The 288,358-nt window shown below is 43.3% G+C and overlaps 1 protein-coding gene across 1 annotated transcript; it reads left to right on the top strand.

Annotated features, from left to right (window-relative positions):
• Positions 1-9,614: 9,614 nt before the first annotated feature.
• On the top strand, positions 9,615-221,934 carry GBE1 (1,4-alpha-glucan branching enzyme 1). The gene is made up of 17 exons (XM_073668212.1): positions 9,615-9,767; positions 13,591-13,713; positions 64,803-64,972; positions 80,004-80,119; positions 98,497-98,622; positions 101,593-101,728; positions 110,671-110,761; positions 111,789-111,998; positions 144,784-144,899; positions 147,761-147,888; positions 151,959-152,057; positions 152,194-152,304; positions 166,221-166,392; positions 183,851-184,035; positions 195,587-195,715; positions 217,431-217,550; positions 218,697-221,934. Exons 1-17 carry the CDS (start codon positions 9,757-9,759, stop codon positions 218,748-218,750), a joined length of 2,097 nt encoding a protein of 698 aa, XP_073524313.1. The 5' UTR covers positions 9,615-9,756; the 3' UTR covers positions 218,751-221,934.
• Positions 221,935-288,358: the final 66,424 nt, after the last annotated feature.

Consider the following 288,358-nt stretch of genomic DNA (forward strand, 5'->3'; position numbering starts at 1 on the left):
GCAACATGGCGTCCGCTCTCGATTCCAGCCAATTTTGCGCTCAAAAAGTCACACAGTGCTCCTTCCCTTCTGAACTCTGCCGTGCCCAAACACTGTATTTTCCCCACATATGGGGTATTGGCATACTCAGGAGAAATTGCACAAAAGTTTTTGGGGTCCATTTTCTCCTCTTACCCTTGTAAAAATAAAAAAAATTGGGGCTTAAACATAATTTTTGTGGAAAAAGTTAGATTTTTTTATTTTCACGGCTCCATGTTATAAACTTCTGTAAAGGACTTGGGGGTTCAGGGTGCTCACCACACATCTAGATAAGTTTCCTGAGGGGTCTAGTTTCCAAAATGGGGTCACTTGTGGGGGGTTTCCACTGTTTAGGCATATCATGGGCTCTCCAAATGCAACATGGCGTCCGCTCATTATTCAAGCAAATTTTACAATCAAAAAGTCAAATGGTGCTCCTTCCCTTCCGAACCCTGCCGTGCGCCCAAGCAGTGTTTTTTCCCCACATATGGGGTATCTGCTTACTCCGGAGAAATTGGACAACAAACGGCATGGTGCAATTTCTCCTATTACCCTTATGAAAATGCAAAAGTGGGGGCTGAAAAACATTTTTGTGGGAAAAATGTGAAAATTTTATTCTTACGGCTCAATGTTATAAACTTCTGTGAAGCACCTGGGGGTCAAGGTGCTCACCACACATCTAAATAAGTTCCCTGAGGGGTCTAGTTTTCAGAATGGTGTCACTTGTGGGGGGTTTCCACAGTTTAGGCACATCAGGGGCTCTCCAAACGCAACATGGCGTCTGCTCATTATTCAAGCAAATTTTACATTCAAAAAGTCAAATGGCGCTCCTTCCCTTCCGAACCCTGCCGTGCACCCAAACAGTGGTTTTCCCCCACATATGGGGTATCTGCTTACTCAGGAGAAATTGCACAACAAATTGCATGGTGCAATTTCTCCTGTTACCTTTATGAAAAAGGAGATCACACGTTCTTGATTCAAAGTATAAAGGGAAATATTCTAGCATCTAACACAAAAACCCTTTTCCATAAAATATAATCTTTATTAGTCACAGTATGACACATACAACCTAAATAAAGTGCCCATAAAAAAGTGACTTAGTGCAGGTAGATATATAAATATTTATCTATTACGGTTATTAGTTCCACACCTCCCCCCACCAGAAGCGATGGACATATCTTTTTTGCCACTGAGTGTATGGTATACAGGTGTGGATCTAGTCAATAAACCTATATTGCAGCAAATCACTTATCTTAAAAACAGCAGGAAAAAAATGTAGGTGGGGCCTACATATTCGTGTCTAGTACTCCCCAAACTACATCAATACAGTACATATATATCACGGGTAAAACCTGCAAGAGAAGCCCTAATCTTCCTTATAACTACATATTCAATATAGTGTTCCTGTGATTCACTATATTATTTAACTCACAGTTCCTACTTTACCCAGCTGGCTGATATTCTACCACATCCGCTGTTTCATAATAATAGCATGATACGTTCCCTGAGGGGTCTAGTTTCCAGAATGGTGTCACTTGTGGGGGGTTTCCACTGTTTAGGCACATCAGGGGCTCCCCAAATGCAACATGGCGTCCGCTAATTATTCAAGCAAATTTTACATTCAAAAAGTCAAATGGCGCTTCTTCCCTTCCGAACCCTGCCGTGCACCCAAACAGTGTTTTTTCCCCACATATGGGGTATCTGCGGGCCCAGGGGAAATTTCACAACAAATTTTGGGGTCCATTTTTTCCTGTTACCCCTGCAAAAATAAAAAAATTCAGTTTAAAGTGTAGCGTCGGCGTCCCTGCCTCCTGCTAGGCAGGGACGCCGTTCCCCTCACCTCTCCGCTCCGTGCCTGGCGGCTTCCTCCCGCTCTGCTGGCAGCACGCGCTGCTTCCCGGCCTCTGTGCTTAGGGCGCGCGCTCCCCCTCTCTTAAAGGGGCCGCGCGCGCCGTCCTAAGGAGTCCCCGGCCAATGGCCGGAGGACCTCACCATATATAAGGCACCTCCTCCAAAATGGAGGTGCCCGAGCAATGTTGTTGCAAAGCCTTTCAACTCTGCTTCAGCCCTCAGGTCCCGTTACCAGATACCTGCCAGTTACCTGCCAGATCTCTGCTTGATACCTACCTGATTCCTGTCTATCTGCTTGCATTCCTGCGGTCCGACAGTCTGCCTTCCAACACCTGTCAGTCTGTCTATGGATCTGCCCGCCCGCTCACCTGGAAGCGCTCACCTGCTACCTGCCTGCTAGCCTACCTGGAGGCTCTGCCGTCACTTGCTGTGACCACCTGCCTGTCCAGAGACTCTTGCCCGCTCACCTGGGGGCGCTCACCTGCTACCTGCCTGCTAGCCTACCTGGAGGCTCTGCCGTCACTTGCCGTGACCACCTGCCTGTCCAGAGTCTCTGGCCCGCTCACCTGGGAGCGCTCACCTGCTACCTGCCTGCTAGCCTATCTGGAGGCTCTGCCGTCACTTGCCGTGACCACCTGCCTGTCCAGAGACTCTTGCCTGCTCACCTGGGAGCGCTCACCTGCTACCTGCCTGCTAGCCTACCTGGAGGCTCTGCCGTCACTTGCCGTGACCACCTGCCTGTCCAGAGTCTCTTGCCCGCTCACCTGGGAGCGCTCACCTGCTACCTGCCTGCTAGCCTATCTGGAGGCTCTGCCGTCACTTGCCGTGACCACCTGACTGTCCAGAGACTCTTGCCTGCTCACCTGGGAGCGCTCACCTGCTACCTGCCTGCTAGCCTATCTAGAGACTCTTTCCCTGCTGTCACTTGCCGTGACCACCTGCCTGTCTAGAGATTCTTATCCTGCTGTCACTTGCCGTGACCACCTGCCTGTCTAGAGACTCTTACCCTGCTGTCACTTGCCGTGACCACCCGCCTGTCAAGAGACCGTCCCCGTCACTTGCTGTGACCTCCTGCCCTTCTGCACAGAGACTGTCCCTGTCACTTGCCGTGACTACCTGCCTGCCTTCCCTGGGAGCCACCCGCTTCCTTACAAGGAATGCACCTTTGTATAGTTGCTCAGAGGTCCCACCTCCCAGACCCGTTACATAAAGTAACATTTTTGTGAAAAAAGTTAAATGTTAATTTTTTTCTTCCACATTCCAAAAATTCATGTGAAGCACCTGAAGGGTTAATAAACTTCTTGAATGTGGTTTTGAGCACCTTGAGGGGTGCAGTTTTTAGAATGGTGTCACTTTTGGGTATTTTCTGTCATAAAGACCTCTCAAAGTGACTTCCAATGTGATGTGGTCCCTAAAAAAATGGTTTTGTAAATTTTGTTGGAAAAATGAGAAATCGCTGGTCTACTTTTAACCCTTATAGCTCCCTAATAAAAAAAAAAAATTTGGTTCCAAAATTGTGCTGATGTAAAGTAGACATGTGGTAAATGTTATTTGTTAACTATTTTGTGTAACATATCTCTCTGAGTTAAGGGCATAAAAATTCAAATCTTGAAAATTGCAAAATTTTTGCCAAATTTCCGTTTTTTTCACAAATAAACGCAAGTGATATCGAATAAATTTTACCACAATCATGAAGTACAATATGTCACGAAAAAACAGTCTCAGAATCAGGGGGATCCATTGAAGCGTTCCAGAATAATTAAAAAGAAATAATAATAAAGTAAAAGTGACAGTGGTCAGAATTGTAAAAATTGGCCTGGTCATTAACGTGCAAACCACTTTGGGTTGTAAAGGCGTTAAACACTTCTAGACTGCCCATATGATGATGTCATGTGTTTGGAAGCTTCTAATAAGTTTTTTGGCAACATCTCAGTTAATTAGAGACACACCTGTGGATGTATTTTAATGCACTCCTGAAACATACTGCTTCTTTGTGTAGCATCATGGGGAAGTCTAAAGAAATCAGCCAAGATATCAGGAAGAGAATTGTGGACTTGCACAAGTCTGGCTCATCCTTGGGTACAATTTCAAGATGCCTGAAGGTGCCTCGTTCATCTTTACAAACAATTATACCCAAGTACAAACAAAATGAGAATGTCCAGCCATCATACCGCTCAGGAAGGAGACAGGTTCTGTGTCCCAGAGATGAACGTTCTTTGATCCGAAATGTGCATATCAACCCAAGGACAAAAGCAAAAGACCTTGTGAAGATGATGGAGGAAGCTAGTAAGATTGTGTCAATATCCATAGTGAAACGAGTACTGTATCAATATGGGCTGAAAGGCCACTCTGCCAGGAAGAAGCCATTACTCCAAAAGAAACATAAAAAGCCAGATTAATGTTTGCAAATGCACACAGAAACAAAGACCTTCATTTTTGGAGACATGTCCTGTAGTCTGATGACACTAAAATTGAACTTTTTGGGCATAATGACCATCTTTACGTTTGGAGGAAAAAGGGAGAAGCTTGGAAACCTAAAAACACCATCCCAACTGTGAAACATGGGGGTGGCAGCATCATGTTGTGGGGTTGTTTTGCTGCAGGAGGGACTGGTGCACTTCACAAAATAGATGGCATAATGAGAAAAGAAGATTATGTGGCAATACTGAAGCAACATCTCAAGACATCAGCCAGGAAGTTAAAGCTTGGGCGGAAATGGGTCTTCCAAATGGACAATGACCTGAAGCATACTGCCAAAATGGTAACAAATTGCCTTAAGGATAACAAAGTCAATGTTTTGGTGTGGCCATCACAAAGCCCTGATCTCAATCCTATTGAAAATGTATGGGCAAAGCTGAAAAGGCAGCAGCGAGGAAGGCGACCTACAAACCTGGATCAGTTACACCAGTTTTGTCAGGAGGAAAGGGTCCAAATTCTGACCTTTGTGAGAAGCTTGTGGAAGGATATCTCAAACGTTTGACCCAAGTCATTCAGTTTAAGGGCAATGGTACAAAATACTCATGAAATGTATGTAAACTTTTGACTTTGCAGTAAGTAATAAAAATGCCTTAAAACATTCTCTCTCTCATTATTCTGGCTTTTGGCAAATATTATAAATTATGGCAATCCTAATTGACCTAAAACGGGAAAGGTTTATTCTGATTTCATGTCAGATATTGAGAAAAACATGCATATGTGTCTTTTTATATAGTGTATGGAAACTTCTGGTTTCAACTGTATATTCTGAGAGCTATAACTATTTTATTTCTCCACTGATTGAGCTGTATGGTGTCTTGTTTTTTAGCAGGACAAGATGGCATTTTCAGCTATACCATTTTTATTTCCATTTGAATTTTTATTTGCATTTTATTCCACTATTTGTTCGGCGGTATGATGAAAAAGCATAGTTTTTTGCCAAGTTTTTTATTTAATTTATTTTATTTACGGTGGTCACTGAAGGGGTTAACTAGCGTGATAGTTTTATGGTTCGGGTTATTCCGGACGCGGCTATTCCAAATTTGTGTTGTTTTTTTGTTTATTTTCTTACATAAATATGTTTACTTATTGGTATAATATTTTTTGCATTTTTTTTGTTCTTTATTTTGTGCTTTTTTTTAAATATATATTTTTTCAATTTTTCTTAAATTTTTGTTTTTTACTTTGACCCTCTATGGGACTTTTACTCTGATCGCTGGCATAATGCATTGTAATGCACCAGCACTGCAATAATAATAATAATCATTTTTTATTTATATAGCGCCAACAAATTCCACAGCACTTTACAATTAAGCGGGGACATGTACAGACAATAAAGTCAATACAATTTAAGACAGATTAAACAATTAAATTAGGAGTGAGGTCCCTGCTCGCAAGCTTAAAATCTACAAGGAAATGGGGGGACATAATAGGTGAAAAGTGCTTGTAATTTCAGGTCTGGCAATTATAATAAATAGGGATTATCATATAAAGCTGCATTATCCAGTCATCAGCCTGTATGTTTAAGTGCAATACTCAAGTACCGAGTGCAGTTATCGTGGGCATGGAAGGTGTGGACACAGATGAATAGTAGGGTGCAGATTCTGAATAATATTTAGAAGGAAGGAACAGGGGAAAGTTAGTTTGCTGAGTAGTTAAGGTGGTAGGCTTGTTTAAAGAGATGGGTTTTTAAAGCGCGCTTGAAGACATGGGGGCTAGGCAGCAGTTGATTCGTCTGGGGTAATGCATTCCAAAGAACTGGCGAGAGAAGTCTTGGAGACGGAGGTGCGAGGTTCGGATTATGGGGGATGTTAGTCTTAGGTCATTTATAGAATGGAGGGCACGTGTAGGGTGATAGACAGAGATGAGAGTCTCTAATGCAGAGAGTCTATAATGCAAAGCATTATACCTGTCAGTGCTGCACTGACAGAAGCCTTTTAGACCATGATCTCAACATAGTCTCACAGGCTTGCCATAGCTGACTGACCGGGAGGTCGCATGACGATATCGGGTTGCCATGGCAATGATAGGGCCCTCGTGATGAAGTCTCGGGGGCACCGATAAGAAGGGAGAGGGAGCCCCCTCCCTCTATCAGCCTTCTAAATACTGTGATCGATACCAATCGCAACATTAGGGGGTTATAATGCCCGGGGCGTTGCAGGCACCGCTCCTGGCAGTGATAGCAGGGTACCGACTTTAACTTAAGCCGAGCTCCCGGCAGCAATCGCACGGGCACAGCTCCTGTGCCCAGCACAATCTCCATGATGTACCCATATGTCAAAGGTTGAGAACCTCTATCCAACCATAATATATGGGTACGTCAAAGGTTTCACAACACCACTGCTGCCTCTCCTTTTTCCTCTCTACATTACTATCATGAGGTGCGCTTCTGACCATCCAGTCATGAGGGAACAGTAATGCCGGCGTCACCTCCGCACACTCATCATGGCGGAATGTGCTCTTTTGAAGGTAGAGAATAAAGGAGCCGCCGCCATACAAGAGAGAGGGAGGTTGCGGGATCGCGGTTATCCTGTGCTGAAGAACCTTACCACTATCTTCTCGGTCACGAGAGAAGAACAGACTGCACAGCTTTTCTGCAGATTCACAGCAGCTGCCATAATGCAGGACAGTCCGAGAGGGATGCCAGAATCCCTGGCACCAATCCGGCACCCATTACCCCAGGGCCATCGCCCAGAAATTCAAAGGCGCGTACCAGGGACGCCCAACTGAAAGTTAAACATGGAGGATCCATGAGTTATGGGATATGTGGTACCATGTGATCGCAACCCCTGCACATATTGTAGTTACGCCCCTGTATCAATCCATCGGGTTGCTGGTCTTCTTCTTCGCCTTGTTCTTTCTATTCTTCCGACCATGATGTCCCAGTACACACCATGTAATGTATCACTTCTCCTCTGGCGGAGCTGCAGGGGGATTGAACACTTGCTGAATGTTTTCTCTCTGGATTACAGCGGACTTACACCCGCACTGCTCCATCATCACCGGCACTTACACCCGCACTGCTCCATCACCACCGACACTTACACCCGCACTGCTCTATCATCACCACCGGCAATTACACCCGCACTGCTCTATCATCACCACCGGCACTTACACCCGCGCTGCTCTATCACCACCGGCACTTACACCCGCGCTGCTCCATCACCACCGGCACTTACACCCGCGCTGCTCCATCACCACCGGCACTTACACCCGCGCTGCTCCATCACCACCGGCACTTACACCCGCGCTGCTCCATCACCACCGGCACTTACACCCGCGCTGCTCCATCACCAGCACATACACCCGCGCTGCTCCATCACCACCGGCACTTACACCCGCGCTGCTCCATCACCACCGGCACTTACACCCGCGCTGCTCCATCACCACCGGCACTTACACCCGCGCTGCTCCATCACCACCGGCATTTACACCCGCGCTGCTCCATCACCACCGGCACTTACACCCGCGCTGCTCCATCACCACCGGCATTTACACCCGCGCTGCTCCATCACCACCGGCACGTACACCCGCGCTGCTCCATCACCACCGGCACATACACCCGCGCTGCTCCATCACCACCGGCACTTACACCCGCGCTGCTCCATCACCACCGGCACTTACACCCGCGCTGCTCCATCATCACCGGCACTTACACCCGCGCTGCTCCATCACCACCGGCACTTACACCCGCGCTGCTCCATCACCACCGGCACTTACACCCGCGCTGCTCCATCACCACCGGCACTTACACCCGCGCTGCTCCATCACCACCGGCACTTACACCCGCGCTGCTCCATCACCACCGGCACTTACACCCCCGCTGCTCCATCACCACAGGCACTTACACCCCCGCTGCTCCATCATCACCGGCACTTACACCCGCGCTGCTCCATCACCACCGGCACTTACACCCGCGCTGCTCCATCACCACCGGCACTTACACCCGCGCTGCTCCATCACCACCGGCACTTACACCCCCGCTGCTCCATCATCACCGGCACTTACACCCGCGCTGCTCCATCACCACCGGCACTTACACCCGCGCTGCTCCATCATCACCGGCACTTACACCCGCGCTGCTCCATCACCACAGGCACTTACATCCGCGCTGCTTCATCACCACCGGCACTTACACCCGCGCTGCTCCATCATCACCGGCACTTACACCCGCGCTGCTCCATCATCACCGGCACTTACACCCGCGCTGCTCCATCATCACCGGCACTTACACCCGCGCTGCTCCATCATCACCGGCACTTACACCCGCGCTGCTCCATCACCACCGGCACTTACACCCGCGCTGCTCCATCACCACCGGCACTTACACCCGCGCTGCTCCATCACCACCGGCACTTACACCCGCGCTGCTCCATCACCACCGGCACTTACACCCGCGCTGCTCCATCACCACCGGCACTTACACCCGCGCTGCTCCATCACCACCGGCACTTACACCCGCGCTGCTCCATCACCACCGGCACTTACACCCGCGCTGCTCCATCACCACCGGCACTTACACCCGCGCTGCTCCATCACCACCGGCACTTACACCCGCGCTGCTCCATCACCACCGGCACTTACAGCCGCGCTGCTCCATCATCACCGGCACTTACACCCCCGCTGCTCCATCACCACCGGCACTTACACCCCCGCTGCTCCATCACCACAGGCACTTACACCCGCGCTGCTCCATCACCACCGGCACTTACACCCGCGCTGCTCCATCACCACCGGCACTTACACCCGCGCTGCTCCATCACCACCGGCACTTACACCCGCGCTGCTCCATCACCACCGGCACTTACACCCCCGCTGCTCCATCACCACCGGCACTTACACCCGCGCTGCTCCATCACCACCGGCACTTACACCCGCGCTGCTCCATCACCACCGGCACTTACACCCGCGCTGCTCCATCACCACCGGCACTTACACCCGCACTGCTCCTGACGCATTAACCCCTTCCTTAGCGCTACAGGTTCTCAACTAGGGGCGGGTGCGACCGTGTTAAGTGCTGTAATAAATTGTCGCAGACTTTCCATTTGTTGTAACTTTTCGCTGCAGTGCGCATTGCGCCTTATAACCAGACATTATCAGCCCTCGTCACCGCTTATTTGCAAAGTCCTAATAGCAGCTGAGACTGTGGCCGGGAATCAGTGGCGTCTGTCATCTGTGACTGGACTAGCAGCAGCCGCCGGTCGCAGGAGGGGGAGCTCTGCTCTGTGCGGCCACTCGGGCATCAGCCGGGCTCGTCTGCAATGCTGGACGCGGATTGGATGAAAACTCGTCACGTGGTCCCAGAACCAGGAAGTGAATGGGGCAGATAGAGGGAAGCAGGTGGGAGGGAAGGAGCAGCGCGTGTGACAGCAGTCTGGAAGCGAGTGACAGCAGCCGGCAGAGGAGGACAAGATGGACCCCGGGTGAGGAGGGCGCAGCTCGTAACCTCTGTGCAGCCACTATACATATAGTATATATACATACATTCACATGCACATATAAATAACGCATTAGTCACCCTTCATTCTGTGGCTTCATGTTTCCATTTGATATCTTCTTTCTGTGATTGGGATGGCACATTATCAGTATTAAACCACCAGCACAGCCTCCCCTCCAGCCCGTCAGATGGGAATTTGCCCCCCTGAGGTTTTGCAGGAGCTTTTTTTTTTTCTATGCAGAAAATCTCTAAAAACCAGGGCCCCCTGTTGTTGACCCCTCTGTTGGTAAATGGCGACCTCTGGAGACCCTCTGCTAATGAAGACAGCCTGTTCTCAAAACAAAAACTAAATAAAGTTATGATCAGATATTTGCTGCTGGCGTAGTCCCTGGTAGAGTGCTACATGATGCCCATTCGGAGAAATGGACGGTCAGGTTATACCCACCGATAGGTTTACAGTGTCGTCCCCCTCCCACTGGGCACTGAGGTCAGTAGGCTTAAACCATCTGACGCGCCCTTTGTAGTTACATTCATGTGTTTTCGGTCCAAGTGATTTCCTCCATTGAAAAAAAAAAACTGACCTCACACAGAGAAATGTTATATGATAGGGCTGATCAGATCACCCTGTTTTTTTTTTTTTTTTTTTCCACAAAACGAATGTTCGGGTGAAAGAATTGAAATCCAGAGCTAGTCTCCTGTCTTAAGAAGGAGAGGGTCAAACGTATGGCATCAGGTTTTTACAGATGCATTGCAATTCTTATCATACGCAACTTTTTTGGTCTTATAAGTTTTATTCACTACTAATATATAAACACGAATGCCATGTAAATGACTTTACAGAGGAAAAAACGTGTGTGTGTGTGTGTGTATATATATATATATATATATATATATTACACCCACTCCTATGAACTTTGTCTCAGCTGCTTATCATATTCGTCATACAGGATCCTGCACAAATTTCTATAATTTTTAATTTATTGTTAGTACAAATTCATTATTCACAGAATATGTATGACCAACAATCAGGGATGAGCGAACCCAAACTTAAAAGTTCGTACAGTTAGTGTCTGACACTAAATGGCAAATACACGGACGTCTCCCGGAGGTCCGCTGAAATGTTTGGAGTTCCAAAGTCAGAGAGAGAAAATTTTGAAGTTAAGTTCTCATTGTTTTCAATGGGGTTCGGGTAGAATTCTGGTACCCGAATTGAACTTTGGATTAAAGATCAGGTCGGGTACCAGAACCCAAACTTCCACAGGTCCGCTCATGCCTACCTATACATTAAAAGGCCAGTTTCTTTCTAGCGTTGGCAATTACACTTTTCTGTTGTAAGATACAGCTCGGTCATACAATGCACTTATTTGTCCCCAAATGGACCCCCTTGGTATGAACCTATCAGATTCTAAAAGTCTCATAATCTGCCCCCAGTACAATTTTAGATGGTAAATCCAGCTTCCCAAATAATTTCTGTGATGCCGGAGACCATTGATGTTATTACCAAAAAACGTAACTTTTGATGGTGTCCTTGGCATATACAAATGACCCTGACAAGTCCGGAGGGTGGGATTCTTCACCAGAAGCCGTCTGTCTTTACATGGTGAGATCGCGACCCCCGGCTTCCTTTGCTTTAGATCTTGTGCGTGTGGCCATCATTGTTCCTTCCTAGGCACAGAGTAGAAGACATAGCCGGTCAGGAGGAGGTCATTTACGCTCTGGGGGTTGTGATCACACCATGTAAAGCCGGACTGCCCTCAGTGAAGATCCTTGTCACCTCCGGACTAGTCCAGGTCATTTGCATATGCCGAAGACAGCATTTAAACATTTTTTTTTTCAGTAATAACATCTATTATTTCAAGTATCACATTATTTTGATGCTGAATTCATCTTCTACATTTTCTGAGGCTTCAGGGACCTGACGTGTTCCCTTTAACTCTAATTCGGTTTTTCTTTCGTGGGGCCGTCATTTTGCTTTATAACTTCTCAAGCTGCACTTTTTTTTTCTGATGAAACTGACAGAGTAAGTTTCCTCTGGACTTGTACACCATGTACATAGACGAAACCCAAGGCAGAAACAAAATGAACCTATACCCTGCTGTAAGTAACAGCAATAGTGCCTGTAAATAAGATAGGGCACTTGGTTTTTGGTAAAACCAATCCCACCAGCGTCACGGTGAACCCAAATCGGGATGGTCTAGCATTAAAACCTTATGTGTCAAAGTGGCGTCAATGTGAATAAAGGCCGAGCAGAACCGTAGTGCAAATAGACACCCAGCAAATGAGAAGCTATGTAAATGTAATGCCATCTCCAAGGAAGGGAGGACACATCATTACCTGCACTGAATGCAGAAACCTGAAACTAAACCGAAAAAAAAATGAACTGGAGTATAGGTTGGTATGCATGCAAAATAGGAGCATGTTCACACTGGCCATTAAGCAGACAAAACCCAAGACAGAAAATGTTTACTATTGCTTTTACTTATTTACTTACAGCAGGTTCATTTTGTTTCTGTCTTGGGTTTTGTCTGTTTAATGGCCAGTGTGAACATGCTCCTATTTTGCATGCATACCAACTTATACTCCAGTTCAATATTTTTTATTTATTTATTTTTATTTTTTTTACCATGTCCGTAGGGTATAACTAAACATTTGCCCTCCAAAATTCCATGTGAGCATACGAATATTCTGGATCACTGATCCTTTTTAAATGAGGACCTGTCATCTGATTCATGCTGCTCAGACTGTGGGCAGCACAAGTCGAATCCTGGATGCCTGATTGCATCAACATGTATTATTCTCTGAAACGCCAAAGCATTTCAGAGAATGTATGCATTACAAGTCCAGCCAGAGACTAGTCTGGCTCTCTTCTTGGCCGGCTCTTTCCAGCGCTGCTATAGGAGCCAGCTGGGTGTGGAGCTGGACTAGTCTGGTCTCTGGCTATGGTCACAGCCGGATCTCTAAAGTATGTTTTCACTGAAATGCCGTAGCGTTTCAGAGAATAATATACCTGTCTGCAGTTTTGCAACCAGACAAAAATTCCTACTAAGATAAAGTCCTACAGCCGTATTCCAGGTAAAAAGGTAACTCTTATTCCAGCAAGTTTAAAAAGTCGATACCCTCAAGTATGTCCAAAGTTGCAGATTCTTTTCCTGCGCGTTTCAGACTGTAGCTCTGTCCTTATTCATGGATAAATGTTTTCATGGATTGAGGACAGAGCTACAGTCTGAAACGTGTAGGAAAAGAATCTGCAACTTTGGACATACTTGAGGGTATCGACTTTTTAAACTTGTTGGAATCTTGTTAAATTATCTTTCTTCGTAAATCAGACAAGTTTAGAAATGTTAGATTTTACGTTCGATTTATCTAGAAACAGCGTTCCAGCGATGTTACCATTTTACTATTGTATATTTTTTTTATTTCAAATTATTAGTCATTTATGAAGAAGTCGGGACTGTGGGGAAAAATAAATGAGTCTGAACATTAGACTAGACTCCACAGCTGTGATGCTGAATGAAAAGTCTCTAAGAAAATAGTTAGCCTTGCGTTAATGACTGAGCTTTGTATATAGATGTGGAGGAAGAGCTTGGAAATGAATTACTGGTGTAAACTTATTGTTCCACCGTCTTGTCTGGGACGTTTGTGACGGGCTGTCCCGGCAGGGGACATGTAGGTCATGGGCTGAACCTAGTAACCGGCTGTGACTGGAGGGTGAGGGATCATTGACATCACGGGGTGTTGTGTGTCTGCTCTGTTCAGTAATTCCCATTTAAGTCTCCTAAAATAGTCTTCCTTGTCTCTGACTGTTCTAGCATTAATAGCGTGGACATGGAGGACAATGTGGATGATGCTGAAGTTGTGATGGTTCCAGAGCTGCACAAGCTGCTAGATCAGGATCATTATCTCAGGCCCTACAAGAAGGACTTCCAGAGGAGGTAAGATAAGCACCGTCCCTGTCCGTCTGTTCTCTGACACCAGCCGATGTATATAAATAATATGGGTTCCACCTTCTGGCCCCAGCACAGATCTCCAGAATGTGATCTCTGGACAACAATCCTGCCCAGTGACACTGTTGCTATGAATGGTGACGTTGACCATTTTCCTAAATCCCTTAGAAGTAAATGGAGAGATGTCCACATACATGACCACCTGTCCATTCACAATGGCTGTGAAATCTCAAGAATATTCAGAAATTGCAGCCAGGAATGGTTATTGTCAGACACCACCCCTCTCTTTGCATGGGAAGGGAATCCTTTATTAATGACCAGGGCTGTGGAGTCTGAGTCGGAGTCCATTTTGGTGGCGTCGGTATAAAATGTTCCGACTCTTAAAATATATAATAAATTGGGTTTAGTAGTTCAATGCAAGATGTGCTGTAAATGTTTTCATAAGAATTTGGGAAAGTTATGAAATGTCCTATAAATGTCTGTTCTGTTCCTGATCTAAGGATCAAGGCTTTTAGTTGAGATGAATCTGTGCTGCACTTTATGTACACGCTCGGTAGTGACCAGGGCTGTGGAGTTGGAGTTGGACTGTGTTGTTTTTTTTTTTTTTTTTTTCCCCCGGTAAAAAAAAAAGTGGGAACATTTTAAAAAAGCCTACAACCATTCTGGTACTGAGGTTTCATAGTAAGTATTCTAGACTCATTAGGTGTTTGAGAGTGATTTAACAATGTGTTCAGCTTGTGTTATGATATCTGGGAAAAGGGTTTTCTCATCTACTTAAATGGGTAAAGTTGCAAAGCTCTTCCAAAAAGAAGCCACTTTGCAATTTACCTCTTATTAAAAATCTTTTCTGTTTCCGAGATAAGATAGCCTTTTAATTCTGTTGTGCACTACTAGTTTCCTAAGTTGCTGGTCACCGCTGCAGTCTAAGGCAAGAAGTGCAGCTCTTTATAAGATACTAGCTGTACTACCTGGCTTCGCCCGGGTTAATAACTGCTGTTGGCAAAATAGAATGTGTTAACAAAAACTTATTCTCCACACAATAGTGACAATATCAAGGCGAGTGTTAAGAATTAAAGAGCATCTCCGCCGAGCCTCTGCTTCTGCATTCCCCATAAAGAAGAGTTGAGGAAATTGAGGTTCTTCTCCTTGTAATGGAAGCAGTGAGCCAATTGAGTAGAAAACCTGTCCTTTAAATGTCGGCATAAATCCTGTTGTAAACATTTATTTGTTGTACCAAATGATGTCATTTGGAAGCAGGAGTTGTACTTCCTAATGTTGTCCAAGAAATGCTTTTGATATTGTACTGGTACCTGTCATCAGAGACTTTAGGGGTTCTAGCGGTGACAGGAGAGGTGGAAGTTTTATCTTGCCATTTGCACAGCATAAACCTGGCGGTTCATCTTTCCATTTCAGGGCACTGCAGTACATGCAGACCACATCCATTTTTCCTATCTGAACTTTAGGATTATCCTGATAGTTTATGTCTGACTGGTAACAAAAGGCAGCATGTTTCAAATCTCCAACCATTTCCTGAGCCCTGGTGGTAGAAATAGCAATTCTCTTAGTGGCAAGTCGGCCTTCTCTCTGCTGAGATGACTCATTGGCCCTTGAGGAAGCAGCTCTTCTTCTCTTATCTGCAAGCCTCGCTTCCCTCTGCTCAGAAAGTTCATTGGCTCTTGAGGAAGCAGCTGCTGTTCTCACGTGTGTCAGCCTTGTTTCTTGGTCTTCACATTTTTCATTGGCCCGTAATGCAGCTTTTCTTTTCGCATCAGCTGACATTCGTGCCATGAAATTCCTTTTCTTATGATGCATTATTGTGGTAAAAATAGTCTGTAACTGGCAGTTTCTATATCCTCTCACATAGAAGTAATGTGACTGCCATCAGCCTTTCCACCAACACACCCTAACTGACATCTTATTACCTTACACAAGCTCTGTTATACTGAGAATGTCCTTTGTTGCCTATATTAACCAATCACAGCTCAGATTAATTAACTGTAGCAAAATAGAAGCTGAGCTGTGATTGGTTGCTATTGGCAGCCTGATAAATCTTTGTGAGATGAGTTTTGTGTGTGCTGAGGGTGGTATGTGTTCAAGCACGTGGTAGTGTGTGGCACACTTTGTGTGTGTGTCGATACCCCTGTGCCCTTCTGATGTTGCAGAGGCAAACCACCCTCTGCTTACAAAATAGGAGAGCACATAGTTTGAGCCAATGGCACAGCCATGACACTGGTTCAAAGCAATCATTTATCAGGAGCACGCTGCCCCCCAGCATGCAGTGAGTTAGGAGGCTGGGGATCAGTGTGCTCCTGAATGTATGAAGTAGTTAGTTCAGGTCGGGAGGCCCCGTAGCCAGGCCAGGTCTTCTGATCCGAGCACAGTTCGTGTTTAATGGGCATGTGAAACCGGCCTTGGCCTCACTGTGCACTTAGCCTAGTCTATACCGCCGGTAAAGCTCCCGGAACAAGCTCTAACGATGCCATAGACCCCAATTCACTAGGTTGTTGACCTCCATGCAACCTGTATACTCCTTCATACTGTTTTTGGGAAGCGTAGCACACTATACTTTTCTATACAGAGGGCCACTGCAAAAAAAAACTATTAGGTAGTATATTTTTATTTTATTAATGGGTCTCTTTGGTGAACAGATGCCACAGCCACTGTGTGGTGTATGCGCATTATTATAGAACATCAATGATATACCTGCAAACTTGTGTAAGAGAAGTTGTCATCCTGGATATTGAAACTACACATATGAATTCTTAGTTACTCTTCGTAGCCGTGATGCTCAACTGGCAGACCGGAGACCATAGGTGCCCATCATGATCCAGGGGAAGGCAAGTTAGCATGGTGCAGCTCTCATCCCAGGATTGTGATCAGATAGAAGTGCTTTTGTATGCATAGTGCTCCTCTTAACCAATAGGCCGAGTTCAGACGTGTAGACCACATTGGGTTTGAATACCTGTGGTCAGTCCAAGCAATCTTACAGTTTCCGAGACTCATATGAGGCTGCAAGTTTGGGTCGGGAAACCCACGGTCAGTTCAGGCATTGCAGTCCATTTACAGAATGTGAAACTATTATTTCCTGGGGTGGGATAGCCCACCTTTTAAAAGTCTTGTGTGTGTGTGTGTGTGTGTGTGTGTGTGATATATATGTGTGGGATAGCCCACCTTTTAAAAGTCTTGTGTGTGTGGCATTTGGGCATTTTGGCAAAATACAAGTAAACACAACATACCATAGACCACAGTTATTTATATATATATATATATATATATATCTGTGGTCTATGGTATGTTGTGTTTACTTGTATTTTGCCAAAATGCCCAAATGCCACTATCTATCAAACACATTTTTACTTGTGTGTATGGTTGCCCGTGGACTCGGTTGGATGTGATGTGTAGCCCTTTGATGGGGACAGGGCCGCTTTGGAGGAACCCACAATATGTCAGGATGACCAGCAATGCTTGGAATGTATCGCTTCATTGTGTAGGTTTTGGAGACCACCGACAAGCACCACATTACTTTTCTGAGCCAGTTTTCTTTCTAGGTACCGAATCTGTGTCTGTTTTCACAGTGGGGTTTTCCTAAAAGCTGATGCTGTAAATCTATTCTCATTTTCCATCTTTTTGTTTTTGTTGCTTTATATGCAAAGAACTTGCTGTTCTGTCCTAGTGTTATCAGGCAATATATACTTAGTGGCACGTCTACTTCACCTGAAGCAATGTCAAGCTTTACCATTTATAAGGAATCGCATGTGAAGATGCTCAGTGGAAAGTGTCCTAGGCTGGAAAGCTAACAATATTTCATGATTGACTCTGTTAGTGCTGTTGTTCAGGAATGATAACCTGAAGTGACATAAAGCAATAGCGTTCTCTTAATAGCTGATTTGTGTAGCTAGAAGAGTGTTGCTCCGAGAGCCAATGCTTCAAGCTTTTGGGACTCCACCAGAACGTTATGTTTAATGTTGAACTGGAAACACAAATTTAGTGACTGCAGATTAATTAATTTTTTTTTTTTTTTAATTTTCTGTGTTGTAGAGAGATAATTAGCAATCAAAGTATTGGCACCTATTAAATTAACTTTTAAGTCCAAGTGGGTGTTATAATTTGGCCGTTCCTCCCGGTAAGAAGTACACGCCCCCAGTGATGGCAGTTCTTACCGGGAGGAAAAGTACACGCCCCCAGTGATGGCAGTTCTTACCGGGAGGAAAAGCACACGCCCCCAGTGATAAGTACTTGATGACACCCACTTTGACTTAACTAAAAGTAACTCATTAAGTGCCACATACTTTGATTGTTAATATCTCTGCAATAGAAAGGCAAAATAAAAAAACAAACAAAAAAAAAACAACTTTAATTCCACTCTGCAGCCACTATTACATCGTGTGTCCAGCTCAAGATGAACAATTTGGTCCTGTTTAAAAGAAAACCGAACAAGATATAGAATGCTCCCCCACCAAATCCCCACCACTTTTCTCATGGTGCTGTTTCGGCAAGTGATGACTTCAGCCTTTCGCTGGTGGTAAATATCCATATATTCATTAGGTACATTGTAACGAAACCACACTAACCAAAGTAAGGTCCCAAAAGTAGGGAAGGTGGTATTTTATGCCACTCCATAAAGCAGATATGTATACAAAAACGAAAGGACAGGAGTTTTTAGCAAAAAATAACAAAACACTTTATTAAACATTTAATTATATAGCTAGAGAAATCCCCAACGTGCGTTTCGCGTGGTGTATTAACAGCTCCCCCCCCCGAGGAAGCTGTTAATACACCACGCAAAACGCGTGTTGGGGATTTCTCTTGCTGGGCTGCTATATTTCTAACAATGGGTAGGAGTGAGTCATAATATTGCAATGTACTGTTTTTATAGTTTGATGTGTTGACACAATATATATACCATTTTGCATAGACCATAAATTATTTACTGGGTTAGACTGTTGTGTGCAGCACTTAAAAACTATCCCATTTGGGAACAAGCACCTTTGCACTTTTTCCATTGTGGCATCTACTTTTCAATAATAATATTAATATATAATTACATGCTGCGTCGCTTTGGTGCCAGGTTGTCCTTTTTTATGTAATTTGCCCTTTAAATGTTTAATAAAGTGCCTTATTATTTTTTGCTAAAAACTCCTGTCCTTTCGTTTTTTGTATACATTTCGCTGGTGGTAGTGGACAGCACCTTCATTCATTGTTATACAGTGGGGAAAAAGGTATTTAGTCAGCCACCAATTGTGCAAGTTCTCCCACTTAAAAAGATGAGAGAGGCCTGGAATTGACATCATAGGTCGATCTCAACTATGAGAGACAGAATGAGAAAACAAATCCTGAAAATCACATTGTCTGATTTGGAAAGAAATTATTTTCAAATTTTGGTGGAAAATGAGTATTTGGTCAATTACAAAAGCTCAGCTCAATACTTTATGTATCCTTTGTTGGCAATGACAGAGGCCAAACGTTTTCTGTAAGTCTTCACAAGGTTGGTACACACTGTTGCTGGTATGTTGGCCCATTCCTCCAACACGGACTTTCAACTCCCTCCAAAGGTTTTCTATAGGGTTTAGATCTGGAGACTGGCTAGGCCACTCCAGGACCTTGAAATGCTTCTTACGAAGCCATTCCTTCGTTGCCCTGGCGGTGTGCTTGGGATCATTGTCATGCTGGAAGACCCAGCCACATTTCATCTTCAATGCCCTTGCTTATGGAAGGAGGTTTGCACTCAAAATCTCACAATACATGGCCCCATTCATTCTTTCATGTACACGGATCAGTCGTCCTGGTCCCTTGGCAGAGAAACATCCCCAAAGCATGATGCTGCCACCCCCATGCTTCACAGTAGGTATGGTGTTCTTTGGATGCAACTCAGCATTATTTCTCCTCCAAACACGCCGAGTTGTGTTTCTACCAAACAGTTGTACTTGGTTTCATCTGACCAAATGAAATTCTCCCAATACTCTTCTGGATCATACAAATTCTCTCTAGCAAACTTCAGATGGGCCCAGACATGTAATAGTTTAAGCAGGGGGACACGTCTGGCACTGCAGGATCTGAGTCCCTGGCGGCATAATGTGTTACTGATGGTAGCCTGTGTAACGTTGGTCCCAGCTCTCTGCAGGTCATTCACTAGGTACCCCTGTGAGGTTCTGGGATTTTTGCTTACCGTTCTTGAGATCATTTTGACTCCACGGGGTGAGATCTTGTGTGAATCTCCCTCGATCTGGGGCTCATCAGTGTTCTTGTATGTCTTCCATTTTCTAATTATTGCTCCCACAGTTGATTTCTTCACACCAAGCTGCTTGCCTATTGCAGATTCAGTCTTCCCAGTGTGACTGTTTGAGGTTGCAGACAGGTGTCTTTTATACTGATAACAATTTCAAACAGGTGCCAGTACTACAGGTAATGAGTGGAGGACAGAGGAGCCTCTTAAAGAAGTTGTTACAGGTCTGAGAGAGCCAGAAATCTTGCTTGTTTGTAATTGACCAAATATTTATTTTCCATCAAAATTTGAAAAGAATTTCTTTCCAAATCAGACAATGTGATATTCAGGATTTCTTTTCTCATTTTGTTTCTCATAGTTGAGGTCAACCTATGATGTCAATTACAGGCCTCTCTCATCTTTTTAAGTGGGAGAACTTGCACAATTGGTGGCTGACTAAATACTTTTTTTCCCCACTGTATGTACTCTCAAATGGTGGAATTGCCCATTACAACTCATCCTGCTAAAAAAAAAAAAAAAAAAAAACAAGACCTCGTATGACTGTAGCAATTGAAGGTTAAAGGGCTGGTCCGAAACGCAAAACACCTGACGTCACTTTTTGGGGCGGTGCTGGTCTCTGCACGCCAGGTATTTTTACAGTGCGCTTTCCTGCCAGCTCTTTACTTATGATCAGAGCCAGTGAGCGTGCGCGCACTGCCACTGTGCACATCACATAGTGACAAGAATCTACTTAGCATACTTTTCAGTTGACAACTGACACACGCTTAGTAGAGCAGAGACTTGCCCAGCCTCTGAAACAGGCGTAACTAATGGCTCTTCGTTTCTGGGAAGGAGCAGAGGCTGCAATAATGACCGCAGCCTCTGCCTCTCTGATGGCGAGTCGATAGTCGAATAGATAGAGTATTGAGGGAACGGTAGGGATTTTGAAAGTGTTAGCAAAAAAGATTAGATTTTGACATTTAGTATTAAAATGAATGTGTTTTGGATCACCCCTTTAATACCTGATATAGCTAATTATCACTTTATGTAAAATATCCACAAAACGGGAAGGATTGTTGTCCTGAAAGTTATTTTCTCTCTCCTAATTGTAAACGGCCGAATCCTGAGATGAGTGATAGATTATTAGACAATACAATATTAAGTGTAGAAAGCAGTTTTTAGTTCTTCACTTTTTGAGTAAACCTGATATAGTTTTGTAGAATTTTGCAATAGTGAGGAATGACTTTACAGGACAAGAAAAAGTGTTGTAATATTTTGTCTGTTTATAGAGGTTGCTTCATTCCCTTTTCAACATCTGATTACAAAAGCAAGTCACCGACCTCAGTATATCTGGCAATAATGTTTAATGTGTGTGTTTGTTCAGAAAACGTTTAACGCATCAGAAGTTTTTATTAATGGAGAATTTTGGTGCTGAAATAAAGCAGAAGCACTCGGCCAAAGCTCTCCTTTAACATTGAAGACTGGTTTATAGGTTTTCCACGGAACTCCTTTTTTAGCTACAGTGGAAAGTTGTACTTAGCTGAGCAATTTTATCCTGATTGTTTTTTTTATGGTAGCAGATTTTTTATTTTCATGATATTGAAACATCTGGTGGAAGCTAAACAATGCGATGTGGTCTAAGTGAGCTTTAGTCTTCCCTATTAGTGATGAGCGAGTATGTTTTCTTAACCCTTTCGCCGAGTATGCTCAGGAGAGCACCGAGTAGTTACAGCTGCTCGGTCTTATGTTTAAATCACTCCCTTGTGCATGATTTGCGACTGTTTGACAGCTTTATTACATGCGAGGAATGTGTAAGAAATACATTCCTCACATGTATTAAAGCAGTCAATTTCTTACACATTCCTCACATGTATTAAAGCAGTCAATTTCTTACACATTCCTCACATGTATTAAAGCTGTCAAACAGTCGCAAATCATGCACACGGGAGTGATTTAAACATAACACCGAGAAGCTGTAAATACTCGGCGCTCGCCCGAGCATACTCTGCGAAAGGGTTAAGAAAACATACTCGCTCATCACTATTCCCTATGAATGTGATTGCCTTTAATTTGCAACAATCTGTCAGGAGGTTTTTGTTATGTAAGCTGAAGTCAGCATGCTGTAGGGATTAAACACAGATTTCAGTGATGCCTCTCTTATTGAGCTCCATGGTTTTGTTTGCGTGGCATGATTGTTTTAGCACCAGTAGCTTATCATTGCTGGGACACAGCAGCACCTGCCTGATAGTCTGACACGTCCCCTACTGTGATAGGCATCTTACTGTCTATAGACATTGTATATACAGATAATGGATAGGAGAGCAATGGAGTACACAAGTTGAAATAGTTTGCTAAAGATTTTATTTAAAGAAGTTCAAAAATATTAAATAGGGTAAAAAAGACAGGTAGCAAAGCACCACAGAGAACAAGATTAGCAGGCAGTGTAACATGGGTAATAGGAATAAGAAACCATCTAGGCTGGCCAATAATGCCACTGTGGAGCAGTGGAGGAGGAAGGGAGGGGTTGGGAACCAGGGCCGACGCGCGTTTCGTGTTATAGAGTTATGCTTTGTCAAGGGCCCTTGACATCCACTGCTCCACAGCACCATTATTGGCTGGCCTAGGGGGTTTTATTCGGGTAAGCATCTTCCCTTGTTTTAGCCTCTTTGCCCTAGGGACTTCTGTCACTTGCCATTATTTAATACATTTACTATGGGTCTGGCTATGTTCCAATAATTTTTGTGCTACCCCTCTTTTGATATTTACCTATTACCCATGTTCCACTGCCTGCTAATCTTGCTCTCTGTGGTGCTTTGTTGCCTGTGTTTTTTTTTTTTGATTGTTTTTTTTACCCTATTTAATATTTTTGAACTTATTTAAATAAAATCATTTGCATACTATTTCAACTTGTGTACTCTATTGTTCTCCGTTATATTTATTTTGGAGTTGGTTTCTTAGTGATTCATGCCCCCTTGCGGGGCAACCGACTCGCTATACTTTTCCCTGCTGTTATGCAGTTGGCGCTATCTGTATTGATCAATTGTATATACAGAGCCTGGTGTGGGCGGGGTTAACTTCCTCAGCTCTGCTGCATGCTACATCTAAAAACACTGATTGTGTCAGAACGGCTGCACCCAGTAATCTAACTGATACATCATTGGATTCAGCTTCTTCTCTTTGCCTAAATCAGGCTGTTCTCAGATGAGGTAGCAAAAACCTGGTGATGGATTCCCTTTAAGGTTGAAGACTAGATTGAAACCATAAGTGGAAAGCAGTGAATGGTATGCAAACAGTGTGTACATACACTATATGGACAAAAGCATCTACAGGAGCTTTCCTGACCTCCCATTCTATATCCATAGATGTTAATATGGAGTTGTTCCCACCTTTTGCAATTAAAACAGCTTCAACTCTTAAGACAAAATGTTAGTTTGTCTGGGAATTTATTCCCATTCATCAAGAAGCGAATTTGTGAGGTCAGACATTGATGGAGGAGAGGCCGAGCTTACAATTTCCATCCAAAGGTGATGAATGAGGCTGAGGTGAAGACTGTGTTCTTCCACACCAATCTTCCCCAACCATGGCTTTTTGCATCTAGTTTTGGGACACAGTCATGCTGGAACAGAAAAGGGCCATTCCCAAACTGTTCCCACAAAATTATATGCTATAATTGTCCAGAAAAGGCAGCGGAAGGATTAAGATATCCCTTAAATGGTACATTAGGGCCTAGGCTGACCCATGAAACAGTCCCGCAGAATTACCCCAAACTTTACACCTGGCACAATGTAGTCAGGCAGTTAATGTTCTCCTGACAGTTGCTCCACTGCTCCAGAGTCCAGGGATGGTGGCTTTACCCCAATCCATCTGACGCTTGACATAGTGCTTAGTGATGTAAGGCTTCGATGCTGCTGCTCGACCATGGAAACCCATACCATGGCTGACTCAGCAGAGCGATGGTGACATTTATGCCCTGTGATCCTCACCACTTGGTGACCCCGCTCTGTAGCTTTTTGTGATCTCAACATGGTGGCTGAGTTGCTGCTGTTCCTTCCACTTTTCAATTCCACATACAGGAGTGAAGAAAAGTCAGGAACGGACTTATTACATCGGTGGTTCCTCTTACAGGACTGCGCTGGAATCGGTGAGCTCTGCACCACCAGCCATTTTGGTGGCTGTTATTATATATGTTATTAAAAACAGACAATATGGCATGAGGCCGGATTTTAGAAACCTGTGGTTGTATAAAAAAACAAAAACTGCACTCACTGATCAAGTGGTGTCCCACCACTCCTGTCCAAATAATGTAGGTAGACTTTACATGCCCCCTGCTGACCTTGATCATTACTGAGCACACAACGCTAAGCCCAGTAATGATTTTTTTATTTTTTTTTCACATGTATTGTTTCTGTGCAATCAACTTTTATAAATATTAGCAATTTACTGTTGTTTTTTTTTACTGTGTGCTTGAAGACTTTAGGAGTTTCCCTGCTAAAATTCTTAATTGGAATCTGTCACCAGGTTTTTTGCTACCCTATCAGAGAGCCACTGAAAGATATAGGAGCAGAGACCCTGATTCCAGCGATGTCACTTGCTGAACTATTGGCTGCCGTTTTGATAAAATCTGTTTCCTCTGCTGCAGATCCAGCAGTTCTCTGAATGCTGAGCTCTGTATTACCCCGCCCACATACATCACTGATTGTGTGCACTGTGCATAGGCAGAAAGCTGCCAGACAGCTACCACAGCTCATAAGAAGTAAGGACTATCTGGCAGCAAGTTGACTGGTAATCTCCTGCTGATTAAAACAGTGATGTTATCAACACCACAGCAAGCACCTCACTAAGTGACCCATCATTGGTATCAGGCTCTCTGGCCCTACATTATGCTGCTCTCATATTTAGATGGCAAAATCCTGCTGACAGATTCCCTTTAACATGTCAGTGACAAGTGTTCGAAAGTAAATGTTAAGAATTTTTTTTCGATGCCTTGCGGTAGAGAAGTGAAGGTCATTAGTTGTGTGACTGGTTCATAGTCCATGCCTGTCTGTGTCCTACATTGCATTAACTCTTAAATATCATTGCATGGCAATATATTATCATTAGCACACTCACGCTGGTATTACATTGTTCCATTAGGGATTTGTAAAGGCTTGTTAATTTTAAAGGTTGCAGTTCGTACATTTCCAAGTCCATCACATAGCCTTAAGTCTCAGACAAAGGTCAGGATCCTGGCTACTACATGGCATTCTCCTTGTAAGACTTTTAGATGACAAAGCAGGTCTGCAAGTGGTCTAAAAATATTGTCTTGCTTCTCCACCCCTCGTAATTGCTGCTGTCCCTCGTCAGAACAAATGACCAGACAAATTCCATTTATAAGTGACCTTGCTGTCTGCTTTGGTAAATAGATTGATGCTGCTAGCTTTTAAAATTGGATTAGAAACAAAATTTAAAAAAAAGAAAAACATTTGACTCTTAAAATTAAGCTAATTGCTACAGTCCATAACGGGACCTGACACAAGGAGGTCACCGAGGCCTGATCTATGCTCAGCACATTACTACTGTAGTCAAAGCCTATTTTCAGTATGTGGCTCTTACAGCTTTGGACCTGTGGATTTGTTGTGATCCTATAACCAAAATCATTGTTAGTGCTTCAAATAAATATCCTGCTGTCTACTGTGTTCTGAGGAAAGGTTATAATATTCATTGTTAATCAAGTGCCCATATGTTAAGACAGAGCAGAAGTGTAGTAGTAATAATAAAATCCTGAACTTGCCTGTTACTAAGGGTAGGGGGTGCTATTGCTTTTTGGAGGCACAAATGGGAGGGCGCGCTGTGGCTGTGGGGAGGGCGCGCTGTGGCTGTGGGGAGGGCGCGCTGTGGCTGTGGGGAGGGCGCGCTGTGGCTGTGGGGAGGGCGCGCTGTGGCTGTGGGGAGGGCGCGCTGTGGCTGTGGGGAGGGCGCGCTGTGGCTGTGGGGAGGGCGCGCTGTGGCTGTGGGGAGGGACGCGCTGTGGCTGCGGGGAGGGCGCGCTGTGGCTGCGGGGAGGGACGCTCTGTGGCTGCGGGGAGGGACGCTCTGTGGCTGCGGGGAGGCACAATAATATAGAGTAAGGTCTCGCCTCATGAATAGTGAACTCCTAACATTACGTATACCTGTGTATTACAAATCTGAGGTATTGATGATTTACGTCCTCCAAAAATTGTTAAGGAAGTAATTTTAAAGTGTTACATGATCGCGCTCTGCCCTTTCCCACTGTGTAGAAAGAGCCCTGTACAGCGTCACCGTCCTCCCACGTATAAGTGCACAGGTGGCTTGTCCATGTAGACGAAGCTGTCCAAATGTATTCATACGCCTCAAATGCTTTTCTAGCCTGATCGTCATAGGACTACAATGCCAGATTTCTCATGATTGGATCTATACAAAAAAATATAATTTTTAGTGAGGGTCAAACATCTATTCTGTCCCAGCCATACCACTACTTCCACATGTAAAAAAAATGTGCTGGCAGGTTCCCTTAAACTTTTTTTTAACGTGTGATGTAATAGTAATCCATGCCTCGTGTGCTGGTGTGTGTGGAGCGGGCTCATGAGTTGAGCCTTCACCATACCCAGCAGAGCCTGGCAGTGTTACACAATCAGCATCTTCTTGTAATGGCAGCAACCAGAGCTCGCTCCGATCGCTGTTGTTGAACCATTTAAACAGCGATCACAATGTACTTATGAGTTTTCATGTCAGCCGGGGATCCTGCATAAGGCCTCCATGGTTGCCATATTAGTCTTCCTATGTCCAAGCACATCAGTATTAGATTATATAGGGCAAACACTCAGATGGAGATTCAAGTCCCCTTGAGGAACTACAAATTTAAGTTAAAAACAGATACCAATGTAATGGTTTTATCGGAGCTGGGCGAAAATTGACGTGAGAATGCCAAAAGTGGCAACTTTTCAAAGCTTTTTATACCAAAATTCTAGTAAAAAAGCTTTGAATCAGACCCAGTGTATTCAGCATAGTAGAACTTGTACACAAACCAATAGGTTGGAATGGAATATAGAAATGGTCTCCAATTGCCTAATTTATATATTTAATTTTAAGGAGCATGACCAGTCCATGAGCCTCCTCCAATAGAAAAGAAAAGAAAGGGCGCATGTGTAGACTCACAGGGCTATTTGCTTAATTTAAAAAGTGCCAGTACACTCACCTGTGATGGTTGTGTACGTCTACACAACCAAAATTAAGCGTGTAATTAATGAGGCTCCGGGTCACCTCTATTTGTAGTACCGTCCTGTCGGTGTTTGCCTCGCAACTCCGTGCTCCTCAAGTGGTCACACGATCCTGCTGGACCAGATACCACGTCACCGCAGGTCCTCAGTAGTTTAACCCGGTGGTTGGATACCGCAGGTCCTCAAACATCCAAATAGACCAGGCCGCTCCTGCCGCTTTAGCTCCGTATGGAGATATCTCACAAGTAAACAATGGTGCAGCGGTCTCAGGGAGCGCCAAAGGAATACTGGACAATTTAGTAGATGTCAACCGACTTTTATTCTTCCTCCAATACCACTGCCACAACGCGTTTCAACGGTCTAAGCCGTCTTCATCAGGTGGGGTAACGGGGAATGTTACAATGACAGCTTTATAAAGGGGTGGTATTTTACATAATTTAGACCACGTGTTGTAATCAATTAACCCTTTCATTGAAAAACTCCATATAATACATTCTTAACCAATTAACCTCTTATTTCCCCTGGAAACAGCATTGTGCACTAAAAAATCCCTACATGGATTCTTAAAATCACAATTCTTAGTAAAAACTTCCTATTTGTAAAAAAATAAATACGTTTTTTTTTTTTTTTTTTTAAATATATTTATTACCAACTATTAAAAATTATTAAAATCATCCTGGGGACCTTCTTGGGGTGTCTTGACAGTGCTATACTGCAGTTTCCAGCCCCCAATTCAAAAGTTGAATTTCTTAAAGAGACAGTACACTTTCATATAAAATGGCCGAGAATAACCCTGTACCATTACCCACTACGATTATAAACCCCATAAATGTTTAAAAACACCCTGGGAACCTTACCAGAGTGTCCTGACAATGCTATACTACAGTTTCCAGCCCCCAATTCAAAAGTTGGATTTCTTAAAGAGACAGTACACTTTCATATAAAATAGCCGAAAATAACCTTGTACAATTGCCCACTGCTATAATAAAACTCATAAAACCCAATGCTATCCATTATCATGATCGGAACCTATGCTTCCAGTAAACTAAGTAACTGACGACAACATGAAAAAAGAACTAAATACCAGCCCGAAAGGGCAAGCAAATCTCCTACTATGCTACGTCATAGTAGGAGATTTGCTTGCCCTTTCGGGCTGGTAAGGTTCCCAGGGTGTTTTTAAACATTCATGGGGTTTATAATCGCAGTGGGCAAGGGTACAAGGTTATTTTCGGCCATTTTATATGAAAGTGTACTGTCTCTTTAAGAAATCCAACTTTTGAATTGGGGGCTGGAAACTGTAGTATAGCATTGTCAGGACACTCTGGTAAGGTTCCCAGGGTGTTTTTAAACATTTATGGGGTTTATAATCGTAGTGGGTAATGGTACAGGGTTATTCTCGGCCATTTTATATGAAAGTGTACTGTCTCTTTAAGAAATTCAACTTTTGAATTGGGGGCTGGAAACTGCAGTATAGCACTGTCAAGACACCCCAAGAAGGTCCCCAGGATGATTTTAATAATTTTTAATAGTTGGTAATAAATATATTTAAAAAAAAAAAAAAAAAAAAACGTATTTATTTTTTTACAAATAGGAAGTTTTTACTAAGAATTGTGATTTTAAGAATCCATGTAGGGATTTTTTAGTGCACAATGCTGTTTCCAGGGGAAATAAGAGGTTAATTGGTTAAGAATGTATTATATGGAGTTTTTCAATGAAAGGGTTAATTGATTACAACACGTGGTCTAAATTATGTAAAATACCACCCCTTTATAAAGCTGTCATTGTAACATTCCCCGTTACCCCACCTGATGAAGACGGCTTAGACCGTTGAAACGCGTTGTGGCAGTGGTATTGGAGGAAGAATAAAAGTCGGTTGACATCTACTAAATTGTCCAGTATTCCTTTGGCGCTCCCTGAGACCGCTGCACCATTGTTTACTCCTCCAATAGAAAGGCAGTGTTCTCATATAGTGTTTTCTATCGGACACTGATGGACCGGTCTGGTCACGTGCTCCTTCACCAGTATCTGTTGTATGGAACGAAGTGCTGGTTAATTTATGTGGAAAACTGCACTAACCAAAGAAAATGGCCAACCTCTTTTAAATAAACGCAGGGATTGCCATAAAGAGAAAAAACCCCCACAAACGCCCAATTCCATCGATGTAAAAATAAAAAAAGATGCGAGTCTTTGAAAATGTCGATGAGAACCCCAATTTTTTTTTTTATTTTAAATGAAAAAAAATTAAAATGCTTTCGGTTAATTGTACTGACATAATTATTTTTTTTTTTTTTATCCAGGCACTACACAATAAACCGCAAAAAAAAAAATAGCGAATTGTTTTATTTTTTTTTTATTTTTTTGTTTTTTAAATCATTTTGCAGTGCTTAGAAATTTCTTCCCTTCCATCCATTTTTTTTTCCATAAAATACAGTGTCATTCAAAAGTACAACTTTGTCCTCCAAAACAACAAGAAAAGCAACAATACTTCTGACGGAAAAGTGTAAAATAATAAGTTTTGAGAGAAGGGTAGGAAAAAAGAACGTGAGCACAGAAAAAAAAGAAACTGCCTGATCAGTAATGGGTTCAAGGAGAACAGTTCTGCACTTTTTGCTTCTTGACATTCTCAGATTCAGCCTCCTCTGTGATGACTAGTGTTGAGCGATACCTTCCGATATCAGGAAATATCGTATCGGATTGGATCGGGCCGATACCCAAAAAGTATCGGATATCGCCGATTCCGATACCGGAAACCAATGCAAGTCAATGGGACACAAATATCGGAATGAAAATAAACCCTTTCTTTCCTTGTAGGTTAATTCTACATGAAGTAAAACAACTAAGAATAATGTAGAATGACATGAAAAGCCGGCAATTCAGCAGCGGCATTCACCGGTACCCGACAATTTACAACAGAAAGAATAGAGCATCACACATAGATTAGATAGAAACATGTCAGTCACATATATAATAAGTACAGTGATAGTGTTGCTTACTGTACTTGTCATTTAGTGTAAAGGATTTATTAAAACAAATATTAGTGTTTTCGTGCACCGTCTCTTTAAAAAAGCCGGCCGGCAATTCAGCAGCGGTACCCGACAATTTAGAATAGAAAGAATAGAGAATCACACATAGATTAGATAGATAGAAACATGTCAGTCACATATATATGAAGTACAGTGATAGTGTTGATTACTGTACTTGTCATTTAGTGTTAAAATAAAGGATTTATTTAAAAAAAAATTGGCGTGGGGTTCCCCTTAATTTTAGGCTCTAGCGGAGGTTAAGCAGACGGCTGGGGCAGATGTTTGAAGCCTGGGAAGGGGGTAATACCCACGGAGCTTCCCAGGCTACTAATATCAGCCCCCAGCTGAATACCTAGCCTTTACTAGCTATTAAAATGGGGGAACCCCCCAAAAAAAATAACGTGGGGTCCCCCCTAATTTAATAGCTAGCACAGGCTAGGCAGACAGCTGGGGGCTGATATTAATAGCCCAGGAAGGGAGCCATGAATATTGGCCCCCTCCCAGGCTAGAAACACCAGCCGTCAGCCGCCCCAGAAATGGCGCATTCATAGGATGCGCCAATTCTGGCACTTAGCCTCGCTCTTCCACGCTGCCCTGGTGCGGTGGCAGGGGGTAATAGGGTTGGGGTTGATGTCAGCTTATAATGCCAGCTGACATCAAGCCCAGGTTAGTAATGGAGAGGCGTCTATAAGACACCCCCATTACTAACCCCATAGTCAAAGTTAAAAGAAAACACAAACACCCAGAATAAAGTCCTTTAATTGAAATAAAGACACAATCCTTTATTGTTCTAAATTAAACCATACTTACCATCACGCCCATTCCAGCTGAAGCCAACGATCTCCTGCAATAAAAGTAAAATAATAAAGCAACCTCATCCTTACCTTTCCATGGTTCCCACGACAGCTTCAGCTCTGCTACATCGAGATGACAGGCTGGACTGCAGCAGAACGCTGCCATCCAGCCTGTCATCCCGCAGACACTGAGAAGCGCAGGCATGCTTGCGCTCCTCAGTGTCTCTCTGTGACATCATCCAGATGAGCCGAGGTCATGTCCAATGAACTCAGCTCACCTCATGCACGTCACTGACAGCGTGGGAAAATTCTCACGCTGAAGTGCTGAGTGCAGGAGAATTTTCCCACGCTGTCAGTGACGTACATGAGGTGAGCTGAGTTCATTGGACATGACCTCGGCTCATCTGGATGCCGTCACAGCCAGACACTGAGGAGTGGAAGTATGCCTGCGCTTCTCAGTGTCTGCGGGATGACAGGATGGATGGCAGCGTTCTGCTGCGGTCCAGCCTGTCATCTCGATGTAGCAGAGCTGAAGCTGTCGTGGGAGCCATGGAAAGGTAAGGATGATGTTGCTTTATTATTTTACTTTTATTGCAGGAGATCGTTGGCTTCAGCTGGAATGGGCGTGATGGTAAGTATGGTTTAATTTAGAACAATAAAGAATTGTGTCTTTATTTCAATTAAAGGACTTTTTTCTGGGTGTTTGTGTTTTTTTTAAATACTTTACTAGAAATTCATGGTGGTCATGTCTAATATTGGCGTGACCCCATGAATTTCGGGCTTAGGGCCAGCTGATAATGCCAAGCTGGCCTTAACCCCTTTATTACCCAGTGAGCCACCGCACCAGGGCCCTGGATGAGTTGGGTACAGCGCCAGAAGATGGCGCTTCTATGAACGCGCCATTTTCCGGGGCGGCTGCGGACTGCAATTTGCAGCGGGTGGGGCCCAGAAAGCTTGGGCCTCCCTGCGCTGCGGATTCCAGCCCCCAGCTGCCTTGTTGTACCTGGCTGGACACAAAATTAGGGCGAAGCCCCACATAATTTTTTTTTAATTATTTCAGGAAATTCATGAAATAATTTTTTTTTAATTATTTCATGAATTTCCTGAAATAATTAAAAAAAAATTGACGTGGGGCTTTGCACTATATTTGGGTCCAGCCAGGTACAGCAGGCAGGAACGGGCTGCCCCCAACCACCAGCTGCCTATTTGTACCTGGTTGGACACAACAATATAGGGAAGCCCTTTTTTTCTTAATTATTCCATGAATTTCATGAAATAATTTAAAAAAAAAAAAGCGTGGAGCTTCTCCCTATTTTTGTGTCCAGCCAGGTACAACTAGGCAGCTGGGGGATGGAATCTGCAGCGCAGGGAGGCCCAAGCTTTCTGCCCCCCCCGCTGAAAATTGCAGTCCGCAGCCGCCCCGGAAAATGGCGCGTTCATAGAAGCTGGATGCTGTACCTGGCAGGCATACAAAAATATGGCGAAGCCCACGTCAAAAGTTTTGGGAAAAATTAATTAAAAAATAAATAATAATTTAGGGACTGCATCTTTATTAACTCCTCAAATGTCATTTAGTGTTAAAATAATGGATTTATTTAAAAAAAAAATGGCGTGGGATCCCCCATAATTTTAGTCTCTAGCGGAGGTTAAGCAGACGGCTGGGGCAGATGTTTGAAGCCTGGGAAGGGGGTAAAACCCACGGAGCTTCCCAGGCTACTAATATCAGCCCCCAGCTGAATACCTAGCCTTTACTAGCTATTAAAATGGGGGACCCCCCCCAAAAAAATGACGTGGGGTCCCCCCTATTTTAATAGCTAGCAAAGGCTAGGCAGACAGCTGGGGGCTGATATTAATAGCCCAGGAAGGGTGCCATGAATATTGGCCCCCTCCCAGGCTAGAAACACCAGTTGTCAGCCGCCCCAGAAATGGCGCATCCATAGAATGCGCCAACTCTGGCACTTAGCCTCGCTCTTCCACGCTGCCCTGGTGCGGTGGCAGGGGGTAATAGTGGTGGGGTTCATGTCAGCGCCAGCTGCCATGAAGCCCAGGTTAGTAATGATGGGCGTCTATAAGACACCCCCATTACTAACCTACAAAGTGTTAAAAAGAAAAAACACACACTACACCCAGAAAAAAATAATTTATTTGAAATAAAACACACAATTTTATTTAATTCTTAGTTTACCAAAAATAATAGTTACCTGTCCACGTTCCTGCGCTGATCTCCCATGCACAGCTGTCACATCTGGAGATGGTGACAGCTGTGCATGGCTGCTGTAAGCTCACGCTGCCGGGAACACGTCCGCTCCCGGCAGCGGGAGCCACTGACTGAGGTCACCGGAGTGCATTCAGGCAGCGCAGCTCCGGAGACCTCCTTTACGGCACTGCTGTACCGTGGGAATTTCTCACTATACAGCAGGTAACCGGAGCAGCGCTGCCTGAACTCCGGTGAACCCGCTTATGCTGTCATTCTAGCGGCGGCAGCGGTTCAGAGCGGTCACATTCTATGTGGCTGCTCTGAACTGGAGATCTTCGTGGGACACTCGTGGACTACTACGGAGGGGTAAGGATAAGGTTGTGGTTTATTATTTTATATTTTATTACAGGAGATCGATGGCTTCGGGGAATTAGGTGTCTAGGTGAGTATAGGTGTAGTTTTTTATTTTTTACTTTATTTTAGGTGGCGATCGGCGGGGACAGGTAATGTATGAACTAATTTCTTTTAGGTAACCACTGGCCACCAATGACATGTATTTAACATTTATTGGGGACACAGTAGGGCAATTTAAATAGCAGGATCAGTCTGATGGGAACTACTGCTCCCATCGAGCTGATCCTGCTGGCAGGAGTGGACGGGGGACAGACATAGGCCGATGGGAGTAGTAGTGTCACATCGGCCTATGTCTGCCTGCACGCACACACACCCCGCACACACACCCCGCACACACACCCCGCACACACACTAATCATGACGGGTCTGGGAGGTGAGGCTGACCTGTGCGGCCGTGGGAAAGTTCATGTGAGTTCATGCAATGCAGTCAAGCATGAACTCACATGAACCCTCTGAGGGCAACGCGGCGACTTCAAATGAACAGCTGATCAGCATCACCTGATACCTCAGCTGTTCATTTGAAATAACCGGCGGGAAAGCGCAGCACAGAACGGGAAAGCCGGCGGTGAAGTCTTTTCACTGCCGGCTTCCCCGCCCGGGTCCTTCACTCCCCGCTCCTTGGAGCTGCGCTCCCCGCCCGGTCCTAACTTACGATCGGGATGGGAGGTGGCGAGGGGAGCGTAGGATCGGGGTGGGAGGCTGCGGGGAAGCAGTATGGGGCTGTGTGATTGTTTAAAAGCCGGCGGCTTTATACCACCCGCCGGCTTTTAAACAATCAGGAGAATTCTCCCCCGCTGGGATGGCATTCTGATGACAGGCTGGATCGCGCTGCCATCCAACTTGTCATCCTTCACAGACACTACAGAGCGCAGGCATTATGGGAACTTCCGATTCCGGTATCCGATATTGTAAAAGTATCGGAATTAAGTATCGGAATTCCGATACCGCGAATATCGGCCGATACCCGATATTACAGTATCGGAATGCTCAACACTAGTGATGACACTTAATGGTGATGTGGAAGTTTGCAGTCAGTTGCAAAAAATTTGTGGGTTTTTTTTTTTTTTTTGATGATACAGTAATTTCTTTCAAAGTTTGCATAGATGGTAAATCGGTGTCTTCTGGCCGCGGCCCCTGAGCTGCTGTTTCGCCCTTCCCGGTAGTGCGGCGCTTTAATAACTTTCTTTCCAGGCACGTTCCCATTCACGTCTGTGCTACATGCTCTGCTGATTATCTTGGAAAAGGGCATCGCTGTAACTGTTCCACTGACCTTTCAGTTTATTTTCTCTTGTGTAATATGAGGCGCGGGCTAACAGCCCTCCTCGTCTGATTTTCTCACTTAATATTCTTCTTTTTCCCCACTCAAATTAAGATCTGTTTTACAGTATATGTGATAGAAACTGTAACTCCTCGGTGTCGGACACACAATTCAATAACTATTATTCCAGACAAGAATACATTGCCCGATTTTTTTTTATTCCCTGTTCATCCTAAACCCTTTTTTAAAATTTTTTTTTACTATTGTAGGTTACTTTTCATTTTCTGTTTTGACCCACATTAGTATTTTTTTTTTTTTGTATCTTTAATGCATTTGTTGGGAAAAAAAATACTTGTAGACTAAATCAGGGGTCATGAGAAAATAGTGCCGAAATGTAAAATAGGCTTAGACTGAATACGTACATAGTCACTCTCTATTATAGAAAAATATCCCTTTATTATGCTAAGGCTTTCTCTAGCGCTGACAGTGAATTTGTCAGCCTTTTCAGGGAGGTATGTAAATGCAACGTTTCTCTTTTTTTCTGCTTAACAGGTTGTCTATGATTTAGAAAAATAGTATTGCTTGGGAAATAAAAAATTAAAAAAAACAGCCCTACTTTTCTCCATGAATTGTCTGGTAGTGCAAATTGGCCTAATTTAAGTAAATCAAACTCCGCTGCAAAACCACACAGCGCCTGTAGTCAGATGTGGCGCTGTAACTGGAAGTAGCCATGTTTTATATAAATCCCTTTAATTAAATTTATACTTTCTTCATTATTCAGAAAGATATTTCTTGTCTATAGTATGCCAGGCCTCGTGTACCATGAAGCTGCCTAGAGATAATTAAGATTTACAGGATGGACCAGGGGCCATATTGGTAGGCCCGACCTTTTAAGATCAGGTCCCTAGGAGCTGCCTTATACCGGTCTGCGAATCAGAAGAGTCCATAAAGAATCCGGCAGGTAGGAGGCAGCTCGCAGGGCTCTGGCCTGGAAGCCACGGACTACCGACATGGCTACTGTATTCCTTTGTAACCCAATGCCTGATGAAACTGGCCCATATTTATTTTTTTAATATATTTTATATAGAATTTATTAGAAAAAAATCTGCTACAAGTGTGACGCATAGGGAGGGCTTTACTAAGACTGGCATTTCATACATAATTCTTGAGCAGAAGCTCGCTGCATTCCCGCCTTGTAGAAAATTTTGACACTGCAGATTAAAACCTGTGTCTTCTATGCACGATCATAAATATTCACTATAGCTACAACCCCTGGCAAAAATCATGGAATCACCGGGCTCGGAGGATGTTCATTCAGTTGTTTAATGTTTTTGAAAAAAAAGCAGATCACAGACATGGCACAAAACTAAAGCATTTCAAATGCCAACATTAAACAACTGAATGAACATCCTCCGAGCCCGGTGATTCCATAATTTATATATATATATAATATGCCTTTCCCACTTTTCTATATGTGGCTGTAAGACAATTGGCCGCAGCAGAAAGTTTGCTGCTTAAAAATGTTTAGAATTGTAAGCCGGGAAAGGGGTTGTCCACTACTAGGACGACTCCTTCTCATACTCTCGCTTGGCCCTGATGAAATAAAAAAAAAGCTTATACTCCCCTTCCATGCAAGCGCTGTTACCACGGTGTCGGCAGTCTCTCTTCCCGTGGCTCCCGTGTGGTTGTTGTGACTTGTGACCCCCTTCACCCAATCAGCGCTGGCGTCACTGTCTCCGCCTTCGTACGAATTGAACATGAAGAGGAAGTCGGAGATCAGCTGCAGCCCGGACTTCCTCTTCATTTTCGATTTGACAGGAGGTGGAGACAGACGCCAGCACTGATTGGGCACCGGGGTCACGTGTCACAACACCGCACAAGAGCGTCGGCGAGAGCGAGTGCTGACACCGTGGGAACGGTGCCGACATGGGAGGGGAGTATAAGCTATTTTTATTTTATCGGGGCCAAACATTTAGATCAAGGAGTTGTCCTAGTAGTGGACAACCCCTTTAAGTCAACTATATTTCTTGTTTAAATGTAATATTTTGTTTCTGTTTTAGTGGTCCAATAAATTAGTGGCTAGTTTCAGTAAAATTGTCTGACTTGGGCCTGTACACAACATACATCCAATGTGTATTGTGACTAGTCCATCATAAGCTCAGAGATGCTCTTTTTTTTTTTTGCAAGCGGAGTTCGTACTCCCTCTTGGCATCCGACCTAGCACTGTATCTTGACACTGGTCCGTTCTATATTGATCTGTGCTCAGTGTCTTGGCTGCAGCACTGTCAAGGTGGCATCCTAGCTGCATCTGATCAGTCAGGCACACTGCCAGGTAAAGCTACGTTCCACTATGAGTTTTTGATGTAGATTTTGCATTTCTGCACTTATTATTATGTTACTGTTTTTCTTCATTTTATTTGAGTGTTTGTTTTAACATTTTTTTTTTTTCGTGTTTTTTTTTTTTTTTTTTTTTGGGTGTTATGTTTTAAATAAAGCTGCTTTGTATTTGATACTTCCTGGTAATTGGATTTGACAAAACTTTTTTTTTTTATTGATAGTCATGTGCGGATTACATGCGTTTTGATGCATCTTTCCACCACAGTAACGCAAAAAAAACTGCTTGTGTGTTTTCTACTGGTGTTTTTTCCTATCTAATGCAAGCTGGGCTGCCGCTATGATTTTCTGGGCCCCATACTGGCAAAATTTTTGGGCCCCCTTGAGACTCCGCCCAGGCTCCACCTACATCCCTCAAACCTTCCACAGTCCCGCTGCCAACTCTTGGAAAAACTCCACTTCTGCACCACGTCCTCTCCAATCACACATTAACAGTTCCCAATGAACACCAGATCACACACACAGCCAGCAGCTTTTGTTTTGGCCAAAAGATTTCTTAAGCCGCTACCAGAATAAGGAGACTCTTCTGGCCAGGCCCTACTCTGCACTAACCTATTAAACATTTCTTATATTACCCAATACTCTTAAGTATATTTTTCTTTAAGGGAATGTGTCACATACATTTTTTAAAAATGACCAATAATACCACATACAAAGGATTAAATACAACCACACTATGACCATATCACATATTACCACCACATAGTGACCGAATAATACCACATGCAAGGAATACCACCATACAATGACCAGATAACATATTACCACCACATAGTGACTGACTACTACAATACTGATCATTAATAAAAAAAAACAAAAAAAACACAATACTAATTTTACCATAAGTGCCATTATAAACAGGAGCTCTGCATATAATATACAGTGTATAGTGTCAGTGTACATGTAATACAATGATCACCAGTGACATTATACACAGGGGCTCTGTATATAGTGTCAGTTTACAAGTAATACAGGGATCACCAGTGACATTATACACAGGAGCCCTGTGTATAGTATATAGTGTATCGTGTCAGTGTACAGGTAACACTGACTCACCGGTGACGTCTGTAGTTGAAGTTCTTCATCTTTGCTTTTCTTGTGCATCCAACACAGACCGCCATCACTTCTTCTAACCAGGACTCGTCTCTGCAGAAAATAACACACCGTTATCTGCAGCAGTCTCCAGAGCACATTCCCCACTTTTTCCCTAACTTTTACACTACACCAGATGAAGAAAAAAAAAGTGACAGTGTCGCCCTGCACAGTAACAGGACCCCTCTCCCCACTGAAAACAGTATTCTCAAAAATAAAATACATCACAGCAGTAATAATATCCCTTAAATAGCCCTACAGTAATGATGTCCCACATTGTGCCCCCATTTGACTTTATCCTGCCCTCATGTCATGTCTCCGCTCAAAAAAAACCAAACAAACAAAAAAAAACCATTCCTCCGTACCTTGCTGCTGCTCCAGCGACGACGCTCCTGCCTCCTGATGTGAAGAGCGGATGTCAGCCAGTCACAGGCCGGAACTGACGTCATACGCCAGCAACGTGCGCGTGACGTCAGCTGCCGGCCTGTGATTGGCTGGCGTCCGTTAGCGAAGACTCCCGCATGGCAATAGCTTTGAAGTGAACCTGCGTCCGAGCGAGGACGGAAGTTCAGTTCCCTGGGGCCGGTGAGCAGAGGGGGGGGGGGCCTGCAGCGCCGGAGGCCACATTCGGGCTCCTTTGCTCACCGGGCCCCATATACCAGTAAGGGCAGTAATGCCCTGATGGCGGCCCTGAATACAAGTGAATGGGGAAAATTCAAACAGAAAACTTACGATCTATATTCAGTTTGTATATATTGTAATTTATGTGCTAATAATACACACATACATCACATTGAGGTATGACATTCGTAAGGTTATTGCCATAGTATAAATCCAAGTCACCCGGACGTGCTATCGTCCTTCATATCGTGATGGGACCAAAGAGGGAAGAATTTTGAAGCGGGGCCAATACCTTTTCTGATTGTGTAGGTTTCTGTTATTAACCAAAAAAAAAACTTAAGCCGTTAATAGTCCATTATAATTGTGAGAGCCTCTTCCTTAAATCAGACTCTATCGAGATTAAAGAGAAAGCGGAGACTTCACCAGACAGAAGGACGCCATGTATTCCATGAGTTTAGAAACCAAGGCCGTGTTCAGATTGGGCTGTAATTACCAACGAAAAGAAGATCCACAATAGGCTTGGACTGAAGTAATCCGTTTATTCTTAAGGAGGCCATATTCATTGGAAGGAAGTTGACACCTTAGAGCAGTGGTGGCGAAGTTATGGCACGCGTGCCAGAGGAGGGCACGCAAAGCCCTCCCGGTGGACACTCGTGAAAGGAGAAGATGGCGGCAGTAGTGCTGAGGAGATGGTGCATGGCCCACAGGTAGGCCCGCGATGTATCAAGAGACCAGATCATCGTTGGAACGGGCAGAGGTGAGTATTTTTGTTATTATACAGTCATTTATTATATATATGTTATATAATATTGCGCTAATCATATTTGCAGCCACAAGAAACATTTGGTGGATGTGATCACTGGTAAAGGGGGATCTTCAGTATATTACATTTAAAGCGTAGTCAGATGACCATATAACACGGACTACTATCACCTCGCAGTGCTCGGACTGGCCGGCGGCTCTCCTGACCTGAGCGTGATAGCGTGTATTTCCATGCAGCTGTCATTCTCTTGTTAGAGCCGCCGGCCAGTCCATGCGCTGTGACGCGATTTGTAGTCAGCAGTCTTCTCCATGATTGTGGAGCCTACTGAAACAGACTAAGGGACCATTTTAAACCCTTAGGAAGCCTTTGCTGTTTTTTTTTTTGTTAATTCTAATTTACGGAGATGACTGTTTTCTCCAATCCCCTCCATGACAGCACACCTTTTGGTAGCCTCCCCATCCTAATTAGGGGACAGGAAAACATGAGGTTAAATAGCCCCTCCCCACTACAATCCCCAGTGTTTTCCTGTCCCTATGGGATGAAGAGGTTACCTGGGGTGCCTGCGGCCGGCAAGCAGGGCCCTATTAAGTTTACCTGCCGGGCTGCAGGGAGTGATCGCCTCCGGCCTTCCTTCCTTGGCAGCTCCCGTGTCTCCTTGAGAGCGGGACCCCCTCACTCGCCTGCGCCTGCGAGTAAAGCAGGGTAGGGTCTTGGGGTCTGGGGGCCTCCTGTAGCTCCACGGCCGGAGTCTCCTCTGTCCTCCATGGCGGTGATACGGCACGCATGCAGGATGTGCCGGAAGTCAGGCTTTCAGCCTGCGGGACTTCACTTCCGGTGCTTTCCACAGTGGAACGCATGGGGGCCGCGGCGGGAAATTCAAATGGAGAAGCCGCGGTTTGCCCCGAAAATGAGGATCCTTCACTGGATAGGTGAAAATTTGGCACTGGATCTCGGTCTCCCCTACAAAAGACCCAGATGAGAAGACTCCATTAAGGTGGGACAGAATATTCTGCTACTATGGAGGGTGCTGTTCCAAAGCCTGCGTCTGCAGAGCCCAGCGCTAGCCCGGCTCCAGTAAGTACTAGGTCCTAGGTTATTCCCCACTCTCTTTTGAGCAGGATCCTAAATATATTTTAAATCTCCCTCTTTTTATTTTTAATTTAGGGAGACCAGGATCCTGCACCGAGAGTTGGAGAAAGCACTACAGTTCGCAAATGTGCCCCCTGTAGAAAAAAGCTTGCTTTAGGGCATAAGAAACCCCTATGCCGGAAATGCACTGACAACATTGTGAAGGAAGAACAGCCTTCCCTTATGGAAGAAGTCAGGGAAATGGTTCGGCAGGAAATGCAATCTTTCCTAGCCTCCTTCTCACAGACCTTTTTCACAAGCCAGAGCTGAAGGTCCATCTCCCCCCAAAAGGAGAAAATATACGGTTAGGGAGACCTCTGATTCAGAATTAGGGTCTATGGAGGAACCGGAAGAAGGAGTCCTAAGTGAAGATCAGTAGGAAGATAGGAAATATTACTTTTTGTGCGAGAATATGGAGAAATTGTTGTCGCATGTGAGAGACACGATGCAGGTGGAAGAGGAGAAGGAAACCCGTACAGTTCAGGATGAAATGTTTGGGGGTTTGAAATCCAAAAAGAAGTTAGTGTTCCCTGTGCATGACAACATCCGGAGTCTTATTTTGGATGAATGGGAGTCACCTGAGAAAAGGCTTAGTATGGCAGGAGAAATGAAAGATAGATTCCCTCTAGATGAAAAGGCGGCTAAGCTTTGGATGGAATTCCAAGGTTGATGTACAGGTGGCAAGGGTTGCGAAGAAAACAACCCTTCCCTTTGAAGACTCGTCACAGCTCAAAGATCCTATGGATAGGAAGATGGAAAGTCTGCTAAGGAAGGCATGGGAAACATCGGCAGCTTCACTGAAGACTAATGTTGCTTCAACTTGTCTAGCTCGTTCCATGTTCCTCTGGCTCCAACAACTAGAGGAACATCTCTGGAAAGGTATTCCTAGAGAAGACCTCCTAGCATCTCTTCCTTTGCTGCAGAAGGCCACTGGATTCCTAGCTGATGCATCAGCGGAGTCTGTCAAGATTGAGGCAAGATCGGCAGCATTATCGAATTCTACGAGAAGAGCCCTGTGGTTGAATATGTGGAGTGGGGACAACGCATCAAAATCTAAGCTTTGTTCCATTCCATTTAAAGGAGAGTATATGTTTGGGGCGGTCCTAGACGAGTTGTTGGAGAAAGCATCCGACAAGAAGAAGTCTCTGCCAGAGCCAAAGAACCCAAGAAGTTTCAGAAAGCGACCATTTCTCCCCCCACAACAGCAACAGCAGCAAACATTTCAGTACAGAGGAAAGGGTAAAACTGGTCGCTGGAGTTACCCAAAAGGGGGAAGAGGAAGGAATATCTTTCAAGGTTCTAGGCAGGACAGACAATGACGCCAAGAAGGTAGGAGGCAGAATTACAAGCTTCCTTCCTCAATGGCAGCTGATATCTTCAGACAGGAAGATACTGGACATGGTGACGGTAGGAGCAGAAATAGACTTTACAATCTACCTTCCAAGAGTGATAGAGGTAACATCTTTACCATCAACAAGATTACACAGTCTCCTAATGTTAGGTCTTCAGAAGCTTCAAAACTCTGGAGTCATTTCACCAGTGCCTCGCATGGAACAAGGAGAGGGACACTATTCTCGGGTGCTCCTGCTAAGGAAGGTCTTAGGTTCTTACAGGATAATCCTAAATCTGAAACATCTCAACCAATATGTGAAATACAGAAGGTTCAAGATGGAGTCGATAAAGTCCATGATTCTGTTTAATTGGGAAAGGATTTGTCATGGCAACAATAGACCTGCAAGAGGCTTACTTCCACGTGCGAATCCATCCGGATTACAGAAAATTTCTCAAATTTGCTGTAACTCAGAACCGAGAAGTACTTCACTTTCAATTCAATGTACTCCCCTTCGGCATTTCGTCAGCACCCCGCCTATTTACAAAGATCATGGCAGAGGTAGTAGCTTATCTAAGGAAACGGAATATTTGCATCGTCCCATATTTAGACTATTTTTTTTGGTGATGGCTTCCTCGGTTTCAAGTTTGGAAAGAGACCTTCAGATGACCCTCCAGATCCTGGAATCTTTGGGATGGTTGATAAACTACAAAAAGTCAGATCTGATTCCCTCCACCAGGAAGACCTTCTTGGGAATTCTCCTGGATTCTCACCAACAAGCCTCTTTTTTGCCAAAAGAGAAGCAGATTCAGTTGAGGTCGAAAGTCTATGCACTAAAGAACCGCAGCGGAGTGTCATTAAGATTCGCCATGTCTGTCCTCGGGTCCATGACCTCATCTATTCCGGCGGAACCTTGGGCTCAGGCACATTCAAGGGTCCTTCAAAACTACATCCTTTCCTGTTGGGACAGATCTCCAAGTTCCCTCTCCAACAGAACTCATCTGCCCAGAGAAGGTGAAAGCATCTTTAAATTGGTGGCTCTATCCAGGAAATCTGGAGCAAGGTTCAGCTTGGATTCAACTTCCCATGTTATCCGTCAAAACAGACGCAAGCAAAAGGGGATGGGGAGCAGTAGTCTTCCACGTGGCCTTCCAAGGAGTCTGGTCGCAAGAAATAGCAGAGCAGTCCTCGAACTTAAGAGAAGTGAAAGCGGTGGAAGAAACCATATGGGCAGCCAATTCTCTGCTTCAGGGGTCACGTGTCAGAGTCTACTCGGACAATATGACAACTGTAGCCCACTTGAAACATCAGGGAAGTACAAGAAACAGGTGGTTACAGATGATCTCAGAAAGAATCTTCCACTGGGCGGAGCAGCATCTACTGTCCTTATCGGCTCTGCACCTGAGGGGCTCCGACAACTATCATGCAGATCTTCTGAGCAGAAAAGACATTCATCCAGGGGAGTGGAGTCTGAACTCGAAGATATTTCAAATGATTGTGGGGATACCCAGATGTGGACCTGTTTGCGAACCAGAAGAACGCAAAAGTAAGAGCGCTTTTCTCTTTGGACCCCGAGGATCCAGCAACAGGGATAGATGCATTCGCTCACCCTTGGAAAGTTGGGATCGCTTATGCTTTTCCCCCGATTCCGTTAATACCAAGGACTTTACAAAAAATCAGGTCGGATGGGGTCAAGACTATCCTAATGGCTCCAATGTGGCCAAAAAGAGCATGGTTCGGAACATTAAGCAGTCTAATAATGGAGGATCCATTGATGCTTCCTCGAATCCATGGTCTACTGCATCAGGGCCCGATTTTCCATCCGGCCCCCACAGAATTTGTCTCTAGCAGCTTGGCTTCTGAGACCGCCCTCTTAAAAGCCAGAGGCTTCTCAGTACAGGTGATCCATACACTGCAGAAAAGCAGGAAACCGGTCACGAATTCCATCTATGGAAAAATCTGGAAAGCTTTCAAGCTGTGGTATGAGTCTCGTCCATTAGATCCTTTTCGACCTGATGTGGCCAGAATATTGGATTTCTTACAGGACGGTTTGTCAAAAGGATTAAGACCAAACACACTGAAGGTCCAAGTCTCGGCTTTAAGTTCCTATTTTGATGCTGATTTGGCCCAAAACAGATGGATTAAGAGGTTCATGATAGCTGCTTCTCGGATTAATCCAACAAGAGCTAAAATAGTTCCACCTTGGGATCGCAACGTAGTTCTTAGAGGCCTAACTATGCATCCTTTCGAGCCAATAGTGGAGGCACACATAGACAAATTGTCTTTGAAGAGTGAGTGAAATCCAAGCCCTGTCTATCAGAGAGCCTGATTGTCGTATTTTGGAGGACAGGATCATCCTCCAGTTGGATCCTTCTTTTCTGCCCAAAGTGTCGTCTAATTTTCATATGTCTCAGCCTATAATTCTTCCGTCATTCTGTTAAGATCCATCAAATAGCAAGGAAGAAGTATTCCACACGTTGGATGTAAGAAGGACTATAATCTGCTATTTGAGGGAGACTGAAACCTGGAGGAAGGATCAGAACCTATTTGTCCAATATGGAGGCCCAAATAAAGGAAAGAAAATTGCCAAAAATACGCTAGTAAATTGAATTAAGAAAGCAATTTGTGAAGCATACATAGTTCAAGATTTGCCTCCTCCGGAACGCTTGAAAGCTCATTCTAGTAGAGCTATGTCTTTCTCCTGGGCGGAAAAAGCTAGTGCATCCATCGAGCAGATTTGCAGGGCAGCTACATGGTCGTCTGTCCATACCTTTGCTAAACATTATAGACTAGATGTAATATCTAATAGAGACTTAGCATTTGGAAGGAAAGTCCGAATTACCGGTAAGTCTAATTCTATTTTCATTGGCTGTAAGCCATAATCATCAACATTAACAGAAATAAACACTTGAAATAGATCAGTGTTTGTAATGACTCTATATGAGTTTTACTTTTTGTATTGAAATAAATTTAACTCTTTGATATTCGAATTTTGTGAGATGCACCTGTACTTACACACTTCAATTTAACAACAATAAGGAAGCATCTAACACATAAGTGGCATCGGTAAAAAAAGAAAAAACATTATTAGATAAATGGCAGAAGAATATATTCAAGGTTCATCCCATTCGGAGTTAATGTACCCAATTTTTTAATCCAGAACATTTCTTTCTTTTTAAGAAGTAGGAGTCTATCACCCCACCCCCGTCAAAATGGTTGCACTCCATCAATAACTTGATAGCCCAATTGTGAAGTCCTGTGGCCTGCTTCCACAAAATGTTTAGGAACCGGGAGATTTTTATTTTATTTTTTTATTTTTTTTTTAGACCTATAGTAGATTTGTGTTGTCCTATATGAGCCTTTACCTCCTGGGTTGTCTGTCCCATAATGTAGCCCACATGGACATGTCAGAAGCTGTGGCCGGTTTACTTACAGTGAAGGTTTTATCACTAGGACATTATTATTGCTGTGACTAGCTGGTGAGCACTTCCTTGCAAAGAGATTTTCTTACTTTTTATTGCAAATACATCTCAGTACTGCTTACAACGATAAAATATGGCCAAAGTACTGTAATTACCAAGATTTCTTTTTCAACGTGAATCACAAGCACCCTGGCATGTGAACGTCTAAAGTGTGCAGGACCATGACTGGTCAGAAGAACTTACTGAATTCAGAAACATTTTATAGATACATAAATGTCGACTTTTAAGTAGGGCTTGGACTATCTTTGTAATCCTGGAAAGCACTTTATTATTTTTATCAATGGTTTTTCTTAAATTGTTATGTGAATAGGTCTTTTATTAAACTCAAGAATATACTAGAAAGACGAGGTGACATGTCGGCTTGCGAAGGAGATGAAGGAGGCAAGTTTCAAAGTAATCATTGTGATCGGAGATAATAAGTAAAAGCATTGTGGGAAGCAGGTGCTTTTAGGAAAAAAAAAGTAATCTTTAGGACATTTTATGAAATGTTAGAGAAGAATATTAATAGAATAATACAGTAAGTAGAATGGATTAATAACTGAAGGCCGTCTGGAATTCAGTTTGAGATTGTATGCAAGTAGATATATCTATACACACACGTGTACGTGTACTTAGATGCACGTGTGTGTAATATGAATATATCTCTATCATTGGATGATATCCCTGACAGGTGAAGTGAATAGCATTGAATTTAGCATCACAGTTGCACATGTTGATGAGCGAAATATATTTGGCAGCAATGAACAGTCAGTTCTTGAAGTTCATGTGTTGGGTGCAGGAAGAATGGACAAGTTTAATCTTCAAAACTTTATCTTTGGTGCTATAAAGACTCTTAGGCTGTGTGTCCACGATTTTTTTTTTTTTAAGCGTTTCCGCAGCAGCAAAAATGCTACGGAAACTCCTAAACGCTTGGTAGAAGGTCTGCCATGTTCCTCAATGATAATCCGCATGTGCTGTGCACATGCTGCGGAAATTTCCGCTGCAAATTATCATTGTGGAAAAAAACGCAGCACTATCAATTATTTTGCGTAAGTGTTGCGTTTTCGCCGTCATTGACTTTCATTGGAACGAATGGAATCCGCATCACTGGATCTGTACATGCGGAATCCAAGCGTTTCAATGTGCGCATGGTACCTGGGTCTGGAGAAGAGGAGACTCTCCTCCGGACCCGGGTACCTTAGAACCTGTAAAAAAAAGAATAAAATATTATATTTACCTTCTGATGGCCCCCGGTCTCCTTGTCTTCGCTTGCCGGCGGATCACTGTGGACTGAAGGACCTGCGCTGACGTCATAGTCATGTGACGGCAGGTCCTTCAGTGTATCGTGAGCTGACGACAAGCCAGTACGAAGCGAATAAAGACTCCGGGTGCCATCAGAAGGTAAGTATAGATTTATTTTTTACCATACTTTAAGGTCACACTATATAAATCCATGCCGTTTGCATGGATTTATATAGTGTGACCAAGTTGACAAGCACTTTCCAAGTGATGCTAAAATCGCTTGGAAAGCGCTTGTCAACCTGCATACGGAAATGCATGTGAACATTTCACGTCCGCATGTCCCAGGCAGGAAAAACGCATGTACAATCCGCATGTGTTTTTTCGGCCAGGGAGATGCAGAAATGCGCAAAAAAAATCCAGAGCATTTCTGCATCGTGGGCACATAGCCTTAATGTCACTATGATTCATTCTCTTCTTGATTATTGCAGCTCTATACTGCTTGGTCTTCCTCTCACTAAACTCTCCCCTCTCCAGTCTATCCTGAACACAGCTTACGGGCTCCCATTTCTGGCCAGCCGCTACACTAGTGACTCCACCCTGTGCCAGTCATTGCATTGGTTATCCATTTGCTACAGAATACAATATAAACTTATTGCAGTCTGCCTGCCGCCTTTCCCGTGCTCTTTATTCTACATAATCTGAACTTCCAACTCCCGTCTCAAACTTTTTCTCGTGCTGCATCAGTTCTATGGAATTTTCTGCCAAAGACAATCTGGTTCATTCCACTGAGCATGAATCAGACACTGGCTGCGCAATTCTAACCAGGTATGTTATACCTTCCAGATCTTATGTACGTAGGGAGAGACCTTTTAGTCAACTGGAAGGAGTTGGAGACAAGCCATCAGGGGACCTGCCTCAAACTAATCAGCCAAGACACATAGTCCCTGGCCGGCCTGTAAAGTGTGTTCTGGTATACCACAGAGTTTCATAGTAAAATATACCTGGCTGCAATTGGACAGTCAGTGTCTATTTTATACTGCCCATGGTTTGGGCAGCTTGATTCTGATGATGGTTTCTCTTTAAGACCCTTTCAAGACTACTGTTTTTCATGTTGAACTGGACACATTTAAGTGTCCAGTATTTGCCACTTATTAATCATTTAATAAATAATATCGCTACCCATGACGAAGCTTCGATGCGGTAGCGATACATGTGGGACTCGCATCACTAGGTGTTCTCTTCTATCTCCCTGACTTTATTGGACATATTTTGGACTTTATATGGAGGTTACCTTGCGCTTTATTTACAGTTTGCTGCTCTTAGGCTTTCTGCCATTTTGCCATCGGTATATTTGATTTATATAATTGCATTTGATTATTTTATTATTCTCCATTCAGGGGGACGTTAATGCCCTAATTTATGTTGCTTATTGTTGGGGCAATTTTGTATGATTATAATCTACCCCCTTGTTTTTATACATTTTTAATTGTCAGTGTTGATTTTGCCTTTTAATAATTATTGATAATATTACATGATTGCACAAATTTTTTATTTTTTGGGCTGCTGGTCTCTTCCTTGGTCCACATTCAGACGTCTGAATTTTGGGTTCAAGTGCTGTCCCTGATTTTCATGGATAATACTGTCACCTGTGATAGTCTACGGGGTCATTCACATGTCCATGATTTTCAGCAGTTCTGTCCGTGGGAAATTGCTTAGACATGTCAGATTTCCATGGCTTGAATCAAAATTGCCAGTAAGTCTAAGGGTCCACGGAAAGAGTTGGACCACAATCGGGTGACATCCAAGTACGGTCTGATTTTCACAGACATCCACATACGAGAAGGTGGAGAGACCATTTTTGTTTTCCTCTCCATGTATGAGAAAAACATTTCCCCTTGCGGAGAGCGACATTTTAAACATACAGTGAGGAGACTTTTAAAGCCGCAATGCTCCTCTGGGAAATATGCAAATTGTATCTTCAGAGAGGAAGAGAACTAGAACTCTAGTGCCGCCTACAGGAAGTGACAGTCCTAAAAGTCAACAGTAACCCTTTAACCAGCCTTATCCCGTGACTTAGGATCTAACCCAGAAACAGAAACTCAATTTCCAGACACTGTTTCGGGGTACTGCCCCTCGTCAGTTCGAAATGTGAGTTCTGGTCTCAACCAGCCAAACCAGAACTCACACTTTGCACTGATGAGGGGCGGTACCCCGAAACAGTATCTGCAAATTGAGTTTCTGGTTCTGGGTTAGATCCTAAGTCACGGGATAAGGCTGGTTAAAGGGTTACTGTTGAGTTTTAGGATTGCTATTTCCTGTAGGTGGCACTAGAGTTCTGGTCCTCTTTCTCTCTGAAGAGACCATTTGAGAAAAACAAGTGACACTCAGACCACACTCCGCACTTTTTCACCACCCACCCCAACTATTTCTATTATGTTTTACTTGCGTTAATGGGGGTGGCGTTGTTACGGTACTTAATGTTCACTATGAATGATTTGTGTATTCTTGTCTGATTATCTCATTTCCTTGTATGATCACTATTTCTCAATTTTATTCTATGTAATGGTTGTTTAGTAAAGTTTTTCTACTTTTATTATATACGCTGTTTAAGGAACCTTTCTTTCTACACTGCTCAAAAAAATAAAGGGAACACTTGAACAACCCAATGTAACTCCAAGTCAATAAAACTTCTGTGAAATCTACCTGTCCAGTTATGAAGCAACACTGATTGTGAATCCATTTCTCCTGCTTTTGTGCAAATTGAACAGACGACTGGTAGAAATGATAGGCAATTAGCAAGATACCCCCTATAAAGGAGTGGTTCTGCAGGTGGTGACCATTTCTCTGTTCTCATCCTTTTTGGCTGTTGTTTTGGTCACTTTCTCATTTTGCCATTGCTCTCACCCCTAGAGGTACAGTAGCATGAGGCGGTGTCTACAGTACAGCCCACAGAAGTTGCTCAGGTAGTGCAGTTCATCCAGGATGGCACATCAGTGCGAACTGTGGCAAGAAGGGTAGCTGTGTCTGTCAGCACAGTGTCCAGAGCATCGAGCAGATACTAGGAGATGTGGAGGGAGCCATAGGAGGGCAACAACCCAGCAGCCGGACCGCTGCCTCCGCCTTTGTGCAAGGAGGAACAGGAGGAGCACTGCCAGAGCCCTGCAAAATGACCTCCAGCAGGCCACAAATGTGCATGTCTGCACAAACTGTTAGAAACCAACTCCATGATGGTGGTATGAGGGCCCGACGTCCACAGATGGGGGTTGTGCTCACAGCCCAACACCGTGCAGGACGCTTGGCATTTGTCACAGAACACCAGGATTGGCAAAGTCTCCACTTGCGCCCTGTGCTCTTCACAGATGAAAGCTGGTTCACACTGAGCACGTGACAGAGTCTGGAGACGCCGTGGAGAGCGATCTGCTGCCTGCAACATCCTTCAGCATGACCGATTTGGCGTGGGTCTGTAATGGTGTGGGGTGGCATTTCTTTGGAGGGCTGCATAGCCCTCCATGTTCTCGCCAGAGGCAGCCTGACTGCCATTAGGTACCGAGATGAGATCCTCAGACCCCTTGTGAGACCATATGCTGGTGCGGTTGGCCCTGGGTTCCTCCTAATGCAGGACAATGGCAGACCTCATGTGGCTGAAGTGTGTCAGCAGTTCCTGCAAGATGAAGGCATTGAAGCTATGGACTGGCCCGCCCGTTCCCCAGACCTGAATCCGATTGAGCACATCAGGGACATCATGTCTCGCTCCATCCACCAACGTCACGTTGCACCACAGACTGTCCAGGAGTTGGCGGATGCTTTAGTCCAGGTCTGGGAGGAGATCCCACAGGAGACCATCCACAACCTCATCAGGAGCATGCCCAGGCATTGTAGGGAGGTCATACAGGCACGTGGAGGCCACACACAACATACTGAGCCTAATTTTGACTTGTTTTAAGGACATTACATCAAAGTTGGATTAGCCTGTAGTGTGTTTTTCCACTTTAATTTTAGGGGTGACTCCAAATCCAGGCCTCCATTGGTTAATAAATTTGATTTCCATTGATGATTTTTGTGTGATTTTGTTGTCAGCACATTCAACTTTGTACAGAACAAAGTATTCAATGAGAATATTTCATTCATTCAGATCTAGGATGTGTTATGTGTTCCTGTTATCTTTTTGATCAGTGTATTTGTTGGTTCCTTTGGACCTTTTCATCACATGAGGGTGTTCTTTTGGATTTCACACTGAACAAAGTCTAATCAAAGTAATCTGTTCATTTTTCTTGTATGTTAAAAAACAAACAAACAAAAACGACATGTGAATGAGTCCTTGCTCATATTAATTTTTGCTCAGATTATTGGCACCTTGTTTTTAGCCTTTTTTTTTTCATTTTTTTTGCTGTGCCTGTATACATTATTGGTTTAAATTTTATCATTAATTTGTGACATTTGACTAATTGGTTTCCAGTAGGGATGAGCAGACCCTTGGATGTTTGGGTTTGTCGGGTTCAGGTACTAGAACTCAACCCAAATCACACAGAAGTAAATGGGGACCCAAACTTTGTTACTGATAAACAGTTGTTGTAAGGGCTATGGGGCTACCAAAGGAAACAGAGCACCCCTACAGATTGAGTTTCTTTCTCTCTCTTTCTCTCTCTTTCTCTCTCTTTCTCTCTCTTTCTCTCTCTTTCTCTCTCTTTCTCTCTCTTTCTCTCTCTTTCTCTCTCTTTCTCTCTCTTTCTCTCTCTTTCTCAATACGTGTTTGGTGTTGAGTATGAACCTTGAACTTTACAGTTCGGGTTCGCTCATCTCTAGTCTCCAGCTCTTTTTGTAGGAATAATTTTCACTAAATCTATCTTTAAGGCGTCACATTTGATAAATATGGAGTGGTGGAGTTGCAGTGAGCAAATGAAAGATTTGGTGGATCTTATGCCATTTTTTGCTATCAACCCTATAACTCTCTGCCCTTTTTCACTCTTGAGAAGGCAAATGCCAACCAGTTCCTGTTATGCGGCAGCAAATATTTTCCCATTTTACAGTAAAATATCTGAGAGAACAGACTTCCCATAAAGACAATCTTCTGGCTGTGCAGATTTGATGGTTATAGAGGATGCAAGTGTATTACCTTCATGTAAGTTGTGCTGCTTGTAAATCGATTGTGCTGATTGCAAAACTCTTATTGCTAAAATTGCAAAACCAAATTAGAATCCATGAGAACAAGTAATTTTGCACAGATTGATTTTCACCCACATGAATGTCCAGGTTGATTTTGTGCCAGGTTACCTAAAGGAATAAATTAAATAGTTGAAATTCTCTGCTGAAGTTCTTGGTTGTGAACAAGTAGCATGCAAGGAGATTTTTTTTTTTTTTTTCATTTTTTAGCTAAATTTTATTTTTAGAAAAATCTGATTAATAATGCAGGCTGCTGTGCCTGTGGCTGCTGTCAATCCCCTTTTACCTATCGCCTGCTGTCGGCGTAGTGCCTTTTTTTTGACAGACTTGTTGCTAGGGATACACTGCCTGACAGCTAGAGATTTATTTATATGGGATTGCCAGGCGTTGTGTCCCTAACAACCAGCCATCACCCAATTCTTTACATTTTAAGTGTGATTCAGCAGGGGAAAGTGCAATGACACAAGTCTGTAAACTTACCACGTGTTTTGCAAATTACTATAATACAATTTTGGGATGAAAACCTTTTGTGTAGCAAGCTTTTATTAAAGAGGTTTTCCACCCCAGAGCAAATTTTTGGCAAGCTGCACTCATTGCGTATAATTTACCCAGTTCTATGTTTCGACTTTGCTATATGGGACGATCTGTCGTCACTGCACGTATGCAGTGAAATGCCGACTGGATTCTTATTCGCTTCTCTCAATATTTTCTTTAAGAACGGATAAGAATCTAATTTGCTTGGAACCCCAAGACAAAAACTAACAATTTGTAAATTATTTGCTAAAAATTTTGCCGTGGAGTCCAAGGGGTAACTTTCATCCTTTGCAGTGTGACATTTCAAGCCTGGCATGTCATAGTGAGGAGACTTAAAAGCCATGCAATGCCCCTCTGGGAAATTAAATATGCAAATTTTTTCTTCAGATAAAAATAGGACTTTAACTCTAGTGCCACGTATTAGAAGCAAGGTGGAAAACCCCCTTCAAATTGTGTTGCTTGCACTCGATTCTAACTTTAAGAATTAGACCCTGTAATCCCTACCCACAAGTGAAGGTAACTGTAAGGCTAAGTTCACACATGTTGGGTTTTGCAGCGTATTTCACTGCAGATTTTTATGCAAATTTTCAGCTGCGTTTTGCAGTCCAGCAAAGTCTATGAGAAACCAGAATTCTCAGTTCACACATCCTGTTTTTTTGTTTTTTTTTGCTGCGTATTTTGTGCCTTGGTTGGGTTTTTGGAAAAAGGATAAGAAGGGACATGCTCCAATCACCCATGAAAGCACCTACAACGAGAGGGGATCCGCCCTTCCAGGACAGGAAACCTGCAGAATAAAAGGGCGGCGCCTCTCCACCAACTCAGTTGGTTTCCTGTCCTTGAGGGGGAACCTTGTTAATATGGCGGTGGAATGCCGATTGGAGCCAGGTGACAATAAGAGCTCTTCCTTAGTTTTGCAGGTTAATAATAAACCTTGTAGGGTTTCACTCTTAAAGGTAGGAGGCATCATGTAGTGCTCATACAGCCATTGTGGGTTTGGTCCAATCATGCGCAGTTTTAGTGCTTTTTACAGGTTGCACAGAAGTCGTAAACATTAATATTTCTGGTCTTGTCCAAGCTCTGACTAAATAGGACCGACCCTGACTACTCATATATAGCTCAGCTAACCCAGCTTGATCAAACAAAACAATATTTATCAAGGGTAACCACTTATACTTGTGGAGTCTGGCCTGTGTCTCTGATTGGCTCCAAGACATATACCATCTGCTCTGCTCTCCAGCAGTCTGATTAAGGTGAATGCCTAGCCTGCTCTAGTGCTTAGCTCTCCAGGGACCCTAATCAAGACCTGTAAAGATATTATTTAACCCAGTCCTTCCTGGGTTTATACAACCCGAAGTGGCTGTAGAGATTCCTGAGTTAGATCATTGGGAATGGACTCTAGAAGACCTGCTAGTAAATCTGCAGTTCCAGATTGCGATATTGTAGTATAGGCGTTTAAGGAGGTATACAGTTGGGTTCCAATTCAAATGAAACGTCAAATTTCCTGAGAATAGTTCTTGGCATAAAATGAGGATTTAGGCTTTCAGTTTGTCTCCTTCCATTCAGATGTTAATGAGCCTTAATGCTTTATGGAGAATTATAGTAGTTAGGACAACTCTCATATCAAAGGAAAAGGCATTGACAATAGTTTACCTCAACTATTTCGGGATTATGGGCAGATCCATCGAGTGCTGCAGAACTCACTGGGCAGTGAGTAAGAGTTGTGGTCTCCCAAGGTAGAATAAGGAGTCCTGCTATATGTCAAAATTAATAAGCAGTCTGGACACAACTCTGAACAAGGCAATATTGTTGTTAATAACTCTAATCTCCTACATTCCAGTAGTAGCATGGTCATGGGTACACACCCGGGGGCTGCCTCTAAAGACCGGCTTCCTCTAACCTAAAGAAGCTTTAGGCAGTATATAAGAAAGCTCCATTCATCTATACATGTTCACCATGTAAATGTCTTGTCATACAACAGAGTAGCTTTATCTTACATAATCCATTATGGAGGAACTCTGCCAAGATCCCTAATGACACTTATGTCTAATCAGTTCAGATGGCGAAGTCTCACCATTTATCTTTAACAGCACCTTATATAAAGAGGAAGAGAATTGCAAGTGGACCTTTTTAGCCGTAGACTACTAGAACAGTGTCCAACCTTCATTGAATAAGCAAGGATTGTGAAAGTGAGCTTTGGATCTAGGCCCATTTTCAGTCCAAAGATGGCACCCTGGGATGTGAATCCAGTGCTTACGGCTGTAACAAGCCTTCGCTTGAACCCATGGATTCAGGGTCTTCACATTAAAGACTATTATCCCGATGGCCCTGACTTCAGCATGGTAAGTTAGTGACATTCAAGCTTTTTTGGTTAATCCTTTGTTTATACAGATCCTAGAAGATGGGTCGGTTCGGGAGCTACTTTATCTTCCAAAGATAGCTTCCAATTTCCATAAAAGTCAGGAAATTATGCACCCTACTTTCGGTGCTAATCCGGGGAGTCCATGGCAGAACAATAGGAAAGCGGATGTCCCCATCAAGCATTATGTAAGGTTGCGATTCAGTCTTCACCTTGCACCTTCTATAAACACTATAGGCTTGATCTGGGAACTTCTACTGTCCTTTCCTTTAGGAAAACTGTTCTACAGGCTGTGGTCCCACCCTAACTTTAGAATTTTTTCTCTGTAAATCTCTCGTTGTAGGTGCTGTCATGGGTGATGGGATAACACTAAATTACTTACCGGTAATGTGTTTTTCCTGAACCCATGACAGCACCCTTATATTCCCTCCCATCACTGGTAGAAGTTGATCACTTCTTTTCCTTCATGGTGTTTGATTCACGTGGTGTGTAGAAGGAAAAATCATGGGATATATAACTATTAAGTAGTGTCCTCTCATGCTCTGTAAACAACTGAGGTGGTGGAGAGGCACCGCCCTTTTATTCTGTAGGTTTCCTGTCCTGGAAGGGCGGATCCCCTCTCTCGTTGTAGGTGCTGTCATGGGTTCAGGAAAAACACATTACCGGTAAGTAATTTAGTGTTTCAGCATTTTTTCAGTGTTTTTTTTCACCCATAGGAAGGAATGGGTGGTGAAAAAAAAAAAAAAACCACACCAAAATTTGCATCAGCGTTTTTTCAGCGTTTTTGATGGCAAAATAGAACGGGGTTCTTTTTTTTTCACAGAACTTTATGTACATGCATAAATAGAGACAGAAGGACAGTGAAAAAAATGCTGAAAAAACGCAGCAAAACTTGCGTCTTTTTTGACGCAGCTAATTTCCTGCCAGAGATTGGGTTTTGCTGCAGATTTGTAATGCTGAAAAACTCAACATGTGTGAACATAGCCTGAAAGTCCAGTTTGACAATGTATTCTCACAGACAGACCTTTAGATACAGGCAGGCTTGGACTGGCACACAAGAGAACAGGAGAATCCTCCGGTGGGCCCCTGTGCAAGAGTGGTCAACTACCCTCTTCTATGCGCAGCACTTGCCACACTATTACAGACAAAGGCGGCATCTTATTCATGTAACAATCTATCCAGCTCATTGTTATATACATTAGATGAAAAGTGGGACCCTGGAGTTGGTTACTGGTGGGCCCTTGGCAGCCCAGTCCAACACTGGTTACAGATGATGGGTGTAATGTATCGCAGTCATTGATGGACAGGATTTTGGTTGGCACTGCTTCTAGCAGTTTAACCCTAGAACGCATACCTGGGGCCTCGCAGGCCGGCCCTGTTAATAGTTTTCTATTTTCTGCAAGATTACTTTAGTTAGAATTTTGAAACTCTAGGTATTCCTCAGGTATATAGTTGTTTGTCATTTTTGTTTCAGTTAATCCATGTTATTTGCACACGGGCCTAAAAGGCCCCAGGTATGTGAAAGTGTAGCTTTTTATGGTCATGCATTCTAGGGTTAAAGAGATTGGCAATTACTTTTATTTATTGATGGCCTATACTTAGGATAGGTCAGCAATATCTGATTGTGGGGGGTGCGACAACCGACAGCCTTGCAGATAAGCTGTTACTGGCCGTGGCAGCAAGTTTTGAGATGCTGCCAAAACCAGTCATGTGCCTGTTAGGTCTTTTCAGCACCTGGTGTGATAGATTGGCCGGCTGTCTGTTATTGGCTGGTTATAATTGCCTTGGTGTACGGAGTCGATACTGAATTGATCTTCATTTGAGACGTCTACTGTTGGGACTAAAGAAATAAATAATATTTTATGGTGTGGGGGGGGGGGGGGCGGTGATGATTTGGAAAGTAAATCTGTATGGTCTTAGTCCGGTCATCAGCACAAGAGATATTCTCTGCCATGAGAGCTGATAACTGGGTGGAAATGTTAATTGACACCTAAACACTATATAAAGTTCCGCTATCTCTGCCTACTTTTGTGTATTAGAAACTTTTATTAGCAGACTGATCAGGAACATTATAGGAAGGGAGCAAGACGGGACTAAGAAAACCGAATTAGTCTAAATCCTTTTACACCATGGTACTTACCTCAGTGCAACAGATGGGATGTAGCATGGAAATCTCTAGGGACGGACCTACTGCACAGATCCCAAATTGACTGTCAAAGGCAAGCTTTTCTGCACTTCTAGTTCTAGCCTGTGTGTGTGTGTGTGTGTGTGTGTGTGTGTGTGTGTTTGTTTTGTTTTTTCTTTGAACCCTGTGTCTGCAAAAAAAAATCACGGCAACCTGTCCATTTTTTATCTAAATTATCCATACAAGACTATGGGTCTGTGAAAATCACATACAGCACATGGAAAGCATCAAAGAAAAGTATTATGAGAAGCCATTACTGTAGAAAAAAGGACATGGACTGAGACGTTGATGAGAGACAGCCACGGGACGAGGGGTACAGCAGCAATCAGCAGACACGCACAAAGTTTAGATGATCTAATATGAACATTTACTAACCAGTTTGTAAATCAAAGGAAAGGATGGTTGAGTATTTGGTGCATAAATTTCTGCAACGTTTCTGCATCTCTTGGCAGCAAAAGCGCAGTTGAAAATTCCACGCGTTTTTGTTGCCCTTTTTTTTGTGCGTCTTTACATGCTTTTTTTTTGCAGTGTATGCAAAGGGTGTAAAACGCAGGCAAAAAAAAGCGCAAAGAATTGACATGCTGCAGGTTTAAACACACAGCAAATCCTGAAAGGAAAAATACTGATCATGTGCACAGCACTTCAGGATTCTCATTGACTTTGCAGGCATAAGGATTCCCTAGCGTTTTTGGGCTAACTCGGCACGGAAAAAAAATGCATCAAAAACACACCGTGTGCACACAGCCTTAATATGCAAGCAAAATACACGCGATTAACCCTTTCTGTGCATAAAGCAATAAAACAGTGTTGTTCCAGTACTCTAGTAATCGCCTACTCTGAGCAGTTTTTGAAGTGTCCCTTACAGAAAAGGCCGGTTATCCTAACTAACTGGACCTCTATAAGTCTATTTATCTATGCACATATATATATATATTCAGATGGTACCAGTACGCCCTGAGGCTGAATTAGAAGGGTACTTGCTAGGCTGAGTCCCAAATAATCAGAAAAGCCGTCTTGAAGCTCTTAGGGAATGCCAATCTCTCCAACGCAGGGTTTCCCTAAGTCCTTAGAGAGCCTCACGTGGCCTAGCCCAAGATGCTGTGTCCTTGGTTGTCTTCACAGAGTGGGCTCATGTCAAGCTGAACAACACATCCCAGAGTCACCAAAAACAGATCCTGACTCGCACCGCTCTATCCAGACCTTTCTCCAAGGATGAGCAGCTTTGCTTACTTATTACTGATTTAACCCTTACATGGTCCACGCATCCAAAAATCATACATTGATCTGATACCGCAAGTCGAAATGTACAAAACTGAACTTGAAGTTCTTAGTTTAACATTCTGATCAGACTGTGTGAATCCACTGCCACATCACGGCTAGGCTCTCAGTGGGTCCCTAGCCTAAAAGGTGTGGCGTCATGCTTCAACCACCGCCGAGGCAACTTCGCACCAGCAAGGGGAAAGGCCTGGTTCCCCACAGCACCCATCTTGCAGGGCAAAGCCTCCATGACTGCAGGCACACAATCACACGAAGTGCCTAGATCTATAAAAAACTCACTTGTGTTGATATTAGAAAACACAAAAACCATCATACAGCTATGTTTAAAGAAGATTTTTAAAAATGTATAATCTTTATCAATATGGCAACAAAAAAAAATGAAAGGACCTGACCTGCTGCACCCTGAATAGTGCAAGCGGAGATGGTCCCTCACTGATTGATATTGATGACCAATCCTTTTGAGGTCCTCAATATGACTTGCCATGATGGGGTCAGCCCTGAAGGTTTTATTTAGCTCCCCATGAAATTTACTAAGATAGGTGACTTAATTTGAGAGGAACACTGAGGTGTGTCTTTACATCTCGGCACAGTATTGCTGCCTATCCTGGTGCTGTAATGACAATTGTTAATTAAGGAGTTTGAGATGTAAAACTAATGAAATGGCAGAGAATCTTCTCCTACTTCATCAGATCTGTATTTCCTCTGAGCTCAACTTTTAGCAATTAGTCACTAATATCTGGTAACAAGAAGAGCTTCTAGTGAATTAGGACATTAACCAGGCTAATCTGTTGTGATTTAGAGAGGTTTGCTATAACTTTCCTTCCTCGCCATCACCGAAACCTGGCTCACCCCCTCTTACACAGCCTCCCCTGCTGCACTTTCGTATGGCGGACTCAACCTTTCCCACACCCCCCGCCCCAATGGAAAACATGGTGGAGACTTAGGTTTTCTCCTGTCAGATACCTGCGCCTAAACCCAAATCCCACTGCCACCCTCCATTACGCTCCCCTCTTTTGAGGTGCACTGTGTTCATCTATTCCCCCTCCGGCCTCCAACTGGCCGTCATTAACCGACCCCCACGGCTAGCCACCACTTTCTTAGACTACTTCACCACCTGGCTGCTTCACTTCCTTTCCGCTGACATCCCCACTATCATAATGGGTGACTTCAACATCCTCATTGACACGTCCCACTCATCTGTCTCTAAGTTCCTATCCCTCACTTCCTTTTTCGGCCTTTCTCAATTGTCTTCTGCAGCTACTCCTAAAGATGGCCATATGCTGGACCTCATCTTCACCCGCCTCTGTTCCCTCTCTAACTCACCTCTCCCTCTCTCTGACCACAACCTCATTCTCTGCCCACTCCTCTCCAGGTTCACAATCCCCATTCCACAAACTTACCCTCGCAGAAACCTCAAACACCTTGACCTACAGTCATGGCCAAAAGTATTGAGAATGAGACAAATAGTAATTTTTCCAAAGTTTACTGCTTCATTTTTTGTAATGGCAATTTGCATATACTCCTGAATGTCAGAGTGATCAGCTTAACAGCAATTACTGTACTTGCAAAGTCAATATTTGCCCAGAAAATGAACTTTAACCCCCAAAACACATTTCAACATCATTGCAGTCCTGCCTTAAAAGGAGCAGCTAACATCGTTTTAGTGATTGATCCATTAACACAGGTGTGGTTGTTGATGAGGACAGGGCTGGAGATCAATCAGTCATGATTAAGTAAGAATGACATCACTGGACACTTTAAAAGGAGGCTGGTTCTTGGTATCATTGTTTCTCTTCAGTTAACCATGGTTATCTCTAAAGAAACGCGTGCAGCCATCATTGCACTGCACAAAAATGGCCTAACAGGGAAGAGTATCGCAGCTACAAAGATTGCACCTCAGTCAACAATCTATTGCATCATCAAGAACTTCAAGGAGAGAGCTTCCATTGTTGTCAAAAAGGCTCCAGGGCGCCCAAGAAAGACCAGCAAGCGCCAGGACCGTATCTTAAAACTGTTTCAGCTGCGGGATCGGACTACCAGCAGTGCCGAGCTTGCTCAGGAATGGCAGCAGGCTGGTGTGAGTGCTTCTGCACGCACTGTGAGGCGGAGACTCTTTGAGCAAGGGCTGGTTTCAAGGAGGGCTGCAAAGAAGCCACTTCTCTCCAGAAAAAACATCAGGGACCGACTGATATTCTGCAAAAGGTACAGGGAGTGGACTGCTGAGGACTGGGGCAAAGTCATTTTCTCTGATGAATCCCCTTTTCGATTGTTTGGGACATCTGGAAAACAGCTTATTCGGAGAAGAGGTGAGCTCTACCACCTGTCTTGTCTCATGCCAACTGTAAAGCATCCTGAAACCATTCATGTGTGGGGTTGCTTCTCAGCCAAGGGAATCGGCTCACTCACAGTCTTGCCTAAAAACACAGCCATGAATAAAGAATGGTACCAGAATGTCCTCCAAGAGCAACTTCTCCCAACCGTCCAAGAGCAGTTTGGTGCCCAACAATGCCTTTTCCAGCATGATGGAGCACCTTGCCATAAAGCAAAGGTGATAACTAAATGGATCATGGAACAAAACATAGAGATTTTGGGTCCATGGCCTGGAAACTCCCCAGATCTTTATCCCATTGAGAACTTGTGGTCAATCATCAAGAGACGGGTGGACAAACAAAAACCAACAAATTCTGGCAAAATGCAAGCATTGATTATGCAAGAATGGACTGCTATCAGTCAGGATTTGGTCCAAAAGTTGATTGAGAGCATGCCAGGGAGAATTACAGAGGTCTTGAAGAAGAAGGGGCAACACTGCAAATATTGACTTGCTGCTTTAACTAATTCTAACTGTCAATATAACCTATTGGTACTCATAATATGATTGCAATTATATTTCTGTATGTGATATAAACATCAGACAAACACTAATAAAAACCAGAGGCCAGCAGATCATGTGAAAATATAATTTTGGTGTCATTCTCAATACTTTTGGCCATGACTGTACACTCGCTCTCTGAATCCCTCCTCCCTCATAAATTCTATACACGTACACGACGCAGATGTTGCTGCTGCTTTATATAACACCACAATAGCTGCAGCTCTCGACTTGATCGCCCCTCTCACACATACCAAAGCTCACACAATCAACAGGCAACCCTAGCACACCAACCTTACTAAAGAACTGCGACGGGCCTCCAGGGTTGCTGAGCGGAGGTGGAAAAGATCTCATTCCATCAAGCACTTCATCGCATTCAAACAATCCCTCATAATATTTAAGTCCACACTCACTGCAGCAAAACAAACCTACTTCTCATCTCTCATATCTTCCCTGTCCCACAACCCTAAACAGCTATTCAACACTTTCATTTCTCTCCTTCGTCCCCCAGCGCCTCCTCCCTCTTCTCTCATCTCAGCCGAAGACTTAGCCTCATTCTTCAAGCAGAAGATTGACACCATCAGACCAAGATTTTGCCTAAAGTCCCCACAACCCCTCCTCATATCTTCTCGCCCTTCCTCTTCCAAACCTCACTTCTCCACCATTACAGAAGGTCAAGTCTCCTCTTTACTCTCCAAATCACACCTCATCACCTGCGAACTTGACCCAATCCCATCCCACTTCATCCCTAACCTTACCACAGTCTTCATCCCAACCCTAACCCACCTCTTCAACACTAACAACCAGTGTCTTCCCCTCCTGTTTCAAACATGCCGCAATCACACCCATCCTCAAAAAGCCCTCCCTTGACCCATCCTCTCTGACTAGCTACCGCCCCATATCACTTCTCCCCTATGCCTCAAAACTACTAGAACAACATGTCCACCTTGAGCTGTCCTCCCATCTCTCCTCATGTTCCCTCTTCGACTGCTTACAATCTGGCTTCCGACCGCATCACTTGACTGAAACTGCCCTGACCAAAGTCACCAACGACCTACTAACCGCCAAATCCAAGCGACACTACTCCATCCTCCTCCTCCTGGACCTGTCATCTGCCTTCGACAGTCTACCATTCCCTCTTACTGCAGATTCTCTCATCTCTTGGCATCACGGACTTGGCCCTATCATGGATCTCCTCATACCTAACAGACAGGACATTCAGTGTCTCCCACTCACGCACCACCTCCTCATCTTGCCCCCTATCTGTCTGTGTCCCCCAAGGTTCAGTTCTAGGACCTCTGCTCTTCTCCATCTACACCTTTTGGCCTGGGACAGCTCATAGTCTCACGGCTTTCAGTATCACCTCTATGCTGATGACACACAGATCAACCTCTCTGGACCCGATATCACCTCCTTATTAACCAAAATCCCACAATGTCTGTCTGCCATCTCATCCTTCTCTGCCAGATTTCTAAAACTTAACATGGATAAAACAGAATTCATCATCTTTCCACCCTCTCATTCATATCCCCCATCTGACCTATCCATCAACGTCAATGGCTGTTCACTCTCCCCAGTCCCACAAGCTCGTTGCTTTGGGGTAACCGTGGACTCTGATCTCTCCTTCAAGCCACATATCCAAGCCCTTTCCACTTCTTGCCGACTCCAACTCAAAATTATCTCCCAGATTCGCGCATTCCTCAGCAAAGACTCTACAAAAACACTAGTGCATGCCCTCATCATCTCCCGCCTTGACTACTGCAACCTCCTGTTCTGTGGCCTCCCTTCCAACACTTTTGCCCCCCTCCAATCTATCCTAAACTTTGCTGCTCGACTAATCCACCTGTCCCCCCGCTATTCCCCGGCCTCTCCCCTCTGTCAATCCCTTCACTGGCTCCCCATTGCCCAGAGACTCCAGCTCAAAACCCTAACCATGGCATATAAAGCCATCCACAACCTATTTCCTCCATTCATCTCGGACCTAGCCTCCCAGTACTTACCTGCACGCAACCTGCAATCCTCACAAGATCTCCTGCTCTACTCCCCTCTTATTTCCTCTTCACACAATCGTATACATGATTTATCCCACACATTCCCCCCCCCCCCCTATTCTGGAACTCTCTACCCCAACAACTCAGAGCCTTCAAAGGAAACCTGAAGACCTACCTCTTCCGACAAGCCTACAACCTTCAGTAACCACCGCTCCACCACATTACTGCATGACCTCCTCTACCCTCACCTACTGTATCCTCACCCATCTCTTGTAGATTGTGAGCCCTCACGGGCAGGGTCCTCTCTCCTCCTGTACCAGTCGCTGACTTGTTTTGTTAAGATTATGTAAATGTTTTTGCTATGTATACCCCCTTTTTCACATGTAAAGCGCCATGGAATAAATGGTGCTATAATAATAAAAAATAGTAATAATAATGGCGTAGAGGTCATAAACTGCGTGGTCTACATTTTGTGTTATGATCTGTATCTAAGTTTTTTCTATTTTTTTTGGGGGGGGGAGCCTGGTGAGGGTCTTATTTGGGAAATTAAATTTTGGCTTAAACATGTTTTTACTCATTTTAAAAAGACTGGTACAATTCTAAGGCTTTGCACGTTTTTGTTTTTTTTTGTTCTGTCAGCAGGTTTTTGCTATGCAGTCGGAGAGCAGCATGATGTAGAGACGGAGACCTTGATATCTGTGATGTCACTTTACTGGTCTGCATTGTGTCATTTTGATACAATGCTGAGCCCTGTATAACCCCGTCCACATCGGTGATTGGCAGTTTTCTGTGTACACTGTGCATAGGCAGCAAGTTAATCCGTTTTGGGAGCGGGATTGGACCATGAGGTAACGGGCCCCTAGTCCTGTAGTGATCTCCTGCTGATCAAACACCTGATTTTATTGAAACGGCAATATACAGCCCAGTAAGTGACACATGGCTGGATTCAAGGTCTCAGCCCCTACCTGCATTGTGCTGCTTTCAGATTACATACTAAAACAAACAGTTAAAGGGAATCTGTCAGCAGGATTTGTGTGTGTGTGTGTGTGTGTGTGTAATGTGGCTTACTAACATGAAGCCAACATATTTGCTGAGTTGTGTAGAAGTTTTATGTCCATTTACTGGAGTCGCTAAGCAATTAAAATTTTGCTTTTTTTTGCTAATTAGTGGAGAATGATGGGCCCCAGAGAGCTTTCGAAGTGCTAAATTGGCCTGTTCATAAAGAACAGACTACAGTAATTTTATCTTGTGTGTGTGTGTGTGTGTGTATGTATGTATGTATGTATAATATAAAATCAACCAGTATTACAAGGACCGGTCACAAACACATACGTGTGCGGTGTATATATTATATATAATCTCCCTGCACAGGTCATAGATCATGCCATTAAAACCTGTCCCATAGAAGTCAACAAGAGCGGCTGCTCTAAAGCTTATTTCTAAATGCTCTACACATAAGCTTGGGCAACAATGTACGGAATAAAAAAAAGGCATAAAATAAAAATATGTCACAAAATAATTATTGGTGAAAACGTTTTGTGCATTTATTTTCACTAATTTCTTTGCAGGTATGCTTTGTTTCAAGAGCTTTTGAATAAACTTGAAGGATGCGAAGGCGGATTGGATAAGTTCTCAAGAAGTTATCAGTCGTTTGGTATCCATACCCAGCCCGATGGTGGGATTTATTGCAAAGAGTGGGCCCCGGGTGCTGAAGCAGTTTTCCTTACTGGGGATTTCAGTAAGTATATAAAGTTGAAGCGTGAATAGGGATGAGCGAACCCAGTATTCAGGTTTGCCGTGTTCAACCAAGCTAGAGTTGAAAGTTTGGTTCGGTATCCGGACTTGACCTCGAACATGAACCTGAACCCAATAGAAGTCAATGGCGACCCTAACTTCGGTGCTGTAAAATGTACATGGTAAGGGCTAGGGGGCTGCAAAAGGAAGCTAAATGGGGGTAAGAGCAGGATAATTATCCTGTAAACAAATGTGGATAGGGAAATGACTTAAAAAAACAAAAAAACAAACAAAAAATATATATATATATATATATATATATATATATATATATATATATATATATATATATATATATATATATATATATATATATATATATATATATATATATATATATATATATATATATATATATATATTTTTCTGTTATTTTATCTTGAACCAGGAGGTGAGGGTTCAAGTGGAGATGGCGGTGCAGGAGGAGGAGGTAGCCAACACAGGCAGTGTAATAATCTGCTGGCGCTGTCTCTTTGTATATAGGCCGTGTAATATTCTGCACTTTTTTGGTGAAAACCATGAGGAGAGCCTCAAATGGGGCACTTGGCCGTGTTACGGATTGTGTAGATTGTAACATACCTGGCGGCATCCTTGCATAGTGGTCCATCTCCCACTGTGCAAGAGCGCGCACTTGATCTCCAGTCCAGGGTGTCTCTCTGGCTTCCCTCCATGCTGTCTGTTTGCTTCTGTGTCTGCTGCTTATGGGCGGCGCCCGATCACTTCCTGCTTTTTGTACCTGCTGCAGGCACACCCTTTGTGCGTCCTCAGCCTATTGCTGTCTGTCACCTGGTATTTAAACCAGCTGCCCCATTAACCCATGCCTGAGCATCTTGCCCTGTCAGTTGGCTTTTGTCTCTGACATGCCAGGTCCTGTCTATGTTACCTGTCTTGCAGTATCTGTTCCCATGTCTGTACTGTGTCCTATCTGTGTACCTTAACCTGCAGTCTGTACTCGTTCCTTGCCTGTTCGTTCTGCCTTCCTGGAGGCTGTATTTCCAGGCCAGTCTGAACACGCTCCTTGCCTGTTCGTCCTGCCTCTCTGGGGGCCGTATTCCCAGACCCGCTCCTGTATCCCGCTGCAGTGTCGGTCTCCTCCGTACACTCAGTTCCAGTCTGAACTCTCTCCTATCTTTTACCTGTTTTTTCTCTATGTCCGTTCCTTTCCTTTTTCTGCAGAGTCTGAACTCGTACCTACTCCTGCTCGTTGTCACTGTACTTCCGTTTGTGAGTTTGTGGTCCACTCGCTACTTCTCTGCAAGTACCCTGTGGGTATCTGGTTCTGCCTTTCCCTTCTAGTCTGTTCCGTGTGAACAGAGCCCTGTTCCTTCCGCGTCTGCGGTTTTCGCTTTGCTCTGCTCTGTCCACCGCGTCTGCGGTTTTCGCTTTGCTCAGCTCTGTCCGCCGCGTCTGCGGTTTTCGCCTTGCTCAGCTCTGTCCGCCGCGTCTGCGGTTTTCGTCTTGCTCAGCTCTGTCCGCCGCGTCTGCGGTTTTCGCTTTGCTCAGCTCTGTCCGCCGCGTCTGCGGTTTTCGCTTTGCTCAGCTCTGTCCGCCGCATTTGCGGTTTTCGCTTTGCTCAGCTCTGTCCGCCGCGTCTGCGGTTTTCGCTTTGCTCAGCTCTGTCCGCCGCGTCTGCGGTTTTCGCTTTGCTCAGCTCTGTCTGCCGCGTCTGCGGTTTTCGCTTTGCTCAGCTCTGTCCGCCGCGTCTGCGGTTTTCGCTTTGCTCAGCTCTGTCCACCGCGTCTGCGGTTTTCGCTTTGCTCAGCTCTGTCCACCGCGTCTGCGGTTTTCGCTTTGCTCAGCTCTGTCCACCGCGTCTGCGGTTTTCGCTTTGCTCAGCTCTGTCCACCGCGTCTGCGGTTTTCGCTTTGCTCAGCTCTGTCCACCGCGTCTGCGGTTTTCGCTTTGCTCAGCTCTGTCCACCGCGTCTGCGGTTTTCGCTTTGCTCAGCTCTGTCCACCGCGTCTGCGGTTTTCGCTTTGCTCAGCTCTGTCCACCGCGTCTGCGGTTTTCGCTTTGCTCAGCTCTGTCCACCGCGTCTGCGGTTTTCGCTTTGCTCAGCTCTGTCCACCGCGTCTGCGGTTTTCGCTTTGCTCAGCTCTGTCCACCGCGTCTGCGGTTTTCGCTTTGCTCAGCTCTGTCCACCGCGTCTGCGGTTTTCGCTTTGCTCAGCTCTGTCCACCGCGTCTGCGGTTTTCGCTTTGCTCAGCTCTGTCCACCGCGTCTGCGGTTTTCGCTTTGCTCAGCTCTGTCTACCGCGTCTGCGGTTTCGAATTTGTCTCCCAGTCTGTACTGGACCCTACCCAGCTTGTGCTCTAGTCTGCCTGTTCCTGTATTCCCCGGTGTGGGTCAACAGCCGTGTCCGGAGTCTGACCTGGAGTAGACCCTGGTTCCTCTGCTCGGTTCCTCCCTGGTGCACTGGCGTCGTATGCCGTCGTGCGACCTTGGTCGGATCGGGCAGATACTTAGTTACGCCCCTCCAGGCACTCTCCGGTTCATGGCACAGTGGAATCACTACATAAACACGCACACGCCAGTCAGTCCGGGCGTGTGCATAACATAGATGCTGCAGGGAGAGGGCATTGTCGATCTGTGCCTGCTATGCTCCCAGATGAAACGCCTTCCTCTTGTGCGAGCAGGTGATAGGACGTTCTGTGTAATTTCGTAGGCCCGAGTACCGCTGGATGATTAATGATTGGTGAGGCGAGAACAAGTCGAGGCGGTTTTAGATTGGTTCGCTGAGAGTGCCTTCAGTTCCTTCGCCCATGGGCATCTGTCTTCCACCTCACCCACTTGCAAATCAGACAAGTAGGCTGAATCCCAAGTCATGCAGCAGTCACTTCTGTTTTTTGATGACTCTGATGGCTGTGGTCCCTTGGGCCGCCCACCTGGCCCTGACCCACAATTGGAAGAGATTGAGTGCTCTGATGTAAAGCAGGTGTCAGAAATGCAATGCGCAGAGACACGAACTGGAAGTCACCACAGGTGTTCTTTAACTTTGTGAATGGCCCTAGCGGGGGTCACCGGTTATTCCCTCTAGGCCTCAAGTCTTTTTCTAACAAAGTCCATTAAATCTAGTTTGGCTTTTTCCACTTCGCCCGTCCCCCTCCCAACCTGACATCCTAAACCCCACTGCCCCCGGTACCGTGGATGATCATTTGAAGTGACGGCCCTGTTCATTGATGCAGCTCCTCTGTTTCTGCTGGCTTGACTCCTCTGACACATTTCTCTCATCTCCTCTTTGCTCGGCCGTTGGAGGCGGTCTCTCGCGCCTTGGATATTGGGGTCCGGACTTTTTTGGTTGACTGGCAATGTCGGGTACTGTGAAGTCACTCAGCACCACAAGCAGATCCCAGCTCTCCTCTGCGGCACTCGGGGGACCTCTGCGGTGAATCCGGCAATTGTTCACTGTCGTCAGCCTGTGCTGCCTCGTAGGTCTCTGCCTCCGACCTGTCAGGTTGGTTCCCTCAGCGCATCCAGCGCGCGTCTCCTTCTCTGTACAGCTTGGCGCTGAAATCACCTCTGGTTTGACGCGCTCAACCGTTATATTTAAAAATGCCTCATTGGACGTCACCTGACCGGGTCTCGCGTTCAAATCTGTTCCTCCTTCAACATGCCTAAGGCATCTTGGTTCCGTTTGATTGCGGTCAACCAGCAGATGACAATAAGGCTTTTTGACTTCTATTACACGGATACCCAACCACTTGTTCTGTTGGAGGATGAGTGCATGGGAGGCGCAGTGCAAATGGTCAGCGGACCAGCCCAACACATCTCTGATGAAACACAGGTGGCAACTGCTGCAGCTTTCTGCTGTGTAGTCCGGCAAGGAGGGCAGGGGTGAGGACTGGGTGGAAATTGTTGTTTTTTTTTTACAGCACCATTGATTCCATGGTGCTGTACATGAGGAGGGGTTACATACAAAACCCAAATAAAAATTACAATAAACAAACTAATAGTGATAGACTGGTACAGAGGGGAGAGGACCCTGCTCTTGCATCCTTACATTCTACAGGATTATGGGGAAGTAGACAGTGGGCTTGCAGCAGCTTTGGTGGTGGTGAGGTGGCAGTGGGGTCATTGCAGGCTGTAAGCTGCTCTGAAGACATGGGATTTCAAGTTCTGCTTGAAATTTCCAAATGTAGGGGATAATCAGATATGTCGGGCCACAGAATTCCACAGGATGGGGGATACTCGAGAGAAGTCTTGCATGCGATTGGATGAGGAACATACAGTATAGACCAAAAGTTTGGACACACCTTCTCATTTAAAGATTTTTCTGTATTTTCATGACTTTGAAAATTGTACATTCACACTGAAGGCATCAAAGCTACGAATTAACACATGTGGAATTATATACTTAACAAAAAAGTGTGAAACAACTGAAAATATGTCTTATATTCTAGGTTCTTCAAAGTAGCCACCTTTTGCTTTGATGACTGCTTTGCACACTCTTGGCATTCTCTTGAGCTTCAAGAGGTAGTCACCGGAAATGGTTTTCACTTTACAGGTGTGCCCTGTCAGGTTTAATAAGTGGGATTTCTTGCCTTATAAATGGGGTTGGGACCATCAGTTGTGTTGTGCAGAAGTCTGGTGGATACACAGCTGATAGTCCTACTGAATAGACTGTTAGCTGCTTTTTTCTTGCCATAATACAAATTCTAAGTACAGAAAAATGAGTGGCCATCATTACTTTAAGAAATGAAGGTCAGTCAGTGCGAAAAATTGGGCAAACTTTGAAAGTGTCCCCAAGTGCAGTTGCAAAAACCATCAAGCGCTACAAAGAAACTGGCTCACATGAGGACCGCCCCAGCAAAGGAAGACCAAGAGTCTCCTCTGCTTCTGAGGATAAGTTTATCCGAGTCACCAGCCTTAGAAATCGCAGGTTAACAGCAGCTCAGATTAGAGACCAGGTCAATGCCACACAGAGTTCTAGCAGCAGACACATCTCTACAACAACTGCTAAGAGGAGACTTTGTGCAGCAGGCCTTCATGGTAAAATAGCTGCTAGGAAACCACTGCTAAGGACTGGCAACAAGCAGAAGAGACTTGTTTGGGCTAAAGAACACGAAAGGAATGGACATTAGACCAGTGGAAATCTGTGCTTTGGTCTGACGAGTCCAAATTTGAGATCTTTGGTTCCAACCACCGTGTCTTTGTGCGACGCAGAAAAGGTGAACGGATGGACTCTCTGCATGCCTGCTTCCCACCGTGAAGCATGGAGGAGGAGATGTGATGGTGTGGGGGTGCTTTGCTGGTGTCACTGTTGGGTATTTATTCAAAATTGAAGGCATACTGAACCAGCATGGCTACCACAGCATCTTGCAGCGTTATGCTATTCAATCCGATTTGCGTTTAGTTGGACCATCATTTATTTTTCAACAGGACAATGACCCCAAACACACCTCCAGGCATTGTAAGGGCTATTTGACCAAGGAGGAGAGTGATGGGGTGCAATGCCAGATGACATGGCCTCCACAGTCATCAGACCTGAACCCAATCGAGATGGTTTGGGGTGAGCTAGACCGCAGAGTGAAGGCAAAAGGGCCAACAAAAGCTAAGCAACTCTGGGAACTCCTTCAAGATTGTTGGAAGACCATTTCCGGTGACTACCTCTTGAAGCTCATCAAGAGAATGCCACGAGTGTGCAAAGCAGTCATCAAAGCAAAAGGTGACTACTTTGAAGAACCTAGAATATAAGACATATTTTCAGTTGTTTCACACTTTTTTGTTAAGTATATAATTCCACATGTGTTAATTCATAGTTTTGATGCCTTCAGTGTGAATGTACAATTTTCAAAGTCATGAAAATACAGAAAAATCTTTAAATGAGAAGGTGTGTCCAAACTTTTGGTCTGTACTGTACGTACAATTGTGGAGGAGAGTAGGTGGTTTTTGGAGGACCAGAGATTACGTGGTGGGAGATTAGTTCAGAGATATAAGGGGGAGACAGATTATGGACTGCTTTGTAGGTCAGTTAGTAACTTGAAGTGGATACGTTGTGGAATTGGGAGACCATGAAGGGATTTGCAGATGGGAGAAGCAGAAGAGTAGTAAGGACAGAAGTGGATTAGTAGGGCAGCAGAGTTAAGGACTAGAGAGGTGTTATGATGCGATGCGGAATGGAGGTCCTAGACCTCATAAGGAGTCAATGCCATCTGCATGTCATGGAAAGTTCGGAGGAAGAGGTGGTGTTGACGCTGCACAACAAACGAGGGAGCAGGGTGCAAAAATCTGAAGCCGGCCCCTAGCCTTTTCCCTGTCCATGTTTCCTCCTCCTTCTCCGCTTCATTCACTGTCTCCTTTATCCGGTCAGAAATTGCCGGCCGTCTGTGCGTTTTTGGCGTTCTGACCCTGCTGCAGCTCGCCTTTCTGCTGTGCAGCGTCACTTCTGCCTTCTTGCTATCCGCCTCATATGCGACATACCCACAAGATGGAACTCCACCTTGCATATGCTGTAGAGTCTTGTCGAGTAGCAGCAGGCAATGCTGGAGTTTAAGCTGCAGCAGGCACGGGTGAGTCGCTCTGCGGAACACAGCTTCAAGATCAACGAGTAGGCCTCCATACGGGACTTGTGTACCATGTTGCGCTTCTTCGCGTACTTTACCAACATGGCCAGCGCTGATGACTCCATCAGCATTACTATCTCACTTCTATGCTTCCTTGAAAAAATATGTGGAGAACGATGGGTCAACGAGAGCAGAAACCCATTGTAAAGCCTTTTCAATTGCTTGATTTACCTATGTGCCAAATTTACCTGTGCATAAAGAACAGACAACAGGAATCCATCTGTTCACAGCAGGGTGGCACTCAAAGCAGCTCACAGGCATCACTGTAGTATGGCTGGAGGGATACAGATGATACACCTCCCGCCGTGGACAGCTTGTCGTTACCTCTGGGCAGCCTTGCACACATGAGCCAGTACATGCTTCTGTGCCTGCAAAATGACCACCGAGTTGCCCGGATTGTTACAAGTACTGATTACTTTGTGGCCACCCTGCTACAAGCCCATCGTGGCATCCTTACTTCCGTCAATAGAGCGTGCTAGAAAAATGCCGGAATTCAAGCACACGCCGGTAGAAGCACTGCTGACTGCGTCCTCACTTGACAGCGGGGGCTCAGTGGAACCACAAAGCAGAGGAGGATAAAGTCGCCAATGCAGCTGGGGCACTGGCACCACCTTGGAAGGGAGGCTTACCATGGCACAAATGTGGAAAACCTTACTCCGCACGTTGCAACAACACCATCTGATAATGTCTGTATTAGCAGAAGGCATCGGTTGTTATGCTTGTGTAGCAACTCACTCGAAATTAAAGATATAGGTGGACAATTGAAAACCCCTGTTAAGCTAGACAGACTACAACCAGAAAACCGAACCCAAACACCCAGAGAAAAGGTGTTTCCTGTAACTCGGCAGAAAGATAAGCCAACCACAAAACACAAGCTCAAGGAATCAAATCCATGAGCATGACCGTTTCAACAACATGGTGGAAGAGTTCGCGTCCGTACGTCTCCACATACTGATTTATGGGTCAAGCCCATTTAACTTTTGGGTCTCCAAATTGAACACATGGCCTGAGCTTACCCTTTATGTCTTGGAGGTGCTGGCCTTTCCTGCGGCAAGTGTACCAAGCGTGGTCAAGCTCACATTCATTAAAATGGACCAGGCGTGGAGGCTACAGGACCTGTCCGTACCTTTTGGCTGAATATAGAAGTATACCAGCCGCACCCAGCCATTGTTAGACTCCACCGCAGTTTGTTTTTTCTATTTTCCATTCACAATGTTTTTGGGCCTACTTAAATTAAAAAAAAGAAAACAAAGGAAGGGTGTTTTGCAGAGTACCCCCACAGAGCCTTTTTTCAGAGTTTTCCCACAGTTATGTGTTGAGTACACATGCAAGTTTTTTAGTAAAGACACAGTTGCAGAGTAGAAAAATTAGTGTTTATGCACAGTACTCCCACAGACACGGGTGCTGAGTATAACTTATTTTCAGTCCCACAATTCGTACAGACTCGTCGGCAGAATACAATTATTTTTTTTAGCCACACTACTCGTACAGACCGGCTACAGTGTGTACACAGGCTTTTTGGCACAGCACACACAGAGGCTTAAAGGCATTTTATTTATTTATTTTTTTTTTCGGCACCATCACGACTCGTACAGGTACAGCGGTAGAGTTGAATTAATTTTTAGACGCACTACTCGCAAAAAGACGGCTGCATAGTAAAATGATTTTTTAGATACACTACTCGTATAGACTCAGCAGTAGAATAAAATTATTTTTTTGGCCCACAAATGGGAAAGAGACGGCTGCAGAATAGAATTATTTTTTAGGCGCACTAGTCATACAGACACATCTGCAGAGTACACGGAGGCTTTTTGGAACAGTACTCCCACAGGCAGGGGTGCAGAGTATACACAGCAATTTTTTTGCCACACTACTCCCACTGAGAAACGTGCAGAGAACGCAAAGACGCTTTTTCTTTGCAGATTGTCCAGTCTAATTCTGTCCCTCACTCCCGCTGCGTCCTGTCCCTATGCTAATCAGAGCAGAATTGCTGCGGCTCTTGGGATCTGGCGTTTATACAGGCCTACGCATAGCTGTGATGGCTCAGGAAGTGCCCACAGCCTAAAAGCTTGTTGATTGGCTGTGCTGCAGCATTTCAATAAACTTTATTAAGCACCCGAACAGTAAACCTTTTACAGTTCGGGTTCGCTCATCCCCCAAACGTGAAATTTCATGGCTAGATTCTTTCTCAGCTTTTCAATATATATTAGTCCTTAAATAAAAAAAAATAAAAATCTTCCAGGTGTATTTCTCTTTCAACCTGTAGCTGCCTATGTTGCTATTTTTTTTAGACCGTTTTAGTTGTAATGTGCTGGTTCCTAAGTTCAGAAATCGTCATTTCCATGCTTCCTATTAAAAATAAATGATTAATAAAGAACAAAATAAAGCAAAGTTCACACTTTAATCAAGAACCCTTCATAAAATATGTCCTTTCCCAAATGCTAATGTTCATGCCATATAATGTCCACATCATGCAGAATGTAGGTATATCAACCATTCCAAAAATAATTGTTCTCACCCCATTTTTTTTTTTTTTTTTAGATATTCCGTAATGCCCCTTTCTGCTCTTACACTTGGAGGACCTGCCACAACTCCTGACATTTTTTTTAGCACATTCTTGATACCCATTCTTAAGTATTTTCTCTTAGAATTCTTGAGTTTTCCCTTTTCTCTCTTGTTCCTCCAGTTATCACCATTGCCCTCATCAGAGGTGTGTTCTTACCCAGCCTGCCTCAGTCAACACTGATTGGCTAGTGTGAGTGTAACACCCAGGTGTCAATTTATTCGTACATTTCTAGGGGGTATAATAGAGGAATGACGTAAAATGGAGAGCTAAAAATAATCTTCAATAATTATTTTATTATGGGAAATACATTTAAAATGGACATATCAGACCAACAGTTCCCCTTTAACTACAAAAAAAGCAAATGAGCAGCACAGACTTCAAAGCTTAAAGGGAATCTGTCACCAGATTTTTGCCACCTAATCTGAGATTAGCATAATGTAGGGGCAGAGACCCTGATTCCAGCGATGTGTCACCTTCTAGTCTGCCTAGTGTGGTTTTGATATAATCACTGATTTATCAGCAGGAGATTATCACTAGAGGACTAGCAAAACTTCTGCCAGGTAGTCCTCCATAGTCATGATCTCTGTATAACCCCGCCCCCACCACTGATTGGCTGGTTTCTGCCCTTATCCACAAAAAGCTGCCTATCAGTGGTGTGGGCGGGGTTATACAGGGCTTGGTATTCAGAGAACTGCGAGATCTGCAGCAGAGAAAACTGTGATTTTATCAAAATGACAGCAAGCAACCAGTAAGTGACACATCGCTGGAATCAGGAACTCTGCCCCTTCATTATGCTACCCTCAAATGGGGTAACAAAGGCCTGCTGACAGATTCTCTTTAATGGGAACCTTTTTATTTTGGCTGGAATGGCTGTGTCAAGGGACAAGTACTCTATGCCTATATGGTATCATTCTACTCTGGAGAATTGAAGGAATATATTATGTGTAAAATTTCATAGATATATATAATGCTGTGGAAACAACAAAGAAAATATTTTGAGTGTGTGTGTTTTATTATTTTACCAAGCCAAAGGCCATTAGTTGCATAAAAACCGTAAATATCACACATGGCATGGGGAAAGGCAAACAAAACATTTTGATGACATAAAGCAATATTCATCTTTAATCTTGGTTTTGAAAGCATTAAAACCCAATTTTTTTTGGGGAATAGAACCCAAAATGATCTGCATTATTTCATGTTTGCTGCAATATGTTGTATCCTAATTAAGTGGTTTTATTCAAGATGCTAACTGTGCGGATTGCGTTTGCCATAATTTTTTTCTCTTCTTCTGCCCTTTTGTTCCGATTTTTTTTACTTTTTTTTTGAATATATAAATCCATTCATGAGGAACAAAATGGGGGAAAAAAAGCCCAGTGATCCTGTCTGACGTTGGGTTCATTCCTAAAAATAATGAATCCAATGAACCATATTTAATATATTTTTGTTTGCGTCCGTCCAGTTATGTGGATTCCGGTTCAACTGAATCTGATTTATGATGAAAGTAAAGCGTGCAGCACAATTATTGTTTTAAGCTAATCTGTTAGACAATGCAGTCTAGAAAATTAGAATAGAGAGAACTCGTTCTGAATTACAACCGTGTTTGGTAGACTGGAATAAATAGAGTCTCTGAAACATTAGACAAGTTTTCCTTGCAGTAGGCATTTAAAGTGCCCTCCTGGGTGGCATTGTCTTTAATTTGCAACTTTGGTCTTAGTTAAATTGTAATACTCTTTATAATTCGAGATATGTATTACACAATATTATACCAAAGGGATAAACTGTGAAATGAGTGACAGATTATCTGAACGGAGTGCTTTATCATTGCGATGGGAGCTTTAAATTGTATGTTTTTAAATGAATATCTGTGTTTATGTGTAATTATATACACTGCTCAGCATTAAAATTGCACCACTAAGAAGGAAAAGTCGTGGAGTTATGGAAATCACAGGATGAATAAACAAGTTAATTTATACAAATGATAAAAATCAGTAACCATTTTTTCAAAACCTCTTGATTTATTCAGTATGGAGTAGGAGCATGAGCTCCACGTGCTGAAATACACCCATTTACACGTCTTGTTTATGAATGATTGTCTGAGGAATGTTCTGCCACACTGAATGCAGTTGGGCAAATCAAGATCCGCTGCTGGCAGCTCCTTTTACAATTGTTGACCAATGATGTCCCAGACGTGCTCGATGGGAGACAAGTCTGGATACCCGGCAGGCCATGTTACTGAGGCTGCTCACAGTGATATGAGCAATATTTAGCTTGGTGGTGTTGGTGGATTAAGGCTATTACAAGGGATTTTACTTAGGTTTTCCCACGAACAAGTACAGTAGATCAATAGATCATGAAATAATAAGTTTCACAATTTGGATGTGTAAAAAAAGAAAAAAAAAATGTTCCTGTGCTGAGATAATCTTAGAATTGTGCCCCTGCTGTGTACTGTGTAATGGCTGTGACCTTACAGGAACATTGGTCTCATCATGGCACTGCTCCAAGTCAGGAGAAGAGATAGAGTATACAGACAGGACAGGGTGGGATCCCAGATGCTGCTTTCTAAAGTAACACATTTCCCTGCCTGTTTTATCACAGGAGTGAGACTTTGTGCCGCATCTCTAGCCTTCTGAGCTCACCATAAATCCAATCAGTGAGGTGGGAGCTCCAGCTGCTGCTGAACTTATGTCACTGACCTCTCCATAGATCCCTGCCAGTCATGTAGTTATGTCACAGCCGTTGTTCACGTGACTGCTGCTAACAGTGGTCAGTTGACGAATGGACAGGACTGTGGTTAAACTATTTAATATTCATACCAATTTTTGGTATTGGGCAATTTTTTGAAAATCCTGTAAACCCTCTTGAGGCCATGTTACTCTGAGTTTTTTTTTCCAGAACCTTTTGGAGCAGAAACACTCCAATCAAAACTCATTATTTTTCAACTCCTTTTGTTGTTTTTTTATTGTTTTTGCTCCAAAAACTCCTGAACAACAAAAAACTTAGCGTGGACATACTCTAAACATTCAAATCCAATTGTAGGTCTTCCTTCCTCTTTCCGTTGTGCATATGCTTATTTCTTGTTTTGTATAGCTTTTATAGCAGTTTTTTAATATGGTTATATTTCTTGTGTAGCGTGCATCCTTATGAAGAATCCTTTTTTGGAACTTATTTTCCTCATTTCATTGGAAAAAAAAAACTGAACTGTCAGCCCTTTATCTCTGCGTTGTAGGGCAGCAGAGATGTTTCCTGCAGGGAACCTATCACATTTACTCTGAAACCTGCTGGTGCAGCAGTAAAATTGATGCTGCTTGTACATTTTCTACCTATTGCATATAGATTATTGTTCCCCGTACCATTCCCCTATTCACTGTGGGTAGCTTTCTATTTGTGTAGAACAGAGGAATTTAAATCTCCGAGAGGACTTCAGCGCCCGTACGCTTGTCTCTTGCCTCAAGCTAAAAAATTGATGGAAATCTTTCAACATAAATATGGTGGAATAGAATACAATAAGCAAACAATGGTATCGTTTTATTATACAAAGTATCACTTGTGTGGACGTGTGCTTATACCCGTGTGTATACAAATGCACAGCGAGCGACGGTAGACGAGGGCTACGGATCGCGCCTGTGTGCATCACCTCCGTATATCGGATAGATGACTATATATTTACACACGGTGACATTAATTTACCGTATGGCTATTTAGTACAATTTGGGAAATCCATTTAAAAGGGTTTTGAAGAGGTTTTTCAATCCAGCAAAGCGAATTAAAAGCAAAAATACTTTATTTTGAATTCATTAAAAAAGTAGCAAGGGTGTAAAAAAAAATATATAACTGGCGCGTTCCGAGTTTAGCGGACTCTTGTCCTTTTTTTTTTTTTTAACTAGATCTAGGATTAAAACTACTAGTATAAAACTCGGATCGGTTGCAAACAGAAGCAGAGGAAAACTATATATATTTTTTTTAATTTCTTTTTATTTGTCCGTTTTGAGAACGTAAGGAAGTGCATCATGCAGAAGTTTCTCTTCCGTTCTGTAAACTGGCAGATAAGATTAGATATTGACCTTGGATCCATTTTCTTCTGATTTCACCAGTTATGCAACCGATCAGTTTTATTACATTTGTCTGTTCGTCAAAACAAAAATGTACAATCAGCATGTGGATGACATAGATTGCATCCTCTGTCTGTGCAGAGAAAGGGCTTGACTTACTGCAGCCACAATAGGCGGCTTGCATTGGCCGTGTAAGGGTATGAACGCACATTCAGGATTTGAAGCAGAAATTTCCACGTTTCTGCATTTCTTTGGCAGGAAAAACTCTGCTGAAAATCTGAATTTTTTTTTTTGTGCTTTTTTTTTTTCCTGCGGATTTGCCATGCGTTTTTTCCAATGCGTTGTATAGGCAAAAACGCATGCGGAAACACACAAAGATTGGACGTGCTGCATTTTTTTCTTCACATGAAATCTGCTCAGGAAGATTCCTGATCATGTGCACAGACCTTGCAAAATGTCATGGGATAAGGTATGCAATTCGTTTCTGGCCCATTTCCGCCCTGAAAAAAAATGCACTGTGTGCACATAACCTAATTGTGAGCTGATAAGATAGTTCAGCTTGAAGTGTGTGGTGGGAACAGTATATAAGGGTGAATCCTTGTAACTGGTTACCCTGTTTTTTTTAATTATGAATTTAGTGTTCAAAATTTGAATATGGGCTTGATGTGCAGTACCCGGCCGCGGCCACCATACAGTCGGCAGAGCTGTGCAGCTCCATAACAGCAATTCCGGCACCTGCCGACATTGGTAACCGCTCAATGGCAGAAGTGCATGGTGTCGCACCCCCACTGATCCTAGCGGTAGGCCATCAATGTTAACATCCAGGACAACCCTTTTAAGCCCCCATATCCTCTGGCTAGTTATCAGCTAAACAACTAGCTATTTTTTAGGAGCACTCACTCTGATGAGCGCTCCTGTGTTCTCTGAGACCTGGTGCCAGATATCTCTGGTGGTGACTTATTGCTGGAGAACAAAAAGATCGGCAGTCCAAAATTAGAAATGCAGATACTTATCTCCTCCAACATGGCCTTATGGCTAAAACACATGAAAACGCAAAAAAAGGCCTAAAAAACTTGGAGAATTTCCGCAGTGTTTTTGCTGCCAGAAGGTGCAGAAACGCTTCAGAAATTTCTGCAAGCAATTCCTGTTCGTGCGCACATACCATAGACTGTTACTAAACCCGTCACTATTAGTCTGATGTGTATGGGGGCCTTGTATCTCGGCTCTAGTAGATCCTAATTTGTAAAAGAAACAACCTCTTGACTAAAGCTCACAGCAATAAAAGTTATTTTTAAAGTCTAGTAATAGAGCAACAGTTTAATGGCTTTATAACAATTATGCAGACTTTTGTTCTACATAACCAGACTTGGATCACTGGTGGTCCAGGTTCAGTTTAGTACAGCTGTAGAGGAGCTGAAGGACACCTGCACATGGCCATATTTGTGCTCCACATTCCAGCTTTGTCTTATGTTAAATAGATTGTCCACTACTTCATCATTGATGACCTATCCTTGGGGTCATCAATGTCTGATCGGTCGGGGGGCGACATCTTGCACCCCCGTTGATCAGCTGTTCTCTCCGCAATTGAGATTTTTCTGCTGCCGTCACAAAGAACTGCTGATCACATGGGGGGTGCCGGGTGTCAGACCCCGGCTGATCAGACGTTGGTGTCCACTACTTAACCTTAGAATAGGTCAACCTCTTTAAGATTAACAAAGAATTTTGAGGAACTGCAAAACCATTAAATAAATATATGAATATATACCTCCAAAATCAGGAACTGTTCTTGCATTTTAGATGGCTGGAATCCCTTTTCACATCCATATAAGAAGTTGGATTTTGGGAAATGGGAATTGTACATTCCACCAAAGGAAAACAAGTCGCCCATCGTACATCATGGTTCCAAAATAAAGGTACATTAATTTTTCTATTTTATTCACTCTTATTTTGTCGCCTTGTTAATACCACAGGTCATTCCAGCGGGTAAACAATTTGGTGTTTTTTATAGTTAGTTTTATGTCTGCAGTCTTATCAACTATTTATTGGTAACAACAGCTTTTTTTTTTCCTGAGAAAACAGTTTGTTATTTTATGTAGTTTGACTTTTTTTTTATCTTCGTTTTACAATTGTGGAGCTTTTGGTAATTGTTTGAATCTCTTTTGAAGATCATTTTGTGCCAACCAATTATACCCTCTACACAGTATGCTACCTTGATTAGTTGAACTCTTCCAAAAACTATGTAAGTAGCTTATGTATGAATGGCAGAATTGCATTTCATCATAATGACTTGCCTGCCCTGTAGGAAGAAAATGTTCTTATCTTTACTATTTTACGTTTCCTTTAGAAATCAATGTGCAAATACATTCTCGGTGAATTGCTGCGTTCTAACCGGGAGTTGTATTCGACATTGGTTCTCTCCTAATTACGAACACAACAATACTTGGAATTACTTTTATTCTCCGCAAAAAAATTAAGGATAACACAACACATTTTCTATTTTTTATTTTTTTTTTAAATTGCAAAATCATAAAGCTGAAGTCATTTCTAAAAAGTTTGCAAACCTGTATTTTATGATAGAAAAAATAAACCTTCCAGGAAAGCATAAAAAAAACAAAACCTAACGACACAAATGCACAGTGCGTAAAAGCCGTCAATGTGAAGAACCACAATAATATAAATTAGGCAAGTGAGTATCTGACACTTTTTAACATTATTGAAGAATATCTGATAATCAGTAGGAACACAATGGCCCAATGTTCTCTGGTGTGCACCTTCTAAATTATAGTATCGTGCCCAAATTAAAGAGATATACCCCAACAAGTGCAATCATATTTCATCGTCAGATACCTTATTTCATAAGGGCATTAAATATTTAAATGGTAATTGTTGTTTTAATTTTTATTTCATAAATTGAATTATGCACGTGAATATAAACAGCTTTGTAATATATCTCATCAGAGAAATCTGCTTCTTTCTCCTCCTGGTCCGATTTATTCTTTTTCAAAGCTGTAGAAAAGCAAATAAACAGTGTCCATCTAGGGTGATATGATCCAAAATCTGAAATTTATTCTACCATAAAGTTACGTTTCGACCTATGACAGGTCTTTGTCAAGTATACATAGGAACACACAAGGCAGGTTTATATGATTGGGCACAAGCACCAATCGTCAACAGAGCCAGGCCCACTTACCTAGACAAATCTTATTTGCAAAGAATTTCTATTAGATATTAACATAAGGTCCATCACACCTCATAACCCTACAACAGCATAGTTTAAAAGTAGAAAATAATCCCTCTACACAATAATGTATCTAATGTTTTAATGAAAGAACCTAGACCTGATCGACCAGTCTCCAGGTAGCTACCCCGTAACCATAGATGCCCACATTCAATCACATGGGAGCAGCTCATAAATATGCAATTTGCCATCTGAGGAAAACCAATACTAGGTCAGTATCTAAGGAAGCGCCTTATACGGTGATAAAAAGGTATCGGTAAAGTAGAATCTTTAAGGCTATGTGCACACTGTGCATTTTTGCTGTGTTGTCGCTGCGGTTTTCCGCGTGGAAATGCACCAAAAACGCTATGTAGTCCATGTGCCAGCTAAAGAAATGACAATCCTGAAGTGCTGTGCACGTGATCAGGAATTTTCCGGTCAGGATTGTCATTGCATTTAAATCTGCAGCATGTCAATTCTTTGTGCCTTTTTCATCCATAGACTTGAATTGAGTCAGTCAACCAGCAGCAAAAACGCAGGTACTGTATAAAAATATATGCGGACCTGCTGCGGATATTTGCTACATAGTTGACAAACTCAATTCAAGTCAACGAGTCAAAAACGCTGCAAAAACACAAAGAATTGCCCGCGTGAGACGACTACTCCCATCATTCGACGGCCGAAGAAAGAAAGAAAAAGAAAAAAAAAGTTAAAATAAAATAAAAACAGCTTATTCCCGAGTGTCCCACAGCGATCTGATCACCCGGCAGCATGCAATACACGATCCCTCCCGGCAGTGTACAGCGCTGAGCTGCTGAAAATGGAGTTCACCGGAGTTCAATCAGCTGACTAGCTCTGGTGTTTCTTCCGCAACACTGATGCAGTAAATGAGGTCACCAGAGCTCTCAGCTGATCATCAGTTGATTGAACTCCAGTGACCTCACTCCTGCAGCACAGCGTTATACACGAACAGGAGTGATTACACTCCTGTCCGTGTATACTGTCCTGTCTTCTACAACAGTCACATCAGTGATTGCTGATGTGGTTGCTGTAGAAGTGACCAAGATCGCCCTAGGACACTGGATTACATCATCACGGCGGACAGGTGAGGGATATGTGTTTTTTTTATTTTTGGTTTCTTGCAGGAGACGTGGGCATCAAGGATTGGGCGTTAGGTGAGTTTACGGTGTTTTTTTTATTCTTAAATTAAAAGATTAAAACTGTGTGGAATTTTATTTAAAATAAAAGCCTTTATTCTGGCAGTGTCTTTATTTCAAAAACCTTACTACGGGGTTAGTAATGGGGGCGTCTTATAGATGCCCTCCATTACTAACCTGGACTTCATGTCAGCTGCCAATACACTGCTGACATCAACCCCAACCCTATTGCCCCACTTGCCACTGCACCAGCACAAATTGGAAGAGCGTAGGCTAAGCGCTAGATTTGGCACATCTTATGGATGCGCCAGTTCTAGGACCTCTGAGAGCTGATATTAGCCTCGGAGGGGGTTAGTATCGATGGCTCCTTCCCTGTCTATTGATATCAGCTCACAGCTGTCTGCCTATCCTTTCGCTGGTTAGATTTTATAGGGGGACCCTACATCAATTTGTTTTCTGGGGTTCCCCTGTAATCTAGCCAGTAAAGGCTAACAAAACAGCTGTGGGCTGTTGTTAATAGCCAGGGAACATTTTTGGCTAATCCCTGGCTACTAATATCAGCCCCCAGCAGTCGGCTTTCCCTCTACTGGTTATGAAAATGACGCTGGAGCCCACTCCATTTTTTTTACATTTTAGGCTATGTGCCCACGATCTGGACATAGCAGCGCTTTGCACACAGCATATTTTGCTGCGTCCAAAACTTTGCATTCTATTGAACTCAAGTAAATCCACGTGTTCACTGAACCATGCGGATTTACCGCATTCAATGCATTCTATTGGTTAAATTTCTGTTGTGGAGACTAGCGACCCTGCAAGTGAGTTTGACATTCTGCAGTCCTGAAAGACGCGCCTCATGTCAGTGTCTGCGGATTTTCCGCCGCCTCAGATGCACGCATAGTGGACGTGGGATTTCTATAAATCCCATCCACTATTCTGTAACATCTGGATGCTGTGGGTTTGACACTGCATAAACACGCAGCTTCAAACCCACAGCGGCTCCTGATCATGAGCACGTACCCAAACTCACCTACAGCATGTAAATTTCTGTAGCGGAGACATTAGTCTTCGCTGCAGATTTTGACAGATTGAAATGTCATTATATACAGTGGATCCACATGTACTGACAAAACAAGTGCAGCATTAGAACACAGTGTTTTGGACGAAGCAAAAATGCGCTGCTGGCTGCTGATTGTGGGGTACCTAGCGACTAACAAAACAGCTGTGAGCTTTTAATATCCTGGGAACATGTTGGCCTAATGGGCCCTTCCTAGGTTAAAAAATAGCAGCTCTCAGCTGCTCCAGAAATTACATGAATGGGAATTAATGATAATAGGATTAGGGTTTACGGGATTAAGTGTCGCTGACACCTAGCCTTTTGTTTAGTGATGAAGAGGCATCAACCAAACACCCTCATTACTAGACAAACCTGTAAGTAAAGAGTTAAATAAAAACAGTGTAAACACTTTATTTGAAATACAACAGGCACATTCTTTAATAATTTAAATTAACCAATATACACACCCCAGGTCCGCCGGTAATCCAATGGTTAAAGCGATGTACCATGTTTTTTTTTTTCCAAATATCTTGATTTACATCCAAAAAGCATTCATTACTGTACAAAAACGCATCAAAATTGCAGCAAAATGTGCGTTATTTTTGCTGCCAAGAGATGCAGAAACCTTGCAGAAATTTCTACAATCAAATCCTGAACGTGCGCACATACCTTTTAAATAACCAATCGTACAGAGGCATCCCGTAGTCAGGGAATCGGAAACCTCCTGCTTCAAAGGAATCCTCTCACCGGGCTAAAGCGCCGTCCCAGCACATGTCCCCGCAGCTGGTCATCGCATGAGAGTGGACACATGATCAATCACATGACCACTCCCAGCGCGACACTGCAACTAAGTGCGCATACGCGGACGGCGCACATCGCCGGGCACCATACTGGGTGTCTCTGACTCTGCGGTCACATGACCACAACTCTGGCACGTCCACCGTTGTGAAGAATTAACCCATTTGGGTCCTAATACACGTAATCCACATGTCTTTCTGTAATCACCTATGGCAACCAACTTTGAACTTAGAATTTTCCTGATTTCTAAAACAAGAGGAGGCAAATAAAGAAAGGAGAAAACTAGAAGTAAAGCGAAAAAATGGGGGGGGGGGAGAAGGGGAAATGGAGGGGATCAAGATCACGGGAAACAGAAAATAAAACATGGCTATAATTATTATTGATATAGTATCCATCATATTTCGTCCCCATGTCCTTGTTAATCTCCGCCCCTTCTGTAAATAGGAATCATCATGGTTCATTCTAGTTCATATCCGTATTAGGGGACCATCTAAAAGAATATATCGATGAAGACACAAAAGACAGAAGATATCTTGATTAAGGCAGCCTATTTTGTAGATTATACTCAAGTTCTAATCGTGCTTTGTGTTTACGTATACGGGCACTAATTTCCATTGTGGTTTGTTCCACATAAACCAATCTACAAGGGCACACAATCATATACATCACAAAATATACGTATACCTCTCTTTCAACGCCATAGGTGATGACAGATAGACATGTGGATCACGTGCATTAGGACCCAAATGGGTTAATGGTTAATTCTTCACAATGGTGGACGTGCCGGAGCTGTGGTTGTGACCTCAGCGTCAGTGACTCCCTGTAAGCTGTCTGGCGATGTGCGCCGCATGCGCATTTGGTTGCGATGTCGCGCTGGCAGCCGTCATGTGATTGATCATGTGGCCATGGGGACATGTGCTGGGACGGCACTTTAGCCCGATGAGAGGATTCCTTTGAAGCAGGTGGTTTCTGATTCCCTGACTATGGGATGCCCATGTACGGTTGGTTATTTATAGGTTCTCCCTTACTGATACCTTTTAATCACCGTATATGGCGCTTCCTTAGATACTGACCTTGTATTGGTTTTCCTCAGATGGCAAATTGCATATTTATGAGCTGCTCCCATGTGATTGAATGTGGGCATCTATGGTTACGGGGTAGCTACCTGGAGACTGGTTGATCATGTCTAGGTTCTTTCATTAAACATTAGATACACACGTGGTCAAAATTGTTGGTACCCCTCGTTTAATAAAAGAAAAACCCACAATGGTCACAGAAATAACTTGAATCTGACAAAAGTAATAATAAATTAAAAATCTATGAAAATGAATAAATGAAAGTCAGACATTGCTTTTCAACCCTGCTTCCACAGAATTATTAAAAATATAATTAAACTCATGAAATAGGCCTGGACAGAAATGATGGTACTCCTGAAAATAATGTGACAAAAGGGACATGTTAAATCAAGTTGTGTCCACTAATTAGCATCACAGGTGTCTACAATCTAGTATTCAGTCAATGGGCCTGTATATAGGGCTAAATACAGGTTGGTCCAAAAGTAGGTGGCCAGAAAATAACATTTATTTTTATTTTATATTTAAAATTATGTTTACTAACACAAGCATAACATTGACAATTAAATTTTATTCTGAACAATAATACAAAAGCCCTTAAATTTTATCAACGCAGGGGCTCAAACTGTTTTCCATTACAATTTGCACAGCTTTGAAGTCTGCCTCTTACGCTTCCACAAACTTTTTTGCACAAGTCTCTTTGGGTATTAATTTCTTGAGATGCATCTCTTATGTAATTTTTAAAATCACTGACACTTTTTGGTTGTCGACTATAAACTTTGTCCTTGAGTACTCCCTAAAAGAAAAAATCCATTGGGGTCAAGTCTGGTGAACGTGCCGGCCAAGCAAGTGGGCCTCTTCGGCCAATCCATTTATTAGGAAATGTTTCATGAAGATGCTCACGGACTACTCTTGAGTAATGTGGAGGGGCCCCATCTTGTTGGAAATAAAGGTCATTTGAATTAGGCTGTTGCTGTAACTGGGGAACAACTTGATTCATTAGAATTTCGAGATACTTATCTCCTGTGACTGTTCCATCAAAAAATATTGGTCCTTAAACACCAAAACTTGAAATACCACCCCAAACATTGACACCAGGCTCATGTAGTTGTTGCTCTAATGTTAAATGCATGTTCTCATTATACCAGTAAATACAATTATGTCTGTTAATATGGCCGGATAATTTGAAAGAAGCTTCATCACTCCACATAATGTTTTCTAAAATGACTGGATTTTCTTCAATTTCGTTAAGCATAATCTCACTAAATTGCAGCCGCCTGTCTGGATAATCCTCCAATAAACCATGAATTAGACGTGGACGATAAGCTTTCCACCCAATAGATTTCAGGATTCGCATGATAGAAGCTCGTGAAATTCCCAATTCCAAACAGGCTCTTCTGTGGACTTTTTTGGACTCTGAACAAATATTTGAGCAACAAGTTGTTTATTATCTTCTGTACAGACTGTTTTGGGTCGACCAGTTTTTGGAGCATTAAGGATTGAGCCAGTGGCATTGAATTTGTCACGAATGCGGTAAATGGTTTGTCTCTTTGGGGCTTGAGTACCAAATGTTTCAACCCAATTTGCTCTAACTGTTTCAGCATTTTGAGATTTCCAATACTCTGTTAAAATCCATTTTCTTTGATCTGTATTTAAATTATTTGCCATTATGTGTTATCTGAATTATCTGAAAAGAAAACAGATTTGGGGGAGATCTATCTGTGAAAACTAGATCTGTGAAACTGGCTCAGTTGCCCTTAGCAACCAATCAGATTCCACCTTTCATTTTCAAAATAGTCTGTGAGGAATGAAAAGTGAAATCTGATTGGTTGCTAAGGGCAACTGAGCCAGTTTCACTTTACACCATGTTTGATAAATCTCCCCCTTCATAACCTTATTATACTTTCTGTCCACCTACATTTGGACAACCCTGTATATTTACTGTGCTGTTTGGTGACATGGTGTGTACCACACTCAACATCGTCCAGAGGAAGCAAAGGAAAGAGTTGTGTCAGGAGATTAGAAAGGAAATTATAGACAAGCATGTTAAAGGTAAAGGTTATAAGACCATCTCCAGACAGCTTGATGTTCCTGTGACTACAGTTGCACATATTATTCAGAAATTTAAGATCCATGGGACTGTAGCCAACCTCCCTGGACGTGGCCGCAGGAGGAAAATTGATGACAAATCAAAGAGACAGATAATATGAATGGTAACATAAGAGCCCAGGAAAACTTCCTTGAGCTTGAAGTTCACCTTTAATCTCTTTAGAACATCCGTGTCAGATCGCACCATCCGTCGTTGTTTGATCCAAAGTGGACTTCATGGGAGACTACCAAGGAGAACACCATTGTTGAAAAAAATCATAAAAAAGCCAGACTGGAATTTGCCAAACTACAGTCATGGCCAAAAGTTTTGAGAATGACACCAAAATTATATTTTCACATGATCTGCTGGCCTCTGGTTTTTATTAGTGTTTGTCTGATGTTTATATCACATACAGAAATATAATTGCAATCATATTATGAGTACCAATAGGTTATATTGACAGTTAGAATGAGTTAATGCAGCAAGTCAATATTTGCAGTGTTGCCCCTTCTTCTTCAAGACCTCTGTAATTCTCCCTGGCATGCTCTCAATCAACTTTTGGACCAAATCCTGACTGATAGCAGTCCATTCTTTCATAATCAATGCTTGCATTTTGCCAGAATTTGTTGGTTTTTGTTTGTCCACCCGTCTCTTGATGATTGACCACAAGTTCTCAATGGGATTAAGATCTGGGGAGTTTCCAGGCCATGGACCCAAAATCTCTGTTTTGTTCCATGAGCCATTTAGTTATCACCTTTGCTTTATGGCAAGGTGCTCCATCATGCTGGAAAAGGCATTGTTGGGCGCCAAACTGCTCTTGGACGGTTGGGAGAAGTTGCTCTTGGAGGACATTCTGGTACCATTCTTTATTCATGGCTGTGTTTTTAGCAAGACTGCGAGTGAGCCGATTCCCTTGGCTGAGAAGCAACCCCACACATGAATGGTTTCAGGATGCTTTACAGTTGGCATGAGACAAGACTGGTGGTAGCGCTCACCTTTTCTTCTCCGAATAAGCTGTTTTCCAAATGTCCCAAACAATCGAAAAGGGGATTCATCAGAGAAAATGACTTTGCCCCAGTCCTCAGCAGTCCACTCCCTGTACCTTTTGCAGAATATCAGTTGGTCCCTGATGTTTTTTCTGGAGAGAAGTGGCTTCTTTGCTGCCCTCCTTGAAACCAGCCCTTGCTCAAAGAGTCTCCGCCTCACAGTGCATGCTGAAGCACTCACACCAGCCTGCTGCCATTCCTGAGCAAGCTCGGCACTGCTGGTAGTCCGATCCCGCAGCTGAAACCGTTTTAAGATATGGTCCTGGCGCTTGCTGGTCTTTCTTGGGCGCCCTGGAGCCTTTTTGACAACAATGGAAGCTCTTTCCTTGAAATTCTTGATGATGCAATAGATTGTTGACTGAGGTGCAATCTTTGTAGCTGCGATACTCTTCCCTGTTAGGCCATTTTTGTGCAGTGCAATGATGGCTGCACGTGTTTCTTTAGAGATAACCATGGTTAACTGAAGAGAAACAATGATACCAAGAACCAGCCTCCTTTTAAAGTGTCCAGTGATGTCATTCTTACTTAATCATGACTGATTGATCTCCAGCCCTGTCCTCATCAACACCCACACCTGTGTTAATGGATCAATCACTAAAACGATGTTAGCTGCTCCTTTTAAGGCAGGACTGCAATGATGTTGAAATGTGTTTTGGGGGTTAAAGTTCATTTTCTGGGGTAATATTGACTTTGCAAGTACAGTAATTGCTGTTAAGCTGATCACTCTTTGACATTCAGGAGTATATGCAAATTGCCATTACAAAAAATGAAGCAGTAAACTTTGGAAAAATTACTATTTGTCTCATTCTCAATACTTTTGGCCATGACTGTACATGTTGACAAGCCGCAAAGTTTCTGGGAGAATGTCCTATGGACAGATGAGACAAAAATGGACGTTTTGGCAAGGCACATCAGCTCTATGTTCACAGACAAAAAAATTAAGCATATTAAAAAAAGAACACTGTCCCTACTGTGAAACATGGAGGAGGCTCTGTTATGTTCTGGGCTGCTTTGCTGCATCTGGCATAGGGTGTCTTGAATCTGTGCAGGGTAAAATGAAATCTCAAGACTATCAAGGGATTCTAGAGAGAAATGTTCTGCCCAGTGTCAGAAAGCTTGGTCTCAGTCGCAGGTCATGGGTCTTGCAACCAGATAATGACCCAAAACACACAGCTAAAAACACCCAAGAATGGCTAAGAGGAAAACATTGGACTATTCTGAAGTGGTCTTCTATGAGCCCTGACCTAAATGCTATTGAGCATCTTTGGAAAGAGATGAAGCATGCTGTCTGGGAAAGGCAACCTTCAAACACGAGACAACTGGAGCAGTTTGCTCATGAGGAGTGGGCCAAAATACCTGTCGAGAGGTGCAGAAGTCTCATTGACCGTTACAGGAATCGTTTGATTGTCTCAAAAGGTTGTTGAACAAAATATTAAGTTAAGAGAACCATCATTTCTGTCCAGGCCTATTTCATGAGTTTAATTTTTTTTTTAAATTCTGTGGAAGCAGGGTTGAAAAGCAATGACTGACTTTCATTTGTTCATTTTCAAAGATTTTTAATTTATTATTACTTTTGTCAGATTAAAGTTATTTCTGTGACCATTGTGGGATTTTCTCTCATTAACCGAGGGGTACCAACAATTTTGACCACGTGTGTATATTATTGTATAGAGGTATTATTTTGTACTTTAAAACTACTTTTATTTGCTTTTCTACTGTTTCATCCTCCCAAGTGGTTTCCTTGGATTTTTGAACCTACGTCCCAAATAGTGAATTCTGTCAGCCTTCCTCTCTGCTTTTGGATATTCTTTTTCAAAATTCTCAATTCTCGAGTAAAATCTGTATTCGGTGACGACAGATGTTCCCAAATCTTACACCAGCCAGGAACTTAAATTAGATTTGTGGCGTGGCGCACACTGTTTGTCAGACATGCCTGGTTCATTAAAGGGCGTGTAAAGGCTGAGACATAGATGCAGTTGAAACCAGAAGTTTACATACACTATATATAAAAAAACGCACATACTTGTTTTTCTCAATATCTGACATGAAATCAGAATAAACCTTTCCCGTTTTAGGTCAATTAGGATTACCATCATTTATAATAAGAGAGAGAGTGAGATTATGGCATTTTTATTACTTACTGCAAAGTCAAGTTTACATTCATTTCAGTATTTGGTACTGACGTGCCCCAAAGGGGCTGTGGGGGTACTCGGAAGCCGGGCTGGTCTGTTCTATCAGGATAGTCATGGTGGCGTGATCCGGTCTGTGGTCCAGGGCGGTCAATAAATAAAGAGAGGAATAAAGTTTTGTGCCGCCGCCCATGGTATGCGTCTTTTTATACTGTCTGTCATGTGACCCACGTCACTAACTGTCACTCTACGTGGTCGCCTCTACCATCAGTCCTTCCTTGTGTGCTCCCCTAAACTTCTTCCTCCACCCACCTCCTCTACCTAGTTCCCTCCTCCAGACAGGGACAGGGACTGTGCTCTCCTTTCAGGAGCAATCTCGCCCTTACCTACTGGTGTGTGGGTCCCGGGCAGTGCTCCCTCCTAACCCGAGAGTGGGGTACTACACCTCTGGCTGAGATGCAGTACCTCTGTGGCGAGTGGACCTGCAGGGGCGCCACAGTACCATTGTCCTTAAACTGAATGACTTGGGTCAAACGTTTGGGATATCATTCCACAAGCTTCTCCTAATAGATGGTCGGTATTTGGGCCCATTTCTCCTGACAAAGCTGGTGTAACTGATCCAGGTTTGTAGGTCGCCTTGCTGGCACCTGCCTTTTCAGCTTTGCCCATACATTTTCAATAGTATTGAGATCAGGGCTTTGTGACAGCCACTACAGAACATTGACTTTGTTATCCTTAAGCCACTTTGTTACCATTTTGGCAGTATGCTTCGGGTCACTGTCCATTTGGAAGACTCATTTCTGCCCAAGCTTTAACTTCCTGGCTGATGTTTTGAGATGTTGCTTCAGTATTGCCACATAATCTTCTTTTCTCATGATGCCATCTATTTTGTGAAATGCACCGGTCCCTCCTGCAGCTAAACAACCCCACAACATGATGCTGCCACCCCCGTGTTTCACAGTTGGGATGGTGTTCTTAGGCTTCCAAGCTTCTCCCTTTTTCCTCCAAACGTAAGGATGGTCATTATGCCCAAAAAGGTCAATTTCAGTTTAATCAGACTACAGGACATATCTCCAAAAATGAAGGTCTTTGTTCCTGTGTGCATTTGCAAACATTAATCTGGCTTTTTATGTTTCTTTTGGAGTAATGGTTTCTTCCTGGCAGAGTGGCCTTTCAGCCCATATTGATACAGTACTCCTTTCACTGTGTATGTTGACACAATCTTACCAGCTTCCGTCTTGATCTTCCCAAGGTCTTTTGCTTTTGCCCTTGAGTTGATATGCACATGTCAAACTAAAGGACGTTCATCCCTGGGACACAGAACCCGTCTCCTTCGGTATGATAGAAAAAAATGGCTGGCACTTCCAAAACAAGAAATAGGTGTGAACAGGTGCTAACTAGGGGCAGCTACCTCCATATACAAATAAAAACAAAAGCAGCACACTATTTCTGTGCATTAGCTTTGACTGAGCATTCCACCTCTATGCCACAGATGATTTTAATTGCAGCAGGATCTTATTATCCCACACATAAGCAGACAGTCACTTAGAGAGGAGTTCACATTGATAGGGTCCTGGTATTTTTGAGAGACGCCTTATCGTGGCTACCAGGTACACATGAATTGGACAATTTATGCTCTAAGATTTCTCATTTATTTAATGCTATTCAAATTTCGTATATTTCATGTTCGCATACTTAGCGTTACAGTGTGCTGCTTTTTTGTTTTTTATTTGCTTCGGTATGATGGCTGGAAATTCCCATCTTGTTTGTACTTGAGTATAATTGTTTGTACAGAGGAACGCAGCACCTTCAGGTGTCTTTAAATTGTACTCAAGGATGAGCCAGTCCACAATTCTCTTCCTGATATCTTTCCAATGATGGTACAAAAAGAAGCAGTGTATTTCAGGTGTGCATTAAAACACATCCACAAGTCCACAAGAGTGTCTCTAATTAACTCAGATGTTGCCAAAAAGCTTCCAAACACGTGACATCATCATATGGGCAGTCCAGAACTGTTCAAAGGCATAGTAACCTTAGTACACTGTAAACTTTTGACTTTGCAGGAAGTAATAAAAATGCATTAAGGGTATGTGCACACGATGCAGAAATGAAGCAGAAAATTTCTGCATCATTTCTGCATCTCCCTGGCAGAAAAAACGCATGCAGATTGTGCATGCGTTTTTCCTGCAGAATACATGCGGATCCACATGCAGATTCACATGCGTTTCCGCATGCAGATTGACAAGCGCTTTCCAGGCGATTTTAGCATCACTTGGAAAGTGCTTGACAACTAGGTCACACTATATAAATCCATGCAAACAGCATGGATTTATATAGTGTGACCCGAGAGAGTGTATATACTTACCTCCGATGGCCCGCGCTGTCCTGCTCAATCTGTTCTCCCGGCTGCCGGCAACTTTGAATTGAAAGACCTGCCGACGTCAGCGTCACGTGACCCGTCACATGACTCTGACGTCACCGCAGGTCCTACAACTCACTGTAAGTGCCGGGAACCAAGCGGGAGCGCTGCGCGGGCCGACAGATGGTAAGAATACATTTATTTTTTATTTTATTCTTTTTTTACAGCTTTTTTAATGGTACCTGGGTGTGGATGAGACTCTCCTCTCCTCCACACCCGGGTACCATCCGCACATTAGAACGCACCAATTACGCAAGTACAAATGCTGTCTTGCGGAATTGGCGCGTTCTAATGCAAGTCAATGGCGGCGAAATCGCCGCGTTTCCGCAAAATTAATTGACATGCTGCGGATTTTTGACCGCAGCGTTAACGCTGCGGAAAAATCCGCATCATGGGCACAGCACATGCGGATTTCCATTGGGGAACATTGCTTCCCTTCTACCATGCGTTTTTCATGCGTTTCCGCGGCGTTTACGCAACTGCAAAAACGCCGCGGAAACGCATGAAATACGCATCGTGTGAACACAGCCTAACTCTTTCCTTTTCCTGTTTCTCTCTCTTTCACTCTTTCACTCTTTCTCTTTCTCTTTCTCTTTTTCGTTCTCTTTTTCGTTCTCTTTTTCTTTCTCTTTTTCTTTCTCTTTTTCGTTCTCTTTTTCTTTCTCTTTTTCTTTCTCTTTTTCTTTCTCTTTTTCTTTCTCTTTTTCTTTCTCTTTTTCTTTCTCTCTCTTTCTTTCTCTCTCTTTCTTTCTCTTTTTCTTTCTCTCTCTTTCTTTCTCTTTTTCTTTCTCTTTCTTTCTCTCTCTGGCATTTGGCAAATATTAAAAATTATGGTAATCCTAATTGACCTAAATAGAGAAATATATTAAAAAATATATGTCAATAATTGCTCCACTATACATTAAATGCTGGGGCAGACGGATCAGTTCTCCCCATTGTGGATTGTCTCCTACCTCCATGTTTTATTGATTATGTGCTCACCATATTGTGATGCGACAATTGGTTGTTACTTTGTCGTTACACAGGGTTAAGAGATTGCTTCCATGAGTGGGATGCGTACAGAATTGCACACAAGGAGAGGTAGACTTGTGAGGAATGTGATTAGCACAGGTCAATGTCACCTTATTATATACTGTAACCTCAGATGTGGTTTTAAGGCATGAAGGACAGAATGGCTTATTGCTTTGCTATGTATTTGTCGTCTTCGGTCAGCATGTTATTTCTATAGTGTTAATGTCTTTCTTACTACTTTGCGCTATAGAGGGAAATAAAGATAAAAATTTTGTTTAAAACGTCAGTTTTTCTATTGTATCAGATTCTTCACTGATTCAAGGATTCTGCTTGAATTGTGACTTTTTTTTTTCTTGTATTCTAAAATGCTGTATTATTCCCTGAAATTGTTTTTGAGGCTGAGGGCTAAGAAGCTATAAATCTCTACTGACCAGTACATTTATCTTGAGTTCTGAAGTGATGGACTGATAAAAGTGGCTGCTCCAGGCACTGGATAGACTGGTACACTTTAAATCTAAAGCAACTTTTTTACATAGTCTATACTGCAATGCTAAAAAAAAAACTAAATCTGGAGACTTGATTGTAGGGAGCTTGAGGCTACGAGTCTCCTTGAACCGTCATGGTTTGTCACTGCCATCTACATATTGAAACAATGCACGTGCTTTGTCAGAATAACTTTTCACCGTACATTTAAAAAAAAGTGAAAACAATATATTACACTAATAAAATATGACGCCTCTAAAATTGTTTTTCTTTAGTCTTTTTTTATTTTAGACTTCTTTGCACACTCTTGTATAGCTGCTTCTTATGTACGTCCCTTAAAGGGAACATGATAGTAGCTTTATGCTGCATGTACACAGGCCACAAGAATCATTAATTGCTGCATTTATTGCAGTTGATTATGCTTTACTCTGATGCCGAGGCATTTTAACAAACAAATACCTTAAAATGCCAGCCATGGGACTGTGTATCTCAAATGACAAGTCGGAGGCAACTCTCGAATTGCTTCTCTTTTCTCCGCTCACCTAGACTTGCAGTTCTCTCCTAATTTATGTATAAAGAAAGAGACACATCAGTCAAGGGGTGCAGGGTGGGTAGATCAGCCGCTGGGGTCTTGCCTTGCACTAGTCATTTGAGACATATATTACCTGGTCTGCTTTTCAATGTATGTTTTCTATGAAACGCTGCAGTGTAAAGCTTTAGTCCTAGTTAAAGGTAACCTGTCACGTCCAGCAGGGCTGTGGATTCGGCAAGCCAAACCTCCAACTCCTCAACTTCCATGACACTGACTCCGACTCCAACTCCATGACTCCGACTCCCTCATACATGGCTCATATTTAAGTTATAAATTTACTGAAGCACAGATTCATCTCAGCTAAAAGTCTAGACCCCTAGATCAGGAATAGGACAGACATTTATAGGACATTTCTTAACTTTCCCAAATTCTTATGAAAAAATATTCCCCAAACTGCATGGAACTACTGTACCCAATCAATTATATATTTTAGGAGTTGGAGTCGGTCCGTTTTATACCGACTCCGACTCCACAGCCCTGACGTCCAGAAATGCCATTTACCTGCAGATATAGGTCTAAATCCTGTATTCCTGCTTATTAGATATGCGGCTACAGGAAGAAAAGTAACTTATATTCACTGCTTCTGCTCTTTTTCAGTCACTCTGAGCGGTGAAGGGAGCAGTTACAATCACCGCTCATCCTGCAGTGAGCCTGCTGTAATCACTCCCCAGCACATTGATTGACAGCCTGTTCTGTTCACAACCTTCTGTACTCATGCTAGAGAGCAGGCTGTCAGTCAAGGTGCCCAAATTGTGGAGTGATCGGTGACTGTAAGGGTGCTTTCACATTGTGTCTCTGCACCCGTTCAGTGACCTCCGTCGTAGTTTACTTCCAAACCCCCCGCAAAACTGGGTTCAGACTTATGCGCCCTCAGGGCCATAGACTTAAACGGTGATGGCAGAGCGAACGTGCGTTCTGCTGTTCATCATTTTCAGGGGTGTGCGCCTACAGGAGGCGGACACTCAGATGTAGTAAACTGCGTCCGAAGCAAGCATGCCTGCGCTCTGCAATGTCTATGAAGGATGGCATGCTGGATGGCAGCGCTCAGCTGCGATCCAGCCTGTCATCTCCATGCCATCCCAGCGTGGGAGAATTCTCCTGCGCTCAGCGCTTGGGCAGGAGAATTCTCCCACGCTGGGATGGCATTCTGATGACAGGCTGGATCGCAGCTGAGCGCTGCCATCCAGCTTGTCATCCTTCAGAGACACTGCAGAGTGCAAGCATGCCTGCGCTCTGCAGTGTCTATGAAGGATGGCATGCTGGATGGCAGCGCTCAGCTGTGATCCAGCCTGTCATCTCAATGCCATCCCAGCGTGGGAGAATTCTCCTGCGCTCACCGCATGCGCAGGAGTATTCTCCCACGCTGTCAGTGACGTGCATGAGGTGAGCTGAGTTCATTGGACATGAACTCTGCTCATCTGGATGCCGTCACAGCGAGACACTGAGGAGCTTCACGGAGAAGCTTCTCAGTGTCTGCGGCATGGCAAGCTGGATGGCAGCGTTCTGCTGCTGTCCAGCCTGTCATCTCGATGTAGCAGAGCTGAAGCTGTCCTGGGAACTATGGAAAGGTAAGGATGAGGTTGGTTTATTATTTTATTTTTATTGCAGGAGATCGTTGGCTTCAGCTGGAATGGGCGTGACGGTAAGTAGGGTTTAATTTAGAACATTAAAGAATTGTGTGTTTATTTCAATTAAAGGACTTTATTCTGGGTGTTTGTGTTTTTTTTTTAACTTTCTCTATGGGGTTAGTAATGGGGGTGTCTTATAGACGCCTCTCCATTACTAACCTGGGCTTGATGTCAGCTGGCATTATAAGCTGACATCAACCCCAGCCCTATTACCCCACTGCCACCACTACAGGGCAGTGGGAAGAGCGAGGCTAAGTGCCAGAATTGGCGCATCCTATGGATGCGCCATTTCTGGGGCGGCTGACGGCTGGTGTTTCTAGCCTGGGAGGGGGCCAATATTCATGGCACCCTTCCTGGGCTATTAATATCAGCCCCCAGCTGTCTGCCTAGCCTTTGCTAGCTATTAAAATAGGGGGGACCCCACGTCATTTTTTTTTTTGGGTCCCCCATTTTAATAGCTAGTAAAGGCTAGGTATTCAGCTGGGGGCTGATATTAGTAGCCTGGGAAGCTCCGTGGGTATTACCCCCTTCCCAGGCTTCAAACATCTGCCCCAGCCGTCTGTTTAACCTCCGCTAGAGACTAAAATAATGGGGAACCCCACGCCAATTTTTTTTTTTTAATAAATCCTTTATTTTAACACTAAATGACAAGTACAGTAATCAACACTATCACTGTACTTCTTATCTATGTGACTGACATGTTTCTATCTATCTAATCGATGTGTGATGCTCTATTCTTTCTGTTCTAAATTGTCGGGTACCGGTGAATGCCGCTGATGAATTGCCGGCCGGCTTTTTTAAGGAGACGGGTGAATGAAAATCGGAGGGCACTAGTGTGTTCCAAGTGCCCTGCTATGTTTTTCATGCACCCTCCTATATACCCTGCCTGCCTGCCTGTCTGCCTATATATTCTGCCTCCCTGATGTTTAATTGAGCACTGTTCCCATCTAGTTGGGCAATTTTTGACCTTCTGCAGACCGCCGGCGGGACCGCCAGAAAAATGCTCTAGTTTCCCATAGACTTACATTGGGCTCGTTGCTCGGGTCGAGCACCCGAGTATTCCAATGTGCTCGACCCGAGCTTCGAGCACCCGAGCATTTTTGTGCTCGCTCATCACTAGTCATTATACGAGTGGTCGTAACCATGGATACCTAAGCTACTGCAATGCCCTGAACATGAGGTAAGCGACATAGCGAATCTGAAAAACTATACTACATTTCTAATTGGAGGTATTTGCTAATTTTATTAATATTCCACCTACTACATATTGGGAAAGGATCTTTGAGATGGTAATACCCCTTTAAACAAGACTGAGACAAAGACCCCACTAATGTGCCGGACGTTTTGACACTTTTTTTTTTTTTTTTTTTTTTTTTTTATTTCCGAAAAGTACAGCTAGCACTACTTACAATTAAACAATATACAGAAGATTTTAGGATTAATGTAGAATTTTAATGTAGATACAACTGCCTGCCTTTGTCAGTTTTACATGTGGGTTGAAATAGCCATAAGAAATACTAAAATCCCTGACTGATGCTTAAGTCTAAAGAGAGATTTACTTTTTTTTTTTTTTTTTCTTTTTTTTTTTTTAAAGGTAGTAATTAAAACCAAGTCAGGAGAAGTGATCTATCGTATCTCACCATGGGCAAAGTATGTTTTTCAAGAGGAGAAAAAGGTGGTGTTTGACTGGGTTCATTGGCAACCAGCTGAATCTTATACGGTAAGTTGATGACGGCTGCCATTGCTTCTATATACCGTTGCATTTTGCACCTCTAAAATTCCTGAAGCTTTTGGTGAAACACTGCCTAAATGTGCTACAAAAATTAAAAATTTTAAGTAAACTGACATGGTCAGGTCCTCACTTAGCCTCTGTGACGTGGGGTGGGGATGACTATAAAGTGTCCAAGTCACTCTACAGCTCAATCTCGCACTCCCTCCTCATTCAGACTAGATTTCACACAGAACGTGGCCCAAGACAGTCCACATTCCCTACACGCTCAATGCTGCCACCACTTATCGAAATGGCGGTAAGTCCCAATGTCGTGCACACAGTGTACTCTGCCCGCAGACCATACATAGGTCACCTGCACAAACTGCCACTTATTGCAGGACCTTAGGTATCCATGGTTACAACCACTAGCAGCTAGATGACTGTCGCTTTATTAGCGGACGTAACCATGGATACCTAAGGTCCTGCAATGCCTGCACATGAAGAAAGACATAGCGAATCAGAAAACTATACTCCATTTCTAATTGGAGGTATTTGCTAATATTATTATTACTCCTATTACATATTGGGATTGGATCCTGGAGATGGGAATACCCCTTTAAGTTCTTTAGGCCAACATGATGAAGCTATTATAATTTTAGGCTTTAATACACAAAAGGTAGAGTCCTTAATATGTATAAAAAAAAATAGTTAAATAACAGATATACACTACCGTTCAAAAGTTTGGGGTCATTTAGAAATTTCATTATTTTTGAAAGAAAAGCACATTTTTTTCAATGAAGCTAACATTAAATTAATCAGAAATACACTCTATACATTGTTAATGTGGTAAATAACTAGCTGCAAACATCTTTTTTTTTTTTTGCAATATCTACATAGGTGTCTGGAGGCCCATTTCCAACAACCACCACTCCAGTGTTTTAATGGTACATTGTGTTTGCTCACTGTGTAAGAAGGCTAATGAATGTTTAGAAAACCCTTGCACAAGTATGTTAGCCCAGCTGAAAATGTTTTGGCTGATTTGAGAAGCTATGAAATTGACCTTCCTCTGAGCTAGTTGAGAATCTGGAGCATTACCTTTTTTGTTTTGTTCTATGAAACTCTCAAAATGGCCAGAAAAAGAGAACTTTCATGTGAAACTCTACAGTCTAATCTTGTTCTTAGGAATGAAGGCTATTCCATGCGAGAAATTGCCAAGAAATTGAAGATTTCCTACAACGGTGTGTACTACTCTCTTCAGAGGAGAGCCCAAACAGGCTCTAACCAGAGTAGAAAGAGAAGTGGGAGGCCCCGCTGCACAACTGAGCAACAAGACAAGTACATTAGAGTCTCTAGTTTGAGAAATCGACGCCTCACAACTCCTCAACTGGCAGCTTCATTAAATAGTACAGCAAAACGCCAGTATCAACGTCTACAGTGAAGAGGCGACTCCGGAATGCTGGCCTTCAGGGCAAAGTGGCAAAGAAAAAGCCATATCTGAGGCTGGCTAATAAAAGGAAAATATTAATATGGGCAAAAGAACACAGACATTGGACAGAGGAAGACTGGAAAAAAGTTTTATGGACAGACGAATCAAAGTTTGAGGTGTTTGGATCACACAGAAGAACATTTGTGAGACACAGAACAACTGAAAACAGGCTGGAAGAGTGCCTGACACCATCTGTCAAGCATGGTGGAGGTAATGTGATGGTCTGGGGTTGCTTTGGTGCTGGTAAACTGGGAGATTTGTACAAGGTAAATGGGATTTTGAATAAGGAAGGCTATCACTCCATTTTGCAACGCCATGCCATACCCTGTGGACAGTGCTTGATTGGAGCCAGTTTCATTCTACAACAGGACAATGACCCAAAGCACACCTACAAATTATGCATGAACTATTTAGGGAAGAAGCAGGCAGCTGGTATTCTATCTGTAATGAAGTGGCCAGCGCAGTCACCACATCTCAACCCCATTGAGCTGTTGTGGGAGCAGCTTGACCGTATAGTACTCAAAAAGTGCCCATCAAGCCAATCCAACTTGTGGAGGGGCTTCAGGAAACATGGGGGGAAATTTCTCAAGATTCCCTCAGCAAATTAACAGCTAGAATGCCAAAGGTCTGCAATGCTGGAATTGCTGCAAAGGGAGCATTCTTTGACGAAAGCAAAGTTTGAAGGAGAAAATTATTCTTTCCAATAAAAATCATTATTTCTAACCTTGTCAATGTCTGGACTATATTTTCTAATCATTTTGCAACTCATTTGATAAATAAAAGTATGAGTTTTCATGGAAAACACAAAATTGTCTGGGTGACTCCAAACTTTTGAACGGTAGTGTACATAAAAGGTGCAAAACAGTTAGAGAAACAAGGTTAAAAAAGCAGTAAAGTTCTATCCTTGAAAGTCCTCTGTAAGAAAGACCTTTTTTGCTTCCAAGGACATGGACTAGTATGAGCACAAGTGGCTGGAGTCTGCAACTTGTGTTACATCGGGAAAATAATCCATTCATTATATCCAGTCCAGTTTTACATGACAATACATGTAGATTAGTGGCCAATCTTCACTACAGGAAAAGGTGCTTTTTTTCACTTGGACGTATGGTCCATCAAGACATCTCATTTATGTATCTTTTAGAGGTCATCATAGAAAGAGCCCCAGTTCAGGACTCCTCAGCCATAATGACGAGCTGTACATGGATGACCATTCATCTAAGTGACCACAATTAAATTCTAATGCTGTTAATGGAAATTTCTAGCTGTCATGGCTTCCACAGCCAACTGACCTCTTGCGGTTCCCATATATCTGGAGTCTTTGATGATGCGACAACCTAAATATACCTAGTAATAAGTATAAAACTGTGATCGGAGATTATTCAGATTTTTAGATTTTTTTTTTTTTTTTTTTTTTTTTTTAGTTTAACATGTATGCATTTTTATGTAATGTCCTTTTATATTATGGTAGAGTAAACATACCTTTTTCTTTATAGTGTAAGTATGAGCGCCCAAGAAGGCCAAACAGTATCCGCATTTATGAAGCTCACGTCGGTATTGCATCACCGGAAGGAAAAATTGCGTCTTATAAAAATTTCACACACAATGTGCTACCAAAGATAAAGGATCTTGGTAAGTTGGAGGAAGAATACTTTGTGTCCACTGCTTCCTTACATTGTTCTCTGATTGATATGTTACATTTTCAAAGCAATAATCGATCACCTTGTGACATTTCCTCCAGAAAGTCATTTTTATAGACTGTAATACTCCTTATAGGCTCGTGTTGAGTGATACATTCAGTCTTCAGCTGTTATTCTTTTCTAGTTCCCATCAACTTTGGGGAATTCAGACATTTTATTTTTCTGAGGCAAAGTAAACTTTTTCTGTCTTAGCCATAAGTATGATTGATTAAATGTTTGTGGTTTTATTTTTTCTTAAATTTAGTCTACATTCACACCACGTTTAAGGATTACATTTGACAGGAGCAATTGAAGTGTACCGTTAAGAGAATGGCCACTCCAGTCATATACAACTACATAACTTTATAGATGCATAAAACCTTATTGTAATATACCATATTTTTCTGACTATAAGGCGCACTGGACCATAAGATGCACCCCAAATTTTGGGGTGGAAAATAGGAAAATGGGGCGTCCGTCTTATAGTCTTAATAGGTACGGATTCTTACCTGGGGGGTTGTGGAGTGAGCGTCACAGGAGGCACGGTTCTTCAGGAAGCGGGCGGAAGTGGAATGCTGCTGACCCTGGATATGAGAAGGCAGTGCTCCAGCAGTGGGGAGTTGCGGTGGTGGTGGAGCAGGATCACAGGGCCCTCCAGTCCCTCCCTCCCTTAGGAACCAGACAGCTGCTGTAGAAGAGATGAGATGCTGCGGGGCCGGTGGTGCCTGGCTGCAGCCGGTGTCTGTCTGTGAGCGGCGTGGCAGAGCTTCGTGCACTGCTTTCCAGTGGCCATGGCCATCTTCCTGAAGCTGTGATCTACTGGAAAATGGCCATCTGAGCTCCCAGTCTGCGCATATTCCGGCTTGGGCAGCCATTTTCCTGTAGATCACGGCTTGAGGACGATGGCCGCGGCCACCGGAAAGCAGCGCACGCTACTCTGCCACGCCGGTTCCTGAAGGAGGGAGGGAACGGAGGGCCCTGCCATGCGCTCCATTACCACCTCAACTATCCGGTAAGCTACGTCCGGACCATAAGACGCAACCTTCATTTTCCTCCCAAATTTGTGGGGAGGAAAAGTGCATCTTATGGTCCGAAAAATACGGTATGTAAATATATATACACTCATGGCCGAAAGTGTTGGCAACCTTGAAATGATTCCAGAAAATGAGGTATTTCTCCCAGAAAATTATTGCAATTACACATGTTTTGTTATACACATGTTTATTTCCTTTGTAAGTTACACACACGTTCACACACAACCCCAAAAATGGGCCGGACAAATTTGTTGCCACCTTTCCTAAATTGTACGTAAACAAACAACTTTGTTTTAAGCATGTGATGCTCATTCAAGCTCACCTGTGGCAAGTAACAGGTGTGGGCAATATGAAAATCACACCAGACCAGATAAAAAGGGGAGATGTTGACTCAATCTTTGCAATTGTGTGTCTGTGTGCCACACTAAGCATGGAGAACAGAAAGTGGACTTAGGAACTGTCTGAGGACTTGAGAACCAAAAATGTTGAAAATATCAACAATCTCAATGTCACAAGTCCATCTCCAGAGATCTTGATGTTCCTTTCTCTATGGTGCGCAACATACCATAATCAAGAAGTTCACATCCCATGGCACCGTAGCTAATCTCCCTGGACATGGACGACAGAGAAAAAATGATAAAAGGTTTAAACTCAGGATAGTGGATAAGCAGCTCCAATTAAGTTCCAAAGAAGTTCAAGCTTTCCTTAGACTCAGGGTGCATCAGTGTCAGGTCGAACTATTTGTCGACATTTGAATGAAATGAAATGTTATCGCAGGAGACCCAGGTGGACCCTACTGCTGACACACAGACATAAAAAAACTAGACTGCAATTTGCCAAAATGTACATGAGTAAGCCAAAATCCTTCTGGGAAAGTGTCTTGTGGACAGATGAGACCAAGATAAAGCTTTTTGGTAAAGCACATCATTGTACAGTTTACTGAAAACTGAATGAGGTCTACGAAGAAAAGAACACTGAACCTCCACCATGTTTGACTGCAGGTACTAAGATGTTTTGGGATTGTTTTGTTGCCTCTGCAACTGAGTGCCTTGAGTCCAAGGCATCATGAAATCTGAAGATTACCAAAGAATTTTGAGTCGTAATGTAGTGCCCAGTGTCTGAATGATGGGTGTGCGTCTTAGGTCATGGGTCTTCCAACAGGACAATGACCCCAAACATACTTCAAGAAGCACACAAAAATTGATGGAAACAAAGTGCTGGAGAGTTCTTAAGTGGCAGCAATGAGTCTGGTTCAAAACCCCATTGAACAACTGGGAAGAGATCTTAAAATTGCTGTTGGGAGAAGGCACCCTTCAAAAATGGGAGTCCTGGGGCAGTTTGCAAAAGAAGAGTGGTCCAAAATTCCACTTGAGAGATTCAAAGGATGTGCAACCAAATATTAAGTTGAGGGTGCCAACAATTTTGTCCTGCCCATTTTTGGGGTTTTGTGTGAAATGATATCCAATTTGTCTTTTTTTCTGTGTTGTTCCAATATACAAAGGAATTAAACATGTGTTTAACAAAACGTGTGTAATGACAATAATTTTCTGGCAGAAATACTTTATTTTATGGAACAATTTCAAGGGTGCCAACACTTGGCCTTGACTGCATATATATGTATTTATGCAATGAATCCAACTCTTGCATATTTAGTTTGAGTAAAATAGCTTTTATTTTTCCGGATAACCCCATTTTTAAACAACTGAGAACCCATTTAGCCACTCCAAAAATAGTGTATTTATGCAAGGAGAAAAAAATCTAATTTTAATGGCGAAAAGCATTTAAGTTTTATTTGGAAATATACAAATGTGTAGAACTTGATAACATTACAGACGATATATCAAATGATGAATACCAGTACACTTGCAACCAAACGGCGTATAGAATAAAGGTTAAATCAGCACATAGGGAATATACAGGCAATAGACTCAATGGACAGAAAAAAAAATTCCAGATCTCAAATTGTACAGTACCACCATAACATATGTAACAAAACAGGCCCTTGTTTTTAACATACTGCATAGATTATAGGTAACTAATGCATCAGTAGACAAAGATAAGTCAAAATACCGGGGAAATGAATACTATTATCAATAGTAGACAAATTGGTCAAAAAATAAGCAAATCCCCAACAAGTGCCTATGTATAATAAGCCCCTACCCATAATATCTTGCTACAAGTGTGGTCACCAGTATTGTGGTCACCAGTGGTGATGAGCGAGTATGTTTTGTTAACCCTTTCACCGAGTATGCTCGGGCGAGCACAGAGTAGTTACAGCTGCTCGGTGATATGTTTGAATCACTCCCGTGTGCATGATTTGCGACTGTTTGACAGCTTTATTACATGAGAGAAATGTGTAAGAAATAGACATTCCTCACATGTAATAAAGCTGTCAAAATGTTGCAAATCATGCACACGGGAGTGATTCAAACATATCACCGAGCAGCTGTAACTACTCTTTGCTCGCCCGAGCATACTCTGTGAAAGGGTTAACAAAGCATACTCGCTCATCACTGGTCACCAGTTTTGTAGTCACCAGTATTGTGGTCACCAACATGCGTTTCGTGTACAAAAGAGCTTTCTTCCCTCCAGCTGCCGGGAATGAAGCGGGCTCTGCTTCTGAGCCTGCATCAAAGTCATGGACCAGACATAAGAAGTAACTGTATGTCCTATGTCGGGCAGAGGATACAGAGGTGTGCTGATCTTCTAATTTCAAGATTGAGTCCAGCAAACCAGCCAGCATCGTAGCTTTGCTTGTGAGCTGAGGTGGCCGGCAACCTGAGCTATGAGCAGTAAACTATAGAATTAATAATCCCTCCATTCTTGAGAGCGCAGAGTATTTTTAACATTTATTTACATGAGACCTCTCATTTGAAACTTTTTTTTAAAGATATTTTATGCATTGATTAATGGGAAATTAATACTATTTAACCAGAAATTTAAAAGCCCCCCTCAACCACCCCCCCAAAAAAATCTATAATATATTTAGATATAATTATTAAATATGAGAAGATGTAAGTTGCATTTGTAATATATGCCTATACACGGTTACGCAATACGGTGCGCTCTGAAGAATCCTTTTTTCTTTTTAAGTTGAAATGAATACTTTTTAATTAAAACAAGCCGAAATAAATACCTTGAGAATAATTAGAATCCGTTCACACTTGAGCAGGAACATTATGACAGTATGTTCAGAATTCAAAAGGGGGAGAGGAAGAAAAAAAAAATGAAACTTTCTTCCTTTTGCTCTTATTAACCTGAAGGTTATTCCGTTTACTGATATTAATCATCTCCCATCTGTTTGAAGGAGGATCTCTTTACCGACATTAAAGTTTTACTTAAGAAGGATTTGTTCTAACTTCTGTGGATTTATCACTTAACTGTTCTCCCTTCAGGTTTCCTTCATTTCAGATCACAGAAAAGCAGTTTAGGTGACAAACGCAGCAAAGGGGAAAAAAAAAAAAGGAAGGGGGGAGAACTTTTTCTTGTATTTTCGTTAGGTGTTTCTTGTACAGAGAGTGCTGCAAAAAAAAAAAAAAGAAACACTCCTTTTATGTCTCTTCTTTTCAAGAGCTTCCTTTGGGGGATTGAATGTGATAAGGAATGTGTAATGATTAAAGATATAAGTACGGGGTGTTTGAAATGTATTTACCCAAAAAGAAAGCCACGGTTAAGCGTCAAGGATAGTACAAAACAATCAATTACTTCTGCCGCCTTTCATGATTTACCTTGTAAATATCAAAAGTGCACGTGAAGTTCAGGACATGCAGATGGGCATAGTTTAATATTCAGAAGTCAGATTGGATTTGTATTTGCATCTTCCTCGTTTTTCGGTTTATTAAAACAGAAAAATGCTACAGTTTTTTTTTTGCTTTCTCCGGACATCGCCAAGCGACCTTTTGAATCATTTATGTGAAGGTCATTAACATTAAAATATTAAGCCGGCTTTAATTTCAGACAGCGAGTTGTAACGCTGTTTACATTCTAATGAAAAATACCAGGTTTTTAATTTAAGTTGGATTATACGCATTTATTTTTTCACACGGAATATTCTCGCCTGTGTCTACTGTAGGGAGTTATGCTTATTACCTCTAGAATACTTTTATGTTTTGCATCATGTTGTGTTTTTTTTTTTTTTTTTTTTTATAACTTTTATTAGTTTTATCCTGTTTTGAAACCTATAAATATTCATCAGTAAGTCATAGTTTAAGTGAAAAGATCCTAGCATGGAATATAAAGCAGGATGCCAAAGTATGTGGGTGTCTCAAGGTTAGAACTGCAGAAAATGTCAAGAAAGCAAGAGGGCTGGTGCTCCGAAAATATTCTTTATTTATTTATTTTTTTTTGTTAATGGTTAAGAAAAATCTTTTTTAAGTTGTTAATATTAAAGGGTAATTAACACTTAGCAATGTTATTGTGGACACCTTAAATGATTACAGGGGTCGCGAAAGCTGAAAACAATATTTCTGGATGCAAGGTAGTTACAAAAGAATTTTCATTTTTGGACAATTATTTATTTTTTTTGTACTCTGTAATATCTTGTAATTGTAATCTACGTGCGAACGTTGTGGCAACTGTTTTGTTTCCACACAGCATCATATGGCTCTAATTAAACCAATTGGTTTAACTCTGAAATGCTGCTACGTTTCAGAGAAAACCAGTTTAATAGCCACCGGGGACCAAGCCGCGCTAGTGACTAGTTGGACAGGCGGATCCCCAGCGGCTCTTCCCCACCCGCTGCCCTGGAGGGACATGTCTCTCCCTACGTGCGTGTACGGGGAGACCCTCCTCTCCAACTGGTCTCTTCTGCTTCTCGGTCATCAGCAGCTATTAAACTATGTTTTTCTCTGAAACATTGCAGTGTTTCAGAGCTAAACATATATGGGTGAAATTTTGCAGCCAGCATCTGATACTTGTACTAGTGGACCTGGCATCATAACCCTTTAATGCAAACGTTGAGGCCTCCGGAGTGAGAGACACTTCTTGCAGCTGCTCTCTAGATACCTGAATGGCAAAACCCCTTTAACTTACATCACAATTCTCCAAATAAATTTTTGTTTTGTAAAATCCATACTAAAGTACCCACTTAAGGTGAATCCTTGTTATAGCAAGGAAAAGCTGTAAAAGTGCTGATGGTTCTGCTGAAAACGCCAATATAAAACGCATTTTAGTGAATTGCCTCATTCAAGTTCTAGCTGCCAGGGCATTATTTTTGTCGCTTGTGTTGGCTAATTTTGTGGATAGCTTGGCATTTTACTGACAAGCCACTGTAGGGGGAAATGTGGCATTACATGGGTTCTGTTCACTAGTCTTTTTTTGTCTTCTGATATTTGCTGACTTTTTTTTTGTGTGCCAAATTCTTCAAAATGGTCCACATGGTATATGAATTTGGCACAAAATCAAAATTTCTCCTTATTTTTGTCTTTCAAAGAGGTTGTCTTTTTGACTGATGACCTAACCTTAGCACCACCGCTGATCAGCTGTCATCGTTGTCGCCAGCCGGAAGTACTCCCTTGCGGAGATGGCTGTCCTCTGGTAGTGGCCACGGCAGGGTACTGTATTGATTTGAATAGGAGGCAGATGTGTAGTACCAAGCCTTGGTCACGACCCGATAACTAAGCAGCTCTGCAAATGAGTACTTCTGGCCAACACCGATAACAGCTGGTCGGCGGGGGTGTCGGACCTCAGCCGATCAGACATTAGTGAATCAAAAAGTAGTGGACAAACACTTTTAACCAGTTTTTGCATCTTTCTAGCGCCAAAAGTCACAAATCCTTTAAAAACTTACAAAAATACACCAAATTGAAAACTCCTCCAAAAACCGTACAACTAAGGGCGGGGGAGGGGAGAAGAGAAGTGAGATGCGCCAAAATAATGCACCATTTGGTGAAAGTTGTTATATCATGAATTTGGCTAAAACATTTGGATGAGCAAATTTATTAAGGAAAAGTAAAGACTTAAGCGTATATACTAAAGCCACTAACTAAGGAGGAAATTGCTTCAGAAAAGTGGAGAAACAGAAATGTTTATTCCGGGGGGCCATAGAGTTGTTTTCTGATTAATGGATCTCCCCCCACATCCATGTTGTCCCATTCCCTAAAGAGTCTACAAACAAGGTTTGTCTTCATTAGACCGCCTAATTTCCTGACCTGTCATGGGGTGAAAATATTTCCTGATTCCTTATCCTATTATAGGACAGTGTGCAAACACAATGTCTTCTTGTAGCTGAAACCTTCCATGATCCATGACCGTTGGCTGGCAGGATTTAATACCATCAGAACAAATTATTCCAGCACATCCATTCAGTTTTTCGTTTTATTTAATATCTTTATTCAAAATCATATATAGCTCAATAAGGCATCACTTAAAATGTGTTCTACCGGAGTTCTTTGCTAAAGCTTTGATAAAGAACCCGTAAGGTTCAAAATGTCTCTTTAAGAATGTTCTACATCCATTCAAAAGTCTTATAGTTTTTTTTAATGAAGATATTCAATAAAACTACAGATTATTTTATCAGACCAACTACTGTTGAGCATAATATAAAGAATTATTGTACTTGGAGAGACACCTCTGACATACAGTATAATACCATCAAAAGAACAAAGCGGGTGCATAAAGTCTCATAAAATGTAACCTTTATTAAATATATTAAAGATTTAAAATCAACCTGTGCCACAGGCAATACATTATGTTGTTGCTATTATTGGCTATATTTAACAAAAAAAATGTATCTAATTAAGTTTACTCACTAACATGCCAAATTCTCTTACATGCCAAGTGCTCTTTTAATAGCAAAATGTTTTTTCCTTGTGGCAGAGCAAAAAAATGCAAAGTGGTACTTACATGGCAAAGAGTGTGGTATAACCTGTGTTCCTGTGTGCCCCAACGCACGTTTAACCCAAGCTTGGTCAAGGGGCATGTCAAAACTTGGGGGAAACGTGCTTTGGGGCACAAAACACCATTTATTGAAAGTCTCATGACTTGATGTTACAAGGATTTTAAACTATTGCGTTCTCTTTGTAATCAGAATTGACCAAGGACCCATAATGTGTGATGGCGATGTAATGGAGCAGAATTAATCCACTTTTTTTTTGTTCTTGCGTGATAAGCCCAAGCAACCTTTTGATTTTTACAAATCTACCAGAAAAATAAGGGTTGTCCTATCACAAAGGCTTGGGAATATTCACAGGCTACCTCATGATGCCGCTGTAGTAGATCCGCATCTGTGTTGAGAACAGGACCCCATCACTAGCAGTGCGGCGTACGGACATGGCCACACATCCGCGGAAAGATGCTTGCAGCAATTTCTCTAAGTATTTACAAAATGTTATCATTTCCTGCAGAATTGTGTGAAAACACTGAATGGTGTAAAGTGTTGGAGGGGCGTTTGTATAATGTTCCAGGTGTCTTCTTTAAGAAAATATACAAGTATGTCGATTATGCAGTAAATTTATTACAGTAATCGATTTTGGCTCTGCCCCTTCTCCTTCCAGCATCGCTATTTTTTAACCACTTGCTGATCAGGGTGGAAAATTACGATCACCATGTTCTTTCCTTTTTCGATTGCTACTGACTTGTTAAAACTTCTATGATTGTCACACGCATTCCTCTGAATTTGCTTAGTGGCAAGATCAATCTCATTTAGAGAAGCTTTGGAAAAAAAATTCAGCAACAAAAAAATAAAAAATGCTATACCATTAATATGTATTCCTTGTAGAGCTCTACTGCCGTTGTCTTGTCCAGAAAGGGCAGTGAAGTATCTCCTGCTATTACCGACTGTTTAGATTCTGTAATAGGTTTTGTTTCACTTTTTTTACGATGTGACTTACTACATTGTTGTAATTTTATGTTCATATATCAGGTTACAACTGCATTCAGATGATGGCTGTTATGGAACATGCATACTATGCCAGTTTTGGATACCAAATCACCAGTTTCTTTGCTGCATCAAGGTATTCTAAATAAAAAAAAAATTCAGCCAACTGTATTCACCATAAATATACCTTAATACGTTAATTTCGGTGATAAATTAGATGGCTTTTTCAAGCTATTCGGCGAAACTGCGTTGGAGGTTGTGGGGCTCTGATATTTATTCTTGTTTGTATGTTGTATCTGTTTCTGTATCTGATTTATTTAATATAGCATGGTTATCCACTGTGTATCCACTTAGAACTATTTATTTAAATATATTTTATATAAATTGGTTGCTGCTATATTTATTTATCTATGGATTATAATTAGTGATGAGCGAGTATGTTCTGTTAACCCTTTTGCCGAGTATGCTCGGCCAAGCTCCGAGTAGTTACACCTGCTTGGTGTTATGTTTGAATCACTCCCGTGTGCATGATTTACAACTGTTTGACAGCTTTATTACATGTGAGGAATGTGTAAGAAATAGACATTCCTCACATGTATTAAAGTTGTCAAACAGTCGCAAATCATGCACGCAGGAGTGATTCACACATAACACCGAGCAGCTGTAACTACTCGGAGCTCGGCCCGAGCATACTCGGCAAAAGGGTTAACAGAACATACTCACTCAACACTAATTAGAATACATACCCAAGATGAACCATTATTGATACATGTATGTAGCACCCCATGTACAAACATTCTGGAAAATTGGTCATTCCTGAGTAATCTCCTATATACCCCCACCATTGTTTTTATTTATGTATATTAATAAAAAAATTGAATTTTATATTTCCTACTATTTCAGTGTTTATTCATTATTTGAGTAGGTTTAGTTGATTGTATAATGAATATTCAGCCATATGTGTGATTCTTTCATTTGGTGTTGTTTTCTAAGGATTCTATTACATGTGTTAATCCTAGTCTTTTCGAGGGCTGTCCTTCTCGATCATTAGAACACTTTAGTGTTATTGAGTCCTATTAGCCTGCATATTTCATTACATCTACTAAATTCTTCATAGAAAACGCTTTCTGTTCATTGACTAATGTTCCTTCTCCTTTTTATAGTCGTTATGGAACCCCAGATGATCTAAAGGAGCTTGTAGACGTTGCCCATTCTATGGGAATCCAGGTTTTACTTGATGTTGTACATAGTCATGCATCAAAGAACAGTGAAGATGGTCTCAATCAGTTTGACGGTACAAACTCGTGCTTCTTCCATGATGGGCCTAGAGGAAACCATGATCTCTGGGACAGCAGACTTTTTGACTATTCAAAGTAAGTTATTTTGATTCAAAAGGATTTGTGTCTCTTAATCTCCCCATTGGCTACGTTTGTTTTATCTTTGTGTGTAGGAAGCCATGTTAACGTGATGACAGCATTGTGATGATGATAATGTAATAATTGGAAATTTATATAGCACCAACATATTCCCCAGCACTTTGCATTTCAAAAACTGGAAAACTGATGAGAGAGACCAGGTGCTGAAGATAAATGTAAAATGGGAGGATCTGCTAGAAGTTTCATCAGTGATTTGATTTGATAACCCTACCTGAAAATGTGTTTTTAGGGCATGTGGAAAACTGTGGACACTGGAAAGGATTTAGGCTGGGGCTACACGACACAACAGAAGTCATGTGGTCAAAATTCGCTTTGTATAGCTACTACATCATGGTGCCCTACAAATATATGGTGTTGAATTTCGTTGCCTAGTGTACTGTGACCCCTCAGTTCCCTATATACAGTATTATGGCCCCACAGCTCGTCTTCATATAGCGTGATGCTCCCAACAGCTCTCTATTTACCACATGATGACTCCACAGCTCCCCTATATACAGAATAATAGCTCCATCGCATACAGAATTATGGCTCCACAACTCCTCTGCATAGAGAACGATGGCTCCCCTGCCTACATCATGATGGCCCATGGCTCCCCTGTCTACATTATGATGGCCCATTGCTCCCCTGCCTACATCATAATGGCCCATGGCTCCCCTGCCTACAACATGATGGCCCATGGCTCCCTTGCCTACAACAGGATGGCCCATGGCTCCCTTGCCTACAACAGGATGGCCCATGGCTCCCCTGCCTACAACAGGATGGCCCATGGCTCCCCTGCCTACAACAGGATGGCCCATGGCTCCCCTGCCTACAACAGGATGGCCCATGGCTCCCCTGCCTACAACATGATGGCCCATGGCTCCCCTGCCTACAACATGATGGCCCATGGCTCCCCTGCCTGCAACATGATGGCCCATGGCTCCCCTGCCTGCAACATGATGGCCCATGGCTCCCCTGCCTGCAACATGATGGCCCATGGCTCCCCTGCCTGCAACATGATGGCCCATGGCTCCCCTGCCTACAACATGATGGCCCATGGCTCCCCTGCCTACAACATGATGGCCCATGGCTCCCCTGCCTGCAACATGATGGCCCATGGCTCCCCTGCCTGCAACATGATGGCCCATGGCTCCCCTGCCTGCAACATGATGGCCCATGGCTCCCCTGCCTGCAACATGATGGCCCATGGCTCCCCTGCCTGCAACATGATGGCCCATGGCTCCCCTGCCTGCAACATGATGGCCCATGGCTCCCCTGCCTGCAACATGATGGCCCATGGCTCCCCTGCCTGCAACATGATGGCCCATGGCTCCCCTGCCTGCAACATGATGGCCCATGGCTCCCCTGCCTGCAACATGATGGCCCATGGCTCCCCTGCCTGCAACATGGTGGCCCATGGCTCCCCTGCCTGCAACATGGTGGCCCATGGCTCCCCTGCCTGCAACATGATGGCCCATGGCTCCCCTGCCTGCAACATGGTGGCCCATGGCTCCCCTGCCTGCAACATGGTGGCCCATGGCTCCCCTGCCTGCAACATGGTGGCCCATGGCTCCCCTGCCTGCAGCACGGTGGCCCATGGCTCCCCTGCCTGCAGCACGGTGGCCCACGGCTCCCCTGCCTGCAGCACGGTGGCCCACGGCTCCCCTGCCTGCAGCACGGTGGCCCACGGCTCCCCTGCCTGCAGCACGGTGGCCCACGGCTCCCCTGCCTGCAGCACGGTGGCCCACGGCTCCCCTGCCTGCAGCACGGTGGCCCACGGCTCCCCTGCCTGCAGCACGGTGGCCCACGGCTCCCCTGCCTGCAGCACGGTGGCCCACGGCTCCCCTGCCTGCAGCACGGTGGCCCACGGCTCCCCTGCCTGCAGCACGGTGGCCCACGGCTCCCCTGCCTGCAGCACGGTGGCCCACGGCTCCCCTGCCTGCAGCACGGTGGCCCACGGCTCCCCTGCCTGCAGCACGGTGGCCCACGGCTCCCCTGCCTGCAGCACGGTGGCCCACGGCTCCCCTGCCTGCAGCACGGTGGCCCACGGCTCCCCTGCCTGCAGCACGGTGGCCCACGGCTCCCCTGCCTGCAGCACGGTGGCCCACGGCTCCCCTGCCTGCAGCACGGTGGCCCACGGCTCCCCTGCCTGCAGCACGGTGGCCCACGGCTCCCCTGCCTGCAGCACGGTGGCCCACGGCTCCCCTGCCTGCAGCACGGTGGCCCACGGCTCCCCTGCCTGCAGCACGGTGGCCCACGGCTCCCCTGCCTGCAGCACGGTGGCCCACGGCTCCCCTGCCTGCAGCACGGTGGCCCACGGCTCCCCTGCCTGCAGCACGGTGGCCCACGGCTCCCCTGCCTGCAGCACGGTGGCCCACGGCTCCCCTGCCTGCAGCACGGTGGCCCACGGCTCCCCTGCCTGCAGCACGGTGGCCCACGGCTCCACGGCTCCCCTGCCTGCAGCACGGTGGCCCACGGCTCCACGGCTCCCCTGCCTGCAGCACGGTGGCCCACGGCTCCACGGCTCCCCTGCCTGCAGCACGGTGGCCCACGGCTCCACGGCTCCCCTGCCTGCAGCACGGTGGCCCACGGCTCCACGGCTCCCCTGCCTGCAGCACGGTGGCCCACGGCTCCCCTGCCTGCAGCACGGTGGCCCACGGCTCCCCGGCTCCCCTGCCTGCAGCACGGTGGCCCACGGCTCCCCGGCTCCCCTGCCTGCAACACGGTGGCCCACGGCTCCACGGCTCCCCTGCATGCAGAATGATTCCACCCCCAATATACTTGTGTGTGTTGCTTGGTGATCTTTTCTGTTAGGTACAGGCAGCATCAGACACACTGCGTGATTTCATTCAGCAGACGCAGCCTTGGCTGCAAATGTGGTCGGTGCTGTCCCTGCCGCTCCACAGAGTAGCAATGGTTAATAGCGAGGGCTCCGTTATCTGTCCAGATTCATTATGGCAGAGAATCTTGGTTTTCTGATATTGGTCATGGGCTCTTAGAGATCTGCAGTGGTTTGAGGACCTCTATGGAGTTGTTTTAAGGGTGGTATAGTCTCTTGGTTTTCTTGGTCCTCATGTGATGTTGGGTGGAGAATCCTCCATACAGCTAGTGTTCAAATGCCGCAGTCAAAGCTCAGTAATAGAATACCGTGATGGTGACAAGGATATGCACTTGGTTATTCTCAAAACTCCCATAAGTCAGTGAATGGCGCTAAGAGACTGCCTATATCAGTAGCTAAGTCAACTCCTCTTCTTCCGCGGAGAATGATGGTCGGAAAAGGAAAAATAGTCGCAAGAATCGGCATGCCAATACCGGTGGTGGTGGTGGTGGCGATGATGATGATTTATTATTCTTTTATTATTTTAAAGCTGTATTCTAGAGGAGCTAGGCATTGCTATGTTTAATTAGGAGTAAAGATGGTGACAGGTTCTCTTTAAGCATAAAGCAAGCTACTGCAACATTCACTTTTCTAAAAGTTCAAATACATATCTGACAACATCCTTAGAAATTGTCCATGACTGCTGGCAATCTTTTAATTCAATTTTTCCTTATCTGTCAGGAGTAATGAGCTTGTTGTAGAGTTTAAGTTGTCAACAGTTTGTTTTCTTTTGTTCAACTGAACACAGTAATGTATTTTTTAGTAATTGCATCTGAGTCCAGCAGAGCACAGGTAATGAGATTACATGTTAAGTACGTTAAGGGTAAGGAGATCATCTCTTATGGTGCTTAGGTTCTGTCTGGAGATATTTAAGCATCTAAATCCTTTAAGACTGTCATTGTTAAATGACTGTGAGACTATAAATAATCTGCGTACATATGCAGCACAGACCAAAAGTTTGGACACACCTTCTCATTTAAAGATTTTTCTGTATTTTCATGACTATGAAAATTGTACATTCACACTGAAGGCATCAAAACTATGAATTAACACATGTGGAATTATATACTTAACAAAAAAGTGTGAAACAACTGAAAATATGTCTTATATTCTAGGTTCTTCAAAGTAGTCACCTTTTTGCTTTGATGACTGCTTTGCACACTCTTGGCATTCTCTTGATGAGTTTCAAGAGGTAGTCACCGGAAATGGTCTTCCAACAATCTTGAAGGAGTTCCCAGACATGCTTAGCACTTATTGGCCCTTTTGCCTTCACTCTGCGGTCCAGCTCACGCCAAACCATCTCGGTTGGGTTCAGGTCTGGTGACTGTGGAGGCCAGGTCATCTGGCGTAGCACCCCATCACTCTCCTTCTTGGTCAAATAGCCCTTACACAGCCTGGAGGTGTGTTTGGGGTCATTGTCCTGTTGAAAACTAAATGATGGTCCAACTAAATGCAAACCGGATGGAATAGCATGCCACTGCAAGATGCTGTGGTAGCCATGCTGGTTCAGTATGCCTTCAATTTTGAATAAATCCCCAACAGTGTCACCAGCAAAGCACCCCCACACCATCATACCTCCTCCTCCATGCTTCACGGTGGGAAGCAGGCATGTAGAGAGTCCATCCGTTCACCTTTTCTGCGTCGCACAAAGACACGGTGGTTGGAACCAAAGATCTCAAATTTGGACTCGTCAGGCCAAAGCACAGATTTCCACTGGTCTAATGCCCGTTCCTTGTGTTCTTTAGCCCAAACAAGTCTCTTCTGCTTATTGCCTGTCCTTAGCAGTGGTTTCCTAGCAGCTATTTTACCATGAAGGCCTGCTGCACAAAGTCTCCTCTTAACAGTTGTTGTAGAGATGTGTCTGCTGCTAGAACTCTGTGTGGCATTGACCTGGTCTCTAATCTGAGCTGCTGTTAACCTGCGATTTCTAAGGCTGGTGACTCGGATAAACTTATCCTCAGAAGCAGAGGTGACTCTTGGTCTTCCTTTCCTGGGGCGGTTCTCATGTGAGCCAGTTTCTTTGTAGCGCTTGATGGCTTTTGCAACTGCACTTGGACACTTTCAAAGTTTTCCCAATTTTTTGGACTGACTGATCTTCATTTCTTAAAGTAATGATGGGCACTCGTTTTTCTTTACTTGGCTGCTTTTTTCTTTCCATAATACTAATTCTAACAGTCTATTCAGTAGGACTATCAGCTGTGTATCCACCAGACTTCTGCACAACACAACTGATGGTCCCAACCCCATTTATAAGGCAAAAAATCCCACTTATTAAACCTGACAGGGCACACCTGTGAAGTGAAAACCATTTCCGGTGACTACCTCTTGAAGCTCATCAAGAGAATGCCAAGAGTGCAAAGCAGTCATCAAAGCAAAATGTGGCTACTTTGAAGAACCTAGAATATAAGACATATTTTCAGTTGTTTCACACTTTTTTGTTAAGTATATAATTCCACATGTGTTAATTCATAGTTTTGATTCCTTCAGTGTGAATGTACAATTTTTATAGTCGGGAAAATACAGAAAGATCTTTAAATGAGAAGGTGTCCAAACTTTTGGTCTGTACTGTATGTATGTATATATCTATCCTATCTTTTTTCACATTCAACCTGCACACTCTTAATTGGATGCTAAAACTGAAAATCAATGCGCTGATGTATTTCACAAGGATTGCAAAATGATAAATCAGTTAATAAATATATATTCTATTATTATAGCGCCATTTATTCCATGACGCTTTAACTGTGAAAGAGGTATGCATAATCAAAGATTATTGTACCTCTTTTTTAACAATAAAAGTCACCGACTGGTACAGGAGGGGAGAGGACCCTGCCCGCAAGGGCTCACAATGTACAAGGGATGGGTGAGGATACAGTAGGTGAAGGTACAGCTGGTCGTGCAGTGGTGTGGTGGAGCAAGGGTTACTGCAGGTTGTAGGCTTGTCGGAAGAGGTGGGTCTTCAGGTTCCGTTTGAAGGTTTCCACGGTAGGCGTGAGTCTATGTTGGAGTAGAGAGTACCAGAATAGGGGGGATGCTCGGGAGAAATCTTGTATGTGATTGTGGGAAGAGGAGATAAGATGGGAGTAGAGCAGGAGATCTTGTGAGGATCGGAGGTTGTGTGCAGGTAAGTACCGGGAGGCTAGGTTTGAGATCTATGGAGGAGACCGGTTGTGGATGGTTTTGTATGCCATGGTTAGGGTTTTGAACTGGATTCTCTGGGCAATGGGGAGTCAGTGAAGGGATTGACAGGGGAGAGGACGGGGAATAGTGGGGGGGTGGGGGACAGGTGTATTAGTCGGGCAGCAGAGTTTAGGTTAGATTGGAGGGGGGCGAGAGTGTTAGAGGGAAGGCCACAAAGCAGGAGGTTGCAGTAGTCGAGGCGAGAGATGATAGTGTGTGCCCTGGTGTTTTTGCAGATTCGTGGTTGAGGAATGTACGTATCCAGGAGATGTTTTTGAGTTAGTCTGCATGAAGTGAAAAAAGCTTCGATATGTGGTTTGAAGGAGAGATCTAAGTCAAGGGCTACCCCGAGGCAGCGAGCTTGTGGTACTATAAAAAAGAAAAAAAAAGTATTAACTAAACCTAAGTAGTCTGCTGTTTAATACCATCAATGGGAACCCTGCTTACTATAGCTAATAGACATGTACTAGGCTGTTGGAGCTTTGTATCTTTTTGAATGTTCTTTTTCTTTTTTATAAATATTCTATTGTGCTGTTCGTGTGTAAAGCTGGCCTTAGACTTTAGACGACTGTCAGACCAACTGTGCTCTATAACGATGGTGAATGTGGACCCACTACTCCACCAGCCAGGCTTTCCTTGGAGGGACATAACTAAGTGACTACTGGGTATTCGCTAGAGCCCTCCGATGCTGTGAATAGGCTTTGCCGCGGGTAGCTACCAGGTACCCCTCCAGGGCAGTCCCCGGGTTTGCAGCAGCTGACCAGAGGGTCAAAGGTGCGGATGCGAGGTACAAAGGGGCGAGATGGAGGCATAGTCAGACGGTCCAAGGATGGGGCAGGCAGCACAGGATCAGTAAACGTAGTCAAGGTCAAGAATGGAGAGGTCAGACAGTTCGAATAAACAAACCAGGTTAAAAACAGGAGAGTCAACAATGCACAAATGCTTAAACGGGACATTAGCATACTGAGTGGTAGGAGGGGCTGCCTAATATAGGCCCTGCTACCCCTGGATAGGCCGGGGGAAGCGAATCTCTGCTGGACAGCAGGGTTAAATTCCTGCAGAGACCGGCCACTTTCCCCCCCCTAAGGCTGAATAGATGCAGCGGTGCTGCATTTAACAGAGTCGGCAGAACGGCCTGACGCTAGATGAAACCGCACGGTGAGTAGAGGGGGGCTGGGGAGGCATGCGAGTTACCGCAGTGACATGCTCCAGATCGATCAGCCGACAGCCTTCTTAGCCGACTTTCCCATTCATAGGATCTCTTATTTGGTTGAGCTGTCCTGTGTTCTTTATGAAAAAGCAGTCGGCTGACACTCCGGCCAGTGGCTTATCTCCAGGAGAACAATGCGAATATTCAGTCTGAAATTGGACATTCGCGATCGTCTCTCCGGCTAGCGACCCCATACACTTTAGACCATCGGCCAAACCTTGTGATATCAGTGGTTATGGCTGACTTGGAAAAAAGTGGCCTTAACAAGGTGACACTTGCACACTGTCCCATTTATTTCCTCTCTGTGGGGATGGTCTACCACATAGGTTAGCCGGACCTGCTGTATGTGTGTCATGAAGAGTTCTCCTCATTACACATCTATACTACATGACTGTATTGTTCCCTGTCTAGTAATAGGATGAGCTGCTCGTTTGGATGCCAGGTTTACGAGGCTCCATTTTACTTTTCTTATTCACTTTGACCCCAATTCTTCTTTCTTCACTCTTTATTTTTCACTCTTTATTTTTTAAGCAGTTTTATGTTATGCAAAATTCATTGTGGCTTTTGGCCCTTTTTACTGCTAGATTTTCAGTCCTTTATGGGTTTTTTTTAGGTCTACTCAATAATGTGAGCGTATTTTCTATTATCCAGATGTTTTCAGTTCATTACATTATTTGACTTTTAGAAATTCTCCAAAACCTTTTTGTTCGTTTTTGCTCCATTGGGAGGACAAAATCCGTCTAATATTTGTTTTGTGCAATCGAAGTCTATGATGCAAATTTTAAAGCTTATTGAAAGGGTTGTGCTAAAATTTAATCTGAAAAGTGCATAAAAAACAAAAAAAAAATTATTTGCTTTTGCGCCAAATCCCTGAAAAATAATGCACCACGCTAATGAGTTTGGCCTAGAATTCCCCAACGAAAACAAGACAAGGCGAACAAAGAACTTACAGTGCCTACAAGTAGTATTCAACCCCCTGCAGATTTAGCTGGTTTGATAAGATGCAAATAAGTTAGAGCCTTCAAACTGCAAACGAGAGTAGGTTTTATGAACAGAAGCATAAATCTTACAAACCAAAAAGTTATGTTGCTCAGTTGAATTTTATTAATTTTTAAACATAAAAGTGTGGGTTAATTATTATTCAACCCCTATGTTTAATATTTTGTGGAATAACCCTTGTTTGCAATTACAGCTAATAATCGTCTTTTATAAGACCTGATCAGGCCGGCACAGGTCTGTGGAGTTATCTTGGCCCACTCCTCCATGCAGATCTTCTCCAAGTTATCTAGGTTCTTTGGGTGTCTCATGTGGACTTTATTCTTGAGCTCCTTCCACAAGTTTTCAATTGGGTTAAGGTCAGGAGACTGACTAGGCCACTCCAACACCTTGACTTTTTCCCTCTTGAACCAGGCCTTGGTTTTCTTGGCTGTGTGCTTTGGGTCGTTGTCTTGTTGGAAGATGAAATTACGACCCATCTTAAGATCCTTGATGGAGGAGCGGAGGTTCTTGGCCAAAATCTCCAGGTAGGCCGTGCTATCCATCTTCCCATGGATGTGGACCAGATGGCCAGGCCCCTTGGCTGAGAAACAGCCCCACAGCATGATGCTGCCACCACCATGCTTGACTGTAGGGATGGTATTCTTGGGGTCGTATGCAGTGCCATCCAGTCTCCAAACGTCACGTGTGTGGTTGGCACCAAAGATCTCGATCTTGGTCTCATCAGACCATAGAACCTTGAACCAGTCTGTCTCAGAGTCCTCCAAGTGATCATGAGCAAACTGTAGACGAGCCTTGACATGACGCTTTGAAAGTAAAGGTACCATACAGGCTCGTCTGGAACGGAGACCATTGCGGTGGAGTACGTTACTTATGGTATTGACTGAAACCAATGTCCCCACTGCCATGAGATCTTCCCGGAGCTCCTTCCTTGTTGTCCTTGGGTTAGCCTTGACTCTTCGGACAAGCCTGGCCTCGGCACGGGAGGACACTTTCAAAGGCTGTCCAGGCCGTGGAAGACTAACAGTAGTTCCATAAGCCTTCCAATTACGGATGATGCTCCCAACAGTGGAGACAGGTAGGCCGAACTCCTTGGAAAGGGTTTTGTACCCCTTGCCAGCCTTGTGACCCTCCACGATCTTGTCTCTGATGGCCTTGGAATGCTCTTTTGTCTTTCCCATGTTGACCATGTCTGAGTGCTGTTCACAAGTTTGGGGAGGGTCTTAAATAGTCAGAAAAGGCTGGCAAAAGAGATCTTTAATCCACACATGTGAAGCTCATTATTCTTGGTGCCTGAACTACTTCTTAATACTTTAGGGGGACCAAACAGAATTCTTGTGGTTTGAGGGGTTGAATAATAAATGACACTCTGAATTAACTTTTAACGTTTTAAAAAAAAAAAAACAAAAAAAAAAACAAAAAAAAAAACAAAAACAAAATTTGCTGTAGTGCATTCCCCACTTCCAGGCTCATCTACAGTACAAATGTCACAATGCCAAGTTAATTCCGCATGTGTCAACCAGCTAAATCTGCAGGGGGTTGAATACTACTTGTAGGCACTGTAAATATCACAAATGATGAATCTGGGTCTTGTGTACTCTGCAGATTGTTCTCTTTTGAGCTGGCCATACACAAAAACGCTGCATGATTTTGGGGAGAAAGGATTGAACTTAATGAATTTCCACACGCTTTAGCAACCAGTACTTAAAGATCAATAACAGTTGTTGGGAGAGTCTACGGTTTACTTTAAGGCTATGTGCCCACGATGCAGATTTTAAGCAGAAATTTCCAGTGTGTTTTTTCCTCTCCCTGGCAGAAAAAACGTATGCAGATTTTACATGCGTTTTTTTCTGCCAGGGAGAAGTGTTTAAGCGTTTTTACAAGCGTTTTCGCATGCGTTTTTTCAAGCGCTTTTCACTTGGAAAAGGGCTTGGCAAGTTGGTCACACAATATATATCCTTCCAACTGGCATGGATTTATATTGTGTGACCGAGATTTCTGCTTAAAATACTGCAAAAAAAAAAAAAAAAAAAAAAAAAAAAAAAAAAGAATTATATAGTAAAAAAAAATATTCATGCGTACCTCGCCGGCGGCCCCTGGTCTGCTCCTGGCGGCGTTCTCTCTCCTCGGCAGCCCGCGGTGTTCTGCCAGAACCTGCGGTGACGTCACTTAGTCAGCTGATGGTCACGCGACCATCACCTGACCGCTGACGTCAGTGGTTGCGTGACCATCAGCTGACTAAATGACGTCACCGTCATTAAATTTTTTGGTAGAAATTGCTAATTTTTGATAGCATTGAGATCTAATGCAACAGTTTTATTTATTTTTTTTTCAATCTTGTATAAGCATTCACTCAAATTACATTGAAGTCCTATATATTTTTATTACATTCCATAAACATTGATACAAGAACACCTATGTAGCGTTAAAAGATCTGAATTGTCAAAATGTTCTGTTTTTTTGTGCAATACAGACCAGGAGAAAAGTTTCCACATTCGCTAAAAGTTCTTTGACTCCAGAAAAATACCCCAGATCCTGAGGCTACTGGTTCCATCGATTATAACTTGTCAGCCCCCTCCTCTTGGGGGGAGTCTTTCTTTAGCTCTGGTTTTTATGTTGCTCCTCTGTTGTTTTTTTAATTGTGTGCCTGTATTGATATCTAAATGTTAGTAGTTGGCGGTGTCCGTGCACAGTGTAACCCTGTCCAATCATTGCTGCCATTGTCAGACTCTCTATAAATATGCCTCTTTTGATAAGTAAAACACATCCGTCTCATATTGATTTGAATAGGAGGTGGATGTATAGTACCCTTCCGCGGCCACTGCCAGCTCTGCAAGTGAGTACTTCCGTCTGGCGGCCGCCGACACAGATGACAGCTGATCACGGGGGTGGCGGGTCTCTGACTCCGGCTGATTAGACATTGCTGACCTATCCTAAGGATAAGTCCTCAATCAAAAAGTACTGGACAACTTATTTGCGGGTGGTAAACCTGGCTATCGGCTCAACTTGTGGCAACATCTTCAGCGAGCAACACATTTATTGTCCAGTTATTTATATTTTTAATTAAATATTTATTAAATATTAAAAATGATAACCTACTAGTCCCCAACTAGATGTGCTCAGTTTAAGCGGCCTGATGTGCATTTACTAAGTTACTACACTTATTATAAGTCCCTGTAATGTAACACGCCGTCTTGTAGACTATTCCATTCTTTGTATTTGATCTTCCATTCTTTCCACCCTTTTTATCTCTTTCAGCTAATTCCATGTTGGCAAGTCAGATGAATCTAGAAATTGCTTATGGATTTTTAGCATAGCCACATAATGTCTTCAGTAGCTTTAATAAGTTCCAGAGAATTAAAGTTGTGTCGCCTTATTAGTCCTCTGATTTACTATGTATTAATAAGTGATGGCTTAATGGCGGATAGCAGGCTGATCTATCATCTAAATTCTGCGGCACAAAGATAATTTATAACGTGCTAAAATATTGATTGCTCCTTTTTTTTTTTTTTCTCTACCTCCCTAACATTTTGTTTCTGTGGACAGCTCATTATAATTCCACAAAGCTGTGTGTTTTCCGCTAAGCAGAAACAGTGTCTGCATCCCACCAGGCCTATAGTGTAATTCCGCTTCTTGGCACTGAAACAATAAATGTAACTAGGATATATTAAACATGCCGCTTTGCAATGTGTGATTATGTACAAGTCCTGTTTACACCTAAACCAAGACCCACAAATTAAGTGCAACAAATCGCCAGTCTTGGGCTGCCTTTTTTTATTTAATAAAAGTTGTGGGCAGCCCTACTGGTGTTGGGTGGGTGTGTGTGTGTGTGTGTGTGTGTGTGTGTGTGTGTGTGTGTGTGTATATATATATATATATATATATATATATATATATATATATATATATATATATATATATATATATATATATATATATATATATATATATATATATATATAATATATATATGTATGTATAAATATTACACAAAGATAACACAAACACAAAATGCAGTTATTAAATGTAGCTCTTTATTATTAAGGGAAAAAAATCCAAACCTACAGGATCCTGTGTGAAACATGATTGCCCTCTAAACCTAATAACTTGTTGTACCTCCCTTAGCAGCAACAACTGCAATCAAGCATTTGTGATAACTGGCAATGAGTCTTACAATGCTCTGGAGGAATTTTGGCCCACTCATCTTTTAAAAATTGTTGTAATTTAGCCACATTGGTGGGTTTCCGAGCATGAACCGCCTTTTTAAGATCATTCCACAACATCTCAATCAGATTAATGTCAGGACTTTGACTAGGCCATTCCAAAGTCTTAATTTTGTTTTTACTTAAGCCATTTAGAGGTGGACTTGCTGGTGTGTTTTGGATCATTGTCCTACATAAGCCAAGTGCGATTCAGCTTAAAGTCACGAACAGATGGCCGGACAGTCTCCTTAAGGAATTTTTGGTAGACTGCAGAATTCATGGTTCCATTTACCACAGCAAGACTTCCAGGTCCTGAAACTGCCAGCCCCTGACTATCACACTACCACGCCCATATTTTACTGTTGGTTTGATGCTCCTTTTCTGAAATTCTGTTACTTCTACGTCAGATGTAATGGGACATACACCTTCCAAAAAGTTCAACTTTTGTCTTGTCAGTCCAGAGTATTCTCCCAAAAATCTTGACCATCATCAAGATGTTTTCTAGCAAAACTGACACGAGCCTTTGTTCTTTTTGTGCAGCAGTGGTTTTCATCTTGGAACTCTGCCATGCGTGCCATTTTTGTCCAGTCTTTCTTATGGTGTAGTCATGAACACTGACCTTAAAAGAGGCAAGTGAGGCCTGCAGTTCTTTTGATGTTGTTGGGTCTTTTTGCTCACAAAAACCCAACCCAGGATAGCCGATTAACCTCTTCAGCACCTAACATGCTGGAGACAAGCTTCTGGGTTTCACATCACGAAAGATGGCTACCTCCATGACACATCTCCCCTCACATACATTGCCAGTGACCCTGTCGCATATCTCCTCCCTAAGCCCCCCCCCCCCCTCCCCCCTTCCCAAAGCTGGAGGTTTTGGCACCTTCAGACACCAAACAGGGAATTCTAGAGAGGGCATACACGTTACCGTGTGCCTTCCCCAGTTTATGTTCCACGTGAAAACTAAAGTCCCGGAGACCTAAGTACCACCTAGTCACCCAGGCATTCTTACCCTTCTTTTCCCTTTACCAACTCAAAGGGGCATGGTCTGACACTAGTTTAAACTTCTGGCCTAGTAGGTAATAGTTCAGCGTATCCACGGCCCATTTTATGGCTTAGCATTTTTTCTTTACAATGGCATAATTTTTCTGGCAGGACGAGAGCTTCCGGCTCATATACAAGATGGGATGTTCCTCCCCATTTATCTCCTGAGACCGCATGGCTCCCAACCCGACTTCGAAAACATCCGCCTGGACCACAAATTCTTTGCCGAAGTCCAGTGCGACCATGACCGTATGTTTACTTAGAGCAATCTTCAGCTCTTAGAAAGCCATCTCTGTCTCAGCAGTCCATTTGGCCATCTTCGATTCGGTGCCTTTCAGGAGATCGGTCAGTGACTAAATTTGGGACCCCACAATTCTAAGAAATACCCCCCCCCCCCCCCCCATGCTTCTTGAAGAGTGGTTGTGGCCACTTCTGGATTGCCTCAACCTTATTAACTTGTGGTTTGATTTCGCCTTTCCCAATGATATAGCCTAAGTACTTGGCATCTTCCTTTCCAACAGCACATTTTTGGGGGTTTATTGTAAACCCCTCCTTTCTCAGAGCGTCAAACTGCCTGTACCTTTGGTAGATGACTACCCCTGTTTGGGCTAAAGACAATGTCATCGAGGTATGCTGCAGCATACTTATGTGAGGCTAAGATCTGATCCATGGCCCTCTGGATGGTTGCTGAGGCCCCCTGCCGTCCGAAAGGCATTCTAGTATACTGAAAACACCCATCAGGTGTCGAGAAAGCAGTCTTTTTCTTGGCCGTCTGGGACATGGGAACTACCAATAGCCCTTCGTCAGGTCAAGGATGGTAATGTACCTTAAAAAAAAAAAAAAAGGGATTGTTGTTCCAGCGTCTGGTGAAATAATTCTTTCTTTACTTTTCGTCTATTAAAAACTTGAAAAAAATTACAATGGTTGCATAGACAGGGTAGGGGAGCAAGACGCGTTACGAACGCTCACTTGTGTTCTTTATCACTGCTTCAATAATGTAATGTACTTTGCAGGTCCAAGCCTCTCATCGACGTGGGGCATCGGGTATGCGTCACACTTGGATACTTCGTTCAGCCTGCGGTAGTTGTTACAAAATCTCCACTCCCCATTGGGCTTTGGCACGAGAACTATGGAGCTCGACCATCCACTCTTTGAATCTTCGTTCACTCCAAGGTCTAGCATCCTCTTCACCTCGATTTGAGATCGCTTTACAGCGTGCTTCAGGAATCCTATAGTATCACGACTTTGTCAGGGCAGGTCATTCCCATACACACCTTGCCCTACATTCTGGAATTGATTTTGCTGATTTTGTTGCTTCAGCTGCACTTTAGCATGGGTTTTGTCTTTACATGAGGAGCCTACTGGATTACCCTATCTACCACACTGTCAGGTAAAATTGATTACCAAATGTTCTTCCTCAAAGGACGCCTGGTCCGATCTTTGTATTTGGCATTATACACAGTTGTGAAAGTATATAGAGGTCATAGCCACTTTTATCCCATTCTATTATTTTCTACCCAAGCTATGTATATCTATACTCATGTAGGGACATGGTAGGAATATATAGCTATTGTCTGCTCACATTTATTGCTGTATTTATTCTTGATTGTGTGAACTAGCTTTGCTTTGCTATGGACATGGTTTTCTACAAGGTTTATTTTGATTTTAAATGGTTTTATCACTTTCCTGTGTGTTTCTGGTATCAATAACCTTTGTAATTATCTTTTACATCAGGTGTGCATTGATTCTTTCCTCTCCTTTTGGTTCTAATTACATATTCAATGCAGGAAATGGCACCCATCTACCACCCATTTTACGTTTGATACTATATGGTATTCTCGTGCACCCCATCCTTTCATTTGTATGATTTAACCTGTCCTTCACCACACGCACGACCATCTGGGCAGGAGTGGAAGACTCTGGCTCCAGCCACTTCTGGACTAGATGTAGCAAGTCAAACATCCGTGACCAAACGGGGTTTATTGTCAGCATACGCCCAGTGGTGGACTTGTTGGGCTCTCACCGACCTAGTTACTCCCAGGCGTGCCAAGATTTCGGTTTTCAGTTTGGCGTACTCCTTGGCATCCTGTAGTGCCAAGTCATAATATGCTTTTTGGGGTTCGCCCATCAAATATGGCTCCAGGACCTTTGCCCACTGCTCTGCCGGAAGCTTCTCCTGGTCAGCAACCCTCTTGAAAACTGTAAGAAAGGCTTCCACATCATCCCCAAGGGTCATCTTCTGCATGGCCCGTCTTACCGCCTTCTGGACATGGGGATTCCACTCTTTGGTGGCAGTTCAGGTAGGCGCAGAGTTACTTGGTGCAAAACGAGTGGATTTATTATAGTCCATAAATCTCCAGCAAGACAAACTAAGCGCAGCCTTTTCCTCTGGCACCTTAAAAAGGATGTGTAAAAAAATAGTAAAAAATTCTCCCAGCAAATTTGGTCCACATTTGGCCAGCTCCTGGCAGTCTGACCAGCATACCAGAGGTGCTTCCACCTCTACTCCCAGACAACTTTTCTGAGCCAGTTCAAGGCCTGGATTGGAGAATGGAAACCACAAGTCCCGCCCCGCTCTTCCAGTCATTCCTAAAACTAGTCAAGGTAGAGCAGGCAGCTTGGGGGCTTATATTATCAGGCTAGTAAGGTCCCTGGTAATTGGCCCCTTCCCAGCCTAAAAATACAAGCCCTCAGTCACCCCTAGATGTTTTGACAAATAACATCTGTCATCAACCCCACTATCATTACCCCGATTGCCACCGCACAAGGGCAGTCGGGGTAATGGTAGTTGGGGTTGATGACAGTTGTGATTTGTAAAAATGACAGCTGCCATCAAGCCCTGGGGTTAGTAATGGAAAGGTGTCTATTAGACACCCCCCATTACTAACCTAGTAATAAAAAATAAAAATACACAGGAAAAAAACACTTAATTTGAATAAAGACTCTCCCACACTATCCCTCGATCACCAATTTATTGAATAAAATAAAAAAATAAATTCCATTCAGGTCCAAAGTAATCCAACGAATCTGATGTAGTCCCAGAAATGGATACTTGAAACTCCTAAAAAGACAGAAATAAAAACAATAGAGTCCCCCTATATAGCTATCATATATTTATCTATTTTGATGGTTCGGGCTGTGAGTTTACTGTACTTCGCTGATGAAATGTCCTGTTTCCTTTTGAGGTGTGTGTAAATAATCGGGCAGCGCACGCATGGTCCTTGTGCCGTCCGATTTTTTTTTTTCTCACACCCATAGACTTGCATTGGGGAGTCTCATCCCATATACGCAGTCAGTCGCAGCATGCTGCGATTTCTTTCCTCCGTTCGATTAGCGATGATCACTGACTCATCTAATAACATTGGTCAGAGTGCAGTGCGATGTTTTCTTGCGTTACACTCCTCCATATTATTCGCCAGTGTGAGTGATTCCTGAGAGGTTTGTCCTATTGGATCCAGGATACCTTTATTACAGTCTGTATTTGTATTTGTACATTTAAGTAATGTAAACTGTCTGTTTTGTATTTTTCGCCTTAGTAAACTTTATCTTTTATAAATTTAATCAGGATAACACATCATTCGCTTATATTTGGCCATCGGCAATCAGACTGGCAGTGAGAATTCACTCAAATGATAATCCCGTTGAATTTAAAAGTAATCTACCCAACAGAGCAGGAGAGCCCTCCATGCTGGGTTTCTGTTTATTAAAATACCTGCAATTCACACCATCGGCAATAGCCTCCTGCAATCTTACTTTAGCAAATCCATAGGATCTTTATCAATTTAATTTGCAAGTGTGCTGTTGAAGTGTTAGAACATAACAAAGTATGGCTATAAAATTAGCAGCGGGATGAAAAATACATTTCTCTATACTGATAGACATGTATGGTCCTTAATGTGTCGCTGTGCTCTGTTCACAGAAGGATACCAATTGTATGCTAGCCCTACACCGCAACTTCATACTTGTGTTGGTCCTGGATTTAAGGGGTGTGCTCTTCTACTGTACCACACTCCTCCTCTTCGTCGGTACCGCACTCCTCCTCTTCGTCGGTACCGCACTCCTCCTCTTCGTCGGTACCGCACTCCTCCTCTTCGTCGGTACCGCACTCCTCCTCTTCGTCGGTACCGCACTCCTCCTCTTCGTCGGTACCGCACTCCTCCTCTTCGTCGGTACCGCACTCCTCCTCTTCGTCGGTACCGCACTCCTCCTCTTCGTCGGTACCGCACTCCTCCTCTTCGTCGGTACCGCACTCCTCCTCTTCGTCGGTACCGCACTCCTCCTCTTCGTCGGTACCGCACTCTTCCTCTTCCTCCTCCTTCTTCCTTCTCCTTCTTCCTCCTTCGAAGCTGTCCGGATCTAATGATCCAGACAGCTTCAGGGCTTGTTGGATCAGACTGCTGATATTCAATGGGGCAGTGCTAATGAGCGATTTTTTTTTTTTTTTTTTTTTTTTTTTTTTTTTTTTTTTTAAATTGTATTATTTTTTTACCCCTCCACTTTCCGAATCGCATGGTCTGGGTGTCTGAAAAGAGCATAAATATACCTTTAATAAGCAATAATCTTATGCATGCTGAAAACTATGTAATAAAAAAAGAGAGAAGGCGCACACTGTTTAAAGATGTATCCATATATATTCTCTGTCCATCTAATCCATTTAGGTGCCAGGATCATAGGAGTCCACAAGCATAAGTCACCTCCACAAACGAATGGGGTGTAAAGAAGAGTCCTTTAGCACAACCACTAAGTAAGAAAAGTAGAAAAAATCACTAAAAACTAATACAATCCAAAAAGTTAACATATGGCCACGAACCGTAATCACATGTATAATCCCAACACAGGATCTGCAGGAGAACAGAAGCAAAATTTACCAATTTCAGAGGAAAGACGAGAACCCCAAGTTTTGATTCAGGCCCACGGTGTCCAAAGTGACACTCCATCTGGCCTCTTTTTGGGCCAGAAGTCGCTTGCCATTCCCACCCCGGGAGCCAAGATGTATGACATTGATGCCACGCACCTTCAGGGTTCGAGAATCACTATTATGTACTGCCCTAAAGTGGCATGGTTGAGTTTTTAGCTCCTGGGGATCGACCACCATCCGACCCGCACCAATGTCCCGCACATGCTCACAGACCCTGATTCTTAGTTCCCTTCTGGTAAGTCCACAATAGTACAAGCAAATATTAGAAATTTTGTAATACACTATATTATATCAGATAAATCTGCTTTCATCGCCATATATCAACCACTGCTTACTCACCAAACTGTTTTCTTAAATTGTCATCCTTTCTGGGGAAAAAGAACGCTGATCTCCATCTTGCTCAGATAAGATTGCCAGCGTACTGTGGTGTCAGTTTACACAGCGCCTTCTACTCTATGGTCGTACTGGGCTTTCTAACAAGTAATTTACCTCATCCCAGAGCTGGACTCACATTTATACTGCTCAGTATTATTGTGTAATCTCATCCATACTGCTGCTGCTTCTCACTAAAATTGGAATGAAGACCAGGAATCCCACTCTATGTGCTGAGCTATGTATGGGAGACATCCTAACAGTCTCCCCACACCAGCTCAGGTCAATTTCAAGTTGATAGAGGTCATGCAGAGAGGAAAACTGGTAAAAATGCAGGATGTAATGGCCACAGATAGTGTTAATCCTCATGTACACACAGGACAGACAAAAAATTACTGAAAGTATAGTTCTAGTTAATGTGACACTAGTCACTATTTACGGTCAGGCCATGAGGCAGGGTAATAAACGCTCCGGGGTTAGATACCAAAAGAACACTTAGTAAACTAAGGGAAAAGACAAAGGCATAGTCAGGTCACCGTCCGAGGTCACAATACCAGGGAGATGGCTGATCCGAGCAAAGTGGCAAGGCAAATTGATGGTCATGCTGTATACTGTCAACTTACATCTTCCACAGTATCCTATTGATCTGATATCAAGATCCAACAAGTGCTAAGCATCTCTGGGAACTCCTTCAAGATTGTTGGAAGACCATTTCCGGTGACTACCTCTTGAAGCTCAAGAGTGTGCAAAACAGTCATCAAAGCAAAAGGTGGCTACTTTGAAGAACCTAGAATATAAGACATGTGAACGTACAATTTTCATAGTCATGAAAATACAGAAAAATCTCTAAATGAGATGTGTCCAAACTTTTGGCCTGTACTGTGTGTGTATGTGTATATGTATGTATGTATGTGTATATATATATATATATATATATATATATATATATATATATATATATATATATATATATATATATATATATATATATATATATATATATATATATATATATATATATATATATATATATATATATAATGTATATGTATGTATGTTACCGTTCAAAAGTTTGGGGTCACCCAGATAATTTAGTGTTTTCCATGAAAACTCATACTTTTATTTATCTAATGAGTTGCAAAATGAATAGAAAATATAGTCCAATGTCTGTGTTCTTTTGCCCATATTATTCTTTTCCTTTTATTAGCCAGTCTAAGATATGGCTTTTTCTTTGCCACTTTGCCCTGAAGGCCAGCATCTCAGTCGCCTCTTCACTGTAGATGTTGACACTGGCTTTTTGCGTGTACTATTTAATGATGCTGCAAGTTGAGGAGCTGTGAGGCTTCGATTTCTCAAACTAGTGACTCTAATGTACTTGTCTTGTTGCTCAGTTGTGCAGCGGGGCCTCCCACTTCTCTTTCTACTCTGGTTAGAGCCTGTTTGTGCTCTCCTCTGAAGGGAGTAGTACACACCGTTGTAGGAAATCTTCAGTTTCTTTACAATTTCTTGCATGGAATAGCCTTAATTTCTTAGATCAGGAATAGACTGTTGAGTTTCACATAAAAGTTCTCTTTCTGGCCATTTTGAGAGTTTCATAGAACAAACAAATGTAATGCTCCAGATTCTCAACTAGCTCCAAAGAAGGTCAATTTTATAGCTTCTCAAATCAGCCAAACCTTTTTCAGCTGGGCTAACATACTTGTGCAAGGGTTTTCTAGGGTTTTGTAAACATCCATTAGCCTTCTTACACAGTTAGCAAACACAACGTACCATTAAAACACTGGAATGGTAGTTGTTAGAAATGCTCCTCTATACACCTATGTAGATATTGCAATAAAAACAAGACGTTTGCAGCTAGAATAGTCATTTACCACATTAACAATGTATAGAGTGTATTTCTGATTCATTTAATGTTAGCTTCATTGTAAAATAATGTGCTTTTCTTTCAAAAATAATAAATATATATGTGTGTGTGTGTACGTGTATATATATATATATATATATATATATATATATAAATAAAAATTATTTTCTACAATAGCTCAGAAACCGGCTAATCTTCGCAACGCACAGTGCGGACTGGACAGTATAGTCTTTTATACAGTATTATGGGCCTTATATATTGCTCCATCCAGAATACTGGTCCCCATATAACCCTCCATACAGGATACTGGTCCCTATATAACGCTCCATAGAGGATACTGGCCCCCATATAATGCCCCATGCTGGATATCACCTCTTCTCCCCATATAATGCCCCATGCAGGATGTCACCTCTTCTCCCCATATAATGCCCCATGCAGGATGTCACCTCTTCCCCATATAATGCCCCATGCAGGATGTCACCTCTTCCCTCCCATATAATGCCCCATGCAGGATGTTGCTTATCCCCCCCCCCCCCAATATAATGCCCCATGCAGGATGTCCCACACCCCCTCCCTTGTTATGCCCCAAAATTCTCACCTCGCTTCTCACTTGCTGCCGCTGCTCTGGACTCCTCAGCGTCGCCGGCGTCTTCCCGCTCTGCGCTGCCTGTGACTGCTCAGGAGAGAGCGCGGTGTAAAGATGTCACCGTGCCTTTTGACCTGAGACGTCACAGTGCAGCAGGCTCAGAAGTGACCGGACGTGCTGCGGAGGCACAGGGAGAGGCAAGTATTGTGCCGGGTCCCTGAGCAAGCTGGGGGCAGCGGGCGCTGACACCCGCACTCCACCTCTCACGAGTCCCATAGCGCGAGCGCGCAGGGGTGCCCGACAGTGAGTGGGCCCCCCCGCCTGCTCCGGGCCCCAGCACTTGTCCGGGTGCTGACGCCGGGCCTGACCTATCCTATAGTAGACATTCAATATCTTAGTCCCAGACAACCCCTTTTACACTTGTCATCTTCCCGCACCTTCCTCTATTGCTCATTTCATTTGAACCTAACTTATTTTCTCCAGCTTTTAGTGAGAGGGAATGACTTGAGCACAACTTTCGTCTTCCATGTTGGTCATATTTTCTGCGAACATTTTTACTATTTTAAAACTTATTTTCTTACGATCCAAAAGCTAGGTTGGTAAATTCATAATGTGACTAAACGATGTGAAATTTGCATTTATGTACTAATAAGATGAGCATGATAATGCACCAGTTTTCTGTTTTATAGAGGCTAAATATTCTGAATTGTAAAGAGCGAGGAATCTGTCAGCTAATAATTCTTTTACCCACTACGAACCCAAACTATTGCATTGTCACGTTATAGCCACCGCACTTCTATTATACTCAATGTCACCTTGCCTTTTAGCGTCTTATTAATTAATATTCAAGGAAAGAGAAGCTAATCGCTGGTGGGTAACAGATTTTGCAACCAGATTATCACTGTATAAGACATAATATTCCTTTCTCTTTTTTTTTTTGCAATGCATAGCCTGTTCAAGATTTACCTTTTAACTTCCCCACTTTAAATGGTTATCTCTAGCATTAAGCCCATGGCAATATGGTGCTCAGCGTCGATTGGCGAAACACTTAAATAAAAAAAAAAAATAAAAGTAATTGTTTTATATGAAGTATCTTTCAAGCAACAATATGCTCACACGTTTCATAGAACACCTCACAAAGTACTATGACATTTGGGAAATGAAAGTGAAAACTTCAGAGAATCTGTCAAGGTTGGAAATGCCAGAATGAACATTAATTTTTATTCTGGCTAATAATAAGAGAAAAGTGAAGAAGTAAAGTTAGTCACTGGAAGGAAGGCAAACAATTGCTGTTCAAAGTGGGAGAGGGGGGTAGAACCGTGAAACTAAACACGTAGACTGTGCTTTCCTACAGAATTATGCTGGTGAAGGTTGACTATTTTCTCATTGGCTAGGGCAATTACCTCTGTCATGGACGCTTAAAGGGAATCCATCAGCAGGTTTTTCCTATGTAATATGAAGACAACATGCTGTAGGGATTAAACACAAATTTCAGCGATGCCTCTCATCAAGCTCCGTGGTTTTGTTTGCTTGCAGAGATAGTTTTAGCACCAAGAGATTATCATTGCTGGGACACAGCAGCACCTGCACGCTATTCCAACACGCCCCCTCCTGTGATGGGCAGCTCTCTGTCTATAGACATTGTATATACAGAGCCTGGTGTGGGTAGGATTAGCTTTCTCCTCTTTGCTTCATGCTAAATCTAAAAGCTTTGATTATGTTAGAACGGCTGCACCCAGTAAACTAAGTGATACATCGTTGTTTTCAGCTTCTCTTTGTCTACATCAGGCTGCTCTCAGATGAGGTAGCAAAAACCTGCTGACAGATTCCCTTTAAGGCCCTCAAATGCCTTAGACTAAAGTCAGAGGCCGACTGTCTATGAACGCCTTCCGATGTTCTCCTGATTAAGTCGGAGGAGAAAGTTGAATACGGCTTGTTGGATTTCTACTGGCTGATTCCAGGGCCGGACTGGGACTGAAAATCAGCCCTGGCACATAAACCAAAGCAGCCCACATACAAATCGCTGTTTTCAAATAGTATATCTTTTCTATACAACCTTTTCTGTACAGTTTGTGGGTAAGAACACTAAGGGAGTTCAATAAGTGAAAGATGACTGTCTTTAAAAGTTGGGAGATCCGCCATTCTGTGACTGCACATATGTCTCGTGACCCCACTGAGAATTTTTGGTTTTGAAAGGGGGAACCGGAATTAGGACGACTTCTATGTATGCCCCTAGCTGCAGGAGGACCTAAGGTCAGTGCATATTCTAATAATTATAATTTAGACATTCAGCCCACCCTACCTCCTAGTTATAAGGGTGTTTTTACCCAGTGGAGCTCGCTGACTACTAACATAGTGTAATCCTGTTGGGATTTGGCTTTACCAGGTGGTTCAGCCAGTTGTCACGTGACTACAAGTCATCTGCCAAACACATTCTCCTCACTTCTCATCCAATTCTCTTACTTTTCTATTGAGGGAAGCAGATGAGAATGTGTTCGGCACAGTGAGGCCTTGTTCACACTGGCGTATAACAGCTGAATGCTATCCAATGTTTTATCAGATTGCTCTCGGCCCCATGCTTATAACTATGGGCAGTGCAGATCTGCTCTGTTCTCTATAGTCAAAATCAGTCTGAAATTTGCAGCAAGCTGCGAGTGGCTCTGGAATTGGGATCACCCGTACAGGTCTGAAACATCGGACTGCACTCAGACGTCATTCAAGTACAGTCTGATGTAAGCGGACCCAGACAATGAAGGAGATGGGGAAATTCAGCTCTGACTTCTCCGCACCTGTGATACGATACTATTGTGCGAGAGAATCAGATCACAGTAAACTGACACTGATCAAACTCTGATCGGAGTGTGATCATTGTCATTACTATAAATGATCTGAACGAGCCTTTAATGTTATCAACACACAAAGAACAAATTAAAGGGGTTGTCCCTCTACTAAAAACGGCCAGTCCTCCAGCCAATTTTGCACCAGGAGCTTATTTGACCAAGAAGATTTATATGGGGACTGATTGTCCAGCACTTCTAGAAATCATATGTTCTTGGACAAATAAGCTCCTAGTGCAAAACTGGCTGGAGAACTGTCTGGTTTTAGTAAGGAGAAAATGTAATCCTCATCAGCCCCAAAAGTCAGCTACAAGCCAGTTATGGTCCAGAGGAGGGAAACATGAATATTTAAAGGGATTGTGCACTACTTTAACACTGATGACCTATCTTCCAGGTCATGAATGTCTGATCAGTGTTGGTGCGACATCTGGCATCCCCCGCAGATCAGCTGTTCTCGGTGTCGGTAGGAACTGCTAAGTAACAGAACTGAACAGCTCCGCCTACTGTATAGTGGCCACAAGCGGGTACTGCACATCCGCCTCTTATTGATTTGAATAGGTAACGAATGTGCAGTACCCGTCTGCGGCCACTATACTGTAGGCGGAGCTGTGCTGTGCCATAATTGCGCTGTGAGAACAGCTGATCTGCGGGGGTGCCGAGTGTCACAGCCGCACATCAGACATTGATGCCCTATATTAAGGATAAGTCATCAATGTTAACAGTGGACCACCCTTTTAAATTTACAGTACTAAATGTGTCTCTGGGCTGAGAGCGAACATGAACTCACCCAGTGACCCAGACTGCTGCTGATTGTGGCAGGAATGACAACACACTGCGGATGTCTGCTAATCTGGAGCAGATTAGACGGCGACCAGGGGCATATATAGAAATCATGGGGCCCCATAGCTAAAGTCCTAATAGCCCTGCACATAGTATGATGGTCCCACATACAGCCCTGCACACAGTATGAGGGTCCCACATACAGCCCTGCACACAGTATGAGGGTCCCACATACAGCCCTGCACACAGTATGAGGGTCCCACATACAGCCCTGCACACAGTATGAGGGTCCCACATGCAGCCCTGCACACAGTATGATGGCCCCACATGTATAACAGTCCTGCTCATAGTATGATGGCCCCACATGTACAACAGTCCTGCACATAGTGTGATGGCCCCCACGGTATAATGGTACCTGTTACGCTCACGCCTGGACTGTTTGGCGTGAGCGTGGTTAGTGGTCTCACTGGGCCACGAACCGAGCAGTGCCTGGAGGGGTGTGACTAGGGACCTTGCCAGATCCGACCACGGACGCACGGCGGCTTAATCTACTCCGTGGTCCGAGGAGGGACGTGGGAGGTGGCCCAGATGCTACTCCAGGTTAGACCCTGGTCACAGCTGTTGACCCACACCAGGGAATGCAGGAACGGGCAGGCACGGCTGGTATGCAGAGAGGCGAGTACTGGCAGGCACGGCTGGTATGCAGAGAGGCGAGTACTGGCAGGCACGGCTGGTATGCAGAGAGGCGAGTACTGGCAGGCACGGCTGGTATGCAGAGAGGCGAGTACTGGCAGGCACGGCTGGTATGCAGAGAGGCGAGTACTGGCAGGCACGGCTGGTATGCAGACAGGCGAGGTGCGGCGGGCCGAGCCGGGCCGGAGGTGCGGCGGGCGGGTGGGGCTGGGCCGGGCCGGAGGTGCGGCGGGCGGGTGGAGCCGGGCCGGAGGTGCGGCGGGCGGGTGGGGCCGGGTTGGGCCGGAGGTGCGGCGGGCGGGTGGAGCCGGGCCGGGCCGGAGGTGCGGACAGACAGGATAGGGCTCTGTTCACATGGAACAGACGGGGACCAGGAAACACAGGAAGATAGCCAGAACACAGGAGGTAGATACGGAGGCAGGGAAACGGGTCAAGCAGAACCAGATACACACAAGGTACTTGCTATGAAATTGTGAGATTTGCGTCCACTCACTAACAGAAGTACAGAGAAAATGAGTAGGAGTTCAGACACTGCAGGAAAAGGGAAGGATCAGACATAGAGACAAACAGGTAACAGACTAGGACACAGTTTAGACAGGAACGAGATACAGGAACGAGCCTGGGAATTCAGCACCCAGGGTGGCGGAAACGGACAAGATTCAGGACAGGACCTGGCAACTCGGTTGCACAGAACACACTGTAAGAAAGTGTTGCTCAGGCACCTCCCACTGGGTGGAGGAGGTTTAAGTATCTAGTGACTCACAGCAATAGGCTGGGGACGCATTAGGACTGCGCACACTAACTTTAAGAATCAGGAAGTTCCAATGCCGCTGCCCTAAGCCAGCAGACAAGAGACCAGCACACAGCAAGCAGAGGAGCATAGTGCGCAGCCTGGACTGGTAGGTAAGTTGGCGGTCTTGCATGGTGGGAGATGGTAAGCCATGCCAGCACTCCGCCAGGGATGTTACAGTACCCACATATAATGGCCCCCACATATGACACCCTTGGTATGATGGCCCCACACAGTACTGTACCTACCTTGTACCCTGCTGCAGCGTTGCTAGGGCCACGTTGTTAGGGCTAAGGGCGGGAGAGCAGAGCGCACGCTCTCTGCTCACAAAAGTGCGGACACATAGCAGTGTCAGAGCGTTTCCGCCCGCTCCAGCCACACAAGCGTCGCAGTGTTCAAATGGTGAATGCTGCGTGTGCCCTACCCCCTTTGATGCCAAGCCAGCAGGGCAGGCTCCTGGAAAATTAAATGGGCTGGCAGCTGTAAAAACTGGCTGGCGGCCCCGCAAGCACTGCCAAACCGCGGCCCACCGGGAAAGTGCCCGGTGGGCCAGATTAGCAATCCGGACCTGGCTTATCCATTCGTTCTGTTGGCAGTTAAGCTATAGCTGGAAGAGTCTGGCTGCGGCTCTCTTATAGACTGTACAACATCGCTTGGCCAAGCAGCGCCTTCCTGTATTTGAAGTGAGATGGCGAAGTAAGTGACTTAAGCATCCAATAGTGATCAACTTTTATTATGCTTTGCTTATTTGGCACCCTCATATCCCGCAGTGCTTTACATACATTGCCATCACTGTCCCCCATGAGGCTTACAGTCTAAATTCCTTATCGGCTTCATGAACATCTGTTTAACAATTACTACACATGTATTTAGTAAATTATCAAATATGACCAAGTTGTCTGAAGGCACTGGTATATTTATATTAAATGTATTATTTTCCATTTCATTCATGGCTGCAAATTCTCCCAACTCACATAGTGACATAACCCTAAACATTAAAGGGAATCTGTCACCCCCTTGGGACCTATCAGACCTCTAATATGGGCATACAGGTGATAAAAATGTGAATCTATACTTACCTGTATGTCCCATATTAGAGGTCTACTTTCTTTGTAATTGCTTTTTATTAAATTACTTTTGGCAAGCTTTGCGTCCGGGGGATGCCAAGAAATCCCTGCCTATAGCTTCATTTCCATATTCCTCCCCTCACCTGCACGTCACAGGACCCTGTGATGTGCAGTTTCCGGCCGGATCCCGCGCCTGCGCAATTTACCCTGTACGGAAGGTGCTCTTCTTCCTGCCGTCTGTGTAGCCTTGTGGAGCAGGAAACTTGTGCGCAGGCGCCGGTGAGTCACTCTGCCTTCCCGCCGCCTGCGTACAAGTTTGCTGCTCCACAAGACTACACAGACTGCAGGAAGAAGAGTGCCGTCCGTACAGGGTAAATTGCACAGGCGCGGGAACCGGCCGGGAACTGCATGTCACAGGGTCTTGTGATGTGTGATGTGCAGGGCTGGCGGGGGGGGGGGGGTTATGGAAATGAAGCTAATAGGCGGGGTTTCTTCTCGTCCTTCGGACGCGAAGCTTGCCAAAACTAATTTAATAGAAAGCTATTACAAAGCAAGAATACCTCTAATATGGGACATTCAGGCAAGGCTAGATTCACATTCCTATCACCTGTATGTCCATATTAGAGGTCTGATGGGTCCCAGGGGGTTGACAGATTTCCTTTAATGGATATACATTTTCCAAATAGGTGTCCTTTTGTCATATATTTGGCAGATACATTAGAATCTCAATTATCTTGGAAAAAAATGTTCAATTTTCAGTCCAGGTGTATAAAAAATATATACTTGCGTATAAACTTATTTGGCACCCTCCTATTCCACAGCTCTTTACATACTTTATTATCCCTGCCCCCCATTGGGGCTCACAATCTAAATACCCTATAAGTATGTCTATCGAATGTGGGAGGAAACCAGTGAACCCAGAGTAAACCCACGCAAACACGGGGAGAACATACAAACTCCTTGCAGATGTTGTCCTTGGTGGAATTTGAACCCAGGACCCCAGTCCTACAGACTAGCAGCGCTAACCATTGAGCCATGTTCTATATAATGGCATCACAAATATAGAAACTGCAACAATGTTTTGACCCTTAGTATAGATCTGGTTCTTTGTCAGCTTGACTCCTGTTTCTGTATTTGTGATGCTGTAATAAAGAAAGTTGATAATAATTGGATGCTAAAATCACTTTTTTTTTACTTTGATTTTGCTTCGGTATCCAAGTACCATGTTTACCATTTATACAGCTATATGGTATTGAAGCATAGTGTTTTCTCGACACCACTATTGTTCAGGTAAGAAATCTGTTGGCTGAACGAATATTTGACTTTCTGTTATCTATGATGTGCAAGGGCCTTAATCAGAACTGGGGTGAGTATATTGGTTAATTTGAATATTTATAGAATGTGTCTGTTGTATTTCAAATAGTGTTTGCTCTGTTTGTTTATTTAACTCTTTACTTTACTTTTACTTTAATTAGTTTTGGTCATGAAATGGTCTGACACCTTGTCATCACCAAACAAAAGAGCTGGGTGTCAGCTATTCCCATTCACCCAATCTTCATTAGCATTTCTATTCATGTAATTTATGTGGCTTCTGTGAGCTGGTATTTTGAGTCTGGGAAGGTGCCATTTGCAAACACGGTCCCTGGCCATTAAATAACATCTCACAGCTGGTTCGTTAGCCACTACGTCCCCCCGATCAGCACTCAGCAGCGCTTTGGATGCAGCACATTTTCGTTGCGTCCAAAACGTGGTGTTCTAATGCCGCACTTTTGTTGTCGGTACATGTGAATCCAAGGCATATAATGACACTTCAATCGGTCAAAATCTGCAGCGGAGACTAGCGCGTTCACTTCAGAAATTGACATGCTGCGGTAGAGTTTGGGTACGTGGCCATGGTCAGGAGCCGCGTCAAACCCGCAGTGCCCAGATGTTACCGTATAGTGGATGGAATCTCTAGAAATCCCATGTCCACTATGCGTGCATCAGAGGCTGCGGATCTCCCGTGGACACTGACATGCAGCGCATCTTTCAGGACCGCAGCATGACAAATTCTCTTGCGAAGTTGCTAATCTCCGCAACAGAAATTTGACCACTAGAATGTATAGAATGTGGTAAATACACATGGTTGAGTGAACACGTGTGGATTTACCTGCATTCAATAGAATGCAACGTTTTGGACGCAGCAAAAAATATGCGTCCAAAGTGCTTCTACATCTGGATCGTGGGCACAGAGCCTAAAATAAAAAATAAAAAAAGCAAAATAGCTTGAGCTCCCACGTCATTTTTATAACTAGCAGTGGGAAAGCCGACCACTGGGGGCTAATATTAGTAGCCGAGGAAGGGACCATTAGCCAACAATGTTCCCTGGCTCTTAATATCAGCCCACAGCTGTTTGCTTAGCCTTTACTGGCTAGATTACAGGGGGATCCCGGAAAAAAATTGATGTGGGCCCCCCCTATAAAATCTAACCAGCAAAGGCTAAACTAAATAGCTGCGGGCTGATATTTATAGCCAGGGAAGGGGTCATGGATACTAGCCCCCTCCGTGGGTATTAATATCACCCCTCAGCAGTCCCAGAAATGGCGCATCCATAAGATGTGCTAAATCTGGCACTTAGCCTCCGCTCTTCCCACTGCCCTGTAGCGGTTGCGAGTGGGGTAATGGGGTTGGGGTTCATGTCAGCCTTGTATTGGCGGCTGACTTGAAGCCCAGGTTAGTAATGGAGGGCGTCTATAAGACACCCCTATTACTATTCGCGTAGTAAAATGGTCGCTGCCTTTTCAATAAAAGACACAGCCAGAATGAATAAAGTATATAAATGAAATAAAAAACACATGGTTATACAATTTTTTTCTATTACTCAGTCCGCGTAGCCATCAAACTTCTGAAAAAAAAAATCGTAAAATAAGAAACCATATTCCTCACCTGTCCTCCATCAACGACATAGTTCACGTTCCGCCAACGATTGTCCCACGACGATTCGGGTCACTTCTACCGCAGTGACATCAGTCATCACTGCTGTAGAGGACAGCACTGTATACTGACGGGTATAAAATCACTCCTATAAGTATACATGCTGCAGGAGGTCATTGGGGTTGATCAGCTGATCAGCCCCGGTAAGATTACCACCCGGGGAACATTCTTGCGAAAGCTCCCATTGTCAGGTGAGCATCAGCTGATCGGTCACACGACCATCAGCTGATGTTCACGTGACCATCAACTGATCAGGTCCTGGCAGCTTGGTACACTGCGGGGAGCGAGCCTGCTCCCCGCAGTATACCGCTGGCCGCTGGGGAGACGGCATCGCCGGGGACCAGGAGGACACCTGGGGCCGCCAGACAGGCGAGTATAAGGTTTATTTTTTTATTTTTACTTTTTTTTTCTTTTTTTGACAGCGGGCACGCGGGCTGGGCAGAGCAGACTTCTGCTCCTCCCATCCACGCCGCTCTCGCTGTTATCAGTAAGAGCGGTGGTTGAATGAGAGTATTTGTAGTCCTCCTCTTCCGATCACGGTACCACCCGCAGCGCGTTTCCGCTCCCATTGACTTTCATTGAAACGCAGTATATCCGCAGGTATAGATATTATATCTGTGCTTTTGCTGAGATTCAGTGCAAGTCAATGGGCGCGAATTTGCGGCGGAAACGCCCAAGCAATGGTCATGCTGTGTTTTTTACTGCAATGCGAATCCGAAGCAGAAATTTCCGCATCATGTGCACAGCACATCCGGATTCGCACATCCAGATACCTGTCAGACCTATTACAAGCGTTTTCGCAGTTTTTCCACGGCGGGAAAACCGCCGCGAAAACAGAGTAACAGCACATCATGTGAACTTAGCCTAAGTCTTTTGACTGAAGGAAAAAAAATGTTTACTGGAAGACTAAGGTGGTCGCTGTGGATGAGTTCCATGATCAGCCATTTCCACTACAGCCATGTACCTAACTGAACAGACCCATATGCGAGCGAAGTAGAGTCTCCGTTGATTTCAGTGGGTAAAGTGGCCATTCTGAATTAAAGAAAGTGTGTCCCAGAACCTTTTCTCCTAAATGGTGAGGTTGCAAGAAATGCTAAGCACTCACCGGGCCCGTCCTATTTATATGCTGTTAATGGGAAACTGTCAGTATGTTTTCACAGCCCAAACTATTTATCTGCACCTGTAGCTTGGTCAATGACAAGTCCAGCAATACCTTTACATGACCAGTCCTTATCTCCTTTACTGTGAAATCTGCTTTTGCATTGATATGCAAATGAGGCTGAAGGGCTATTGTAGATCTGAAGCCTCTGTCACACTAGCTCTGTTTCTCGCCCACCACCTCCTCCTTTTGCTTGACTGGCTGCTTTTTTGTGTGAAGTCTCACAGCATAGAGGCTATCAGTCAAGCAGGAGGAGAAGGCACTGAGCAGAGAATAGAGCTGGAGTGACAAAGGCTTCAGATCTACAAATACCTCTTCAGCCTCATTTGCATATCAATTCAAATGCTGATTTCTCATTGATGGATGAAGGAACCGGACATGTAATTATATTGCTGGACTTGTCTTTGAAAGTGCTCCATACACATACAGATTTGGAGAGGGATGAAATCCTGAGGGCAAACTCCCCTCCCTTTTAATGTATAAAATTGCAATACTCATTTTATGCACATTTTTTCTGAGTTTATTTCCGCACTTATTCCAATAAGATACTTTTTGTTGGCATAGCGCCCATTGTTTTAACAACTTTTAGATATTCGCAGTGATTGCTGTTCTTAATTTTAAGGTGGTCTTATACATTAGGCTAAAGTTGGTAGAAACTGGATTACCAATAGTGTTGGGAGAGTATGAATTGTTAACCCCTTCGGCGAGCATGCTAGAAAAGAAGGATAAATGTATCTACTCCCATACACATTACATGGTATCTAGCGTTGAGAGAGTATGAATTGTTAACCCCTTCGGCGAGCACGCTCGGTTGCTCGCAGAGTATTTGCGGCGTGCTCGGCATCGATGAAAGTGTCGCCCCAGTTGCATGTGTCACATCTGTCATACGCCTGTGTCATGTGTCAGGCGTATGACATATATGACACATGCAGCCGCGGCGACACTTTCATCGACACCGAGCACTCCGCAAAGGGGTTAACAATTCATACTCTCTCAACGCTAGATACCATGTAATGTGTATGGGAGTAGATACATTTATCCTTCTTTTCTATTGTAAAAATATTCTGGATGAATTGGCAATCTTTGTATGGCAAATATTTTCCTTTTAGGTACAATTTCAATACTATTCTAAAACTTCCTTATTGTGTAACCAAACAAATTAATTTTGCTAAAATATTTGTACATTTTTTTTTCTTAAAGCTGGGAGGTGTTAAGATTCTTGCTCTCCAATTTGAGATGGTGGATTGACGAGTATGGCTTTGACGGTTTTCGTTTTGATGGTGTCACATCGATGCTTTACCATCACCACGGAATAGGTAAGTATATTTCTTGGAGTTGTTTTGCTCATTTTATAAGTTAAAGGGAACTTAAGAGGAAGTATATACTGCCCAAACCGAAGCAATGTATATTTCACCGTAGAAAGACAGTGGGCAATTGTTAAGGATTTCTGCGGCCCCTCTTACTTCAGTTTCAGGAGTTCTTAGGGGCTCGCTCTTAGTTGTGATGTCCATACTGACTTAACTGTAAATTAAAATGTCTGTAATACGTTGAGATGTTGGAATCGCGCTCCATGTTACATATTCTGGCCGTGCTGCTACTTGGTAAAGCTCATAACTGAATTGTACAGCGTTGTCTCAATATTAAAATGCCCATAGCCACTTATGACTAACATGTCTAGTTTCTACTCGAAAATTTCCATTAAAAGGTACTGTATATTGTTACATTGCCTTAGTAGAAAATTGTTAATATAGTAAATTCTTATTTTAACTTGAGACCAAATAACGTTGTGCTCTCTTCATGGGTAATTTGTTTTCTACAAATTGTATATCTGCCTGCAGACTAAATTATAGAAAGGTCCTTATGTCATAGTAGAGGAAGAGATCAGTTAAGGCATACATTACATATAGTTTGGTAAAAACTTTGGTTGGTACCTTGTGTGGATGTTCTGGTAGCCACTGTTTTTTGGGACACTCTGCTCTGGAAAAAGGTTAAATCTTGCGCTTCCAGATGGAGAGTCGTAGATGGATGGAACCAGAAACTTGGAGTATGAATGTAGTTTTAAACCTCATTTAAACTACATTCGTACTCCAATCAAGTTTCTGCCTCCACCCATGTACGACGCTTCATCTGGAACCGCAGGATTTAACCCATTTTTTTTTCCTTCGCATTCATCTCCTTCTTGTGGGTCTGTGGCAGCCTTTGTCAAGCATCATGTGTGGTTGTGGATGCATTGTGGCTGTGGTTGTGGATGCATTGTGGCTGTGGTTGTGGATGCATTGTGGCTGTGGTTGTGGATGCATTGTGGCTGTGGTTGTGGATGCATTGTGGCTGTGGTTGTGGATGCATTGTGGCTGTGGTTGTGGATGCATTGTGGCTGTGGTTGTGGATGCATTGTGGCTCTGGTTGTGGATGCATTGTGGCTCTGGTTGTGGATGCATTGTCGCTCTGGTTGTGGATGCATTGTCGCTCTGGTTGTGGATGCATTGTCGCTCTGGTTGTGGATGCATTGTCGCTCTGGTTGTGGATGCATTGTCGCTGTGGTTGTGGATGCATTGTCGCTGTGGTTGTGGATGCATTGTCGCTGTGGTTGTGGATGCATTGTGGTTGTGGTTGTGGATGCATTGTGGTTGTGGATGCATTGTGGTTGTGGATGCATTGTGGTTGTGGATGCATTGTGGCTGTGGATGCATTGTGGCTGTGGATGCATTGTGGCTGTGGTTGTGGATGCATTGTGGCTGTGGTTGTGGATGCATTGTGGCTGTGGATGCATTGTGGCTGTGGATGCATTGTGGCTGTGGATGCGCTGTGGCTGTGGATGCGCTGTGGCTGTGGATGCATTGTGGCTGTGGATGCATTGTGGCTGTGGATGCATTGTGGCTGTGGATGCATTGTGGCTGTGGCTGTGGATGCATTGTGGCTGTGGCTCTGGATGCATTGTGGCTGTGGCTCTGGATGCATTGTGGCTGTGGGTGCGCTGTGGTTGTGGGTGTGCTGTGGCCGTGGATGCATTGTAAACGTGGCCGTGGATGCATCACCTAAACCAGGTGAGCAATTTACCTCATCCCTTTCACAACATTTCTTCTAAGATAAGACCCTACTTTGCTATTGTCTTTGCTGCCTTTTTACACACCACAATTTGGGAAACCCTGATAGTTATTATTGGGCATGCTTTGGGTTTGTTTACAAACCTTTTCCTTGTAGGTAATTCATAAATTGGTTGTCTCATCACGGCCCCCATTGCATGTGAGCTAGTATTGAGTTATCCAAAGGCAAACAGCTGATTTCACCAGGGTAGGTCACGGCCAGTCAGTCATTTCTCTTTAACGACCTCAATGGCCATCCACAAAATACATATACAACTCAAGTATACTATAGAGGAGAGCCAGTGCTCATTAGTAGTTCTTTGCTTTTTCACATTTGAGAGGATTTCTTAGCTTTACTCTAGAAATGATCAAAAAGATTTGGAGGATCCTGGTCCAGCACTCACATCAGTAGACTGTGGTCACCAGTTCAAAGCAGTTTCTAACCTCCCCCTATCTACCGGCATCCCCGGTGCCACTTTTGATTAATAGACACAGTGCTACATCATGTGGGCTTCGTGCCACAGTGATGACGGCTGGCTTACGAATCAGAAGAGTTGCTGGAGATGCTGGCAGATAGGAATTTTGCAGGACTGTGGTCGTCCATGGCTAGACCAGGACCAATGTGACTGCTGGACTAGGGTCTTGCAAATTTGTATTGATCATTTCTACTGTACACACCTGTTATGTCAAGGGATTTTCTGAATGAGTATACATCTTAGAGTTAAGGCCCTCACATGCATTAGATTACTGTCGGCTTAAACCACTGATATCTGGAGAATTCGTCAACAGTCCAATGTGTATTAGAATTTCCTGAATCTTCCCTGATAGATGATGTCAGGGGAAAGAAGGCTCTGGCACGTCAGATTTCCGACTGCCGATCTTTGTGTTCTGTGGGAGATGTGCTGCTTCCAGAGGAAGGAGGCAGCTGCTCTCTTAAAGACCACCAAAACTCTTGTTGGAGTCAGGAGAAAAGGTGAAGTAGGCTGAATTATCGTTTGACCAACAGCTACCTAATGGGGAGCTTTATTCATATCAGCTAATTTGAACAGACAGTTTATGAACTTAAAATGTTACTTTTGACCCCTGTTTTTTAGGATGCGGATTCACTGGCGATTACAATGAATATTTTGGCTTACAAGTGGATGAAGACTCCCTTGTCTACCTCATGCTTGCAAATCATATGGTCCATTCCCTGTACCCAGACTGCATAACAATCGCGGAGGTAGTTAACATTTCTGTTTCCACTTGATTTTATTGAATGAGTGTTTTGGAAATGAGTGTGGAGACCAATATTGATTGTGTGCCAAGTAACAAATGTGTTTGTGGGCTCGTGTAATCCTGTACAGATGCCAACCCTTTTAAACAAATTTCAATACAGAACTCCTGTAATACAGTTTTAATGGTTTGATTTTGCTGTAAAAGAACATGTTTAATGCCATCACAGAACTAGAAGATAGGGTTCGATTTCCTCACATAAATCTGACATTTTACATTGTGTAACATATAATGGAGCTTGAGCAGAATTGTGACATTTAAGACCTTGATGTATTATACCTGGAACTCCAAAGGCATTGTATTTGCTAACTGAATTTAATTAAAACTGCAGTGACTTCAGCCATACAGGTACATAGTGAAGGCACTCTTAGGCTGCTGATGTATGCTTATACAGTGCCAACTTATTTTGCAGAGCGTACATATGACATTATCATGCATTGTCCCCATTGAGGCTCAGTCTAAATCCCTTACCAGTGTGTCTTTGGAATGTGGTAAGAAACCTGAATTCCCAGAGGAAAGACCAGGAGAACATACAAAACCCATGCAGATGTTGTCCTTGGTCTAATTTGAACCCAAGACTACAGTTCAATGAGCCCGTGTGATGTTGTTGTCAGCACTTGGAACATTATTGTCTGTAATAGTGTTGAGCGCAAGTGCTCGCTACTCGAGTTTGCATCAGGTGCTCTGGTTTGCACAAAGTATCGCGGGTGCACGAGTGACATGTTCCAGTCCCTGCTGTTAGACAGCCAAAAAAAACATGTGAGGATTGCCTGCCATGTACAGGCAATGCCCACATGTTTCTTCAGCTGTCGAACGGCCATGAAACTCGCGGGGTGAGGACTTGAGCACCCGCAACATTCTGTGCATACCAGAGCAACCGATGCAAACTCGAGTAGCAAGCACTTGCGCTCAACACTAGTCTGTAACATTATTCACCGCAGGAGAATGTCAGGATAGCACATACTAGGTGAAATACAAGGAAGAAACAGGATGTTTGGCAATTTATCCATGAGACTGTATAGAAGTCTCAGGATGGTGCTTTGTAGGTGGAGTGGGTGGAAGTGAATGAGCTCTGGGAGAGGGAGAACGGGTAGGAAGTTCAGGTTCAACCATAACAAGCCACAAGGATAGCTGCAGAGGGAGCTCACTGGGAGGTAAAAAACAAAAAGCTAAGGCTAGGCGCACACTGTGTATTCAGCCTACAGTATATGTCTGGAGCTTTTCCTGACGTATACTGTAAGATTGCCAGAGGCCACCACTCATCAGATGAAGGCAAAAAGCGTGTTCTTTCAGCCATCGTCTGGCCGAAAGAACACACTTGCATACTGTACTTTCTTATATAGAGGGCCACTGCATGGAAACGCACAGTGGGTTCTTAGGATGGATCGATGCATTGACGTCCGTCCTGACAGTGACTGTTGTGCGCATTCATCCTGAGCTTATGCTTCTGAGGGTGCGCACAAATGTAATGTGTACCTAGTCTAACACGGGTGTTTGGGGCTTATTACAGGGGTAGCCAGATCATTTTTTATTATTTGCTCATCAAACCTCTTTAAACTGAATTGTGGAAAGAAGCAGCTTTTCCTAGAATAACACATTACATATATTTTCCAGTAGTTGCATTGGAAACTTTTTTTTTTTCACTCTCCCTCTGGATTTGTCCTTGATAAATGGCCGATGTAGAAAGACAATAAGCACAGATTTGAAAATATTGCTCAGCCTGCTTACTTGTGACTATAACATTTTAATTTTAGCATGCTGCGTAAGATAGTCTAATGTCTGAAATCAATGGTCATTGAAATAACCTTGTTTCCTACTGCTACGGCTTTGCAAAACAGAAACACAAAAATTGAAAGTGTTTTTGATGCTCTTGCTGTGCAAGCAGGCATTATTAACTTTCTGCAAACTAGCCTTTTGGGGGAAATTACTTATCCTTACATGCTTCTTATTGAATTCATATGAAAAGCTACAACCTGAATGCAATCAAAGAATTGATGAATGATGACTACATTATGGGATTGTTGTAGAACACACAGAGCTGTGCGATTTGTTTTTAATGCATACGTTAAGTATCAGACTAGTATCGTGAATATCATACATCATAGTGGAACGTAGGCGCACGGGTAACTTACTGCAGGGTAGACCTGCTTTGTTTCTCAATATGGCCTGTGCTTCTAGCTTGTCTACCCGATGCCGTTGCTAGAACACCCTATTTCAGCCACTTGATTATATTGGTTTCTGAAGAGGATAACAGTCATGGTACATCCACCTTTCATGTGTAACTGTGTAGGCAAACTCAGACTCCGAACTCTTGTTTCCATCCTTCTAGAACTTGGGCCAGCCTTATTGGGCGAATAGAAGGGACAATTTAGTGTACGTTCTCCAGCACTTCATAGATAGTCCTTTAAGTCAGACATGGGAGTTTCATACAATTTAAGAGTAAACTATGGTAGACGACTTAACTTAGCTGTAGATAGTTTGAAAGTAGCCATACACTTATATGAATAGTGGCCAGACTTGTTAATTTTAGCAGGATTTTTCGACCTTGTATGACATCTGCCTGTGGGGGAAAAGGTATCAGGCATTTAAATTTTAATATGCCCCATCCAGTTGTTGTGGGAGATATTTCACTGGTGAAGATGTTGAACAGTGGCTCATGCTCCTATCCTTAATGGAAACCACATGCATTTTTATAGGGGTGTGAGTGGGTTGGGAGGAATAGTGGTCCCCGATGACAGCGATCTGATGTGTATGGCCAACCTTTCAGTAGAGTGGTTCATAGACATGTATAAGGCTTTTAAGTTTTGGCTAGGAGACCCGCTGTCAGACTGGGCATTGTGGCACTTGAACGGATCGCAACATATACTCGTGTGATTTTGGTCTTACTCAATAAAACCACACCAATGAAAGGAGAGTCCCAATGTAACTTTTTGCTAAGGTGCCTTCACCAAACCCTCCCATCCTGCTTTCAAAGGTGTTGTCTACTACTTTTAAAAGCCTTCCCAATGGGCTCAAGGTGCTACAAAATTAAAGCAAAGAACATGCTCACCTCCTCCGCTCTGTTCCCCCACCGAGCTCCTGACTTCCTCTTCTAGAGGAGCAGCATCGGTCTGGTAGGTGATTTATGTTTGTTTTTATTTTATTTTTCTAAATCATCTTTGGCCCATTGAGAAAGCTCTTAAAACCAATGGGTCATTGGTCGTCCTCTAGTTTTAGAAGTTGGTTAAAAGTCAAGTTAACGTTTTTAACAACTTAACAAAAAAAAGCACACATAAATGGAAATACTTTGATCTTTGTAGTTGACCAACAATTGGAAAACTTGTTTTATTGTAACAACATGTGATTTTATGATTTAAGATTTTTTTTCTGGCTGAAATATATTTTTGTGAAAAATTCAAAATTTAAAAAAAAGAAAAGAATTTGTTAATCTCAAGTTCATGAATGGTTAAAAATTTAAGTGCTTGTGAAAGCAAGCAACTTAGCAATTCACTTATTAAAAGTCTGTTTCGTTCTCCACTGATGGTTTTTAATTGTATTGTTTAATGCTTGTTTCCTAGGTTACCAGCAACTGCTGCAGTATAGTAGAGGTGGCTGAGCATGCTCAGTGCTTATAAACTTTATTTTTTAATAGAGCATGCAAGCACTTATCCATTGCTGACCAGATCGCTGAAGCGTACGATGTGGCCAGCTTTAGTGCTCACACAGTCATCCAATACTACAGAGATATATTAGTCTATGCTATTAGCATTGGATCGCTCACAGTTTGGGTGAGCGGCCCAACTATGCTGCTGGTCAGAATTCTCTATGATCAGGAGCACACTGCCCCCCAGCAAACGGGAAGCAATTGGGTATGGGAGCAAGTGTGCTCCTGAAGTTGAAATGTGAGACAATCACTTTTTTTTTTTCAAAGTAGCTGCAATGTAATAGGTTACAGTATACTGTAATGTTTAGAATGTACAAACTTTAAATATGATGATTCTCAATTTGAATGAGTTTGTTCTCTTGTCCCCTTTCTAGGACGTGTCTGGGATGCCAGCTCTCTGCTGTCCTGTAACACAAGGTGGCGGAGGATTTGATTACCGACTAGCCATGGCTGTGCCCGATAAGTGGATTCAGGTATATATCCAAGCTCTTTTCTCCAGGCCCATCCAACTTAGCCTTATACAATGGACATGCTTTCAGAAGTCAGCCAGTAATATGAAGGAATGCTTTCTGCTCCAAAACACGTGTGTTCACTTAATTTATATTGCAGATCCTGAAAGAATTCAAGGATGAAGATTGGAACATGGGGGACGTCGTTCACACCCTGACCAACAGAAGATATAATGAAAAGTGCATTGCGTATGCTGAAAGCCATGACCAAGTAATGTATCAGTAATTCAAAATGGGAAAGTTCTCTCTCAAATGTAATGTTTTTTAATGAAAAAATACTCTATTGTAAAGGCCGCATTCACATGAGGGTCAGTAAGGTCTCTCCATTTCTGTAAATCAGAACAGACTATCTGCAACTCTGTGTCATTAAGAATAGGAAATGTACGCAATGGTAAGACTTCAGTGTGTCCAGTACATGTGATTTAAAGGGGTATTCCCATATTAAAGCTACTATTCCAATGTAACATAGTTTTTAAGGTTGAAAGAAGACTAAGTCCATCTAGTTCAACCCATAGCCTAACATGTTGATCCAGAGGAAGGCAAAAAACCCCATGTGGCAAACACTAAGCTCCACATTGGGGAAAAAAATTCCTTCCCGACTCCATACGACAATCAGACTAGTTCCCTGGATGAACGCCCTATCAAGGAATCTAGTATATATAACCTGTAATATTATACTTTTCAAGAAAGGCATCCATGCCCTTCTAAACTTTTAGTAGTGAATCCCTCATTACACCATCATGCGGCAGAGCGCTCCATAGTCGCACTGCTCTTACAGTAAAGAATCCGCGTCTGTGATTATGATTAAACCTTCTTTCCTCCAGACGTAGAAGATGCCCCCTTGTCCCCGTCTCTGGCCTCAGAGTAAAAAGATCAGTAGAAAGGTCTTTGTACTGTCCCCTCATATACTTGTACATAGTAATAAGATCACCCCTAAGCCTTCTTTTTTCCACAGTAAATAACCCCAAGTGTAATAACCTGTCTTGGTATTGCAGACCCCCCAGTCCTCTAATAACCATGGTCGCTCTTCTCTACACCCGCTCTAGTTCAGCTATGTCTTTCTTATACACCGGAGACCAGAACTGTACACAGTATTCTATGTGTGGTCGCACTAATGACTTGTATAGAGGTAAAGTTATGTTCTCCTCATGAGCATCTATGCCTCTTTTAATGCATCCCATTATTTTATTTGCCATTGCAGCAGCTGCCTGACACTGGCCACTAAACGTGAGCTTGTCGTCCACCAATACACCCAAGTCTTTTTCAGTTACAGTTTTGCCCAGTGTTTTACAATTAAGCATATAATTATACATTTTATTTCCTCTGCCCAAGGGCATTACCTTACATTTATCCCCATTAAAGCTCATTTGCCATTTATCAGCCCAAGCTTCTAGTTTACATAGATCCTCCTGTAATCTAAAATTGTCCTCCTCTGTATTGATTACCCTGCAGAGTTTAGTGTCATCAGCAAATATTGAAATATTACTCTGTATGCCCCCTACAAGGTCATTAATAAATATGTTAAAAATAAGGGGGCCCAATACTGACCCCTGTGGTACCCCATTGTTAACTGAGACCCAGTCTGAGTGTTTTCCATTAATAACCGCCCTTTGTTTCCTATCACTGAGCCAATTCTTAACCCACATACATATATTTTCCCCTATCCCCATTGTTCTCATTTTATGTATCAACCTTTTGTGTGGAACCGTATCAAAAGCTTTTGAAAAGTCCATATACACAACATCCACTGCATTTCCTTGGTCCAGTCCGGAACTTACCTCCTCATAAAAACTGATCAGATTAGTCTGAGAGGAACGGTCCCTCGTAAACCCATGTTGATATTGGGTCATGAGGTTATTCTTCTTCAGATACTTTATTATAGCATCTCTTAGGAAACCCTCCAGGATTTTACCCACAGTAGAGGTTAAGCTTACCGGCCTATAATTTCCAAGTTCAGTTTTTGTCCCCTTTTTGAATATTGGCACCACATTTGCAATACACCAGTCCTGTGGTACAGACCCTGTTATTATGGAATCTTTAAAGATTAAAAATAATGGTCTATCTATGACGTTACTTAATTCCTGCAGTACTCGCGGCTGTATCCGATCCAGGCCTGGGGATTTGTCAACTTTAGTGATTTTTAGACCCGCCGTACTTCCTGCTGGGTTAAGCAAGTGACATTTAATGGAGAATTTTTGTTATCACTAATCATGTTTTCTGTCTTGCGATTTTCTTGTGTAAATACGGTTGAAAAAAAATCATTTAGCATATTGACTTTTTCCTCATCCACCATTTCACCCAGACTATTTTTGATGGGGCCAACACTATCATTTTTTAGTTTTTTACTATTTATGTAGTTAAAGAATATTTTGGGGTTATTTTTACTTTCTCTGGCAATGATTCTCTCTGCCTCAATCTTTGCTACCTTGATTTGTTTTTTTACATCATTTATTTAATTTTCTATATTTATTTAATGCCTCATCACTACCTACTTGCTTTAGTTCTCTAAATGCGTTCTTTTTGTCACTTATTGCGCCCCTTACAGCTCTATTTAGCCATAGTGGTTTCCTCCTATTTCTAGCATGTTTATTGCCAAAGGGTATATATTGTGCACAGGTCCTATTCAGGATGCTAATAAATGTCTCCCATTTGCTTTGTGTAGCTTTGTCTCAGGATATCGTCCCAGTTTATTGCACTAAGATCATCTCTCAACCGTTGGAAATTTGCCTTCCTGAAGTTTAGTGTCCTTGTAACCCCTCTACTACACATCTTATTAAAGGTTACATGAAAACGTATTATTTTGTGATCACTATTACCCAAGTGACCCCCAACTCGTATATTTGATATGCGGTCTGGCCTATTGGTTAATATTAGGTCTAGCAGTGACCCCCTTCTTGTTGGGTCCTGAACCAGTTGTGAAAGGTAATTGTCTCTCATAGTTGTCAAAAACCTATTACCTTTGCTTGAACTACATGTTTCTGTCCCCCAATGTATTTCAGGGTAGTTGAAGTCTCCCATAATAATGACTTCTCCTTGAGTCGCTGCTTCATCTATTTGCTTTACGAGGATATTCTCCGCTACTTTCATTATTTTTGGAGACTTATAATAAACCCCTATCAGTAATTTATTATTTTTTCCCCCTCCCCTTATCTCCACCCACAGGGACTCTACATTTTCATTAGATTCACATATATCCTCCCGCAAGATGGGTTTTAAGGATGATTTTACATATAAACACACACCCCTCCCTCGCTTGTTTGTACGGTCATTTCTGAACAGACTATAGCCCTGTAAATTAACTGCCCAGTCATGGCTCTCGCCCAGCCACATCTCAGATATCCCTACCATGTCATAATTATTTTCCAACAAAATTAATTCTAATTCCTCCATTTTGTTGGTGAGGCTTCTGGCATTAGTGTACATGCATTTTATGTATCTCTCTGTACCTCTATTCCTTCTTACTTTATTGACTGTTCTAACCCCACCCTCAATTTCTTTATTTGTGCCCAGGTCACTATCTGCACTATCTTCCCCACCTATAAAATGAATACCCCCCCCCCCCCCCTCCAATCCCTAGTTTAAACACTCCTCCAACCTTCTTGCCATTTTCTCCCCCAGCACAGCTGCACCCTCCCCATTGAAGTGCAGCCGGTCCGTAGCGTAGAGTCTGTAGCCAACTGAGAAGTCGGCCCAGTTCTCCAGGAACCCAAATCCCTCCTTCCTACACCAGTTCTTGAGCCACTTATTTATCTCCCTAATCTCCCGTTGCCTCTCTGGCGTGGTACCGGTAGTATTTCAGAGAATACCACCTTGGAGGTCCTTGCTTTCAGCTTGCAGCCTAATTCCCTGAAATCAAATGTGTAGTAGGTGTAATAATAATATTAGCAAATACCTCCATTTAGAAATGTAGTATAGTTCTTTGGATTCACCATGTCTCTTTCCTCATGTGCAGAGCAATGCATGGCCTTAGGTATTCATCTCTCTGGCTGATGAGTAAATGGGGGAGTGAGGGGGTGCTCTATAGATTCAGAATACCCCAATAGAGTATTTAAAGCAGATCTGTCACCAGATTTTACAGTACTAGCTGTATACATTATTAAATAGATCTTAGACTTGATGAGGCTAGTGTACTTACTTTGAAAATTTTTGTAGTAATAGCCGTATAAACTTAAAATGAGCACTTTGAGTTCCCAAATGTATTCAGTCTCTGCCCTCCGAGTCTGACTGACAGCTCAGCTTGTGCTTAGCTTTATAAGATCCGAGCAGTAGTGAAGAGGGACACTGAGGGGCTGTCAATCAGGCTATGTGGGCAGACATTAAAAAAGTACATAAGAATGAGCGTATTATCCTTTTATGAAAATTTAAATCAAAGTAATAACTACACCAGTCTCATCAGGTGTGTATATCTATGTATTAATATGTGTGTGTTTGAAATCTGGCAACAGATCTTCTTTAAGAAAGACCTTATGCCTGGCGTACACTTTTGGCGGTGGTGGACAACAGTTGAAAGATGCTTTTTATTGAATTTGATAGAGCAGGAGTTAGGACGCTGTTTTATTGCGTTTTTTTGCGCTCACTTTGTGATGCTTTGTACCCACAGCACTTGAACAGCCTTAAATGACAATACCCCAGCTGCTGCTCCACTGGTTGGATAAAACCAACATTGATATATACCAGGGAACTGGGCGTTTTTACTTGGTTTGGCGCCAGTTTTGAAAATTTGTATTATTTAAGCTGGAAAACTGTCTTCCTGAGGAAGGGGCCTGTTCGACCTAGAAACATGTTAGGAATAAACTACAATCTATTTCTATTCATTGGAATCCTGCGTATTTTTCACCCGCAGTGCAGCACACCCACAGTTCTCCGTTTTGGTATATATCTTAATGAATTTGGCGCATCTTACTTCAGCTCTCCCTTCATTAAAGAGCTTGTCCACTATTTTATCATTGAGACATATCCTTAGAACAGGTCATCAATATCTGATCGGTCGGGGTCCGACACCTGGCATCCCTCCCGGTCAGTCGTCTTTGCTGTCGGTGGCCGCCAGCCTGAAATGCTCAACCGCGGAGCTGCTTCATCTTCTGATAGTGGCCGCGGCAGGGTACTGCACATCCGCCCCCTATTCAAATCAATAGGAGGTGGATGTGCAGAACGAGGCCACGGCCACTATCAGGACGGAGCTGCTCCGAAGTTGAGCCTTTCTGGCCGCCGAAACTGAGAACAGCTGATCGGCGGGGTTGCCGGGTGTCTGACCCCAACCGATCAGATATTGATGACTTATTCTTAAGATAGGTGATCAATGATAAAGTAGTGGACAACTTCTTTAAGACTGCCAAGTAAATACAGATGTTGCAAAGGTTGCCTTAATGCTAATAACATGGTGCTGGAATTTCACAACATAAAAAGAGTAATTTGTCAAGTAACTAGTCTGAAAAAGTGTCCATAAATGTTAAAAAGCATGAACATATGCACTGTAAAATGACTTGTTGTGCATACAGTACAGACCAAAAGTTTGGACACACCTTCTCATTTAAAGATTTTTCTGTATTTTCATGACTTTGAAAATTGTACATTCACACTGAAGGCATCAAAACTATGAATTAACACATGTGGAATTATATACTTAACAAAAAAGTGTGAAACAACTGAAAATATGTCTTATATTCTAGGTTCTTCAAAGTAGCCACCTTTTGCTTTGATGACTGCTTTGCACATTCTTGGCATTCTCTTGATGAGCTTCAAGAGGTAGTCACCGGAAATGGTTTTCACTTCACAGGTGTGCCCTGTCAGGTTTAATAAGTGGGATTTCTTGCCTTATAAATGGGGTTGGGACCATCAGTTGTGTTGTGCAGAAGTCAGGTGGATACACAGCTGATAGTCCTACTGAATAGACTGTTAGCTGCTTTTTTCTTGCCATAATACAAAGTAAAGCAAAACGAGTGGCCATCATTACTTCAAGAAATGAAGGTCAGTCAGTTCGAAAAATTGGGAAAACTTTGAAAGTGTCCCCAAGTGCAGTTTCAAAAGCCATCAAGCGCTACAAAGAAACTGGCTCACTTGAGGAAAGGAAGACCAAGAGTCACCTCTGCTTCTGAGGATAAGTTTATCCGAGTCACCAGCCTCAGAAATCGCAGGTTAACAGCAGCTCAGATTAGAGACCAGGTCAATGCCACACAGAGTTCTAGCAGCAGACACATCTCTTCAACAACTGTTAAGAGGAGACTTTGTGCAGCAGGCCTTCATGGGAAAATAGCTGCTAGGAAACCACTGCTAAGGACAGACAACAAGCAGAAGAGACTTGTTTGGGCTAAAGAACACAAGGAATGGACATTAGACCAGTGGATATCTGTGCTTTGGTCTGACGAGTCCAAATTTGAGATCTTTGGTTCCAACCACCGTGTCTTTGTGCGATGCAGAAAAGGTGAACGGATGGACTCTACATGCCTGGTTCCCACCATGAAGTATGGATTTAGTAAAGCTGTCTCTCAGCTTCTAGGGGAGAAAATGGAAAAAGGAGCGGCGCAGATCTAAGTGCAGTATATTTTAGGATTTGTAAATAAGGGTGAGGTAACTGAAAACTGCTCACCTTTAAGTAATTTTGAGGTTTAACGTTTAGTAGTGGTGGACTCTTGTGGCTTGCAGCACGCTTTACCGGAAGGATCAGGTCCTCATGTTGGAAGATCCTGTTTGCTCAGTAGATCGGTTCGATAAATTCCGGTTTGTATATCGCGGCGCTTCCAAATAGGGCCCAGTGGATATTTACATTCAGGATTTATTAATTAGAATATAAAATAGCAATGTACAACGCGTTTCTACTCATTACAGAGTCTTCATCAGGTACAATTTCGTAGTCATGCTTATGGAAAGTCTCTTCATTATATAAAGCACTGATCAGGTTCATCAGGGTCATAGACCGCCCAGTTAATTAATCATGTTAATTGAGTTGGTTTATGCATGTGATTAGTTAATCATGCAATCTAAGGTTGTCTCTACTAGAGTAAAATCAAATAAAAATACAACAACAACTACAATAAAAATGCAACAACAACAACATAAAAAAAAAAAAAAAACACACAAAATGCTTTCTTAAATGATTAAGAAGAAATAAAAACCTGTTTTTGGTTAAAATGTTTAAAAGAATGTTTTTCTCCCCTGCATGTAGATCCAGTAACACTATCGCTCACTATTGACAGATTATATTTAAGAGGAAAATCAGATTCATAATAATATTTCTCTATTTAATGACTAATAAATATATGTTTATTGTTAATATATTCAAGGTCCTCTAATGTAAAGTGAACTCAGTGTGGTTCTGCCTGTTCAACTTTGTTTTTCTATCAAATATATTCAATTCTGTCATTTAATCCCTCTGGCTGTAGACACCGCATGCGATAAATCCAGAAGGATTCCTTTCTATTCAATGTTTGAATTCTATTCTGGGTGGAAACTGGTATGGATTCTACGGGGGTTATTTGAACTTCAAATTTCCCCCCGTGATTCTGCAGTAGATGGCGTGATAGGCTATGTGTTAAAAGCCCTATTTTGGCATTGTGACGGTGTCCACTAAGGCGGTTTTGCACTTTTCTTATGGTACGACCGACGTATTGTAAACCGCATTTGCAAGTAATAACGTATATAACGTAGTCTGTTTGACAGGTGAGATACTGGCGAATAGGAAATTTTTCACCTGTACTATGACAAATAATCTCTTTGCAGCCGTGTGATATACATCTGCAACAGTTGCAAAGTTTCTTTCTGCATTTGAATACTCCCACTGATTTGGTTGTATTGAATCTTTTTCGCTCAGATAAAGTGGGGATGTTTTTAAGTCGGCTTGGAGCTATCAAATTCCTGATGGTTTTTCCTCTTCTAAAGGTGATCCCTGGTCTTTCAGGTAGGGATTCTCTTAGAAGAGGATCTTGTTGCAGAATATACCAATATTTGCTGAGTATTTTTCTGACATTTAAATTTTCCTTATTATAGGCTGTGATGAAGTTAAATCTCCATTTATTAGGTTGTAAAGGATTTTTTGTGAACCTTGTAGTGTCATTGGGGTATTTTAAGGTGGTATCTGTTTTTAATTTGTGTTCCTTGCTCTTTTCCTTAATTTCCTTAATATTTTCTGTATACATGGCTTTTGTCAGAGCTGATAGGGACTCGAAACGTCCCATGAATAAATTAGCGAAACTAGGCGCGACTCGAGTCCCCATTGCAATGGGGACTCGAGTCGCGCCTAGTTTCGCTAATTTATTCATGGGACGTTTCGAGTCCCTATCAGCTCTGACAAAAGCCATGTATACAGAAAATATTATCCTGTACCGTAGATATATTGATGATCTAGTTATCCTGTGGAAAGGAGACCAAAAAATGGCGGAACAACTTATTTATGAACTAAACCAAAATGAGTGGGGTATCAATTTCACTTTTAATATGAGTATAAATAAAATCAATTTTTTAGATTTAGAAATCAGTTTTAAAAAAAACTCATTAATAACAAAAACATACTTTAAAGTAGTAGATTCAAATGGATATTTAGAGTTTAATAGTGCACATTTTCACAAATGGAAAAAAAACATCCCTTATAGCCAGTTTTTACGTATAAGGAAAAATAACACACAACTAGAGGACTATAATATACAAGCAAAAGTCCTTATAGACCGGTTTAAAACAAAAAAGTACCCCAAAAAACTAATTTCAGCAGCATATGAAACCAACAGAAAAAAGACACAGAAGGATTGCCTTTTGGCAATGAAAAATAAGTCAAATAAGACAGAAAAAATTAAGGAAAAGAGCAAGGAACACAAATTAAAAACAGATGCCACCTTAAAATACCCCAATGACAGTACAAGGTTCACAAAAAATCCTTTACAACCTAATAAATGGAGATTTAACTTCATCACAGCCTATAATAAGGAAAATTTAAATGTCAGAAAAATACTCAGTAAATATTGGTATATTCTGCAACAAGATCCTCTTCTAAGAGAATCCCTACCTGAAAGACCAGGGATCACCTTTAGAAGAGGAAAAACCATCAGGAATTTGATAGCTCCAAGCCGACTTAAAAACATCCCCACTTTATCTGAGCGAAAAAGATTCAATACAACCAAATCAGTGGGAGTATTCAAATGCAGAAAGAAACTTTGCAACTGTTGCAGATGTATATCACACGGCTGCAAAGAGATTATTTGTCATAGTACAGGTGAAAAATTTCCTATTCGCCAGTATCTCACCTGTCAAACAGACTACGTTATATACGTTATTACTTGCAAATGCGGTTTACAATACGTCGGTCGTACCATAAGAAAAGTGCAAAACCGCCTTAGTGGACACCGTCACAATGCCAAAATAGGGCTTTTAACACATAGCCTATCACGCCATCTACTGCAGAATCACGGGGGGAAATTTGAAGTTCAAATAACCCCCGTAGAATCCATACCAGTTTCCACCCAGAATAGAATTCAAACATTGAATAGAAAGGAATCCTTCTGGATTTATCGCATGCGGTGTCTACAGCCAGAGGGATTAAATGACAGAATTGAATATATTTGATAGAAAAACAAAGTTGAACAGGCAGAACCACACTGAGTTCACTTTACATTAGAGGACCTTGAATATATTAACAATAAACATATATTTATTAGTCATTAAATAGAGAAATATTATTATGAATCTGATTTTCCTCTTAAATATAATCTGTCAATAGTGAGCGATAGTGTTACTGGATCTACATGCAGGGGAGAAAAACATTCTTTTAAACATTTTAACCAAAAACAGGTTTTTATTTCTTCTTAATCATTTAAGAAAGCATTTTGTGTGTTTTTTTTTTTTTTTTATGTTGTTGTTGTTGCATTTTTATTGTAGTTGTTGTTGTATTTTTATTTGATTTTACTCTAGTAGAGACAACCTTAGATTGCATGATTAACTAATCACATGCATAAACCAACTCAATTAACATGATTAATTAACTGGGCGGTCTATGACCCTGATGAACCTGATCAGTGCTTTATATAATGAAGAGACTTTCCATAAGCATGACTACGAAATTGTACCTGATGAAGACTCTGTAATGAGTAGAAACGCGTTGTACATTGCTATTTTATATTCTAATTAATAAATCCTGAATGTAAATATCCACTGGGCCCTATTTGGAAGCGCCGCGATATACAAACCGGAATTTATCGAACCGATCTACCATGAAGTATGGAGGATGAGGTGTGATGGTGTGGGGGTGCTTTGCTGGTGACACTGTTGGGGATTTATTCAAAATGAAGGCATAGTGAACCAGCATGGCTACCACAGCATCGTGCAGCGGTATGCTATTCCATCTGGTTTGCATTTAGTTGGACCATTATTTATTTTACAACAGGACAATGACCCCAAACACACCTCCAGGCTGTGTAAGGGCTATTTGACCAAGAAGGAGAGTGATGGGGTGCTGCGCCAGACTACCTGGCCTCCACAGTCACCAGACATGAACCCAGTCGAGGTGGTTTGGGGTGAGCTGGACCGCAGAGTGAAGGCAAAAGGGCCAATAAGTGCTAAGCATCTCTGGGAACTCCTTCAAGATCTCTATCATATATCCCAATCTATGATGATCCCCTGGAGCACCATCAAATTCATTTCCATTATCAAATGGAAAGAACATGGTACCATAACAAGCCTGCCAAGAGAGGGCACCCACCAAAACTCTAAGCACTGGCAAGATAGGCATTAATCATAGAGGCAGCACAGAGACCAAAGGTAACCCTGTAGGAGCAGCAGAGTTCCTAAGCAGAGACTGGAATATCTGTCCATACGACCACAATAAGCCATGCACTCCATAGAGGTGGCTTTTATGGAAGAGTGTGCAGAAGAAAAAGTCTTTATTTACAAACACACATTTTAAGGCTTGTTTTGAGTTTGCCAAAAGACATGTGGGAGACTCCCCAAATGTATGTAAGAAGGTGCTGTGGTCAAATGAGACCAAATTTTCCTTTTTGGCCAATGTAAATGCTATGTCTGGCACAAAACCAACAAAGCTCATCACCCCAAGAACACCATCCCCACAGTGAAACGTGGTAGAAGCATCATGCTGTGGGAAGGTTTTCGGCAGCAGGCACAGGGTAAATGGTCCAAGTCAAGATGAAGATGGATGATTCCAAAATGCAGGGATATTCTTGAGCAAAACCTGTTTCAGTCTGTCAGTGATTTGAGACTGTGACTGAGCGCTGCTCCTCAGGTTCTGTCACTCACCCTGCTTCTATCACCGCTCTTTGATGGCACCTCATTTCTGGGAAATGGACACGGTGATTAGAAGCGAGTGTGGCAATGGCTTTTGAAGAAAAAAACAGATATGGTGATTAGCGCTATAGAGAGATTGGTAGGGAGTTTTTGAATAAAACAAATTGCAAAAGTGTTTAGGGGTTACAAATGCATGTTTATAAAGAGCTTTATAGATATCGGACCACCCCTATAAAAGTTGGCCATTTTACAGGTCTTTTCAGAGAATGGCTGCCAGTGACATTAGGGCAGGACAATGATATATTGATAATTCATGCAACTCTGTCCTGAATTTATCATTTGGGATGGTGTAAAATACAGTAATATGAGTGAAAAACGCTTTTAAGCATTTTTACAAAGATCTGTGATATCCTTGGCGATCTAAATGCTCAAAGGGGAAATGCAATTCTAAAGCAATTGTACATTTTATGTTCCCAGTCATATCCATATGTAACCGTCCTTGGCTGTACTCCAGGTATCGAAGTCCTTGAATGAAGCTTCTGAAGTAAATGCATTTTCTATCTGGAAGTTTTTGGATATTGTCCAATTATTAATATTGTATATTGTTCCCTTCTATCTGCCAGCTAATATTTGGCACTGTGCTAATTACAGGAGCCTGTGGCTTTGAGACAATGACAATGTGCACAGTGTAGAAGGAAAACTTTTATAATTATCAAACTGCATAATGAGCCATGCAAGCGCCGTTCTTGCCTCCCCTAATGAATGAACAATTACTAACAGAAAGTTGTGTACAACTTTTGTTTATTACTACACCACATGCATATTTAGCAAGGGATGTACTTCCATAAAGGCTAAAACGAGCCCAAATTGAAAGTAAACTTCCCTCAACTAAAACTATGATGTGATTTTATGCTCTGGATCCAATGTCACAAGGTTCACTGGGTTAAATTATTTTTCCATACTAAATGTTTCCATAGCACGAAGGGTGGTAAAAGTCCCAATGGGGCCACATCATAGTGTATATTATAGGTTAAAGGGAATCTGTCAGTAGGATCAACCTTCCTAAGCCGTCTATATGGGCATGCAGGTCATAGGAAGCTGAATAAAATGATACCTCGATATCTGTGATCCAATGTCTTATTCCAGAGAAATCCACATTTGTCTCTTATGTAAATGAGCTGTTAAGAGCTATGGACCGGACATAGATCTCCCTGAGAATCTGCCTCCAGAGATTATTATAAATTAAAGGACCGTTAACAGTGTGAGACATGTAATGACTGACAGTCTGCTCTCCTTATCTACATGTCTCACACTGGTAATGCCCCTTTTCATGAGAAAATGAGCTCTGGAGGCAGATTCTCAGGGAGATCTATGTCCGGCCCATAGATCATTTACATATTAAGAAAAGTAGTAGATTTCTCTGAAATAAGATGTCAGATCGCAGATATCAAAGTATCACTTTATTCAGCTTCCTATGACCTGCATTCCCATATAAATGGCTTAGGAGGGTTGATCCCACTGATCCCCTTTACTTATCTTCCACAAACCCAAGTTATAATCCAGAGGTAAAGCACAGAGTCTTTGTTCCAAGTTATAATCCAGAGGTAAAGCACAGAGACATGGTTCCAAGTTACAGTATAATCCAGAGGTAAAGCACAGAGACATGATTAGTCTCACAAGAGCACGTGCTTAGTTGGACAAATCCTTTAAAGGTTGTTTCAACACTTTCAGGAAAGTGGGCCCCAAATTCTGTAAAATGCCTAAAATGGCAAGCGCAGCAGGTTCTCCCCCTCCCTGACAGTGGCTCATGCACTCAGCTCAGCGGCTGTGCCGATGGTAACATGGTGAGCCCAGTCATTGGCTAGATCAGTGGTGCGTGCTTTTGATGTGACGTCATCAATGCCGCCAAAACACTTGATACCGGAGCAGCAGCTGGGTGCCTCCTACTTGTTTTCCCTCTATCTCCATCCCCCTACTTCATCTAGGATTGACAGCTCTGGCTTCATAGAACCGAAAAAAGGTGGAGATAGATTGGGCTAGCAGGTGGGAAGGTGCACGTAAATGTTTGGCCACGCTAAGGGTGCATTGAAAAGCTGTACCTGGTTTGAACAGTCCTTCTGTTCCGACAGAGTCCCTTTAAAAAACAAGCATGCACATGGCTGTTTTGCAAGAAAAATAAGGGGAGTCTTGAAATAATTAAAATGTAAAATGCAAATTTAATCCCTGTTTATTATGGGTTTCGTGGGCAGTTATAAGTAGTGATTGACAGCCTTCCCTGTATACTTGTGTATACAGAGATAATGATCAATCACTGATTAGGACTCCGCCCCCTTGACTACTAAGCCCAAAGTGATCAGGCATTTCAAGAAATAAAATACAAGTTATCCTGAATTTTTTCTTACCTATTTTTCAATCTGCTCACCTCCTCCTGCTCTATGATCAGACTGCATATGACCATTTCCCTTTTACTTAGATATCTAGTGATAGGTTGTAAAAAAAAAAAAATCTTTTTAAAGATGGACACTAATGGTCCAGCTGGTGAAACCCACAATCATGATCTTATAACCCGTGGAACAGTAGGTAACTTCTGTAGGGAAATGCAGTATTTCTGTGCCCTTTGAAATTAATAAATGACAATGTTAACTATGGTGACTGGCCTGTCTGAGTAGGAACTGCTCTCTGCACCAGTCATGGGGATTCACTTCTACTAAGTCCACATACCCCAAAAAGACCTACAGACGAGGGTTATCCAGTTTGGACAATAAAACGATTTTATATGAGATGGATGATTAACGAGACTTGTTTAGGTGAAATGCAACACCCAAAGTAAATCCATAACTTTTGGATGTTCAGATATCTTTAGTATTTGTAACGTGTATTAATGTTTTTCTACGTTGAATATCCTAGGCACTAGTTGGAGATAAAACTTTGGCCTTCTGGTTAATGGATGCCGAGATGTACTCAAACATGAGTGTGACGTCTCCATTAACGCCGGTTATTGACCGTGGAATTCAGCTCCATAAGATGATCCGCCTGATAACTCATGGCCTTGGAGGAGAAGGATACCTCAATTTTATCGGTATGTTAAGGGATTTATGTTACAGCTGTTAAATCCAAAGTACTAAAAAAATCTATACATCATGTGCCATCTTGGAGAGAACTCGCCCCTTCTGTTACTTTATCTGGCAGAGCTGCTTGGGTCATTGGCAAATGTTATAGTTGATGCAAGGTATAGCTAAGCAGGCTTGTAAAAAGCAATAGATCATTATTTTACTCACTTATATAGCGCCATTAATTCCACAGTTCTTTACAGATATTATTATCACTGTTCCCATTGGGGCTCGCAATCTAGATTCCCTATCAGTACGTCTTTGGAGTGTGGGAGGAAACCGGAGAACCCGGAGGAAACCCACGCAAACACGGGGAGAACATAAAAACTCCTTGCAGATGTTGTCCTTGGTGGGAATTGAACCCAGGACCCCAGCACTGCAGTGCTAAAGACTGAGTCACCATACTGCCTTTCACAGCTACTTGAGTAGATCTGTCCTGAACACTGACGTGGAGTCGATAAACCAGACCCTTCCCTCTTTTCAGAATCTGACTCCTTCATAAGTGGCTCATGTAGAATAATTAAAAAATAATTTAGTATAAAGAGGGATCTACATTTGTTAAACATAACCAACAGGTTGACCGATTTTTGACTACCCATTACTGACTCCCAATTCACAGCCCTGATCATGTTGAGTAAGGCCACCAGAGTTCTGTAGGCTGAACACTACTCCTACGTAAAAATTCTGTCTTTAGACCGATTTATTGAAGGCCCTCAAATAGACGTCACAGTGCACCCAAAATCACGATGGTCACCCCAAGATTAAGATTTGGTTCCTGCCAATTTAACCCTGTAACCTTTTATCGTTGTCAAGGCCCATTTAGTCAACTTGATGATTGGCCCATGCAAACAAACATGGCTGCAACCACTTGAAGGATGAGCAAAATGCTTGTGCGCTGGGTGATTTGGGTCATGTATGCCAGTATAAAAATAGTTAACTGCAAATTACTCTGTTCATAGGGGATATGCTACCGACGATATGATGCTGTATGGGGACATAGCGATTGTATTAATATTTGTCATGTTCCCATCAGTTTTTGTCCATCTGTGTAAACAGGCCAGTAAACGAGAGTCTGTCGAATTATGTAAATTTTCCTGGATCTCTGACAATCCTGTGAAAAGGAGATACATACTGTAGAGGCAGCACCAGCGAAGAGAGGTCGGTCCCATCCTATTATGTGGTGAGAACCGGCTCAGGGCTTCCCTCAAAAGAAGGGTGAAGTGTGGAATTTGAGCAATAAGGTGTGACGGACAGATACTAACAAATGTCTGTCATGGGTGGAGATATAAAACACCACAATGGGAGGCCCAGTTTCATTTTTGCTATAGTGCCACCTTTCTTGCATGTGCACCACCGGTCTAAGGAGAGTGACTTGTAGGCTTGTTCATAGATGGCATTGACCAGGAGAGGCAGCATTAATTGTGAGACTCCTGTGAAGTGCCAATTGGTAATGTGTGTATTTGAAGAGGGTCAGTCATGGAGAAACCTAAGGAACATTCATAAGGATCTGTTGGAATATCCAAGATTAATAGCAATTAAAATAAAACACTTTCATTGCTGAGAAGTAATAACCGTATTTTGTGGATTATGAGACTCACTGGACCATAAGACACACACCAAATTTTGTGGTGAAAAATAGGGAAAAAATCTTTTTTTAAGCCTCTTTATGATGTGGTACGTAATAGTACATAGTACATAGTTTGTAAAGCCGAATAAAGACTTGCGTCCATCAAGTTCGACCTGTAAGTTCTGTAATTGCTAAAGTTGATCCAGAGGAGGGCAAAAACCCCAAATGATTTAGCCAATCTTCACCTGAGGAAAAATTCCCTCCCGACTCTGAAACCAGAAGTCAGAATAAATCCCTGTATCAACCTACTATTTTATTCTATTTTTAAGTATATGCAGAAATCTGCCTGGTATCTAGAAAAGCATCCAGTCCCCGCTTGAACTGGTGTAGTGAATCCGACATTACCGTCTCCTCACTCAGTGAATTCCATATTCTCACTGCTCTTACCGTAAAGAACCCCTTCCTATGCTGGTGCTGAAACCTTTTCTCTTCCAGTCTTAGTGAGTGCCCTCTTGTTACCGTAATATCCCTCCTTTTGAACAAATCCCGGGCAAGGTCTCTATACTGTCCCCTAACATATTTGTACACATTTATTATGTCCCCCCTCAACCTTCTCTTTTCCAGGCTGAATAGTCCTAGTTTTGCCAACCTCTCTGGGTATTGCAGTCCCTCCATTCCCTTTATTAATTTTGTTGCCCTCCTTTGTACCTTTTCAAGCTCATTTATATCCTTTCTATATATTGGGGCCCATAACTGAGCACAGTATTCCAAGTGTGGTCTGACCAGTGCTTTGTACAGTGGAAGAACAATGTTCTCATCCTTTGCAGCTATACCTCTTCTGATACATCCCATTACCCTGTTTGCCCTTACAGCAGCGGCCTGACTTTGGGCACTCCAATTTAGTTTGCTATCAATCAAGATGCCCAAGTCCTTCTCCATCTCTGAATTCCCCAATGATTTCCCATTCAGTGAGTACTGGTGACTTCCATTTTTCCTTCCCATATGTATGACCTTACATTTCTCATCGTTAAACCTCATTTGCCATTTAATGCTCCACCTACCCAGCTTATCCAAATCCCTCTGAAGGTCTTCACTATCCTCTTTTGTATTAATTGTTTTACATAACTTTGTGTCATCTGCAAATATTGATATTTTACTATTTATCCCGTTGACTATGTCGTTAATAAAGATATTAAATAACATTGGGCCTAGTACAGACCCCTGTGGTACCCCACTAGTGACGCTTACCCAATCTGAGTATATTCCATTTATAACCACCCTCTGCCTTCTATCCTTTAGCCAGTTAGCTACCCACTTGCAGACATTTTCCCCCAGCCCCATCATTCTCATTTTGTATACCAACCTATTATGTGGCACGCTATCGAATGCTTTTGAGAAGTCGAGATACACGACATCCACTGGTTCCCCCTGATCTACTCGAGAGCTAACCTCCTCGTAGAAGTCAATCAGGTTTGTTTGGCAGGAGCGATTCCTCATGAATCCATGTTGGTTTGGGGTTAATAGATTATTAGCGTCAAGATGCTCCATGATTGCCTCATTAATAAAGCCTTCAAAAATTTTGCCCACAACGGACGTCAGACTCACCGGCCGATAGTTTCCGGCGTCACTTTTTGCTCCCTTTTTGAATATTGGCACTACATTCGCCTGTCGCCAATCAAGTGGTACAGACCCAGTCTCAACAGAGTCCTTAAATATAAGATATAACGGTCTGTCTATCACATTACTTAGTTCCCTTAGTACCCGTGGGTGTATGCCATCAGGTCCTGGTGATTTGTTTATTTTAATGTTACTGAGGCGTTTCTGTACCCCAGCTTGGGTTAGATTTGTCATACTTAGTGGAGGATTAAGCTTGTCACTTCTCATTTCGCCTGTTAGTTCTTTTTCCTTTGTGAAAGTTGACGAAAAAAATTTATTTAATAGATTAGCTTTATCCTCATCTTTCTCTATGATTTTGCCTTCATCACTTTTTATCGGTCCAATATTATTCGATTTAATCCTTTTACTATTTATATACGTAAAGAACAGTTTGGGATTTGATCTACTTTCCCTAGCAATACGTCTCTGTTTCCTCCTTTGCTATTTTTATTTGTTTTTTGCAGGTTCTCGTTTTTTCCTTGTAACACATTAGTGCCTCCTTGCTGTTTTCCTGTTTTAATCTCTTGAATGCCTCTTTTTTGCTATTTAACGCCCCTTTTACGTTCTTATTCAACCATATTGGTTTCCTCTTATTTCTGGCCCTTTTATTCCCATACGGTATATACCTCTCGCACTGAGTATTCAGAATTCTTTTGAAGGTTTCCCATTTACTATTCGTATTTCCTTGATTAAGAACTTTGTCCCAGTCTATAAGTTGAAGGTTTTCTTTCAGCTGATCAAACTTCGCCCTCCTAAAGTTTAATGTTTTAGTTGTTCCCTTATTGATAACCCTACTGAAGGGCATTTTGAAATTGATAATATTATGATCGCTATTACCTAGGTGCCCCCCTATCTGTACCTCAGTTATTCTATCAGGCCTATTAGTCAATATTAAGTCCAACACTGCCTTCCCTCTCGTTGGTTCCTGCACTAGTTGGGAGAGATAATTATCCTTGATATTTGTCAAGAACCTTTTTCCTTTCTGCGATCTACAGGTTTCTGTTTCCCAGTCAATATCCGGGTAGTTGAAGTCCCCCATTACAATCACCTCATTATGTTTTGCTACTTTGTCTATTTGTCCTAATAGCAGTTTCTCATTCTCCTCTGTTATATTGGGTGGCTTATAGCAGACCCCCAGTAATATTTTATTATTATTTTTTGCCCCCTCTATCTCTACCCACATGGACTCGACCCCCTCTTCTCCCTCTCCTATATCTTCCCTTAGTCTGGGCTTTAGACGTGACTTTACATATAAGCAGACTCCTCCGCCCTTCCCCTGTTTCCGGTCCCTTCTAAATAAACTATAATCTGTTAAATTTACCGCCCAGTCGTAGCTATCGTCTAGCCAAGTCTCTGTTATACCTACGATGTCATACCTCTCCTCCGATATAAGCGCCCGCAGCTCATCCGCCTTATTGGTCAGGCTTCTTGCGTTGGTCAGCATGCAAGATAAAACTTTGGGGTTATTTAGCATCCTATTCTTCTCTAACGATCTAACTGTACTATCCCCACCCCCCTCTCCACCCTCATTATATTCACTTCTCCCCTTCCCCCTTGCTTGCCTCACATCCCACCTATTTCCTTGGTTTCCCCCCCCCCGTCTCTAGTTTAAAAACTCCTCCAACCTATTAGCCATCTTCTTCCCCAGCACCGCTGCACCCTCCCCATTGAGGTGCAGCCCGTCCCTACGGTAGAGCCTGTAGCCGACAGCGAAGTCGACCCAGTTCTCCATGAACCCAAACCCTTCTGCCTTGCACCAACTCTTTAGCCACTTATTCACCTCCCTAACCTCCCGTTGGCGCTCCTGTGTGGCTCGCGGGATTGGTAGTATTTCTGAGAAAACTACCTTGGAGGTCCTTGCCCTAAGCTTCCTACCTAGATCCCTGAAATCATTTTTAAGGACCCTCCATCTACCACTCACTTTGTCATTGGTGCCAATGTGGACCATGACCGCTGGGTCTTCGCCAGCCCCACCCAGTAACCTGTCAACCCGATCCGCGATGTGCCGGACTCGAGCGCCAGGGAGGCAGCACACCGTTCGGCGATCCCTGTCTTTGTGACAGATTGCCCTGTCTGTCCCCCTAATAATAGAGTCACCCACTACCAGGACCTGTCTAGCCTGCCCTACACTTCCCCCCTCCCCCTCATTACTGGAGCATACACTCCCCCGGCGGTCAGAGGATCTGTCGTGCTCCAATAATGCCGGTTCTGAACCAGCCTTCCTATACTTCTTCCCTCTATCCCTTCTAACCGTTACCCAGCTCCCTGCCTGTTCAGCCTGCGCTTCCCCACTAAGCTCCACCCCCAGTGTTGACCCATTGAGTGTCTGATCGGTGAGCAGCAAACTCCGTTCCATGTTGTCGATGCTCCTCAGTACCGCTATCTGAGCACTTAGATCCAGGATTTGGGCTTCCAAGTGCACGATATGCTCACATCTCTCGCAGCAGTATGGATCCCTGAGCGGTAGCTCAGGGAATGCATACATTGCGCAAGATGTACACTGCACGGCTCCGGCCAACATGGACGTCATTCTAAATATGGGGATACAGTCAGTATATATGTACAAGTACAAAACACAATTATTTATATATAGGTGTATGGACGGGGATCAATTAGGGATGTGCAAGTGTATCGATTAGATATCGGCGCGGGATCAGTTAAGTATGGACGGGGGATCAATTAAGTATCAATTAAGTATGGACGGGGGATCAGCTGAGTGGGTCAGGTGGATTAATTAAGTGTGGACGGTGTGTCAATTAACTATGGACTGGGATCAATAAGTATGGACTGGGGAAATAATTAATTGTGGACTAGGGATTCAATCAATTAATTATGGACAGGGGGTTTAATTAAATAGGATGGGGGGTAAAGCAAAAAAATAGGTATGGACGGTGGGTCAATTAACTAAGGACTGGGGATCAATAAGTATCAATAATATCAATAAATATGGACTGGGGAAATAATTAATTGTGGTCTGGGGAATCAATCAATTAATTATGGACAGGGGTTAATTAAATATGGTGGGGGATAAGGCAAATAGATAGGGACTGAGGATGAGTAAAAGTGGACAAGGGGAATCTATTAAATAGGACAAGGGGGATCAATCAATTATGGGCTGGGGGGGTCAATCATTTAAATGTGGTCAGGGGGATCACTTTAATATGGACGGGGGGTGGTCGGGGATCAATTAAATGAGGACGGGGGGGTCAATTTAATGTGGTCAGAGGGATCAGTTAAATATGGACGGGGGTGTTCAGGGGAATCAATTTAAATATGGACGGGGGGGTAATCAATTAAATATGGACTAGGGAATACAATACAATTACAATACAGATACAAATACAATACAATACAGTACAGTACACACTTGGGTTCAGTAGGGCCGCTTATCGCGGCCTCCTGCCCCTCACTCACCTCCTCTAGGGACGCTGCACGCTATCACAGCGCGCTTGTCCCTCCGGTCGCCTCTTACCGGTCCTCCTGATCACCTCCTGGTAACCACCACCTGGCACCCTCCGCTGGCCGGCACTGCACGCTGCCACAGCGCTCTCTTGCGCTCGTCCCTCCGGTCGCCTCCTACTGGTCCTCCTGGTCCGCTCGGTCACCTCCGCCTGGCTCTCCTCCCTTCCAATAGTACACACCACGTCCAAACCCCCTGTTCAGCACGGGCTCCGGCGCTGAGCCCGCACTAAACCGGGCACATGACAGCTGATCTATACAGCTGACGTGCCTGCAACAGCCGCGAGGGGAATCACGATCCACTCTTGGCTGTTAGCTAGTTAAATGCCGCCCAGTGGTCGGCGCTCATAGCAAGTGACCAAATCTGCTACACACAGGCGATCTGCTCATCGCCTGTGTGTAACAAGTGATCGGATAAGTGGTGCTTCTAGTCGCCCATGGAGACTATTGAAGTATGCAAAAAGTCTAAAAAGAAAATTTTTTTTAAAAATATAAAAGTTTAAATCACCCCCCTTTCACCCCATTCAAATAAAACAATAAAAATTAAACACATTCACCTATTTGGTTTCGCTGCTTTCAGTATCACCCGATCTATCAATATAAAAAAAGAATTAATCCGATCTGTAAACGGCGTAACCAGAAAAAAATTCTCAACGCCAGAATTAAGTTTTTTTGGTCGTTGCAACATTTCAATAAAATGCAATAGCGGGCTATCAAAACATCGGATCTACCCCAAAATGGTATCAATAAAAACGTCAGCTCGGCGCGCAAAAAATAAGCCATCACCCGGCCCCAGATCCTGAAAAATGGAGACGCTATGGGTCTCGAAAAATGGCGCCATTTTTTTTTTTTTTTTTTAACAAACTTTGGATTTTTTTTTTCACCACTTAAATAAAAAAGAACCAATACATGTTTGGTATCTACGAACTCATAATGACCTGGAGAATAATAATGGCAGGTCAGTTTTAGCATTCAGTGAACGTGTTAAAAAAAAAAAAAACAACCCAAAAAACAACTGTGGAATTGCACTTTTTTTTGCATTTTCACCACACTTGGAATTTTTTTTCCGTTTTTCCAGTACATGATATGGTAAAACCAGTGATGTCGTTCAAAAGTACAACTCTTCCCGCAAAAAGTAAGCCCTCACACGGCCATATTGACCGAAATATAAAAAAGTTATGACTCTGGGAACAAGGGGAGCAAAAAACGAAAACGCAAAAAAACAGAAAATGCTCTGGTCATAAAGGGGTTAAATAAAATGGTGGTGCGTCTTATAGTCCATTTTACTGGTAGCTTACACTGGGGGTGGCTGTGGGACACAGGAGGCAGGGTCGCTGCTTCAGGCGGTAGGAGCGGGGCGATGCTGCGGCCCCTGGGCTCTCAGAAGATGGTGGTGCCTGTGAACAGAGTCCATTTTTTCCGTAGATTTCCCTGCGGTTGGCGTTGGAAAAATGGCCGCCGGAGGCAGCGTATGCGCAAACTGACATCTCGGGAGACAAAATCTCGTCTCCTGAGATCTTGTCTCCCGAGATCTCAATCTGCGCATTCGCCACCTCCAGCGGCCATTTTTCCAAGTCCACTGCAGGGAAATCTATGGAAAAGGGGACTCCACTCACCAATGCGGACATCTTCTGAGAGCCAAGGGGCCGCAGGATCGCCCCACTCCTGCCGCTGGCCTCCTGAAGCGGTGACCCTGCCTCCTGTGACCACGCTCCACTGCCCCTGCCCTCCCCCCGGTAAGCTCACTTCAGATTATAAAAAGCACCCCCATTTTCCCCCCAAATTTGGAGGAAGAAAGTGCGTCTTAAAATCTGAAAAATACGGTAATTCATTCAATCCATGGGCACTTTTTTTTTTATTTTTTTTTTTTAGTTCTTACATACCACTATTTTGGCAGCACAAGGACCATGACAAATCCATTTTGACACTAGAACACTAAGGCAGCGCTAGAAAATACAAAGCATGCTGTATTTAAAATAGTAGAACAAGGCTTTTCACATTTGTAAAATGAAACCATACAGAATTTCCATTTCATCATTATTTATATGGGAAAGGCTGACCTTGAGATGTAGGACACATGTACCTAAAGTTATTGAAGTTGTTTTATTGCTGATGCTGAGCCCATCGCCACATGCATTTATTTTCAGGCTCTTCCGACTGCTGATTTCTCTACATTTTTTCCCCGTCGTTGTTTCATTGTCCCCTGTTGTTGTCCAACAGTCTGAATGTTAACTATTTAAAAAAAAAAAAATTGAACATAACAAGCGACAATTCTTATTAAGCTGCCTGTACTAAGGAGAGCGAACTTATAGCTGATGGGAGGCAGCGAACAAAGCAATCTTTGCTACTTTACCAGCTTAATATTTACTTTTGGTTCAAAGCGTATAAAATGTTTTTTGCCTTCTAGATAAGTCCATATTCTCTACGTAATAAAGATGAATCGCTTACTATAAATCCAGTGTCTTGTTTAATGGACTTTAAACTTCATGAGTTATTAGTGATCTAACCTTCTGCTCCTCTCAAAGGTAAGATCAACCCTCCTAAGCCGTCTATATGGGCATGTAGGTCATAGGAAGCTGAATAAAATGGTACCTTGATATCTGTGATCCAATGTCTTATTCCAGAGGAATCCCATGTTTTTCCTATATGTAAATGAAGCTGTTCAGAGCTATGGGCCGGACATAGATCTCCCTGAGACTCCGCCTCCAGACCTGCTTATAAATAACAGCTCTCCTGATCTCACTGCAGAGCTGTGTGTGATTATACCTGACACATCTACAGGTTCCTCTCAGCTTCAGCTTCCGTCACACAGGCAGGCAGCGTTATAATACAGCAGAGCTGTGTGTGATTATACCTCACACATCTGCAGGTCCCTCTCAGCTTCAGCTTCCGTCACACAGGCAGGCAGCGTTATAATACAGCAGAGCTGTGAGAGCTGCAGCAAATGTGTTTGTAAGGAGACAACAGATCAGTTCTCCTGTTCTGTGTTAAATTTCTGACACTGGTCACACCTCCTTTCATTTATAATAATCTCTGGAGACAGATTCTCAGGGAGATCAGTGTCCAGCCCATAGATCTTAACTGCTCATTTACATATAAGAAAAACATTGATTTCTCTGGAATATGACATTGGATCGCAGATAACCATGTATAATTTTATTCAGCTTCCTATAACCTACATGCCCATACAGATGGCTTAACAGGATTGATCCTACTGACTGATTTTCCTTTAAAATAAATGCTTATTTTTATTTATTTTTTTTTAAAGCATGTAATAAATAAAAGCTTACAATGGACATGTAAAATGCAGAAAGTCATAAACAAGAGGGTTTTTTTTTAGTATTTTTTTTGTTGTGTATTTTGAAGAATATGCAAAACAAATCCTAAGAAATACTGAATCCGAAGTTGAGAACATGAACATAAAGTTGAAGTGAAATTGCCTTATTTCACATTTATATTATTTGCAAAGAACCCTTGAGGGTTGTCTACTTTTAAAGGGGTTGACCGGTCCAAAATGAGAAGTCTGCAGTCACTCTGTGACTTCAGACTCATGAATCCCCTCAGCACATGCACTCTGCGCTGCGAGGTTGTGCCGGTTTCTGAGCATGAGTATGTATACGTTATACATACTCCCGTCCAGTGGACGTGGCCTCGCTCCATACCCTTGTGTAGAGCGAGGCTACGCCCACTGGACTGCCGGGTCACCAGTCGGGCGCTTCCTCGATATACATACTCGATCCAGGCTCTGGCCTGGAGTATGTATAACGCATACATACCCTCCCGGCTCAGAAACCGGCGAGTGCTGTGCGCTGAGGGAATTCATAAGTCTGCAGTCACAAAGAGTGACTGGAGACTATATCTATTTGGATCGGACAGCCCCTTTAAAAAATTTTATAAGAAGAATAAAAAAGACGTCTTTATGTTTAAAAAAAAAAAAAGTGTGTGTATATGTACACACGTGGTCAAAATTGTTGGTACCCCTCGTTTAATGAAAGAAAAACCCACAAGGGTCACAGAAATAACTTGAATCTGACAAAAGTAGTAATTAAAAATTTATGAAAATGAACAAATGAAAGTCAGACATTGCTTTTTAACCCTGCTTCCACAGAATTTCCTGTGGGATCCTTCTTGTTTCCTGTTAGGGCTTACTTAAAGCCGCATGGGGATCTCACTCATTGCTTGAGTATTGTGTCTAGCTGTTAGCCTAGTTTCCAGTCTCCAAGCTCCTGAACATTCTTGCCTAGATTATTCTCGCGTATCTACGGATTGTTTCTTACAACTCCTTTTGCTACAGTAATTACAAGAACTTCTACTACCTCTTGCTGTTCCTGCTTCTTGCTCCTTCGGCCACTGGTTTCCAGCAGTACGTAACAAAGGGACGTTGCCAGCACAGAATGACTATTTAAAACGAGCCCAGGCGCTCAGTGATTTACAGTGGGCCAAACCTTTAAATAAATCTTCCCACCTGCTTGGTTTCTATCTATCTACACCCTCCCCCTTATATGATTGACAGCACTGGCTTTATAGAGTCAGAGAAGGGTGGAGATGGATGGAAACCAAGCATGTGGAAAGATGTATTAATTTTCTACTGTACTCTGCAGCGCCCATGTGCATTTTGTATCCAATTCAGTGAGAAACATTTGGAGAAACATCCTCTTTAAAGGGGTTATCCCGTCTTAAGCTACAAGTCTTCATTTACTCTATGACTGCAGACTTGTGAAAGCTCACATTGTGCACACTGTGAGGATTCTGTAGATCCGGCTCCAGGAACAGGCTGTCATGTGACTGCAAGTATGCATGCTCCCGGTTACCTTCCAACTAGACTGTTTCCGGCTTCAATCAATACACTTACATTGAGCGGGGCCACGCCAATCTAGTCAGAATGTGGCCGGGATTATGCACAGTGCATGCTTTTGGCCACATGACATCCGCTCCCAATGCCAGAGAATTCTCAGAGTCCAGTATGCACGATGTGAGGATTCACAAGTCTGCAGTCAAATAAAGTGACTGAAAGCTTGTAGCTTAAAACCGGACAACCCTTTAACAGAGAAATCCCTCATTGGGCTTGTTCTGAAATTAGGGTCTGTTATCTCTTTTCTCCTTTATGATGATCTAATCTGATTTACGTCCAAATAAAAGTTTAGCTTTTAACATGTTCATAAATCGAGTTATAGTGATTCAGCAGTCTGTTATGTGCGATGATGCGTAGGAACTGTCAAAGCTCAAAATCTTTAAAGAAATAGTAATGAAAAACTGCTTTTTAGCCCAAAACATACCTGCTTTTAGGTAAATTAAAAATCTTCCCCTACCAAGGGTGTCCATATCTATTAAATGGGATCCAGAACGGGATAATTTGGCATAGGTGTGGTTTAAAAGAAAACTTTGATTACAATTGAAGCCCTTGTTGGCGGAGCTCTTTTCACGTTTAAAGTTTTATCACGTTAACATTGTTCTCAAGTTCTAATATTAGACTTTTTTTTTTTTTTAATCTTTTTCATAAAAAACTAATATTGCAAAACTCAATGGTAATTGCTACGGTCTGCTAAAGATCATCCTCTACAAGAATAAAGAAAATGTTACTTAGCAGATATTTTTGTTATTCATTAGCACCCTATTGTTTTAAATCCCATTAATTGTTATCCCTGTCTCTTTGTCATTTTATAGTTTTAGAAGAAACAACTTAAAATTAATTACAGGAACACAAATCTCAGTGGTATGTCCTCGTACTTACCTCCACATTATCCATGCCTCACATGTTGCTGTTTACAGAGGAAATGTGAGGATAAAAGCTTTGCTATTTCTCTGTGGAGTTACTTAATTATCTTTTGCATTGTTTTTAATCTGTTGTTATATTGCTTTTTTGCTTGGAGTATGATTACAGTTGAAATGTCAAAATCTGAGTAACTGTAATATTGAAAAAAAAAAACTTTTGATTTTCTTTAAGGAATTGTTGATGGTAACCTAAGAGGAAGGATAAGGTGATCAGGAATTTAGCTTTTTTTAACCCAGACTATATAGTTTGTGCACAGTAGCGTAGCTACACTACCAGTTTCCATTCTGTAGACCGCAGGTCTCTTAAAGCCTCCGGCCTACACAATGGCAGGGTGCCGCATTGGACGAGGTTCACGCACCGGACACCATAGTCCCGGTGCGGGGGATGTCATTCGCCGCACCAGGACTCAAATTCTGTGTGTGCGCCACCGCAATGGCATCAGCGCGGTGGTCTGCTCGTGCTTTGCCGGTGGACTTGTCAGGATCCTGGATTAGTATAAGATGTTTTTTTATTTTAATTAAAACTTGTGGTGTTACTGTGGAGGCATCACACAGTGTGGGGGCGGGTGGGCAATAATACATTGTAGGGACCACATACAGTGTGGGAACTGCTGTGGAGGCCATTAAACAGTTTGGTGGCTACTGTGGGGGCCCTCATAGTGTGGGGGCCATTATACATTGTGTGTCTAGGGGAGCTGTGGGCCCACCATACTCTGTGTAGGGGAGTTGTACATGGGGAGCTCATGGTGACATTACTAAATGTTAAGTGGGCACTTGGAGATATTATTACTTTCTAGTGGCAAAACCTGGACACTGTTTTCTAGGGCACTTGCACCGGGCATTAATATTCTCTAGGGGACAATTTTACAATCTAGAGGGCACAAAGGAGGCATTTTACTCTGTGAGAGGCACAGTGGTGGCATTAAGAGGAACACTGTTATTGTGTCAAACAGCAGGTCCAGTAATACAGATACTTATGGCAGCAGTGGTTCAGCGTTGAGTAGTTTGTGCAGGTTGGGAATAAATGGGGACGGTGCTGGAAATGTGAGGAGTCAATTTCTTCTAAGTATGACACATTTATCATGCTAGTTTGGGCAAGATATAAAAAGATAAAAGTGGACGACTCCATAAAAAAAGAACGTCAGCTGTAAGTCACTATCTGTAACTGTAATGTAATCTCTTGCATGTTCTGCAGGACTGGTATCTACAACTATATGATCACCATATGGCGGTGATATCGGTGTTGGTCTTTATATAGAGATTTATTTTCAATAACAACATAGTGATATGCTGAGGTTCCATTATACCCACAATTAGACTGAGCCACCATACTTGTAATTACGGTTAACTGGTTAGGGGACAACTCAGATGTTTTGACCAACACTGAGCTGAGCACTTGCTATGTCTCCGTTTGTGCATCATGGAAAAGGAAGATGTATCTTGGCGAGGAATGAGGGTCTTAGGCTACCTTTGTTTTTTTTTACCACTGGTTCTCAAACTTTTTCCAATGGACAAAGATGGAAAACCCGTGTCTAACTTGTTCTAACATGAATTATGCCACTTTCTGCTATCATTGGAGGTCGTTGAGCTTTACGTCCTGCTTGTTTCTGGAGGACCATCTCTTTAATCTTCATCAACACAGAAGTCCTTTTCTGCATTAACCCCTTTACACACGCTAATATGCATGTATATAAGTTCAGGAGTTGAGGCCCCTCCATACAGGGCAAGAGCCGGCAGTGTTCTACAGCTGGCAATGATTGCAGCTAGCTAATACTGCTTAACCATTTATTTGATGCAGTCAATCAGACAGTGGCATTTAAATGGTTTGGTTGCCAGTGTGCTAATGTAGCGATTGAAACGCTAGAATGGCTGTTTTTCGGTCACTACACCTTTTCCCAAAAAATGCAGTTGAAAAGCAATTAAAATGTTATTTGTAGCCCTATATGACATCAATAGAAACTACGGCTTGCCATGCAAAAGAACAAGTCCACACATCTCTATCTATAGAATAATAAAAGTAGGGTCTTAGAAAATGGTAACACCTGAGATCTCTCTGCCTCTCTCTCTGTCTTGGTCTCCCTCTCTGTCACCCTCCCCGCAGGTTTTACTTTTCTAATAGCTTGGGAGTTGGGGGACATGCCTCAGCAGTATGGAGGATGCACTCAGGACTCTTTACATCTGTCCATACAGCCATTTACATTTCACCAAATTGCTTTTTTGAGTGTGAAGTTCCACTCTACTAGCTAGTAGAAAGTCCACCTTATCCTGTGAATAAAAGTCAATTTTTGACTGATGTTGCAGTCGTATTTGTGCCAATAAGTGTGTTCAATACTTTTTACATGTGTCTTTTCTCATTATTATACATAACTTAATTTATGGACATCTATGGTTTGATTTTTTTTTTGCCTGTATGTATTGGATGGGTGTTACCGACACTTCCATGTCAATAGCCCCTTTGAAATATATTTACTTAGAAAATTGGTGACTTATTTCACCCGCTGAATATGCAGGTGCATGTCACTAAATTAGAATATCATCGAAAAGTTAATTTATTTCCCTTCTTAAATACAAAAAGTGAAACTCATATATTATATAGAATCATTACAAACAAAGTGATCTATTTCAAGTGTTTATTTCTGTTAATGTTGATTATTATGGCTTACAGCTAATGAAAACACAAGTCATTATCTCAGTAAATTGGAACAACTAACAAAAAAGTCATGCAAAGGCTTCCTTAGCGTTTAAAAAGGTCCCTTAGTCTGTTTCAGTAGGCTCCACAATCATGGGGAAGACTGCTGACTTGACAGATGTCCAGAAGGCAGTCACTGACATGCCACAAGGTCCCAGAGTTTCAATTTACATATGGAGATCAAGGTCCCAGAGTCTGGAGGAAGAGTGGAGAGGCCACAATCCAAGCTGCTTGAGGTCTAGTGTGAAGTTTCCACAATCAGTGATGGTTTGGGGAGCCATGTCATCTGCTGGTGTAGGTCCACTGTGTTTTATCAAGACCAAAGTCAGCACAGCCGTCTACCCGGACATCTTAGAGCTCCTCATGCTTCCCTCTGCCAACAACCTTTTTGGAGATTGGAAATGTCATTCTCCAGTAGGACTTGGCACCTGTCCACACTGCCAAAAGTACCAATACCTGGTTTAAAAACAACAGTATCAACTGTGCTTGTTTGGCCAGCAAACTCGCCTGATCTTAACCCCATAGAGAATCTATGGTGTATTGCCAAGAGGAAGATGAGAGACACCAGACCCAACAATGCAGATGAGCTGAAGGCTGCTATCAAAGCCACCTTGGCTTCCATAACACCTCAACAGTACCACAGGCTGATCGCCTCCATGTCACGGTGCAGTAATTGATGCAAAAGGAGCCCCGACCAAGTATTGAGTGCATTTACTGAACATACATTTCAGTAGACCAACATTTCGGATTTTAAAAACATTTTTCAAGCTGTTGTTATAAAGTATTCTAATTTACTGAGATAATGACTTTTGTGTTTTCATTGGCTGTAAGCCATGATCATCAACATTAACAGAAATAAACACTGGAAATAGATCACTCTGTGTGTAATGATTCTATATAATGAGTTTCACTTTTTGTTTTGAAGAACTGATATAAATTAACTTTTTGATGATATTCTAATTTAGTGAGATGTGTGTGTGTGTGTGTGTGTGTGTGTGTGTGTGTGTGTGTGTGTGTGTGTATATATATATATATATATATATATATATATATATATATATATATATATATCTCTCTCTCAAGCTATAATGAGCAGTCGTCTTATTTTCTACTTCTGTTTAACCCCTTTACGGTTTCCGCCCCTGAAGCTTTTAAAAGAAGTAACAAAGGACTGAACATGTGCACAGCAATGTCGTTTTTACATTGCTGTTCATTTTGTTAATTTCTTTTAGCGCTTTTTCAGGCAGAATCCGCCTGAATAACATGGCGTGTGCACATACCCTTAGTTTGCCTTTTACTTTCCTGAACGCGCTCCTTATATATGCTTTGTGGACATGGCTCGAAGGCGTTACAAGTAGAGTTGGTATTGATTTGGAGAAATTCCTTAATAGCTGATGCAATCTTTTTAGAGTTCCATTCAAAGTTAGACATTTTTCGAAATTGCTTATTTAAAAAGTAGAAATAATTGCATGATCGGACCAGTGGATGATCCAAATCTTAAATCGAATCAATCAATGAATCTAACAATGGTGTGATTGATACATGTTAATCCTGATGTATGTCTTATGTCGAGTAGAGAATAATGCGTTATCACGTTCTGCATTTTTCACACAAGAGCCCGATTGAGTTTTCCTCTTATTATAGTAGAGGAGTAGTCTAACTTTATTACTAATGGAATTAATACTACGAATAATCAAGGAGCCTTTTTTGGTTTAGACTCCAGACCTTATTGAGGGATCATCGCTTTCCACTGCTCTGTTGGGAACGTCGATGCTCACTAATAGTGTTGAGCGAATTTGTTCAGCATTTCAAATTCGGGTTCGTGTTTGCACCAAAAAAGATGTTATCTGCATGACAGCGTGGCAAATCAGGATGTTCATGGGCTGAGCCGATTTTGGCGCGAGCAAGCCGGAACCCCGAACACGAACCCGAATTTGAAATGCCGAACAAATTCGCTCAACACTACTCCCTAATATGTAATACAGATTATTGATGATACAAAATTTCTTTGCTGAAGTTGACTCAAGGACTGCGAAGGTGTAACACTGTCAATTCAATCTCAACATCTTGGGTGTGCCTGTGATCATACCTGTTTATTAGATCTTGGTGGCATATATCATCTTTTCTATGACTTCAAAAACTCTTTTAGAAGTAAAGAATTCTTTTTATTAATATTTTGATTTTTGATTTTTTTGGGGAGGTGGAGGTTTTGAAACCACACATTTTATACTGTTTCTAAATTAATACTGGCACATAATTTTATTTATTTTTTTTTTTTCTGTAGGTAATGAATTTGGTCACCCAGAGTGGTTGGATTTCCCAAGAAAAGGAAATAATGAAAGTTACCATTATGCCAGGAGACAGTTTCATTTGACTGATGATCACCTTTTACGCTACCGATTTCTTTATTCTTTTGACCGAGACATGAATAGATTAGAGGAAAAGTGTGGCTGGCTGTCGTCACCTCCGGTAAGAGCTGGCCAGAAATGGGATTTGACTTTTTTTCATTTATTTTCTTATGTATGTTCTCTATGCTGACTTACTGGGTGGTGTGAACATCAAGTTGATGATTCCCTGGGTCTTTCTTCTCCTGATGGATCTTTTGTAATCTTAACAAATGCCAGTGTAAATACTAATAGCATAGGTTTAAATGGGGTTGTCCCACAAAGTACATTTTAATCAACAGATCTTGGAATAATAATAGAGACAAGCTGAGATAATCTTATAAATGTGCCTCTGCTATGTACTGTGTATTGGCTGTGTCTGACCATGGGAGAGCTGCTCCCGTTCATGGTCTGCACATACCAAAGCGCCTGGCCAGTGGCGAAGAGCGTGGATGGAATATAAGGCACTTACGGTAAGTGAGTCTACAAATGATCTGATAGCTACTATTTTATGCCTTCTTTACCACAGAAATTAGTGTTTTTGTTGTGATTTAAAATACAGATTTATTTATTATATGCTAAGAAAATACAGTACAGGAGGTACATGTACATTTTATATTTTTTGGGGATGTGCAGTCAAATTTCCACACATTGGTATACGTGCAATGCGTAGGTGCCCATTCACACTGTGGCCATTAACAAGCATAACTTAGGATAAAAACAAACTGAGCAAATACCCTTCAGTAAGTGAATAAGTAAATAGTACATGTAAATAACATAGGTTGTTAACCACTTTGCAACCCATGCCGTATTAGTACGCACATTTGGCATCCCCTGGTTCAGTGTGGGCTGCTGCACTGAACCGAGCACATATCAGCTGATTCTTACAGCTGACATGTGCCCGCAACAGCCCTGGGTGGAATCGCGATCCACCCGCGGCTGTTAACATGTTAAATGCCGCTGTCAATCTCCGACAGCGGCATTTAACTCGCACTTCCGGGTAGCGCGTCATAAGCCCCGCCCATCGGCGACCCCGTCACGTGATTGCAGGTCACCGATGGGTGGGCATGACAACCCAGGGTCTGCAGCAAACGCCTGTGGTTGTCATGATCTGGTCGCTATGAGCGCCACCTAGTGTTCGGTGCTCAGCACAGGACCATTTCTGCTGCATGCAGGGGATCTGCTCGTCCCCCTGTATGTAGCAGAGCCGATCAAACAAGTGCTGCTTCTAGTCTCCTATGGAGACTATTGAAGCAAGCAAAAAGTGAAAAAAAAAGTTTTTAAAAATATAAAAAAAATTAAAAAAATATAAAAGTTTAAATCACCCCCCTTTCGCCCCATTCAAAATAAAATATAAAAAAAAAAACTACATAGACATATTTGGTATTGCCGCGTTCAGAATCGCCCGATCTATCAATATAAAAAAAGAATTAATCCGATCGGTTAACGGCGTAACGAGAAAAAAATTCTAAACGCCAGAATTACGTTTTTTGGTCGCTGCAAAATTGCAATAAAATGCAATAACGGGCGATCAAAACATCGTATCTACCCCAAAATGTTATCAATAAAAACGTCAGCCCTGCGCGCAAAAAATAAGCCCTCACCCAGCCCCAGATCACGAAATATGGAGACGCTACAGGTCTCGGAAAATGGTAAAACTAGTAATGACGTTGAAAAGTACAACTCGTCCCACAAAAAATAAGCCCTCACACGGCCATATTGACCAAAAAATAAAAAACGCTATGGCTCTGGGAACAAGGGGAGCAAAAAACGAAAATGCCTAAACGGAAAATCCCAGGGTTGCGAAGGGGTTAACAAACATAACCTAGGATAAAAAAAAATGAACAAATACCCTTCAGTGCATAAATTAGTAATCATACATGTAAATAACACAGGGTATTTAGCTGACCATATACTGTCATATGTTCCAGCTTATTTATTAGGTTTTGCTTTAGTTTTTTGTGCTTTGTACGTACAGGAGCATGTATCCCCCTTTTTGGGCTGTGCATTTAATCTATATAGCTTTCCACGAGCAGGTGTGTGAACAGTCAGGTCTGGATACTGCTCTTCCCCCATCTGAGTCCTGCTGGCACAAAGAGAGGTTCTCCGTTAGAGATAGGACCAGCTTTGCAGCTCTGGGATCTGGGATCAAATCCCACCAAGGACAACATCTGTTAGAAGTTTGTATATTCTCCCTGTGTTTGCATGGGTTTCCTCCGGTTACTTTGGTTTCTTCCTCCCTCCACTGATTGTGAGCCCTAATGGGGACAGTGTTGATAATGTCTGTAATGCACTGTAGAATTAATGGCGCTATATAAGTGAGTAAAATTAATAAATAAATCCTGATGGGGTGCACCTTGTCATGGTGGGATGGCTTTTACTTTTTTTTTTTATCAAAATAGTGTCAACTAAGTAGCCCAAGTTATTTACATGTACTTTTACTATTTACTTGCTAAGGGGCATTTGCTCATTTTATTTTTTTCCCAGATAAAATTTCTACATGTACCTGTATACTTTTATTTTACTTGGTTGCGTTTTTCATACACGGCTGACTTTCTCTCAGACTAACACATTGATGGTGCCGACCTTCATATTCTTTTTGTTTTTCTTCAGCAGTGTCTCCCTCCAAATCCTATGTAATTTTTCCACTTTTGATTTTTTTAATTAATATTCTTTTGTAAGAATTTGTTAACCTTATCAAGTTGATCCATGGGTTAAAAAACAGGGACTGTTGGAGACAAGCAGTTTGTTAAAAAACAAGTGTGGCTAAAAACAAGACTTAGGTTCATTTTAAGTTGGCAATCACCTGTCACCAGGTCATTAAAAAATATAATGAAGAATTACTTTTCAGCAGTCATCTATTAATCACAGTTTTGCATTGAAGAAATATCATCTGTATATAAATAATGCATGATCCACCATTCACAATAGATGATGGTCACAGTTCATCTCCTCCCCTCTCCCTGCACAGTGACCTCTGCACAGATCACAGAGCAGCCTCACAGCACTCTCATAGAATTCAGTGAGTTGGCTCGTGTTTATTCTGGTCCATGTGGCTACTGTAAAACATATATCTAAATACTGCTAACAGAAATTTGGCTAGTTGGCTACTCCGAAAATAATGGACAAAAAATAGAATTCAAAAATCTACATTTAGACATAAGAATGGATTGCAAAAACGATTCTGTATTAACTGGTTTTAATTATTACAACTAGACTAACAAATAGCATAATATTCATCGCTAGAATGCAGCAAAATAAAATGTTAATCTTTTTGCTCCTGAATGAAAATCCAATTACTCCACCACGCCGGTCATGAAAGCTTTATGATATGGTTTACCATAAATGCACCATCACAATTATAATTCTTCCTTTAGTAATCAGTTAGCATTTAAAAGGGAGTACTTTGTGTGATAAATTCTAGTGTTAGATGGAAGTCAATAATAGCGAAATCTGCACAACTGTGAAAAAGTTCTAAGTAGGTGTAGAAAAAATGTTGCAATTCAATATACAATTCTTTATTCTGACTGACATGTAGCAGAGCTGAATGTGTTAGTATGGATATAGCAGAGCTTTATGCATTACAACCCTGCTTCATCCATAGATACGCATTCAGCTCTGCTTCAGCCAAACTAACATGCTATGGATGAAGCGGTGCTGAATGTGCTGGTTTGGATCAGGCAGAGCCATATGTGTTAGTTTGGGTCAGGCAATGCTGTAACGCATAAAGCTCTATTATTATTACTATTTATTATTAACAGCCTTCACCTCGATCTCGAGCCATAGCGACTTGATGGATGAACGCTCTGTAGGAAGATTGATCTTGTGCAAGGCTAGAGAGGTCTACCGGGGTCTTCGCCGCCGTTATTTTGATTGCATCAAGCCATCGGGTTGCTGGTCTTCATCTTACTCCTTCTATTCTTCTGACAAAGATATCCTTCTCGAGTGATTGCCCTAACACATTCAGCTCTGCTACATGTCAGACAGGATAAAGAATTGTATGTTCTAAAATATTTGTATGTGTTACCAACTCTTTGACCCAGGAGTTAAAAACACATTTAGAGAAGCACTCCGATGAAACTGTTTTTATCTTTTTAATTTTTTGCAGTCACATTATATGGCACTGTGTACCATATTTTGCGGATTATAATACGCATCGGATTAGAAGACGTACCCCAAATTTTGGGGAAAAAAATGTTTTTAATAAAATTGTGTGACGTCTTATAGTCAGTGCGTCTTACTGCTTACCGGTGGTGCGGTGGAGCAGGGTCCCATTGTTGCTGCTGCGCGTCTTACTGCTTACCGGTGGTGCGGTGGAGCAGGGTCCCATTGTTGCTGCTGCGCGTCTTACTGCTTACCGGTGGTGCGGTGGAGCAGGGTCCCATTGTTGCTGCTGCGCGTCTTACTGCTTACCGGTGGTGCGGTGGAGCAGGGTCCCATTGTTGCTGCTGCAGAAAGCTGGGCATGGCAGGAGTGGGGCTATGCTGGGTGGAGCAGATGTTTGGAGGTGCGAGGGGATGTTGCGGGTGTTAGGTGGTGTGGGGGTTCCGCTGACATTCTGTGATAGCCCAGAGCCCCCGCACTTACATGGTATAAAATGCAGTGGACTCCGGAAAAATGGCCACCGTGGGCGGCACATGCGCAGATCGACATCTCGCCACCGTGATCTCTGGGGGCTCCAGGTTTTCTCAAAATGTCGGCTGAGCTCCAGCACCGACGAACACCCGTAGCATCGCACATCCAAGAACCCCCAACGTGGGACCCGCAGCATCGCCCCAGTCCTGCTGCCGCCAGTAGCAACACCGCTCCACTGCAGCCGGTAAGGTATATTCGCATTGTAAGATGCATCCCTATTTTCCCCCCAAATCTGGGCGAAATAAAGTGCATCTTATAAAAATACAGTGCTTACAAATGCTCATTTTGCCCTTCTACCCAGTTAAAGGGGGTTTCCTACAAACAAAAGTTCATTTTAATCAATAGATCTTGGAATAATAATAACTTGCACAATTGGATGTGTTTATCGCCGCGCAGGAAGGTTTTATTTAATCTTATAAATGTGCCCCTGCTGTGTACTGTGTAATGGCTGTGTCTGACCGTACAGCTACATGGTCTGATCATACCACATCTCCTGGGCAGGGGAAGAAGCAAAAGAGTATACAGAGATTACAGTAGGGGATTGCAAATGATTATTTCTTTGAAGTAAAACATTGTTTAAAAACAGGCAGGAAATGTTTTACCTCTCAGAAAAAATTAGCTGCTATCCCCTGCTGTAATGTCAGTGTACTCTCTTGCTCCCACCCCCCCCTGCACTGGAGATGTGGTATGATCAGACCATGTTGCTGTACGGTCAGACACAGCCATTACACAGTACACAGCAGGGGCACATTTATAAGATTATCTCAGCACAGGAACATTTTATTGAAACATCCAATTGTGGAACTTATTATTATTCCAAGATCTATTGATTAAAATGAAGTTTTGTTAGTGGGGAAAACCCCTTTAATGCTTCTGTTTTCCATTAGGTCTATGACATCACATGATTAAAAACGGACTAGCTGAATCATTCTAAGCTCTATGTAGAATTGGAGGTCAATTTTCTCTTCTCAAGTCATGAGTCACTGCAAAAGTCCCTGGCAGCGGAGGAGAGAGCATCTGGGTCATGAGTTGAAGAGGGGAATGATAAATGCAGGCACAAGAAACTTCCTTTTTCTATATAGAGCAGAGAAAAGAGAATTAGCTGGGTAGAAAGGCAAAATGAGCAATTGCAAGTACACAGAGCTATATAATATGAGGATTTCAATATATTAAGATAAAAACTTTGATGGGAGTGTTTCTTTAAAACATTTCATATAAGATGAAGCGTGGACATATAAGATGCGCTTATCTGAGGTCAAGCTAATTCTCTTCTAAATAAAACAACTTTTTTGAATTCTAAGTGCAGGTAGATATACAGTACCGACCAAAAGTTTGGACACACCCTCATTTAAAGATTTTTCTGTATTTTCATGACTATGAAAATTGTACATTCACACTGAAGGCATCAAAACTATGAATTAACACATGTGGAATTATATACTTAACAAAAAAGTGTGAAACAACTGAAAATATGTCTTATAGTCTAGGTTCTTCAAAGTAGCCACCTTTTGCTTTGGTGACTGCTTTTCACACTCTTGGCATTCTCTTGATGAGCTTCAATAGGTAGTCACCGGAAATGGTTTTCACTTCACAGGTGTGCCCTGTCAGGTTTAATAACTGGGATTTCTTGCCTTATAAATGGGTTTGGAACCATCTGTTGTGTTGTGCAGAAGTCTGGTGGATACACAGCTGATAGTCTTACTGAATAGACTGTTAGAGTTTGTATTATGGCAAGAAAAAAGCAGCTAAGTAAAGAAAAACGAGTGGCCATCATTACTTTAAGAAATTAAGGTCAGTCAGTCCGAAAAATTGGGAAAACTTTGAAAGTGTCCCCAAGTGCAGTTGCAAAAACCACCAAGCGCTACAAAGAAACTGGCTCACATGAGGACCGCCCCAGGAAAGGAAGACCAAGAGTCACCTCTGCTTCTGAGGATAAGTTTATCCGAGTCACCAGCCTTAGAAATCGCAGGTTAACAGCAGCTCAGATTAGAGACCAGGTCAATGCCACACAGAGTTCTAGCAGCAGACACATCTCTACAACAACTGTTAAGAGGAGACTTTGTGCAGCAGGCCTTCATGGTAAAATAGCTGCTAGGAAACCACTGCTAAGGACAGGCAACAAGCAGAAGAGACTTGTTTGGGCTAAAGAACACAAGGAATGGACATTAGACCAGTGGATGTCTGTGCTTTTGTCTGATGAGTCCAAATTTGAGATCTTTGGTTCCAACCACCGTGTCTTTGTGCGACGCAGAAAAGGTGAACGGATGGACTCTACATGCCTGGTTCCCACCATGAAGCATGGAGGAGGCGGTGTGATGGTGTGGGGGTGCTTTGCTGGTGACACTGTTGGGGATTTATTCAAAATTGAAGGCATACTGAACCAGCATGGCTACCACAGCATCGTGCAGCGGCATGCTTTTCTATCCGCTTTCCGTTTAGTTGGACCATCATTTTTTTTTTCAACAGGACAATGACCCCAAACACACCTCCAGGCTGTGTAAGGGCTATTTAACCAAGAAGGAGCGTGATGGGGTGCTACGCCAGATGACCTGGCCTCCACAGTCACCAGACCTGAACCCAACCGAGATGGTTTGGGGTGAGCTGGACCCCAGAGTGAAAGCAAAAGGGCCAACAAGTGCTAAGCATCTCTGGGAACTCCTTCAAGATTGTTGGAAGACCATTTCCGGTGACTACCTCTTGAAGCTCATCAAGAGAATGCCAAGAGTGTGCAAAGCAGTCATCAAAGCAAAAGGTGGCTACTTTGAAGAACCTAGAATATAAGACATATTTTCAGTTGTTTCTCACTTTTTTGTTAAGTATATAATTCCACATGTGTTAATTCTTAGTTTTGATGCCTTCAGTGTGAATGTACAATTTTCAAAGTCATGAAAATACAGAAAAATCTTTAAATGAGAAGGTGTGTCCAAACTTTTGGTCTGTACTGTACATAGGTGTGATTACTAGACCTAATAACTAGATAGCATTACAGTGAGAAGAGAAGTATTTTACCAGGGTTTAGATCTAAGTAAGCAGGAGATTAGAGGCTGACCTTGCACAGCGAAAAGAAGACAAATGCAAGTTAGGCAGGAGTTGAAGAGGAGGTGGAGCTGGGCTTAATTGTAGTTCTAATCATGACTCCTCCACAGAAAATTGACCTCCTGTTTCTACATAGAGCTTAGAAGGATTAGGCCACTTAGTTTTTAATCACGTGATGTCATAGTCCTAATGGAGAACAGAAGAATTAACTGGGTAGAAAGGTAAAATAAGCAATTGTAAGAGCATAGTGTTTTATACAGTGGGTACGGAAAGTATTCAGACCCCTTGAAATTTTTCACTCTTTGTTTCATTGCAGCCATTTGGTAAATTCTAAAAAGTTCATATTTTTTTCTCATTAAAAGTACACTCTGCGCCCCATCTTGACTGAAAAAAAACAAAACAGAAATGTAGAAATTTTTGCAAATTTATTAAAGAAAAACTTAAATATCACATGGTCATAAGTATTCAGACCCTTTGCTCAGACACTCATATTTAAGTCACATGCTGTCCATTTCCTTGTGATCCTCCTTGAGATGGTTCTACTCCTTCATTGGAGTCCAGCTGTGTTTAATTAAACTGATATTACCCGATTTGGAAAGGCACACACCTGTCTATATAAGACCTCACAGCTCACAGTGCATGTCAGACCAAATGAGAATCATGAGCTCAAAGGAACTGCCCAAGGAGCTCAGAAACAGAATTGTGGCAAGGCACATATCTAGCTAAGGTTACAAAAGAATTTCGGCATTACTCAAGGTTCCTAAGAGCACAGTGGCCTCCATAATCCTTAAATGGAAGAAGTTTGGGACCACCAGAAGTCTTCCTAGACCTGACTGTCGAGCCAAACTGAGCAATCTTTTGAGAAGAGCCTTGGTGAGAGAGGTAAAGAAGAACCCCAAGATCACTATGGCTGAGCTCCAGAGATGCAGTAGGGAGATGGGAGAAAGTTCCACAAAGTCAACTATCACTGTAGCCCTCCACAAGTCGGGCATTTATGGCAGAGTGGCCTGACGGAAGCCTCTTCTCAGTGCAAGACATTTTAAAGCCCGCATAGAGTTTGCTCAAAAACACATTAAGGACTCCCAGACTGAGAAATAAGATTCTCTGGTCTGTTGAGACAGAGATGGAACTTGTTGGTGATTCTGAGCGTTGTGTGGAGAAAACCAGGCACTGCTCATCACAATCCCAACAGTGAAACATGGTGGTGGCAGCATCATGCTTTGGGGGTGTTTTTCAGCTTCAGGGACAGGACAACTGGTTGCAATTGAAGGAAACATGAATGCAGCCAAGTGCAGAGATATCCTGGATGAAAACCTCTTCCAGAGTGCTCTGGACCTCAGACTTGGCCGAAGGTTCACCTTCCAACAAGACAATGATCCTAAGCACACAGCTAAAATAGCAAAGGAGTGGCTTCAGAACAACTCTGTGACCATTCTTGACTGGCCCAGCCAGAGCCCTGACCTAAACCCAATTGAGCGTCTCTGGAGAGACCTGAAAATGGCTGTCCACCAACGTTCACCATCCATCCTGACGGAACTTGTTAAGGATCTGCAAGGAATAATGGCAGAGGATCCCCAAGTCCAGGTGTGCAAAACTTATTGCATCATTCCCAAGAAGATTCATGGCTATACTAGCTCAAAATCGTGCTTCTACTCAATATTGAGCAAAGGGTCTGAATACTTATGACCATGTGATATTTCAGTTTTTCTTTTTTAATAAATTTGCAAAAATGTCTACATTTTGTTGTTTTTTTCTGTCAAGATCGGGTGCAGAGTGTACTTTAATGAGAAAAAAAAATGAACTTTTTAGAATTTACCAAATGGCTGCAATGAAACAAAGAGTGAAAAATGTAAAGGGGTCTGAATACTTTCCGTACGCACTGTAATGTATAATATCATATGATGATAAAGGAACGCTGCAGCAAGGTTGTTCCAAACATCTTGGAGAACTAAGCAAACATCTTCTATAGATGATGTTGTGCAAATCCTACTGTCTCCTCATGTAATCCCAGAAAGACTGGATTTTGTTGGGATCAGGGCTCTTTGGGGCCATGTTTTCACTTCCAGGACTCCTTGTTCTTCTGTATGCTGAATATAGTTATTAATGACATTATCCTTGGGGTCATTGTCCTGCTGCAGAATAAACTTGGAGCCAATGAGATGCCTCCCCTGTAGTAATACATGATTGGTAACTATCTGCCTGTATTTCACAAGTCATCCAGGTATTAAAGGGGTTGTCCAGTGCTTTATATAATCCCTCAATGTATTCCCCCAGGGCCCATAAGTGTTTCTCTAAATACCTTGTGGTGCCTTTTCTGCCTGTGAGCGGCGCTATCACTGGCCGCTCACAGGCATCACGTGACCCCCGGCTGCAGCCGGCTCTGACATCCGCTGATGTCACGTCAAGTTCTGGCTGCAGCAGGGGGTACTCACTTCTGCGTTCCATGGTGGCTGCTGGGCTGTGGGTGGGATTACCCTGCACGCCACACCCGGCATCCACCGCACGCTCTCCCTCTCCTCATTCACTGGGAAAGCGCGCGGTGGATGCTGGGTGGGACGCACGGGGTAACCACAGCCCAGAATCCACCGCGGGGAGCGCGTCACTAATATCAGTGACTGGTCACGTGATGCCTCTGAGCGGCCAACGATAGCGCCGCTCAGAGGCTGAAAAGGCACCGCAAGGTATTTACAAAAACACTTGTGGCCCCCGGGGGGATACATTGAGGGGTTTATATAAAGTAGTGGACAACTTCTTTAAATACTGCAAATCTAAAATCTATTTAATAGAAATAAATGACACACAAAAGTTGTACAAAGAAAAAAAATGCCAATTCTCCCACCCCCCTCTACAACATGAAGAACTCTCTAACTACACACCAATTTAGACGTTCTGCTTAACGTGATCGTGCTTAGAATGGGAGTTAGGTTTGGGTAATGTACATTCTGATCATCTATAATATTAACAAATTATTTAGTATGCCGTATTTGTATTTTTAAAATCCATCATACGGTTCCAAGAATGCGGGGTTCTTTATTTAGTGCTAACTTTTTGGATTTTTGCTAAGGGAGCGTAGATCACGGGGTAATAATGCAGAGCAGCCTAAAGACACACCCCAGAGAATCAAGTGAGCCACACCTCCTTGGCAAAAATCAAAATATTAGCACTAAAGAAAAAGGCTTGTATCTTTGGGGCCAATCATCAAAATATTCACAAGTGCCATAGTTTAAGGTGAAGCGCTAATCGCCACAATCGCAGGGCGCCTCTGCTGTCCCTCATTGGCTTATTTGCTTGGTTTACTGGATGGATAATTACATGACTGGCTTAGATAAGGCCCACTAGGGCTCCCCTATGGGAATATTATGTAAATACACCATAGTTATCGGATACTCATCAATTTTTTCATTGTTTGGTCAAGTTGTTAGTATTAGGCTATGTTCACACAGAATTTTTTGGGCCATTAAGAAAAGATGAGTTTTTTTTTCAACGGCTTTAAGAAACATTCCTTTTTTTGGGGGAGTCTTTCTTTTCCCGAGGAGTTTCCTTAATTGGTTTTTAAAGAGTTTTGAAAGATTTTTGAAGCTTTTTTTTTTTGTTGTTTTTTTTTTCTTGCAGCCTTTTGATTTGACCGCTCTTAGTTTGGAGAGGTTTCCATCAGGATGTGCTTCATAGTTTTGCCATGGAATTTCTTTCTCACCCGGCATTTTAAAACTTTTTCAGGAGAAAGACAAAAGCTAAAAAAAAAAAAACCTCACATGAACAGCAAAGTGGATTTCCCATAGAAATTAATAAGAAGAGTTTTCCATACATTTTTGAAGCATTTTTAGCACAGTTTTGGAGATGCTCTGCTTAAAAAAAAAAAAAAAAGTCTTAACTAAAAAAAAAACTGTGTGAACATAGCCTTACAAAGAAAACTGACTGTTCTGTCTTTGATGTTATAATGATTCTTTTTTCTTCATTCCACTAAGGCCTATGTCAGTGCAAAGCATGAAGGTGACAAAATTATTGCATTCGAGCGGGCAAATCTTCTTTTCATCTTTAATTTCCATCCTTACAAAAGCTTCACTGGATACAGAGTAGCAGTAGATACACCTGGAAAATATCCTTTTACAATTCTAGTTTTTATTACCTGAACATCACAGGATATAAAGCATTTTAACAAGTAAAAATTCACAGTACAATCATAAGAAAAATACAGGTCGCTTTCATGATGATATTATTGGGGCAGTGTTGTATATGAAGCAGTTGGACTAAGACCTGGAAGTGTAGAGAAACTTTAATAGACAAATGTAGATTCACAATAGTAGAAACCGAACAGAGGAAAAAAGGTCATATGCAGCATCAGAGCGAACAAGAACCTCGTGGAACAAGGGCTGATTGTTTCTTTGTCACTCTGTAGCAAGAACCATCCAAACTGATTGGTACATAAGTGGGTTGCAGCAACTTTTGTAAAGGTCTCAAGGGCTCCTTGGTTGTGTTCCATGTTTCTGCTTTATCCATAAGCTCGGGCAGGTAATGTACTCCTGATATCGCCTCTCAGCATTGGTAGCAATGATGGCAATACTACAGCATGCGACCACCGAGGTATCCGGCTACAGCAGTCTCATGCCAGGCACTTGTTAACTAAAACCAGGAGGACCATTGGAGCACCAGTGCTGGATGGCTGCACGGAGAAGATGGGTGAGTGATAGTTTTGTTTGTTTCATGCCATGTATATGCTATAACTGCACCTTATTAATGGATGTAAACTCTGATTTAAGGCTAATAACGTGGTTCAGTCGGTAGTTAGGATGAAAACCTTCTAAAGCGGTTCTCCAACATCAAAAGTAATTAAAAAAATATTGCTAGATTGTTCCCCATTCACTCTAATCTTTTCCTGGTTGCTTCCCCACTGCACCCAGTGTCACTGCCCAATTCTTTTACTTGCAACCTTTTTGGCAGCAGAGATGTTTAATGGCTCCTGGACTACTTGAATCATAGTGTCTCGCAGCCAGCGATAGCTCCTTCTTGCATATGCCCTTCACCTTTCAGAGAGCCCACCCCCTCTCTTCTCCATTTCACTGTAGTAGCGATGAACACTATCTTCTCAGCCTGGGTTCCTTGATATTTTCAGGATCTGATTATTTTGTCCTCTCCTGCCAGACAACCACTCATTACTCTCTATAGCCGGCCATCCTTCCTTTATGAATGTGGTTTCACTGAATCCTCCCTCTAACTCTGTTGTCACCTTCTGCACTTTTTTGAGCATCTGACAATTGCATTTAGCCCAGCATCTCCAGAAGAGAGAGGAGCCATGCATAGCTGTGAGGTTACACTCTGCCTACCATGATAGGCATCACATGTTAGTAAAGAGTGAATCCTGCATTGAGCAGGGGGTTGGACACGATGACCCTGGAGGTCTCTTCCAACTCGAACGTTGTATGAATGAGCAAGAGAAGACTGAGCGTGTGCTGGAAATAAAGAATCTGTACATGCTCAGTAGAGCTGACAGCGCGACCTTGCCCAGGAGCAGATGACGTTCAGCTGGGCAGAGAAGGAAGGTTAGCAGGACCTCCCTATGGAGCAAGCTTCAGTGATGTTCTGTTTGAGACTCACAAATGTAGGATGATAGTTAAAGCTGAAAGTTTTTAGAAGTTGAAAAAAAAAAGGATCAGGAAGTGTGGCTAACGGGGAAATGGCAGAAAGTTTAATAAGCATAAATTTGGCTTATAATTTTAGGTAGCGGACAACCCTTTCACAGTAGTGACGCCACGTTGAGGGAACATGCCTCTTGGGAATGCTAATTGACTGCTCATAGCCCCGGGGGGTTTAGATGCATCTCAAAACACCGATTAAAGCTATGCCAGTGTTGTATCATTAGCGGTTAATAAATAATAGAGAAAAATACTAGAGTTTGTGTTACAATGTGATTTCTAGGTCATAAAGCCAATAACCCAATATGATAAAACTTTTGATCTTAAAACGCTCGATTGTACTGAATTAAAAACAACAAAAAAAGCATTATCCTGCCTAATTACCTTCATATCTGAGTTAAATTGACTTCTGATACTGAATTTTAAGTTGTGAGATATAGGTTATTCACTCTACCCCCAAGGCCATTCTTATTCTCATTTATTTTCAATTTGTGAAAGTACGCACTGGTTCAAATCCAGTCAATTAGCCAGGAGACGTAAATTTATACAGTACTTTGATGCAAATGAAAGCTGTTTGCGTGAACTAAATGAATGCTAACGTACAGTGTATGAAAGATTAAGTATGCATACTTATTATTCACAACTTTAGATATGTTTTTCAAATAGCGCTGGCGGCTGTACATTAACATGTAAATTTTGTTCTCCTTGACATTTCTCAACCTAAGACCTGTATCTTCTAATTAGCGCGAGAGGTCATTGTGAGGGAGTCATTTATATGAGATCATTGAGGCTATAGCCATTACGTTATAGTTGGTCAACCATAGACTGCAATGAAGCATATTCATATCGCTGTTAATGACCATAATTGCAAGGATCGTGTATTAACATCGGTGTTAAAACTTTAAGTAACAATTGGCTGTTTCTCTTCCAAGAAGAATTTTGTTAATGTACATACTGTATATAATTCAGAAAATGACTTACACCTACTGCATTAAATTAATAATTTGTGAACGATAAATTAATCTATCAATTTATGTTTATAGATTAGAATTATGGTGCATTTTTTTTCTGCAGGAGTTTTTTTTTCTAGAATTTTCCACTGATTTGTATAAGGAAGACTTAAAATAGTTGTCCCACAAAGAAAGTACATTTTAATTAATAGATCTTGAAGTAAGAAATAATTTACCCAATTGGATGTGTTAAAATAATGTTCCTGAGCTGAGAAAATCTTCTAAACGTGCCCCTTCTATGTACTGTGTAATGGCTGTGTCCTACCGTGTAGAGCTGCTCTAGTCCGTGGTCTACACATACCACAGCTCCAGGCCAGGGAGAGAAACATAAGTCTCTTATTATCATCGAGTATGCAGTTGACCCAGCAGGGGCTCGCAGCTGCTACTTTCTGAAGAAAGACATTTCCCTTTCATTCCCATACTTTGTTTTAAAAGTGTTCATGCAATGAATGGACATGCAGAATTTCACAGCAAAATGCAGTCTTGTAGATGCTGTCTTCTATAACGAACAAGGTTTTCAATTGTGGACCAACTTTTGTTGCCTCCATACTCAGATTTAGAAATTTGATACCATATTTATAATTTAACGTTATGGCAAAAAACAACATTTATTATCTATACACAGGACAGGTAATGGATGATTGCTATTGGTCTCATTACTTTGATCTTCATCAATTTTTAAAAAGAGGCTCTCATGTCCTTCATGTAAATTGAGCAGTAGTGCGCAAATGTGAACACCATTCTATTTACTTTCTAAAGGAGCAGTGATCAGGTATGTGATCTTCTGATTCCATAGAAATAAATCCCTTATCCAGAGGAGAAAACTAAAATATGTGCCTTGTGGGTGCTAGATCGCTGGGACTCCCATTGATAGAGAATAGAGTTCCCATGTGAATTGAGTGGTATTGTGCATGGTCTCGCATGTACACTACTACTCAATTCACCCAAGGACCCAATTCTCAATCAGTGGAAGTCCCACCTATCGGACGCACACAGATCACTTGTATATCTGTAGGTAGATGATAAATATTGCTCATGGGCTGACTCCTCCTAGACTTTAATGTTGATTTGTCTTTGGGGTGGACCATCAATGTTTGATTTGTGGTTATTTAATCTCAATACAGCCTGCCAGTGAGTACAGTGTGTTGTCTGTACTGCCATAGTCACTGGTACAATAGCTTGACTCGAATGGAACATGTTCCACTATTAGGCACAATTTGACAGTAGGCATATGTGCCCGAAAATGATGGCAGAGCGCACGTTCGCTCGTATAGTCCATGGCCCTGTGGGCGCATAGTCTGAATCCCGTTTTGCAGAGGGGTTCGGACGCAAGTTTCGAGAGGGCTACTTAACGGGTGCCTAAATGCAACGCATACGTGAAAGCACCCTAAGAAATGTTTAGCAGCGGTTTATAGCGGTATTCCAATTTCACAAATTTACCACCCTGGTAAGATCTATTGACTGTACAAATTGTCCTGAGTGAAAGTTCAGCACAACAGTGGCTTAATTGCACACCTTGCCTAAACGAGCAGTCTCCTGATACTGCTGTATGTGCCGTCTGCAGTTCTATACGATAATTACTGCACTTTCTTTGGGGCTGTCATATAGACCTCAGAAGAGCAGCAGAAATGTCGTCGAGCAGGAAGCACAGCAACAATCCCTGGCATTCTCAACGGTGCTCTACGAATGATGCATGCACATTCAGCAGTGGCCATAAGCCTTAATGATGAGCTGTAAACAGGTTAAGAGACTGAATTGCAACATAACGCATCAAAATTTACAAATTTTATGCAATGCTAAGTTTTATACATTTTCACTGATTGAAAAAACTAGATTGACCAAATGGAAATACACTTCTAAAGAAGCACTCCCATTAAACATTTTATTGGCTAAACCTGTGTGCATATACAGTGTATATACAGTGTCGTGGAAGTGTGTTTTTACATACTTACTGATTGGGGTCTTTCCCGATTACCAGCGTCGCTCTGGTCCTCTTCTGGGTCACGTGATGATCTCCGTCTCTTCTGAGATGGTTTAGTGAATCCTGCATTGACCAGGGGGTTAAACACCATGACCCTGGAGGTCTCTTCCAACTCTAACATTCTAGGTTTTTATGACTCACTGGCTCACAATTGGCTCTATGCGTGAGCTGTAAGTTGTTTTAAAATGTAAGCCTATGGAGGGTCAGAACGAGGCTACAAAGACTTGTGTTGCAAGTGACTTCTGGCTCACACATACTGTAAAACCTAGTGTGATCCAGCAGGTCGGAATAATCCTCTTGTAAATTAGAAGAAGACGGGACTGGTGCTGGAAATTGGGTAAAATGGAGATTGGTGAGTGTATTAATACACTACCACTACACTAGATACACACACAGGTTTAGCCAATAAAAAGTTTGAGAAGAGTGTTTTTTTTTTTTAAAGCACCACTCCAGAGCTTTGCTTTGTTTTTTTTCAGCGCTGGACTGGCGCTCTTAAGTGTAAACCCCTGCCTCCGGTGATATACTCACCTTCCGGCGTCTTCCCTGGTTTTCAGCACCACTCCGATCCTACAGCACCATCTTGTGAGTGCAGCTTCTGATAGCCGGAAGCCAGAAGCTCCGCTCACAGGCTCTCAATACAAATCTATGAGAGCCAGAACTAAGCTCTCTTAGACTTGTATTGAAAAGTGACCTCTGACGCCCGCCGGCAGCCCACTTTTCACAGGACACACACCGGAGCAGCGGGGAAACAGATGAAGGCGGTGGAAGGCGAGTATATGACAGGGGGCAGTGGACTTACATTTAAAGCACCACTCCAGCAGTGCAATAAAAAAAAACTGGATTGGTGCTTTAAGCAAAAAAAAAACACAGGCCCGATCCCCTCTTTAAAGTGATCCTGACAGCGGATACATGCTGCCCAAATCAATGGCTGTATGAACTCAGCCAGTAATTTTTGACTCTGAAACGCTGCGGAGTTTCAGAGGAAAACCTACTATACAAAGCTGCCAGGAGTCGAGCCGAGCTATGAACTAATCGGACAGGCAGATCCCAGGCGGCTTCTCCCCGCCCGCCGGTTTGACAGGTCTCTGCTGATACATACCTGGCTCAGTTCATATAGCCCAGTGCCCACGAATTGTGCAGCATCTATCCGTTGTCAGGTTCACTTTAAGTACAGATAAAAATTGCTAATAATATGAACATTGCGTTTATTAAAGGGTAGTACTGTGCCGACAAGATCTTGTAAACTATACATTTGTATATGAAACATTATATTTTCCTTTTCAACAAATCTGAGTTAATGGTAACACATATCTATAAAATGTGCAGCACAAAGGTCTACCGGAGAGACTACAGGGTAAGAATTTTATTTCACAAAGTCAATTTATAATTTCATCTCCTAAACATAGAATATAATATATACAATAAAAATGGTACGAAGTGATGAAGATATAGAAAATTCTAAACTTTTATAGAATGTAGCAGAATGTACTTTTACTACTGTCTGGTATGCCAGTAACCAAGCCAAGGTCATCCTATTACTGTGGAATACAGCATTGATGCATCTCTCTACTTATATTGCAAACTTTTTTTTTTTTTTTTTTCTCCCCCCAAAGAAGCAAATTGCATTTTAACTAGGCCAGTTAATAACGAACATAAACTTTAAACTATTCTGGATAGTCCACGGTTCTCATTTAATTGAGTTAAAAAGCAAATTGATCTGTTTAGTATCATTTGCATTACTTTACTGTGCGGTTTTATGTTTCATTATGCATTCACGACGTATTATACATCACTTTGTTTTTGTATTTATATATTAAATCTCTATATAGGCAAAGTAATTAAATAAGTAATTAACCTTATAGATAAAGCCCCCACTTACAGCTTTACTATTGTTTAGAAAGCGGAATTTGATTTCTGCCGCGCACTACAATGGACAGACATCGAAGATGTAATAAAAGTAACTGTAAGTCTAATGAAGCTACAGAATGAGATTTCTCCTTTATGATGGGCAATGCCATTCCATAGCCTTCAGCAAATATTTGTTGCCTAATTAAGACTCATTCTGGGTGATTGTCTTTGCTTTAGAATAGCGGTGCAGGACCGATAAGTGACCCTGGGAATCTCAGCAGAAGTACTTTTATGTGTGTATATGCAATATATTCGGTCAACGAGCAATTTTCTTGATTTCCAGGCAGATCTCTGCAGACATGCACTCTTGGTAATATAAACAAAGCTATTTGTCATGCTTTTGTTAAAGTTTAGTTTTCTTTTATAGAAGACCAGTTGGCTTTCGAGACGTGACTACAGCAGATCATTCACCTTAATGGAAGTCTGTCAGCACAAAATGACTGTTCAAACCAAGCACAGTGCACTCTTGGCATGATAAAACTGTTCAGTGCACCTTTCACCCGTGTTTTCTATCACCACTTCTCTGGCTCTTGTCAATCAAGGAAGAGGGCAGAGATGGATTAAAAACAAGTAGATGGGAAGGTGCACTGAACAGTTTAAACACACAAAGAATGCACAGAGTGCCTGAGCTTAAAGGGAATCTCTCAGTAGTACTTTGCTATGTAATCTGGGGACTGAGGCAAAGATTCTAGGGATGTGTCACTTACTAGGCTGTGTGCTGTAGTTTCCATACAATTAATATTTTATCACCAGGAGATTATCACTGCCTGGACTACAGCTCCCATGAGCCCTGGTCCGGCCACACCCCCTTCCCTGATTGTCTATTGACAGTAAGCTGCTAATGTTCACAGAAAGCTGTGGTGCGGGCGGGGGCAGCTTTCTGGGCTCTGCTACATCTTAAAACTGTCAGAATTGCTGCCCCCTATAAACCAAGTGATGCATTGCTAGGATCAGGGTCTCTTTTCCTGCACTATGCTGCTCTCAGATGAGGTAGCAAAGACCTGGTGACAGATTGACTTTAATTTCAACAGGCATTTTGTGCTGACAGACTTGCTTTAATATACTTCGCTATATAACAGTAGCATATTACTGCTATAGCTCCATACCACTAGTAACTAAAATGGGAGAAAAAAAACTTGACCTGTTTTGTCTTTCAGAATCATTGAAGGGCTACACCAGAACTTGGCTTGTAAGTCCTGTATCGATATAAGGAGAAGGAGCCCCCGCCCTGCACGCCTCTGCAGTAATTTACAGGCTGCCCTACATAGCTTCATTCACAGCAACCTGTCCATAATCCTTGAGGCGTGGCAGGGAGGAGCGCGCTCTTCATGAATACAATGGACTCTTGTGTTTCTGATATATTCGTACTGCACTCTTAAGGCCCAAATACACATTCGATAAATCAGAGGAATTTACAAATTTTTTTATTTTGATGGGACAACCATATAATATGTATGGGGGGGGGCCTTCCGAATGTCCCCCAATAGATTATATTGGGAGACATAGGGATCGGCTGTTGGAATTGTATTGCCTGATTCTTTTGTTTTGCAGGGGGATAAGTCACTGGCAGATGTTTCTGGCAGTGGATCTTTCATAGAGAACACACACGCTCAACTGAGCTCCACTTTCCTGTGTATGTGGAAGCAGGCAGAGAACTGTCAGCCCATTGAAAGTCCGTCTGACAGCGATTGAATGTGCATGTCCAACTTTACTAGTCAAATGACAAAGGATTTTCTATTCCGTTTTGCTTACTTGCCATATAGGCTTGTTGCTGTAACATAGTCTAGCTGTTTTAGATAGAGCAGCATATTAGTACACCCCTTACATTTTTGTAAATATTTTATTATATCCTTTCATGGGACAATACTGGAGATATAACACTTTGATAGAATGTAAAGTAGTCCGTCTACAGCTTGTATAAGGCTATGTGTCCATGATGCAGAAATGCTCCGGATTTTTCCTGAGCGTTTCTGCGTCTCCCTGGCAGAAAAAAAACACATGCGGATTGTACATGCGGATTGTACATGCGGATTGTACATGCGGATTGTACATGCGGATTGTACATGCGGATTGTACATGCGGATTGTACATGTGTTTTTCCTGCCAGGGACATGCGGATGTGAAGCGTTCTTCACATGCATTTCCACATGCGGGTTGACAAGCGCTTTCCAATCGATTTTAGCATCACTTGGAAAGTGCTTGACAACTTGGTCACACTATATAAATCCATGCAAATGGCTTTATATAGTGTGACCCCAAAGAATATAAAAAAATAAATCTATACTTACCTTCTGATGGCTCCCGCAGTCTTGCCTCGCTCCGTCGTGGCTTGCCGGCAGCTCGCGGTACACTGAAGGACCTGCCGTCACATGACTAAATGACGTCAGCGCAGGTCCTTCAGTCCACTGCGATCTGCCGGCAAGCGAAGACAAGGAGACCGGGGGCCGCCAGAAGGTAAATATAAAATTTATTTTTTATTTTATTCTTTTTTTTACAGTTACTATGGTACCCGGGTCCGAAGGAGAGTCTCCTGTCCTCCACACCCGAGTACCATCCGCACATTGAAACACATGGATTCCGCATGTACAAATGCAGTGATGCGTTCCAATGCAAGTCAATGGCGGCGAAAACACAGCACTTCCGCAAAATAATTGGTAGTCCTGCGTTTTTTTCCGCAATGTTAACCCGCAGCGGAAATTTCCGCAGCATGTGCACAGCACATGCGGATTATCATTGGGAAACATGGCTGGCCTTCTACCATGCGTTTTTAAGCGTTTCTGCAGCGTTTTTGCCGCTGCGGAAACGCTTAAAAAAATGCATCGTGGGCACACAGCCTAACGGTGTAAATTTGGTGTGTTCTCTAAATAACTCAACAAAAAGCCATTAATATCTAAACCACTGGCAACAAAAGTGAGTACACCCCTAAGTCAAAATACCCAAATTGTGCAAACAAGTCTCAATATTTTGTGTGGCCATCATTATTTTTCATTATTTTCAAGCACTGCCTTAACTTGGGCATGGAGGTCACTAGAGCTTCACTTGTTGCCACTGGAAACCTTCTCCACTCCTCCATGATGACATCACTGAGCTGGTGGATATTAGAGACCTTGCGCTCCTCCACCTTCCTTGTTAGGATGCCCCACAGATGCTCAATAGGGTGTAGGTCTGGAGACATGTCCAACACCTTTACCCTCAGTTTCTTTAGCAAGCCAGTGGTCATCTTGGAGGTGCGTTTGCGGTCGTTTTCATGTTGGAATACTGCCCTGCGGCCCAGTTTCCGAAAAGAGGGGGATCATGCTCTGCTTCAGTATGTCACAGTACATGTTTCCATTCATGGTTCCCTCAATGAAGTGTAGCTCTCCACAGCCGGCAGCACTCATGCAGCCAGAAACTGACACTCCACCACCATGCTTGGCTGTAAGCAAGACACATTTGTCTTTGTACTATTCACCTGGTTACCACCACACACGCTTGATACCATATGAACCAAATAAGTTTATCTTCGTCTCATCAGACCACCCCACGTGGTTCCAGTAATCCATGTCCTTAGTCTGCTTGTCTTCAGCAAAGTGTTTGTGGGCTTTCTTGTGCATCATTTTTAGAAGAGGCTTTCTTCTGGGATGACAGCCATGTAGACCAATTTGATGCAGTGTGTGGCGTATGGTCTGAGCATTGACAGGCTGATCCCTCTCCCCTTTACCCACCGCTGCAACGCAGCCAGCACTCATATGTCTATTTTGAAAAGACAACCTCTGTATATGATGCTGAACATGTGCACTCAATGTCTTTGGTCAACCATGGCGAGGCTTGTTCTGAGATCAACCTGTCTTGTTAAACCACTGTATGGTCTTGGCCACCATGCTGCAGCTCAGTTTCAGGGTGTTGGCAATCTTCTTATAGCCTAGGCCATTTTTATGTAGAGCAACAATTATTTTTTTCAGATCCTCAGAGAGGTCTTTGCCATGAGGTGCCATGTTGAACTTCCAGTGACAAGTATGAGAATGTGTGAGAGTGATAACGCCAAATTTACCACACCTGCTCCTCATTCACACCTGAGATCTTGTTACACTGATAGTCAAATGACACCGGCAGGGAAAATGGCTACTTGGGCACAATTTGACCATTTTCACTTACGGATGTACTCACTTTTGTTGCTTGCGGTTTAGACATTAATGGCTGTGTGTTATTTAGAAGGCACACCAAATTTTCACTGTTATACAAGCTGTACATTGACTCCTTTACATTGTATAAAAAGTGTCATATCTTCAGTGTTGTCCCATGAAAATATATAGTAAAATATTTACAAAACTGAGGGGTGTACTTACTTTTGGGATATACTGTATATTCCCAAATGAAATGGCTTTTCTTGAAAATCCATTCAGTCTGTATGAGCTTAATGAGTAAGTAGAAGGCACTTTGCTATACAGTATATTTTCTCGCATGCCACAGCGCTCAGAATCTCGCCATGGGTTATGAGATTCTGTTCTGAAATTTTCCTGCCTTCTGGTGACATCCAGTCTGTTCCTCATGGTCACTTCCATCCACTTCACTTTACAGATGATTACAGCTGACGTCAAATACGAGGTCAGTCAGAAATATTCATACCTTTTACGAGCACTCGCATCGGAAGGTGGAATGGGTGCGCTTAAAACTCAAAGCAGTTGAGAAATGTAGGAAGAGAAGAAGTAGCCACCCGTGGAGCCAGAGTTGGACCTAGTTTTAGGTTAAGGCAAAGTTGGTATAAATGTACCCACACCAGGTTAAAAATATTATGCGTTATTAATATTGGTTAGTTATTCCATTAACTTTTGTAGGAGTTTAGGAATGTTAATACATCAATCTAGGGTTTTCATTTGTTAAAAAAGTGACCATTCCATTTTACTACAGTAATTTTGTGATTTCTAATTATTGGCCATTTATGAAGAAGCCGGAGCTGGAGTCGGGGTGTGGAAAGACAGAACTGTCATAGTCAGAAACTTGGCCTACTGGCTCCTTGCCCTGGTAGCCAGCACATAAAGTGTGGCATCAAAACAAGTAGTCATGTGCCAGGGGAATATTCTTACAGAAAAGTGCATGTAATATTGTTACCAAGAGCCCAACTATAATGGGTGCAGGGGCTGCAGTGGCATCTAGACACTGGAGCATATTAGAGGGGGCTTAAAAGGTCCCTTTGGTCCATATGAGAAGACCAATACTAGTAAATACTCTTAATGGGTCCTGTTGAAGATTTTGCTTTGGGGATTCAAGCTATGTCACTGGTGGTTATAGTGTTTAACCACTTCGCACCAGAGCCTGTTTTTGCCTTCGTGACCGGGCCAATTTTTTCAATTCTGACCACTGTCACTTTATGAAGTAATTACTCTGGAACGCTTCAACGTATTCCCCTGATTCTGAGATTGTTTTTTCATGACATATTGTACTTCATGATAGTGGTAAAATTTCTTCGATATAACGGTTGACCAGCGATTTCTCATTTTTCCAACAAAATTTACCAAAACATTTTTTTAGGGACCACATCATATTTGAAGTCACTTTGAGGGGTCTTTATGACAGAAAATACCCAAAAGTGACACCATTCTAAAAACTGCACCCCTCAAGGTGCTCAAAACCACATTCAAGAACTTTATTAACCCTTCAGGTGCTTCACAGGAATTTTTGGAATGTGGAAGAAAAAAATGAACATTTAACTTTTTTCACAAAAATGTTACTTTAGACCCAATTTTTTTTATTTTCACAGGGGTAACAGGAAAAAATGGACCCCAAATTTTTTTGTGCAATTTCTCTTGAGCGTGCTGATACCCCATATGTGAGGGAAAACCACTGTTTGGGCGCACTGCAGGGTTTGAAAGGGAAGGAGCGCCATTAGACTTTTTGAATGTAAAATTTGTTTGAATAATTAGCGGACACCATGTTGCATTTGGGGAGCCCCTGATGTGCCTAAACTGTGGAAACCCCCCACAAGTGACACCATTTTGGAAACTAGACCCCTTAGGGAACTTATCTAGATGTGTGGTGAGCACCTTGAACCCCAAGGTGCTTCACAGAAGTTTATAATATTGAGCTGTAAATATAAAATTTTCACATTTTTCCCACAAAACCGTTTTTTATCCCTTAATTTTGCATTATCATAAGAGTAATAGGATAAATTGCACCATGAAATTTGTTGTGCAATTTCTCCTGAACATGCCAATACCCCATATGTGGAGGCAAATTACTGTTTGGGCGCATGGCAGGGTTTGAAAGGGAAGGAGCACCATTTGACTTTTTGAATGTAAAATTTGTTTGAATAATTAGCAGACGCCATGTCGCATTTGGGGAGCCCCTAATGTGCCTAAACAGTGGAAACCCCCCACAAGTGACACTATTTTGGAAACTAGACCCCTTAGGGAACTTATCTAGATGTGTGGTGAGCACCTTGCACCCCCAGCTGCTTCACAGAAGTTTATAATATTGAGCCGTAAAAATAAAATTTTCAAATTTTTCCCACAAAAAATGATTTTCATTCCCTAATTTTGTATTATCATAAGGGTAACAGGATAAATTGCACCATGAAATTTGTTGTACAATTTCTCCTGAGTACTCCGATACCCCATATGTGGGGGAAAACCACTGCTTTGGTGTACGGCAGGGTTCGGAAGAGAAAGGAGCGCTATGTTGGCTGGGATAGGCTGCAGACACCATGTCACATTTGAAGAGTCGCTGACATGCCGAAACAGCAGAAACCCCCACAAGTGACCCCATTTTGTAAACCACACCTCTCAAGGAATTCATCTAGGGAAGTAGTGAGTATTTTTTAATTTTTAAATTTATACCATTGGGCAGTGAAAAAAGCATAATTATATTTTTACCACAAAAAAATGTTTTGCCCTCAGATTTTACATTTTCACACAGGGCAATGGGTAAAAATGGTGCCGAAATGTGTCACACAATTTCTTCTAAAAGTGGCAATACCCCATATGTGGCTGTATCGTACCGCTCAGCCATACGGCGAGATCTGGGGGGGACGGAGTGCTATTTGACAATTGGAGAACAAATTATTGTAGAATAGGCATTTGGATTTGGGAGCACAAAATTTTCTGAATTTCTTTTGGGGGGGGCAAGGGCCATTTTGCTTTTCCAGAGCCTTTCTGTTACCAGTAACTTGGAAGTCCCTTATATTTTTAACAGATAATGGACCTGAGTGGGGACTAGCTTTTTTTGAGGACTGAGTTGAAGCTTTTATTGGGAACATTTTACGTAACATTTATCCGGCGCTCTAGGCTGAGCACTTACATCGGGGTTTCCATCTAAATTTCCAAGTGATGTAATTCAGATGAAAACCCAGCGGGATCCATTCACTGTAATGAGGCAGCAGAGTTACTCTGGACTCCGTCTGGCCTCTGTTTAGCGGTGTCCTTTTTTTCAGAAGTGCACAAAACTGTGGCCAACCACACTTTTATGCACGCCAAAAAAAAAAATGACACCGTGGGATCCCAGGCTAGACGGCATCCACAGTGGCCTATTTCTGCCTCATTACTGGGAATCTAACGTCATGGGTTCTGGCTGAATCACGTATTTCAGAGATTTACACGGAAACTCTGGTGTAAGCGCTCAGCGCAGAGTGCAGGATAAATGTGGGCAGAGCCTTACTGCGATCTTTGGGAGACATAATAAACAAATCAGTAGCAGGTGAAGAATTGGTTTTATTTATTTTTTACGCCATTCCTAGTGTGATATAACTGATTAGATTACTTTATTCTTCGGTTCGGTGCGATTACAGAGATACCAGATTTATATCGGGTTTTTATGACTGACAGCTGTCACACACTAAAAGACTCTTTTTTTTGCAAAATCTAGTTTTTGCATCACCATATTTTGAGAGCTATAATTTTTCCATATTTCTGCCGACAGAGTCATGTGACAGCTTGTTTTTTGCGGGACGAGTTGACATTTTTATTGGTACCATTTTTGGGTACGTGACATTTTTTGATCGCTTTCTATTCCATTTTTTGGGAGGTAAAATTAACAAAAACAAACAATTCAGGAATTGTTTTTTGAGGGTTTTTTTTTATGCCATTCTGCGTGTGGTAAAAGTGATCAGGCAGCGTTATTCTTCGCGTCAGTACGTTTACAGCGATACTACACTTACTGTATTTTTTTTTTATGTTTTGGCGCTTTTACACAATAAAACAATTTTATAGAAAAAAATATTTTTTCCCCTTCTCCCATGACAGCACCACCTGAGAGAGGGCCCACCAAGGACAGGAACCTACTGAATAAAAAGGCGGTATCTCTCCTCCGCATCAGTTTTTGGTTCCTGTCCCTGATGGGAGCCTCACCAGGTGGTACCTCACGTACCTGGATTATGGACGGTGCGGCCTGGAGGCCGTGGAAGCAGCAGATGGTCCCTGTTCCCAGCCAGTCTGGCTGCTGCCCGGGTCTGCGTGTGGGGAGGAGGTGCTGTGTTTTTATTTTGGATTCCTCCCCGCGTGCGCCGGGGCCTGCGGCCGGGTCTGCGCCTCGCAAAGATGAACTGAGCGCGCCGGCCGACAGGTCTTCCGGGCTGCGCACGTGGGGGTCGCGTCGCACCCTGTGACGGAGCGCGCCGGAAGTCCGGGCTGCGCACGCGCGGGGTGCTGACGCGCCCTATCACTGAGTGCGCCGGAAACCGGGTCTGCGCATGCGCGGGTAGGAAGCTGTCATCCCGCTGCAAGCGCGCCGGGTGCCGCTGGGCTGCGCACGCGCAGAGGCAGGTGGATCCGCGGGTAGCGCGCCAGCTGGCTAAAATTTAAAAAAAAAAAAGAGATTTGAGATGAGCACGCTGTCGGAAGGGGAGGAGCCTAAAGGAGGTGGAGCCCTACTGCTTTTAAGGATGGGGAGCAATCAGGATGGCGGTGTCTGCATCCCCGCCATGATGGATGAGGAACCGCAGTCACCTGGGCAGCAGCTGTCACCGCCACAGGAAGTACAGCAGCAGCCACAGCCATCAAAGCAGCGCAAGCAGCTCAAACAAATGGAACGGGAATCTTCCCATCGACAAAGTCACAGCAGTGAGGGGCGTACGAGTTCCGGCAAGACTGGTCAGAAAAGACTTTGTCAGTCCACCTCCGCCAGATGGGAGCCCTCATGTGAACGGCAACCACCGCCTCCGGTACCCTAGTCTGAACGGCAGTGTGGTGAGTGATCTTCGTGAAAGTCTCACCTTGAATAATGTGCTCTTCTCTCTCTCTCTTTTCCTCCTTCTTCTCCTTTTATTTCTTGGGGCAGGAGGCGAAGAAGTGTAGTGCTAAAAGTAAAAACAGGGAGTGTGCTTTATGCAAAATCGGTCTTCCCACCTCCTATGCCAAATACCTATGCTCGGACTGTATTCAGAAAACCATTGCAGAGGAGTCCCCCAGGTTTTCTTTAGAATTAAAGGATCTAATCCAGACAGAGGTCAGAGAGTCTTTAAGAGGCTTAACCTCACTCAAAAAGAAGAAGCGAAAACTAGTTTCTTCAGAATCAGAGGAATCAGTGGAGTCCCGTTTTACGAGAGAACTGCCTTCCTCCTCTAATCACTCCTCATCGTCATCGGAGTCTTCGGATGATGATGGGGGGGGGGGCAGACCTTGTTTTTCGGTTGATAATTCTGAGAGACTAGTTAAAGCCGTCAGAGGGACTATGGGTATTACCGATACCAAAGTGCCCAGAACAGTCCAGGATGTTATGTTCGGGGGCTTAGACCAAAGGAGGAGACGCTCATTCCCGGTCAATGACAGGATTAAATCTCTGATAGAAAGGGAATGGAAGAAACCGGAGAGGAAGGGTCAGCTGCCGTCATCCTCCAAGCGGAGGTACCCCTTTGAGGATGAGGATGCGGCTAAATGGGACAAAACCCATAAGATTGACGTGGCCATTTCAAAATCTTCAAAAAAATCCACTCTGCCCTTTGAGGATTTAGGAGCCTTAAAAGACCCGCTGGATAAAAAAGCGGAGTCCTTCCTTAAGCAAACCTGGGAATCGTCAGCAGGGGCCCTTAAACCGGCAGTAGCAGCGACCTGCACTGCTAGATCTATGATGATCTGGCTTCAACAATTGGAAGACCAGATCAGGGGGAATGTGTCCAAGGAGAAAATCAGACCTTCCTCTTGTGCAGGGAGCGGCTGCATTCCTGGCAGATGCATCGGCAGATTCAGTTAGGCTGGCTGCCCGGTCTGCAAACCTCTCTAATGCAGCCCGTAGGGCGCTATGGCTCAAGAGCTGGCCAGGAGATGTGCAGTCAAAGTCTAAACTGTGCTCAATCCCTTGTGAGGGGGACTTCTTGTTCGGCAAAGGTCTAGATGACATCCTAGATAAAGCCGCAGACAAAAAACATGGATTTCCCACGGTGTCTGGTTCCCGATTTAACAGTTCCTTTCGGAAGAGAAAATACAGCCGCAGTAAAGCTCCCAGAGACCAAGGTAGCTGGAAAGACCGAAAGCCGTATAGCAGAGGCTTCATGTTTGGGGGTCCCTCCTCCGAGAATAAGAAAGCCCCTAAGTGACAGTTCCCCCCAGGTGGGAGGAAGATTGTCCCACTTCCTGCCTGCCTGGAAGGAAATTTCATCCAATTCTTGGATCTTAGGGATAATCAGGAGGGGGCTCACATTAGAGTTCAAAAGCAGGCCCAAGAACACTGTCAAAATATCAGCCCCCAGAGGTTTAGCGGAACAGATAGCCTTACAGCAGGAAGTTCTCTCTCTGCTCATGAAAGGAGTTCTGGTGGAAACACCTGCACCCGAGCAAGGAAGAGGATTCTATTCGACTCTCTTCCTAATAAAGTAGCCGGACGGCTCCTTCAGGACCATTGCGAACTTAAAGAGACTGAACGACCATTTAATCTACAGGCCTTTCAAGATGGAAACAATAAAATCGGCCATAAAGATGTTATTTCCGGACTGTTTTATGTGCGTCCTCGATCTGAAGGACGCCTACTACCACGTCCCGATTTTGCCAGATCATCAACAGTTTCTTAGAGTAGCTGTGCAATTCGGCAGGCACGTAAGGCATTTTCAGTTCGCAGCTCTTCCCTTTGGCATTTCCATGGCGCCGAGAGTCTTCACAAAAATCATTCTGGAGGTCACAGCGCACTTGAGGGAAAGAGATATTTTGGTCATCCCTTATCTGGACGACTTCTTAGTAGTGGGCAGATCAAGTCAACTCTGTGCTCTAGCCCTGGCGGACGTCATGGCCAGTCTAAGACGCCTAGGTTGGCTGTTAAATCTGGAGAAGTCAAGGCTGGAACCAAAGAGGGTTCAGTCTTTCCTGGGTCTCATTCTGGACTCAGAAAACCAAACCTGTCTTCTGCCAGAGGAAAAGAAACTGAAGATCAGATCCCTAACATCTCAGGTTGTCAGCAATCCGACCATGACCCTGAGGAGTGCAATGTCTCTGTTGGGTACAATGACGTCTTGCATCCCGGCGGTTCAGTGGGCCCAGCACCATTCCAGATGTCTTCAACAGGAGATTCTGGCAGCGGACAGGCGGCTCAAAGGTCGCCTGAATGGGAAAATATCTCTTCCAGATGTTGTGATCAACTCCCTGGACTGGTGGACATCTCCGGTCAACCTATCTTTGGGGGTTCCTTGGACCTTCCAGGTGTCGGATACAATTACAACAGACGCAAGTGCGGAAGGTTGGGGAGCTCACCTAAGGGATCGTTCTGTACAAGGCCTCTGGTCGGACAGCGAGACAAGTCTCTCTTCCAACATGAAAGAGCTGTTGGCAGCCAGAAACGCACTAAAAGAATTCAGTTCTGTTCTTCAGGGTCCTCACGTCAGGATAATGTCAGACAACAGATCAACAGTCGCCTACATCAATCATCAGGGGGGTACCAGGTCTCTCCCTCTGATGTTAATAGCGGATCAGATCTTCAGGTTTGCCGAGAGTCGGCTGGTTACGCGCTCGGCACTGCATATAAAAGGGGAAGAGAACATAAAGGCCGATTTCTTGAGTCGTCACATCTTGAAACAAGGAGAGTGGGAGTTGAATCCAGCCGTTTTTCAGCAGATTGTGGATCGGTGGGGACAGCCCCAGATAGATCTGTTTGCAAACAGACACAATCGGAAGACCGAAACCTTTTGCTCCCTGAATCCAAAAGTTTGCGGTGGACGCGCTGCAGATTCAGTGGGATTTCACTCTAGCTTATGCCTTTCCCCCTTTAGTACTGATCCCTACTATCCTGAGGAAGATCCGAGAGGAACGGGCGAGGGTTATATTGATCGCCCCGTTCTGGCCCAAGAGACCATGGTTCACTTGGATGAAGAGAATGTCCCAAGCAGATCCATGGGTTCTTCCGGACATCCCGGATCTCCTCAGGCAGGGCCCAGTCTGTCATCCCCAAAGAGCGGGCCTGCATTTGACGGCTTGGATTTTGAGAGGTCGCTATTGACGCAAAGGGGGTTTTCTCCGGATCTTGTTACTACCCTTCTAGCAAGTAGAAAGCCGATAACAACTAGAATCTATGGTAGAACCTGGGCTAAGTTCTTGTCTACCTCGGGTCAGTCTGCCAAAGGGAGGATTCCTATTGAGGCCATACTAGAATTCCTCCAGAAGGGGTTAAACATGGGACTAGCCACCAGTACTCTTAAGGTACAGGTATCGGCTCTGGGGGCACTGTATAATTATGACTTGTCAGCAAATAGATGGATCATTAGATTTATTAAAGCCTGTCATAGATCCAGACCTATTCCTGTTCCAAGAATGCCTCCTTGGGACCTTAATTTAGTTCTGGAAGCATTAACCAAACCTCCCTTCGAGCCCTTAGAGAAGGTTTCAGAAAAAATCTTAACTTTAAAGACTGCGCTATTGGTGGCCCTGACATCAGCTCGTAGAGTCAGTGACTTACACGCACTATCCGTTAACCATCCATTCACTCAAGTATGTATGGATAGAGTAATCTTAAGACCAGACCCGGCCTATCTTCCAAAGGTAGCCTCCAAGTTCCATAGGACGCAAGTAATCACTCTCCCTTCCTTCTATCCTAATCCTAGAGATTCTGAGGAACATAAGCTTCACACCTTAGATGTTAAGAGGGTGTTAGTCCAGTATTTGGAAGTGACAAAAGCCTGGAGAAAGAGTGACGCTTTATTTATATCCTTTCAGGGGGCTAGGAAAGGACTTAAGGTTACAAGGGGGACCATAGCTAGATGGGTCAGGGATACTATTACCTTAGCCTACTCTTCTAGCAATCTGCCGGTTCCTGAGAACCTGAAGGCCCATTCCACCAGAATGGTAGCTGCTTCCTGGGCTGAGAAGGTGGATGTGCCCATCGACATTATATGTAAGGCGGCAACTTGGTCATCCCCTGCTACATTTTACAAACATTACCGTCTTGACCTTTCCTCTTCTACTGATCTGTCCTTTGGTAGAAGGGTGTTGCAAGCGGTGATCCCTCCCTCTGGTATTTGATCTCTATAAATCTCTCAGGTGGTGCTGTCATGGGAGAAGGGGAAAAGATCCTAGTTACTTACCGGTAACGGGATTTTACAGAGCCCATGACAGCACCCTATTAATTCCCTCCCCTTTATCACTGTGGTGTGCACTTTTTTTAAGGTGTTTAGTACATATGTTGAGGTGGTGGTTATGTATTAACCTGTCTTCGGAGGCCCTCTCATGCTCTGAAACAAAAACTGATACGGAGGAGAGGTACCGTCTTTTTATTCAGTAGATTCCTGTCCTTGGTGGGCGGATACCCTCTCTCAGGTGGTGCTGTCATGGGCTCTGTAAAATCCCGTTACCGGTAAGTAACTAGGATCTTTTTGCATTGCTTTATTCTGAGCGCTGTAACTTTTTTATTTTTCGGCTGATGGAGCTGTATGGCGGCTTTTTTTTTGCGGAACAAGATGACGTTTTCAGCGGTACCATTTTTATTTCTATTTTGTTTTTTGATCGCTTTTTTTCCACTTTTTGTTTGGCGATATGATGAAAAAGCATAGTTTTTTGCTCCGTTTTTTATTTATTTTTATTACGGTGTGCACAGAAGGAGTTTATTAGTGTGACAGTTTTATAGCTCGGGTTGTTTCGGACGCGGCGATACCAAATAAGTGTACTTTTTTTGGTTTTGTAAAAATATACGGATTTATTGGTTTAATATTTTATTTATTTATTTTTATTTATTTTGTGATTTTTTTTTTTTTTTTTTTTTTACAGTTTAAAAACTTTTTTTTTACTTTTTTTTACATTTTGACTTAGTCCCTGTATGGGACATTATTTTTTATTTTTCTGATCACTGATCTCATGTAATGTAATAGACATGTATTACATTACATGAGATCTTCGCTGACTGTTTCACAGTCATAGTCTCCTGCCTGGCTTCAGCTGCAGGCTGAGCCAGGCAGGACACCATATATGGCAGATCCGGAGGCGGTCATGTGACCTCCAGCTGCCATAGCAACCCCAGGTCCTGGAAGGTATCAGGGGTCGTCGGAGAGGTAAGTAAGACGACCCCCTCTCCTCCTTCGATCTTCTATATGCCGCGATCACTATAGATCGCGGCATATAGAACATAGCAAAGGGTTAACATCACTGGGACCTGATCCAATCAGGTCCCGATGATGTTCCCTGTCAGAGCTAACGCTCTGCATCGGAATCGCAGCGCTTGCAGGACCCTGGGGGTCCTGAGCGCTGCGAGACCACCCACCTTTTTTAAACTTCGGCGCTGCGCAGAGCCCAGCAAGCACCGACGTTTATCTACTGTGGGCGGTCGGGAACCGGTAAAATAAAAAAATAAAAAATCTCTTTAATTTCCTTGTAAAGTGCCATTTCTTAGTGACTGTAAGAGGAAATTCTCAATTAATAAATCACACCTTTTGGGGCCAAACATTTTTTTTCAGAATTCTGACATAAAGCTGGTTAAAATGCGCAACAGTTTTGTGACTTTTGTCATTTTTACACAACACCCAGCCACGCACCCACTGTGTGTAAAGTGTACGGAGCTTTTCCAGCAGGTGGTCAAGCGCGACTAACAAATTCATCGTTATGTACACCACAAAAGTGCTGGAAATTATGATTGAAGTTTTCCCCAGGCTGACTAGAGTACGTTTGCTGGGATGGCGCTACGGCAGTGAAAAATTGCACCAAATTCATTAAGATGCACACACCTTTTAATGAATTTGGCGCATCATACACCAACGCACAGTGCATCATGACTGGCATGTTAAACACTTGTCATGTTTGTTTCTTTATAGTTTTTGGAACGTTTTCGAGTTGTTGACACGAACAGTGTCTGGTTTTTTTTTTATTATTATTATTTGAACAAACCTTTTCCTTAATGCCTTCATTCCAAGTATATGATCGCACTGGACACTGATTCTGGAGAGTATGGAGGACATCAAAGAATTAATCACAGGACAGAATTCTTCACCGAAAACCTTCCTTATAATAACCGACAGTATTCAATTTTGGTAAGTATGACTAGAGTAAAAGCTTTAATTTTAAGCAATTTTTTTTAAACTTCACATAAATAGATACGGCTGTAATTTAGATTGACATGTGTACACCAGGGCCAGCAGCCCGGGGTGAGGGAATACTGTGTTTTACTAACGGCAAGAGTTGTGCCAGCTGTATTATGTCGCCAGTACCTTGTTCTAGCAGAAATCAGCCAGAATCTGAGTTAGGCCATGGTCCCACTATCAGTATTTGGTCAGTATTTTTTTTCTCAGGAGTGGCAGCAAAAACCAGGAGTGGGTGATAAATGCAGAAATGGTGACTTGTTTCTATTAAACTTTTTCTCTGACCAATTACTGATAGTGTGGCCTTGGCCTTAGAATCGGAGCTATCTCTTGAAAGGACTCTGTTCAAACAATCATTCATTCTGTGCTGACAAAGTTCACATGCTCTGTGCACCCTTGGCTGGTCAGTCATTTAAGTGCACCTTCCGACCTGATTGCTTTCTGTCTCCACCCCTCCTCTTTGACCGCTCTGCCTTTATGGAACTTTGGAAGGGTGGAGAAAACAACTTGGGGGGAAGGTGCACCTAATTGTTTGGCCACACCGAGGGTGCACTGGGCACCTATGCTTGGCTTGAACAGTCATTCTGTGCTGACAGAAAAATGGCATGTATTGCCAGAAAAAAAGTGAGCTTGAGCCCTAAATGTTGGAAAATCTTTTTTTTTTTCACTATATCTGTGACATAGTTTTAGAAAAATTGTCCATTTTATTTGAACAAATTGTGTTTTTTCTTTATTTCCATAACTGAAAAGACTTTTCAGACACCAAGTTACTGTACTCCACTCACGAGGTTGCTCTGAAACTGTTCAGCAGCTAAAGAATTCTAGTATCTGTGAACGTACTGCACCTTCAAGGGTTATTGAGGAAATCGCGCTTTCAGAGATTTTACTGGTTGCAGATGACTTGCTGCACTCTAGTGGTTAACATTTACCACTTCACTCCTCATTCTCTGGGCCGAACGCTGCTTGTTATGCCGTGGTAGCTACATAAAGCTGACTTCCTAGTATTTGTAAAGGCTGTTTTTTCTGCCAACACATTTGATTCGTTCTCTTTTTTTTATTATTTTAATCTCTCTCCTGAATTATTGTCCTATATTTCAGATTTACATTCCATGCAGAGTGGCGCTTGTTCTTCGTAATGTTGACAACTACTAAGGACTGAAGATTCATCTTTATCTCTTCGCTGCGAGCTCGGGTTGTCTTGAAATAGAAGGATTCGCACCATGTGTAGTGATGTAGAATGTGCTCAAGGTTATCTGCAGTATTCTAATGGGTTAATAACTTGAACACGGCATTTTCTCACCTTGTGTACACGTAGGTAGAGCCAGACGGCTTGGCACACATTGTGTGCCATTTTTAATTCATGTTACTGTGAAACGTGTTAGCTGTACAGTGTGACTTTTCTTTAGAAGGTAGAGACGCGTGTTTCTTTATAGCAATATATCATCCAGGGTAAATACACTGGGGCATATTTATCAATATTTACTGCAAACGTGGACTAGACAGTGTTAAAGTGTGGCAGATTTAATCACAGTGGTTCATTCTGTTTGATAAATAGGGCACATTTTAAGATTTTCCAGTCTTAAAGGGGCTGTCCACTATTGGGATAACCCCTTCTAGATCTAAATGTTTGGCCCAAATAAAATAAAAAAGCTTATACTTGCCTCCCTTGCCGGTGCTGTTCCTCCGGTGTCGGCACTCGCGGTCCCACTCTCGTGTGGTTGTTGAGACACATGAGCCAGGCGCCCAATCAGTGCGGGCATCACTGTCCCCTCCTTTTGTCAAATTGAACATGAAGAGCAAGTCTGGGCTGCAGCTGATCTGACGTCCTTTAAATGTTCAATTCGTACGAAGGCGGGGACAGTGACTCCAGCGCTGATTGGGCGCCGGGCTCGTGTATCACAACAACAGCGCGGGAGCCCCGGGACGGAGAGGACCGACACCGCGGGAACTGCACGGTAGGTGAGTATAAGCTTTTTTATTTTATCGAGGCCAAGCGTGAAGGATGACAAGGAGTTGTCCAAATAGTAGACAACGTCTTTAAATTTTCACAACCTTCTAATTGGCTTACTTTGCACCGAAATGTTGGTGCATTTTTTTGAACCAAAGTGTTGCACTTCAGGCCCATGCCCTTCTCAGGCAAACCACTCTTCCTTGCAAGGCCACACCGCCTTGTTGGAAAAGGATCTAAGGCCACATCCCCACTCTCAGTATTTGGTCAGTATTTTTTCTCAGGAGTGGGGGACAAATCCAGATGAGGAACAATCAGAGAAAAGTATAATAGGAACAAGTCACCAATTCTGCATTTATCACCCACTCCTGGTTTTGGCTCCCGCTTCTGAGAAAAAATACTGAACGAATACTGAACAAATACTGATAGTGGAGCCGTGGCCTTAAACACATAATATGGTGCAAATCGTAGAAGTCCATTTTGGGAGCAAATTAAGTCAAAATTCTAGCCCATTTAGCTTGATAAATATGTCCCGCTGTATCTGTTTATATCAGTTACATTTCTATTTAATTGCATTATAAGCGAAAAATAATTTATTGGGAGAAAAAATCATTTATTTTTATGGTAGACGTGCTACACTGAAGCACATGGCACGTTGTATAAAGCTGACTTTTCAACTTTGTAGAAGTGGCACCCATTTTTCTGCCTGTCCGTATATTCCGTATTGCCGTAGGACACAGTCAAGATTTTACCTTTTCTAATGAAAACAAAGTAGAGAAAGTCAATTGTCTTTAGCAATCAGTCTGTTAGCTTGGTTATTTTTTTCTGATAAACTACATCTGAAATATAATTGGTTTCTATAAGCAATTTCTCACATTTTTCCTTTTCACCAGTTTTTAGAAATTTCCATTGTGTGCATAACTCATTAAAGGGGTTGTCCAAGATTGGAAAAACATAGCTGCTTTCTGCCAAAAACAGTGCCACCCTGATGTACTGGTTACGTCTGTGTGTGGTATCGCAGCCCAGCTTCATTCAAGCAGAGCTACAATGCTACACAAAACCTCATGAATGGTGCCGTTTTGGAAGAAAGACTTTTTTTTTTTTTTTTGCTAATTCCCGAGGGAGCTTGTAACTTTTTGGTTTGTTTGGTTTGCTTTTGATATTACTTTGATGCAATAAAAATATACTTTTATACACTAAGTATACACTAATTTTTCCAATAAGGTACCACAAAAAAAATACTGGAATTCAAAATGCTGCCTTTATTGACCGTGGTCCAGAATATCTTACCAGTTTTGTGTACCATGTGTTTTCCAATTTCAAAAGCAGTATGAATGTTTCATTGGAGGTTATCTATAGACCTACTGCATTAAAACTCCCAACTTGGCTCTAGCCATCCATTATAGTGATGAATAAAAATGAGTCCTATATGGTGGTTTCCCTAGCCCATATTTTTGATAAGGGAGCCATCAGCCAACCCTAAATGAGATGTTGACACTAGTGTTGAGCGCAAGTGCTCATTACTCGAGTTTGCGGAGGGTGCTCGGGTATGCACAGAGTATCGCGGGTGCGCGACTGAAATGTTCACGTCCCCCCGGCTGCATGTTTCGCGGCTGTAGACGGCCACAAATCATAGGGATATTGCCCATGTTTGTCAGGCAATCCCTCCATGTTTTGTAGCTGTCTAACAGCCACGAAACATGCATCTGCGGGGACACACACTTCACTCAAGCACCCGCGATACTAGGTGCATACCCAAGCACGTTCGGCAAACTCGAGTAACGAGCACTCATCACTAATTGACCCACAAACCCTCACCTGGGTGAGCAGCAGAACACTTTATTTTGTGACACATTCACAATTCTGATCTGACATGAGGTTATTATGGATGGCACGTCATCACACCAAATAGCTCCTTCCATTTGTGAGTAACTGATGCACTGGATACACATTATGGCTACATAATATTCTGAAAACCTTCACCGGGTACAGTCTGTAGAGTTCAGGTTCTAGGATTAACAAAGTTCTATATTTTCTTTACTTTCTATCTCGGCAGAAACGTATCTTTTTTTTTTTCCACATACTAATGTAGTTTTGTCTTTCACTGGACACTATGTACTATTTAATAGTTTTTGGTGTCATTTTTGGTCCTTTATTTCTGTATGGTCATGAATGATTTTCTATCAATGGAACAATTAGTAACTTCCTGTTCTGTGTCTATGGGTGTGTACAATACAATGTAATATTTATACAATAGAATAAAAGATCTGGTTATTAAAAATTTTCGCCAAAAAAAGTTAAATATCAATGCTTGTGTCTTTTGTGATCAACTTTTAATATATTTAACGGATATAAGAGATTCCTCAATAAATTGAAATGTTGCACAAAGATTAAGGTGGATAAAGTACCATTGTCATTTTTCATGTTTTTTTTATTCAAGTGTGGCCGCAATTTTGCTGTTTAGAATTACATAGCTTCCTTCACCAATTGTACATTTTTCCACTAATTGTACTGTAACCCACAATGTTATGTGTATCAAGGAAATCATCTTGCCCTTTTTTGAAAACTCTTATAGTGTCTGCCATCACTACCTCTTGTGGTAGGACATTCCACTGTCTGACTGTAAAGAACCCTTTCCTGTTTAGATACCGGAATTGCCTTTCTTCCACCTGTAATGAGTACCCCCTGGTCCTTAGTATGGTCTGTAGAAGGAATAATAATAACTTTTATTTATATAGCGCCAACATATTCCGCAGCACTTTGCAATTAAGCAGAGACATGTACAGACAATAAATTCAATACAAGGTGAGACAGTTCAAACAGTTACATCAGGGGTGAGGTCCCTGCTCGCAAGCTTACATTCTACAAGGAAATGGGGGGACACAATAGGTGGAAAGTGCTTGTTATTTCAGATCTGGCAATTATAATAAGTCGGGATTATCATATAAAGCTGTATGATCCGGTCATCAGCCTGTATGTTCAAGTGCAATACTCAATTATCGTGTGCATGGAGGGTGTAGAGACAGATGAACAGTAGGGAGCAGATTCTGAAATAGTATTTAGGAGGGAACAGGGGAAAGTTAGTTTACTGGGTATTTGAGGTGGTAGGCTTGTTTAAAGAGTTGGGTTTTTAAAGCGCGCTTGAAGACATCGGGGCTAGGCATCAATCGGATAGTCTGGGGTAGAGCATGCATGAGAGAAGTCTTGGAGACGGAGGTGCGAGGTTCGGATTATGGGGGATGTTAGACTTAGGTCATTTGTGGAACGGAGGGCACGTGTAGGACAATAGACTGAAATGAGAGAGGAGATATAAGGTGGTTCAGAACTGTGGAGAGCTTTGTGGGTGAGAGCAATGAGTTTATATTGGACCCTGTAGCAAATGGGTAACCAGTGTAATGACTGGCACAAGGTGGAAGTCATGTGCTAGTCTTTTGTACTGATAACACTATATATATATATATATATATATATATATATATATATATATATATATATATATATATATATATATATATATATATATATATATATATATATATATATATATATATATATTATATGAGATTTCTTCTGAGGTGTCGTTTTTCTAAGCTAAACAAGCCCAACTTTTTCAACCTATCATCATATGAGAGGCCTTCCATCCCTTGTAATATTCTAGTTGCCGGCCTTTGAACTGACTCTAACTTCTGAATATCCTTTTTAAAATGTGGAGCCCAAAACTGGATCCCATATTCCAGATGTGGCCTCACCTGTGATTTATAAAGGGGTAACAATACATTGAGATTACGGGATTTTATCTTTTTATCCATCCTAAAATCAGCTTTTGCTTCTGCTACTTGACATTGAGTACTGCTGCTCATCTTACTTGTAACCAGAATACCCAAGTCGTTCTTCTGTTCTGTAGTCCCGAGTATACTCCCATTTAATGTGTACGCAGCAATAGGATTACTCCATCCTAGGTGCATTACTCTACATTTATCTGCATTAAACCTCATCTGCCAAGTGTTTGCCCATTCAGTCATCTTATCCAGATCCTTCTGCAATATCGTAATTTCAAGATCAGATTCTAATATCCTACATAGTTTGGTATCGTCAGCAAAAACTGACACTTAACTCTCAATCCCATCCCCAAGGTCATTAATAAAGAGATTAAAAAGAATCTGTCCTAGCACAGATCCCTGCGGTCCCCACTGCTGACTATATCCCATTTAGAGAACGTACCATTTGACGACAGTATCCTGTCATTTATTAGCAAATTCCTTACCCATCTGCAGATAGGTTTCCTGCATCTGTAGCTTCAGTATAAGGTTATGTGGTACAGTATCAGAGGCCTTTGCAAAGTCCAGATAAATTACGTCAGCCGCATTACCAACATCCAGATTTGCACTTAACTCCTCATAGAATCCAACATGTTGGTTAGACACGACCTAGTCTTCATGAAACCGTGCTGGTTATCATTTATTACATTATTCTCTGTGATATAACTCTGCAGGTCATCTCTTATGATACCCTCAAAATCTTGCACATTACTGATGTCAGACTTACCAGACGGCAGTTACCTGGATCCACCTTCTTAACTTTAAGTATCTGTACCACATCAGCCATCCTCAAATCCTGTGGCACTACCCCTGTTACAAGAGAGTCCAAGAATATGAGATACATCGGTCTGTCAATTACTGAGCTCATTTCCCTCAGTATCCGTGGATGAATGCCATCTGTGCCGGGGGATTTGTCAATGTTTCATTTGTTCAGATGCAGGCGTACTTCTTTTTGTGTTAAACTAGTTATATCAGGTGGTGAACTTTTGATTTTTGCCTTCTAGAAAGATCACTGGAACAGGTGATGGATTTTTGAAAGTGCTAACTGTGATTGACTATCACTGTAATGCCCATTGGAAGGTCAACTGGCTTATCATTGATCTCCTATCTCATATAGATGTTGGGACTAATTCTCACAGAAGAGCAAGAAGCAGGTGGCTGCATGGAATCACAACCAGCAGTAGTCAGAATATGTGCGGTTGACTCATGCAGTGCTGTCTTGTGGGTTGTTCTCCAGTAAAATAGCTATTAAACATGGCTTCCCAAGGCTCATACCACAATATTTTTATTCATGAATTTCAACATCTAAAACCTAACATGAATTCAGTAGTACATTGAGACATAATAGCAGTCTATAGGTGCCATTGTATGGCTCAGTACGACTTGGGTCTTGTATGGATCTTGTAATACCGCCATGGTTTTTAGACAGTTATGATTTGTTCACCCCACCCACAGCAATCCTTCTCCATCTCTTCTTCTGTTCTCCTTTATTAAGCTTGGCTATATTTCTGGAATCCAGATGAACACAGGAGCCAGAATGGGAAGTTATATAGGAGCTTCCCAAATCCAGTGTCGCACTGCATGAGGCAATGGAAAAAATAATTCTAAACATATAGAAAATTATTAGTAGTTGTTATACTGGATGTACGCCTGCAGTCTTCGAAGATGTTCTGGGTCTGTCTATTGAAGCTGATCGGTCTGAGGCTGTTTAAATTCATCTAGAATTTAGATGAATCCAAATTTTTAGTGATTAGTTTTATCTGGCTCCGGGCCTGCTGCCATTTTGCTCAATTGCAGTGGGACAGGAAAAAAAATGAATAAATATAATACATTGCTGCTCACATGTCCCACTATCACAGCTTTCCCTTTGTTTTCCCTCACAGTTCCCTCTGGCCTTCATTTGTCTACTGTACACTACATCCTCTTCCGCCATCTTCACTATGCTCAGAGGCTTCTATCGCCAAGTAGGCCTTGGACATCTCAATGCACCTCATGACGTGTGTCACCCCTGGAGATGAGGCCTTGGCCAACACACGTAATGTCAAAGGCGTAATTAGCGCTGGATACTTCGGTGCACAGTAAAAATGAAGGAAGAGGACTTCCTGTGCGGTGGACAAGTAAAGTGGCTGCAAGTAGAAAACCTGGAGTGTAATGAGGAACATACGATTTACATTCAATTAATTCGATGCAAATAGAATTTCTCGGCCACCTTAAAGCGAACTTTCAACTTTCAACAGATTTGCTCTAATAATACTGAAATGTCAATTATACATGAGAACTTTGTGATAATTCAGAATTGTTCAAGTAAAGAATCAGAAATCTAAGCAAAAGAGATTCTTCTGATTAATAAATTCAAAGTAGCATATTTTACTTTTTTTCTCTGTTTTATCTTGACCATCTTCTCCCAGAATCTGTATCTATGCCAGTCAATTATAAAAATACCCTCCAATAAACCAGGAGATTTGATAATCCTGAACTATTTATAGCTTATTCATGACAGATAGTAGACCGTCTGTATTTTTATAACCAACAGTAAGATTTTGAATTTTGAGCTTAAACTTTTGCCAAAATTATCTTTTTTTTTTTATTTTAAATTTATACTTCCTTTGACAAATTAGACAAGACTCATGCTGTTTGTACACATCGGTATCGTGTGTCCTATAAATGACAGAAATTTATGCCCATTTATATTTCTACATAAAAAATAAAACCTATTTCCATTTACATGGTCACAGTGCAACTTACATGATGGTTTACATCCCTTCTCCAGCTGTGATATCAAAAGCTACACAAGATATTTTAGAATACATTAATATAATTAACATGCAATTTGATATCAACAAATTAAGATTCCAGTCATCAGACTCTGAAAGCTTATGTAAACTGAAAATGGCAAGAAGAGAGGAACATATGTCCAGAAATTTCATTCTGCTAAATATGTAGAGGGAAGCTGATAGGTTGCCATTAAAGCTCTGTAAATACTTGATGGAAAGTTTTAATGTGATATGAACAAACATATGCAACTAAGAAAGTTATACTGTGGCTTAAATTGCCCATAGGCCTCCATTGATAACTAGGGATGAGTGAATAGCCTTTAGACTCCCCACTTGGTCATTTTGGCCTCCAGTTTTCTTCATGCGTCGGGTCTTGTCGGGTTTCTGGGGCTAACTATACTGTGTGCAAAATTATTAGGCAAATGAGTATTTTGATCACATGATACTTTTTATACATGTTGTCCTACTCCAAGCTGCATAGGCTTGAGAGCCAACTACCAATTAAGTAAATCTGGTGAGGTGCATCTCTGTAATGAGGAGGGGTGTTGACTAATGACATCAACACCCTATATAAGGTGTGCTTAATTATTAGGCAACTTCCTTTCCTTTGGCAAAAATGGGTCAGAAGAGAGATTTGACGGGCTCTGAAAAGTCCAAAATTGTGAGATGTCTTGCAGGGGGACGGAGCAGTCTTGAAATTTCCAAACTTTTGAAGCGTGATCACCGAACAATCAAGCGTTTCATGGCAAATAGCCAAGAGGGTTGCAAGAAGCGTGTTGGCCAAAAAAGGCACAAAATAACTGCCCATGAATTGAGGAAAATCAAGCGTGAAGCTGCCAAGATGCCAATCGCCACCAGTTTTGCCATATTTCAGAGCTGCAACATTACTGGAGTATCAAAAAGCACAAGGTGTGCGATACTCAGGGACATGGCCAAGGTAAGGAAGGCTGAAAAACGACCACCTTTGAACAAGAAACATGAGATAAAATGTCAAGAATGGGCCAAGAAATAGCTTAAGACTGATTTTTCAAAGGATTTATGGACTGATGAAATGAGAGTGACTCTTGATGGGCCAGAGGCTGGATCAGTAAAGGGCAGAGAGCTCCACTCCGACTCAGACGCCAGCAAGGTGGAAGTGGGGTACTGGTATGGGCTGGTGTTATCAAAGGTGAACTTGTGGGACCTTTTCGGGTTAAGGATGGAGTGAAGCTCAACTCCCAGACCTACTGCCAGTTTCTGGAAGACAACTTCTTCAAGCAGTGGTACAGGAAGAAGTCGGTATTGTTCAAGAAAAACATGTTTTTCATGCAGGACAATGCTCCATGACTTGCATCCAACTACTCCACAGTGTGGCTGGCCAGTAAAGGTCTAAAAGAAGAAATAATGACATGGCCTCCTTGTACACCTGATCTGAACCCCATAGAGAACCTGTGGTCCATCATAAAATGTGAGATCTACAGGGAGGGAAAACAGTACATCTCTAGGAACAGTGGAAGGCTGTGGTGGCTGTTGCATGCAATGTTGATCGAAAACAGATCAAGCAACTGACAAATCTATGCATGGAAGGCTGTTGAGTGTCATCATAAAGAAAGGTGGCTATATTGATCACCAATTTTTTTTTTTTTTTGCATGTCAGAAATGTTTTTCTAAATTTTGTGCACTGATATTGGTTTACCTGGTGAAAATAAACAAGTGAGATGGGATTATATTTGGTTTTTATTAAGGTGCCTAATAATTCTGCACAGTAATAGTTACCTGCACAAACAGATATCCTCCTAAGATAGCCAAATCTAAAAAAAAACCACTCCAACTTCCAAAAATATTAATCTTGGATATTTATGAGTCTTTTGGGTTGATTGAGAACATAGTTGTTGATCAATAATAAAAATAATCCTCTAAAATACAACTTGCCTTATAATTCTGCACACAGTGTATGCCTCATGACTTAATGATGTTGCAGATTGACTTGTATCATGACTTCATTTGAGGCATGGAGTGACAGTGGCTTAAATAACGTCATGGCATGCGTCGTCCCACACCATTATGATGTTGCGAGGCCTAGTTGGCTCCAGAGGAGGCAAAGACCTAAAAGTTACCTGTGGAAGAAGGCTGGACAAGAACAACAAAGTGGTTAGCTGCAAGGACAAGACGAGAATCGGGAAGATAAGAGCGTTATTTTTTTTCCACCCTATTTTTATTATGCTCTGTGGTGTAGAAAGACCCCCGAGCATAATATGACACATTTAATTAACATTGATTCAAAGCGAACCTGACAGCAGGATTGTGCGAATAAACTACATATACTGTCAGGTTGGCATCAGGTTACACTGATTAAAATGATACCTGGGTTGATGAAATCTGTCCTGTTGTTCTTTTTCAATCTTTGATTACAGTGTTAAGTTAATGATATTCTGGTGCTTTGGGGCGACCTGTGGGGTGGGCTTTATGTGGTGCTCTGCTTACATATTCATCTGAATGTGCTTATGACAGGTCACTGATCCTTCTGTGACCTGCCTCCTATTTTACATAATGCACATACTATGTGGGGTCAGAAAATTTTTTTTTTACATCCTGCAAAATAGCGCCCGCGCATGTGCAGTAGCCGCTATCACTTGCAAATAGATCCTACTGCGCATACACCACATCCATTTTTGCTGTGCCCACCTGACAGTGTATGTAGTTTACAGTGCACAATCCTGCTAACAAGTTCGCTTTAAATTTGTTTTACATAAAGTTTCCTGGACCAATTCAAGCAAACTGCTGAATTCAAATGTTTTCTGTATTGTTTTGTATGTTAATTCTTTTTTTGTTAAACAATGCCAACTAGCCTTGTGTAATGGAAGTTGAAGGTCCTCTAAGGACAGGAGCATGCTTAATATGTTCTTATCTCACTAATAGTTGAAATTGTGATACCCTTTTCTATAACACGCACAAAGGAGAAAGATGCACAACTATTGACAATCAATAGGAAAAACTAAAAAGGACAATACATTGCGCAAAGTGCACAACTATATGAAATAACTAAAAAAAATTGATAATGTGATGTCCAAACTGGTGGGAGAGAATCAGAAAAGGGGCATCAAGACAGTATAGTTGTCATGGGTATGGGCCATTTTTTACCCTCTTATGTAACATACATAAGTTGTTTTATAAGTAGGGGTTTATAAATATTTTATCTAAAGCATTGGTTACCTGTCAAAAACAAGTGCTCACATTTATGAACTATTTTATGACACAGCTTGGAATAAATGGAGTTAAAAAAAAAATACAGTGGCTAGCCAAAGACCCAAAGCATACTGCTAAAGGAACACTCGAGTGGTTTAACGGGAAATGTTGAAATGTTTTAAGAGTGACCTAGTCAAAGCCCAGACCTAAATCCAATTGAGAATCTGTGGTCAGACTTGAAGATTGCTGTTCACCAGAGGAAACCATCTAACTTGAAGTAGCTGGAGCAGTTTTGCCTTGAGGAATGGGCAAAAATCCCAGTGGCAACATGTGGAAATCTCATAGAGACTTATCCAAAGCGACTTGCAGCTGTAATTGTCACAAAAAGAGGCTCTACATAGTACTGACTTTCAGGGGGTGAAGAGTTATGCCCTGTGTAGTTTTCAGTTATTTTGTCCTAATTGATTGTTTCACAACAAAAAAGAAAGCCAAATGTTCACAGTTGTAGGCATGTTCTTTACATGAACTGATGGAAACCCTCAAAAAAAAAATGTGAAATTCCAGGTTGTGATGTAGCAAAACACGAAAAATGCCAAGGGGTGGGGGGGGGTGAACACTTTCACACTGTAGTTGCCTGCTCAAACATTGCAGACTTTTCTTGCCTCTTGCTTGTTCTGAATAGTGCCAAGAAAAGTTGTCATGGTTTACCATGCGTGGGTATGGGTTAAAACCTTTAGAAAGAATCATTAATACTTAAGGCAAAAAAGCTCAACATTTTGCCACAAAGACACCTGCTCCAAGAAGATGTGGGTTTAATTTTCTGACTCTGGGGTAGCCCAGCATTTGCTAACAAGCATTTCCCTTTGAATAGCTTTCGTTATGAACGATTGCCAAAATGTAATTGTGATAAGAACCTTCAACACAAGGATATGTGCAAAATGTTAATACCAGCTGTGAAAATCTTTTCAGGTGATTGTGTTGGCCCAATTCTTACAGTGTGTACATATGAAGCTTTGTTGTCTGTGCCTAATATTTTCAAATTAATATTTAACACTTTTTTTTTTACATTTGAGTCTTCTCACATGCTCTTTCTGTCTGATAAAAATCTGTCAAATTCACAATATGATGTGTGTAAACTGAATGCCAGTTTGTAGGTTTCTTTGTTTTTTATCCCCTTTAAAGGGGTTTTCCGGTCAAAAGTGTTAAATCTGCAGTCACTCTGTGTGACTGCAGACTTATGAATCCCCCCAGCGCAGACACTGTGCGCTGTGGGGAATTGCCGGTATGAGACCCGAGACCGGAGGCTATTATACGTTATACATACCCCCGGCCTTTCAACACCGCCTCTCTCTATACAATTGTATGGAGTGAGGCCATGCCCCATCTAATGACGTGGACTGCCAGTGGGTATGTCTGACTAGAAGGCACGGCCTCGCTCAATACAAGTTATGGAGAGCGAGGCTGCACCCACTGGCATGTATAACACATACATACCCTCCTTTACTGGGTCTCATACTGGCGAATCCCCGCAGCACACAGTGCCTGTGCTGGGGGGATTCATAAGTCTGCAGTCACACACAGTGACTGTAGCCTTACCACTTTTGACCGGACAATCGCTTTAATTGTGGAAGTTTGAGTTTCTTACAAACAAGATATTTTACGTTTATTTTAGTTTAATATGAAAAGGTTTAGATCAAAACTATTAAATATTGACAATTAGAAAGGACATATTTTTATTCCTTACTCTATATTACTTCTGGTGTACAAGAGGTAGTTAAGTGCTCAAGGCAAATACTGAAGGTGAAATAGACTAGAACATCTCATATTGAATTTTAGGAAGTTATGTGCCACAGAGAAAACAAACAAAAAGAGATCATAGAGTTAGGTCCCTTGTGTGGAAGAACAAAAATGATCTTTATTTTCTAGCTTTCTATTTTATTAATCTGTCCGACCAAATATCATTTTTCGTTTTAACACTTTGAGAATGGGTATTGCATGTAAAATATATATATATATAATATTAAAGTTACCACCATAATTTTTTTTGCCTTTTTTCCAGTAGTATAGATTTTACATTACAACTTACATTACAACTTTGTTTTCCATAGCAAATAAAAAAATAAAAAAAAAAACACACAAAATGATTTTTTTAAAAGCCTAAAAAAGAGCGCTGCAAAAGTCTGAGTTCTGAGGTGTCTTCTTGAGAGCCTTATTTTTTCCCCTCCCCCATGACAGCACACCTTGAGAGAGGATCCGCCCCATCAAGGACAGGAAACCGTCTGAAATAAAAGGGCGGTACCTCTCCCTCGCTTCAGTTGGTTTCCTGTCCTTGATGGGGAACCTGTCTGGAAGAAAGAAGACTTACCTGGGGCTGTCCCGGTGTGGAAGAGTGGGCACTGGCCTGTGCACCGGGTTCAGTATCCCAGAAGCGCCGTCCGCAGCTTCCCCTGGGGTCTCTGCGCCGAGCGGGGCGCACACGGTGAGGCAGGCTCTGTCCTCCCGGAGACCGCGGCGCCGTCCTCCCCCCTGCAGTGTGGAACGCTTCCGGGTGTGACGCGCCTGACGTCACGGCGCAGGGCACGCTGGGAGCGGCGCGCTGGGTGACGTCAGGAGGCGGCGCCGATCCAAGATGACGGCGCCCATCGGAGCGTCCCAGGCCGGTTTTTTATTTATTTTTTTTTTTTCAACGGAGCTCCGGCCTGAGGAAGGGGGAGGGCCCACAGACCGGAGGAGGCTGGATGGCCCTATATTTAAGGGGGGGGAGCTATCCTGGAAGCGTGGTGCGCTTCTGAGACATGGCTGATCCAGATAGCCAGGAGCAGCAGCAGCTTACCCCCCCACCTCAGCAACAGAAAAAGCAGAGGGATGCATCGTATACAGACAGCCGCTCGAGTAATCGTAGTGGCAGCCGCAGGAGTAAGGCTTCGAGTGCCTCGGGACCATCCAGAATGGAATCATCGATTCCGCGACAGCCTCCGAATCCGGTACCCGTTTGTGACCTCCGAGGGTGAGTGAGCTTCGTGAATGTCACTGGTTAATAACGGGAAGTCTCTTAAGTGCTTCCTTTTTTTAGGAGCCTAAGAAGAGTAGTGCCAAGCAAAAGCATAGAATGTGTGCCCTTTGCCAAGCTTCTCTCTCAGTAGAGTGGCAGAAACCACTTTGCCAGGGCTGTGTGACCAAAACCATAGCTGAGAATTCCCAAGATTTTGCTGCAGATTTAAAGTCCATAGTACATGCAGAAGTTCAGGGGTCCCTGAAAGGGTTCCTTAGAGGGAAGAAAAGGCCCCGTAGAGAGGTTTCCCCCGTCTCTGATTCCTCCCAGTCCGAGGAGCAGTGGGATTCATCGTCCTCTTCCTCATCGGGGGGCGGTAGACCCTGCTTCCCCATTGAGAATACAGACAGACTGGTTAGGGCAGTAAGATCAACCATGGGTCTGGAGGAAGAGAGAGCATCTAAATCCCGGGAGGACATCATGTTTGCGGGCTTGGGAGAGAAGAAGAGACGCTCATTTCCGGTTAGCAGTAAGATTCAGGGCCTCATTGACTGGGAGTGGAGGAGACCTGAGAGATCAGGGGCTTTACCCTCCTTCTCCAAAAGAAGGTACCCCTTCGAAGAGAAGGATGCGGAACCTTGGGATAAGATCCCCAAGGTGGACAGGACTGTGGCAAGGTCATCGAAAAGATCTTCCCTGCCCTTGGAGGATGACGCGCCCCTGGGCCTGTGTCGCGCTGCGTTGCACAGGCGGGAGCTTACCCGGAGCCGGATCTGTTGAGGGTTGTAGTCTCGTGGCGGTGACCCGGTCCGTGCCCAGGGAGTCAGACTAAGTGGCGCTGTATCAGCGGTAGATGTAGGACGACTACGCCACCCGTTGAATGCAGCTATGGAGCTGCCGCTGCAGGGCAGACCGCTGAGGCCGGTGGTAGGATAGTGCAGCGTAGATGGTATAACCCCCAACGGGAGGGGTATGGCCTCAGGGCAGCCGACGTGGATGATGGGGGTAGCAGGAACCACTCAGAGACGGTACGGTGTAGTTCAGGGTCTTTACTGGTGACAAAGATAGACCCTCCCGGAGTACTGGCTAGCGATTGGGGCCTGGTCAGTCCTTGAGCAGATGGGATCTCCCCTGGCCAGGCGGAGTTGTAGGCCTCCCAAACTAACTGTACTCTTCTGGCTACCTTGCTAGAGGCGGGTATAAGTAGCCCACGTCCCTGAGTGTACCGTGTGGTGCTCACCCGTATGGCCGGTGACTCGGGGCCTTCTAGTAGCTTCCGCTCCACGACGGCGGTGCTGGTCCCATGCGTGTGACCGTGCCTTCGGGTTTCTTGGCCAGAGGACCTGAAATCCCCTGCCTGACGGATTCTGCTGCTGGGTAGGAGTTAGTCCCCACAGCCTTGGACTCCGGGTCCGGTAAGAAATCTTCTCAGTCAGGGCGAGCTCTGCAGCTGCCAGCCCCTGACTCCTTGTAACACTGCTCCCACAGAGCTCCTGATGTTTCTTCCCATAGCTGCTTCTCTTCTCTACTTCTGGCATGGCCCAGGAGCTGGGCCCAGCCGGAGCCACAGCTCCCTGTCAGCCCTCCTGGCTGAACTCTCCCTCTGAACTCTCTAACCCTGCCTCAGCCCCAGGTTTATACAGGGGAAGTTCTTCCCCTCCCAGGACTGGGCAGGAGGTGTGGCATGCATAAGATTCCTGACCAAGAGACCTCCCACCTGCTCTCAGACATAACATTGCTTGTTACTGTGGAAACCAGACCCCTGGGGTGCCACATTCCCCCCTAGTGAAATTTAGTACTCCGGGACTAAACATATTTTTAGAAAAACATAACAAGGTATAAACAATAATAATACAATAAGAAAAACACATAAAGATGGTTATGGCGTGTCAGCAACCGGGTGCAGTCTTTGAAGAAAACAAAGGTGTCCATTTCACCAAAACAGGGAGACGTAACCAGGTAGGGGTCTGTCCTGCCCCGAGTCCTTAACAGTCTTTTAGTCCATTCCTGGGTTACGCTCCAACCAATTGTACAAGGATTCCCGGTAAATCCACCAAGGACTCCTAAAAATAACTAGAAACACATAATTATTTACAGGATATGGCCGCTCTCAGTCCTCGGCCAGTGGAGATAAGGAATGGCTGCTCACAGTCCTCAGCCTGGTTTAAGATAGGGGCACATGGGGAACAATTCACTAATCCCAACGGGGACCATATTTTAATTAGCAGCAGTCCTTGTACCCTTACGGGTAACTATTTACAGCTCTTTATTCACGCTACTTCCCTTCAGTAGCTATGTCCTCTTTGTGCTCCCTCCTGAGGGTAGTCCTCAGACCCGTCCGGGTCCTCTTGGCTTTCCTCGTATTGGTAGTACTGCAGCTCCTCCTCGGTTAGCTGGGTTAGTATCTCTGCGACAGTCCTCCTCCCAGGTGGCCAGGACTTTACCCCCCTTTGGGCTGCCCCGGTTAATTGGGCCACCAGGATGCTCACTTTTTGCTCCTCTGTGAGGGGGTACACCTGGAAGAGGCTATCCAGCTTTTCTCTAAAGTCATGCAGGGTATGTGACTCCCCTGAGTACTGGGGTAGCCAGGCTGCCCCCGGGATATAGGGCATGGTGAAAGGCATGACCGCAACAGCGGTGGCGCTGGCGGGGGTTGAAGCGGTGAAGCTCTCCTCCGTATCCGGCATCCTTCTCCCCCCTAGTGGACCGTGGCCTACCTTGCGATGATCCTCTTCCGTAGGCCGCGGCTCCGCAGTGGATCGTCAGGGTTGAGGACCTTCCGTCGCGCTCCTGTGACGTCGGCGTCTGCTGGGCTCCTTCCAGGACCTTACGCAACGTCCGGACGTGAGGCGGGGCTTCAGTTCTCGAGCGCTTTCGGAGTCCACGCCCCTCTTCTTCCCGCGCGGCGTCTTCAAGATGGCGTCCAACGGCGGGAAAACTCCACGGATGGCGGGAAGAAGGCAGAAGATGGCGCCGGATGGCGGGAAAACTTCGCGGATGGCGGGAAGAAGGCAGAAGATGGCGCCGGATGGCGGGAAAACTTCGCGGATGGCGGGAAGAAGGCAGAAGATGGCGCCGGATGGCGGGAATCTTCACCACTGGTAAGTTTGAACAGTCTTTTTCAGGCACGCAGTACCCGGTGGTTGCGGGCACGAAGTCCTGCCGACTACGCCAAAAGTTGACGCGCCCCTGGGCCTGTGTCGCGCTGTGTTGCACAGGCGGGAGCTTACCCGGAGCCGGATCTGTTGAGGGTTGTAGTCTCGTGGCGGTGACCCGGTCCGTGCCCAGGGAGTCAGACTAAGTGGCGCTGTATCAGCGGTAGATGTAGGACGACTACGCCACCCGTTGAATGCAGCTATGGAGCTGCCGCTGCAGGGCAGACCGCTGAGGCCGGTGGTAGGATAGTGCAGCGTAGATGGTATAACCCCCAACGGGAGGGGTATGGCCTCAGGGCAGCCGACGTGGATGATGGGGGTAGCAGGAACCACTCAGAGACGGTACGGTGTAGTTCAGGGTCTTTACTGGTGACAAAGATAGACCCTCCCGGAGTACTGGCTAGCGATTGGGGCCTGGTCAGTCCTTGAGCAGATGGGATCTCCCCTGGCCAGGCGGAGTTGTAGGCCTCCCAAACTAACTGTACTCTTCTGGCTACCTTGCTAGAGGCGGGTATAAGTAGCCCACATCCCTGAGTGTACCGTGTGGTGCTCACCCGTATGGCCGGTGACTCGGGGCCTTCTAGTAGCTTCCGCTCCACGACGGCGGTGCTGGTCCCATGCGTGTGACCGTGCCTTCGGGTTTCTTGGCCAGAGGACCTGAAATCCCCTGCCTGACGGATTCTGCTGCTGGGTAGGAGTTAGTCCCCACAGCCTCGGACTCCGGGTCCGGTAAGAAATCTTCTCAGTCAGGGCGAGCTCTGCAGCTGCCAGCCCCTGACTCCTTGTAACACTGCTCCCACAGAGCTCCTGATGTTTCTTCCCATAGCTGCTTCTCTTCTCTACTTCTGGCATGGCCCAGGAGCTGGCCCCAGCCGGAGCCACAGCTCCCTGTCAGCCCTCCTGGCTGAACTCTCCCTCTGAACTCTCTAACCCTGCCTCAGCCCCAGGTTTATACAGGGGAAGTTCTTCCCCTCCCAGGACTGGGCAGGAGGTGTGGCATGCATAAGATTCCTGACCAAGAGACCTCCCACCTGCTCTCAGACATAACATTGCTTGTTACTGTGGAAACCAGACCCCTGGGGTGCCACATTGGACTCTGGCATCCTAAAAGATGCCCTGGATAAAAGAGCTGACTCCTTCCTGCGCCACACGTGGGAGGCGGCGGCAGGTGGCCTAAAACCAGCGGTGGCTAGCACCTGTGTGGCGAGGTCCTTGATGGTGTGGCTCCAACAGCTGGAAGACCAGCTTAAAGATAAAAAGGTCTCCAGACAGGCAATACTTGCAGAGCTACCTCTAATACAAACAGCATCGGCCTTCCTGGCCGACTCTTCAGCTGACTCGGTCAGACTGTCAGCTAGGGCAGCGGGACTATCCAACGCAGCCAGGCGGGCCTTGTGGCTCAAAGGTTGCCCAGGCGACCTACCTTCGAAACAGAAACTGTGCTCCCTCCCATGTGATGGTAGACTCCTGTTTGGCCAAAAGTTAGAAGACCTGTTGGAAAAAGCAGGCGATAAAACCAAAGGGTTCCCGGGATTTTCGGGGGAACCAAGAAGATTTAGTTTTCGGAGGAGAAAATTTAACCGGGGTCGTCCTCCGGGAGACAAAAAGAAATGGGAAGCCAAGTCCAAAAAAGAATCGGGCTACATGTTTGGAGGACCATCCTCGAGTTCGAAGAGATCCTCCCAATGACGCCAGGCTGGAAGTGGGTGGAAGGCTTTCCCACTTTCTTCCAGCTTGGGATGCGATAACAGCAAACCCCTGGATTCTGAAAATTATCAGTGGGGGCCTGAAGATCCGGTTCAGCCAGACCCCCTGGCGGACCTTTGTGGTTACCCCCCTACGAAAGGTCCAGGAAGAACAATTAGCCCTGGAAACAGAAGTGTTAGAGTTAGTAGGAAAGCAGGTGCTTCTCGAAGTACCAGCAACACAGAGAGGGAGGGGGTTCTATTCCCCACTATTCATGATAAAAAAACCAAACGGGTCCTTAAGGACCATCATCAACCTCAGGAGTCTGAACCAAGTAGTAGAAAACCAGACTTTCAAGATGGAGTCAGTAAGCTCGGCAGTGAAGCTCTTACATCGCAACTGCTTTATGGCTGTAATAGACTTGAAGGACGCATATTATCACGTCCCAATCCATCCGGAGTATCAGAAGTATCTGAGAGTAGCCCTGTTTATTCAGGGGAAGCTGAGGCATTTTCAGTTTGCTGCCCTACCCTTTGGCCTCTCCATTGCCCCGAGAATATTTACGAAACTAATAGCAGAAGTGACAGCCTTCCTACGGATCAAGAATGTAGTGATCGTGCCATATTTAGACGACTTCTTGATAATAGGGAAAACAGAAGCCCACTGCTCCAGTCAGCTCCTAGTGGTCACGGAAGTGTTGCATCTGCTGGGGTGGTTAGTAAATTTCCAAAAATCAAGACTAACCCCCTCCAGGACTCAGACCTTTCTGGGTCTAATCCTAGACTCTCGTCGCCAAACCTGCTTCCTCCCAGAGGACAAAATCTGCAGGTTGATTGCATTAGTCTCGAAGGCCATTCAAGCTCCAGAGATGTCTCTGAGAGAGGCAATGTCCCTCCTGGGTTCTATGACTGCCTGTCTCCCAGCAGTAATGTGGGCCCAGGGGCATATGAGGCGGCTTCAGTGGGAGGTCCTGTCAGCACAGAGGTCCTGCAATGGGCATTTAGAAGGCAGGCTCTCTCTCTCCCCACAAGTAGTAGATTCCCTTTCGTGGTGGACAGTCAGGGGAAATCTAACCGCAGGCGTTCAATGGTCCAGACCAGTAGATCGGGTAATTACGACCGATGCAAGCAGTTCCGGATGGGGGGGTCATCTGGCAGAACTCGCAATACAGGGTCACTGGGCTTACCACGAGGGGGGAGCATCCTCAAACTTAAAGGAGCTTTGGGCCGTAGAAAGATCCCTCAGGGGCTTCCTCCCTCACATCCAAAATCACCATGTCCAGGTCAGGTCCGACAACCGGACAGCAGTAGCCTATGTGAATCACCAAGGAGGGACAAGGTCACGCCCTCTGATGGTGGTGGCAGACAGGATCCTTGGTCTAGCAGAGCGAAACCTCCTATCCCTCAGCGCCCTTCACATAAAGGGGATAGAAAACGTGAAAGCAGATTTTCTAAGCCGCCATACCCTAAGACAGGGGGAGTGGAGGTTGAACCCGGAGGTCTTCCATCAGATTGTCCAGTTATGGAGGCAGCGAGACATAGACCTGTTCGCCACAAGGGCAAACAGAAAGGTGCAGAAATTTTGCTCCCTAAATCCGGCAGAAAATCCCCATGCCGTAGATGCCCTCCAGATTCCTTGGGGGTTCAGGAAGGCCTATGCCTTTCCGCCATTAGTGATGATTCCAGTAGTGGTGAGGAAGATCCGGGAGGAAGGCGCCAGGGTGATTTTGATAGCCCCTTTTTGGCCCAAGAGGCCTTGGTTCTCTCTGCTTCGGCTAATGTCGGTGTCAGATCCCTGGATTCTACCAGAGAGGCCGGACCTTCTCATGCAGGGACCAGTATTCCATGCCCAGGCCAGGGGGTTCCATCTTTCGGCATGGAATTTGAGAGGTCGCTATTGAGTAGCAAGGGGTTTTCACCAGGCTTAGTTTCTACTTTATTGGGGAGCAGAAAACCAATTACAACTAAGATTTATAGCAGGGTTTGGGGTAAATTCCTAGAGTTTATAGATATCCCGCTATCGAGCAAACCTCCGATCAGAGGGATCCTGGAATTTCTGCAAAAGGGGCGGGACCTGGGTCTAGCTACAGGGACCCTTAAGGTTCAAGTTTCAGCTTTGGGAGCACTCTACAATTGTAATCTGGCTGGGAATAGGTGGATCTCGAGGTTTATCAAGTCCTGTGCCAGAGCAGGACCGGTTAGATCCTTGGGTGTTCCTCCTTGGGACCTGAACTTAGTCTTGAACGCTCTTACTAGTGAACCATTTGAACCTCTACACAAAGTTTCTCCAAAAATTCTCACCCTTAAGACCATCCTCCTAGTGGCCTTAACGTCAGCCCGTAGGGTGGGTGATCTGCAGGCCCTTTCGGTTAATCCTCCTTACACACAAATCTTTGAGGATAGGGTCACCTTGCGGCCAGATCCAGCATACCTTCCCAAGGTGGTATCTAGATTTCACCGTAGTCAGGAGATTGTGCTACCCTCGTTCTGCAGCAATCCCAAGAACCCAGGGGAAGTCAGGTTCCATAGCCTAGATGTTAGGAGGTCCCTGCTACAGTACATTCACATGACTAGTCTGTGGAGGAAAGACTGTTCTCTGTTCCTGGCCTTTCAAGGGTGTAGGAAAGGTCACGGGGTGTCCAAGGGTACCATCTCTAGGTGGCTCAGGGAGGCCATTTGCTTAGCCTATACGTCCACAGGGGTTCCAGCCCCGGACAATGTGAGGGCTCATTCCACCAGAGCCGTTGCAACCTCCTGGGCAGAGAGAGCAGACGTCTCGATCGAGCAGATATGTAGGGCTGCTACTTGGTCTACACCATCCACCTTCTTTAAGCACTATCGGTTGGATCTATCCTCTTCTGATCTCACCTTTGGGAGAAGGGTACTTCAGGCGGTGGTCCCTCCCTAGGGTGCTCATAAATTCTCCAAAATTCTCTCAAGGTGTGCTGTCATGGGGGAGGGGAAAACACCAAGGTTACTTACCGGTAGCCGGTTTTTCCTGAGCCCATGACAGCACCCGTAGTTTCCCCCCCTTATTTTTTCTATGTTTCTCACACCCTGGTGTGCACTGTTTGGGGTGGTGTGTATATGTATATTGTGGTGTTGGTTATGTGCCTAACCTGTTTAGGGAGGTCCTCTCAATGCTCTGTAAACAAATGAAGCGAGGGAGAGGTACCGCCCTTTTATTTCAGACGGTTTCCTGTCCTTGGTGGGGCGGATCCTCTCTCAAGGTGTGCTGTCATGGGCTCAGGAAAAACCGGCTACCGGTAAGTAACCTTGGTGTTTTCCATTCATGCCATTTTCAAAAATAACAGTGGCCAATCATTGTATTGGTATACTTAATTTCCTGCTGTACATGTCTTTAACACTGTGCAAATACCAGCCCAAAGATATACTCCTACTACCAGTCCTTCTTCCCTAACAATTAATTGGTGGAAGTGTCTTAAAATTTTGAAGTTACATTTTTTTTCCACCTGAATTTACAGAAAAAGGCTCCTTTATAGATACTAACTGTTTTTGTTACCTTGCGGTTGTCACTTAAGTTAATACATAGTAACAATCAAACTTTAAAAAGGAGTCTGTCAGCACAGAATGACTGTTCAAATCAAATACAGGTGCTTGGTGCACCCTCGGTGTGGCCAAACATTTAAGTGCACCCTTCCCGCCTACTTGTTTTCCATCTATCTCTGCCCTTCTCTTGCTGTATAAAGCCAAAGTTGTCAACCAAAAAAGAGGGGGGTGAACGTATAGGGAAAACAAGTAGGTGGACTTAAATAAATGTGTTGCCACACCAAGAGGTTACCATGCTCCTGTACTTAATTTAAACAGTCGTTCTGTGCTGACAGATTCCTTTTTAAAAAAGGCTAGTAAACTCCTGGATTATACTGTAGATAAAACAATAGTAAGATTAGATGTTTTTGAATACTGCACTTTGTGCATCATGGTAAAGCGTCACGGGAAAAACGCAGAACTCGCATCGGGCGCTCTGTCCATCCTCCAGTCCACCTGAGCTCTCATCCCCACAGTGATGAGGCTGATCCCTTCTTCCCATACCTTACAGGCAATTTCTACTGGCTTTTTGGGCATTTTGCAATACACTTACTATGGGTACTTGTAGGGGGACTGCTTGCCATATTAGCACATGTTAGTCATAATATGTATTTTATGTGGTGTTGACTGCGTGTGGTTGACTTACTAATTGTCTTTGTTATACACTTCTTCCTTTTAAAAAGATATCTAATAAACATTACTACTTTCAGCAGCAGAAGGGAAGGAATGGAGACACAGATCCATTACTAGTGGGTAGGCGGAGCCCCATAGGATAGTTCACCTCAGATTTATAAAAAGTGACGACCGGCCCCTCCAGCTTAGGCTCCTCCTACTCCCATGTTCCTCAGTTTTAAATTTGAGGTCGCAGAGGATAGTTGCTGCCTTTGCAGCTCCTCAGAAGATTTTATTATTTTTATCCGGAGACCTGGACCCCCCGTGGTCTAGAGGTCTCAGGGGGTCTCAGCGCTGCTGGGACCCCTGACCCTCCCCTGGCGAATCTGCGTACCCCCTAAGGAGGTCCCCGCAGAACCCTGCTGGCCCCGGGGGATACAGGGCGCTCCCTGGCGGAGACGCACACCGCTCTTGTGGGGTCCCTGCGCGCTCCGCCATGGGGGGGAGCAAGGGCCACGGTGCCACACATCCCTGGTGGTCCCTGTGGCGCTCAGCTGGGTAAGTGCTCTTATGGAGTGCTGTCAGCGGCTGCTGCGGCAGCCGCTGTCACTGTATATGTGTTTTTGTGGTGACTGCTGTTTTTTTCTGCTTGCAGGGATTTCTCCTCTGCATGCAGCGCTTGATCCTTGGCGGGCAGGGGAGCCGGGACGGAGGATTTGCGCGCTCTGTTCATATTCGACGGGGGACGTGGCTTAACGTCTCTCTGCTGCCAGTTTGTGACAGGAAGTGCCGGGAAAGCGCGCGCTGGAGATGCCCCAGCCCCTTCTTCTTCCGACCAGCGTCCATCCTCGTGCTGCGGCTCCTACTCCCTGCTCCCCGCTCTCATCACACCGAGAAGAGCAGTTTTCTCCGCCAGCTGGTGAGTCTCTCCTGCCTTATAGGCAGAAAGTTCCTTCTACAGCGCAGAGCACTTTCCTTATGTCCTAGCTGACAGGTTGTGCTGTATACAGCGCTGCTTCTTCACATGCTGAGATGGCTCTGACACACACCTCACAAAAAGGGTAGTGTGGATCAGTAGCGTTAACCCCTTCTGAACGGGGTCTGGCCCATCAGGCTGTTAACCCTCTCTGGAAGTGCACCCTTCTGGGATCAGACGGTGCTTCTCTCTAGTGTGTCAGGTTAACTTTTGCTCTGCAGGCCACTGGGGTAGCATTTCTCCTTCTAGGAGGAGCTTTAACCCTTCAGTGCCGGGTGATTTTTTGTGCAAGAACAGGCTGTGATAGTGGAATTTACACATCCTTGGTCACTGCACCCATTGTAAGGTTATTACCGCCTTATCCGCGACGCTCGCAACTGTGTGGAGGCATGTCGGATCAGGGACCAGGGGGCGCGGACCTCTCTCCCGGTCCTCTTCAGGATCGGTCATGTGTATCTGATACGCCGGGGTCTTCAACGGTGTCAGGTTCAACGCTAGTTGGGGGTCTCAGTGATGTTAAGGTGGAGGCACTCACTCGCTCCATTGACAGTCTGTCTGACCTCCTGGGTTATTGGGTCTCTACTAAGTCCCAACCGACGTCTAGAAGCAAGAAGCGTCTCAGGCCTGTGGCGGCGCCGTCTCCTCCGCGCAGTGCGTCGGAGGCTTCAGAATCGCCGACAGACTCTTCTGGTGAGATCTCCAATTCTGATGAAGAAAATCGGCGGGGTCGCTCTGCTTCGCTTTCGGGCCGCGTGGACGCTTTTGTTGAAGCTAAGCGGGAAGCGTTACAACTGTCTGAAGAGGTGATGGAGCGCCCTGGCAAATCGGCCCGGCTGTATCAGGAGTCGCGTCGGGCTCGCTCGACGCTGCCGATGCACGAGGAACTTAACAAGGCGGTGGAGAAAGAACGCCTGTGTCTGGATAAACGTTTCCAAGGGTTGCGGTTGTTTGATGCCCTGTATCCCTGTTCCACTGAAACGATCACTAATTGGGTCCCCTCTCCTGAAGTGGATGTGCCATTGTCTCAACTGAGCAAATCCTGTTTGCTTCCTGTTAAAGGGAAGGCGAGTCTCCAAGACCCGCTGGACAGAAGGACGGAGTCAGCGGCAAAGTCCATCTATGAGGCTGCGGGTCACGGATTCCGAGCGGCCTTGGGGGCCATGTGGGCTGGTGAGGCTTCACTGCGGTGGTTGGATCAGCTGCGGACGGCATGGCAAGATGGAACTCCGCTGTCTGAAGTGGAAAGGCTCTTCCAGCTCTTGGAAGAAGCGCCCCGATATGGCAGGGACTCAGTGCTGGATACTACTGCGGTTATGTCCAAGGCTCAATCCTCGGCCGTCTGTCAGGAGAGCACTGTGGCTTAAACAGTGGACCGGTGACGCAGCATCCAAACAGGGTTTGCGGAGTCTGGCGTACAAGGGAGGTCAGCTGTTTGGTTCAGACCTAACGGAGCTGATTGCTAAAGCCAAGGCCAAAGATACGGCCTTGCCGCAGCGAAAGGTAGCTGTTACTACGTCCGGCTGGTCAAGTGCCAGTAGTGGTCGTCGGTTCTTTCGGCCCCGGGGTCGGTTCGGTCAGCCTTCTTGGAGATCGGATCGTCCCTCGCCTTCCGGAAAGAAGTCCTCCCAGAAATCCCGTACTCCCTGGAAACAACATTTCCGTCAGGACAAGCGGGAGGTTGACAAAAAGCCCGCTAAGGCGGACTGACGCCAGGAACCCTCCCGAGGGCTCTCGGGTGGGAGGTCGTCTTCTACAATTTGGGTCTATTTGGGCGTCACACGTATCGTACGTCTGGGTGACGCGGGTTATGTCGGAAGGTTATTTCATAGAGTTTCATTCTCGACCCCCGGACAGGTTTCTTCAGTCGCGCATCCCGTCCGAGCCCAAGCTAGCTGCCGCTCTGCTGCAGGAGGTCGACTCTCTTCTGCAGCAGGGTGTGGTGATTCCGGTTCCGCCGGAGGACCAGGGAAGGGGGTTTTACTCCAACCTTTTTGTGGTTCCCAAAAAGGACAAGTTTCGCCCTATTCTGGACCTCAAAGATTTGAATTTGCATGTGCGGAACCGAAAATTCTGTATGGAGTCTCTTCGCTCCGTCGTGGCGGTCCTGTCGCAGCACGATTTTTTGGTGTCAATCGACATCCGCGACGCCTATTTACATGTCCCTATCGGCAGGGCTCACCAGCGTTTCCTGCGGTTCGCCATAGGTCAGGCCCATTACCAGTTTGTGGCCCTACCATTCGGGTTGGCCTCGGCGCCCAGGGTTTTTACAAAGATTCTGGCGCCGCTCATGGCGCTCCTTCGAAAGCAAGGAGTTACGATTCTCCCCTACCTGAACGACCTGTTGATTGTGTCATCCACAGCGGAGGAGGCGGTAACTGCTCGCGATCTCTCCCTTCAGCACCTGGAGGTCTTCGGGTGGCTGGTCAATTGGAAAAAGTCATCTTTGGAGCCGTCGCAGTCAATCCTGTTCTTGGGGATGCATTTCGACACTGTCCGAGCGGTGGTGTCCCTGCCTCCGGACAAACAAGCGAACCTTGGACACCATGTACAGGTTATGAGGTCGGCGATGGCAATGCCCCTTCGGAAGTGTATGCGCCTTCTGGGTCTGATGGTGGCAGCAATGGAAGCGGTACCTTTTGCACAATTTCATTCCCGGGGTCTCCAAAATCTTATTCTAACTCATTGGGACCGATCGCCGGCTTCGCTAGATCGCTGTGTCGGTATCTCCCACAGGGTGCGAGAGTCTCTTGGATGGTGGTTACGTCCGGAGGCTTTATCCCTGGGGAAATCCTTCCTCCTCCCACAGTGGTCGGTCATTACCACCGATGCCAGCCTGACTGGCTGGGGGGGGGGGTTGGAACGATCTCTGGGTTCAGGAGGTCTGGTCGTCAGGGGAGTAGTCTCTGCCAATCAACATCCTGGAGTTGAGGGCGATTTTTCTCTGCCTCCGACATTGGACGATCCCCTTGAGCGGTCTGCCGGTCTGGATTCAAACGGACAATGCAACAGCGGTCGCGTATATCAACCATCAGGGCGGGACGAGGCGTTCCAGACTCATGATGGAGGTCTCTCGGATCCTGGTATGGGCCGAGTCTAGGGTCCCAGCCATCTCCGCGATTCACATCCCAGGAGTGCTGAATATCACGGCGGACTTCCTCAGTCGCGAGCAGGTGGATCCCGGAGAATGGAGTCTTCATCCGGAAGTTTTTACACTGCTGTGCTCCCGTTGGGGGACTCCCCAGGTGTACTTGATGGCATCCAGGCTGAACGCCAGGATTCCGACGTTTATGTCCAGGTACAGGGACCCGGAGGCTGTGGCGGTAGATGCTCTGGTGGCCCCGTGGGACCAGTTCGAGCTGATCTGCGTGTTTCCACCGGTATCCTTGCTTCCTCTGGTCATCCGGCGGATCAAACTCGAACGGATTCCGGCAATTTTGGTGGCGCCGGTTTGGCCGAGGAGGGCGTGGTATTCAACGCTGGTGTCTCTTCTGGCCGCACCTCCGTTTCCACTGCCTCTTCACCCGGACCTGTTATCCCAAGGGCCCATTCGTCATCCGGACCTGAAGTCGCTTCGTTTGACGGCGTGGCACTTGAGACAGAGATCTTGACCCGTCGTGGGTTTTTGGCCGAGGTCATTGCCACCTTACGGGCGGCCAGAGGTCCAGCTACGACCAGGATTTATCACAGAACTTGGGAGGCCTTCTATTCATAATGTTCTGGATCATCAAGGAACCCGAGGGTTTTTTCCATTCCCAACTTCTTGGCTTTTCTGCAATGTGGTTTGTCCAAGGGTCTGGCGGTTGGTACCTTGCGGGGTCAGGTATCTGCACTATCTGCTTTTTCGGAAGGCTATTGCCTCGCACAGGGATGTGTGCTCGTTTTTTCGCGGGGTTGCACGTCAGTTTCCGCCTCGGAGGGCGTTTGTGGCTCCCTGGCGGCTCAATCTAGTCTTGGAGGCTCTTCAGCATGGACCGTTTGAGCCTATGGATTCAACTACGCTTTACTTACTTTCTTGGAAGGTGGCCTTCCTGGTGGTGGTGGTCACCTCCTTGAGAAGGGTTTCTGAGTTGGCGGCACTGTCTTGCTCGTCCCCTTTTCTGGAGTTCCACCCGGATCGAGTGGTGCTTCGTACCCGTGGCGATTTTTTGCCTAAAGTGGTCGCATTTCCACGTCAATCAGGACATCGTGTTGCCCTCCCTCTGTCCGAATCCGAAAAGTCCAAAGGAGCGAGCCTTGCACTCGTTGGATTTGGTGCGGGCTTTGAAGTTCTATCTGTCAATCACGCAAGGGTTTCGGAAGTCGGACTCTCTCTTTGTGATTCCTGCTGGTCGTCGGCGTGGTCAGCGGGCCTCCAAGGACACTATAGCTCGGTGGATACGTTCGGCTATCCTGGAAGCGTACCGGCTCAGGGGCGAGCTTTGTCCGGTTAAGGTTCGAGCTCATTCCACGAGAGCTGTTGGTTCGTCGTGGACTTTTCATCAGGGGGCCTCGGCAGCGCAGCTCTGCCGAGCGGCTACCTGGCACTCCGTTCACCCTTTTACTAAATTTTATAAAGTGGACGTGAGTGCTTCCGCCGATGCGGCCTTGGGACGCAGGGTCCTGCAGGCGGCGGTGGTTTAGGTTATCTCTTTATCTAGTTTCGGCGCTTGTTGCACGCTTGACTAAGTTGTTGGGGTATTGGCGATTCTGCCACTGTTTCCCACCCTTGAGTTCTGGACTGCTTTGGGACGTCCCACTAGTAATGGATCTGTGTCTCCCTTCCTTCCCTTCTGCTGCTGAAAGACGGATTTTGGTAAGACCTTACCTGTAAAATCCTTTTCAGCGAAGGAAGGAAGGGAGACACAGCACCCTCCCAGGGCAGAAGTGCATTATTGTTTTTCCAGAAGCTCCGCGACTCCTCTCTGATGGCGGTCATCGGGACTGGGGTCGGCGCGCTAGGGCTCTGTTCCAGCATTGCCAGCTCATCGCAGTTGTCAGGTCCAGTGAGTAGTGCCTGGGACTGTGTGTTCTTTCTGTTATATGCATAACCTGTTCTCTCACATTTCTGATTTTTCAGAAGGGGTTTGTCACACTGTCACAGAATACTGGAGGTAGGGGGCCTAAGCTGACCCTAAGCTGGGGCCCTGACTAATCCCTCAACCTGGAGGTACTGTTAAAGGTACAGAGGTCCAGGCCGCCAGCGTAACCCCTACCTCCTGAGGATCCCTGCACCTCAGTAATCTAGTCCTGAGAAGGACCCCGATCACAACAATTGGGAACCAGAAATAATATGCCCACACACAGTATTTAGACGAACGAGACAGTACAAGGGAAAAACCAAAACCACCTTGCATACAACTTCTACACAACTACAACAGAGGGAACACCAACGGGAAAGGAGATAAATGATAAAGCGAGGAAAGGGAAAAAACACTTCCAAATACACTTATCTCAGCAACTCCAAACACCACGATCCGCTCTGTCAGTCTGAATGAAATGCTTTCACCGACACCTCCCAAACAGACCTGCAGGGATATGAAGGAGTCTCACTAAAGAAGCATTGATTGCAGCTGGGCGAGGCTGGACCTCAGCTAGCCCAGAGAGAGAGAGAATTAACTCCTTCACTGCCGAAAAAACACAAAGCACCAACAAGTCAGCTGCGAGAAGTCAGGCTGTGTACTCGTGACGATCTTCGTGGCAACACACCCGTGACAGGGTTGTGTTGTTCCGCTGGTATTATCTGCTCGTCCTTAACTTGTGTACGAACTGAGGAACATGGGAGTAGGAGGAGCCGAAGCTGGAGGGGCCGGTCGTCACTTTTTATAAATCTGAGGTGAACTATCCTATGGGGCTCCGCCTACCCACTAGTAATGGATCTGTATCTCCCTTCCTTCCTTCGCTGAAAAGGATTTTACAGGTAAGGTCTTGCCAAAATCCGTCTTTTTATACCATTATGAAGTCTGTTTCCTCCTATTTTACCATGTGTGTTTGTTGGTCTCTCTAGGTGACCCACTGCACCTTATAGGTGTCATGCTTCACCACCTTGATTAAGATATGCAACTGGCTATTTTATTATTCACATTGTATGTCAACTTTCCCCACAATCTGCATTCATAATGGTCTATCAATGCTGTTAGGTTTCATAAATTACCAATCAAACTCAAACTGGTTGGCTAAATTATTTTTTCCACAATAAGCTAATGGCAGCCGCACATTTCAAATGTAGCATTACATTGAGACTTTGAAGAAAAATTGGTCTTCAATGTTATACATGGATGAGCTAGACCCAGCAGAATGTTAGCTGTCTTTTGCAAAGAGGGCAAAAGAGAGAAGATCTAGAACACATGACTCATCTATATATCCCCAAAAAATGTATACAGGCCTTGTCTGGTTTAAACAACTAACATAAGTGTACAAATGTTATTAAGTAATTTAATTGAATTTTGAATTTTTCTTAAAGAGAAGCTGTCAAGTCGGGAATAGCTATTAAACTTCAGATTTTGGGTTAATCTGCAGATTGATAGCGTTAAAGGTGCCTGGCCACAGTACTGAAGTGCACGGTGGACAAAATTAACTTTATTCCTCCCAGAAGCTGCCGGCTTTGTCATACCGGCGTGCTGATGCTGCTACAGTCATGGCTTACAGCACTGCAAGTGGCCCAGCACTTTGACAACTTTCAGCAGCAGAAGGGAAGGAAGGGAGACACAAATCCATTACTTAGTGGGTAGGCGGAGCCCCATAGGATAGTTCACCTCAGATTAGAAAAAGTGATGACCGGCCCCTCCAGTATAAAGGCTCCTACTCCCATGTTCTCCAGTCTTTTATCTGAGGTCTCAGAGGATAGTCGCTGCCTCGGCAGCTCCTCAGAAGAGTTTGTTTTTTTGTTTTATATCCAGCGAGACCTGCACCCCCGTGGTCTAGAGGTCTCAGGGGGTCTCGGCACTACTGAGACCCCTGACCCTCACCTGGCGGCTCTGTGTACCCCTTGAGGAGGTCCCCACAGAAGCCTGCCGGCCCCGGGGGATACAGGGCGCTCCCTTGCGGAGGCGCACACCACATCTGGGGGTCCCTGCGTGTTCCGCCGTAGGGGGGAGCAAAGGGTCACGGTGCCACACATCCCTGAGGATCTCTGTGGCGTTCAGCCGGGTAAGTCCTCTTTTGTATAAGAGTGCCCTACCGGCTGCGGCAGCATCCGCCGTATCTATAAGTGTGACTGCCTGTGTGTTTTTGTCTATTGCAGACGCTGCCTTTACTTGCGCATGAGGAACTTAACGAGGCAGTGGAGAAGGAGCGCCGGTGTCCGGATAAACGCTTCCAGGGGATGCGGTTTTTTGATGCTCTGTATCCCTGCGCTAAGGAGATGGTCACTGATTGGGTTCCTTCTCCCGAGGTGGATATATCCCTGTCTCAGTTGAGCAAGTCCTCCTTGCTTCCGGTTAAAGGGAAAGCCAATCTTCAGGATCCTCTGGACAGGAGATCAGTGTCAGCGGCGAAATCCATCTATGAAGCCGCAGGTCATGGTTTCCGAGCGGCCTTAGGGGCCATGTGGGCCGGTGAGGCTTCCCTGCGGTGGTTGGATCAGCTGCGAACGGCATGGCAAGATGGGACTCTGCGTTCAGAAGTGGAAAGGCTATTTCAGTTGATGGAAGAAGCCATGTGTTATGGCAGGGATGCAGTACTGGACACTACTTCAATTTTGTCCAAGGCTCAAGCTTCGGCCGTCACAGTTAGAAGAGCACTGTGGCTTAAGCAGTGGACCGGAGATACAGTATCCAAGCAAAGTTTGCTTAGTCTTGCATATAGGGGCGGTCAGCTTTTTGGTTCGGACCTTTCGGAGCTGATTGCCAAGGACAAGGATGTTTCCCTGCCTCTAAAGAAGGCAGCGGCATCCACATCTGGCAGGTCAGGGCCCGGTAGAGGTCATCGGTCCTTTCAAACCAGGGGACGATTCGGTCAGCCTTCTTGGAGATCAGGTCGTCCTTTGTCCTCTGGCAGATCCTCCCAGAAATCTCGCACTCCGTGGAAGCAACAGTCCCGTCAGAACAGACGGGAGGTTGACAAAAGATCCGCTAAGGCTAATTGACGCCAGGGATCCCCCCGAGAGTTCTCGGGTGGGAGGTCGTCTGCTACAATCCGGGTCAATTTGCGCATCCCACATATCGGACGCCTGGGTGACGCGGGTTATGTCGGCAGGCTATTTCATAGAGTTTCGTTCTCCACCTCCAGACAGGTTTCGTCAGACATGCATTCCATCCGTGCCAAGGCTGGCTGCTGCACTGTTACAGGAGGTCGACTCTCTCCTGCAGCAGGGTGTGGTGGTTCAGGTTCCTCCGGAAGACCAGGGAAGGGATTTTTACTCCAACCATTTTGTGGTCCCCAAAAAGGAGGACAAGTTTCGCCCGGTACTGGATCTCAGAGATTTGAACATTTACGTCCGAACACGGAAGTTCCGCATGGAGTCTCTCCGTTCGGTGATCGCAACCCTGTCGCAGTACGATTTCTTGGTGTCTATCGACATCCGCGACGCCTATTTGCATATCCCTATCGGCAGGGCTCACCAGCGTTTTTTGCGTTTCGCCATAGGTCAAACCCATTACCAGTTTGTGGCCCTACCATTCGGGTTTGCCTCTGCACCCAGGGTTTTTACAAAGGTTCTGGCTCCTCTCATGGCGCTTCTTCGAAGACAAGGGGTTACAATCCTCCCCTACCTGGACGACCTGTTCATAGTGTCGCCCACAGCGGAGGAGGCGATAACAGCTCGCGACCTCTCCCTTCAGTACCTGATGGACTTCGGGTGGCTGATCAATTGGAAGAAGTCGTCATTGGAACCAGCGCAGTCCATTCTGTTCCTGGGGATGCATTTCGATACAGTTCGGGCAGTTGTGTCTCTGCCTCCTGTCAAACAGCCGAACCTTCGGCTTCTGGTCCAGGCTATGAGGTCGGCGTTGTCAATGTCCCTTCGGGAATGCATACGCCTTCTGGGTCAAATGGTGGCAGTTATGGAAGCTGTACCCTTTGCACAATTTCATTCCCGGGATCTCCAAAATCTTATTCTGACACATTGGGATCGATCTCTGACTTCTCTGGATCGCTCGGTCGTTATCTCCCGCAGGGTGCGAGAGTCTCTTGGATGGTGGTTACGTCCAGAGACTCTATCCCTGGGGAAATCTTTCCTGCTCCCGAGGTGGTCGGTGATTACCACCGACGCCAGCCTGACGGGTTGGGGGGGAGTTTGAACTGACTTCTGGGTTCAGGGGGTCTGGTCGTCAGAGGAGTCGTCTCTCCCGATCAACATTTTGGAGTTGAGAGCGATATTTCTCTGCCTCTAACATTGAACGGTCCTTTTGAACGGTCTACCGGTCCGGATTCAGTCGGACAATGCGACGGCGGTCGCATATATCAACCATTAGGGCGGGACGAGAAGTTCCAGACTCATGATGGAGGTCTCTCGGATCTTGGTTTAGGTTTGGGCCGAGTCCAGGATTCCAGCAATCTCTGCGATCCACATCCTTGGTGTGCTGAATATCTCGGCGGACTTCCTCAGTCGCGAGCAGGTGGATCCTGGGGAATGGAGTCTCCATCCAGATGTTTTTTCTCTGCTGTGTTCCCGTTGGGGGACTCCTTGGGTGGACTTGATGGCGTCCAGGCTGAATGCCAGGGTTCCGACGTTCATGTCCAGGTACAGGGATCCGGAGGCTGTGGCGGTAGATGCTCTAGTAGCCCCGCGGGACCAGTTCGAGCTGGTCTATGTATTTCCGCCGATATCCTTACTTCCTCTGGTAATCCGACGGATCAAACTCGAACGAGTATCAGTAATCTTGGTAGCACCGGATTGGCCACGAAGTGCGTGGTATTCGACGCTGTTATCTCTTCGAGCGGCGCTTCCGTTTCCACTACCCCTTCGCTCGGACTTGTTAAGCCAGGGGCTCATTCGTCATCCAGACCTGAGGTCACTTTGTTTGATGGCGTGGCTCTTGAGACCGAGATCCTGACCCGTCGCGGGTTTTCGCCTGAGGTCATTGCTACCTTGCGGGCAGCCAGGGGTCCAGCTACGACTAGGATTTATCACAGAACTTGGGAATCTTTCTATTCATGGTGTTATGGATCTTCAAGAAACCCGAGGGTTTTTTCCATCCCCAACTTCTTGGCTTTTTTGCAATATAGTTTGGCCAGGGGTCTAGCGGTTAGTACTGTGCGGGGTCAGGTATCTGCACTTTCCGCACTTTTTAGAAGGGCTATTGCCTCACGCAGGGATGTGCGTTCTTTTTTTCGCGGAGTCGCACGTCAGTTTCCGCCGTGGAGGGCAGTTGTGGCTCCGTGGCGGCTTAATCTAGTCCTGGAAGCCCTTCAGCATAGGCCTTTTGAGCCTATGGATTCTGCTAAACTTTCGTTACTTTCTTGGAAGGTGGCCTTCTTGGTGGCAGTCACCTCTTCGAGAAGGGTGTCGGAGTTGGTGGCACTATCTTTCTCGCCTCCTTTTCTGGAATTCCTTCCGGATCGCGTGGTGCTTCGTACCCGTGAAGATTTTTTACCTAAGGTAGTGTCACAAATCCACATTAATCAGGACATTGTGTTGCCTTCTTTCTCCAAAACCTAAGAATCCAAGGGAGCAGGCCTTGCACTCGTTGGACTTAGAACTTCAATGCCTGCACTATCTTACAATCACACAAGGTTTTCGGAAGTCGGACTCTCTTTTTGTGATTCCGGCTGGTCGTCGGCGTGGTCAACGTGCTTCCAAGGACACGATAGCTCGGTAGATCCGTTCGGCTATCCTGGAAGCGTACCGGCTCAAGGGCGAGCCTTGTCCGGTTAAAGTTCAAGTTCATTCCACGAGAGCCATTGGCTCATCGTGGGCTTTTCATCAGGGGGCCTCGGCAGCGCAGCTCTGCCGGGCGGCCACCTGGCGCTCCGTTCACACCTTTACTAAGTTTTATAAAGTGGACGTGAGTGCTTCCGCTGATGCGGCCTTGGGACGCAGGGTCCTGCAGGCGGCGGTAGTTTGTTATCTCTTTATTGTTTATTTTTTCTTTATTCAGCGCGGTTTGCGCTCTTGCCTAAGTTGTTGGGTTGTTGGAGATTCTGCCACTATTTCCCACCCTTAAGTGAGGTACTGCTTTAGGACGTCCCACTAAGTAATGGATTTGTGTCTCCCTTCCTTCCCTTCTGCTGCTGAAAGTCGGATTTTGGTAAGGACTTACCTGTAAAATCCTTTTCAGCAAAGGAAGGAAGGGAGATACAGCACCCTCCCATGGCAGAAGTGTTTTTTTTGTGTTTCTAGATGCAGCGCGTCTCCTTCCTGATGACGATCATCTGGACTGGGTTTAGCGCTCTACGGCTCTCCTTCCAGTATCGCCAGCTCTACACAGTTGTCAGGTCCAGTGAGGTATGCCTAGGACTGTGTGTTTCTATTACATAACCTGTTTTCTCTCATTTCTGAACTTTCAGAAGGGGATGTGTTGTTCTGCTGGTGTTGTCTGCTCTTCCTTAGCTTGTGTACGGACTGGAGAACATGGGAGTAGGAGGAGCCTTTATACTGGAGGGGCCGGTCGTCACTTTTTCTAATCTGAGGTGAACTATCCTATGGGGCTCTGCCTACCCACTAAGTAATGGATTTGTGTCTCCCTTCCTTCCTTCGCTGAAAAGGATTTTACAGGTAAGTTCTTACCAAAATCCGACTTTTGCACTGATGCACTCTAAAAGAGATGGTCAAAGTGCTGGGGCATTCTTTCAGCAGTTGCTCAAAATGCATTCAGCAGTGACTGTTGCTGCTACGGCCTGCCTGCATGACTAAAAGCCGGTGGCCTCTATTAATTATATTAATTTTCTCCCGAGTACCTCACATTCAGTAGAGCAGTTGGGCACTTTGTAACACTATTAACCTGTAGATTAATGTTCTCTTTTTAATCAGAAATTTAATTTACGTTTTCTTTGACTTAATATTTTACACAGAAATACATAATTTTGCATTCTGATGTAAAAAAAAAATCTATAGTGACTAACAATCATCACGTAGAGCTTAGAAACAAACAAGGAGATTTCGGTCATTCGAAAGAATTTTAAGATCTAAATCTATTTTAACAAATAATTTAACTAAAAAAGTTAATATTGTAAATGTAAATTATTTTTTACATGTCCAAAATGTATTCTTAGTAACAGTTATACCTTAAGTCCATATAGTTTTAGCACAAGCTGTGAAAAGAAATCCTCTACAATGACACATACCTTCTTTGAATTTATTGATTGAGACAAGCGCAGCATCCATCTAAATCCTAGACAAAATCATTAATTTCTCCTAAAGGTCAGTGAGCAATTTCATAAAGCGTACTAGCCTGATATCCGTTATCTCTAAACTGGTAGTTAAATATATGTCCTATCACAATATCACAGAAATATTGTTTAAAGGTTGACAGACCAAATTTAGAATAGAAAAATTGTCCTCAAAGTTTTTGTCTTCACTCAGTTGAGCAGTTTCCTACTTTGACTTCTGCCTTGAAATCTATATACTGTATATGATTAGGAACTGCCCAGCTTTGAATGCTTACAGCCAATGAGCTACTAGTTAGAAGTACACTCTATATGGACAGTTGGGACACCTACACATTGCATATACAGGATCTTTATTTACATGGCTTTCTAAATCCATTGGAATTAATATGGAGTTGGTCTTCTCTTTACCGTCAGTGCAGCTTCCACTCTTCTGGGAAGGCTTTTTGCAAGATGTTGGCATAGAAGCAATTTGAGGTCAGACATCGATTCTGGATGAGAGGACCTGGTTCACAATTTCAGATCTAGTTTCTCAATGGAATTGAGGTCAGGACTCTGTTTGGCTTGTTAATTTCTTTCATGCCAAACTCCCCCAACCATGTCTTTATGTACCATGGTTTGTGGACTTTGCTCAGCCTTGGGGAACAGAAATGGGTCTTTTTTAAACTGTATCAAAAGCTACAAATGTCCAAAATGTCTTGACATGCTGAAGCATTAAAATTTCCCTTCATTAGAACTAAAGGGGCTCAGGCCATTCCCTGTAAAGCAGTCTCAATGCATTATCCCTCTTCTATTAAAGTTTGCAGTTGGTACAATACAGTCAGACACGTAACATTTTCCTAGCACCTACACTCATCCTTCAGACTGCCAAATAGGGGAGCTTGATTTGTCACTTCACAGAAGTCATTTCCACTGTTCCAGAGTCCAGTGGCCATGTGCTTTACACCACTCTATCAGACGCTTGGCATTGTGCTTGATGTAAGGCTTACATGAAGCTGCTTGACCTAGGCACCAAATTTTGGGACTCTGCTCTAATTGAGTGAGCAAAACATTGGCAATGTGTATGCAATATTCGTTTTGTAGATTGGAGACCTTATCCTGTAAATTTGTAGTCTGCTGTTGCTCTTAAAAACTTTGAATTCAATTATTAAATGGAGTGTGTATATATAGACTATTATAATGGTAGGAAATAATTTCATCATTAAAACTCCTTACAGCCAGTTGAAAATCATTCCGCATCAGAAGAAACATTGGGTGATATTATGTGGCATATTGTACACGTAAAAATGACAAATATAGTGGTAAAAAGGTATTCCTACCTTTTATGTTTATGCCAGGTTGACAAAATATGGCATAAATATGTGGGCATCGATCTACAGATCAGGGTCACCTGAACCCTGACTTACCTAATGATGTGACCATTGTCTGCCGCATCAAAGCAGAGAAAGGATGGAGAGGTGACTACTTGTCCGGTCTTTTTCTGAATCCTCACAGTGCGCTCACTGTCAGATTTCTCTAGTGTCTGTGGCCTGAACGGGCAGTCACAAGACCACAAGTCATGCGATTTGCATGATTCTGATCACATTCCGACTAGACATGCTCAGCCTCGCTCAAAACAAGTGAATTGATCGAGGCAGCACACATCTAGATGGAAGTATTCAAATCGCATTCTTGCAGTCACATGACCGCCTGGTCTCCCTGCAGAACCTGGAGAATCCTGACAGTGTGCGGTGCGCACACTGTGAGGATTCAGAAGTCTACAGTCATAACTCCTTAAGTGCTCTATTCTCTTCAATTATATCTAGGAGAGTCTCTTAAATAGCTCAGTACGCTCAAGATGGAGGTTATTTTTGGAGATAGGTGTTTGTATCAGACATTCATGCCTGGGAATCTCGTCATGAAGAGTTACAGGCTGACTGTGGCTGCAACCACATGACTTATAAAGTCAACCTCTTGGGGAATATTTTGCCAACAAAAAAATAAATTTCAGTATTCTTAAAACACCACTATAAAAACATATTTTCCAGAATATTCCCATCACATGAAGCTGAGATTTCTAATTTTTTTTTTAGGCTCCTCCATATATTGCATTAACACCGATACACTCCAATTGCTTAGTCCAAAATGTACAGTTATTTCCCTTCCTTATTTTCATATTTGAGAAAATCTATTTAAGTAAAGCCCATCGATCAGAAATTGTACTCTGAAGTATTGCACTTGTATGTTTCTTTGAAATCATTAAATCAAAGTATTTCTTCAGGTTCTGAACTCTCTCTAGTACTTGTATAATGATAATGTTGCCGTAACCTCTCTTCAAACTCCGTCACTAATGTATCTGGTTTTGTTACTAATTGATTGCAGTTTTGTGAAATGTCTTAAAAGTGACCAGCCGGTTTCAACCCTCAGTCAAGTAATGAAAAATAAGTTCATGAAGCTGGAGAGATTATATAACATCTTTTTATGAACTTCTTCGATAATTGCCTTTGGTGCTAATGCATATTTGTCGTACTGAGAGAACAGTGAAATGTTCAGAGAGAGTCTTCTACAAAGAATTCAGTTTAGCAGTTTAAAGTTAGGACTGGACTAATTTGCTCACTGGTAACTTTTCCACTGGCCATATGCTCATTACCCCTTGCCACTGCAGACAGATTTAGTCTATTTGTGAACTCTGACGTGTCACTTTAAGTGGGAATAACTTTTTAATGATTTTACTCATGCAAATTATTCCAAGAATGCTATTTTTTTTCTTGTCACACAGTACTTCACAAATTTAGTATATGTTGTTTTTTTTCTAGATTTTGGCAAAAAATTTCAATGCACATTTTTTGAGGCACCAATTGAGTTTTGCAGTCGCTTTGTGAGGTCTAATTATTAGCACACAATCATAAATCGCCCCATTTTAAAAACTTTACTGCTCAATTTATTTAAATGTAATTTTTTTCCGTTTCTTATCTTTAGACATTGCAAGTAGAGGTAAAATATCAACATTTTACTGTTATTTAATTTTCCCATAAACCAAATGTGTCCCATGTGTGTCATCATTTAATGAATTTATTTAGGGGGTCTAGTGAGTATTTTAACCCCATAGATGTTTTAAATTTATATTTTAGTTTTCTGCATAAATAAAAATACTTAGATTGGTACATAGACATTTTATCATTTAATGGTTTACCTCTTCTGTATGTGATGTGTTGATGATCTGTTAATTTAGTCCCTATGTTTGCATCCATGAGGAGGACTGCCTAGTGCTTATTAAGAATCTTTTGGACTTTTTGTGCTCTTTTTAAATGTAATTATAAGCCTCTTACATTTGTTCGTAGGGGGTCTAATTTTGGGTTTCACCCCCTGAACCACTTGCCTCCTACTTGACATATACTCATTTTAATAGGACCCAGGGGTTGATGTAGAGTTCCCATTATGTTCAGTTACCAAGCTTAACCTACTGGACGGTGAGACGAGTGACTTTAATAGACCGGATTATCAAATGGCATACTAGAGGTTTATACAGTCCTGCTCATCGTCAGTGGCATCCATGAAGTTTAAGTACATAATGTGGAATATTTCCTGAAAAAAATGAAGTTTTTTTGCATAGAGCACTCATGTTAAATACAAAAGGGCAAATGATAAACAATTTAAAACCCAAAAACAATGGGAAGGAAAAATAGAAAAACTCAAAGCTTACTTTGTCACTGGTACTGGCACTGATGCTCACTTTTGGCGAGCATGCTCAGGTGCTCGCCGAGTATTTGCGACGTTCTCGATTATGTTTGATTCACTCCGTGTGCATAATTTGCATTCCTCACATGTATTAAAGCTGTCAAACTGTCGCAAATCATGCACACTGAGTGACTCAAACATTCGAGCATGCCGAAGATACTCAGAAAACAGCCGAACATGCTTGCTCATCACTAATTGGTACCCTTTACATTAATTTAGTATGGAAACACATTTTGACTCCCCTGTGGTAAATCACAAAAGAGATTCACATGTGATTACCGGTGCCCATGTGACATGAATTAGCCAATGAATGATGACTAAAGTGATTTAAAAAGCCACATGGTAGGCCCTGTTCCTTTGGCACAGTGGTGAAGTAAAAAAAATAAATGTAAAAACAATTATTCTTTTTTACTATTTTACTATTGATCAGAAGAAGAAAAATACAAGTATAAGAATTTCTAGCACGGTATGCAAGAATCTCTGTTGATTAGCTACTTAGGATAAATAAATTATAATTAAAAAAGCGATTAAAAAAAGATACACATGAAAACGACAATTAATACCACTAAACTCAAACTCAAACACAGGTCTATTGAAAAATAAAAGCTATGGTTCAAAAAATATGACAGCATAAAAAAATGAAGATAAAAAAAAGAACAGGTTTTGAAAATTAAAAGGAGCCTGCAAGAACCCCGTCATGTGCCCAAACAGCAAGTTATGACTACATATGGGGTATTTCAGTACACAATTTTTGTAGCAAGAGAGGAACCTAGTCACATACTAATAATACCTAATCAAATGTCATAATAGCAGCAATAGGTATAGATTAGATTTAATAATTTTTAATGTACTGTATAATGACAAAGATGGATGCTGGCACGTTTAGGCGGACTGCGCTGAGAGAATTTAGACGGTTTATATTAATACCAACATGTTTATGAGCCAGACAAATGCCTTTGTCAAAGTATAAAAACCAAGTGTAACTAAACGTGCCAGCTTCTATTTTTGCCATTATACCACTGGAAGAACCTTTCCCTCCACCCATGGTGCAGCAGCAGCGGCTTTCCATGCATTTATAGGTGTTGTACATGCTCACACCACCTTTAGGTGAGTGCTACCATCGATTATACCCATCCTTTACCAGATAGTACTGCCCTATTTTGTGTGGGCTTCTGTTCCTTTCCAGAGCTTCTCAACTTTTAATTTATGTATCCATTAAAATCATATAGTGCACTCAATACTCTAAGCTCAAATAATGAATTTTAATGAATAAAAACGTAAGTATCTCTAAACAATGTGTGATACATTGAATAATAATAGAAGGGATACATTTCTCCTCAATAGTAGATGAATGACTGGTTAAGCGGGATCAAGCTAGGGATATGATACAGTGTTGCTCATCATTATTGGCACCCTTCATTTTTTTCATAGACTGTAAAATATCTTCAGAAATAAATGGAAATGTACCAAAGTTATATCCTCAGGAGTTTTTAATTAGTGGTCTAAAGTAATACAACAATAAAACATTGTTTTTCAACTTCCATGTTGTAATTTCAAAGAAAAAACAGAATAAACAGCAAGTGCAGCAATAAAGCCACCCCTAATTAATACTTGGTTGCACACCCTTTGGCATTGCTGACAGCCTCCAAATGTTTCTTGTAGTCATCTATAAGCTTCTTGCGCTTCTCAGCTGGAATTTTCTCCCACTCTTCCTTTGCAGTTTGTTCAAGCTCTTGAATATTTTGCAGGGTTCTTTTTCCCAATGGCAGATTTCAGTTCACCCCAAAGATTTTCAATGGGATTGAGGTCAGGACTCATTGCTGGCCATTTTAAAACAGTCATTTTTTTCTTTATCAATCATTCCTGTGTACTTTTGGATGTGTGTTTTGGGTCATTGTCTTGCTGGAGGACCCATAATCTTCAACTCAAACCAAGTTTTCTTACACTAGGTAGGACATTTTGCTCTAAAATCTCTTGATAATTCTCTGATTTCATGATTCCTATGATGTTATTTTCCTTATAAGCTTCATTGCGCCATCTGTAAGCAAACTTTTGCATTGCCAAAAAGCTCTATTTTTGTTTAATCTGTTCACAGAACATTTTCCCAGAAGGATTGTGGTTTGTCAAGGTACTCTTTGGCAAAGATCGGTCGGTTGTTCCTTTTTAGGTCTTTTCTTCAGCAAAGGTTTCTTCCTTGGCCTTCATTGATAAAGCTCTGCTTGGTTTAGTGTGCTCTATATGGAACTTGTTGAACCTATGACCTCAGGCTATTCCAGGTTGGCCTTCAGGTATTTAGAGGTTTGATGTGGTGTTTTTTTCCACCATTCGCACCAACCTTCAAAGACATCTCTTATGAATTTTCCTCTTTCCCCTACATCCAGGGAGGTTTTTGACAGTTCTATGCTTGGCAAACTTCTTAATAACATTGCACACTGTTGAAACTGGGATACCAAGGTCTTTGGAGATGGCCTTTTATCATTTGGAAGTCTTATGCTTGCTATAGCAGTTCTGATGTCCCCAGACATATAAACCGTCTAAATTCTCTCAGCGCAGTCCGCCTAAACGTGCCAGCATCCATCTTTGTCATTATACAGTACATTAGATTTAATAATTTTTAATCTGTACCTATTGCTGCTATTATGACATTTGATTGGGTATTATTAGTATGTGACTAGGTTCCTCTCTTGCTACAAAAATTGTGTACTGAAATACCCCATATGTAGTCATAACTTGCTGTTTGGGCACATGACGGGGTTCTTGCAGGCTCCTTTTAATTTTCAAAACCTGTTCTTTTTTTTTTTCTTCATTTTTTTATGCTGTCATATTTTTTGAACCATAGCTTTTATTTTTCAATAGACCTGTGTTTGAGTTTGCGTTTAGTGGTATTGTCGTTTTCATGTGTATCTTTTTTTAATCGCTTTTTTACTTATAATTTATTTATCCTAAGTAGCTAATCAACAGAGATTCTTGCATACCGTGCTAGACATTCTTATACTTGTATTTTTCTTCTTCTGATCAATAGTAAAATAGTAAAAAAGAATAATTGTTTTTACATTTATTTTTTTTACTTTTACAGGGTTAGTTGACCTTATGATCTCTCTTCCCTTGTATAATACACTCCAGTATTTCCATATGATGGTTTTTTTTTAGTCTGCCAGATTCTCAGCGTGCTAGCAAAATGCTCAACACGCTGCAGCTCACATATCTATTGAGCATAAGGCCACATTCACACTCGCAGTAATTGTTCAGTATATTACATCAGTATTTGCAAGCCAAAACCAGGAGTGGAACAATCTCAGAGGAAAAGTATAATAGAAACATGTCACATTTGCATTTTTCACCCACTCCTGGTTGTGACTTACAAATACTGAGGTAAAATACTGACCAAATAATTAGATTGTGGTTCCATTAAAGCTAAATTCTTTTTCAAAGCATAATTGTATTGCTGATTCATTTTTATACTTCAAGTATGGAGTGGTGTCCTATCTGAGCACCCAGCACACAGTGACCTATATCCTTCTTATATCCTACATTACATCTATTGAGTGGCCCAAATTGACAAACGTAACATAAATATCTCCCGACTTATCGGAAAGCTTGCAATCTAGTGCCATTCCTCTCACGATACAGTATGTTGAGCCAAAAGAAACAGTAGGAAAGAACATGTCTCTAGTTTTAATTTTAGCCAACCAACCATACTGCTGATTGGTTAATTCATTGATTTCCATGAAATTTGGCACTCCTGTATGTCAAAGATAGAGAAATTGCTCCACATTGCAGAAAATCTTGACCTTAATTAAGGAATATGAATAAATATTTTGAATATCTCCAGCATTGTGTTCCTGTATGCTCGCTTTCTTTGCACTCAATATAAGTCTCCGCAGATTGGTTGCATTGTATAGGCTATTTTACATACATTTTCAGATGCTGACACTGAGCAACTTAGGCCATATTCCTTTACGTTGTTAGCCTCCTTACTAGAGATGAGCTAACACATTCGGGAAATGTTTTTTTTTTCAAATTTGGCACGAACATTGCACATTCAGATTTGTGATCGAACCCCTGAGTGATTTACTAAAAATCGGCACAATTTGGCGCAAAGTGCGGGAAATGATCGTGTTTCCACTACTGTATTTTTTAGGACTTTGACTAGTATAGTGGTGCTGTATGATGAGCGGGGAGACATGTTTGATGAAGGGAGGTGGTGGGGAGAGGTCACAGTAGTGACAGACTGTTAATCTTATTTATTTTTTTCTTAACTTAATGTGTGGAGATTCCGGCAAGCGAATCAGGGCGCAGGAACCCATCCACAATGTCCAGACATAAGGGCTTCTGTCATTGGCTGCTGAAGTCACATGTCCCTTTCCATATAAAGGGTGGACATGTTGTTTTAGTGCCATTTTGTCAGTGTAACAGCGTAGAAAGGGTGCTCTCTTGCTGTTACTGGATACTGAGAGACTGAGACAGTTAGCTTGGCGGTTGCTAGTTTGTTAAATAGTTTAGATAGGATCCAGAGTAAAAAAAAAAAAAAATTTCTAATTTCTTCTGTTATTACCGTGATACATACAGCAGGCCCCATCTCAGCTTATAATTTTTTTTGCTAAGAGATTCTGCTGTATCCAGGGCTCCACAGTATAAAATCTCATTTTTGTTTGCTAATAGTGTGCTTCAGCAACACTATCTGAGCAAATAAATACGGATTGGTAATTTACTGACAGGTGACTCACAGGTCTGGGCATAGGTTTGTTAAACAGCTGGTTAAGAGGGGAAGGGTACATCCAACATGAGTGGGAAAAAGCGAGTTTGTGGTGGAAGGGTGAATAGGCTTGGTGTTCAAGATGTACGTGGGGTAGATGGTAATGTTAGTGAAAGCCGAACCAACATAGTAACGTCCTATCCAAAGACAACTGACAACTTCTGTTACTGTATGGGCTACTCCACTCCTTCTTTGGCAACCGCACAGTGGTACGCCTTGTAGATGAGGGCCCGAAAGAGCAGGTGCTCCAGTGGATGGCAAGTGCTGCATCAAGTGGCCTCTCCTCTTTCTCCACCTCAACATCACACACAGTACAGTCCTCAGAGGTGGCACCCCAATTACCCTCGTTTCCCAACTCTCCAACCACCAAACTGATTGTAAGAAACTACATATGGGCAAGTCTGCAGAGCTGTGCACATTCTATGCCATCAGCATCAGAGCTCTGCTCCAAAGATTCACAGACTCAAGAGGAGGAAAGCATCTGCACCAATGGCCAAAAATTTTTTTCTGTTGGATACAAGGCAGGACGAAGTAGGGTCCGAGCAGAATCCTGACTCTCGTCACCAGACCTTAACCCCCCCGTGAGGGAAGTTGATCCTGATGAGACTCAGATACCTGAGGCACATGTGGACTGTGCTGTGCTGTCAGGGCAGGAAGAGGAGGAGGGTGATTTTCAGGGTGAGGCATGGGAGAACAGAGGATGGTGATGAGGTTGCAGATCCCCCTTGGTGTGAACCCAGAGGCACGCAGCTGAGTAGCTCATCTGAGGATGACTAGGTTATGATGCAACCACGCTGAGCACTGCATCCTCAGCCACAACTGTGGCTGTGGCCAGCAGCAGTCGCGGGTCTTCAGCTCGCAGGGGCGGCAAGGGTTGCCTAGCCTGGGCCTTTTTTGAGCCTGCAAAGGATGACCCAACTCACGTTATCTGCCAAATTTGCAAAAAAACTAATCAGTGGAGGAAAAAATTGCAATAATTTGACTATTACATGCATGAACAGTCACATGCGTGATCAACATGCGTTAGTCTGGCAATGTCACTGCGATAAAATGCAGACCAGCTGGCCTCACCAACCATCGGCCGCCCCGTCAACCGCTTCTGCTGCTTCCTTCTCCATCACCGTGCCAAATGTTGTCACACAAGTCTCTGGCCGCGGAATCTCCACTTGTTTACCTGCTCCAGTCAGGCTGAATGAGAGCCCGTTAGCTGTAACGGAAGTGGACATGCCATGTGTTTTTGCTTCACTGACCACACCACATCTTTCTCAATCCACTGTAACATCTCCACCTGCACCTCACTCACGGTCCAGCAGTTTGTTGTGTTCACCCTACTCCACCCTCTCTCAGCACAGCAGCCAGCCCTTGGTCCCACAGTTGTGGTCACGTAGAAGATTGTTTCATCCTACCATGCCAAAGCTAAGAGGTTGAACTCCACCATCTCCAACCTGTTGACCACGGAAATGCTGCCTTACCGCATCGTCGATACAGACAGTTTCTGAAAGCTGATGGCCGTCGCAGTCCCCCTTTACCAGTTGCCCAGTCACCATTATTTCTCTAAGAAAGCTGTGCCTGCGCTACACCAGCATGTCGTAGACAACATTTCCCGTTCCTTGGCAAAATCTATGTCTGCCAAGGTGCATTTCACTACAGACACCTGTACAAGCAAGCATGGCCAGGGGCATTACATCTCGCTGACTGGGCACTGGGTGACTCTGGTAGCTGTGGGAGCAGGCGGGGAAGGGGCTGCTCCACAAGTCTTGGAATCCCCAAGGCTTGCGGGATAAACCTCTGTATCTGATGCTTCCTCCACTTTTTATGCCTCCTCCACCTCCTCTAGGGCCTCCACCTATGCCCTAAACCTCTGCCTTAATGAGACATGCGTTCCAACAGTGCAGAGTGAATCCCCACCACCTCCGTACTGCACAGCCAGGACTCACTGCAATCATGCTGTGCCATTATAACATTTCTACTGTGGGTCAATTGATGCCACTTTTCCAGGTATCTGCCCCTAATTTGAGCTGTTTTGGCAGCTTTTGGGCCCCTTTGAAGGTGTTGTGTATGCGTTTGGTTTTGTCTCCAATTGAATGCAATGGGATTTGGATATGTTCGACAAATTGTTCAGCGAACTTCGGGAAGTTCGCCGATCTGAAACGAATCAAACCTTTGAAGGTTCGCTCATCTTTTCTTCTTACATCTCATACATAGTAAAACTGTTGCATTATGTGAGGTAGCCTAATTTCATTTTCCCAACGGAAGCAATTACATGTTCATGTTATGATGTTGTGCCTCCATTTAATAAAGATATGATTATTTATTTTGAATACTAAGTTTTGCATACTCATGAGATGACCTAATTGGACCGTTGTTTATAACGAAAACTGACACTTAAGTTTCATGTAGTCCCACAAGCTGGAAATAGAAGTAATTCTACATTGAAGTGATATTTCAATGACACAGTATTCTCCATAGAGATCTTCAGGAGTAAAACAATTATGAAATCAATGAATTATGGTATAGAGATGCTGAAAATATCACCCTCTACAAGTGTACCAATTAGGGAAAGGGGGGAAAAGGTTATTTTTTTCATTCTATAACATCTAAATGGAGTTTTACGGCTTGTATACAGCAGTGTTCAAAATAATAGCAGTGTATTCAAAAACATGAGTTACTCACAAAATCTTTATACTAGTTTTTATTTCCATGCATTAGGAACATTACACACTGTTTTCTAATTTAAAATATGAAGAGAAATAATTTTAACTACTTTACAGAAAATAACAAGAAAAGATCATTGGACTGTTCTAAAAAATAGCAGTGTTTGCATGTCTTTAAAAACTCACAATATGTATTTTTTTTTTTTTGTGGATTTAGCATTCCCACGAATAACTAACCTAATATTTAGTTGTATACCCCCAGTTGTTTAGAAATGCTTCACATCGATGTTGCACAGAGTCAACCAACTTCTGGCACCTGTCAACTGTTATTCCTGCCCAGGATGCTTTGACTACATCCCACATTTTATTGGCATTTGTTGGCTTTGCTTCAGAAATGGCATTTTTTATGTCACCCCACAAGTTTTCTCTTTGATTAAGGTCTGGGGATTGGGCTGGCCACTTCATAACCTCAATTGTGTTGGACTGGAAACAAGATTTTGCTTGTTAACTGGTGTGCTTAGGGTCGTTGTCTTGTTGAAACACCCATTTCAAGAGCATGTCTTCTTCAGCGTAAGGCAATATGACCTCTTCAAGTATTTTAACGTATGCAAACTGGTCCATGATCCCTGGTATGTGGTTAATAGGTCTGGCACCATAGTAAGAGAGACATGCCCATATCATGATGCTTGCACGACCATGCTTCACTGTCTACAGAGTGTACTGTGGCTTGAATGCAGAGTTTGGGGTCGTCTGACAAGCTGTCTTTGGCCCTTGGATCCAAAAAGAACAATTTTACTTTAATCAGTCCACGACATGTTTCTCCATTTCTCTTTAGGCCAGTTGATGTGTTCTTTGGCAAATTGAATCCGCTTCAGTACATGTCTTTTTTTTTTTTTGGCAGTGGAACTTTGCGAGGACTTCTTGCTAAAAGATTAGTTTCACACAAGCTTCTTCTAACTGTCACAGTACTAACCAGTAACTTGAGACTGTCTTTGATCATCCTGCAGCTGATCATTGGCTGAGCCTATGTCTTTCTGGCTATTTTTCGATCCATTTGAATGGTAGTCTTCCATTTTCTACCATGTCTCTCTGGTTTTGCTTTCCATTTTAAAGTATTGGAGATAGACTGTTCAGCTAAAATTATCTGCACTTCTTTATAAGTTTTACCCTCTCCAATCAACTTTTTAATCAAAATACGCTGTTCTTCTGAACAAAGTCTCGAACGACCCATATTTCTCAGGCTTTCAAGGAGAAATGCATGTACAACATGTGCTGTTTTCACCCTTAAATAAGGGCCACCTGATTCACACCTGTTTCTTCACAGAATGATTGACCTCACTAATTGAGTTCCACACTGCTATTATTTTGAACACATCCCCTTACAATTAATTCTTCAAATACACAGACTCAAAAACATGCAAATCATGAATGCTGAGTCTGTTGGTTTTCTTAGAATCTTCAGTGCCAACTGGTAAATTGTTTGACATGTGGTATTATAATTTATACCAAAAACAGTGATCAATCTGGTTAGTGATATTGGACTACTATTATTTTGAACACTACTGTATTATGCTCTAAATCCCTTAACCGCTTCCCGACCGCCCACTGTACATAAACGTCGGCGCTGCCTGGGATCTGTGCAGCGCCGACGTTTATGAACGGTCGGTGGTCCCGCAGCCCTCAGGACCCCCAGGGTCCTGCGAGCACTGCGGGTGCAGTGCAGAGCGACAGCTCTGACAGGGGACATCATCGGGACCTGATTGGATCAGGTCCCAATGATGTTAACCCTTTTCTATCTTGTATATGCCACGATCTATTGTGATCGCGTCATTTAGAAGATAGTGAGAGGAGAGGGGATCGTCCACTTATCTCTCCAACGGCCCCCTGATGTCTTACAGGACCTGCCGTTGTCATGGCAGCCGGAGGTCACCTGACCGCCTCTGGATCTGCCATGTTTGGTGTCCTGCTAGACTCAGCCTGCAGCTGAAGTCTAGCAGGAGACACTGACTGTGAAACTGTCAGCAAAGTTCTCATGCAATGCAATACATGTCTATTGCATTGCATGAGAACAGTGATTAGAAAAATAAAAATTAATGTCCCATACAGGACTAAGTAAAAATGTAAAAAAAAGTCTAAAAAATGTTTTCAAACTGTAAAAAAAAAATCACAAAATAAAAATAAATATAATATTAAATCAATAAATCTGTATATTTATGCAAAAACAAAAAAAGTACACATATTTGGTATCAGCCCATCCAAAACAACCCGATCTATACAACTGTCACACTAATTAACTCCTTCTGTGCACACCATAATAAAAATAAATAAAAAACGGAGCAAAAACTATGCTTTTTCATCATATTGCCAAACAAAAAGTGAAAAAAAATGTGATCAAAAAGCAAAATGGAAATAAAAATGGTACCGCTGAAAACGTCATCTTGTTCCGCAAAAAAAAGCCGCCATACAGCTCCATCAGCCAAAAAATAAAAAAGTTATAGCTCTCAGAATAAAGCAATGCAAAAAAATATTTTTTCTATAAAATTGTTATATTGTGTAAAAGCGCCAAAAAATATACAGTAAGTGTAGTATAGCTGTAAACGTACTGACCTGAAGAATAATGCTGCCTTATCACATTTACCACAAGCAGAACGGCATAAAAAAAAACCTCAAAAAACAATTCCTGAATTGTTGGTTTTTGTTAATTTTACCTCCCAAAAAATGGAATAGAAAGCGATCAAAAAATGTCACGTACCCAAAAATGGTATCAATAAAAATGTCAACTCGTCCCGCAAAAAGCAAGCCGTCACATGACTCTGTCGGCCAAAATATGGAAAAATATAGCTCTCAAAATATGGCGATGCAAAAACTAGATTTTGCAAAAAAAGCGTCTTTTAGTGTGACAGCTGTCAATCATAAAAACCCGATATAAATCTGGTATCTCTGTAATCGCACCGACCCGAAGAATAAAGTAATCTCATCACTTATACTGCACGAGGAACAGCGTAAAAAATAAATAAAACCAATTCTTCACCTGCTACTGATTTGTTTATTATGTCTCCCAAAGATCGCAGTAAGGCTCTGCTCACATTTATCCTTCGCTCTGCGCTGAGCACTTACACCAGAGTTTCCGTGTAAATCTCTGGAATACATGAATCAGACGGAACCCATGTCGGAAGATTCCCTGTAATGAGGCAGATATAGGCCACTGTGGATGCCGTCTGGCCTGTGATCCCACGGTGTCAGTTTTCTTAGGCGTGCATAAAAGTGTGGTTGGCCACAGTTTTGTGCACTTCTGAAAAAAAGGACACCGCTAAACAAAGGCCAGACGGAGTCCAGAGTAACTCTGCTGCCTCATTACAGTGAATGGATCCTACAGGGGTTTCATCTGAATTACATCACTTGGAAATTTAGATGGAAACCTCGATGTAAGTGCTCAGTCTAGAGCGCCGGATAAATGTTACGTAAAATGTTCCCAATAAAAGCTTCAACTCGGTCCTCAAAAAAAGCTAGTCCCCACTCAGGTCCATTATCTGTTAAAAATATAAGGGACTTCCAAGTTACTGGTAACAGAAAGGCTCTGGAAAAGCAAAATGGCCCTTGCCCCCCCCAAAAGAAATTCAGAAAATTTTGTGCTCCCAAATCAAAATGCCTATTCTACAATAATTTGTTCTCCAATTGTCAAATAGCGCTCCATCCCTCCCAGATCTCACCGTATGGCTAAGCGGTACGATACAGCCACATATGGGGTATTGCCACTTTTAGAAGAAATTGTGCGACACATTTTGGCACCATTTTTACCCATTGCCCTGTGTAAAAATGTAAAATCTGAGGGTAAAACATTTTTTTGTGGTAAAAATCTAATTATGTTTTCTTCGCTGCCCAATGTTATAAATTTAACAATTAAAAAATACTCACTACTTCCCTACATGAATTCCTTGAGAGGTGTAGTTTACAAAATTGGGTCACTTGTGGGGGTTTCTGCTGTTTCGGCATGTTAGCGACTCTTCAAATGTGACATGGTGTCTGCAACCTATCCCAGCCAACATAGCGCTCCTTTGTCTTCCGAACCCTGCCGTACACCAAAGCAGTGGTTTTCCCCCACATATGGGGTATTGGCGTACTCAGGAAAAATTGCACAACAAATTTCATGGTGCAATTTCTCCTGTTATCCTTATGATAATGCAAAATTAGGGGATGAAAAACATTTTTTGTGGGAAAAATGTGACAATTTTATTTTTACGGCTCAATATTATAAACTTCTGTGAAGCACCTGGGGGTGCAAGGTGCTCACCACACATCTAGATAAGTTCCCTAAGGGGTCTAGTTTCCAAATTGGTGTCACTTGTGGGGGATTTCCACTGTTTAGGCACATCAGGAGCTCTCCAAACGCAACATGGCGTCCGCTAATTATTCAAACAAATTTTACATTCAAAAAGTTAAATGGCGCTCCTTCCCTTCCAAACCCTGCAGTGCGCCCAAAGAGTGGTTTTCCCTCACATATGGAGTACCAGCGCGCTCATGAGAAATTGCACTACAAATTGTGTAGTCCATTTTTTCCTGTTACCCTTGTGAAAATAAAAAAATTGGGTCTAAATAACATTTTTGTGAAAAAAAGTTCAATGTTCATTGTTTTCTTCCACATTCCAAAGATTCCCGTGAAACACCTAAAGGGTTAATAAACTTATTGAATGTGGTTTTGAGCACCTTGAGGGGTGCAGTTTTTAGAATGGTGTCACTTTTGGGTATTTTCTGTCATAAAGGCCCCTCAAAGTCACTTCAAATAAGATGTGGTACCTAAAAAAATGTTTTTGTAAATTTTGTTGGAAAAATGAGAACTCGCTGGTCAACTTTTAACCCTTATAGCTTCCTAACAAAAAAAAATTTTGGTTACAAAATTGTACTGATGTAAAGGACACATGTGGGAAATGTTATTTATTAACTATGTTGTGTGACATATCTCTCTGATTTAAGGGCATGAAAATTCAAAGTTTGAAAATTGCAAAATTTTTTAAATTATCGCCAAATTTCCAATTTTTTCACAATTAAACGCCAGTGATATCGAAGAAATTTTTCCCTATCATGAAGTACAATATGTCACAAAATAACTTTCTCAGAATCCGGGGAATCCGTTGAAGCGTTCCAGAGTAATTACTTCATAAAGTGACAGTGGTCAGAATTGAAAAAATTGGCCTGGTCATGAAGGCAAAAACAGGCTCTGGCGCGAAGTGGTTAAAGGCCATATCTTGAATTTTGGATCCAGTTTTGAACTCCACATTCTATAAAGTTCAAAGCTGGAATATATTTTTTTCTATGTAAAGTTTAGAGTCTGTTAAAAGATGGGCAACTAGATTATTACAAAAAAAATAAAAGTCTCTCTTGTAATGAGAGGTTAGAAAAAAAAATTTTTAGCTTAGAAAAAATATTTTTCAGAGGTGATTTCATATACATGTGTGGTCAAAACAAAAAAAATGGCACATGATTTGTTTCTTCAGCACACCTTATGGAGGACTAGGGGTCATTTATAACATGTGGAAGAAAGGTGATTCCGGCTTCTAAGTAGGAAAGGGTTCTTTACAGTTAGAGCAGTCAGACTGTGGAATGACCTACCGCAAGGAGTAATAATAGCAGCATTTAAAAAAGAGCTGGATGCTTTAATAACCCATGGCATTGTGGGTTATAAATAATCGATAATGTATATTTGGTCAAGAAAGTCTAAACTTGATTGTCCCTTCTCTTCTTTTTCAACCTATGTTACTATTTACAGTATCCATCACTTATGATTGCCTGAACATAAGAAGAATTAAACTATGGGATACCTGAAGAACTCTAGGACAGCCTACCAGCATCAGATAATATTATACTCCTCAGAATTGAAAATGCAATACCAAGTGGGAAATGTCTTGAAATTCTGAAATCACAGGATCGATAGACATATTAATGATATGAATATGATAAAAAATGGAAACCTCTCTATTTATTCAGTATTGAGTATGAGTGCCAAGTGAAGAAATACTCGCGCTTTCACGCCTTGACATGCTAATAATGAGGGTATAAATGGTTATCTGACAAAATGTTTTGCCATGCTGAATGCGATTGCGTACATGGATCTTCAAGACCAGTTCATCAATTCCTGATAAATGGCATACCATATGTGCTCATTGGGAGACAAATCTGAAAACTCTGCAGTTCATAGTAGCATGTTTAGGCTACTTAGTAGCATGGTCAACATGCAACCTGCCATTGTGGTGTTTAACAATGATTCCTAGGACATTTTGAAAAAATACCACTGGTTCCATAATCCATTCAATGTAACATCAACTTGCTAGTGTACCTGGAAAGAAAACTAGATGGTTCTGACCACCGAACATTATACCAGCCCACACCATAATCCCAGGAGTAGGACCAGTGTGATGTTCCCTCATGATGACTTTTTCATTGCATTGCCCTTTGGTCTCAACAGGTGTCTCTGGCTATTATTGCATCCAGAACAGAAGCTTGGCTCATTGCTGAAGAGGATAGACCTCCATTCCAGCCTCCATTGTTTTTTTACGGTAACCATCAGGAGGTCATGTGGGCAACACCATCAATATATACTGTATATTGTAAACTGTAGAGGCAAGAACCTTACAGATCTGGCCAGTTACTAGCTTTTTGTTAGCCACTACTTCAATGGATAGTTTCGTTTTCAGACTGCTATTTATGTAATATTGTGATATTTTTTAATGACTTGAAGAAGTAGAAATCATTAGTCACAAGTCATTAAGGAGTTAAAATACATCTTGTGCTTCATTTTTAAAAGGTCAAAACCCAATAATGTATTTCTTTGCAAAAATAGGTGGATTTCCTTAATACTTTAAACTATCTAAAAATATTTCTTAAATGGATAGGATTTCCGGTCATTTCTGTAGACACCACTTTTCTGACCGTCTTATGTATTTCCTTTTGTTGGCTCATTTTATTTTTAAGACTGAACTGAATCAATAATATCTTTTTCACAAAGTACAGTAATTGTCATTCACAATACACAATAGGATGCCGTGATTCACTAGGTTCAATAAAACTTGCAGCTTTATAATATCTAAAACAAGCCATTGTATTATTTGACAGCAGGTACAATAACAATATAGCATTAAGAGATCAAAAATTATGAGAACTAATATACTTCATGTTCCCAGAAGAAAAAATATCTTACAATTGCTACTTTCATACAAAGAAATATAGATACAACAGAGGGGTTTGATTGCTACTAGCAAATTAATAAGGCGGATTTAAAATCTAAAATTATAGCATGCTACCGAGTGGGTTTAGTATTGTTCCTTTTATCAGGTGCCAAAAGTTTCATTTTCTTATGTTACTTAAATTCACCAATATATCAATCTTTTATATGCATATATATTAATACTGTAAGTTTGCTGAAGGCTTTCTGCACACACAAATAGGATCACAGTTATAAAAACCATAATCGTAACATTTTCTCCATGACAAACAATTAGATTGCTAGTTTTTATTTTCTTGCACTTATGCACCTAGTTTCCCAACCTGTAGGTTTCATGGTAGGGAGTGTGGCTTCAGGAATTCAGCAGCACTTTAGTCTTTTCGATAGATTTCAGATTAACAAATTCATTATACTCCCACAACAGACCTAGGACATCGTGTTCCTTATTTCCTTAAAAGATAAATTACTAACAGCTTTCTTATAAGACATGAAAAAATGAAAAAATGCTTCAGGAATCATTACATTTTAAATTTGATAGCAAATTCAAAAAGCTTGGAGCATGGATAACTTTCTCCTTTCTGGAAGATCTCCTTTCACCATTAACTGAAAGAAAACGATAACCATTTTATTTACATAACGCCAACATATTCCACAGCACTTTATAAGTAAGCCGGGACATGTAAAAACAATAAACACATTACAAAGTAACACACAGTTCAACAGTTACAGAAGGAGTGAGGGCCCTGCTTGCAAGCTTACAATTTACAAGGAAATAGGGGGGACATAGTAGGTAGAGAGTGCTTGTCATATATGCTCCAGACATCATTATAATAGAGCATTTCAAATAAGCTGCATGATCCTGTCATCAGCCCGTATCTAAGTTCTTTTTCCAAGTGCTATTGGGTGCATGTACTGTAGAATGTCGAGACAGATGAATAGGAGGGACCATATTCTGAGCAAAGTTTAGAAAGAAGAAACGAGAAGTTAGAGAATTGAGGTGATAAACCTGTCTAAAGAGATGTGTTTTTAAAGCACACTTAAGAACGTGTGGGCTACGTATTGGTTGTATCGTCCTGGGTAGTGCATTCCAGAAAACTGGCGCAGCACGAGAGAAGTCTTGGAGAAGGAGGTGCAAGGTTCGGATTATGGAGGTTGTTGGTCTTTGATCAGTTGCAGAACGGAGGGCACGAGCAGGGTAATAGACAGATGAGGGAGGAAATATAAGGTGGTGCAGAACTCTGGAGATCTTAGTGGGTGAGAGAGGTAAGTTTGTATTGTATTCTGCAGCGATTGGGTAACTAGTGCAATGACTAGCACAAAGTGGAGACATCAGTAAAGCAGCTGGACAGAAGGAGTTTTTGCAGTTTCAAAGGTTATAAAAGGTCAGATTCTGGAGATGTTTTTAAGATGCAGGTAACATGAGCGAGTGAGTGATTGGATATACAGTACAGACCAAAAGTTTGGACACACATCATTTAAAGATTTTTGTGTATTTTCATGACTTTGAAAATTGTACATTCACACTGAAGGCATCAAAACTATTATTTAACACATGTGGAATTATATACCTAGCAAAAAAGTGTGAAATAACTGAAAATATGTCTTATATTCTAGGTTCTTCAAAGTAACCACCTTTTGCTTTGATGACTGCTTGGCACACTCTTGTCATTCTCTTGATGAGCTTCAAGAGGTAGTCACCGGAAATGGTCTTCCAACAATCTTGAAGGAGTTCCCAGAGATGCTGAGCACTTGTTGGCCCTTTTGCCTTCACTCTGCGGTCCAGCTCACCCCAAACCATCTTGATTGTGTTCAGGTCTGGTGACTGTGGAGGCCAGGGCATCTGGAGTAGCACCCCATCACTCTCCTTCTTGGTCAAATAGCCCTTACACAGCCTGGAGGTGTGTTTGGGGTCATTGTCCTGTTGAAAAATAAATGATGGTCCAACTAAACGCAAACCGGATGGAATAGCATGCCGCTGCAAGATGCTGTGGTAGCCATGCTGGTTCAGTATGCCTTCAATTTTGAATAAATCCCCAACAGTGTCACTAGCAAAGCACCATCACACCTCCTCCTCCATGCTTCACGTTGGGAACCAGGCATGTAGAGTTCATCCGTTCACCTTTTCTGCGTCGCACAAAGACATGGTGGTTGGAACCAAAGATCTCAAATTTGGCCTCATCAGACATAAGCACAGATTTCCACTGGTCTAATGTCCATTCCTTGTGTTCTTTAGCCCAAACAAGTCTCTTCTGCTTGTTGCCTGTCCTTAGCAGTGGTTTCCTAGCAGCTATTTTACCATGAAGGCCTGCTGCACAAAGTCTCCTCTTAACAGTTGTTGTAGAGATGTGTCGGCTGCTAGAACTCTGTGTGGCATTGACCTGGTCTCCAATCTGAGCTGCTGTTAACCTGTGATTTCTGAGGCTGGTGACTCAGATAAACTTATCCTCAGAAGCAGAGGTGACTCTTGGTCTTCCTTTTCTGGGGCGGTCCTCATGTGAGCCAGTTTCTTTGTAGCTCTTCATGGTTTTTGCAACTGCACTTGGGGACACTTTCAAAGTTTTCCCAATTTTTCGGACTGACTGACCTTCATTTCTTAAAGTAATGATGGCCACTCGTTTTTCTTTACTTAGCTGCTTTTTTCTTGCCATAATACAAATTCTAACAGTCTATTCAGTAGGACTATCAGCTGTGTATCCACCAGACTTCTGCACAACACAACTGATAGTTCCAACCCCATTTATAAGGCAAGAAATCCCACTTATTCAACCTGACAGGGCACACCTGTGAAGTGAAAACCATTTCGGTTGACTACCTCTTGAAGCTCATCAAGAGAATGCCAAGAGTGTGCAGAGCAGTCATCAAAGCAAAAGGTGGCTACTTTGAAGAACCTAGAATATAAGACATATTTTCAGTTGTTTCACACTTTTTTGTTAAGTATATAATTCCACATGTGTTAATTCATAGTTTTGATGCCTTCAGTGTGAATGTACAATTTTCATAGTCATGAAAATACAGAAAAATCTTTAAATGAGAAGGTGTGTACAAACTTTTGATCTGTACTGTAAGTAATAAAAAAAAGTTCTGTGTCAAATATAACCCCGGTATCTAAGAAGTAACATTTCACCTTGCGGAGAGCGACATGCTAAGCTCGTCAAGGTGAGGAGACTTTTCGAGCCACAATGCTCCTCTGGGAAATATGCAAATTCTCTTCAGAGAGGAAGAGAACTAGAACTCTAGTGCCACCTCTTGGAAGTAGCAATCCTAAAAGTCAATATTGACCCTTTAACAAGCCTTGTCACATGACATACAGTTAAAAGTCAAGACCAAAAACTCAATTTGCACACACTGTGTTTCAGTGTACTGCCCCTCATCACTGCAAAGTGTGAGTTCTGGTTTGGCTGGGTGAGAGGCGTCAGACCAGTATCTAAGAAGTAACGTTTCTCCTTGCGGAGAGCGACATGCTAAGCATGTCAAGGTGAGGATACTTTTTGAGCCGCAATGCTCCTCTGGCAAATATGAGGTCTGGGAGATATGAGAGGTGTGACGCCTCTCCCCCAGATTGTCAGCTCTTCTCCCTTCCCTGGAGATGTCTTAAGGATTTAAAATTTTCTATGACAATCTCGTTAAATAATCAAGCAATTAACAAGAGACCAGAGCAGCCATTACTATGCAAGATAAACAAACACCCATGCTGGACAGAAAAGAAAACTTTGTACATTTACATCAGAAGCGAGAACAATTAGTGTATACCAAACATGAAATCTGACATTATCAAGGGAGATGTTCACCCTTGACAGATGTTACACACACAGATCACCAACTGTGTGTGTCCCAATAACTGTATCTATGAGTTTGGTAATGTTGAAGAGCTACAGAGATATAACATTGTTAAGCTTGATATTTTCCAATTTTCACTTATATAGTGGGTACGGAAAGTATTTTTACTTATATAGTGGGTACGGAGAGTATTCAGACCTCTTTAATTTTTTCACATTGCAACCATTTGATAAATTCTAAAAAGTTCATTTTTTTTCTCATTAATGTACACTCTGCACCCCATCTTGACTGAAAAAAAACAAATGTAGACATTTTTTCAAATTTATTAAAAAAGAAAAACTGAAATATTACATTGTCAAAAGTATTCAGACCCTTTGCTCAGACACTCATATTTAAGTCACATGCTGTCCATTTCCTTGAGATGGTTCTACTCCTTCATGGGAGTCCAGCTGTGTTTACTTAAACTGATAGGACTTGATTTGGAAAGGCACACACCTGTCTATATAAGATCTCACAGCTCACAGTGCATGTCAGACCAAATGAGAATCATGAGCTCAGAGACAGAAATGTGGCAAGGCACAGATCTGGCCAAAGTTACAAAAGAATTTCTGCATTACTCAAGCTTCCTAAGAGCACAGTGGCCTCTATAATCTTTAAATGGAAGAAGTTTGGGACCACCAGAAGTCTTCCTAGACCTGTCCTTCCAGCCAAACTGAGCAATCGTCTGAGAAGAGCCTTTGTGAGAGAGGTATAGAAGAACCCCATGATCACTGTGGCTGAGCTCCAGAGATGGAGTAGGGAGATGGGAGAAAGTTCCACAAAGTTAACTATAACTGCAGCCCTCTGACAGTCAGGCCTTTATGGCAGAGTGGCCCGACGGAAGCCTCTCCTCAGTGCAAGACATATGAAAGCCCGCATAGAGTTTGCTCAAAAACACATAAAGGACTCGCAGACTATGAGAAATAAGATTCTCTGGTCTAATGAGATGAAAATAGAACTTTTTGGTGATAATTCTAAGCGGTATGTGTGGAGAAAACCAAGCACTGCTCATCACCTGCCCAATACAATCCCAACAGTGAAACATGGTGGTGGCAGCATCATGCTATGGGGGTGTATTTCAGCTGCAGGGACAGGATGACTGGTTGCAACTGAAGGAAACATGAATGCGGCCAGGTACAGAGATATCCTGGATGAAAACCTCTTCCAGAGTGCTCTGGACCTCAGACTTGGCCGAAGGTTCACCTTCCAACAAGATAATGACCCTAAGCACACAGCTAAAATAACAAAGGAGTGGCTTCAGAACAACTCTGTGACCATTCTTGACTGACCCAGCCAAAGCCCTGACCTAAATCCAATTGAGCATCTCTGGAGAGACCTGAAAATGGCTGCCCACCAACGTTCACCATCCAACCTGACAGAACTGGACAGAATCTGCAAGGAAGAATGGCAGAGGATCCCCAAATCCAGGTGTGAAAAACTTGTTGCATCATTCCCAAGAAGACTCATGGCTGTACTAGCTCAATAGGGTGCTTCTACTCAATACTATCCGAAGGGTCTGAATACTTATGACCATGTGATATTTCAATTTTTCTTTTTTAATAAATTTGCAAAAATTTCTACATTTGTTTTTTTTTCAATCAAATATGGTGCAGAGTGTACTTTAATGAGAAAAAAATGAACTTTTTAGAATTTACCAAATGGCTGCAATGAAACAAAGAGTGAAAAATGTAAAGGGGTCTGAATACTTTCCGTATCCAATGTAGGTGGTACTTAATTATGGAATTGCAAGCAATATGATCTAAAGGCATTGGCCACTTTCTGGTCAAATTTCAACAATGCCCTAAATCATTCAGTACTAAGCCAAGCCATTATAAACTCTTCCATTATTCACATGCTCTACACTGTGTTCCAAATTATTATGCAAATAATATTTTCTCAGATTTTCCCAAATTATCTATATGAATTGCAGTCATTGTAATTTTCCAGTCAAATAACTATTAGAGTACAATTGAAAGGTTTTTGTACAAACTGCCTATGATAACAGTATATTTATTTAAAAAAAAAAAAACTCAAACTGCACTCAAAATGCATGTTCCAAATTATTATGCACAGTAGAGTTTTCAACCTTTTCATTTTAATAAAGAACAAAAAAATGGTCATTTTGAAATTATAAGCATTAGCAGGTTATTACAAACTGAAATCAAACAGTTTTCAACTCAAAACTTTGTTCTAGGTGATGTTACATTTGCACATAGGACCGCTTGTTCGAAAGGAACTTCTGAACTCTCTCGTCCATTGAATTTGTCAGGTTTTGGATGGTTTCTGCTTCCAATTGTTTTACATGAGGACAGAATACCCTCCCAGAGCTGTTGCTTAGATGTGAACTGCCTCCCGCCATCATAGACACTCCTTTTGATGATGCTCCTGAGGTTCTCAATGGGGTTGAGGTCAGGGGAGCATGGGTGCCACACCATAAGTTTGTCCCCTTTTATGCTCATAGCAGCCAGAGATGCAGATGTGTTATGTGCAGCATGAGACGGGGCATTATCATGCATGAAAATGATCTTGCTGCGGAATGCACGGTTCTTCTTCTTGAACCATGGAAGGAAGTGCTGTTTGAGAAACTCAACATAAATTATGGAGTTCATCTTTACCCCTTCGGGGATCCTAAAAGGGCCGACAATCTCTCTCCCCATGATTCCAGCCCAAAACATTACTCCACCTCCTACTTGTTAGCGCCATAGCCGTGTTTGCATGGGGTGTCCATCAACCAGCCATCCTCCACTCCATCCATCTGGACCATCGAGATCATTTCATGCATGATAATGCACCGTCTCATGCTGCACATAACACATCTGCATCTCTGGCTGCTATGGGCATAAAAGGGGATAAACTTATGGTGTGGCACCCATGCTCCCCTGACCTCAACCCCATTGAGAACCTCTGAAGCATCATCGAAAGGAGTGTCTATGATGGCGGGAGGCAGTTCACATCTAAGCAACAGCTCTGGGATTGTATTTTGTCCTCATATAAAACAATTGGAAGCAGAAACCATCCAAAACCTGACAAATTCAATGGACGAGAGAGTTCAGAAGCTCCTTTCGAACAAGCGGTCCTATGTGCAAATGTAACATCACCTAGAATAAAGTTTTGAGTTGAAAACTGTTTGATTTCAGTTTGTAATAACCTGCTAATGCTTATAATTTCAAAATTGACTATTTTTTTGTTCTTTATTAAAATGAAAAGGTTGAAAACTCTGCTGTGCATAATAATTTGGAACATGCATTTTGAGTGCAGTTTCAGTTTTTTATTTTTTAAAAAATATACTGTTATCATAGGCAGTTTGTACAAAAACCTTTCAATTGTACTCTAATAGTTATTTGACTGGAAAATTACAATGACTGCAATTCATATAGGTAATTTGGGAAAATCTGAGAAAATATTATTTGCATAATAATTTGGAACACAGTGTATATTAAGGTCCATGGATTGCCAAGCGACGAGAGGGCATTTCCTCCATCTAGAAAAAAAGAAGGGTTGATTGCAAAGGATACAAGCCTTCTTTACCATAATAAATATTAATCTGTGAAATAGCCTACCACTGAAGCTAGCCTTATAAGTTTAAAAAAGGCTTAGATGCTTTTTTTAGTATAGTAACATAATTAGTTATGTAAATGTCTTGTTCTAAATGTTAATCCATTCAATCAACACTTGGAATCAGAAGGGAAAAATTTGCACTTTTATGGCAGGCTAGACCTTGCATTATGGTTTTACCAGTACCCCTTCCCTTTACCTTTTCCCATCCTTTAGTTTAACTTTGTGGACATGCCTTTTTACAACTGCACTATTTATCTAGACAGCAGTGCCAATGACTGCTTAGGACCTGACAGACCAATTATTATTATACATTATTTATTTTTGAAGCACCATTTATTCCATGTAAACTTGAAAAGGGTGTACATACAAAATACAAATGTAAAACTAAACTAAGTAACAAACTTGTAGAGGGGGGGGGAGGTCCCTGCTCTTAGGGGCTTACAGGGTAATGAGAAAAGGAGACAGTAGGCTATGGGATTGCTGCAGATCCGGTGATAGTGAGGTGACAGCAGGCTCATTGTAAGCGGTAGGCTTTTTTCAATGAGTTTTCAAGTTTAGTCTGAAGGCTAAGAAAGTGGAAGACAATCAGACTTATGGCAGGAAGTTCCAGAGGATGGATGATGCTCAGGAGAAGTCTTAGAGGCGATTGGGTGAGGAACTTATGGGCACGAAGGTGAGGACCAGAGATTAAGTGTGGGAAGATATCAGATTAGTTTGCAGATGTATAAGGGATGCAGACTATGGACGATTTTGTAGGTCAGTGATAGTAGTTTAAATTGAATTTGTTGTGGAATTGGTAACCAAAGAAGGAATTTGTAGATGAAAGGTAGACACAGAGAAGTAGTGAGGGGAGAGGTGGATTAATTGTAATCGGGCAGCAGAGTTAAGGATGGACTGAAGTGGTGAGAGAGTGTTAGTTGGGAGGCCACAGAGAAGAATATTGCAGTAATATTTTGGACATTTTAAAACTTGTGGTCAACACTTTCAAGATGGCTAGTCACAAGGTCAAGAAGTTGAGAATTGGTTTGTATAATAATTGAGTTATGCAATCAAAAACAAGAATACAATGAACTCATGAGTGAACTAAAATTCCTCCACCTATCCTAAGGATAGGACATCACAAAAAGCCTCTTTAATACTTTATGGGCAATTTTACATGACAGATTTATCATGGCTGTCACTAAATGTTCTGTGATAGTTCTACCAAATATAAGGGCAAATTGCCATTCAGTTCATTCAATGAAAATATAAAAGTAGATATGTAATGTATGTTTAAAGAAAGCAATCCACTTTAACTTCACCAGACTAAAATGAGATGAAAAAAGCAAGAAAATCCCCAGAGCTGATGTTAGAACGCAGTAATTTCTCTTAATATATTCCCACTAGTACATATCTTGATGGATTGTATCGACCACTACATGCATTCTTGATTCATTTTTTAATTATGTTCTTGAGGATTCTTTTGTATGTTGGATTATTTCGTTTTCTGATGTGTGTTCAGTTCCAAGAAATTAACATATAAAAGCCTGAACATTTCTACATGGGAAGATGGTTTCCAGGGTTAGGCAGTAAATGAACAATGGGTCTTACAAAATTCCAAAATGTGCTAGTCTTGGTATGAAATAATATATTTGTTTAGGCAATCATTTTACGTCAATTTATCTATGGAACGGTGCTGCCATGTATATATATATATATATATATATATATATATATATATATATATATATATATATGTGTGTGTATATGTATATGTGTGTGTATATGTATATATATATGTATATGTATATATGTATATGTATATATATATGTATATAATATATAAATATGTATATGGGTATATATATATATATATATATATATATATATATATATATATATATATATATATATATATATATATATATTAATGGATTGTATGCCAAAATACTGCTATTCTTGCCTAAAGCAATGTCTTTATTCTATGTAAAGGTCTTGGATAACAGTTAATAAATACTTAAGTCTGCCATACTGAAATGTCACAACCTACAATCATATAGGACATAACTAGTGTTGAGCGAGCACTAAAATGCTCGGGTGCTCGAAGCTCGGGCCGAGCTCGCCGTGATACTCGGGTGCTCGACCCGAGCAACGAGCCCAATGTTAGTCTATGGGAGACTCGAGCATTTTTGCGGTGGCACCCCCGCAGTCTTTTAAAAGCCTAACAAGTGCCCAAAACGATAGTGACAGTGCTCAATTTACATGGGGACAACATGGGGATCGCCCCAGGAAGCATTTCTGACCCCCAGGTCACTGCTGTCAACAACGTGGTCAGAGGTATTAAGCCACTTTTACAGGCTCACAATAAAACGTTCAAAAACGAAAGTGAAACTTTTTTCCTGTGAAATATGTTAAGGAACATCCTTTCCAGGGTAAAGACTTGTGTATAAGTTAAAATAAATGACCAAAAACAAAAATACTCCTCCACACCTTCGGCTATGTTCACAAGTAACATTTTTTATGCCTTTTTGCATTTTTGTATTGCTTTCAACTATGACAAATGCATTCACCGTGAAATGTCATTTTAACATTTTACAGCCTTATCTGGCCATGTGCTGTGTGACACATGCATAAAGTGCTGAAAAGACAAGGGAACAGCATGGGGAAGACCCCTGGAAGCATCTCTGACTCCCAGGTCACTGTCTAAAAGTGTGCCCATCATAAGTGATCCTTACCGCATCAGAAGATGCAGACTTGCAACTATCCCCATGCAAGTTCTAGTCCCAGGGCAGTGTTCAATTATACCTCCCCCATTCCTTGCAATACAAGCTCAAGTATGCAGCCTGCCACCCACCCACCCCCAGGCTGCAATACCATACTGCTTGCTTGCTTGAACTTGTAATTGGGCCTTTTAGGCATGTGGAGGCGGAATCTGGCCACCACGTCATGGCTGTGTTGGCGGCCTGGAATCCATACTCAGTCCCCAGCCGCCCGGCGGCCGGGTGTCCATACTCGGTCCCCAGCCGCCCCGCGGCCGGGTGTCCACACACGGTCCCCAGCCGCCTGGGGGCAGCCGGGTGTCCATAAACGGTCCCCAGCCGCCCCTATTTCTCCTTGGAACATCCCCCCACACACTTTTCTTAGCCCGGCCTGCTTTAGGCAGCATTGGACGAACCCACCAGAGAACCAGACTCCTCCGGTGGGCCCTGACTTCTCCATCGGTGGAGTTGAGAGTGCCAAGGTGAGGAGCATGATGATGACAGAAGTTAGCATCTGCTATGTTTTCTTTTAATGCAAGTGTAAGTGTGCAGCCTGCCACCCACCCACCCCCAGACTGCAATTCCATACTGCTAGCTTGCACTTGAAATGGTGCCTTTTAGTTTGGAGGAGGCCGAAGCTAGCCACTACCTCATGGCTGCTTCGGCAGCGAGGTATCCATACTCAGTCCCCAGCCGCCCCTATTTGTCCTGGTGTGCCTTATACATAAGATTAAGCGCGTATACCAAAACATTACCTGTGCCCTCCCCAGTGCATTTAGTGGGAAGGAGAGCCTATTCCGCTGTAGTGTGTGCATTCCAAACCCCTGTTCATGGTACATGCGAAGATGCCTCCCACCTTGCACCTGTCGTTGCAGACTTGCAACTATCCACATTCAAGTCCTTGTCCCAGGGCAGTGTTCAATTGTACCTCTCCCATTCCTTGCAATGCATGCGCAAGTATGCAGCCTGCCACCCACCCACCCCCAGGCTGCAATACCATACTGCTTGCTTGCTTGCACTTTAAATTGGGCCTTTTAGGCATGTGGAGGCGGAATCTGGCCACCACGCCATGGCTGTGTCGGCGGCCTGGTATCCATACTCAGTCCCCAGCCGCCTGGTGGCCGGGTGTCCCCGCTTGCTCCCCAGCCTCCAGGGGGTGGCCGGGTGTCCATACTCGGTCCCCAGCCACCCCTATTTGTCCCGGTAACCTTTCCCACACTTTTTTTAGCCTGGCCTGCTTTAGGGCAGCATTGGCCGAGCCCACCGGACTATCAGACTCCTCCGGTGGGCCCTGGCTTCTCCATCAGGGGAGTTGAGAGTGCCAAGGTGAGGAGCATGATGAGGATGATAGAAGTTAGCATCTGCTTTGTTTTTTTGTAATGCAAGCGCATGTATGTAGTAGCGGCTAGGCCTGAGGTGGTCAGCGTTTTGGCGCATATCCTACCTCCTCCGAGGATTGCTGGATGTTTTCCTGCTACTATCCAAGTTCTATGACTCCCGTTAAAACAAAGCTTCAGGTGATAAATGATGGATCAGGTAGTGGCAAAGGAGAAAGAGCAGGAGGAACAGGGACCATTCACATAAATATCAGGCCAGTCAACCAGATATGTCTTGTAGGATATGTTTCTGTAACAAAAGGAGCGGTTCGGCTACACAGTTATAGGGCATACAGTGAGTGCAATGCCTACCAAAAATTTCGAGCCACTCCAATGCCCCTTGGAAATGACATGGAGGTCAGAGGGCGTTAACTAAACCTTTTTTTCCATTTATAGCAACTGGGTCTCCCGTGAACAGTTGGCCTAAGCAGTGAATGGAAGGCTTTCCAAAAATTATGAGGAACTGCAATGCCCGTTACAAGAGCCATGTGTGGCACCCCAGGGGTCTGGTCACCACAGTAATAGAGATATTACGTCGGAGAGCAAGTGGGAGGTTTCCTGGTCAGGCTCCTTAAAACATGCAACATCCTCCTGCCCCAATCCTGGGAGGGGAGAATTCTGCCCTTATAAACTGGATCTGGGGCGGGGTTGAGTGAGTCAGAGAACAGTCAGAGTCAGAGTGAGAGCAAGGGAAAGTAACAGCAAGGAGCTCTGTAGTAGCTAAAGACCAGGGGCTGGAAGCTGAGCAGAGCTCGCCCTGGCAGAAGACAATAGGAACTGGACACAGGAGTCCGAAGCTGTGAGGACTTATATATCCAGCAGCAGAAATCAGCCGGCAGGGGATTTCAGGTCCTCTGGCCATAGAAGCCCGGAGGCTGTCACAAGCAAGGAACCAGCACCGCCATCATGGAGTGGAGGCTAACAGAAGGCCCCAAGTCACCAGCCATACGGGTGAGCACTACACGGTACACTCAGGGACGTGGGCTACTTCTACCCGCTTACAGCAAGGTAGCCAGGAAGAGTGCAGACAGACGGGGAGGCCTACAACTCCACCTGGCCAGGGGAACTCCTGCTTGCTCACAGACTGACCAGGCCTCTTATGCTAGCCAGTACTCCCGGGAGGGTCTACCATATAATCATCAGTAAAGACCCTGAACTGCACTGCAAAGACTCTGAGTCATTCCTGCTGCGCTCGTGCACCATCACCACCATCATCCACACTCACTGCCCTGAGGCTATACTCCTCCCAAGGGGAGTTATCCCATTCTATGCTGCGCACACAACACCAGCTTCAGCGGTCTGCCTCGCTGCGGTGGTACTCCCTGACCGCAATCCACGGGTGGCGCAGTCGGACAATTAACCTCAAAACCTAAGAAAGACTGCCACTGGTTTGACCAGCCTGAGCCACGGGACCGGGTCACCGCCACGGAGACTACAGACCCCAGAAACCCGGCACCGGGTATCCCACACACGTGTACACATGGCCCAGGAGGCGCGTCACATGCAGTACAGCATATTACAAGCATAAGTCCCATTATTGGGGAGTGGGTGTCCCATGGTATTTGCTTATGCTTTCCAAGCAAAAGCTGCCAAAAATTAGGATGGAGCAACTTGCAATGCCCCTTACAAGAGCCATGCAGTACAGCATATTACAAACATAAGTCCCATTATTGGGGAGCTGGTGTTCCATAGTATTTGCTTATGCTTTCCCAGCAAAAGCTGCCAAAAATTAGGATGGAGCAACTTGCAATGCCCCTTACAAGAGCCATGCAGTACAGCATATTACAAACATAAGTCCCATTATTGGGGAGTTGGTGTTCCATAGTATTTGCTTATGCTTTCCCAGCAAAAGCTGCCAAAAATTAGGACGGAGCAACTTGCAATGCCCCTTACAAGAGCCATGCAGTACAGCATATTACAAACATAAATCCCATTATTGGGGAGTGGGTGTCCCATAGTATTTGCTTATGCTTTCCCAGCAAAAGCTGCCTAAAATTAGGACGGAGCAACTTGCAATGCCCCTTACAAGAGCCATGCAGTACAGCATATTACAAACATAAGTCCCATTATTGGGAAGTGGGTGTCCCATAGTATTTGCTTACGCTTTCCCAGCAAAAGCTGCCAAAAATTAGGACGGAGCAACTTGCAATGCCCCTTACAAGAGCCATGCAGTACAGCATATTACAAACATAAGTCCCATTATTGGGGAGTGGGTGTCCCATAGTATTTGCTTATGCTTTCCCAGCAAAAGCTGGCAAAAATTAGGATGGAGCAACTTGCAATGCCCCTTACAAGAGCCATGCAGTACAGCATATTACAAACATAAGTCCCATTATTGAGGAGTGGGTGTCCCATAGTATTTGCTTATGCTTTCCAAGCAAAAGCTGCCAAAAATTAGGATGGAGCAACTTGCAATGCCCCTTACAAGAGCCATGCAGTACAGCATATTACAAACATAAGTCCCATTATTGGGGAGTGGGTGTCCCATAGTATTTGCTTATGCTTTCCCAGCAAAAGCTGCCAAAAATTAGGACGGAGCAACTTGCAATGCCCCTAACAAGAGCCATGCAGTACAGCATATTACAAACATAAGTCCCATTATTGGGGAGTGGGTGTCCCATAGTATTTGCTTATGCCTTGCAAACAAAAGCTGCCAAAAATAAGGACGGAGGAACTTGCAATGCTGGCACCCTGGTGGTATAGTGGTGGTGTAGGCTGAGGATAATGAGAAGAAGATTAAACAGCCGAAACGAGGAAGCGTATACCCATGTGTGGGTGAAAAGCGGTGCATGTGAATACACCTCCCGAAATAACAGTGGATTTCACTTTATGCTACTCTGCTGTCATTTGGTGTTGATGAGAAGTCTGGCCCAATCCAGCCCATGTTCATTTTGATAAGGGTCAGCTTGTCAGCATTGTCAGTTGAAAGGCGAGTGCGCTTATCAGTTATAATTCCCCCAGCGGCACTAAAAATACGCTCCGATAACACGCTAGCGGCAGGGCAGGCCAGGACCTCCAAGGCGTACAGAGTGAGTTCATTCCAAGTGTCCAGCTTGGATACCCAATAATTAAAAGGCACAGAGGAATCACGGAGGACGCTGGTACGATCGGCAAGGTACTCCCTCACCATATTTTGAAACTTTCCACTCCTTGTGAGAGTACCCCACGCCTCAGGGCCTGTAAGCTGGGCGGGTGTCAGAAAACTGTCCCAGAACGTTGACCGTGTTCCCCTGCCTCTGCTGGATTGGAGTTTCATCTCTTTCGCCTGTACGCCTTGGTTGGGCAACGAACTGTGAGCTCTGCCGCTAGCGTGTTCAGATGGGAATTTTTTTAACAGTTCTGCAGCAAGGGCCTTCTGGTACTGCCCTATTTTTGTAGACCTCTCCACCTCAGGAATAAGAGAGTGAAAGTTCTCCTTGTAGTGGGGGTCTACAAGTGTCACCAATCAGTAATGACTGTCACCCAACATTTTGACAAAGCGAGGGTCACGGTTAAGGCAGCGTAACATAAAGTCAGCCATGCGTGCCAGACTGGTAACGGGCAAGATTTCCGTGTCCTCACCAAGATGACGACTGACGATGCTCCCCTCCTCCTTCTCCTCTTCCTCCTCCCCCCTGTCCTCAGGCCACCCACGCTGAACCGACGGTATGACTCTTGTACATGTACTACCGTCTACAACGCATGATAGCAGCTCCTGTTCTTCCTCCTCCTCTTCCTCCTCCTCCTCTCCCTCATTGTCCCCCAATGCACGTTGGGATGAGATGAGGCTGGGCTGTGTGTAATCGCCCGCTACGGCTTCTTGATCCATCTCATCATACTCTGGCTGCAATGCCTCCTCTTTAATTCTCTGCAGAGAGCGTTGCAAAAGACAGACAAGTGGGATGCTGACACTAATGATGGCGTCATCGCCACTCACCATCTTGGTGGCCTCCTCAATGTTTGTCAGGATGGTACATATGTCAGACATCCAGGTCCACTCCTGAGGTCTTATGTGTGGAGTCTGACCTGAATA

This window comes from Phyllobates terribilis, unplaced genomic scaffold (assembly GCF_046119375.1).
Source record: "Phyllobates terribilis strain yellow unplaced genomic scaffold, ASM4611937v1 Scaffold_2__4_contigs__length_985480577, whole genome shotgun sequence".
NCBI lineage: Eukaryota > Metazoa > Chordata > Amphibia > Anura > Dendrobatidae > Phyllobates > Phyllobates terribilis.

Excerpts from the sequence above, each read along its gene's own strand:
- GBE1 (XM_073668212.1), top strand. Across the intron at positions 98,623-101,592 it reads AACCAGCTGAATCTTATACG|TGTAAGTATGAGCGCCCAAG; the intron begins GTAAGTTGATGA and ends TTTTCTTTATAG. Across the intron at positions 217,551-218,696 it reads ACCGACAGTATTCAATTTTG|ATTTACATTCCATGCAGAGT; the intron begins GTAAGTATGACT and ends CCTATATTTCAG.